The sequence below is a fragment of the Mobula hypostoma genome, chromosome 13 (genome assembly GCF_963921235.1).
Source record: "Mobula hypostoma chromosome 13, sMobHyp1.1, whole genome shotgun sequence".
In the NCBI taxonomy this organism is placed as follows: Eukaryota; Metazoa; Chordata; class Chondrichthyes; order Myliobatiformes; family Myliobatidae; genus Mobula; species Mobula hypostoma.
Genome location: NC_086109.1, coordinates 19,954,319 through 20,242,676, shown reverse-complemented (window position 1 = coordinate 20,242,676; position 288,358 = coordinate 19,954,319). Strand labels below are relative to the sequence as shown.

Here is a 288,358-nt window from a genome sequence, read left to right as displayed (position 1 = left end):
TTGATTTGGGGCGGAGATCTTAATACCTGTTTATCTCCAGCTTTGGACCGTTCGGCTCCTTTACGGACTTTACCTAATAAATCTGCAAATTTGATTAATTTTTTCCTTTCTGATTCTGGGTCGACGGATATTTGGCGTTTTCTGCATCCTCAGGAAAAAGATTTTTCCTTTTTTTCACATGTTCATCATTCCTATTCAAGAATTGATTATTTTTTTATTGATTCTCGTCTCATTCCTTCAGTGATTAAATGTGATTATGATTCTATAACCATTTCGGATCATGCTCCACTTAAGCTTTCTATTAAAATTATGGCCAATATACCAAACAATAGACAATGGCGTTTTAATTCGCTGTTGCTTCAGGACTCGGACTTTGTTAATTTTATGAATGAACAGATTGAGCTTTTTTTTATAATTAACCATACAGAAGATATTTCGGTTAACACTCTTTGGGACACTTTTAAAGCCTACATTCGGGGTCAGATTATTTCGTATTCCGTTGCTTTGAGGAAGAAACAGAAGCAGGAGGAGATGGCAATTGTGGACAAGATTAAAGAAATTGATAAGAAATATGTTATGGCTCCTTCTGAGGAGCTATACAAACAAAGAACTGAACTTCAAATGGAACACAGTTTACTACTCTCGTCCTCGATTGTAAACCAATTAAAGAAAACAAGAAGTGATTTTTATGTTCACAGTGATAAAATTGGCAAGCTGTTGGCTAATCAATTGAAATCTAATTATGTTAAATCTCAAATCAATCAGATTTATAACCAAAATGATCGATTGATATTGGATCATGTGGGGATTAATCAAACCTTTTGTGATTTTTATTCTTCTTTATATCAATCAGAGTCTCCTCGAGATTCTAAATATATGAATGATTTTTTAGATAAGTTAGACTTTCCTCAGATTTCACAGGATATGTCTTCTTTATTAGATACTTCCATTACAATGGATGAGATTAAGAATGTTATTTTTTCTATGAATCTGGGGAAAGCTCCTGGCCCTGATGGGTTTACCGTTGAATTTTATAAATGTTTTGCTTCTTTATTGATTCCTTGGCTCTATAAGGTTTTTGAGGCTTCTTTGAAACTTGGTAAACTTCCGGAATCTTTTAATAGAGCATCAATTTCTTTAATACTAAAGAAGGATAAAGACCCTGCTCAATGTGCATCTTATAGACCAATATCTTTATTAAATGTTGATTCTAAAGTTTTTTCTAAGTTATTAGCAAATAGACTAGAAAAAGTACTTCCTTCTATTATTTCGGAAGACCAAACGGGTTTTATTAAAGGTCGTTACTCTTTTTATAATATTCGTACATTGTTAAATATCGTTCATACTCCCTCACAAAATGTTCCTGAGTGTGTTATTTCTTTAGATGCCGAGAAAGCTTTTGATAGAGTAGAATGGCCTTATTTATTTAAGGTGCTTGAAATGTTTAATTTTAGCCTGAAATTTATATCCTGGATTAAACTGTTATATCACTCCCCTGTAGCCTCGGTTCGTACTAACTCTTTAAACTCACCTTTTTTTCCTCTAATTGTGTTTTTTTCATCTATTGTTTTATGTAATTTATGTTTGAGTTATGTTTTTTCTCGTGATTATTGTGCTTCTGATTCTATGTGGCTTTGATGCTGCTGCAAGTAAGCTTTTCATTGCATACATAGAAAATATAGAAAACGTAGAAAACACCTACAGCACAATACAGGCCCTTCAGCCCAAAAAGTTGTGCCGAACATGTCCCTACCTCAGAAATTACAAGGCTTACCCATAGCCCTCTATTTTCGTAAGCTCCATGTACCTATCCAAAAGTCTCTTAAAAGACCCTGTCGTATCCGTCTCCACCATCGTTGCCGGCAGCCCATTCCACGCACTCACCACTCCCTGATATCTCCTCTGTACCTACTCCCCAGCACCTTAAACCTGCTTCCTCCTGTGGCAACCATTTTCAGCCCTGGGAAAAAGCCTCTGACTATCCACACGATCAATGCCTCTCATCATCTTATACACCTCTATCAGGTCACTTCTCATCATCCGTTGCTCCAAGGAGAAAAGGCTGAGTTCACTCAATCTATTCTCATAAGACATGCTCCCCAATCCAGGCAACATCGTTGTAAATCTCCTCTGCACCCTTTCTATGGTTTCCACATCCTTCCTGTAGTGAGGCGACCAGAACTGAGTACAATACTCCAAGTGGGGCCTGACCAGGTCCTATATAGCTGCAACATTACCTCTCGGCTCCTAAATCCAATTCCACGATTGATGAAGGCCAATACACCGTATGCCTCCTTAACCACAGAGTCAACCTGCGCAGCTGCTTTGAGTGTCCTATGGACTCGGACCCCAAGATCCCTCTGATCCTCCACACTGCCAAGAGTCTTACCATTAATACTATATTCTGCCATCACATTTGACCTACCAAAATGAACCACCTCACACCTATTGTTAAAGCTCCAGTCGGACTTGAACTCACGAACTTGTGGTTTACAAGACCAGCGCTCTATTTCTTGAGCTATGGCGCCTCGCCTCATACATATGTGTCTTGTGTGCATGACAATAAAATCGATTTTGACTTATTGGTTCGCCTGAAGGGCTGAGTGATTCATGATAACATTTCACTTGAACCATCAGAACACAACCAACATCCTAAGAATAAACAAGCCAAAGATCTGAGTTCTGAACGTGTACGAGAGTGAAAGATATAGGTTTTCCTGAACAGTTCCTGCAAAAGGTCCTTGGAATTTTCTGAGAACCTCATAGCACATGATGCATCAGGGAAGAAATAGGAGTCTTATTTTAGATTATGAAGACACGCAGTCCTCTTTTATTGTCATTTAGTAATGCATGCATTAAGAAATGATACAATATTTCCTCCGGTGTGATATCACAAAACACAGGACAGACCAAGACTGAAAAAACTAACAAAACCACATAATTATAACATATAGTTACAACAGTGCAACAATACCATAACTTGATGAAGAAGTCCATGAACACAGTAAAAAGTTCAAAGTCTCTCAAATGTCCCACATCTCACGCAGACGGGAGAAGGAAGAAAAACTCTTCCTGCCATGCCCGACCACAGTCGGACTGAGTCATCCGAAAACTTCTAGCCTCCGATCAGCTCTCCGACACCAAGTACTGAGTGCTATCTCTATCCAAGTGATTTGACCTCAATCTCGGTCACCAACAACAGACAAAGCCAGGGATTTTGAGGCCTTCCCTCCGAAAGATTCCCGATCGCACATTAACAACAGCAGCGAACTGGCGTTTCAGAAATTTCTCCAGATGTTCCTCTGTGCTTTCATGTCTGTCTCCATCAAGTCAGAATTGTCCACGGCCCCTATTTAATGGATACAATATCATTTTTCACCCGAGAGCTACGCACTGTTCAAGGGGACAGAGATGGCTTAAGAGACATACATCAATTATCACCCTCTGTGCTACCTACAGCAGGTTCTCCCTGGTTCCACCAAACTGGAAGCTTAAAAGATGTCACTCCTACATAGGCATGGTGAGGAAGAGATGAAGAAGGTGGTGAAATCCTTTAGTCTGGCAATGGACTCTTCAATGGAGTTGCCCCTTCGAAGCCTAATGAATCGATCTCAGCAACTGTCAGACATTACCAGAAACCTTTGGAGATTTAGATTGGAGTGGAAAATCCTCAAGCAGAGTTGTAGCAACAGGAAAAGGAAGTTCTTGACCTGAAACATTGACCCCCACTATTAAGTAATTAACTTCCTTTGTCACGTCAAAATGGAACTGAGTAGTTAGCTGGGGTGGAGCAGGGACAGGATGGCAACAGGATGAATCCGATAAATCTCTCGAAATCCTATTTATAGATAGCTGTTCCCAGGAGCAAAGGTTCTCTCTGGGCGGGGTGCCCAATCCAAACCACAAGTATCACTCCTGTGAAGCTTCCTGTTTTCCATTGAACGCTGGACACTGCAGCTCTCCGGGGGAAAACCCACAGGGCCGTGTCTGCATTGTTCCACACCAGACCAAACCAACAGGGGAAGAATTGTTCTATTTACTTACCTCAGCCGTGCATCTATTTTTGTTTTCCTGTGTCTTCTGTGAAACTAATGACTCATTATTTTCTCAATTGCACCAAGTCTGTGGGAGAAATTAGCAAGATACCTCACTGTTTGAATAAATGCAAATTCTTTCAATTCGCCCTCTGGATGCAGTTGTCACTGAAACATTAAGGAAAGGTTGAGTCCCCTTAACTCTTGTTGCTTTTCAATTATGGTAATGAGGATTTTTATCTTGATTGCAGCTGCTGCATGTACCTGGGAACGTAGAATGTAGCACACTTCAGGCCCTTCAGTCCATGATGTCGTGCTGACCTTTTAACCTGCTGTAAGATAAACCTACCCCTTCTTTCCCACAAAACCCTCAATTTTTCTATCATCCATGTACCTGTTTAAGACTTTTTTTAAATATCCCTAATGAGGTGCCTCAGCCACCACCTCTGGCAGGGTGTTCCATCACACTCTGTGTAAAAAAAAACTTACCTCTGACATCCCCTCTATATTAACCTCCTGTCACCTTAAGTCTACATTTCATTGCATTAGCAATTTTTGCCCTAGGAAAAAGTCTCTGGCTATCCATTCGATCTATGCCTCTTATCATCTTGTACAGTGCTCTTCCTCCTTCACTCCAAAGAGAGAAGCCCTAGCTTGCTCAACATATCCTCAAAAAATATGCTCTAATATTTCCACACACCTTTCCTATAATAAGGCAACCAGAACTGAACACAATGATCGAACTAGAGTTTTACAGAGCTGGAACATTATTCTCATGCACCCAAGAACTTCCGATGCAACAGGATGGTCTGAGGGAAGGGATAGGATTGTTTGAGGAAGAGGGTGGTGCTCTGGCCAGATCCAGGACTTTGGTTAATGGATGGAAGGTCTTGAACCTATGTTTGGGAACTGAAATCCAGCTTCTGGTTAGAGGCTGGATCTGGTTGGAGTTGAGACTTGTATCAGTGGACCAGGGTCAGTAGATCAAATGATCAGCAGATCATGAGGGTAGTTGAAGCCTCAGAGATGTGATAATCAGGAGACTGGAAGAGCAGGGATGGGCAGAATAAAGGGGGTGGGGGTATTGGAGCATGAAAGTTCTATTCAAAATGTTCAAAGGAACATCTAAACAAGCCTGATGCATTTTGGAAACAAGTCCTGTGGACTGATGAAGTTAAAATAAAACTTTTTGGCTGCAATGAGCAAAGGTATGTTTGGAGAAAAAAGGATGCAGAATTTCATGAAAAGTACGCCTCCCCAACTGTTAAGCACAGGGGTGGATCAATCATGCTTTGGGCTTGTTTTGCAGCCAGTGGCATGGGGAACATTTACTGGTAGAGGGAAGAATGAATTCAATTAAATACTGGTAAATTCTGGAAGCAAACATCACATGGCTTCTACAACAGGATAATGATCCTAAACACACCTCAAAATCCACAATGGACTACCTCAAGAGGCACAAGCTGAAGGTTTTGCCATGGCCCTCATAGTCCCCTGACCTAAACATCATTGAGAATCTGTGGATAGACCTCAAAAGAGCAGTGCACGCAAGACAGCCCAAGAATCTCACAGAACTAGAAGCCTTTTGCAAGGAAGAATGGGCGAAAATCCCCCAAACAAGAATTGAAAGACTCTTAGCTAGCTACAAAAAGCGCTTACAAGCTGTGATACTTGCCAAAGGGGGTGTTACTAAGTACTGACCATGCAGGTTGCCCAAACTTTTGCTTCGGGCCCTTTTACTTTATTGTTATTTTAAAAGATGGAAATAAAAAATAATTGTATATTAAAAAAACAAGGTAGTGTTCACGGGTTCAATGTCCATTTAGGAATCAGATGGCAGAGGGGAAGAAGCTGTTCTTGAATCACTGAGTGTGTGCCTTCAGGCTTCTGTACCTCCCACCTGATGGTGACAATGAGAAAAGGGCATGCCCTGGGTGTTGGAAGTCCTTAATAATGGACACTACCTTTCTGAGACACTGCTCCTTGAAGATGTCCTGGGTACTTTGTAGGTTAGTACCCAAGATGGAGCCAACTAAATTTACAACCCTCTGCAGCTTCTTTTGGTCCTGTGCAGTAGCCCCTCCCCCCACCATACCAGACAGTGATGCAGCCTATCAGAATGCTCTCCACAGTACATCTATAGAAGTTCTTGAGTGTATTTGTTGACATACCAAATCTCTTCAAACTCCTAATGAAGTATAGACACTGTCTTGCCTTCTTTACTGTACAACTGCGTCGATATGCTGGGACCAGGTTAGATCCTCAGAGATCTTGACACCCAGGAACTTGAAGCTGCTCACTCTCTCCACTTCTGATCCCTCTATGCGGATTGGTATGTGTTCCTTCGTCTTACCCTTCCTGAAGTCCACAATCAGCTCTTTTGTCTTACTGACGTTGAGTGCCAGGTTGTTGTTGCGACACCACTCCACTAGTTGGCATATCTCGCTCCTGTACGCCCTCCTTCACCACCTGAGATTCTACCAACAGTGGTTGTATCATCAGCAAATTTATAGATGATATTTGAGCTATGCCTAGCCTCACAGTCATGGGTATATAGAGAGTAGAGCGGTGGGCTAAGTATACACCCCTGAGGTGCGCCAGTGTTGATTGTCAGCCAAGTCCTACTCAAAAGGCACCTGAGTTTAGCACTACATCATGTCTCACACCAGAGGGTATGTACTTCAGGTGAGAAGGGGTAAGCAGAGCACAGTGAGTGGTGGGGTCTAGAACGCATTGACAAGTGTGGTTATCGAAGCAGAGAGAGAGCATGGGATCATTTAGGAGATTCTTAGATATGCAGAGGGGGAGAGGAATATGATCAATATGTGGGAAAGAGGGATTAGATTAATTAGGAGCCGTTGGTTTAATTAGTTTGACACAATATCGTGAGCCTGTCCTGTCCTGTACTGTTCCATTTCCTTCTACCAATGGTTCTCCAGGAATAATCATCATTGTTAATCAACAATAATCAAAGGATAACTTACACTGCTCCCCATGAGTTTTCTGAAAGTAACGTTTTGCAAGGACTGACATCATATTGTGAGTGACTGATATGACGCAATGGTCACTCATGACAGGAAGTGCAATGTCAAGTTACCACAGTGAGGCAGATACATCGCTATCTAATGCACGTAGTCAAGGACCAGCTTAATTGACTTTCTGTGTTACAAAATAGGGTGGCAGGATGGAGATACATCTCTACCAAAAGAAGAGTAAGGTGCTCCTTCCCTCCACTCACCTGCAGGTCACACCTAGGCAAGGTGTAGCATCTGTTTAGCAACCCTTCCCCCACCCCGATCAGGGTCATGTGAAGCCATGGGGGCAGGTGGCAGATGGTCGTAGGAGCAGCCGGTGCATATCACAAGTCCTGGTTATGCAACCACTGACGCCAGGCAGACAATCTCTGAAGAGTATTGATAAGATCTGAGGTCACCCATCTTATAAAGACATTATCCAGAAGTAGGCAATTAGTAAACTACTTCTGTAGAAAAGTTTGCCAGATACAATCATGGTCATGACCATGATCGCCAACAGAGCCAATAAAAGTAGTCACACCCCGCCCCAGAAACTTTCATGTTTTATTGCTTTACAATATTGAATTTTTTTCCATTGCAATTTTTCCCCATTCTTCTTTACAAACTGCTCAAGCTCTGTCAGATTGCATGGGGGATCGTGAGTGAACAGCCCTTTTCAAGTCCAGCTACAAATTCTCAATTGGACTGAGGTCTGTACTCTGACTTGGCCACTCCAGGAAATTAACTTTGTTGTTTTTAAGTCATTCTGGTGCAGCTTTAGCTTTATGCTTAGCATCATTGTCTTGCTGGTCAATCTCCTCCCAAGTCGCAGTTCTCTTGCAGACTGCATCAGGTTTTCCTCCAGGATCTCCTTGTGTTTTGCTGCTTTATGGGAGAGTAGCAAAGAGAAAGACACTGTTGAAATCTCAACTAGAGTTTGTCAGAAGGCATGTGGGAGACTCTGAAGTCAGCTGGAAGAAGATTCTATGGTCTGATGAAACCAAAATTGAGCTTTTTGGCCATCAGAACAAACACTGTGCATCATCAAAATTACACATCACTTTGAAGAGGTCAGTTTTCACTTTGATACGAAAGTCGTTTTCTGTTAATCAGTGTCAAAAAAGGCCAAATTAAGTCCACTGTGATTCAATGTTGTAAAACAATAAAATATGAAAACTTTCAAGGGGGATGAGTACTTTTTATAGGCACTGTATGTCATACAACACAGCACATATTGATGGTGATGTGTAACAAAAGTAACTCCAATTTAAAAGATCTCCATTGGGATGTACTGAATTTGTGAAAACCAATCTAAGTTTAAACGTGAGCAAAGAGATGCTGGAACTCCAGGGCAACACAAACAAAATGCTGAAGGAACTCAGCAGATCAGGCAGCATCTATGGACGTGAAAAAACAGTCTAACATTACAGGCCAAGGCCCTTTATCAGGACTAGAACGGAAGGGATAAAAGCCATAATAAGATCGGGGGAGGAGAAGGAGGACAAACTGGCAGGTGATAGGTGAAGCTGGCTGAGGGGTAAGGTGAGTGGGAGGGGGAAGGGTGTGAAATGAGAAGCTGGGAGGTGATAGGTGGAAAAAGTAAAGGGATGAAGAAAAAAGAAAAAAAAGAGAGGAGAGAGGACGATGGGAGAAAGAGAAGGAGAAGGGGCACCAGCGGGAGGTAATGGGCAGGTGAGGCAAAGAGAAGGGGTGAGAGGGGAACCAGAATGGACAATTGAAAAAGAGAGAAGGTGGAAGATGGAGAAATTATGGAAGTTTGGGAGATCTGTGTTCATGCTATCATGTTGGAAGCTTCCGGATGGAATATGAGGTGTTGCTCCTCTAACTTGCTAGTTATCATGACCTTAGAGGAGGGTATGGTCCAACACGTCGGAATGGGAATGGGAAGCCAGATTGATATGGGGAGGAGTGGTGCTGCTGGGAAATCCCAGCTTTTGTGGCTGATGGAGCAAAGGTGCTTGACAAAGTAGTCACCAACTTATGTGAAAGCATTTCGTTTCTCTTCATGGGTGGCCAAGACAATATAGAGTCATAGAGCACAACAGCTCAGAAGCAGGCCCTTCAGCCCATCTAGTCTGTGCCAAACTATTAATTTGACTTCTCCCCGCGACCTGCACCCTGACTATAGTCTTCCATACCCCTCCCATCCATGTACCCATCCAAATTTTTCATAAATATTGAAATAAACCCCCCATCCACCACTTCCTTCCACACTTTCACCACCTTCCGAGATCCCCCTTCATGTTCCCTTTAAGCATTTCCCCTTTTACTCTTAGTCTATGACCTCTACTCCTAGTCTCACCGAACCTCACTGGAAAAAGCCTAATTGCTAGGCCCAATTAGTAACCTAGCAAAGGTCTATCCTTCATGCTTTGATGGTTTGTGCATTTAAAACATCTGCAGTTGATGAGACAACAGAAGAAAGATGAACCTCAGGTGTCCTGAGACATTTAGAGAGGAGACAGTGGGAAGTGGGTTGGAGCATTCTGATCTGCATGCTATGGGACAAAGAGAGAGTGAGAAAGTGAAGTCATAACTCATAGTGGAGAATTGGAAAGACTGCCAGACGTGGTATTAGTCATAAAACAGAAAGACAGGCAAGTACTCAATGAGCCCCTTTTAAGGGAAGAAAAACAGACAAACGAGGTGCTTTGACCTAAGTGTTTATCTTTAATAATTAGAAGCAGATTTCTCATACTGAATGAACTAATCCAGATGGAAAAGCTGCTTTCTGAGCAGAATGTGGTTTAATGCTCCTTGAAGGCTGTACTATATTAAGGAATCTTGCATTTGTTCAGTTGTTAACATACAGATTTATTCCAATTCTATGACCTGATCCAGCAGACCTTGTAAGAGAGAATCGTTGGATTTATTTGTAATTTACCTGTGCATATCTTTAGGAAGGAATAGCAAATGTCATTTTGATTGTCATGACGAGGAAGCTTGATTCTTGTGTGAATTAACATCAGTAAAATCCATCAGTCCCATATGTAAAAACACAACACATCATTACTAGTGTCCAGCGATAGGCACGGATGATCCCAGTCTGAGCCAACTGATGTATCATCTTATTGGATGGTGGAACAAGTTTCAGGCCATCTCCTCTTACAATGCTCACAGCCTCAAGATGTTGTAGGATGCTTTTACTGTGTGCTTGTTTTTACAGAAGTGTAGCTCCAGGACGAAATCCCAAGCACCATCAATCTTCAGGTCATACCAGTCAGAGACCTGTGCTAATATTATTTTGTGATTGTATCGTAACTATACTGTATATGCTGTGTGTGACTATATGTGTTGTGTTTTGTACCTTGACTCTGGACGAATAATCTTTCATTAAGCTGTATACATGTGTATGGCTGAAGGACAATAAAGTTGAACTTGAACTTGAGCAAGATATTGAAGTCTTGTCACAGTTGTAACTTAAGAATTGCAATAGCATGATTTACAAACAGCAATGTTATAATGATGAGATTATGTGTTTTGGTTATGATAAAAAAAATCCCTTCTAAATAATGCAGTGAGATATTTTACATCCACTTCTTCCTAAAAGAGACACATCTGACCCTGCAGCAGGCCCACAGTATCTTTGGAATCTCGATAATATGCCCAAATCTTTGGGATTTTTTGATGGAGAGGAGAAAGCGTTACCCACACACCACAGCAAAGTTGGCAACCCGGTAAAAAAAAACTTCTGGCACTTCAATAAAATTCCATAAATTCATTCTTATGATTAAGCTATCCATTGACAGTGATGGAGTGGCCGTAGCAAAACCTATTTCAGTCTTTAAATCTCATAAGGGTCGTTGGCCATGGCCGACAAGTCCCCAAAAATCGCCCCCGAAGTTTAAGTCTCAAGTTAAAAATTCATAACATGATAGCGTCAGTGAATTCTGTTCATTGTTACGGGGTGAATATGTTGCCAGCAGTGAACCAGACCATCAAACTGTTGAATGCAACATTACAGTGATTGACATCTAGTTCCAGAAAGTGCAGATTAAATCCTTGGTATGTTATAAATCACTGTATAAAATTATTGATGGCTTGTTGTAGTCAAATGGTGGCACCGTTATTCAAGGGCTTCAGGGAATTTAATAAGTATAAAGGAACAGTTTCATGACCTCCTGAGTTTTTAAAGGGCTTCACTGAGCAAAGTAATTATAAAAGCTAGTTGTTGTGCAATGTGGAAAAACATAGTTATTTACCCACGGAAAAGCAGCTTGTGGTGGTAACAACCAGATGTTGGTGAAGAGAGAAATATTGACCAGAGTGCCACATGGTGATTCATGAGTCTGATGGCTGTAGCACAATAGCTGTTCCTCATTGGTCCTGCCTGATGGTAGTAGTGAGACGGGAACACAGCCTGGATGACGGGAGGACTTGATGATTTATTTGACTTCTTGTGGCACCGCTCCTAGTCAGTGTGGTCAGTGGTGGAGAGGGCTATGTTTATGATGGACTGGACGGTATCCACCACTTTCTGTAGACTTTTCCATTCCTGGGGATTGGTGTTTCCATACCAAGCAGTGATGCAACCAGTACATCTATAGAAGTTTGTCAAAGTTTGAGATGACATCCAAAATCAACGCAAGCTTCTATGAAAGTAGAGGTGCTGCCAAGCCAGCTTTGTGCTGGTTGTTACTATATGTGCAGGTCCCAGGACAGACCTTTCCCATACCTAACGTCATCTCCTTCTGTTCCTTTTTTCCCATTTGACTGGCTTCATGCACCCATGCTGTTCACCCAGCTTCTCGAACAGTGGGTGAAGAAGTATTTCCTGAATTCTGTCCTGGAATTATTAACAGCTATCTTGCAGTAATGGAGGTTGGAGAAGCATAAGCCAGTTCCTTCAGGAGAAGTTAGCTGAAAAAAACAATGGTTGCTACATTTCCTCCTTGACATTTTGGGTGGTGAACAGACTACAGGACTAACATGTTCCTGATATTTCTCTAAGTCAGACCATCCTTTCAAGTGGATATTCCCACTGCTCCATCCGGCTTTGGGAAAGAGCCTCAGCATTGCAGCAAAGAGAAGCCCATTATTCGCTCAAGGCAGATTTTTGGCTTGCAGCCAGCCACAATGACGTATGCACTTCTCAGCAAGTCCGTTTGAAATTAGGAACTATCTCCCTTGAATCGGAACAATCAGAGAACATTCCTCTTCCAAATGTTTCAGTAAACCCAGCTGATCAGGGCACGTGTTTTCATTTTGGAATCAATTTAATAATGCAATCAGCACCAAGGGCCCAATCCTATCCCCTCCGATGGTGTGATAAGACATCTGTCTCACAGCTGAGAAGGAAAAATATAGATCACACACGCCTCCTCGATTCTCTGACCTTTTGATCATTTGCCTTCACGCAATTCCAAAATGTTCAGATTATTTATTTTATCTATGAATCTATTTTCTTCAGAAACCTGACTATTGTTTTTAGTACAATTAGTGAGAAAAGTAGAACATAGAGCGGAGAGCAGAGAACAGTTCAGTACAGGAACAAACCCTTCAGCCCATCATGCTTGTGCCAGGCAAGATGCAAAATTTTGCAAAATCTCTTCTGCCTGCTCATGGTTCATATCCCTCCATGTGTCTATCCAAAAGCCTTTTGAATGCCACCATCATACATGCTTACATCACTACCCTGACAGCTTGTTAAAGACACCCACCACTCTCTGTGTAAAAAACTTGAATTGAATTGAATTGACTTCATTACTTACATCCTTCACATACATGAGGAGTAAAAATGTTTACATTACACCTCTGTTTAAATGTGCAATGTGCAATCATAGTAATTTATGATAAATAGAACAGTCGATGTAACATAGAAATACACTCAAATCAGCGTGAGTTAATCAGTCTGATGGCCTGGTGGAAGAAGCTGTCCCGGAGCCTGTTGGTCCTGGCTTTTATGCTGCGGTACCATTTCCCGGATGCTAGCAGATGGAATAGGTTGTGGTTGGGTGACTCGGGTCCCCAATGATCCTTTGGGCCCTTTTTACACACCTGTCTTTGTAAATGTCCTGAATCGTGGGAAGTTCACAACTACAGATGCGCTGGGCTGTCCGCACCACTTTCTGCAGAGTCCTGCGATTAAGGAAGGTACATTTCCCATACCAGGCAGTGATGCAGCCAGTCAGGATGCTCTCAATTGTGCCCCTGTAGAAAGTTCTTACGATTTGGGGGCCCATACCAAACTTCCTCAACCGTCTGAGATGAAAGAGGCTTACCTTGCACATCTGCTTTAAACTTTCCCCTTAAAGCTTAAAACTTAAAGCTCCGCCCTTCACTATTCGATATTTCTAGCAGGGGAGAAAGATTCTTGCTATCTAACCTATCTAGGACTCTCATAATTTTATACATTTCTAACAATTATAAACTTTTAAAAGTATTACTTCTGTTAGAAAGTGCTGCACTCTTGGAGGAGTTAAATTTGGTATAAAATACAAAATCCATTGGCCTCTTAAGGTGAGAAAAGATATCACTGTGTGTCACGGTAGACTAGCAGTTACTTCAGTCACTTTACACCAGTGACCGGGGTTCAATTCTTGCCTCTGTCTGCAAGGAGTTTGCACGTTCTACCCACGACCACGAGGGTTTCCTCTGGGTGCTCCAGTTTCCTCTCTCATTCCAAAGACATAGGGGTAGGGTTAGTATGTTGTGGGCATGCTCTGCTGGCAGCAGCAGCACAGCGAGACCTGCGGGCTGTCTAGCACAAACCTCGATGATTTCATTTGAAGCAAAGCAGCGCATTCCACTGTATGTTTCAGCATACGTGAGACAAATAAAGCTAATCTCTTTATACACTTTCATGGAATTATTTTGAAAAAGATCAGAAGTCTATATCCTGACTAATATTTAATCCTCGTGCCAAATCTATATTTTATGACTACGTAGTGGTGGGCCCGGTAGAACGTCTGCATCTGACGCCCAGCACTGTGAATGCATGGGTTTCCACTGGGTCTTCCAGTTGCCTTCCATATCTCAAAGTCATGCCAATTGTCAGGAATTTTGGTAGATCCAGTCAGCTTAAAAATATTGCTAAGGAACAGGATTTAAATTCACTTGGAAGGGGAGGAGTCAACTTGGTTTTGTGCAAGGGAAGTCCTGTCTCATAAATCTAACAGAGGTAACTTAGAAGAAGATGAAAAGAAGGGGTGGATGTTGTGGTGATATCACATGCAATGATGTGCCAGTACCTGACTGGACAGAGCACTGAGCATGTGTGGGATTGCCAGAATGTTCCAGCACGTGGCTAGGTTAAGATGTGTTTCTTTATTACTGTAAATCAAAGTTCCAAGGAAGGCAACAGGCCCAGATGGCGTCCCGGGATGGGTTCTCTGGGCCTGTGCAAGCAAGCTAGCTGGAGTGTTTGCTGACACCTTCAACTGCTCCTTGCTTCAGTCTTAGATCCCCTCATGTTTTAAGAAGGCAACGATAATCCCGGTGCCGAAGAAGAGCAAGGTGACATGCCTGGATGACTATCGACCTGTGGCTCTGACATCAATTGCTATGAAGTGCTTCGAGCGATTGGTTATGGCACACATCAACCACAGCCTACCGGTCAACCTCGGCGCTTTGCAATTCGCCTACCAGAGCAACAGGTCAATGGCAGATGCCATCTGTCTGGTCCTACATTCCTCCTTAGAACACCTGGAGAATAAAGACGCATATCTAAGGCTCCTTTTCATTGACTACAGCTCTGCCTTTAATACCATCATTCCAAATAAACTGATTCCTAAGCTCCGGAACCTGGGCCTTAGCACTCAGATCTGCAGCTGGATCTTCAACTTCCTCACAGACAGGACCCAGGCTGTAAAAATAGGGGACAAGCTCTCCTCTACAATCACTCTGAGCACTGGTGCCCCGCAAGGCTGTGTACTCAGTCCTCTGCTGTACTCACTGTACACCCATGATTGTGTAGCCAAGTTTCCATCGAACTCAATATATAGGTTTGCTGATGAGACCACAATTGTGGGCTGTATCTTGGGTAATGATGAGTTTGAGTACAGAGAGGAAATTAAGAACCTGGTGGCATGGTGTGAAGACAATAACCTATCCCTCAACGTCAGCAAGACGAAGGAATTGGTTGTTGACTTCAGGAGTAGCAGACCGCACGACCCAATTTACATCAGTGGTACACAAATGGAACAGGTCAAAAGCTTTAAGTTCCTCGGGGTCAATATCACAAATGACCTGACTTGGTCCAACCAAGCAGAGTTCACTGCCAAGAAAGCCCACCAGCGCCTTTACTTCCTGAGAAAACTAAAGAAATTTGGCCTGTCCCCTAAAACCCTCACTAATTTTTATAGATGCACCGCAGAAAGCATTCTTCTAGGGTGCATCACAACCTGGTATGGAAGTTGCCCTGTCCAAGACCGAAAGAAGCTGCAGAAGATCGTGAACACGGTGCAGCACATCACACAAACCAATCTTCCATCCTTGGACCACACGCTGTTGGAGCAGTGCTGCCAGGATAATCAAGGACACGACCCACCCAGCCAACACACTTTTCGTCCCTCTTCCCTCCGGGAGAAGGCTCAGGAGCTTGAAGACTTGTACGGCCAGATTTGGGAACAGCTTCTTTCCAACTGTGATAAGACTGCTGGATCTGAGCTGACCCGGGTCTGGGCCGTACCCTCCAAATATCCGGACCTGCCTCTCGATTTTTTGCACTACCTTACTTTCCCTTTTCTGTTTTCTATTTATGATTTATAATTTAAATTTTTACTATTTACTATTGATTTGTACTCCAGGGAGCGCGAAGCGCAGAATCAGATATCACTGTGATGATTGTACGCTCTAGTATCAATTGTTTGGCGATAATAAAGTTCTCTAATTCTTCCAGAATATGATTCTTTACTGTTGACCCACAGTACGTTTAAACAGAAGTAACATAACATGGTGTCAGAAGTGGTTCAGGAGGATTAATACGGGAGAATCGAGAATCGAAGATAATCGGAAAAAAAAGAGAAAAGTTCGAACTGAAATGGTAAAATAGAAGATTTACGACCCCCACAAAAATTGCAGCTGACTGGCAACGTAGCTGAGAATTGGAGGATATTCGAGCAACAGTTTGAACTGTACTTATCAGTGATCAATTATGAAGAAAAATCGGAAAAAAACCAAAGCTGTGCTTTTGCTCCATGTAATCGGGAATGATGCAGTAGAGATATATTATAATTTTGTCTTTGAAGATGGAGATAATTTCAATTTAAAGTTGATAATGGACAAATTTGAAGTCTTTTGCATACCTAAGCGTAAATTAACTTATGAGCGATATAAATTCTTCACATGTGCGCAGAGAGCTACTGAAACAATTGATCAGTATGTTACGGAGTTAAGAAAGCATAGTAGAATGTGCGAGTTTGGATTGCTCATGGACTCTCTTATTAAAGATAGTTTGTGGCATTTGAGATAATGCTCTGAGAGAAAGGCTGTTGAGAGAGCAAGATTTAAATTTTGAAAAAGCTTTCGCGCTCCGCAAAGCTTCTGAGACCGTAATGTCGCAGGCTGAAGAGCCTTTTGTTGAAAACTGGAATGCAAACGCTGTGAAAAGAAGTGTGAATACATCAAGAAATATAATGATAAGTCGACGAAACTGACAGAGAGCAAGACAGCATTGGAAAGAAAAAAGTCATGTGATCACTGTGCGCGGAAACATCGTCCAAATCAGTGTTTCGCATATGGCAAAATTTGCTACAGCTGCGGTAAGATTAATCATTTCTCATGCTGTCGTAGAAGTAGAAAGAAGGAAAATGAAATGAAACAAGTAAATGCAGTGATTGAAGATGACCGTGAGGAATTTTATATAGATGCACTTTATGAAAATGCTGACATGGGGAATATAAAAGCAGTAGCTGCAGTTTCTGAGACGACCAAACAGGAAGCAATTGATGATATAAAAAAACAATGGGTGGAGGAGGTTGCTTCAATGCAAGCAATAATGAAAGCGACACTGAGGGAATATGAGATTCAGTCTAATCACCGGCTAGAGCAAGAACGCTCACAGTGGGCACAGTATAAGGAAGAAGTGAAAGCACAAGTGAAATAATTGAAATGTTGTATTGAAATGATGAAGTCTCAGCATAAAAAAGAGATTACACAGTTAATGAATGAATTAGATGAAGAAAAGAAGATTCATATTTCATTACAAATGGAAGTGGAAGGAATTAGGAAAGATACAGTTCAAACAGAAGCAGGGAAGCTGATTGCTGAGGAAGATAGCGTGAACTGCTTACCTGAAATTCCAGATTCTAACCAGGAGGCATGTGAGAGTATACCAAGAAGTTTAGTTGAGATACATAAAGAAAAGCTTAAAGCAGAAAAGAAGAAAAAGAAGAAGCACAAGAAGCATTATGGCCCAGATAACGAAGAGCCAACTTCAGAGTTTCTGTTAGCTGATTTGTTTATTAGTTACTGTTGTTATTTGTTTTTCTTTTTAAGGAAAGGAAGTTGTGATATCGTGTGCAATGATGTGCCAGTACATGATTGGACAGAGCACTAAGCATGCGCGGGATTGCCAGAATGTTCCAGCACGTGGCAGGGTTGCGACGTGTTTTTTTATTACTGTAGATAAAAGTTCTCTAGTTCTTCCAGAATATGATTCTTCACTGTTAACCCACGGTACGTTTAACCAGAAGTAACATAACAGATGTAGTTGAATGAACTGCAGCATAGGTTTAAGTTGAAGCAGAAGAACTTTAAAGGAGATCTGAGGGGGGAGGGTTTTCACATAATGGTTGTGATTATCTAGGAAAAGGTGCCAGAAGAGGTGGTCGAAGCAGATGTGATTATGATATTTAAAAGTTACTTGGATAGGAAGGAGAAGAGGAATGCAGACTTAGGATTAGAGTAGATAGATTTCATGCTTGGCATGGAACATTCGTGTGGAAGGGCATGCTTCTCTGATGTTCAACTCTATGACTCGATGACACTGTATATGTAAGTGGTAGAATCTAGACGAAGTTGGTGGTCATATTGGAAGAAAACTTACTTACTTACTGCCCGTAATGTTACTGGAGTTTGGGGCAGCAATGAAGGTCCTCCATCAGATGTAGAAGAATTTTCATTGCTGTTTCCATAACAGATTTGCTTTACGAGTCAGGGTTGTTATCCAGGAGCTGAACCCACTAACCTTAGTCTGGCTCTGCCCTTTGACCTGTTCGGCCTGGGTGACCCTACCAAGAGCCGAACCATAAAGCCCAGACTCCAACCAACATAGCTCTCTGGGTCATAGAGGAAGACAATTCTCCAAACCACAACAAGGTTGTCTTCCTCTTGGAGGATAGGAAGAAAATTTTACAAAGAACATTGGCAGGGGAATGGGACTGCTCTGTTAGCTGGCATAAACCTCCTTCTATGTTAAAAAATATATATGGAAATTCTGGGAACTTGATGTGCATAAATTGACTGAAGGTTTTCTGTATTATAGTAGTAACAATGCTTCATAAGTACTCCACTGGGTGCAAAACTCTTTAAGATGCAATGGGATCATAAAATGGATGACTGAAATTTAATTTAATTGAACCCTCCTGTTGTTACACTTTTTTTTTATCCTCAACGCCTCATAATTTATTACAATAATTATGTAATCACCTCACAATTCTCTTAGATTTTGCTCAAAGCGCTTTTTTTTATACTTTATTTTCAACATTTTCAAAAAACAGTGAAATTGACAAGAACATATAAGCTCAGATGTGTAAAAATAAAATTAAAAAAAGGGACATAACATTAGAGGGATGCCTATTGTACAAAGTGCTCAAAATTGCTAAATATTAAGTCTCAAATGAGAGCCGTGAAAAATCAGCTTGGGGGGAAATTATTCATCCGCCCCTGGCCTCGTCTAGGTAGGCAAGAAATAGATCCCAGATAGCCAAAAATTTTATATCTGAATTGGTTCTCAAGAACCTAAGTTTCTCCATCTGTTTGACTGAGATCACATCAGCCATCCATCTCCGAAAAGAAGGGGGAGAGGGTGATTTCCATTCCCTCAAGATAAGTCTTTTGGTGACAGTCATCCCCAGCATCAGAGACTGTTGTATGGCTGTAGGGAAGCATAGAGTGGATTGCGAACAGCCAAAAATGGCGAGACCAGCTTCCAAGGGGAAGGATCTTTTATAGGCCTTTGAGTACCAGTCAAATACTTTGGACCAAAATCCAGTCAGTGATGGGCAAAACCAAAAGGTGTGTGACAAAGTGGCCTCCATCTCTTGACATCTATCACACATTGGTGAGACAGAAGGGTAAATCCTGTGCAACCTGAGTTTAGAATAGTGACGGTGGACAACTTTAAACTGGATCAGTTGATGTCTGCTGTTAACAGAGCAGGCCTGTATCATAGACAAACTCTTGTCCCAGGCAGCTTCAGATAGTTCAATGCCCAATTCCTCTCTCCATGCCTCCCTGATCTTCACAGTAGAGGCTATGGTACAACCATCAAACAAACATACAAACTTAGAAACGAGATGCTTGGAGTCAGGAGGGTTCTTTTAACACTTTCTACATTGTTTTCGCTTTATGTAGTATTACCTTGGGTGTATACAAGACAACCTTTTCACTGTACATGTGACAACTTCGTTGAGAGGTAAAGAGGGAATACGAGGAAAAGCTTTTCTATGTTGTCTGGAATCCAATTGTTTGAAGTGGTGGTGAAAGCAAAGTCAGTCAGAAGGGGTAGAATAGGGTTTTGAGAGAGAATGACTTGCAGAGGACAGAGAAGGGGATTGGGACCACCTTCAATAGGGATCAGTCATCTCAAGAAAGTTGTGGATGTCCAACATTTGAGGCACGTTGGTTGAACTTGTCAAGGAAATCCAGCCTGTGTCTATAAACCTTGTAGTGGTGTGTTCCGGGCACAGCACTTCTCTGTGCTCCACACTTTAACGGGCATCTGCTAGTCTCGAAAGAACAGACTGGGGGCTGGTGTATTTGCTGATCCTTATTCAGCTTCCCATCTAAGCTTGTGATCTAGGAATGAGGCTGGATGGTGGAGCAGCGGTTAGTATAGTGTTACTGCAGCCGCAGCAAACTAGTTTCAACTCCGCCACTGTCTGTAAGAAGTTTGTACGTTCTCTAGGTGACCACATGGGTTTCCTCTGGGTGCTCTAGTTTCCTCCCACATTCCAAAGACCCTCAGGTTAGTAAGTTAATTGGTCACGTGGACGTAATTAGGTGGCATGGGCTTGTTGGGCTGGAAGGGCCTTTTATTGTGCACAAAAATAAAAAAATAAAGTGACTTAGAAAGTGAAGAAGGCTTGTGAACAAGCCTTTCCCTTGAGAAGGTAAGAAAGCAGCTGAATACTTGTGGTATTAACTCTCATGAGTCAAAGATAAAACCATATGAAGCATTGATGGGCTGAATGATCATGTTTTGTGTTTTCTTTAGCCAGGAGGTGGTGAAACTATGGAATTAATTTCCAAAGACAACTCTGGAGGCCGGATCATTGGCATGTGTTGTACAGATGACAGGAAATTTTCCTGCACTGAAGCCAAGCTCCGGTTACACTAAGGGTAACGTTGGCCATTGCACTCACTTGATGTCTGCTATTCAGGTGAGGGGTTTGTTCCCATTAGCTCCCACTCACCATGGAACAGCCCCAGTACACACAATTAAACTTATACTCATTCCCAGCACCTCTGTGGCCAGGAAGTGAATCTAAGTCAACTCTAGCTTACTTTCCAAATGAATATTCTCTGAGTTTACTGAGCGAGATAGAATTCACTGAGTAGAATGTATATGAGTCAGAGGCAGCAACGGATGAAGTAAATGGAAACTAGCCACAAGTTATATCAAGTAGCAAGGCATTACCACAGAGCATCTTTCATGAATTACTGCGACCATTCATGCCCTAGAATTTCGTTATTTCTCTCACACCTTCCTCAGCTCTTACTTTGACTATGCTGGCCTTTGGAGTCCTCTACCATTCCTTATTTCTTAATTCAAGAATAAATGCAGGTTATTTGATGGCTGAATATGATTCAACACACGTTCCTTTAACAATGATATGAAAGGGAAGTCACAAGTGATATGAGAGTGGAGGTAGATGAAGACCCAGACCAAGCAGTTTCTAAAGGTTGTTAGGGCTGGTCTGCTGGAATGTTATGGGTCCTTTCTAAGGGACATTCCTCAAGCTCACCTAAACTTCTAAAGATGCACAGTGGAGAGTATCTTTACTGGCTGCATCGTGACCTGGTATGGAAACACCAGTGGCCAGGGATGGATAAGTCTACAGAAAATAGTGGGTACAGACCAAGCCATCGCAGACAAAGCCGTCCCTGTCCAAGGAGATTCAGGCTGCTGAATCAGCGTGGATAACTTCACTCACCGCAACTCTGAACTGATCCTATAACCTATGGACTCACATTCAGGGACTCTCAACTCATGTTCTCAGTATTATTTATTTGCACATTTTATCTGCTTTTGCACACTGGATGTTTGTCAGGTCTTTGATTGTGTATAGTATTCCATAAATTCTATTGTATTCCTTTATATGCTAGTGGATGGACTGCTATTCAAGCGGAGTGCGGTGTTACAGATCACATTGAGGAGAAAGTAATCTGGGAGTTTATTGTGGCAACAGAGTAGCACAGCTGGAAGAGCCACTGCCTCACAACGCCAGGGATCCAAGTTCAATCCTGACCTCGGGTGCTGTCTGTGTGATGTTTGCACGTTCTTCCTGTGACTATGTGGTTGGTAGGTTAATTAACCTACAACCTTAGTAGGATATTAGGGACTGTAAATTGCCTCTGGAGTGTAGGTGGGTAGAGGACTCTGTGGTGTTGATGAGAATGTAGGAAGAATAAAAAGTGAGATTTAGTACAAATGGGCAATGGTTGGATTCAGTAGGCCAAAGGTCTGTTTCCAGGCTATAAGTTGCTATAGTTCTATACATTTACAACTAAAATTAGTTTAGGTCTATGTCCTTTTTAACATTTAATCTTGTGAGAGTGCTATTGACTAGAGTGAAAACTGACACAGAAGGAAATGGAACAAGTTGTTTACTGGCCCATGCTGGAGAATTTTTACTTTACGAATAAAACAGAAAATTTTTTTTATTTTATTTACCTTCTTACCAAACAGCAGGGAAGTTCAAGACAGGAAGCCAGGAGAACACACACTAGTCCTCATTGAGGGGTCAAAAGTGGAAGGGGTGAGCAGCTTAAAGTTCCTGGATGTCAGCATCGCAGAGGATCTGTTCTGAGCCTAGCACACTGATACAATCACAAACAGGGCGCATCGGTGACTCTACTTCATTAGGAGTTTGAGGAGATTTGGTATGTCACCAAAGATTCTGGCAAATTTCTATAAGTGCATGGTGGAGAGCATTTTGACTGGTTGCATTCACTGGTATGGAGGATCTAATGCACAGGATCGGAAGAGGTTGCAGACGGTTGTAGATACAGTCAGCTCCATCACAGGAACAACCCTCACAACTGGTAAGGACATCTTCAAGAGCTGATGCCTCAAGAAGGCAGCGTTTATCATTAATGATCCTTACCAACCAGGACATGCCTTCTACTCAGTACTACCAACAAGGAGGAGGTACATAAGCCTGAAGAAACACACTCAACAATTCAGAGACTGCTTCTTCCCCTCCACCATGAAATTTCTGAATAAACCCAGCTGCACTACCTCATTATTCCTTTTGTTTTACAATTTTTTTGTGATTTATAGTAATTTTAATGGCTTTGCACTATACTGCTGCCACAAAACATGAATTTCACTTGATAAGGGAGTGATAATAAACCATTTTTTGAGATTTTGAATCTGAATGGACCTGTCTTCTTCTTGTGATCAGGGGACCTCCGTAGCTTTTGTTCTAGAGTCATAGAGCCATAGGGACTGTTGGTGTTAACACATCAGATGATATGGCCTGGAATCATCACGTAAGTGTCATTACAAAGAAGGTATGACAGTTATTCTACTTTCTTAGAAGTTTGTATAGATTCAGTATGTCACTCAAATCTTTGACAAACTTTTATAGATACACAGCAGAGATAATCCTAACTGGTTGCATCATGGCCTGGTATGGAAACACCAGTACCCAGGAATGGAAAAGGCGACGGAAAGTGCTGGATGTAACCCTCTCCACTGTTGAATAGATTTCCATGGAGCACTGCCTTAAGAAAGCTGTGTTCATCATCAAAGACACCAATCATCCATCCTTTCTCGCTCCTCACTACTACAATCAGGTAGGAGCTATTGAGGTCTTAGGTCCCACACCACCAGGTTCTGGAACAAATATTACCCTTTGAACATCAGGCTCTTGAGCAGCGTGGATAACTTCAGTCACCACAACTCCAAACTGATTATACAGCCTACAGACCCACTTTCAAGGACTTTACAACGCATGTTCTTAGTATTATTTTTATTTGAATATTGATTGTCAGTCTTTGTCTGTTTATGTGTAACACGCTGTAAGGTTTCACTGCAAATGTAATGGCTTCTCTGTAATACTCCACTGCTAAGGTAATGGTTTCTGTGTAGCACGTATGTTTGGGTTATGACTAGAGATAACAGGCCATGTTAGCCAATGAGCGGGATGCTGTTCTTCCTTGTGTGTCTGGGAGCCGGGAATTCGCGGTCTTTTGCAGGGGAGGGATGAGGAGGGAAGATGTGAATGGAGAGAGTTGGTAGACCGCCAGATGGAGTGGACTTGGAGTGAGGGTCCGAAGGTCAGCGACGATCGGTGGAGGTCGATGGTGAACAATCGGCTTATCAGTGAGCTCCAACATTGCACATTAGACTGTTTCATGGGAATGGGCACTTTTCTTTTTTTGTTTTCTTTACTAACCATATAGTCAAATTACGAATTATAAAGATCAATCGTTTAATCGCATATTGTGTACTGTTTGTTGTTTCGGGGTACTGATTTGTAACAGGGGACACATCGCACAACATCCACCCAAATGAGATGTCTTAAGTTTGGCTGTGCCGGGGGGCTATCACCCCCTATATTAAGCTGCTGGCCGAAGCGAGAGTTACATATATATATAGTTTTTCATAAATTTCTCTTTTACTTCTTCTTTCTCCTAAATGCCTGCAAGAAAATGAATCTCAAGGTAGTATCTGGTGACATATACATTCTTTGATAATAAATTTACTTTGAACTTTGAATGTTGAACACAGAAACAGACCCCTTGGCACACTGTGTCCATACCCCCATTCTCACCAACGTACAGTATTCCATATTAACCCCATTTTAACTTCCCCACATTCCCATTAACTTCAGTAAGACTACTTTTCATCTATATACTATAGTCAGTTCTTGGAGGTCATTTAACCTACAGACCTACATGCCTTTAACCAAGGTGCCCATATTAACTCACAGGGAGAGACGTGCGAACTCTACACAGATGGCTGCTGAGTTTAGAATTGAACGAAGGGGGCGGAACTGCAGGGAAATAGGATGGTGCCATTGTTATATTTTATCAACAGCAAAGGAGTTTTAATAACCTCTGCATTGGTCAATGGTCAACAACCCATGGTATCATAGTAACCCATCAGGGCACTAGCCCCTATAGTATCCAAGACAAATTCCAGGAGTGGTGCCTCAAAAAGGCAGTGTCCATCATTAAAGACCCCTGCCACCCACAACTTGCTCTTTTCTCATTGTTACCATCAGGAAGGAGGTACAGAAGCCTTCAATAATTCAGGAACAGCTTCTTCCCCTGTGCCATCTGATTTCTGAACAGACATTGATCCCATGAACACTACCTCACTACCTTTTTTAAATTTCTGTTTTTGCACTACTTACTTAACTATTATATACTTAACGTAACCCAGTTTTTTTTCAATATTATTATGTACTGTATTGTACTGCTGCCACAAAGTTAACAAATTTCATGACATATGCCCGTGATATTAAACCTGATTCTGATTCTGATTATGTGCGACGAATACTCTGAGGAACTATCAATACTATCATAATTAGAAAGTTCTTTCAAAGATTATGCACGTTACTGGCAAATGCCGTTAAGTGCCATTAGGACAAGTGTTATGAATAATAAGAACTATTTAAGCAAGCATTTGCATTTATCATTTCTGACAGTGCAGCTGTCACTGCAAAGTGACATAGAACAACCATAAAAAGCAAATCCTTGCATGTTTGAAACATCTTGCCTCTTTTCGCAACCTTTGCTTTTATCTTAGTGTTCGGTGTGGACAATGTCTGTTGTCCTGGTTCTCATGGTTACATTGTTGTAACCAACTCCCTGACACTTATTTCCTCATAATGAAATCACTATATCACACAGTACAATGGAATTCCAGTTAACTGGGACACATCGGGACCAGTGCATTCTGGCCCAATTAAGCGGCTGCCCCAGTCCTCTACATCGGTGAAACCTGACGCAGATTGGGGGACTGCTTCGTCAAGCACCCCCACTCCGTCTGCCACAACAGACAGGATCTCCCGGTAGCCACCCTCTTCAACTCTGCTTCCCATTCCCATTAGGATATGTTCATACATGGCCTCCTCTACTGCCATGATGAGGCTAAACTCAAGTTGGAGGAGCAACACCTCATATACCATCTAGGTAGTCTCCAGCCCCTTGGTACGAACATAGAATTCTCCAACTTCCGGTAATTCCCTCCCCCTCCCTTCCTCTATCCCTATGTCACTCTGCCCCCTCCCCCAGCTGCCTATCACCTCCCTCATGGTTTCGCTTCCTTCTACTACCCATTATGTTTTCCCCTATTCCTTCTTCACCTTACCTGCCTATCACCTCCCTGCCTCCCCTCCCCCACCCCTTGATCTTTCCCCTTACTGGTTTTTCACCTGGAACCTACCAGCCTTCTCCTTCCCACCCTCCCACCACCTTCTTTATAGGGCCTCTGCCCTTTCCCTCTTCAGTCCTGACGAAGGTTTCCGGCCCGAAACGTTGACTGATCGTTTCCACGGATGCTGCCCAACCTGCTGAGTTCCTCCAGCGTGTTGTGAGTGTTGCTTTGACCCCAGCATCTGCAGAGTATTTTGTGTTTCCAGTTAGCCAAAGTTTCATGGAAATAGTTAAAAAGGAATAAATAAAAGACAAACCACTGTTTAACTGAGCAAGAAATTATACTTTTAAATGAAATACAGTTCAAATTAGAACACTACCAATGCTACTAGAGTACTATAAAACTGTATATTAGTTCCTGATAGTTATTGATGGAGGAATTCATCCAATGTATGCTGCCGTGTATGGGATGTCCAGGATGGAGTAGCACCTCTGGTGAAGGGGCTTGTCATGTCCTTTCTGGGGCAGCTCACTCAACTCTGGGCCCCACCGGACACTCAGCTCTCACCTGTGGCTCCAAGTAGCTGTTTGCAAATGACAGTAGCCACATCCTGGTACACCACCTTGACAGGTGGGCTAAACCAGGTAAGGTTAGCCCGCGGCCGCATATCCTGGTAAAATAGGGACATGCCTGTCCCAGCATGTGAAGTCAACCCCGTTGGTATCATCAGGATGCAATGGACAACTGACACGCTGCTCTGTTCTCTTGACTGACTGTAAATGAACAAAATTAGTGCAGCCATCTAGTGCAGATAATGGACTGCCTTCATACAATTCTTTTGACGATTGCGTCCTCCAAATCTTCATTTTCATTGTAACATTCAAGATGATTATCAATACCTTCAAATTCTTTGTGGTTCCTAGCTTGTTGAAGTTGTGAAGTCATCCTGGCGGTTTCAGGCAACTACAAGCCTGAAGACTTGAAATTGCTGTGAATAAAACAATTCTAAATAGGCTTTCTGCTTATTTCTCAGTAACTCTCAGTGACAAAGATCACTGCTGAAGGCAAACACATGCAACTGATGCTGTTTAAAAACTGTTCACTCTAAGCACGGTGTCGTGTCTAACTGCCACGCAAGTTCACGTAACTGACGCTAGAATAAACAGAGGTAATCCCAGCTATTTTGTTCGTTGATGAAGGATCTTGGCCCGAAACGTCGACTGTTTACTCTTTTCCATAGATGCTACCTGGCCTGCTGAGTTCCTCCAGCATTTTGTGTGTGTTGCTTGGATTTCCAGCATCTACAGATTTTCTCATGTTTGTTCTTCAGGAGTTGTCCCAAATAAGCAGCTGCCCCAGTTAACCGATGGCCAATTAACTGGAATCCACTTTACCTTTTTGAACTGTGTGAAACTCTTTTCACCAAACAATTCAACCTTGTGCATTACAAAGCAGACGCATTGCTGCAAAGAGGCAATTTCAATCATCTTCACAGACATAACAGTGAAATCATAGATGCAGGTTGAGATATAATTTTGACTTCCATTGAACAAGTAGTAGAATTGCAGGTAATTATGAATCTCTGCCATAGCTCAGTGGTGAATCTTGTTTGAGTCAGAAAGTTGATGGATTAGGATCTACTCACAAAATTTGTATACATATTTAATACAAAAGAGTCTTGGCTGATGGTGCAGGGTCTGAGGTCCTGTATTTCTGATAAAATGTCTCACTAAGATACTATACTCTTAAGGATGCATGAGAGATCTCAAGCAACTATTTTAAGAAAAGCCGTGTACTTCTCTTTACTGTCTTGGGCTAATATCAAGAGTGGGAATAAGGGGGCCGTCTCTGTTTGGCTGCCTGTGGCTGGAGGTCTGCCGCAGGGGCTGGTGTTGGGGCTGATCCTTTTCACGTTGTATGTCAATGATTTAGATGACAGAATTGTTGGGTTTGTGGCCAGGTTTGCAGACGATATGAAGACAGGAGGAGGGGCAGGTGGTGTTCAGGAAACAGGGAGCCTGCAGGAGGACTTGGACAGGTTGGGAGAATGGAAAAAGAAGTGGCAGTTGGAATATAGTGTAGGCAAGTGTGTGGCCATGCACTTTGGAAGAAGGAATAAAGGCATGGACTATGTTCTAAACGGGGAGAAAATTCAGAAATCAGTGCTGCAAAGGGACTTGGGAGTCCATGTGCAGGATTCCCTAAAGGTTGCAGTGGTAAGAAAGGCAAATTAAATTTTAGCACTCATTTCAAGATGACTGAAATATGAAGGCAAGGTTGTAATGCTGAGGCTTTTTAAGGCATTTGTCAGAACACACTTTGAGTATTGTGAACAGTTTTGGGCCCCTTATCTAAAGAAGGATGTACTGTCATTGGAGAGAGTCTGGAGAAATTTTACAAGAATCATCCCTGAAATGAACGGGTGAATGTATGGGGAGCATTTTTAATGGCTCAGGGCCTTTACTCACCTGAGTTTAGCAGAATGAGGCAGAGAGGGGTGGAGGGCAGCTCATTGAAACCGATCGAATATTGATAGGCCTCGATAGAGTGGATGTGGAGTGGATGTTTCCTATAGTGGAGGACCAGAGGGCACAGCCTCAGAATAGAAGGATGTCCCTTTAGGACAGAGATGAGGAGGAATTTTTTTAGTTGGAGGGCAGTGGATCCATGGAATTCATTGCCATAGACGACAGTGGAGGCCAACTATTATGAATATTTAAAGCAGAGGTTGACAGTGAAGGTGTCAAAGGTTACAGGGAGAGGGATAATGAATCATCCATGATGGATTGGCAGAGCAGACTTGATGTGCCAAAAGGCCTGATTCTGTTCCTTTATCTTATTTTCTTATGATTTTCTTAGAATGGTTGACCCAAACCAGTTTAAAATCAAATGTACACATTTTAATACATCCAAATTGACACCAAGATATTTGATATCATCCCTTTTTCCCATTTCCTGGTTATCCGCCTTCACCCCATCTTCCCACTGCTTTAACATAGATAGAGTTTCTCTTGTCCTCATCTACCACCACCCCATGAGCCTCTGCATTCAGCACATCATTCGCTGCAACTTCTACCATCTTCAATGGGATCCTACCACCAAACACATCTTTATCTCCCTCACTCACCACTTTCTGCAGGGATCCATGATTCCGTTGTCCGTTTGTCCCTCCCACTAATCTCCCTCCTGGCACTTACCCCTACACCTCCTGTTCACCTCCTCCCTCACATCCATTTAGGGCCCCAAACAGTCCTTCCAGGTGAGGCAACGCTTCACCTGCAAATCTGTTGGGGTTGTCTACTGTATGTGGTGCTCCAGGTGTGGTGTCCTCAACGTTGGTGAGACGTTACTTAGATTGGGGGACGGCTTCATTGAGCACCTTCACTCCATCTGTAACAAGCAAGATTCCCTGGTGTCCAACCATTTTAACTCCAATCCCCATTCCCACTCCAACATGTTGGTGCATGACCTCCATGACCTCCTCTACTGCCACAGTGACGCCATTCTCAGGCTGGAGGAGCAACACCTCATACTCCATCTGGGTAGTCTCCAACCTGATGGCATCAACATCAATTTAACACTCAGTAAAACTTCCCCCTCCCCTTCCATCATCCATTCCCTACTCTAGCTCCCTTCTTCCCTCTTTTGCCTATTAGCTCTCCCTGGTGCCCCTCCTCCTTCCTATTCTCCCATGGTCCACACTCCTCTCCTATTAGCTTCCTTCTTCTTCAGCCCTTTAGCCTTTCCTCCTATCACTTCCCAGCTTCTTACTTCATCCCACCCCACCCCACCCCACCCCACCCAACCCAACCCACCTGGCTTCGACTATTACCATTTAGCATGTACTGCTTCCCTCTTCTTATTCGGGCTTCATCCCCCTTACTTCCCAGTCCTGATGAAGGGTCTTAGCTCAAAATGTTGACTGTTATTCATTTCCACAGATGCTGCCTGACCTGTTGAGTTCCTCCAGCATTTGGTTAGTGTGTTTCCTTACTTTGGAAGATGCATTTGCCTTTTTCAGAATAACCTGCAATTTGTTCCCCAGAGCGGATAAACTGCATTTGCAATTTATTCCCTAGAGCCCTGGGATGCTGGGCTTTGAAAAAGACGCACAGCCTTCCAGAGACATGGCTAAGAAGCTCAGTCCCAATATAACACTGCGGCAGCCTCTCAGACTCGGACTTCAAACAAGCATTGCTTCATCTGTACTGACCCTGAGGGTGTGACAGTATCACAAAGTAGATTAAGAAACAGCACCACCATCGCCCAGAAAGGTTCTTGAGGATGATCCCGAGAATGAAAGGCAGAAAGAGTGAAGAGCTGGCCTTTCTTTGCTTCATTATCTCAAATTAATGTTCACCATCCTTTCTACACACACACACACACACACACACAACCCTGTAACTAATAACGAGGCCACTGAGTGTGTGTTCTTGGTCTTCTGCCACTGCAGCCCATCCACTTAAAATTTCAGTGTGTTGTACGTTCAGAGATGCTCTTCTGTGCACCACTGTTGTGGTTATTTGAGTTCCTGTCACCTTCCAGTCAACCTGAACTAGTCTGGCCCTTCTCCTCTAACCTCTCTCATTAACAAGGTGTTTTCGTCCACAGACGGTGGTCACTGGATAATTTTTGCTTTTTGCCCCATTCTCTGGACACTCTAATGACGGCTGTGCGTGAAAATCCCAGGAGATCGGTGGTCTCTGAGATACTCAAGCCATCTTGTTTGGGGCAAACAATTATTTCACAGTCAGTCACTTTACTTCCTTCTACGGATGAGTCTGAACAGCAGCTGAACTTCTTGATCATGTCTGCATGATCTTATGCATTGAGTTGTTGTCACCTGATTGGCTGATTAGGTATTTGCATTAACGAGCAGATGTGCAGGTGTTACCTTGGTGACCACTGACAGTAGATCTGATGAAGGATCACAGACCTGGAGGCTTAACTGTTCCTCTTTCCACTGGTGCAGCCTGACCTGCCGAGCTTCTCTAGAATTTTCCATTTTTATTTCAGATTTCCAGCATCTGTGTGTCTTTTTTATTATTTTCATTTACTGAAGATGAAGTTAGTGAGCCTAACCTAAATGTCACGTCTGAGGAGACGCTCCTATTCCTAATAAAGCTCTCCATTCTTATTATATCTGCTCATCCTAAAGGGAATTTGAATTTAAAAGTCTAAGAAAATTCATGAACAGCTTCAGGGGAAATAGACAATTATTGTAGTGTTCAAACTCGAAATGCATTATCAGAGCATACTCTTGAAATATAAAAAGCTTTCATAGTGCACATAACCTCTCTGAAACCTTAACCTCTTCCCCTTTGTGTTATTCCCTTTAGCCCTGAAACATCTTTACATTGTTAGATTTAACAGATTTTGTGTTTCTGGTAATTGGATTTTGTAATATAGAAACAGGCCATTCAGCCCAACTGATCACTGATAGTGCTTATACTACTCATGGGCCATTAACAATTTTGACTTACAGAATCATAGAGAACTACAGCACAGAAGCAGGCCTTTCTGTCCATCTAGTCCATGCTGAACTGTTGCTCTACGTAGTCCTATTGACTTGCACCTGGACATACCCCATCCACACTCCTCTTATCCATGTACTTATCCAAATCTCTCTGAAATGTTGCAATCAAGCCCATGTGCACCACTTCCACTGGTCGTCCTCTCCACGCTTGCACCACCCTCTGAGTGAAGAAGCTCCCCCCGCCCACCCCCCGGTCCCCCTTAGAATTCACCTTTCAACTATTATCATACAGTTACAGAGCACGCAAACAAGTTCCTCACTTTCAGAGTCTATGCTAACCATCAAACTCCCATTTAGACCAACCTGACACCTGTTCACTCTCAACAACTTTCCCCAGACTCTACTACTCACCTACACGCCAGGGGCAACTTACAGAGACAAATTAAAACGGCCACCGACCATTGGGATTTGAGAGGAAACCAGTGGCCCCGGAGGAGGCCCGCATGGTCACGGCAGAATCAGCTAAGTCCCACAGAGCTAGCGTTTTTAGGCCAGGATTGAACTCAGGTCATTGGAGTTGTGAGGCAGAGGCTCTACTAACTGTGTTACTGTCAATATGTCCTTCTGTTCTTTTCATCTGTGAAACCATGTATTATTTGCCTCAGCATTAACTTGTACATACATCTCAGTCTTACTGTAAGCCTGCCAGAACTACTCTGCTCCAGAAGCCATCACAGATTCGGTCTAATGCTCAGCCAAAAAGGAGGATGATGTGGGAGCCTTGACATTATCCTGGCAAAACCTATAATTTGACAAAAGAGTGGCTCGCAAATTAGCCTTGACATTCAATGGCATTATGATTACCAAGCACTCCACCATCAACAACGCTGGGATTGCCATTGACCATAAATTTAGTTGGATCAGCCACTGAAATACAATTGCAATAAAAGCAAGTCAGAGGTTAGGTATCCGGCACTGAGTGATTCTCTTGAAACCTAAAGGGTTTACACCATCTGCAAGGCACACATCGAGAGAATGGTCCACTGTCTGAGCCTTGCCCATTTCTCATTGCTGCCATCAGGCAGGAGGTACAGGAGCCTGAAGACCCACACCTCAAGGTTCAACCACAGCTTCTCCTGCAACGTCGTCAGGATCTCGAACTGACCTGAAAAACGTGACTTCTATTTTAGGCTGTATTTCCATCAACTTCTAGTACTGAAGGGTCTTGGCCCGAAACGCCAACCATACTCTTTTCCATAAATGCTGCCTGGCTTGCTGAGTTCCTCCAGCATTTTCTGTGTGTTGCTTTGGATTCCCATCATCTGCAGATTTTTTCTTGCTTGTGATATGTAATTCTTGTTTACTTTATCATGTGAGATATATATAATTTATGGTGGTTTGGGCTTATGTAACTGAATGTTTGTCATTTTTGTTACATACCCTGCTGCTGCTGCTGCAGAAAGCTAACTTTCATTGTGTTTATACCCTGGTTATGTACTGTCTGTCCATGACAATAAACCTGAAATTAAGCTTGATGAAATACCCACCTCTTTCCTGGATGAGTTCAGTTCCAACAACACTCAAGAGATTCTACACCACCGAGTACAAATCAGCTACTTGGTCTTCACCCAGACCATTCATTCGACTGGTTGTGCACCTTAGCTTCAGTGCGTATCATCTAAAAAAATTCACCAAGAATGCTATGGAAGCACTTCCCAAACTCGTGACCTCCAGCACCAGCTTAAAGGGATCACCACCTCCTGTCGATTCTCCTCAAGTTGTAGGTGATACTGACTGTAAAATACATCAACTAGTCCTTCTCCGTTGCCAGGTCTAAATCCTGGCGCACCCAAACCAACATTACTGACGGAGCATCTACACCAGAAGCACTGAGATAGTTGAAAGTCACAGCTCACTAGCACCTTCTTAAATGTAAGCAGGTTATACAATAAGTGCTGCCCTTGCCAATGACAACCATACGCACTTAATAGTGAATAAATAACAAGAGCAAAATTTAACACCAGGCTGATTAAGTCAATACCAGGGAGAGCAAAGATAACTTAATGAAAGAGGTAGATTTTAAGGTGGATTTCTTTAGCCAGAGGGTAGTGAATCTTGCCACAGACAGCTGTGGAAGCTAAGTCATTGGGTATATTTAAAGCAGAAGTTGATAGTTTCTTGATTAGTGAGTGTGCCAAAGGTTATGGGAAGAAGGCAGGAGAATGGGTTTGAAAGGGGTAATGAATCAGCCTTAACGGAATGCGGGGTTGGCAGACTCAATGGGCCAAATGGCCCAATTCTACTCCTATGTTTGTTTTATGGTCTTCTGGTCGAAGAAAATACCACTGCCAAGAGTGAAACAAAAGAATATCAAGAATGTTTTTGAGTTCTAAATTAGAGATGGAAATCTCAGGGTTCATGGGTTAGAGATTATCCTCTGAGATGGGAAGAGACGAGATGAAGGAAGTTACTGATGAGAAACCTGGGTGCTCTAAAACTCTGGCATTGCTGAATTCCGAATCAAAGATAGGTCAGGGTCTAGAGCGCTGAGAGGTGAAAAGGGGCTAGTTAGGCCACTGGAACAGGAGTGGTGGTGAGATCCAAATGTTAACCATCTGAAAGATAAAGCAGTGTTGCTGTGTATTGATTTTCAAAACATGGGATCATGGGAACTGTGTCCCTTCTCAGTTAGGCCTTGATTTTCAGGAAGGAAACTTTGGGTAAATTTAATCCCAGCTCAGTGCTTTAGGTAGCAGAAGTAGGTATCCAGGAATAGTGTTAATCCCTATGAATCCTTTTCTGTTAACCCCTATGCTTGAAACAGCAAATGGCAAATATATAAATCAGTGTGATTTCACTGAATGAGCATACCATGGCTCATGATGGCAATCACAATGTTGTGAGTTCCAGTCCCATTCGAGAGCTTTCAACACCAAGTCCAGACTGATAATCCAGGACATGACTGAGGGAGTGTGGGACTACTGAAAGTCCCATCAATTGTTAAAATCTGGGCCCAGTCTTCCTTTTAGCTAGAGGTTAGAGATACCATAATATAACTTCAAAGAAGAGGAGTGAAGCCCTCCCAACCTTCTAACTGATCTCACAATGAACATCAAAAACAAGCATCTCAATATTCTCTCTTTACTCTCAGCCACATCCCTGACACTTACTCTGTACCCATCACCGGCCCACAGTCTAGACTATGTCCCATACTCTGCACCCTTTGTTCACACCCTGGACTGACCTTGTGAAGGCAGGTAGCCATTCTCTTCTTCTGATGTGTCTAGAACTAAAGGTGGCAAAGTAGTGTAGAAAGGAGCCATGGTCATGAAAAGGCTAGCAAAATACTTTACAGTGTCAGGGTTCAATTCCCGCCACTGTCCGTAAGGTGTTTGCACAGATCCAGGTGTTTGTACCCTGTTACCACGTGAGTTTCCTCCGGGTGCTCTGGTTTCCTCCCACAGTCCAAAGAAACACGGGTTAGGGTTCGGGTTAGTAAGTTGCGGGAATGCTATATTGATACCGGAAGCTTGCCGACACTTGCAGGCTGCTCCCAGCACATCCTCGGACTGTTTGTTAATGCAGACAATGCAATATTTCAATGTGCGTATATTTCAGTGACGAGAAAATCTGCAAGTGCTGGAAATCTAAGCAACAATCACAAAATGCGGGAGGAACTCAGCAGGCCAGGCAGCATCTATGGAAAAGAGTACAGTTGACGTTTCAGGCCGAGACCCTTCATCAGAACTGGGAAAAAAGGATGAGATGTTAGAGTAAGAAAATGGGGGGAGGGGAGGAAGAAGTACAGGGTGGTAGGTGATAGGTGAAACCGGGAGAGGGGGAAGAGGGCTGCGAAGCTGATGGGTGAAAGAGATAAAGGGCTGGAGAACAGGAAATCTGATAGGAGAGGATAGAAGTCCATAGAAGAAAAGGAAGGGATAGGAGAACCAGAGGGAGATAATGGGCAGGTAAGAGATAAGGTGAGAGAGGGAGAGAGGGAAACGGGAATGGGAAAGGTGAAGTGGGGGGGGAGGTATTTACCAGAAGTTCGAAAAATCAGTGTTCATGCCATCAGCCCAGGTGCTGCCCGGCCTGCTGAGTTCCTCTAGCATTTTGTGTGTGTTTTATATATTTCAGTATTTCAACGTACATGTGAAAAATAAAGCTAATCTTTTTATCTTTAATCTATATATATTAAGTAGAAGTCTTACAACAGTGAATACATTCTGAAATACTTTTTTAGCTGTCAAGCTTTTGAGGACATCTTGAGCTCATAGATAATGTTTTTTTCCTTTCAGAGTACAGTATATGTTGCCAACACAATCAGCCTATGAGTTGTAGGTGGGGCTCAATGAATTGCCCATTATACAGCAAGATTAAATTGCTCAGTAAACAGTCTACTTATAGAGCAAAGGAAACAAACTACAGCAACTCCAATATTAGTTATGTAATCACAGCAACAGCACGAAACTTGAGGTTCCCAGGTGTACTGGAGAATCGTTAATGCCCTTTTCAGGGCATGTTCCAATCATTTTTAAAGTATGAAGTAAATTTATTATCAAAGTATTTAAGCTCTATGTTACCATATACTACTTTGAGATTCATTTTCTTGCAGGCATTTACATGGTAAAGAATGAAATCCAATAGAATTTACAAAAAAACTACACATGAACTAAGGCTGACAAAGAACCAATGTGTTAAAGAAAACAAGCTGTGCAGATACACAAATAACATTGAGAACATGAGTTGTAAAAGGCTGTGAACCCCCAAACCTGAAGGATTTGTGGACCACTCTTAGTCTGGCCTTTAACCTTTGACCTGTTTGGCATGGGTGACCCTACCAAGAGCCAAAGCATAAAGCCCTGACTCCGATCAACATAGCTCTCTGGATCATTGGGGCATACAAACCTCCAAACAATGACAAGGTTGTGTTCCTCTTGGAAAGAAAGCAAGAATAATTTTCACCAAAGTGGTTGAACGAATTATTCCATAAGACTATTGAAGTTCTTTAAGAAGCGATAAGATTTATCTTTGGTGATAAAAGATATTGAGTGATGTGGAAAAAGTTAAGTAGGTAGACCTGACATTTATCTAGATCGGACTGATAACTTCTGTTTATTCCCAGAGACATAAATGATGTAATTAGGAGCAGAAGGCAAACTGCTAAAGGAACTCAAAGTGTCAGGCAGCATCTGTGAAGACAAAGGGACCTTGATGTTCTGGGTGTCGTCCTGATGAAATATCTCCACCCTGAAACATCAACCATTCCTTTGTCTCCACAGATGTTGCTTGACCCATTGAATTCCACCAGCAGTTTGTTTTCTTGCTTCCTAAATGCCTTCATGTAATTATGATTCACAGTTATAAAAATAGCAATGATCAAGTTCAGCATCACTTCCCTGAAATTCTTAATGAGAATTAAGTTTCAATACTTTCACTGAAAGTAAATGAACTATGTGGAGCTGGGTGGTCCTGCACTGGATCAAATATCCAGCACCCCTGAACCCAGAGTGACGGGACAAAGAGTTCCACCCTGATAGAGATTTACTAGTACGCTTATCAACTTTCATCCCTAAGGATTGTTTATTGGGGTAAAAAGAGACCCGATTGCAGCATGCTGGGTGGAGCAGTTTATTGCAAATCGCCTTTTTCATCTCTGGTCCAAACACAACTCATACAGATGAGTGAAACTCCCACTTCTGTCATGGGGAGTTGGATAGTTGTGTGACTTGGAATCGTGCCTTCTCATATCTGACACATAGGGTCAAACAACAGAACTATGTGGTAGAGCTCATGCACACAAGTTCGAGAGCAATGAGTCTGCCGGGATGACATTAGTGGGCTGTAATGTGACCAGGAATGATTTGAGATTGCCATTACAAATGAGTAAAACTGGGTTTCCTCACTGTAGAACAGAGAAGATTGAATAATTAAAGTTCAAAGTAAATTTTATTATCAAGGTACATATACTGTATGTCACCATAGACAACCCTGAAATTCAATTTCTTGTGGGCATACTCAACAAACCTAATGAATTATAACGGAATCTATGAAAGACCACCCAACTAGGGTGCTCAACCAGAGAGCAGAAGACGAGATGCACACATGCAAAATGGAGAAACTATAATATAAAAAATAAGCAATAAATATCGAGAACAAGAGAAGAGAGGAATTTAAATGCTGGGCCAGCTGGACTGAAAAGGCAAGGTATTGGGACTGGAGGCGAGGGTGGAGCTGGTTCTGCTCTGTGCTGTTTTACTCCACTGTCCTCGGTGCTGACGCTGTGTCGTGCCCTGGCCACTGTCGGCTTAGTGTCTGTGAGCTACGCCGCGATCTGCCTCTGTGTGATGGACTGAGGCTTAGACTATGGGCCCACTGACTGCTCCCGGTTTAGGGTTTATGGACTCAATTTCATTCTGAGTGCTAATGCTTGCTTCATTGTTTGCATGATTTGATTTCATTTGTTTTTTATTCTCTCTAAACATTGGGTGTTAGTCTTTTTTAAAACTGGGTTCTTTCGGGTTTCTTGTTTTGTGGCTGCCCGTTAGGCAGATGAATCTCAAGGTTGTATAATTTATATATAATTTGATAATAAATGTAGTCTGAACTTGAACATTTGGAACTTTGAAGAGTCCTTGAAAGTGAGCCCATTAGTTGTGGGGACATTTCATTGATGGGCAAGTGAAGCTCCCACAGCCAATGGACTCACTTTCAAAGACTCTTCATCTCTTGTTCTCAATATTTAATTCTTATTTATTTATAATTTTGTTTCTTCTATTGGCATTTGCGCAATTTGTTGTCTTCTGCACTCTGGTTGAATGGGCGGCCTTTCCTGGATTCTGTTACAGTACGTGTTCACTGACATGAAGGATTCTTGTAGAGCATGAGGGATAAATAGTTTCCATAAACATCCATTGGTAACAAGGAGGTAGAGACTTGATAGCTGGCAGGAAAACTAGTGGATGGGAGATGAAGGGAAGGATTTTTACACAGTGAATTGTTAGCATCTGGAGTGCACCATCTGGAAGGAGACATAGTAACTCTACACACTATATGTTGCAAGAATTAATTTGGTTACAGTCCATGTAGTATTGATCTTTAAAGCAGCAGTCATACACCATGGAGATAAAATGCTATGCTTAGCACACCTAAAGTGGCAAATTGGACAGCTCATTCAAAGGACAGTATATTCATAATGGGCCAAATGTCTTCCTTCTCCAATGAAAGATTAAACCTTTTACTGGTGGCATGACTGCTCTCTGATTTTTGACTTGACAAAGAGAACACAGAACAAATAGATCCAAACACTGAGCAGCAGATACAACGGTGAGGGGAGGCACTGCACAGTTATGAGCTAGCCTGAGAGATCACTGACTGTTATATATACAATCATCAATGTAGAGTAACAGACATACGTAGTTTGCCTTATCTGAAAACAGGAAACAGATGCTTGCAGAGGAAAGGATGCAGATGTTGCAAGACTTATTTTCTGTTACAGTCCACGTGGTATTAATCTTCGAAGCAGCAGTTATACATTGAACCTCAGGATATTTGTGGAAGTCATCCTATCCCCAGCACCTCCGTTGCTGGGCCTCAGTGACCTCAACAACCCTAAGCACTGCAGGGAAGCTCTACACTGCATGAGTCACAATTGGAGAATGAAGAGCACTCAAATTAATTCAGAGTATTAATGTCCAATTTGACACCACGCTGAAGTTGTGAGGTCGGCAGGGAATGGAAATTAATTCTTTTAGTTCAAGTTTGTTTGTTGAGTGGCACTGTTTTCAGCCAGCTGAATATTTGGTCTTTCGATCATCTGCAGTTACCCATTATGGTTTCAGATCTCCTTTTGAGAAGGAAGTATTTGCATTCATTTACATGGCGCCTTTTCACAACCATGCGTCAGCCCAAAGAGCTCTGCGGCTCACGAAACATCTTTCAAATGTGGTAGAATAGTCTACGTATCTGACCAGCCAGGTGCAAAGCAAGCTCCCACAAACAGTAAGGTAGCAATGACCAAATAGTCCGGTTTTCGTGAGGTTTATTGATCAGGACATGACAGGGAGTATCTTTCTTCATGGGTATTGCTTACATCCACCTAATTGGGCGATTATAAATTACAGCACTGTGTCTGAGTTAGTTGTGCTGAGCGTGAGTGTGGGTTTGTGGGGTGAATTCTGAAAGGTGAAATAAAGCTTACAACTATTCAAACTCCCTCAGTACTTTACTGTAGGTGTTGACTCTCCCACTACATTAAGGAGCAAGGGGCACAACATCAACTGTCTTGCCTTGTGCATTACATCTCCCACCTCCCTCACACCCCCTTCAGGCGACAGACCTGAACAGGCCGCAGTTACTTTGTTAAGGAAAATTTCTTAAAGGAAAAGTTCTAAATTTTTTTTTGAATGGCAATAAAGGTATCCAAGGTCCTTTCTCTAGACTGCTAATTGTTGCTCCCAATGCTGATGCCTAAGGAGGTGAAATGTCTCCTAACTCTCTGTCCCTACCTCTGGCACCATGGATCGATTGGCAATCAGTTGTTGTCCTGCTTATGCTTTCTGTTTTGGTTAGGACTGCACTAACGGGCATACAAGAAGCCCAGTAGCAACTTTCAGTGTAGATTTTACTTCCAAAGTAATACTTAATAAAATGTCATTATCTGTATTCACTCTACCCAGCAAGTCAACGCATTCACTTACCACATGCCTAAAGGTCATAAAGTCATACGGCTTTGTAACAGGCCCTTTGACTCAACCGGTCCATGCCAACCAAGTCACCCATCCAAGCTAGTGCCATTTGCCTGCATTTAGCCCAAGTCCCTCTAATCCATTCCTATCCATGTTCCTGTCCCAGTACAGTACATTTTAAACGATGGTAAGATGAGTTTCCTCTGGCAGCTCATTCCACCACCTTATGGGTGAAAAAGTTTCATCTTAGGCTCCTACTAAATCTCTCCCCTCTTATCTTAAACCATGTCCTCTAGTTCTTGATCCTTTAGCCCTGGGGGAAAAAAAAACGTGCACATCCTCTCTGTCTATGTCTCACGTTATTGTATACACTTCTACAAGATCAGCTCACATTCTTCTATTCCTCATTGCAAAACATCCCAACTTTATCTACCTCTCTCCATAACTAAGTCCCTCAAATCCTGGCAACGTCCTCACAAATCTCCTCTGTGTTCTTAATGACATCTTAGATAGAGTTCTTAAAGATAGCGGAGTCAAGGGATATGGGGAGAAGGCAGGAACGGGGTACTGATTGTGGATGATCAGCCATGATCACAGTGAATGGCGGTGCTGGCTCGAAGGGCTGAATGGCCTACTCCTGCACCTATTGTCTATTGTCTTTTGTCTATTTCCAACAGATGGGTGACCAAAATTGAACACAGTATTAAAATACTAAGGTTTAATTCCCAAATCTTATTAAAAAGTTTGAGAGGCTCATAAATAGGGCCCAGCCTCCCTTATGCATGAGTAGTTTTTTTTTTTATTTCACAAATATACTTTATTCATAATCACACATACAGGAAATACAGTTGGCACATGCCCTTCAAGTTAACGCATCCTCCTGCAATGTGTCATTATCACCCACGCTTCCTCCTTAAACAATACAACCATGAAGAGGCTGTTACATAGGAGTCTCAGTGTCCATTGGTGGCAGAGTCCTAAATTGTGATCTGTCCTCATGAAGCCTCAGTGATGGCTGCAAGTAATTGGAGCCAGAAATGGAAAAGGCTATAGAAGATAGTGGATACAGCCCAGTCCATCACAGGCAATAATTCTCCCTAGCAATGAATGTATTTACTTGGAGTGCTGCCACAAGAAAGCAGAATCCATTATCAAAGACCCTCACCATCTAGGCCATGCCCTCTTCTTGCTGCTACCTTTGGGTAGAAGGTACAGAAGCCTTAGGTCCCACACCAGCAGGTTCAGGAACAGTTATTACCCTACAACCATCAGGTTCCTGAAGTGACATGGGCCACTCACCACAACTCTATGACTTACAAACTCACTTTCAAGAACTCTTCATAACTCAGACAAAGCTGTTACAGAAACTGCAATGAAGGGTCCTTCTACTTATGTGTGGTACAGTATTCTGGAGTCTCCACCCGGAAATTGTTTGACAGACAGTAAACCGAGTGGAAGCTACTGACATGATGAAGGAAGCCATAGACACCGCTAAAGATGTAGGACCTTCATTGCTGCCCTAAATGCCAGTGGCATAATAAGCAAAGAAGAAGAAGAAAGACCTCTTGCCTTCCCTCTTTGAATTCCTAATGGCATCATAAAAATAAAAAGGTAATCATTATAACGGATTTGGCTTGAACCACTTCAAGAATATAAACGATTAAGGTTTTCCAATATGCTGCGCTCTCTGGTAAAGCAATAAATTCTCTTTGGCAGATTTGTGCCTTTAGTTTCAGTGGAGTATGTACAGAGCTGCCTGCAGAGGTATCATTCCACTGGGGTATTTGTCCTCCACCATATAGTCAAGTTCTGTTATTCCCTTGAAGGGTGTTGGACCTGAAACTCTAACTCTGTTTCTCTTTCCAATAATGCTACCTGACAAGCACTTTTGTTTTTTTTTGAGAGTACCAGCATCAGCAGGTTTTAAATTTCTGTGTGTTACGTCCTTGATAATCCTCATGAGTATTTATTTGATTTGCAGTTAATGTTGTTGCTTCACAACTTTAGAGCCCTATTTTGCGTTCTCCTGATCATTCCCATGATGTTTTCCCCAATCTCACTTTCTCCTTCCTCAGACTTTGCTTCCATTAATGTTTATTCTGTAATGTCCTTCTCCCGCCATCAATCCTATTTCCTCCTCCTGACATCCATCTTCCTTCTGTTACCCCTTTGGTCCTGTGACAGCCAATACAGGACCGGGCAGCGCAGTAGGGTAGCAATTAGTGCAACACTTCACAGTTCTAGTGATCACCAACTGCATTCAATCTGGCCGCTGTCTGTACAGAGTTTGTACTTTCTTCCCATGACCATGTAGATTTCATCCAAGTACTCCAGTTTCCTCCCACATTACAAAGGGCCCCCCTCGAAATGAATGCTATCATTGTATCTGCCTTCCTTACTAATACCACAATCTGCAAGTTAACCTTCAGGAGACCCTGCACGAGAACTCTTGGTAGCTCCAGTTTCTGAATTCGCACCTGGTCTGTGCCTTTATTTCTTCTACCAAACTGCATGACCATACATCTCCCTAAACTGTATTCCATCAGAGCAACACACAAAATGCTGGAGGAACTCAGCAGGCCAGGCAGCATCTATGGAAAAGAGTACAGTCGACGTTTCAGGCCGAGACCCTTCGGCAGGACTGGAGGGAAAAAAAAGCTGAGTAGATTTAAAATTTGTGTGTGTTGCTCGGATTTCCAGCGTCTGCAGATTTTCTCTTGTTTGTGATTGTATTCCATCTGCCACTTCTTTGCTCATTCTCCTAATCTCCTTCTGCGGACTCCCTGTTTCCTCAGTGTTACCTGTTGTAACAGTGAGGTAGTTTTCACGGGTTCATGGTCCATACGGAAATCTGATGGCGGAGGGGAAGCCCCTGTTCGGGCTCCTGTTCCTCCTCTCTGATGGTTGTAATGAGAAGGGGGCATGTCCCAGGTGGTACAGATCCTTAATGATGGATGCTGCCCTCCTGTGAGACCACCTGTTGAAGCTGTAGCCTTTGGGATGTGAGAAGAAACCATGCAGTCACAGGGAGAACATGTGAACCCCACACAGATACCACCTGAGGTCAGGATTGAACTAGAGTCGCTGAAACCGTGAGGCGGCAGCTTTACCAACTGTGCCACCCTGCTGCCCCACCGCTGTCCACCCCTCCCCCCCATGATAGATTCACACTCAGCTTTTATGGAAACATGCAACATTTTAACCATATAACCATATAACAATTACAGCACAGAAACAGGCCATCTCGGCCCTTTTAGTCCATGCCGAACTCTTACTCTCACCTAGTCCCACCGACCTGCACTCAGCCCATAACCCTCCATTCCTTTCCTGTCCATATAGCTATCCAATTTAACTTTAAATGACAACATCGAACCTGCCTCAACCACTTCTGCTGGAAGCTCGTTCCACACAGCTACCACTCTCTGAGTAAAGAAGTTCCCCCTCATGTTACCCCTAAACTTTTGCCCTTTAACTCTCAACTCATGTCTTCTTGTTTGAATCTCCCCCACTCTCAATGGAAAAAGCCTATCCATGTCAACTCTATCTATCCCCCTCATAATTTTAAACACCTCTATCAAGTCCCCCCCTCAACCTTCTATGCTCCAAAGAATTTTCATTAACAACCAAAATGATCTCAGGACGTGCCGGGGGGGGGGGGGCAGCCTGCAAATGTCACCATACATTCCAGAGCATGCCCACAATGTAGCATGCCCACAATGCTCGGCAGAACAACACAGAACACTACAAGCAACAAAAGAACAACAGCAAAATAAGCCCCTAGCCTCCCCTTCCTCCCTCCACCCCCCCCCCACACACACACACACACATTCTTCTTTAACTGCAGAACAGGCGCCTGGGTCTCCAGTCTCCTGTCTCCAGGTTTCAGTCATCACGCTTCGATTTCTATACTTCTGACCGACCTTTGGGCTTACTCTTTGGTGCCAGCCTCCAGAGTAGACGATGACAGGATCCCAAACTCCACGCTTGAGCTCTGGGCATGCCAGCTGACCAGCCCTTGTGCCTCCCGCTCACATGAACATCCCATCCCTAAGAACCGCCAACCTGGGGCAGCCGTTCGACAGCCATTCGCGTCGCTGGCCTCCAAGTGTATTATGGAGTCCTGGGCTCTAGGCGTCCTTCATCGCTCATCCATTTTGCTGGACTCTGAACAAAGAGCACAAAATTGAAGCCCAGACTCTGAACGTCTTTCAGCACCTGTCCATATCGCTGGATTTTGAACTAGACCCCCCCCCACATCCATGACACTAATCCCTAATCTGGCCCAAACTCCCTCTCTGTCCCCAAAACCATCCCTACAAACTTATAAATAACTAAGTTTGAGCCACAGTCTTGATGGAGATCACTGCTTGGAACTCCAAGCTCGGTCCTTCCCACCTTTCCCTCTCCATGACCCACTCCTCTCTTCCCCCATCAACCCCTTCCACCACCTGCGGTATACTAACACAGCACTGCTGCCTCTATTGAAGAAATGCTTTCGTTCTTGTTTTTTGCAGATTGTGCAGAAGATCAGCACAACCAACACCAGCACAAAACTGGTACAAGTCTCGCTGCCTTTTCTTATGTTTGCTTTCTAGGCAGACCTTAAGTATAAACAAACACAAGCGCCAATTTAGCTCTCACGGTCAAAGTCATGGTCACCCTCGCTCTCAGAACCTTGCCCCAGAATGCTTACAGGCTGCTAAAATGCCTCATCTAATGCAGCATTGCTCAGTTCTGCATGGTAATCGGCAAAGTGGGAGTCTTTTAATTTTTGATAAGTGTGTCCTTTTTGATCACAGCTGGACGAATTGCTGGATGCCAACTCTGCAAACGTTTAGAGAAGTCCTTCTGATGCACTTACAGAAACTTTGCTGGCAGCTACCTCTTTGGTCAGTCTCCATGTTCTAACTCAGACTGGTCCAGTGAATATGGAACCACTCGTCTTTCTGCAGGATTCTTTTTTTCCACTATTACCACCCACTTAGATTTGAAGAGGAACTTGTTGAATCCACTTAGGGTGTGGCAATGGGTTTCTGGTTTGAGTCCGTTTACTTGAGGTTTGTTTGGCAAAGAGTGGGGCAGCACTGTGCCAATGACTGCAAGAGAGACCTGACCCTTTAAATAATGCTCACCTTGAGTCTAATTAAAGCTGGTTTTTCTCAGAGTTAACAGTGCCATATTTGCTTCAAATTAATGTGGCTGGAAATATTGCTAGAAATGAATTTTGTGCATGGATCTACCACATGATACAATTTGTGTTCGCTGGACGCTCATAAAACTGTGCACTAAAACCGTACACCAGAATGCCATACCTATGATGCTCTTGCAATCCAAAGGATTCAAGGTACATTTATTATTTAAGTATGTATGTAGTATACAACCCTGAGATTTGTCTTCCCACAGACAGCCACAAAACAAAGAAAACAACGAAACCAGTTCAAGAAAAAACATTTCCGTCCCCTCACATGCTAAAAACAAATTGTGCCAATGGCAGAAAACACAGAAAATAAAACACAAATCGAAAGACTCCATATTCAGATCAGCTCAGTGTTCATTCTCTGCAGGCTGCCCCGATTCGAAGTTGCCCAAAGTAGCATCAGAAAAGGGCATGAGCAGAAACTACAGTCCAATCCAGAAGCCGCAGACCCAGAACTTTGGTACCACACTCCAACAGCATCAAGGGAGAGAGAGAGACCATCTGAATACAGGGGCCTTCCATCAGGAGCAGCGAGTGAGAGGGAGAGAGGGGCTGTCATACGCAGACATCTTCCTCCGGCAACAGCGATCGCAAGGCTAGTCAACGGCACTGAACACTCACTCCCCTCGATGTTTTTAATCTTCCTCAATGGTTTAATCGGTGAGGTTGGCAAGAAATGGAGTCGCTCAGGGTCTCACGCCCCACCTCTAAGCTTCTTAGCCTCAAGGCTGCTCGCCTCCCAGAACTTTCTCGGAGATTGCAAAGCGCCAGATCGCTCAATCGGCCCGAAAACACACCATCAAACTGTAGATCCCAGGCTCCAACAGTACCAGGACCACATTTAAAAGAAAAAGAAGATGTAAAATAAGTGAAAGAGACAGGTTCTTCCAAAGTCAAGAATGAGGCATACAACTTGTTGCTTACAGCGATTTTATTAAATGTTACAAAAGCAGAAAACAAATGAGAAAGGAGAGCTGATAGAGCAAAAAGAAAAAAGCAGTCACCGTTCTTATATTTAAAATTACAGATAACACAAATTCCAGTAATAACCATTAGCCTATGAAATAGCCAGATTTAAATAGTGCAACACCTGCTACTGAAAACTAAGACGTTTCTAGAGAAGTACAGAAGCAACTGTACCATAATTACTGGAAATTTGACTAAATAATCACCTGAATATAGGTGATTATATAAAAATACAAGCAAGGATAGGAAAGCTGAACTACAAAAAAAATAACAATTCTACACACCAATCCAACACCTCTAATGAATAATATTAACTCACTGATTGGTTAACATGATAATAGATTCCGTTTTCATCAGTGCATTCTGGGTATCTTGGACATTGTGCTGATAGATTGTTATGGACATCCCCATATATAACAAGATTCAGTCTCTCAACTCTCTTTCCTCCTTTAAAACTCACTTGGATGAACCTCCACCATCCAGGAAATTCCCTCTTTTCATTGCTGACATCAGGCAGGAGGTACAGGAGCCTGAAGGCCCACATGCCAAGGTTCAACAATGGCTTTTTCCCCACTGCCAGCAGATTCTGGAACCCACCTGATGAACCCTAATTCGTCCTCAGACTACATTTTCGTCAGCTTGCATTAATGTCATTACGCTTTATGTTTGTTTATTTTATCATGTAAGTTATGTATAATTCATTTTAATTTACACTATGTTAACTTATGTTTGTAATATACTGTGTTGCTGCCACAGAAAGCTAACTTTCCTGGCATTTATACTCTGAGTACGTAAGCCCATGACAACCAAGTTAAACTTGTTCTTGAACTTGAATTCACCTCCTTGGTTTTTGGTTCTAGTATTTCAAAACATATTGTTCACTCGTTTCCACTTTTCACTTCTATGAAGGCACGATGTAATGCAGGTCATTACTGCAGTATATCCTAGCTGTGCTGTTCTTAATAACATGAGCAGGGTGCTATGCAACAAATCCTTTATTATAAACGTTACATTACAAATGTAGTGGTGCTGATGCCAAATCGCAGAAGCTGTTGCCAGTACTATATTGAAGATGTGGTGTAAAAACTGAGCTATGGATAATGAAGAACAGATGTTGCATTATAAACACTCTGTCAGAGAGTTTGTGAGAGAGTCGTGGAACTACCGGTGCTGATTTACCAGTCCTGCGTTTCAGATCCACACGATAGGTGCTGTGTTACAGATGTTCTTCACTAATGCTTTGCAGATATTAGAGCCGTTTCCTTACAGATGATTTCTTACGGATGCTGCTCTGGGGGGGGGGGGGGGCAGCATGATAGCATAGTGGTTAGTGCAACACTTTACAGGGTTCAATTCTCACTGCTGGTTCCAAGGGTGGCAGGGTGGAGATACGTCTCTACCAAAAGAGGTCTAAGGTGCTCCTTCCCTCCACTAGCCTGCAGGTCACCCTCGGGCAAGGCGTAGCACCTGCTTAGCCCACCCACCTGCCCAGATCAGGGTCACGTGAAGCCATAGGAGCAGGAAGTGGATGGTCACGTGAACAGCTGGTACATATCACAAGTCCTGGTTATCCAACCACTGATGTCAGGCAGGCAGTCTCTGAAGGGTATTGCTAATGGCTGGGGTCACCCGTCTTGTGAAGACACTGCCCAGAAGAAGGCAACGGCAAACCACTTCTGTAGAATTTGCCAAGAACAGTCATGGCCCTAGACCGTGATCTCCTACGTCATAGGACATGGCGCATGATATTGATGATAATGATGTCTCCAAGGAGCTTATACTTTCTCCCCGTGACTGCATGGGGTTCCTTCAGGTGCTCAAGACACCTCCCACATTCCAAAGAAGTACAAGTGTAGGTTAGTAAGTTGTGGGCATGTTACGTCAATGCTAGAAACATAGTGGACCCTTGCGGGCTGCCCTCAGCACATCCTTGGACTGTGTTGATCGCCCATACAAAAACATACATATCATTGTATCTTTCACTGTTTTGATGTACGTGTGACAAGTAAAGCTAATTTTCAAATCTTTATCTTTTTATCTGTGGGCTCAATACGAATGCTGACAGACCTGCCAGTGGCTTCCATTACCCTGGGTATTTTATTGGAAGTATTTAGTTACCACAGACGAAGGTGGTGGGAGGGGAAGTTGTAGGAGTCTGGATTTGATTTCCATTGTGGTTCTAGATAGAATTCCCCAGACAGCCAGCCAGAATCAGAGTCAGGTTTAATATCACTGACATATGTCATGAAATTTGTCGTTTTGCAGCAGCTGTACATTGCAATACATTTAAGGCATCCGTTAGTCTTGCGAGACCGCGGATCTGCGCCTGGAAAGTCTTCACTCTCCAGGGCGCAGGCCTGGGCAAGGTTGTATGGAAGACTGGCAGTTGCCCATGCTGCAAGTCTCACCTCTCCACGATACTGATGTTGTCCAAGGGCCGATACAGCTTGGCACCAGTGTGGTCGCAGAGCAATGTGTGATTAAGTGCCTTGCTCAAGGACACAACACGCTGCCTCGGCTGGGGCTCGAACTCACAACCTTCAGATCACTAGTCCAATGCCTTAACCACTTGGCCACGTGCCCTCAATACGTAATAACATCACTATAAATCACAATAAGATCTCTCTATATAAAATTAATTACGCAATGCAAAAATAGAGGGGAAAGTATTGTGAGGTGGCGTTCATGGGTTCATTGTCCATTCAGAAATCTGATGGCAGAGGGGAGGAAACTGCTGCTAAAATGCCAGGTGTGTCTTCATACTTCTATACCTCCTCCTTGTTGGTAGAAATGAGACGAGGGAATATCCTGTATAATGGGAGTCCTTAATGATGGATGCTGCCTTTTTTCATGCATCGTCTTTTGAAGATATCCTCAGTGCTGGGGAGGCTAGTGCCCATGATGGAGCTGGATGAGTTTGCAACTGTCTGCAATTTTTTCCAATCCTCTGCAGTGGCCCCTCCGTACCAGATGTAATGCAACCAGTTAGAATGTTCTCTCCGGTGCATTGGTAGAGAAGTGCTAGTCTTTGATGGCAAACCAAATCTCATCAAATTTCTAATGAAATATAGCCATCGTCATGCCTTCTTTGTAATTGCGTCAATATGTTGGGCCCAGGATAGATCTTCAGAGATGTTGACACCTGGGAACTTGAAGCTGCTCACCCTTGTTCCTGCTGATCCCTCGATAAGAACTGATGTATGTTCCCTCGACTTACCCTTCCTGTAGTCCACAATCAATTCCTTGGACTTATTGAAGTTGAGTGTAAGGCTGTTGTTGCAATGCCACTCAACCAGCTGATCTATCTCGCTCCTGTATGCCTCCATGTCACCATCTGAAATTCCGCCAACAATAGTGTGTCATCGTCAAATTTATAGATGGCGCTGAGGTGTGCCTAGACACACAGTCATGGGTGTGGGGAGAGGTGGAGCAGTGAGATAAGCAAGCATCCTTCAAGTATGCTGGTGTTGATTGTCAGCAAGGAAGAGGTGGTATTTCTGATCCACACTGATTGTGGCCTCCCAATGAGGAAGTCCAGGATCTAGTTCCAGAGGAGGTACAGAGGCCCAAGCTTTGGAGCTTGTTGATTAGCACTGAAGGTATGACGGTGTTGAATGTTGGGTTGTAATCAATAAACAGAAGTCTGACATCGATATTGCTACTGTCTAGGTCGTGCAAGGCTAAGCTGAGAGCCAGCAAGGTTGCATCTGCTGTGGACCTATTGTGGCAACAGGCAAAATGCAGCAGGTCTAGGTCCTTGCTGAGGCAGTAGTTGATTCTTGTTATGACCTACCTCTAAAAGCACTTCATTACAGCAGATGTGAGTGGTAACTGGGTGATAGTCAACTGAGGCAGCTCCACCTCCTACTGTAGCAGTAAGAGATTGAAGATGGCCTTAACCAATTTCCCCCGGGATCAATAAAGTATGACTATGACTATGACTGACCAACACTCCTGCCAGTTGGTTGGCACAAGTTTTCATTGCCCTACCAGATACCAGGGCTGATGTCCTGTTTCTCATTGTTATCCAGCCTCTCCAGCCATCCTGTCCGGACAGGATTAAGCTGATCTCCTAGAGTTGGCCACAGCTCCCATCAATACCACCGATGTTCTCGTTTTGACCTTCCCACACTAATCAAATAGCCTCCAGACATTGAAATGCTAGATTCTAATGAACAAATCAAAACTGGTATTTGGATCCCAGTAAGAACCTGGGCCTCTAGGAGAGGTGCAATAACATCAAATGAGAAAAAGAAGATATTAATTCTCTAGCAATTTATCCTATTTGATTTACAGATGGGATATTTTATTTTGGTTCAGCCAGAGGTGAACACAGTGGAAGGTAGCAATGTAGGTCATTGTTATCTGTAGCACACTGTATGGGGATCTAAATACAATGGTCACCGCCATTCAAAGAGTTAACTTTGCTCAGTTGGAGCTGTTGCATTATTGGTAAAAAATTAGCTTTATTTGTTACATTCAAAACATAGTATGAAATGCATCACTTGTACCAACAACCAGTACAGTCCGAGGATATGCTGGGGCAGCCCGCAAGTGTCACCATGCTTCCGGCTCCAATATAACGCGCTCATAGCTTACTCGCCCTGTCCCGAACCCATACCCTTTTGGAATGTGGGGGGAAACTGGAGCTCCCAGAGGAGGCCTTGTCACATGCAAACTACTTACAGTCTGTGGTGGGAATCGAACCCCCGTCATTGGTCTCTGGCACTGTAAAGCGTTGTGTGAACCGCTACGCTTCCGCGCTGCCCCCAAGAGAGGTTGTGAGTGTATTGGAACAGAGAGGACAGCTTATCACTACCAATACATGTTTCAGGAGGTGCGTTCTCCAACTTTCTTTGGTCCATTTAATGCTGGTTATTCTGAATCCGGAATTAAATAGGCACTAATCTCCCACCAACTGCTTACCAGAAAACATCACATCAAAGTATCAGCTCACCTGACTGATCCCCTGCGCCAGCAGAGCATCTCATCTTTTCATGGTTCGACACTAACCAGATTGAGGATTAACCCACTCAACACTAGAAGATAATTCATATTTTAGATTCAGATTATGAGGACACACAGTCCTCTTTTATTGTCATTTAGTTATGCATGCATTAAGAAATTATACAATGTTCTCTGGTGTGATATCACAGAAACACAGGACAGAACAAAACTGAAAAACTGACAAAAACCACATAATTATAACGTATAGTTACAACAGTGCAAGCAATACCGTAACTTGATGAAGAACAGGCCATGAGCACGGTAAAAAAAGTTCAAAGTCTCTCGAAAGTCCCACATCTCACGTAGACGGGAGAAGGAAGAAAACTCTCCTTGCCATACCCGACCACGGTCCGACTCTGAGTCGTCCGAGAACTTCGAGCTCCGACCAACCCTCCAACACTGAGCACCGAGCACCGAGCACCACCTCTGCCGAACGCTTCGACCCCAGCCCCAGCTGCCAGCTGCAGACAAAGCCAAGGATTTTGGGGCCTTCGCTCTGGAGATTCTCGATCGCACAGTAGCAGTGGCAGCGAACCGGGCATTTAAGAAGTTACTCCAGATGTTCCTCCGTGCTCTCACGGCTGTCTCCATCAATATACCCATTAATCTGCTATTAGATATATTTTGGATATCGGTGATAGAACTGCCAGAAGACAATTCTGGATCATGCTTGGCTTACATCGTGACTCTCCCTGTACATCTTGGATCCGTTTGCACATAATTTCCACACTCAGATCACACATTGAAGTTGCTCAACCCTGGTCAGGCGCACCAGCAATCATTTCCTGGTAGAAGCATGCTCATTGGCAGATAGATCCAGACACAATTTTAGCTTTCAACTGAGAGTGGGGAAGTTGCAGGGAGATTTTACACAGAGTGGCTAGTGCCCCAAACATGCTGCCAGGGGGAAGTTCATTTGATTTATTATCAAATTATGTCACCATATACTACCTTGAGATACATTTTCTTGCAGGCATCCATGGTAGATACAAAGAAGTACAACAGAATCAATGAAAAAAACACACACAAATACAGGCAATGTGCAAAAGAAGACAAACTGTGCATATCATTAATTAACTAATTAATCTGATAACATGAGTTGTAGAGTCATTGAAAGTGAGTCTATAGCTTGTGTTCAGTGATTAGTTTGGTGTAGAAGTAGGTGAAGTTATCTACCCTAGTTCAGGACCCTGATGACCTCTCTCCAGTATTGCCACTTCCACATTTCTTTTTGCACTTTCGCAAATTGCGCTGCAGGAGACAACTTGACCCATCCAGTCTATCCCTCTAAAATCCTGCAGGGAGATTTAGAATGGCTTACCATGTTCTGGATCCCTAACCTCCTCTCTCCAATTCTGGTCAACTGCAGACCTTGTTTGCATCTTTCGGTTAACTGAAACAGATACTATCCTGCAGAATAAAGGGGGGTAAAGTGGAAAGAGAGGCAGAAATTATGCTTTAGTGACACACAGAATTTATGTTACGCTCTTTGTTGTATGTATTACTGCATTCATTATTATCATGTTTACAAGATAATAAGAGGAATAGATAGAGTGGATAGCCAGCGCCTCTTCCCCAGGGCACCACTGCTCAATACAAGGGGACATGGCTTTAAGGTAAGGGGTGGTAATTTCAAGGGGGATATTAGAGGAAGGTTTTTTACTCAGAGAGTGGCTGGTGCGTGGAATGCACTGCCTGAGTCAGTGGTGGAGGCAGATACACTAGTGAAGTTTAAGAGACTACTAGACAGGTATATGGAGGAATTTAAGGTGGGGGCTTATATGGGAGGCAGGGTTTGAGGGTTGGCACAACATTGTGGGCCGAAGGGCCTGTACTGTGCTGTACTATTCTATGTTCTATGTTCTATGTTTAGTGATTTCTCTGTGGCAAGGTATTTCATTGCACCCTAGAGTATATGATCACAAACTAATCTGAATCTGAAACTCAATTTCTCAGCATTTGCTCTGCACTTGTCATTGCTGTCACCAGATACAACCTATTGATCTCAGCTTTAATATCCAGGTAGATCCCCAGCCTCAATCGCTCTTTGGGAGTAGGAATTCCGGATTTCCGCTACCCTTTGCATAAAGGAATTCTTCGTTAATGGAACTAGACAAACATTGTGTATGATACCAGCATCATTTCTACCTCTCCAATATTCAAAGTAAATTTATCACCAAAGTGCATACATGTCACCATAAACAACCCCAAGATTCATTTTTGTCCCTGTGAGTAAGTTGGAGGAGAAGTTTGTCATAACATTGGCAGCAGTAGCATCAGTATAGCTGATATAGCCAAAAGATCCAACAGAAATGTAAAATATATTAAAAACAATGAAGGCTGATGAGAAGATAGTACCCATTCTTTTCACAGACATTTCATCCAAACCGTCAAATGTCAGCAACGTTTGAGATTGACAGGCAAGTGACATGCCATGGATGGGATCACATCAAAATATTCCATATAACTGACTCTCCTCAGCCATTCACCACTTGTGGGCAATCACAGTCAAAGCAAGAAACACAACAGAATCAATTAAAGACGACACAGGACGGACAAACAACCAATATGCAAAAAGCAAATACAAAAAAAGAAAGAAAAAGCAATAATAATAATAATGAATAAATAAGCAATAAATATCAAGAACATGAGATAGAGTCTTTGAAAATGAGTCCCTAGGTTGTGGGAACAGTTCAGTGATGGGGCAAGTGAAATTGAGTGAAGTTATCCCCTCTTGTTCAATAGCCTGATAGTTCAGGGATAATAACTGTTCTTGGACCTGGTATTCGTGGGTCTTGAGGATCCTGTATCTCTTGTATCTGCAGCAGTGAGAAGAGAGCATGGCCTGGATGATGGACGCTGCTTTTCAGCGACTATGCTCCATCTAGATGTGCTCAGTGGTGGATTGGGCATATCCACTACATTTTGTAGGTTTCCCATACTAGACTGCCATGAAACCTATCAATATACCCTCCACCACACATCTATATCTATAGAAAGTAAACACATCCAGAGAAGCTTACCTCTTTATCTAATTCAACCCTCTTTATTCTGTGGGTTGGTTTCTGTTCAGCTTAACAGAGATACAAACAAGGTCTGTGACAGACCGTGGTGAGAGGAGATTAGGAAAGGTGAGATCTAGAACATGGTGAGCCTTTCTAATTTTTTCTGTGGGAATTTACATGGATAGACACCATGGGTCAAGTGTTAGTGGGTTTCTGTGAGCTCTGATTGGCTGGGAGGGTAACATACCAATAACAAAATACTGCCTGACTAAGCTTACCCTTCTCATACCCCACTCAACCTCAACCAGAGGCCCTGGTTATGCTGCCTGTCTGAGCACGATGCAAAAGATGGAAATTATAAATCAGAAGCACTCCTACCTGTTGAGTCATGGCACAGTTGAATATATTTACAAAGTTATGGTAATATATTCTCAAAGCAGACTACAAGCAAACTCTGAGTTAAACCAGGCAACGCCCAATACCATACCAGCCACCAAAGACTATCATCGGACTGCTGCCTGAGGGCCATTTATGACTGGGCTGGGACAAGTCTGCCTTCTGTAGTGAAAGAAAACCTTTTCAGTCAGATTAGCTAAATAGTCAGGGAAATGAAAATTCAGGCAGAAGAACAGGGAAACAGCCATTATATGAAGAAACACCGTAAAATCATAAAACATGGCAACATGATTAGGCCATTCTGCCATTCCATTGTCTCTTTTCTCTCCCAATTCATCTCGTTTATTACACCTCCCTCAGACAAGTCAGCAGTATTTTACAATTCTTCACCACCCTGCCTTATCGCCCTTGTTGTCTTTCAGCCTCCTTTACTTTACACTCTTTAGCATTCTTTTTCGCTGACTACTTCTCTCCTTTCTCTGAAACTTAAAACATGTTAGATTTCCAACTTTACAACAACCTTGTTTTCCTTCCCTGAAAATGGTGCCTGATCAACTGAATACAGCCAACATTTGTTTCACATTTCAAGTAGCCCCAAAATTTCTTTTTCAATTGTGATTCATAGTGTTGTAGCTGGTAGAGCTGTTACTGCACAGTTTCAGCAAGCCCATTTCATTCTTGCCCTCTGAAGTAGAAACACAGAAACATGGGAAACCTACAGCACAATACAGGCCCTTCAGCCCACAATGCTGTGCCGAACATGTACTTACTTTAGAAATTACCTAGGGTTACCCAGAGCCCTCTGTTTTTCTAAGCTCCATGTACCTATCCAGGAGCCTCTTAAAAGACTCTATTATATCCGCCTCCATTACCTTTGCCGGCAGCCCATTCCATGCACTCATCACTTTCTGCGTAAAAAACTTACCCCTGACATCTCTTCTGTAACTACTTCCAAGCACCTTAAAACTGTGTCCTCTCGTGTTAACCATTTCAGCCCTGGGAAAAAGCCTCTGACTCCACATGATCAATGCCATCATCTTACACACCTCTATCACATCTATTGTAATATGACCCATCCACAACCACTTTTTGCCTTCTGTGGGCAAACCAATTCTGACTCCACAAAGCAATGTCCCCTTGGATCCCATTCCTCCTTACTTTCTCAATGGGCTGTATTCCCTGGAGTTCAGGAGAATGAGGGGGGACCTCACAGAAACATTCCAAATGTAAAAAGGCTTGAACAGATTAGATATGGCAAAGTTATTTCCCATGGTAGGGGATTCTAGGACAAGAGGGCATGACTTCAGGATTGAAGGACATCCTTTTAGAACTGAGATGCCGAGAAATTACTTTAGTCAGAGGGTGGTAAATCAGTGGAATTCGTTGCCACGAGTGGCTATAGAGGCCAAGTTATTGGGTGTATTTAAGGAAGAGATAGATAGGTTCTCGATTAGCCGGGGAATCAAAGGATATGGGATGAAAGCAGGGGAGTGGGGATAACTGGAAGAATTGGATCAGCCCATGATTGAATGGTGGAGCAGACTTGATGGGCCAAATGGCCTACTTCTGCTCCTATATCTTACGGTCTTATGGTCTTATGCTCACCTCTCATCCTCCATTGCTCCAAGGAGAAAAGGCCAAGTACACTCAACCGATTCTCATAAGGCATGCTCACCAATCCAGCAACATCCTTGTAAATCTCCTCTGCAACCTTTCTATACTGTAGTTTCCAAAGCCTTCCTGTAGTGAGGGGACCAGAACTGAGCACAGTACTCCAAGTGGGGTCTGACCAGGGTCCTATATAGCTGTAACATTACCTCTCGTCTCCTGAACTCAATCCCACATTTGATGAAGGCCTATGCACCATATGCCTTTTTAACCACACAGCCAAGCTGCACAGCAGCTTTGAGTGTCATATGGACTCGGACCTCAAGATCCCTCTGATCCTCCACACTGCCAAGAGTCTTATCATTAATACTATATTTTGCCATCATATTTGACCTACCAAAATGAACCATCTCACACTTATCTGGGTTGAACTCCATCTGCCACTTCTCAGCCCAGCTTTGCATCCGTTCGATGTCCCACTGTAACCTCCTACGGCCTTCCACACTATCCACAACACCATACTGAGTATGTAGTCACTATTGTAACCTTCATGAACGAACTCAGATCCCGATGACCCCATGACCTCAGTGCCTAAGGCCAACATAAGAGCATCCTTCTGCAGACGTTTCTGTTCCTGAGCATTGGTATTTCCATACCAGGTATGATGCAGCCTGGTACGATACTCTCCACAGTGCATTTATAGAAATTTGTCAAAGCTTTTAGTAACATCCCTAATCTGCACAAACTCCTAAAACTCCTAAGAAAGTAAAAGTAAACTTCTCACAGTGTTTAGGTGTGTGGTAGAACCAGAGGGAAATTGGTAATTTGCTTTAATTGATTTATTGATGTAACACGTACAATGATACATTAATTTTTTTTGCATGCCATCCATACATATCAAACCAAACAAATGTACATCGGGGGCAGTGTTAAGGAAGTGTTGGGAGAATAACATGGACTAGTTCAAGATTAGTGTGAATTGGTGATTGATGGTCAGTGTGGAGTCCCTGGGCCAAAGGAACTGTTTCCAAGCTGTGTGTCTCTATCACATTAAAGGGAGGCTGGGCATGCCTCTGGGAGAGAGCGCAATAGAGTGTGACACTGCTAGATGGGTAAGGAAATTTGGGAGAAAGTTCAAGTGGAACGTAAGCACCAACAAGGACTCACAATGGCCTGTCTCCTACCTTATATCCTGTTCACTCCCATGTAATTATGTGCAAGATTTCTTTCTTTCCATTGCGACGATAGCATGGGAAATTTCTTCCTATTGTGTTACTGAACATAGATCTTAGAATATAGAACATTACAGCACAGTATAGGTCCTTCAACCTATGATGTTGTGACGATTTTATAACCCACTCTAAGACAAACCTAACCCTTCCTTTCTACTTAACCCTCCATTTTTCTATCTTCCAGGTGTTTACTTAAGAGTTTCTTAAATGCACCGAATGTATCTGCCTCTATCAGCACCCCTGACAGTGCACTCATCAGTCTGTGTAAAGAACTTACCTCTGCCATCCCCCCACAAACAAAGAGAAAATCTGCAGATGCTGGAAATCCAAGTAACACACACAAAATGCTGGAGGAACTCAGCAGGCCAGGCAGCGTCTATGGAGAAGAGTAAACAGTCAACATTTTGCACTGAGACCATTCAGCAGGACTCTCCCTTTCACTTCGTTCCAATCACCCTGAAATTATGCCCCTTGTATTAGCCATTTCTGCCCTGGGATGTCTCCGGCTACCTTCCTGATCTATGCCTCTTATTATCTTATACACCTGTATCAAGTCACCTTTCATCCTCCTTAGCTCCAAATAGTAAAGCCCTAGCTTGCCATTTAGTCAAGGCAGTATCCTGGTAACTCTCCTCTGCGCCCTCCCTAAAGCTTCCACACCCTCCCTATAACAAGGTGACCAGAACTGAACAAAGTACTCCAAGTATGGTCTGATGGGGGTTTTTATAGAACTGCAACATTACCTCGCATCGCCTGAACTCAGGCCCCTGACTATTGAAGGCCAACACACCATACACTTTCTTAACAACTGAAGGTGAGGCTTGTTAGGCATGAGTGTGTAAGGGACACATAATGAGCAATAATTAGTGCGGAATGTGAGGCTTTGGCACTAACTCCCTAATAGAATATGGGTACTGATCCATTAGCTTGCAGCCTTGCCTCTGAGTCAGAATGTTGAGGGTATATGTGTTATTAGAGAGGCGAAAGCTAAAACTCACCGTGCTTTCATGTGAAGTGTTATACAGTGGGAGTATATAGGAACTTGCAGCATATTTTTCTCCCCAACCGACTGCAATGGAATGGCTGTCTGGCCATTTTCTCCTGATTATTTATGCAGGACTATTGTACGTTCCAGTTATTCCAGTGTAACGTTCAAGATTCAAAGTAAATTTATTTACAAAGGTACATAAAAGTACATATATGAGATTTGTTTCCTTGTGGGCATACACAGTATATCCAAGGAACACAATAGGATCAATAAAGGACCACATCCAACAGGACAGACAAACAACCAATGTGCAAAGGACAACAATTGTGCAAATACAAAAGAGAAAAATATAATAAATAAATAAATAAATAAATAAGCAATAAATATCGAGAACAGCAGGTGAAGATTCCTTGAAGGTGAGTCCATAGGTTGTGGGAGTATTTCAGTGATGGAGCAAGTGAGTCTGAGTGAAATTATCCCTCCGGTTCAAGAGCCTGATGGTTGAGGGCTAATAACTGCTTCTGAACCTGGTCGTGTGGATTTTGTACATTCCTCCTGATGGCCACAGCGAGAAGAGAGCATGGCCAAGGTGGTGGGAGTCCTTGATGATAGATGTTGCTTTCTGTAGTAACTTCTACTTTGAAAAGGGCACACTCGACAACTTCATGCCCAAGAACCAACTTTATCTCGAACGTCAAAACTGTTATGTATATATGGAGGCTTTCACAACCCGTACGACATAGCGGGCACACTATACACAAAGCACATCAGAAGTAAAAAGAAACGGAAGTAAGACCCCCCATCTCCTAATTAGTATTAACTTACTTTTAATAATACTCGCATTACAACACTTTCCTGTGTCAGCACTCCCCGTAGATGTGCTCAATAGTGGGGAGGTCTTCACCCATAATGGACTGGGCTGTATCCACTACTTTTTGTAGTATTTTACATTCAAGAGCATTGGTGTTTCTATACCAGTTTGTGATGCAATCGGTCAATATACTCTCCACTACATATCTGTAGAAGTTGGTTAAGGTTTTAGATGACATGCTGAATCTTCGTAAATTTCTAAGGAAGTAGAGGTACTGCTGTGCTTTCTTCATAATTGCACTTTGGTCCAGGACAGATCCTCCGAAATGATAACACCGAGGAATTTAAAATTTCTGACCCTCTCCGCTTCCGATCTCCCAACCAGGACTGGTTCATGGGCTTCCGATTTCATCCTCCTGAAGTCAATAATCAGCTCATTGGTCTTGCTGACGTTGAATGAAAGGTTGTTATTATTGGCATCTCTCAGTCAGATTTTCAATGTCCCTCTTATATGCTGATTTATCGCCAGCTTTGATTTGCCCAATGACAGCGGTGTCATCAGCAAACTTAAATATGGCATTGGAGCAATGCTTAGCCTGACAGTCATAAGTATAAAGTGAGTAGAGCAGGGGGCCAAGCACACAGCCTTGTGGTGCACCTGTGCTGATGGAGATTGTGGAGGAGATGCTATTGCCAACCCGAACTGACTAGGGTCTGCATGTGAGAAAGTCGAGAGGTTTAGGGTATCAGTGAACACTCCAGCCAGTTGATCGGAACAGGTTTTTAGTACTCAATCATGTACCCCATCTGGACTGGATGCACTTCCATGGGTTCACCGTCCTGGAGGATGCTCTCATGTTGGCCTCAGGTACTGAGGTCATGGGGTCATCGGGGTCTGAGTTAGTTCATGAAGGTTACAGTAGTGACTACATGCTCAGTATGGTGAGACCATCACAAGCCGGGAAACTGCTTCGTCGAGCCCCTTCAACTCCAGCCACCAAAAGCGGATCTTCTTAGTCCTGACGAAGGGTCTTGGCCTGAAACGTCGACTGTACCTCTTCCTAGAGATGCTGCCTGGCCTGCTGCGTTCACCAGCAACTTTGATGTGTGTTGCTTCTCAGTGGCCACACTATTTAATTCCGATTCCCATTGTGCCAAGATGAGGCCACCCACAGGGTAGAGAAACAGCACCTTATATTCCGTTTGGGTCGCCTCCAACCTGATGGCATGAATATTGATTCCTGTTAAAAAGTTGTTTTGGTCCCCTTTCCCCTCTTCTTCTATTGTCCGCTCTGACTTTTTACCTTTCCTCACCTACCTGTCACTTCACCTTGGGTTCCGTCCTCCTTCACTTTCTCCTATGGACCACTCTCCTCTCTTATCAGATTCCTTTTTCTCCAGCTTTTCACCTTTCCCACTCACTTGGCTTCTCCTATCAGCTTCTAACTTGCCTCCTTCCCCTCCCCCCACTTTTTATATTCTGGCACCTTGCCCCCCTCCTTTCCATTCCCGAAAAAGGGTCTCGGCCCAAAACGTTGACTGTTGATTCATTTCCATAAATGCTGCCTGATCTGCTAAATTCCTCCAGCATTTTGTGCGTGTTACATAGTCAGTGTGTGGAATTCAATGTAAAGCTCCTTGGGGATTTCTGACATTCTGACGTAAGCAACATTAATATGAAGCTGTGCTCCCATCGGGTGCTGACTCAGACAGGGAGTGCCAAAATGGAACACTAACGTTTCTCCTTTCAACATGAGAACTTTCAATACTACAACATGCCCAATAACAGAAAGTAAGGATGAAGGATCATTTCTCTTCTGTTGTTTTTGTACAAAATTGAAGTTGTCTTTGCCAGGAACATTCACATGCAGAAACAGAAAAATGTGTTGCAGGCAGTATCCATGGGGAGTGAAACAGAGATGACCTTCTGGATCAAGGATCTTCCATGAGAACTGGAAATATGAGAAAATAAAAATATTTTAAGTTGCAGAAATAGTGAGGGGTGGAGCGAGTAGGGGGAATGTCAAATTTTAAAGTAAGTTTATTATCAATGTACGTATATGTCTCCATATACTGCCCTGAGATTCAATTCCATTCACAGCAGAACGGAGAAATACAATAGAATCAATGAAAAATTAAACACAAGTGCCATCACAATGAATGCATGACAATACCTGCCTTAGAAGTTTGTGCAGATTTGGCAAGTCATTTAAAACGCTGACAGATTTTATCGATGCGCCGCGGAGATTATCTTGACTGGCTGTGTCACAGCCTGGTATGGGAACACCAATACCCATGAATGGAAAAGCCTGGCAAGAAATGTGGACACAGCCTAGTCCAATGCAGGTAAGCCCTCCCCACATTGAGCATAGCTACACGGTCACTGACAGTATGCGGATCAAATTTGTCAAGGTAACAATTACTATAAAAACTGAGAATTAGAGACAAAAGTGATAAAGAGGTGAGAGAGAGAGAGAGAGAGAGAGAATAAGAAGTTCAACTGACAGATAACTAGAAACACAGAGGCATTCTTGTGGCCTGAGCAGAGATATTCTGAAAAATGGCATCTCAACATGCATTGATAATCTTGAATTACTTCCAGCTATTTTAACAAGTAGGACAAATTTGAACGGTTTCCACATGCCCCAATATGTTATTATTTGGAATGAATTACATGGCAGTAGTTTCATTAGCAGTATACAGTGTATACCTTTGAATGGAAAATCATACAAAAGATTCAGCCCAGTACATTACAGGTAATGCCCTCCCAACCACTGAGCACATCTACATGAAATGCTGTTGTAGGAAAGCAGCGTCTGTCATCAGATATCCCCACCACCCAGGCCACGTTGCTTTCTCGCTGCTGCCATCAGGTAGAAGGTACAGAGCCTCAGGACACGCACCACCAGGTTCAACACAGTTACTACCCCTCAACTATCAGGCTCTTGAAGAAAATAGGATAACTACACCCACTTGCCCTTCCGTTGAGATTTCCCTCCATCAATGATCTCACTTTAAGGACTCTTTATCTTGTTATTTCATGTTCTCATTATTTATTGCTATTTGTTTATATTTGCATTTGCACAGTTTGTTGTCTTCTGCACTCCACTTGATCTTTCATTGATCCTGTTACAGTTACTATTCTACAGATCTGATGAATGTGCCCACAGGAAAATTAATCTCAGGGTTGTATGTAGTGACATATATGTCCTCTGATAATCACATTTACTTTGAACTTTTTGAACTTTGATCTATGTATGACTGAATGCATGAAAAGGAAGTATAGGGGAGTGGCAGTCAGCTGGAAAATTTCCCAAAGATCTGTAAAAGGTAAAAATATACTGTAACATTGTATGAATATGAAAGCACTCTGACGAACATTTATCTCTCATTTCCAAATTTACACCAGCTAAAATGTGTACAAGTGTTTTTGTCAAATCAGCTGTGAACAAATGTAGACAAGTGGAGAATAACTGCTCTTTTTGAAATGAAATGAAGAGAAAATCCTTCATTTTTTAATTCTTTTATTACTTAGTGCTAAATTTGGCCTTCCAGGTCAGCAAGTTCCTCGTGATTAAAAAAATCTGGTACCTAATTGTGATTTCATCATAACTGCTGTAAATTTCTAGAATAGACATCGCACTGAGGCAGGACCAAAGAATTTCCCCTTCAGCCCTCACTAGGAGTGATGACACCAGCAAAATCCGCAGCTCTGAGTCGTTGCAGAGTTGATGATGTCTGTAAAGTCTTTATTTTCTTCTTCATAGCTCATGGATGTGAGTACATTCAATTCAACTCAAAAAAAATGTGTTGCGTTCTTCACAGAACAAACAGCAAAGTGCTTATCCTCTTCATAGTCATTCCCTTTCAACTCCACTACAGTTCCTACCTCCCCCATGAACAGCTTCACTCACCTCAACACTGAACTGTTTCCACAACCTACGGACTCATTGTCAAGAACTCTAAAACTCGTGTTCTCAATGTTATTTATTTATTTATTACTTACTTATTATTTTTTTTTTTTGCACTTGTGTAGTTTGTCTGCTTTTGCGTGGTGGTTGTTTGTCTGACTTTATGTGCAGTTTTTCATTAATTTTATTGCATCTACTGTGAATGCCCACATAGAAAATGAAACTCAGGGTAGTACATATGTACACTTTGATCATAAATTTACTTTGAACTTTGAACCAATCCAGTTCTCCTTTAAAAGGTATGATAAAATGGTGCAGCAGGCACAATGCTGCTTCATAGCTTCAATGACCTAATTTCGGTATTGACCTTCGGCACTATCTGTGTGGAGGGAGAGAGACAGAGTGCTGTGCTTTCCTGCTTCCTTTCTGTGAACCTGTGGATTTCCCCTCGCGCCCCACCCCCCCCCCATCACCACCACCACCCTCTGCTCCGTTTCTTCCCATACCCTAACAACTAGTAGACTGGTCAGCCTAACTGGCCACTGTAAAGTGTGCTGGTGACTTGCAGAATCTGAACAGCTGGTGAGAATGTGAGGAGAGTAAAATGGGATTGTTCTAAGATGGAGACTTGATGGTTAACACACTCTGCGGTGCCTGAAGGGCCTGTTTCAACATACTTGACTCTATGACAATCCTGTAACCACTTCCTTCATCCTAAGTGACACACGCCTAATTGAATTCAGTACAGAGTGATGTCATACTTATTTACATATACCTCAGAAGTGCTGTGAATCTTTGGAATGTTCTACCTCAGAAAGCTGTTCATACTCAATCTTTGGTTAAATTGTGAGAAGGCATTACCATTGCTGGCTACCTCATTGCCAATATTCGGAGGTCTAAGGGGCTTAGTCACCAAAATAACATGACGACAAGAGCAAATTAGATCTCAAAAGAAATGTTTCAAAAGTTCACCAAGCTGCCCTGAACAGACTATTTCCAAAGGCTTCATTGATCTCTGGATCTCCTCTGTTTCAGCATGTTTAAGAGTTTAAATTATTAATTGAATTATCAATCAGACAGGATGCCTTCTGAAAAAAAGAGGGAAGTTAACCACAGGTCAATCTTCCAATTTTCAAAAATTATTAAGGAGATAAGGAATGAAAGAACTTGCATTTAGATAACTACTTTAACAGCCTCAAAGTGTCCTAAAATGCTTCACAACAATTCTTTTGATGTTCGACCATTATTACTGAGTTTGGGTGCCAGGGTGGAGATACGTCTCTACCAAAGGAGGTGTAAGGTACTCCGTCCCTCTGCTAGCCTACAGGTCACCCTTAAGTAAGGTGTAGCATCTGTTTAGCCTACTGGTCATAGTCACGTGAAGCATAGGGAGCAGGTGGTGGATGGTCGTACGAGCAGCTGATGCATATCACAAGACCACTGATGCTAGGCAGACAATCTCTGATGAATATTGATAACGTCTGGGTGACCCATCTACTAATGACACTACCCAGAAGTAAGCAATGGCAAGCCAAAAATTTGCCAAGAACACTCATGATCATGAAACCATGATCGCCCATGTCATATGACATGGCATATGATGATGATAACGATGATGATGATGATGATTTCTGAGTACAAAGTGAGGCAGTTTAGTTGTACAAGGAAGCTCCTGCCACAGCAATTTGATTGTGAACAGATAATCTCTTTCAGTAATACAGTACTGAGATATAGATATTGACCAGGAGACAGGGGAAAACTCTTTTCTCTACAAAACTGTCACACATGAGAACCCCATACGAAGGATAAGGTCACAGCAGCTGTATTCTCCTCTCAGTCTTCTGTGCTCCACAGCTTTTCCTAGGGAAGAAATTTCTCCCATTCTTAGTCCTAAACAGCTGAGTTTATATCCTGGCATTAAAACTCTCTAGCCAGGAGAATGAGCCTTGAGATGACTAAACTCTCAATAACTCTAAGAGCTGGAGAACACATGGTCACTGACAGCATTATAAAATGTTCTTCCTGTATGTATCTGTGGGTTTAGACAATAAGGCATTTGATTTTCTTGTCTGAGGTTTGCTAAATCAACAAAAACTCAGATAATGAAGGAGCCAATCTCTGACCACATTGCATTTGATGAACAACACTGAGTTGTGATTGCAACAAAAGTCAAATAATGACCATCTCCAGCAAGAGAAAGTCTAACCATTTCCCACTATCAACAAATAAAAAAAATCATATGCTCCCCAACTCGCCACTCATTGACCACAAACAAAATCATAGAATCACAGAATAATAGAACACAGAGGAATTCAGTCCAATAAATTTGCAATGAATTATTGAAAAAGCAAAATACCATGTTCCATTGTTCCATTCTTTTCTTTCTGTACCAACAAGTTTCTACTCCACATTTTATCAGATTCCCATTTGAACATTGGTACTAAATCTGTTTCCAACATACTTTCAAAGATGCATTCAAACCATCCACTGCATAAAATAATGTTTCCTCGTGTTGTCTGTGATTCTTGTGCTGACTGCCTTCATTCTGTGCTCCAGGACAACTTTCTCTAGCTATTAAGAGTGGTTTCTCTTTAAATTATGTAAACACTCCATTATGTTGTCAAATTTCCAATTCGCTGCAGTTAGAACAACCCCATCTTTGCTGCTCCATGCAGGCAGCTGTAATCCATCACCCGCAGTCTATTCTAATGCACTTCTTCACCATCCTCTCAAAATACTTCCTCTTGTTCCTAAAATGTGCTGCCTGTATTTTGACTTAATTCTTCTGCTAAAGCCAAAGTAACTATATGTATATATATATTTAGTTCTTTCATAACATCTTGGGATTTTTATTTTATGCTCCTTAAATAAATCTAGTTCATATGTCTTCTTCTTAACCTATTGGGTAGCTTTTGTTAGATTGGGGTGTAGAATCGTCATTTTTCCTGTAGTTTAACTTTCCTATGCTTGCCTGTATTTTTATATAAATCACCTATATACATTTAGTTGGTTGTGTACATACATCTATTGATGCTTCTGGACACATCTTCAGTGATGATCCTGGAATCATCGGGTGTTTCGGGTCTTTCAACATCATACAACCTCCTCCAGGTGACCCAGCCGGGGCTGATCAGAACCCCAGCTTGTGTCCAGATGGCTAGCTACTTATGACTCTATGGCTCCCCTCTTTTGAGCCACAGCCATCTTGAGGCCCCCTCTGCCACATCAGTCGTACTGCGGATGGCTCTCCTCTTCCTCTCTCCCTCGATGCCCAAAATGCTGAAGGCTCTAACTAAAGAACGGGCTATGAATCCCCTACAACCAACCTCCACTGGGAGACACCTCGCTCTCCATCCAGCCTGCTGACAGTTGCTGACCAGTCCTGTGTGCTTGGAGAGCTTCCTTTCAAAGGCCTCCTCCAAGCTATCTTCCCATGGGACTGTCAGCTCCAGCAGCACCACTTGCTTAGTAGACTCAGACACTAGGACAATGTCTGGTCGCAGGGTGGTGGCTGCGATATGGTTGGGGAACTTCAGCTGCCAGTCACTTGTAGAGGTCAGAATGCCTGCAGATGTTCTTTTGGCAGGTATTGGCTGCTCCCCAGCTCTGACAAAGGCAATGGTCTGCTTGGAGGGTCGGGACCGCTTCGCCCACTCAACTCCTGCACTGACGGCTTCAGCGATGGTCTTCAGGACCTGATGCCTCCACCTGTACCGTCCCTCACCAAGTGCCCTTGCACAGCCGCTGAGGTTGTGCTCCAGGGTTCCTCGCTTGGAGCACAGTGGGCACACAGATGACTCTGCCTTGCCCCATGTGTGCAGGTTTGATGGGCTTGGAAGCACATCGTACACTGCCTGGATGAGAAATTGGATACGGTGTGGTTCAGCTTTCCAAAGATCAGCCCAGGTCACTTTCCTCTCAACCGCATTCTCCCATCTTGTCCAAGCTCCCTGTTGCTTCATTCCCACCATCTTGCAGGCTCTCACCTCCTCCACTACTGCCCTCACCTCCTCCTGAACTAGACGATGCCTTTCCTTCCCTCTGATGTCCATTTGGGGAGTTGGAAAGGATCCTAGCCCAGCTCAGCCTTGTGTGACCTCTCCCACCAGCCTCCTGTGATGCAGCCTCGCATCTGCCTCCTGAACAGCTTCCTCTGCCCTCCACTTCCTGCCAGTACTTACTTAGATCCCTGCTCTAGCCACCTTCGGCTCACTTGAGTCCCTATACTGTAGCACTTCTCTGGCTCTTGTTACCTTGAATTCTTCCTCCAAGGATTGGAAGGGCAGTTGCAGTTTGTTGTGGTGTCCATAGAGTGCGATGCTGCTCAGGCTCTTTGGCAGCCCCAGCCATGTCTTGAGGTGGTTGCTAACCCTCCTCTCTAAGGATTCGACTCCCGAGATCGGAACTGCATAGACGAGGAGGGGCCACAGGATTCTGGGAAGAATGCCATGCTGATACACCCAGGCTTTAAACTTCCCAGGTAGGCCAGACTTGTCCACAGATTTCAGCCAGCCATCCAATTTGGTGCAGGTTGCCTGAATGGATGTTGTGTCCCTTAAAGAGCTGTCAAAAACTTTGCCTAAGCTCTTGACTGGCTTTTCTGTGATGGTTGGGATGGCTGTGCCTGCGATGCTGAACCGGAACTTGTTCTCCACCTTCCCTTTCCTCAGCACCATCGATCTTGATTTGGCAGGTTTGAAACGCATCCGGGCCCACTCCACCAGCTTTTCGAGCCCTTGCAGAATCCCCCGGCAGCCTGGGACTGATTCTGTGGTGACTGTGAGGTCATCCATGAATGCCCTGATAGGTGGTTGCCATTGAGCGGAATTCATTCTGGGCCCTCTACACTCTGGTTCAGCAGACTTAGTGAGCATGTTCATGGCTAGGGAAAACAGTGTCACTGAGGTAGTGCACCCTGTGATGATGCTGACCTCCACCTTGTGCCAGGTTGATGTCATTGCTCCTGAAGAGACCCTCATCCTGAAGTTGCTGTAATAATCAGCGATAAGGTCTCTGATTCTGCTGGGGACGTGATATTTGGTCAGTGTGAGCTGCACCAGCTTGTGCGGAATGGGGCCATATGCATTTGCCAGGTCGAGCCACAACACTGACAGGTTGCCCTTGTTCTCTCTGGCCTCCCTGATGAGCTGTCTCACCACACCGATGTGCTCCAGACAGCCCGGTGTCCCTGAAATGCCACCCTTCTGGACTGATGTATCAATATAGGTGTTCTTTGCTAGGTATGTGCATAGCCGGTTAGAAACTGCACTGAAGAAGATCTTTGCCTCGACACACTGCAGGGAGATGATGCGAAACTGATCTATCTGGGTGGTCAGAGAATTTTCCAGTAATTATGAGGTAGTTGCTTCTGTATATTTCTAGAAACTACTTAGCTTTCAGTAGCAGGTGTCACGCTTGAGTCTGACAATTCTATAGATTAATTGTTATCATTGGAATTTTTGTTAACTCTGGTCTGGGATGCTACGAGCATGGTTGCTTTTTCCCCCGGTCTTTTCTCTGTTCTTTTGGCCCCTCTTTGTTGCTTGTTTTCTGCCCTTGGAATACTTAATAAAATGGCCGTGAATTTCTTGCTCACTCTTCACTTCCAAAGAACCTTTAGATCACAAAAGCATCAGGATCCAACACTTCTAACGTTCTGTGCTCCAGTACTCTCAAGTTGCTCCTTCCCTGGAGAGATTAGCATTATTTGAGACATGCATATCGAAACATAGAATGAAGTTACTCTTTTGCATCAAGAAATTGCAGAGGGCAGCCCACAAGGGTCATGGTGCTTGCCCACAGCTCAGTAGCCCTAACCTGTACATTTTCGGAATGTGGAAGAAAACCAAAGCAGTTAGAGAAAACCAATGCAGTCACAGGAAGAGCATGACTTACAGACAGTAGTAGGAATTGAACCCTGATCTTATAGGCGGCACTGTGAAGTGTTACAGTGCTGTGAATATCATCAGCCACAACCCATCACATTTTATTAGACTGTCTTTCCTCTCCGTCAATCTATTGCTATCTTCTCACACTTTCAATTTTTGAGTCACTTGCAAATTTCTGAATTGGGCTCTGAACTCACAATGTAGGTCACTAAACTACATCCAAGCCAGTTGCAGTCCTCTGACTGAAAATTGTGGACCTTCATTGCATTTTTCCTTCCAATATGAGCAAAACCATTATCACAAATGCAGATAATTTTTGAGGGAATGTTGCTATTGCACACTTTAACTCTCTGGGTTTAAATGTTCTCATTAAACCTGATGTGTGATATTAATCAAGAGTACTTTGGACATCTCTTATATATGTAATTTCAATTACACTGCTTTCTTTCAACCAGTTTATCAAATAGGCAAAAGTCTAGGATTAATTATGGTAGATCAGATTCTCTGTATTCTGTAAAGAGTACCTCACATGAATCCACAAAACTTTTCTACCACCTACAATGGATGTCAGGTGCATGATGCAGTGCCCTCTATGAATTTACCTAAACACAGCTCCAACTCCAAAGAAGCTTTATTTGCTGCCTTAAGCACCAAATCCCTCAGGCCCTCACATGCAATACCTGCGTTGTATCATCATTATCATTATGTGCCTCGTCGTATGGCATGGGCAATCATGGTCTTCTGACTGAGATTTTTCTGTAAATTTTTCTGCGGAAGTGGTTTGCCATTACCTTCTTCTGGGCAGTGTCTTTACAAGACAGGTGGCTCCAGCCATTATCAACACTCTTCAGAGATTATCTGCCTGGCGTCAGTGGCCGCATAACCAAGAATTGTGATATGCACTGGCCACTCTTAGGACTGTACACCTCCTGCTCCCATGGCTTCACATGATCCTGATTCCGGGGGGGGGGGGTGGTGGGGAGGGTACAGGGGGAGGCTAAGCAGGTGCTACTCCTTGCCCAATGGTGACCTGCAGGCTAAAGGATGGAAGGAATGCCTTGCATCTCCTTTGGTAGAGACATATCTCCACCCCACCACCCACCTGCACTGTGTATTATCTGCAAATTATAAAAGTAATTAAGCACTTTTTTATAGCTCCTTTCCAATTGGTCTTAGAAGGCATATCATAATGATGTGGAAGCAGATGATCTTCGGAAAGATTTGGAGCATGCAAGTTTGATGGAAGCAGCAAACTGTGTAGAACTGGCCTGGAGAACTGCCAGACCTGGCACTCTTCCTTTGATACCTATAAATGATCATGGATACGGGACAAATATGCATCTTGAGAGGGAACTTACATATGGGGCAATTGTGACTATGTAGACCAAATATTCTTCTCCTCTGCTGCCTGTTCCATCAGTGTCATTGTTCTAGTTCAATGGGACTGAATATTGGAGGTGTGGGCAGCAACTCCTCATGGTTCATCATGACCTAATCTAGCAGCAACTGTTAGGGACTCTCTGGAACCAGTTTATTCCACCTGCTTATTTGGGATCTGAATAATGTTGGATGTGATGTGTAGTTAATCTATCTGCTAGACTCTCACACATTTGATTTAAAATAATGTCTCAGAGACAGAAGAATTTCTCCAACAATAATATTGACTTAGCTGCTTGAATCCAATAAACTAATTTAAATCTAGTTCATTATTGGGACCTACATACTGAATGTATTTTAGAGAGAAAGGTGTTACGTTTCCTTTTTAAATATGTGGGGGAATTACCATGATGTAAATTACAGAAACATTCATCAGTGATATTAGTCATCACTATAAAGTGATTAATTATCTCTGTTTTATCACTCGTCCCATCCATCTCAATGAAGGAGATGTGTATCTCTCCACATTGTGACTTGTGACTTACACTCTGTGAGCGAGGAGTGAGGGAGAGAGGTGATATTGGTTGGAGTGCACAGCCAGCGACTATTCCCAGGGCAGAAATTGCTACACAAGAAGGCATAATTTTAAGGTGATTGGAGGAAGATATAGGCGGGATGTCAGAGGAAGGTTTTTTTTACTCAGAGAGTGGTGTGTGCTTGGAATGCACAGCCAGGATTGGTGTGGAGGTCACTATATTAGGGATATTTCAGGTAGGCACATGGACAAGAGAAAAATTGGGGACTATGTGGGAGGGAAGAGTTAAATTGAACTTAGAGTAGATAAAAAGATTGGCAAAGCATTGTGGGCTGAAGTGCACTGTACCGTTGTACCATATGTTCAATGTTCACAAAGACATACAGTATGGGAACAGGCCCCTAAGCCCAGCAAGTCCATGCTGACAATTAACCACCCTTTTATCCTAAATCTCATATTCGTTCTATGTTCTCATAAACTAACCCCTACCCCCAGATTCTATCACTCACCCGCACACCAGGAACAATTTACAACTGCCAGTTAACCTACCAAAACCCTCACGTTGTCAGGATATGGGAGGAAACTGAAGCTCTCAGAGGAAACCTGTGCCGTCACAGGCAGAGCATGCAAACTCCACGCAGTCTGCACCCGAAATCAGGAATGAACCCAAGGCAGTGCCTCTGCAGGCCGCTAGGCTGCCCTGAAAACAAAAACACGTCCATAGGTACAGCACGGGTGATCACCTCTGCATGGCGTTTATGTACCGGCGGGGGGCGGGGGGGGAAGGTTGATGTTCTTGTTGCCTTTTGTACAATTTGTTTTCTTTTGCACATGGGGGGGAGGCTGATGTTTTTCTTTGGACAGGTACCATGGTTTTCTTTGGTTCATGGCTGTCTGTGCGAAGATGAATCTCACAGTTGTATACTGCACAAGTGTTTTGATAATAAGTGTACTTTGAATCCTTTGAGACCATGATGCATTCATGTTTTAGTTCAGTGGTGGAACTCCTATCTCACTGGAAAGGTTTTGTGATCCATACAGCTATTTGAGTAAGTTATTTACTCCAGTTCCCTACTGGAACTTAACTCACTTACAATTTGCATGCTATAAATAGCTAGGGCTTTTTTTTTCATATATAGGATGTGGACCTTGCTGACATGAAGGTATATTTTCTTCAACTCTAATTGTCCCTGGGAGCTCAGGGGTGAACTGCAGATCACATCACACCTTTGTTTTTAATGTAATTCTGAACTTGTCCTGTCGCCTTCCAAGATCACTGTAGAAGTATTCCGAGTCTCATTGTCACATTCAGAATGTATTTTGTCTGTGTTATTTATATTTATTTATTATCACTGTCTTATATGACTGGAAATATGTTTTTTTTTGGCAACAGCACAGTGCCAAGACATAGAATTACTATAAATTACAAAATAAATACATAGCGCAAAAAAAAAAGAAATAGCAAGCTTGTGTTCATGGGTTTATGGACCATTCAGAAACCTGATGGTGGAGGGGAAGAAGGTGCTTCTGAATCACTGAGTGTGGCTCTTCAGGCTCCTGTGCCTCCTCCCGACGGGTAGCAATGAGAAGAGGGCATGTCCCAGATGGTAAAGGTTCTTGATGATAGATGCCACCTTCACAAGGCACCGCCTCTCGAAGATGTCCTTGATGGAGGGGAGTTCTGTGCCTGTGATAGAACTGTCCTCTTGTGATCCTTTCATTGGAGCCTCTGTACTAGGCTGGGACGCAGCCAGACAGAATGTTATCCACCGTACATCTGTAGAAATTTGGAAGGCTTTGGTGATGTACCAAATCTCCTGAAACTCTGAACGAAACCTTCTTCATGAAAGCATCAATGTGCTGGACCGAGGATAGACCCTTTTAGATGTTGACGCCCATGAACTTAAAGCTATTCAGTCTCTCCACAACTGACCCCTCAATGAGGACGGGTATGTGCTCTCCCAACTTCCCCTTCCTAAAGTCCACAATCAATTTGTTGTTCCTGCTGATCGCAAAGGTGAGGATATTGCTGTGGCTCTTCGCAGACAGCCAACATACACGCCTCCTCAACACAACCTGAGATTTTACTTGCAACACTGAAATCATCTGTGAATTTAAAGTTGGTGTTTGAGCTGTGCTTTTCCACAGTCATGGGTGTAGCAAGATTAGACTGACGGGCTTAGCACACTTCCTTAAGGTGCCCAGGCATTTGTTGTCACTGAGGAGATGTTATTTCCGATCTACGCTGGCTGTGTACTCTGGTGAGTAAGTCAAGAATCCATGAGAGGTACAGAGCCCCAGGTTTAACAGCTTCATGAGACCACACTTGGAGTACTGTGTACAGTTTTGGGCTCCTTATTTTAGAAAGGATATACTGACATTGGAGAGGGTTCAGAGAAGATTCACGAGAATGATTCCAGAAACGAAAGGGTTACCATATGAGGAACATCTGGTAGTTCTTGGGCTGTTTTCCCGGAGTTCAGGAGAATGAGGGTGGATCTCATAGAAATATTCAGAATGTTAAAAGGCCTGAGCAGATTAGATATGGCAAAGTTATTTCCCATGGTAGGGGAGTCTAGGACAAGAGGGCACGACTTCAGGATTGAAGGGCGTCCATTTAGAACAGAGATGCGGAGAAATTACTTTAGTCAGAGGGTGGTAACTCTGTGGAATTTGTTGCCATGAGCGGCTGTGGAGGCCAGGTCACTGGGTGTATTTAAGGAGGAGATAGATAGGTTCTTGATTAGCCAGAGCATCAATGGGTATGGGGTGAAAGCAGGGGAGTGGGGATGATTGGAAGAATTGGATCTGATTGAATGGCGGAGCAGACTCGATGGGCCAAATGGCCTACTTCTGCTCCTATATTTTATGGTCTTATGTTTCCTATGGTGGGGAAGCCTAAGACCAGAGGATAGGGAATAGAGGGCCATTCTTTTAGAATGGAGATGAGAAGTATTCTCTTTAGCCAGAGAATGGTAATTGTGCAGAATTCTTTGCCACAGGCAGCAGCAGAGGCCATGTCACTGGGTATATTTAAGGCAGAGGTTGATAGATTCTTGACTAGTGAGTGCATGAAAGGATACGGGGAGAAGGCAGGATATTGGGGCTGAGCGGAAAATTATAAAATGGTGGAGCAGACTCAGTCCTAATTTTGGCCTAATTTTGTGGTCTTATGATTAATATTGAGGGGTTGATGGTATTGAATGCCAAACTGTAATCAATAAACAATAGCCTAATATATGTTTTGCTAGATACTCTAAAGCAGAGCAGAGAGCTTGTGCAAAAACACCTGCTGTAAGCCTATGCAGTATAGGCGAATTACAGTGGCTCCAGACAGGAGTGAATTCCAGCCATAGCCAACATCTCAACGCACGTCATGCAGCACAGAATTGGTCATCTATAAACTTAACTAAAAAACTATCATTGAAACTAAGCAGGCTTCTATAGTGAAACCAAGATTTGAACTTTGCCCTTCCCTAGTACTGCTTTCCATCAACTTGGCAGAGGTTCTCATTCTTACTCATCGTCCAGTATCACCTGCCTGGATTTATGTAAATCCTTTATCCTTCCAACTTTCACCTCTATCAGTTGAGTCTGAATGAAAGACAAGTTGGTGAAGGAACTCAGTAGGTCAGGCAACATCTGTGGATGGAAATAGATGGTCACATTTTGGGTTGAGATCCTTCATCTGGGTTCCATGTAGACTCCATGTGTAGAGCTCCATATAGTACACATTGTCCCAGCTATCTAACTTTGAAAGCCACAATATCTAATATAATATCTAAAAATACCTTTACTGCCATAATGCCCTTCCTCTTTACACTCCCCTGCCCATCACCCACATATTTCTCCTTCTGGTTCTTCCCGTTATTCCATGGTCCAATATCCTTTCCTATCAGATTCCACCTTTTTCAGCCTTCCTATTTCCACCTTTCAAAACCAAGTTGATTCCCCGTGCCTGGATTCAATTATGACCTGCCACTCTCACTCCACCCTTCCCCCCCCCCCCACCCTTTTATTCAGACTATTTCCCCTCATTCCTTCCAGTCCTAAAGAGGAGTCCCACTGTCAATTTCCTTCCGTAGACGCTGCCTCACCTTCTGCGTTCCTCCAGCATTTTGTGTGTCACTCCATCTGTATACTACTAAAACTTTCATGCTCTGTCTCTCTGTTTGTCTGCTCGTGACCTCCAATTAGCACAAACAGTGCATTACTGTGGCAACACACATCAAAGTTGCTGGTGAACGCAGCAGGCCAAGCAGCATCTGTAGGAAGAGGTGCAGTCGACGTTTCCGGTCTCGGCCTGAAACGTCGGCTGCACCTCTTCCTAGAGATGCTGCTTGGCCTGCTGCGTTCACCAGCAACTTTGATGTGTGTTGCTTGAATTTCCAGCATCTGCAGAATTCCTGTTGTTTGCATTACTGCGGCACCTCTTTTGGCTAAATCGGATTAAAATACGCTAACTTACAGAACGCAGGCAAAGTTCAGGGTTATATATTTGTATAACATTGCTCATTCGCCAAAAATCAACAGGCTCCCTTTTAACCCGAGAGCCGATCCGCCATCATGGAAATCGGGACGAGACAGCCCAACGCATGCGCACAGCCAGCCTCAGCAGCGACACCTACCAGAGCAAAAGGGCAGGGCAGCTCTATTTCGAGGAGTCACATTCTGCTCATCACCATCAGCATGTGCAGGATTGGGACAGATCTAACTGCCACCCATCAATAAGAGATAATTAAATCTTATTGTAATGATGTACTTCGAGACACCCATAAAACCCTTTGCTGCAGTCAAAGGACAGCGGTGACTATATCACGTCCATTTAGGAGAGCGTCTGCCACATCATCAAGAGTAATCAGCATCCTTTGGTGTTACTGCTTCGTATCTTCTATCCAGCATTAGGGTAAAAAAAATGGTCAGCCTAATTATGCCGCATGGAAAGGGAAGGGGGACATTATGGTCAAGGGATGATGTCAAACGTCGTCGGGAAGCGACAAGGAGAGGGAGACAACAAGAACCAGATGAGGCCAGGGCCGCACGACTCCAGGAGCATAGAGTCAGGACAAAAAAAGATGAGAGAAGAAGAGACAGAGGAGGAGAGGCATGCACGTCTCCAGGATCAGAGACAAACAGCAGAAGAGACGGAGAGACGGAGAATGAAAGGACTGCATGACTCCAGAATGACAACGAGAGGCACAAGTGTGGCAGATTAACCAGCAATTATACCATCAAAAGTGTCCTGTGTTAAATGAGGAGCAGCTATATTTGCTTTGCTACACGTTGTTCTTCTTTAATAAGCTGAGGTTTTCTACTTCAGTTTCCAAAGCAAAGAGATACCAATAGCATTCAGGAAAATCTAAGGTTCATTCTGGTCACATCAGACTGCACTACCCTTCTCTCAAACGGTGCCCAACCGGGTCACCCCGTTGTCTAGTAATATCTAAACCCTGGTTGCTCTGCTCACTATTGGTAATGCACAAAGGTTATTGGCACCTAGGACTCTAGCAAGTGTTTTCCTTCAGCCCATGAAACCTAACAGTTATAGAAACCTCAGAAATGCCTCTCAACATTAGTCAGCACAGAACAGGACACAAGTGAGGGACTTTTTGGTTCTCCAGTCTCAGCCATACAGCGGCCCACAAAGTCGATTCAGCAGAAAAAAGGGCTAAAAGATATAAAGGATGCAATTTTGAGATTGCAACAGAAATTGAATTGTTTTCCTGTAATTCTATTGGTCATGAAGTCTCTGTTACAACTCACTGACTCACTATCAGTAATATGTGCAACAAGAGTTTCCTGCTGATAAGAAGTTTTACAGAATCTCTTCTTTTGTGACCTCAGGAGTGTTACAGCAAAATAAAAGCATTTAATGCCACAGAGTAGGAAACAAAGCAGCCTGTTTGCATTTGGCAACTTTGCGCAATAATGTGATAATAAGCTGATAGTCTGCTCTTGAGGGGTCAATGTTGGTCAGGATACCGAGCAAGGACTCTCTTCTTCAGCTGACGTGCTGGGATCGTTAACATCTAACTAAAGTGCAGATATGGCCTTAGGGATTAGTAATTACTATAAAAGCAATAGCTTTGTTATTGCTTGTATGGTTGCGGGGGGCAGTGCTTCTGCTGGTGCAAGAGGGGGAGGGAGAGGGGTTGGGTTGATGCCTCTACTGCTGCTCGTTTGTGGAGGAGGGGGCTTTGGGGTTCTGGTGTTTCCATCATTCATCCAATGGGGTCTCTTGCTTCGTGGAATTCTGTGAAGAGTAAGAATTTCAGGTTGGAGACTGAAGGATTACAAATACCTGGGGATACGAATTGACAATTAACTGGACTGGTCAAAGAACACTGAGGCTGTCTACAAGAAGGGTCAGAGCTGTCTCTATTTCCTGAGGAGACTGAGGTCCTTTAACATCTGCCGGACGATGCTGAGGATGTTCTACGAGTCTGTGGTGGCCAGTGCGATCATGTTTGCTGTTGTGTGCTGGGGCAGCAGGCTGAGGGTAGCAGACACCAACAGAATCAACAAACTCATTTGTAAGGCCAGTGATGTTGTGGGGATGGAACTGGACTCTCTGACAGTGGTGTCTGAAAAGAGGATGTTGTCCAAGTTGCATGCCATCTTGGTCAATGTCTCCCATCCACTACATAATGGACTGGGTGGGCACAGGAGTACATTCAGCCAGAGACTCATTCCACCGAGATGCAACACAGAGCATCATATGAAGTCATTCCTGCCTGTGGCCATCAAACTTTACAACTTCTCCGTTGGAGGGTCAGACACCCTGAGCCAATAGGCTGGTCCTGGACTTATTTCCTGGCATAATTTACATATTACTATTTAATTATTTATTGTGCAACTGTAACGAAAACCGATTTCCCTCGGGATCAATAAAGTATGACTATGACTATGACTATACATTCTGTGATAATTAATTGAACCATTGAACTTTAAAACTACAGGATTGGTGTATTATTTCCTTAGTCGTGACTTTAGAATATAGCATTTCCAAAGCTGCTGATGGCACAAAGGTGGGTAAAAGAGCGTAGAGGAGAATGTGAAGGTCACACAAGAACAAAAGCAGATTAAGTGAAAGGGTGAGAAGTTGGGGTATTGTGAGATAATGTGAGGTTAGGCATTTTCATAGTAAATATAGGAAAAACACACCTGCCCAGAATTTTTAGAAGCTTGTTGGCTATATGGTGCATGATGGCCCAATATTTTGACTGTGAACTCATCATTTCTACTACTGAAAAAGCTTTGTATATTCACTACCTTTCCATAGCGGTTTTTACAAGAGGTTAAAAGTACAACTGTAGCCCTTGCTAGACATTGGTGAGACAGCAGTTTGAGGTTGATGTGCTGTGATGTTTGTCAGATTCAAGAATAGGTAAATGGCTACTGAGAATACTGTGCATGAAACTTCCAGGATATTAGCAATTTCTGAGATACTTGGACCACCCCATCCAGCACTAACAATTATTCCACAGTCAAAGTCATGTTTGATCTGAACAACAAATGAGCCTTTTGACCACGTCTGCATGCTTTTATGAATTGAGTTATTGCCGCATGTTTGGTTGATTAGATATTTGCAATAACAAGCAGGTATACAGGTGTAGCTATAGATGTGGCCACTGAGAGTACATGCCTTGAAACTAATGGAGAGTTGATAGATTACATTGATTCTTAGGTTGAGGAGATTGTCCTCTGTGGACAATTGGCCTATTCTCACTAGAATGATAGATCTGACAAGGTAGTTGCCAAAAAAGTTGTTTGTTTCAGCTGGAGAATCTAGAACCAGTCTTCGGATGAGAGAGCAAGCATTATAAAGTAAGTTCAAAAGATTGCATCTACTGGTACTGGTTACCATGATTGTTAAGTACATTCAAAGCTGAGGTAAGAAACAATACATTTGGTTACTGAAGTGGAATTAACGCACAAGTTTAGCCATGGTTTAGTACATGGTAAATAGGTTCTAGGTGCCTTATGGCCATATATTCTAGATTTTTTGGTTCCAGAATAGATTCTGTGTACAAACCTCTGGAATAATATTGCTTTTGTTTTACCAAGCAATTTCTCTGTGGAATCTCGTATCTTCCTCAGCATCATCCAACCTCACGGATCTGTATAATGCTGTCAGTACATGTGGCAGACGTGATGTTCACTGGCTCAGAATTCTCAGCCACCCACTGTGGGGAAAAATTCATTCCTTTAGTTCTCTCAGTCAAGGCTTGTTTTATTTAGGATGGTGGTGAATATTGGGAGCTCGGGTTGAAGCGTTTGACGTTGCAGTGTTTGCTCGACTTGGCAATTAAGCTTGCAGGCATTTCATCACCAGTCGAGGTGACCTCCTTAGTGTGCAGTTGTTGATGTTTCTCTCTGGGAATGCTCGTGCTTATATAGCCCCCCGCCACCATTAACTTGCCACGTCCTGTTAGGCTACCCATTCAGTTGTTATATGTACATCAAAACATGAAAACATAAATTAATTTTGTTAATTTGCATCAACACCCAACAGTCTGAGAATGAGCTGGGGGCAGCCCAGAAATGTTGCCATGTTTCCAGTGCCAATATAGTATGCCCAAAACTTACTAACACATGCTAATCTGTTCTGTCCTCTCCTGTCAGATCCCTCCTTTTCCAGCCCTATATCTCTTCCACCAATCAACTTCCCAGCTCTTTACTTCACCCCTCCACTACCTCCCAGTTTCACCTATCACCTTTTTTTTCTTTTTGCTTCCCTCCCCCTACCTTCTTACTCTGGCGCCACATCTTTTTCCCTCCAGTCTTGATGAAGGGGCTCTGCCCAAAATGTTGACTATACAATTTTCTCGGCCTGCTGAGTTCCTCCAGCATTGTGTGGGCATTGCTAACCTGTGCATCTTTGGAATGTAGGAGGAAACCAGAGCACTCAAAGGAAACCCACACAGTCACGTTGAGAACGTACTAATTCTTTGCATACAGTGACAGGAATTGAACCCTGATCACAGGCACCATAAAACCTTACTGTGCCACTCCAAGCAGAGATTATTGTTCATCTCTGCACAATAATTTGTGTTGCACACCTTCCGTCATCAAGTGCACAATAAAGAAGTTATCTTTAATAAAGCAGAAATTGTTGGAAATACTCAGAAGGTTAGGTAGCAGGTTTGGGGAGAGAAACACACTGATTCCTGTCAGTGAATCCCTCTAGAACTGGAAAATGTTAGATTGCAAAAAAAGAGAAGGCTATATGGGGGAGGGCAAAAGAGATAAAATTAGAGGAAGGACAGAGAAACTTGATGAAGGAGTTTAGTAATGGGATTAGGAAACAGCACTAGACAGCTTTGGAGGAGGTGTAAAATGAAGGCCAATAAAAATTTGAATTTACCTACAGAAAAGAGGAGATTTTAAGAAAGAAACTGTGTAAGCTGGAAGCACAAGGTTTAAAGGAAGGAATTGCTGATCAGTCAGAAATTATTTCAGGAAATTATCTTTCCTATTCAGAATATCAAAATAGAATATTTAAAAATACTCCATTATGTTTCATTTGGTAGGAGTCACAGTAATGGAAATGCCATTTAATGCCAAGGCTTGGCAGCATCTATAGAAAGGAATTCAGTTGACATTTCGGGCCAGGACCCTTCAGCAGGACTGCGGGACTGAAAAAGATGAGGAGTCAGTATTAGAGGGTGGGGGGGGGGAACACAAGCTGACAGGTGAGACCGGGAGGGGTGGGAGAAGGGTGAAGGAAAGAGTTGGGAAGTTGATTGGTGATAGAGTTACAAGGCTGGTGAAGGGGGAATGTAATAGGAGAGGTCAGAAGGCCATGGAAGAAAGGAAAAGTGGGGAGGCGCACCACAGGGAAGCGATGGGCAGGTAAGGAATTAAGGTGAGAAAGGGAAAAGGAATAGACAAGGGGGGGCATTACCGGAAGTTTGAGAAATCAGTGTCAATGCCATCAGGTTAGAGGCTACACAGGCCTGAGTGTGGCTTCATCACAACAGTAGAGGAGGCCATGGATGGGCATGGTGGAATGGGAATGGGAAGTGGAATTAAAATGGGTGATCACTGAGAGATCCCGCTTTTTTTGACGGATGGAACTTGGCGAAGTGGTCTCCCAATCTACGTCAATTCTCACCGATATACAGGAGGCCACACTGGGACAACCAGATACGATAGACGACCCCAACAGATTCACAGGTGAAGTATCACCTCAACTGGAAGTACTGTTTGGGGCCCTGAAGGGTGGTGAGGGAGGAGGCGTAGGGGCAGGTGTAGCATATGTTCCACTTGCAAGGGTAAGTGCCAGGAGGGAGATCAGTGGGGAGGGATGAATGGACAAGAGAGTCGCATAGGGAGTGATGCCTATAGAAAGTAGAAAGTGAAAGGGAGGGAAAGATGTGTTTGGTGGTGGGATTTCGTTGGAGATGGCGGAAGTTATGGAGAATTATGTGCTGGACCACGGAGGGTGGTGGGATGGTAGGTGAGGACAAGAGGAACCGTATCCCTGGTGGGGCGCTGGGAGGATGGCATGAGGGCAGACGTGTGCGAAATGGAGGAGATGCAGTTGAGGGCAGTGTTGATGATGGAGGAAGCCCCTCCAGCATTTTCTGAGTGTTGCTTGGATTTCCAGCATCTGCAGATCTCCTCTTGTTTGTGATATGAAGGCTTGGTAGTTTTGTGTTGCTGGAGAATAAAAGGGACCTTTTTAACTACAAATTTCATAGAAATTCATTTCATGCAATTTCTCAGTATTAAAGAAGTAACAAATGTGTCATTCAATGCCCAAAAGCCCCTGAGCTAAATTGTACATTGTTTTCTTCATAGTCAGGCTTAAGCTGAAATCTGATCATTTGTACTTTCATTATCAGCCTTGGCCTTGTTCTGCTTCAGCCCAAAGGAGCTTGAGCATGTGACTCTTTCATAATTTTGTAAGACACGAAATTTTGCTCTATGACCTCTAACTCCTCCGCTCTGTGTGGGGTTGGCCTAGAGAGCTGTCAGTTAACTGTGCCTCTGCCATGGAGGCAAAGCTCGTTCAAATTAATTCATGCAAAGTTCAGCAGCAGAAACATCCAGTGAATGTTTGCCAGCTTGTTTCCTTTTACCCATTCAACACAAAATACTTCAGCAGACCTCTCAGAGCGTAGTTGTGTCCTGTAGATAAAAATGTTACAAAAGGAAACTTAGCTTAACATCACATTGGAATATAAATTTCGCCATCCTTAGTAAAATAGTCAAATACTGCATATTAAAATGTAGCTCTCTGTCACTGAGTTAGCCTTTAGCTAAAATATTTCCGGAACAAAAGACTCCCTTAACACATTTTACTTTCCGACTAAATAAGGATACATTCAGTGGCCACGTTACTGGGTAACTCCTGTACCTAATGATATGGCTACTGAGAGTATGTTCGTGGTCTTCTGCTGCTGTGCTCATCTACTTCAAGGCTGACATAGTCATAAAGTCATGTGGCAGTACAGCACAGAAACAGGCCCTTTGGCCCATCTAGTCTGTGCCATACCATTAGTCTGCCTAGAACCATTGAACTGAACACGGACCTTAACCCTCCATACCCCTTTCATCCATGTACCTATCCAAATTTGACTTAAATTTTGAAATCGACCCAGCAATCACCACTTGCTCTGGCAGCACGTTCCACACTCTTACCAGCCTCTGACTGAAGGAATTCTCCCTCATGTTCCCTTAAACTTTTCACCTTTCACACTTAGCACATGACATCTAGCTGTAGTCTCACCCTGCCTCAGTGGAAACCACCTGCTTGAATTTACCTTATCAACAGCCCTGATAATTTTGCATACCTCTGTCAAATCTCCCCTCATCTTCTCCGTTCTAGGGAATAAAGTTCAATCTTTCCCTGTAACTCAGGCCCTTACGTCCTAGCAACATCCTTGTAAATTTTCTCTATACTCTTTCAAGCTTATTTACCTCTTTCCCAGAGGTAGGTGATCAAAACTGCACACAGTACCCCAAGTTAGGCCTCACCAGAGTCTTGTACAATTTAATAGGTTCAGTAGGTGAATTTCATGTCAGAGAAATGTATGCGATATACATCCTGAAATTCTTTTTCTTTGCAAACATCCATGAAAGCAGAGGAGTGTCCCAAGGAATGAATGACAGTTAAACGTTGGAACCCCAAAGCCCCCCCCCCAGCTCTCCCTCCCACACATAAGCAGGAGCAAGGCAACAACTCATCTCCCCTACCATGCCTCAAAAACTGTAGTACAGATTTAATTAATTATTGTAGGGTTACCAGGTCATCATTAGGATTTGTGTTACCCTGAGCCCAATAATAATGAGTTTGGAAAAGTCTACTACCAAGAATTTGTAGTTGACCAAATTCTTTTAGTTTGCTAAATGTATGCTGAGTAAGGCCCGGCCTTACTGCATAAGAAGGTCGTGCAGAGAGGTGGTACCTCCTAGCTGGAGTGACCCAGCTTTCTGCTAATCACCCTCCAGCACAGCCGGGGTAAAGTTTCCTCCTTCTCCCTGTGAACGCATAGAATCCCTCCGGGTGCGGTGTCCTCCTGCATCTCGGCGACATGTGGATCAGGAGATTAACTGGCCACTCTAAGTTGCCCCGAGTGAGTGATTAGGAGAATACTGCTTGAGTTTAAATTGCTCTTTCTCTCCTTGGCTTGTGGCGCATCGGGTGGCAACCTTATCATTTCTTTAGCGTTTTCTCCATTTTATTTTTACGAGGCCAAGTTGCTCAATGCTTAACTCAGCACAGATGGAAGGCGTGCAAAGAGCCGGCTGGATTTGAACCCAGGAGGGACAACTCACCTCAGTGTCCATTGCTGATGCCACTACACCACCGGTCGGGACTGGAGCAGGTGAGCAGTAGGAACTGGGGGAGCAGACGGAACTTGCGGGACATCCATAGGTTGCGTTGGTTGTTAACATAAACCATGTAATTCCCTGGATATTTTGATGCACATATGAAAAATGAATAAGTAGATAGACAGATGGTTAGAAAGAAAGATAGATAAATAAATAAGCAAACAGATAAGTAAATAGACATTACAGGTAAACAGATAAATAGATGGATAGGTAGATAACTGTGAGGAGAACAGAATGGAATTAGTACAGGATTGTAGTTTATCGGGGCTTAGTGGTCAACGTGATCTCTTACAGTATAGAAACAGATCTGTTTCTATACTGTAAAATAGAATGGAAAACATTTCTAGTATATTAACTTCAGTACCTATCAGGGTTCAGATTCACTACTTTGAAGCAACACTACATTCTATACAACCAACATACATCAAAGTTGCTGGTGAACGCAGCAGGCCAGGCAGCATCTATAGGAAGAAGCGCAGTCGACGTTTCAGGCCGAGACCCTTCGTCAGGACTAACTGAAGAAAGAGTGAGTAAGGGATTTGAAAGCTGGAGGGGGAGGGGGAGATGCAAAATGATAGGAGAAGACAGGAGGGGGAGGGATGGAGCCGAGAGCTGGACAGGTGATAGGCAGAAGGGGATACGAGAGGATCATGGGACAGGAGGTCAGGGAAGAAAGATGGGGGGGGGTGACCCAGAGGATGGGCAAGAGGTATATTCAGAGGGACAGAGGGAGAAAAAGGAGAGTGAGAGAAAGAATGTGTGCATTAAAAAGAGTAACAGATGTGGTACGAGGGGGAGGTGGGGCCTAGCGGAAGTTAGAGAAGTCAATGTTCTGCTGCGTTCACCAGCAACTTTGATGTATGTTGCTTGAATTTCCAGCATCTGCAGAATTCCTGTTGACTACATTCTATAGTCATGGTCAATTTGATAGTGAAAGTGTTTCACATTAACAGAGCTACACTTAACAGCCTAACATTACTAGGAAACTGATGAATTTAATGAAGATCAACCAAATATGATCTGAAATGGTACTTTCTGTGAAAACATCAGAACATGCCAATGGAAATAACACAGCCCCTTCATGATAGTCAGATTCAGAAAATATCCAAAGAAATATATTGATACATTCTATGATTAGAAACAGAACTCATTTGTTTTCTGGTTTCACGCACAAAAAAAGCACTTAAAATCAGTTTTGCCCAAGGTAGATTTTCCTTATAATATTTTCAGGTGAAATAGCTCCAGGCAGTCCCATGCACCTTCCACCTAAGTACAGTTAAAGCAATGCTATAGAATTCCTCACACAGGATTTTGCATTAAAAGGGACCTACCTGTTCTTAGCAGATGTTGCATGAAGAGTTTGCAACTGCTGTGTCATTGCCATGGTGATCATTGGGAAGGTTTTTTGAAAGCACTCTGAGGCAGCCACAGCAGGGCAGCAGAAGGTCCTCCACTGGGGTGAAGGCAGATCTGAAGATGAAACATGTCAGTCATCCATATGCATGGGTTCTATACAGGAGATGATCAATCCCTTGTCCTGTGAATGCACTGGGTCACTTCAAGAGTGTAGGCTGATCACATGGCCAGTGATCCAAACATATCACAAGGACGTTATTTGAAAGAAGGTCTGTGACCAGTGATATAAATTCCAGAATACTAAGCGTTGAAAACGAAGGCTGAGAGATGCTGTGTGCAAGATATTAATGCCTCGGTGCACATACTTTCATGTACATCTCGTTGCCCATTCCTACATGGTCTGGTTAGTTTTTACTGATGTAAATGGGAATGATTTGGAGGGATATGGGCCAAATACACGCAGATGGGAGCAGCTCAGTTAGACAACTTGGTTAGCATGCGTGAGTTGGGCCAAAGGGCTTGTTTTATGTCCTGTAAGGCTCTGTGATTCTACTCAAGGTGGTTAAAAGGTTGCATTTCGGATTTCTGTCAGCAATGGGGGAAACAGCTGTTGTGTTACATCTATTGTCACCAAGTGCAAGAATGAAACTGAGAGAAGGTCATTCGTGCTGAGATGAATTAAACAGTGAAGTGTTGCTGCATTTTATCAATGAGCATGATTGCTAGCACGAACTACCTGGGAACAAATGCTATTTTTTCTGCATGGAAGACCTAAGAAAGTGAATTAAATTCCTGGTCTTAGATTGCACTATGATATTCCCTTGGGTATTTATTGAAAATTAGTTTTACAAAAACGTATCTGTTGATATATTCTGATGTCTTCATGGAATTTTAGATCACAGTTGGGTGATCCTTGAATTTAATGGACTTCAGCAGTTTCCCAGAAGTGTTATGCTGTTATTCACAGCTTACATAAATGTGAAACAGTTTCAGTTTGTCCCTACAAATTATATTCTAATGTTGGTGCAGTGTGATGAGGCTAAACTCCGATAAGTACAAATTTTCACATATTTATTTATTTAGAGATAGGGCATGGAACAGGTCCTTCTGCGCTGCTGAGCAATGCACCTGTCTAACGCTAGCCTAATCACCAGACAATTCACAAAGACCAATTAACCTACTGACTGGTACGTGGGATGAGGGGTGTGGGTTGATGTTTTTCTTTGAACAGGTTTTATGGTTTTCTTTGTTTTGTGGATGTTTGTGGGGAGGACAAATCTCATGGTTGTATACTGCATACATACTTTGATAAGAGATGTATTTTAACCCTTTGACCCAGTAAGCCTTTTGACAGTGGGAGGAAACCAGAACACCTACGTTCTCACAAGAAGGAGGTACAAATGTCTCACAGAGGACAGCAAAATTAACCTCCAGTCTCTGACACGCCGATTTGTGTTAGCATCGCACTAACTGCTACGTTACCATGGCACCCCGAAATCCATTTACGTAAAGTCTTCTGCTCTTTCCCGCTTTTGCGAAGACATGGATTCCCACATTGTCTGTGTCTGAAGTTGCTTTTCTAAATGTGGAAGCTTTGAAAATTACTGCTGTGTCCTGCCCTTCTACTGACATCTGTCAGTCATAATAATCAGGAGGGACAATCCAACTAATTTTACCTCCTCAACAATGCAGAACTAGTCCAGAATAAAACCTTGAGCATTTTAGGTTTGGGCAATTTAGGAATCCCTCTGTATGTCAGTGAAGCATTTATTAACGTCTTTCCCAATTTGGAGACATTATTAGTTTTCCATTTCCCAATACCTCTTGAGACAAATGTATTAGACATCCTTCTTGATCCCCTACAGTTCATTTGGTAAACATAAACATAATCATTTAACACTCTTTAGTAGGAAGTTCTAGTACTTTGACCCAACCATGATGAAGGAATGTCTGATGTACAATCAGTAGCCGCTTTGTGAGGGACACCAGTCCACCTGCTCGTTAATACAATTATCTAATCAGCCAATCAATTGACAGCAACTCAATGCATAAAACCAAGCAGACGTGGTCAAGAGATTCAGTTGTTGTTCAGACTAAACATCGGAATGGGGAAGGACTGCGATCGAAGTGACTTTGACCATGGAGTGACTGTTGGTGCCAGAAGGGTGATTTGGGTATATCAGAAACTGCCGATCTCTTGAAGTTTTCCCGCACGACAGTCTCTAGAGCTTACAGAGAATGAAGTGAACAGCAAAAAAAAAAAAAATCCAGTGAGCAGCAGCTCTGTGGGTTGAAAATGCCTTTTAATGAGAGGGGTCAGTGGAGACTAGTTCAAGTTGACAGGAAAGTGACAGTAGCTCAAATAACCACGTGTTACAACATGGGTGTTCAGAAGAGCATCTCTGAATGCACAACTTCTCAAACCTCGAAGTGGTTTAGGCTACGGCAGCAGAAGACCATGAACATATACTCAGTGGCCACTTTATTAGCTAAGTGGCCACTAAGTATATGTCCACCTTGGGCTGCCGTTTGATAGAGAACTCATTAGCAGTAAAATGTGCTGTCCTTGTCCTTCTGCATGGTAGAGGGTGTGAATTTGGGAGATTATGTCAAAAGGCCTTGTTGAGTTCCAGCTATGCATCCCATGGCTTAGCTGGTTACATAGGCAGAGCAGCAGTTATGAACTGCTATTGTCTTCAGCGAATGAGGCAAGAGAAAGGGAATATAATCAGCCTCAGATGGTCCTGGAAAATACATTGCAGTAATTACTGTTAGAAAGTGGATGCATGATTAAATTTCATTTGAAGTCAACTTTCATTTGGGTGTCCAATGACAAGTTCCCCAATGATTCTCAGTGACTTTGTTTGGATACGCTTATTGACAAAATAATGGAAAGCTGGCCGGAAGCCAAAGAAGTAATCCCATATGACATGCAAAGTGAGGATATGGACAAAATTCGAAAATAAAAGAGTCCAGGATGTGGAACACTTCCTCAAAAAGGGTCCTGACATGAGCTTCTGCAGATGGGTTGCTTCTCTGCAAAACACTTCCCATTTAGTCCAGCTGTGAAAAAGGCCTGAACTCAGCACACTGGCTTCCTTTCTCAGGTGTACTTACTCTGCAGTCTGTAAAACGGGGAATATCAGTTCTGAGAAATAGAGTATTTTTTGTTGCTGTCTAAGCTTATTGCCATCAAGACTCTTTGTTAACATCAAAGATGGATGAGAAACACAACTATGCACACTGTGGTTCTTTGAGTACCAGGCAAGAAGAGTTCCTCCCAGGGAAAGAAAAAGGGCAGATTGTTCTTTGATAATGCCTCTCGAGATGTTTTTGTTCCTCATTAAAGTCACATTATCATTTGAGTACCTCCACTCTTGTCTCATCAAGCAATTCCAGCACAATATAACACAGGATAAATACATATTGTCGCATTAAACAATCCCAACAGATGGTACAAAGACACAATCCACAAAACACCTGTAACACAGTGTAATATGTTAAGACACTTTACATTAGTGAGAGTGATCTCTGATAGATAAGAGAAAATATTAAATTAGGTAGATTGGAAGATTAGTCAAAATGTAAATAGGAGTAGCAAGATAGGAAGTTCAATTCCCAGTAGAGCTACTAGGACATGATGTTACAATCCCTATGGTAAGTTGGCACTCTTGATGTTGGCAGTGGGCTTGGAGTGGTGGCAAGGAGGGAGGGTAGGTATGTCATCAGAGTCATCAGGTGGGCACCCTCCTTCTTTGACATTTCGTTGATAAGCCCATGACGTCTCCAGAGGGCTCAATGGTGCTACCTGGTGTCCCAGATACACCCCCCTCAGTTCCATACCCTCCTGTCTTCATCTTGCAGCCCAGTTGTTGTCTTTCCTTTTAATCCAAATCCAATTGCTGTTTTCTTCTGCTGCATTTGACAAGGACTTGATTGCTTGTTGGAGGGAGTGACCCTCACCCCCATCTTCTTCGATAGACTGGTCGTAAATGTAGCAACGAATCCCCTGCATCCCACTTCTACAGGGAAAATCTTGGTCTTCCAGCCATTCTGGGCAGCTTCAGTTGCCAGTTCAGAGTACTTGGTCTTTTTCCTCTCATAAGCTTCTTCGACACCATCTTCCCATGGTACTGTCAATTCCACAACATATGCCAGGTTGGCTGTTGTGGACCACAGGACCATGTCTGTACTAAATGCCTACAAGGTTCAACTTGAGTATGGTGGCTAAAAGAAATGGAAGGTGCTCAAAATTAGTCAAAGATATGTTAAGATGTTGTTGAACAAACTTCTGTTGGTCCACTGGTGTGGCTTTCCAAAGCATTCTGAGTGTCTAAGAGCAAGGCATTGTGATTTGAGAATATCTATTCTATCCCATCACACCTAGACTGATCTACATGTTGAGCTTGGGAGAGCTGGGAGTTTCAAGTTCTGATTCATCTGAAACCTACATACAGCGCAATGTATCGCTCGCGTTAATAACCAACACAACCCAAGGATGTGCTGGGTGTAGCCAACCAGTTCCTAGGTGTGAACATCACAGTATAAATGAGGTCCTGGCCCAACCTCATTTATGTCATTATGGCATGGCCAAGAAAGCTCGCTCATACCTCTACTTCTTCAGGAGGCTAAATTTGGCATGCCCCCATCAACTCTAACCATTTTTTAAAAATCAATGTACCATAGAAATGATTAGAAATACCATAAAAATACCGTAGAAATATTATAGAAATACCATACCCAGCCAACACACTTTTCATCCCTCTTCGCTCTGGGAAAAGGCTCAGGAGCTTGAAGACTCATACGGCCAGATTTGGGAACAGCTTCTTTCCAACTGTGATAAGACTGCTGAACGGATCCTGACCCGGATCTGGCCCGTACCCTCCAAATATCCAGACCTGCCTCTTGGTTTTTTTGCACTACCTTACTTACCCTTTTCTATTTTCTATTTATAATTTATAATTTAAATCTTTACTATTTACTATCGATTTGTACTCCAGGGAGCGCGAAGCACAGAATCAAATATTGCTGTGATGATTGTACACTCTAATATCAGTTGTTTGGCGACAGATATCAGCATTTTGTCTGGATGCATTATGGCTTAGTATGGCAACGGCTCTGCATGTGACCGCACGAAACTGCAGGGTGGTGGCTGTAGGTCAACACATCATAGGAACCAGCTTCTCTTCTATGGACTCTGTCTATGTTTTTTGCAGCTTCATTAAGTCAGCCAGCATAATCAAAGACACCACTCACCCTGGACATTCTGTCTTTTCCCCTCTCCCCATCAGAATCAGAATCAGAATCAGGTTTAATATCACCGGCATATGTTGTGAAATCTGTTAACTTTTCAGCAGCAGTACAATGAATTACATGATAAATAAATATAGCGTCACCATCTGAAATTCCGCCAACAATACTTGTATCATCAGCAAATTTATAGATGGCATTTGAGCTGTACCTAGCCACATAGTCATGGGTGTAGAGAGAGTAGAGCAGTGGGCTAAACACACGTCCCTGTGGTGCGCCAATGGTGATTGTCAGTGAAGTGATGATGTAATTTCCAATCTGCACAGACTGTGGTCTTCCGATTAGGTAGTCGAGGATCCATTTGCAGAGGGAGGTACAGAAGCCTAGGTTCTGTAGCTTTTCAATTAGGACTGTAAGAATGATGGTGTTAAATGCTGAGCTATAGCCAATAAACAGCATCCTGACATAGGTATTTGCACCGTCCAAGTGATCCAAGCCGTTGAGATTGCATCTGCAGTAGACCTTTTGTGATGATAGGCAAATTGCAGTGGGTCCAGGCCCTTCCTTGGACAGGTGTTAATTCTAGCCATGACCAAGCTCTCAAAGCATTTCATCACCTTAGATATGATTACTACTGGATGAAAGTTATTAAGGCAGCTCACAATGCTCTTCTTGGGCACTGGTATGCAAAATGAAAGCACTTATCACCGCACTCAAGGACAACTTCGAGCCCACTTTTCTTGGATTCCTGAATGGATCTTCTGCTGATGAGATGGGTTCTTAGCCTAATGACCTACAGGATTGGTATTATCCTGTACTTTATCATTGACCTGCATTGCACTTTTTTGGTAGCTTTTATACCTTATTCTGCATCATTATTGGTTTACTTCATTCTACTTCAATGCATTGTGCTGATCTATATAACAGTATGCAAGACAAGATTTTCACTGTATCTTGATACATGTGACAGTAATAAACCAACAGCAATATCAAAACCAATAATGCCCTGACCTTGCACTCTACACAAACCCCCACCCCCACCCAACACTTTTATCTCAACCTTCTCGCAAGACTCTTTTAGAAACAATCGGAACTTTTCAGGTCGAAGTGCTGTGTGGCTTATTAAGATGGAGAATTATGTACTTAGCAGATCTGGATAGGCATGACGGGCAGTTGTGGGGATAAGTGGAACCGGCGGTTAAACACATAGTAGATCAGAGATCAAGTTCAGAAACAGGAGGGTAAGTTATTCTTTTTGTAACGGAGATTCTCCCTGTCCCCTCCACAGCCTACGTTAGCTTTACAAAGAAATTCTATGTTTGATCTTTTCCTCTGAAGATAAAAATATTACATCTTACACATTCCTCCTCCTCACATCCTCATCTTGCTGATGTATCACACACTTCCTCTTTAACTTATTTTTCCTACAGTCCCAAAACTGGTAGACCAGCTCTTGTCTGCTGACTTCTTTGACCTACCAGCCTTTAAAACCAGAAAATTGCATCATCTAGCTGCCACTTTCTAGTTCAGAGCATCCAGTTATCCAACTTCTCTGATATTCTTTCCATCTAGACCAAAGTCACTTCACTAAGATACCTCAGATTCACAGAAGGTGTGGATAGCAAATTGGCTTAAATTCTCATATTATAGCCTTACCAAGGTGTGGTAAACGAACTGAAATTAAGGGCTACACAATATGAATAATCTGAGACTCACTGTCTTCCCAGTGGAGCATATTTGCAGGGACAGATTATATAGGATGCAAATTTCTCAAAGCTGGAGGTTTGCTGGCCTTATTCTGGGTCAGTTATGGAGAGACAGATTGCAGTAAGTACTCATCAATTTCATTACTGTTATGCCTCATGCCTACCAGGATGACAGAAGATGAACTACATAGGCTTTTGTCTATTTTTCACCCTATAATTCCTAGTCCACAAAGTTCATTCTTCATCCTTCGGTACATTATTGATCTTTGCTTTGCCAACCACAGGGCTCTGAAGTTAGACACATGGTTTGGGCTAGGGGATAAACATTAACCCATATCTCAACTTCTCACTTGTGCTTGGAAGTGAAAGTTGATGGGCATCTAATTAGAACAGAAATGGCAATTTCATTGGTCCCAGAATGTAGGGAATGATGGCTAGCTGTGTACTGTTGCCCATCCTTAGTTGTCTGAACGTAACTGTGGTTGTCTTCATGCCCACAAAAAAATGAATCTCAGGTAGAATATGGTGACATGCATACACATACTTTGATAATAAATAGTGTTTTAACTGAGGATATTTCACATAATGTATAAAATGGAATAATACATAGTGTGAATTCAGATGTGAAAGAGTAAGTATTTAACATCACTTTAACTAACGATCATTGGGTTGCTAATCTGATACCATTATAACTAGGAGAAATATTGTGTGGGGTGGGTGTTTGACAAACTTGAGGTTAAGCATCGGGAACACATGGAGGCGCCATGTAAATAGTAGAGGGAACAGATTTCTTCACAAAATACTTACTCATCCACTACGCTAACCACCACCTAATCCATGTGCAAAAGGATCTGCAGTTCCAACACTGCCCTTATCCGACACCTCTGGATTCACAAAACCAGAATGAAAGTACGAGGGGTGATTGATAAATTTGTGGCCTATGGTAGAAGGAGTCAATTTTTGACAACCTAGCACATTTATTTTTCAACATAGTCCCCTCCTACATTTACACACTTAGTCCAGCGGTCGTGGAGCATACAGATCTTGGACCTCCAGAAAGTATCCACAGCAGGGGTAATTGATAAGTTCTTGGCCAAGGAGATGAGTTATCAGCTTCAAACTTTCTGCATCATCACTCAAAGAGCTGAACTGCATGTGCATGTAACGAGAGCTGTATAACTTATCGCCTTCTACCTTAGGCCACGAACTTATCAATCACCCCTGCTGTGGACACTTTCTGGAGGTCCACGGCCCGTATGATCCACAACCGCTGGACTAAGCGTGTAAATGTAGGAGGGGACTATGCTGAAAAATAAATGTGCTCGGTTTTCTAAAATTGACTCCTTCTACCTTAGGCCACGAACTTATCAATCACCCCTCGTAAGTCATCCTCAGCTACAGGGGTTACAAGAGGAAAGAAAGAGAATAAGGAGGAGAAGGCAGAGAAGGAGGAAGAGAAGAAGGAGGAGGAGAATGAGGAGAAGAAGAAGTAGGAAAAGAAAGAGAAGGAGAAGAAGAAGAGGAAGGAGGAGAAGAAGAAGAAGAAGAAAAAGAAGAAGATGATGATGATGCTGATGAATGATATTTTATCCATTGATGTTTCCCAACAGGGAATACAGTGTATGCTCATAATGTAAAGATGGAGCTGTAGGGCTGGTACCTGGTGATGCTGTGGATTTATTTTTCTGCACCTGTGCCTTTAGCATAATGAAGCAAGGAAAAATCAGGGGAAAGTAAAAGGTTTAACCCACTAAAATGTCTGTTAAAGAGTTAACGAATCCCACATCTTATCATCATGAACTGAGTCAAACAGGGAAGTTAATAACCTGACTGAACAAATATTTCTTCACTTGGTTACAGAGAGACTGCATCGTTGCTTAGCAATGGGAGGTGAGAGGTCATGTCCCCCTAATCGCTGATCCTTCCAAAGCGCCGTACTTGTTATTTTATAGAATGAAATTCAAATAGATTGACAAACTCTTCATCAACTTGGAACCCTGGGCAGTGGGAATAACTGTTTCTATAGAAAACATCCAAAGACACAGCTTGTATTTAAGTTTAATTGATTCGCCAGATATAGGGCCACGTAGGACAAGGTTCTTGAAGCACTGCTAACTCTGCAGGAGCACTTCAGATCATATTAGCTTCTAATTTATATCAGCAGCCTCTCTGCCTAATGGACTGCTACACTAATGAAGATAATAGCAGAATCTTTTTTGTACACTTTTCTCTCAGTAAGCACGAATTGTTTTTATGCAGGGCCCTCAATGCAGTAAAATATTATTTGATAAATTTGACACTCAGCCACATAAAGAGAAATTAGAACCAATTATCATGTTCAGAAAGTAAGCTTTTAAGGAGAGTTTTAAAGAAAGAAAGAGACAAAGGTGTTTAGAAGAAGAACACAAGAGTTCAGAACCTGTTTTCTCCATGTGTGAGATTAGAGGAATCATAATTCAGAACAAGGAGACATAACATTGTAAATGAATACTATGGTATTTCTTCCATTGATTAATTGAAATAAGATTCAGAAGATTCAGAAGGAGGAGGACAGGCATTTCTAGAGTTTGTAGGATTGGAGAAAGATATATTGGGCTGAGTCTATAGAAGAACTTATAAAGTGCAATTTGTTAGTGCCAATGGAAATTAGCGGGCATAAGGGTGGCACGTGAATGGGATTTGTCATAAGTTAGTATGCAGACCACATAATTTTTGAATATATTATTCTGGGTATTCGAATACACATGGGTCTCACCCAACATCCATTCACTTTTCCACCAGAGCTGGCCAGTGTGTAATCAGTGGTGGACACCTATGTTTCCTTGGCCTTTACCTCTGCACTAAAGGTACAGAGGACAATGAAAACACACTTACAACCGGCATTGCGGACTTCAGATAATGAAGAGGATTCGTCCATTTGTAAGAATGTGTTTAATTTCAATTAGTTGTCTTTATTCCCATGACCGTGCACACTTGGCGAGAACCCTCTCCTTACCAGAATTTCATAAGTTTTTTTTTATTATTTAAAGATACAGCACAGTAACAACAACCCCTCAACCATCAGGGTCTTGAACAAAAGGAGATCGCTATAATCATTCTACTTCTGGTGATTCCACAGTGGGTGGTCTCACTTGAATGACTCTTTTATCTTGTTATTTCATGCTTGTTATTTATTGCTATTTATGTATATCTGCATATGCATAGTTTGTTGCCTATTGATCCTGTTTGCAGTTACTGTTCTATAGATTTGCTAAGTATACCCCCAAAATAGAATCACTGGGTTATATCTGGTGATGTGTGTACTCTGATAATAAATTTTACTATGAACTTTGAAATTTGAAATCATGGCTAATCTATATTTCAGCTGATACGCATACTTCTACACCATAACCATTAACATCAGAGGTCAAATCATCAAAGTAGTAACATTTTGTACTGATATCCTACACTGATCAGGTCTTTTGGGGCCAGGGTTTGGGATTTCCAAAATTTTGTCTGATGTTTCTTTATCTTGCCATGAAACAGAATACCTCGAATTGTGAGGTTGTACTTCCTTTTCCTGAATTACATGGCAGATTCACTTGATATGTCATGCAGAATGTTAAGCAACAACAGCAACGCTGTTTACTTAATTACTACCTTTTCCAAAACAAGACATCCCAATGCATGACACAGTAGCAGTTTCAGGCACAGCGTGACACTTCAGTATAAAAAGAGTTTAGGACAGGTGAATTAAAGCTTTGCTCTGTCCACAATAAACAGGATTCCTGGTGGCCAACCATTTAAATTCCAATCCCTATTCCTGTTCTGACATGTTGGTCCATGGCCTCCCCTACTGCCACGATGAGGCCTCTCTCAGGTTGAAGGAGTAACACCTCATATTCTGTCTAGGTAGTGGGATGAATATTGATTTCTCTAATTTCCAGAGTAATTTCTCCCCTCACCTTTCTCTCTTCTTCCATTCCCCATTCCCACTCCCCTTTACCCCTTCTCCTCTCCTCATGTCTATTATGTTCTCCTGGTGCTCCTCTTCCTTCCCTTTCTCCCATAGTCTACTATCCTCTTCTATCAGATTACTTCCTCAGCCACTTACCTTTTTCACGTATCATCTCCCAGTTTCTCATTTCAACTGCCACCCAGCCTCGCCAATCCACCTATGCTTCCCCTCACCTGGCTTCACCTATCACCTTCCAGCTTGTACTCCTTCCTCTTCCCCTACCAATGTTCCCTCTAAGGCACACATTTTTTGCTGCTTTGTGTGTTTGTCCATCGTCAACGTTGATGAGGACCTCGGCACCATTATGATGGTGTCGAGACTAGCGCGTGGTTTGGATTTAAGTGAGGGAGAGTTGCGCAGCGTCAGCCTCACTCTCTCCTCCCAATTCCCATCTGGATCCAGTGGCAAGACAGAGTCGAGACGGCTGGAGATGGGACTAGACACAGTGGATGACCAGGACGCCTTCTGTGTCTTGTCCTGCTGCTAGCGCACAAGTGAATTTAAACTGCACACAAAAGGTTAGCACATTAAGTATATTTCACAATTGTGCACGGTTATATTTCATTTCCTGGTTTCTGATGTGGGTGGTGTTGACAACGTGGAGTTTTCAATATGTCTACAAGTTTTAGGACTGGCTTATTTCTACTGTGATGGGATCCTGAATTATCCCTATGAACTATGCTTTTAAAAAGAGAGAGAGAGAGAGAGAGAGTGAGAGAGAGAGAGAGAGAGAGAGAGAGAGAGAGAGAGAGAGAGAGAGGCAAAGATTGCTTTGAGATGGTGTTATGGTTTCTTTGCAGCATGTTTACACTTTTGCAAGGACACTGCCAGCTTCTGTGTTCTTGCAGAGAGAGAAGGGAGGAGCTACTTGATGGACAGCTGGTGTTCAGCATGGTGAGATAAATAAAAGGTTAGCTGATAGACTGACAAACACATGGTTTTGGACTCTGAATGAGCTTTGTTGTGCCCACAGAAGGGTGGGTTTTCCGAGGATCGATCAGGAGAATCGATCAGTGGCTCTCGCAGTGTGGAAAAGGTGTGACCGATGGGGAGTTATTAGTGTGTCCAACCCTCGCCTGGGTTGATAACTCCAGCACAGAAGACGGTCTCCCTTTTGTGGTCACATTCAGTGACTTTAAAGGAAGAGAAGAGGGGAGAAAAAGGTTTGAAACAGAAGAAACCTAGTGACAAAGAGGTCACTGTTTGGACTCTCTCCTCTGTAGTCTGTGAGGGTGAGTTTGATTCCATTCGAATACGAAGGTGTGACTGTCACGTAGTTAATCCACAAGAGTGGGTTCTCTAGTGAGGGGAGTACCTTTGTGAATACCACTTGTGTGTTACCCTTGTTTGGGTGTGGTAGTTCACTGAAGAAGGCACCCCTGTGGCAAATCACTGTTGGAGTTATTTCGTATGTCATGGAACTGGATAAGTGGCTATGACATTGTGTGTTTGGGGTTGGTTCCCTTGAAGAGGGTCCCCTTAATGATAAGCTACTCTTGGTGATAGTCCATATGTGGATTCTGTTGGAGTATCCTGTGGCCACCACTTTGAGATGTCGCGTAGCTGAATTTGCGGGTGGTACCACTTGTGTTGAAAGGATATTCGTTGATGATCACTGTCGGTGATACTTCGTATGTGGAGTGAAACAACTTCAGAGATAAAACCTACTACTATTGTTATTTTGTATTGCAGTCGTGGAATCTGTGGAATATTGACGTAATTGCCTTCTCTCGACATTTACCCTGGATTACAAAATATCTCTCTCCATCACTACTCAACTGAATACCACAAACTGAACTGAACTTTACTCTTCACCATAAGACTGTATCCATCTACGCTAGGCTTAAAGAAGCTTGGTTTCTATATTTCCACACATACATACATATAATCTTTGTTAACTTGTTTGATATATCTGAATTTATATTACTGTATTGCGTAGTTACTAATAAATAGTATTAGTCAATAGCAATACCAGGCTCCGAAGTGTTTTTCTATTTCTGCTGGTTCTTTAACCCATCATGGGGTATGTGACACTACTGTTTTTATTGAAGAAATTATTCAGTGCGCACACATATCTGGGCAAAAAATTGCACATCACAAGATTATTGCGCACACTGGTTGTTACACATTAGAGGGGAAATGTGCCCCACCTTCTTATTCTGGTTTCTTCCCCCTTCCTTTCCAGTTCTGATGAAGGGTCTCGGCCTGAAATGCCAGCTCCTTATTCTTCTCCATACTGTAGAAGCTGTCTGAATGGCTGAGCTCCCGCAGCATTTGGTGTGTGTTACTTTGGATTAAGGCTTTAGTAGAGAAGGGAAACTGAAAGCTGGAGGTTTAGGGATAGAATTGCAGAATGATGTCCTTGATGGCTGCCAGTGAGGCAGTAATAACATTTGTGGATGAAACTCTATCCCGTACTCAATTACACTTTATTGAGAGGTATTATGCTCAATTTCAGATACCAATATTTATCATGCGTTGTACTAAACCTTTCAAAATCACACATATTAAATTCACATTCTGTCTGCTGGGATAATTACACCAACCTTGGCTCATTGGCAAATTTCTCTGTCATGCACAATTTAAACAGATGGCTCATTGCAGTACTAAGTGTTGAGACATTAAATTCACGTCCCCTTTCCACCCAATCTGATGGATGGAAAAACTTCGGTGAATGGAGGGTCCCTCCTCTCCAACACCTAACCCTCAGCTACAAATTATTTGGTCATTGCATCATGTAAGGTATTCTTGTTTTCTGTGTGACAACACTGCATGCATTTCATTAGCTGTGGATTGCTTTAGGATATCCTGGTAGAACAACACTGCCATAGAAATGTAAATTCTAATAAACCTTTAATTTAATTAGGACTGGGTTTGAAGTATAAACATTGCACACCTGTTTATTAAACCCACAACACCCCAAGAATACACCTTGTGAAGTATGATAATGATTCACAGAACCTATTGATTCTGCATCATATCCAATTAAGCGCATTGTGAATAATCTATAGAGAAAATCCATGCTTTCTTCTTCAAAAGACAGCAGCCTTTTTAATTTTAATAACAAAATCAAGTGGAAAGCCTGCATGAAAGTGCCTGAACCTATATTGTACCTTTCTTGGCAGTGCAAATCACTTCATAACTGATTCATCTAAGAGTGTAATCAATGTCAGTGGCGGAAAATACAGACAGTTTGGCTGAGGATGGGGATGGCGATGAGGATGTAACCTTGAGAGAATTCTCCTACACTTGTCTGAATAGAGCTGTGGGATTTTTATGCCCATCCGAAGGTCTTTAGTTTAATTAATTATCCAAATGGCAGGGCGTTAGAAATTGTACTGACCCTGAAGATCATCAATAGAATTGTGGATTAAGGGACAAAACTCTCAGGCACTTAGATTATGAAGACACATAGTCCCCTTTTATTGTCATTTAGTAATACATGCATTAAGAAATGATACATTATTTCCTCCGGTGTGATATCACAAAACATAGGACAAACCAAGACTGAAAAAAACTAACAAAACCACATAATTATAAATATAGTTCCAACAGTGCAACAATACCATAACTTGATGAAGAAGTCCATGAGCACAGTAAAAGTTCAAAGTCTCTCAAATGTCCCACATCTCACGCAGACGGGAGAAGGAAGAAAAACTCTCCCTGCCATGCCAACCACAGTCCGACTCTGAGTCATCCGAAAACTTTGAGCTCTGATCAGCTCTCCGACACCGAGTACTGAGCGGCATCTCTGCCGAACAATTCGACCTCCTTCTCGGTTGCCAATAGCAGGCAAGGCCGGGGATTTTGAGGCCTACCTTCCGAAAGATTCCCTCACAACACAGAAATGACAGCAGCGAACGAGCATTTCAGACATTTCTCCAGATGTCCCTCTGTGCTTTCATGTCCATTCTCCATCAAATCAGAATTGTCCACGGCCCCTATTTAACAGATATGATATCATTTTTCACCAGAGAGCTGTGCACTTAAATCCACTGAAATACATTTTGTCTGCAACATCTCACCACTTGGGAGCTCATTAAAGATACCAAACCTCCAGGAGGTCTTAGGGTTTGGAGGCTTGTGTGCCTCAATAACCCACAGAGCTACATTGGCTGGAGTCAGTGCCTTGTGCTTTGGCTCTTGGTTGGGTCTCCCATGCTAAACAGGTCAACAGGGACCAAACTAAGAGTGCTCCTCCAGTCCTCCACCTTCGGGGGTTCTGTTCAGGGCTAACCATAGAAACCATAGAAAACCTACAGCACAGTACAGGCCCTTCGGCCCATGATGCTATGCCGAACAGAAATTACTTAGGGTTACCGCTAGCCCTCTGTTTTACTAAGCTCCATGTACCTATCGAGGAGTCTCTTAAAAGACCCTATCATATCTACCTCCACCACCGTCGCCGGCAGCCCATTCCACACCCTCACCACTCTCTGCGTAAAAAACTTGCCCGTGACGTCTCCTCTGTACTTACTCCCAAACACATTGTCAGGGCACCTGGGAGACCAGATAAGGGGAGGGAAAAACAATGAGGGGGCCAGACTGGTTTTGGCCATGAGTTAGGACCAGCAATACCTACCATCCACCCAACTCACAGAATATGGGGGAGGGTGGGATTCTGATTGAAAATACAGTTCTCATCAGGCACTGCAGTTCGCGAAGGGTGCCAGCCCTTCTAGAATAGACACAGGACACATATAGACATAAGTTGAATGTCCAAAATGGTGTAACTCCCTTAGGCTGCACTACTTGCATAGAACACACAGCACTGACCCAGACCATTCGACTCCACACTGATCGCTGCCAGTTGCCTCCTTCTACATTCAAACTGTACTTTAGACCACTTGTTTCACTTGCACCAAAAAAAAAGGGATGGAAAGAGATAGACCCAGGCAACAACTTTGAGAGTGGCAAAGCCCTTCTAAAAAAAACCCACTCGATAAAAGTCTTGCTGATAAACGTTTGTCTACACCGGGAGAGCTTTCCCATAGAATGATCAACAAGAGCTTGCAGAGTCACAATCAGAACCACACCCTATGCGAGACTCCTGCATCACTGAGAACAGGCTGTACCACCAGACAGGATAGACTCACAGAGATTGCGGAAGAGAGGACCAGAGGCAGGACAGCAGTCTTAAGAGTGCATGACATTGACTCTCGAACACATAAAGTCTCATAGCATCAAGTCAAACATGGGAAAGAAACCAAATGATTACTACCATTGCCCCTAACAACTCTGACTGGTAAAAAAACATTGCTACAAAATGGAGAATCCTTCTATGTGGTCAAGGACAAACAGAGATAGACCTTCATTGCTGCCCTAAGTACCAATGGCATAAGAGACAATGAATTAATTAAATTTAATCAAGCAAGGACGTTTTACAACAACAGCTTTTGCAACCTTTGGATTTTTTATATTTTGAGCAATGCTTTTAGAAATGTGCTCACAATTATAACATTTAATACTCTGGGGTCAGTCTGTACTCAGGAAATTCTTGGACCACAGAGGTAAAGATCAGATAATCTGCTTTTTTTAAATGATGTTGGTTAAGGAACTGACATTGGCCAAGACACGGAGGAATAAATGCCTGTTTTTCTTCAAACTGCCATCAATGTATCTTTAAAAATTTCTTCTCAGGTTCGGAGGTTGTGCTCAGGTCTATCAATCCTGATTGGTCAAAAAAAAATCTTACAGAAACAGCTGTAAAGAACCCTCCTGTATCTGTGTGTGACACTACGAAAGTAGCCAAGGACAGACAGAGACGGAGGAGCTTCATTGCTACCCTAAACACCAGCAGTGTAGTGGGCAGTGAGTAAATAAGTGAAGATGTCAAAGGGCAGCAAGTTGGAGGAAAGGCAGAGAGGAATATTAGAAAGACAGATGTGTGGAGAAAATTAGGACCAGGTAGTGAGTAAACTATCAGGGGAATGGCAGTATTGGGGATTCAGGTGTGCTAAGGATCTGGGAATGGAGGTGATGGTGGCTACGAGTGGAGAGTGTTGGGATTGACTAGGGAGGGCTTATAATCAGACCAGTTGAGGGTTGTTTTGCTTTGTAAGGGTTTGAAGGACGATTTATCAGATGGGTCTATGAACAGTTTAGTTGTGTGTCATGGTAGGTTTGGTTGGAGTCGAGAGGGGAATAAAGGTGAATGAGTTTTGGAGATGAAGGAAGAGTTGAGTTGATTGGTCAGGTGAAGGTACAAGGATGATCATGGTCAATGTGGCTGGAGCATCTGAAGTCACAGACAGCAAATATAGGAGTGGGTGGGAAGTTTTCACTAAGAAGAATGCATAAAGCCAAACCAACCCGGGGAAAGGCAGACATTTGGGACTCCATTCAGCTCAGAAAGGCTAATTTTCCTTTCTAGTTAATGCCAAAGCAGTCGTCAACCCTGTAATAGCATATGTAAAGCATACTGAAAATTTTGAATGTAACATTTTCTGCCATTTTACAAAACAATAGTCCAGAAGGGCATTGCCTCTACAGAACTCTCAGTATTAAATTGTTAGGCTAAGTTTCATCTTGAAGACTCACAAGACAATGTTGAACTTTCAGTCATTAAAAGAGAAGATTACAATTAACAAAGACACAATAATAACAATAAACAGACTAAAAAAGTTAATTTGGGAATATTAACTTAAATTAACTGTGCTGCTTCTAAGTCATAGAGGTTTTAGGCATATTTTCTGTGCTGATCATCTGCAACGAACTTGAGGTATGTGAGTTTGAAAATACAGGACAAGGGTTTTCTGGTCCTTGTTCATCTTAATGATTGATTGATTGATTGATATACAGTGTGGAAGAGGCCCTTCTGGCCCTTTGAGACATGCCACCCAGCAAACCCCAATTTAATCCTACTACCCTACTAACCGGCACATCTTTGGACCATGGGAGGAAACTGGAGTACCCAGAGGAAACCAACGTGCTCACGGGGAGAATGTAAAAACTCCTTACAGGCAGCGGCGTGAATTGAACCTGGGCCGCTGGTACAGTAAATCTAGCCATTGCACTACTGTGCTGCTGCATGTTGATGTCATTAAGTTTATAAGGTGTCCTAATTACATCATAGAAGCACGGCAAGCAAAACCAGTAAAACATGATGAACATTCATTTCAGCTATTTTAGCTGACATCTGTACCCAGCAGGTAGAAAGTATCTCCATGAATCTGTCAGTCAAGGCCAAAAATTCAAACTCGATTGGAAACCAAACTGAATGCCCTTGCGTTGTTATTTGCATTTTGATAGGACAAGTTAAAATACTAACAATATTTTCCACCTGTGTCATTACCATTGGAATACAAATGGGAATCAAAGAAGATTCTGTCTCATATACAATACTTGTGTGAAAAAGATATACCATCTACAAAAATACCGTTTCTCTACTTCGGTTCTGTAACAAGCATGTAGATGATTAGCAGTGGCCCACCTGACAAAATTATGCTTCCCCCACATGGCCCTCGAATCTACACTGAAAATGAGTACTCTCTTCTTCAACGTTATGCGATAAATTCCACTTCGCCGCCACCAGCCATTCTGTGGGTTGCAGAACTATTGCTAATTTGCGCTGAATTGATTGTGGTCAAATGCTTGGAGGTGGGGGAGGTGCTCATGGACTTACTGCTTGACTTGGGTTGCAAATGATTTTAATAAAAGGGGACCTTGGCTGCAAGAAAAAACATCCCTTGTTATTAAATTAGACAGTGTCTCAGGCTGTCTCAGAGATGAATGGTAGTTTCTGACATATCGCATCACCAGCTCTGTTCATGCCACGTCCTAGACTTGGGTCTTGAATTCGCTTCTGAACTGGTTCCCCTGCATTTCTAAACATGCAGTATCTGACAGGATGTGTTTTGTGGTTCTTGTGCCCTCAGAGTGAATGCCGTTGATGACGATGATCAACTTCCTTGTTTTCCCTTCATTTTAGAAGTATGCTAACGTTACCAATTTAAAGGAGATGTTTGCCATTAGGCACCTGAGTTGTATATTACCAGAGTTCACAGCCTTATTGCCAACCACGTCCACATCCGCGTCTGATTAGTATCACCCAATTTTTCTCCTTTTTTAAAGTGGAATTTGGTTCTACTTTCACAACCCCTCCCCCTCCACCCCTTCCGCCTTGCCTCTCTGTCACTGTGCGAACCTCTGCTGTAAATCTTGGTCATACTCGTACTGCTGAGTATTGCAAATAAAATTGGCTTTCCACCCATTAGTAGCAGCAGAGCAACAGCAGTCTATCAAGGCTCTCGTACTTTTTAATCAACATACAGACCTATGAAAATAATGAGCAAAAGGAGACCCATTTATCCATTCAGCACAACACACACAAAATGTTGGAGGAGTTCAGTGGGCCAGACCGCACCTATGGAAATCAATAAACAGTCAATGTTTCGGGCTGAGACCCTTCGTCAGGACTGGGGAAAAAAAGATGAGAAGTCAGGTAGTAGAAGATGGTGGCGAAGACATGTTCCCATGAAGGATACATGCCTGAGGTAGCGGGTCTGTGTGAGCGCATAGGGCAGCAGAGATCATAGAAGGGGAGCAGTAAGAGAGGGCTTCACTGAACACCCGTTGAAGAGAAGGTTTAAACTTCTTCAGGTTAGGCATTCTTCGAAGAGGCCTCACAATGTATTAGTTGGATCACAAGTACGAGAAAATCTGCAGATGCTGGAAGTCCAAGGCAACACACACAAAATGCTGGAGGAACTCAGCAGGTCAGGCAGCATCTTAGGAAATGAATAGACGGCCATGTTTTGGACCAAGACTCTTCTTCAGGACTGAGAAGGAAGGGGGAAAGATGCCAGAATGAAAAAGTGGGTGGGGGGAGGAATGAGGCTAGCTAGAAGGTGATAGGTGAAGCCAGAAGGGTAGGAAAGGGCAAGGCCTCAAGAAGACGGAATCTGATAGGAGAGGAGAGTGGACCACAAGAGAAAGGGAAGAAGGAGAGGAGGAGGGGAGCCAGGGGGAAGTAATAAGCGGGTGAGAAGAGAAGAGGTAAAAACTCAGAGTAGAGAATAGAAGAAGAGTGGGGGGCAGAAATTTGCTTCTGAAACGACTGAGACAGGGCCACCAGCTATCTCTGCATGGCAGAAAGGGCGGTGCATAGAATGCAGAGGGCGAAGCAACGGGAGAAACTGTCAATTGAACCCATGTATCTGGGTTCCTTGGTAGGCCCAACCAAGAGACCTGAAAATGGATCTGGAAGCCATGTGGCACAAGATGGCGATGAAGACAAGCTGCCAGGAAGGGTACATTCCTGTGGTAGCAGGCGTGGGTGAGTACAAGGTTGAAGAGTCAGAGGACAGCAGAGATCACAGAGGGGGAGCAGTGAGAGAGGATCTCACTGAACTCACATCAAAGGGAAGATTAAACCCTGATGCAGGTTTGTTTTAGCTACAAATTCAGATTAGTCTTCAGATTTATTATTATTATTTCCTATAATTATAACTACAAAAATGGTTTACTCCTGAGAAGCAATTTGAGATTCTGAATTCTTGAAACACGGAATTTGAATTTTCAGATACAATTACAATGTGTAAAAGATATTTATACAGGAACCTAGAACGGGAAGGATTAGAGCGATACAGGCTCAATGAGGGTAGGTGGGATTAGTATGGACCGGCATCACATTCAGCATGGGTGAGGTGGGCCAAAGGGCCTGTTTTTGTACCATATAACTCTGACTATAAATGCAAGCTTGTTTTTCAAATACAGTTCCCATATAGCAAACAGCTTACTGTCTTTCTGTACTAGCTTCACAATATGCACGTTCAACAAGTCACTAGGTATATTTAATGTGAGGATTCATAGGTCCTTGGGCGCCCAATGTTATGGGGAGAAAGCAGGGGAATGGGGTTAAGAGGGAAAATAAATCAACCATGATCAAATGGTGGAGAGGATGTGATGGGTCAACTGGCCTAAGTCTGCTCCTACATCTTCATAGTTTAACTTACTGCGGCCCAAATGTACAACGGGTCAAATTTGCAAGTTAAACATTTTTATTACTGTTTTTCATTTACACCATGGCTGAGTTCTCTCTCAACAAATCTGATTAATGGGCTATTTCAGCAAACCTGAAAATGAGAGGAAAACCAGATAGTGCAATTCAGGCTATGGAGAGGAATTTCGGACAAACATGCCTAAGGAGGGTGCAGGACTAGAACTGTTCCCATTGTGGCATGAAGAGGCATTGTTAGCCGCTTGGAAATTCTAATCACCAATATGGGAGAATGGTGAATTTGAAAAATTGCATAATAAAGGGAAAAAAGCAGCCTAGTTTGAGATTAAAAATTCCAAGTATTTTTGTGGCTCTTAGATTGTAAGGGAAACATTGGAAACAGACTGAAAAAAATCCACGATGGAAATCATATTTCACACTGCATCGAGTTATAGGCAGGAACAAGAATGGAAAAAGAGTTTGGGGCATTGGATTCAACTAAGGGGAAAGACTATGATGATTGTCAGCTCAGTATAATTCCCAAAGTCTCTTGATCTACAAAACCCGAAAACCAAATTAGACATTAACATGTGGGGAAAAAAAAGCACATTTCTAAATTCTTAAAATAAATGGTCTGGTCTGGATCTGATACCACCTATTTTCCAATCCCCATAGTCAAGTGATCTCTCCTGCTTTGTAGAAAGATCACATGACTATGGGGAAGAGAATGTAGGTGGAGTAGAAAGCTTTTCAAACAGGAAGAAGAAGCAACAGATTCACTTCTTTGATAGCAATGGATAGTACTGTTATTAAGCCATCAGGCTTTGTCAAATAAAATCATAACATTATTGGCTTTACAAATACATGGTCAACTTGTCCAGTAAAATTTATCCTGCAGATTTGGAGGTGAATAATGATCATTTACCCAAGCTGGAGGTTATGAGGAAAGCATCAATAACCTGACTAAAATGGGTAACAGATACTGAACTACGTGCCAAAAAAAATTTTTTTTTTAAATTGAAGAGTAATTTTACCCATTAATTTGGAAACCTGCTATAATGTGTTCTATAGAATAGAAACTACCAAACTGTTGTGTCACTTCATCGCTGTCCAAAATCCCACCCCTTTCTTCATGCTGCATGCTGATTTCCAAGCAAGTGTAAAATAACTGGCATTGTCATAATATCTCACTCTCTAAGGCTGCAAAATCCTGGATATGAAGCTGAACTCATCAATATTTAATAGTTCTGATGATTATTATCATCTTGGAAAGTTAATAGCTATTAACTTTCATGGGTGATAAACAGCAAGAACTCCTGATGGCATTTGTCCACAACTGAAATTCTCAGAAGCCTGTTGTTCATGCCATCGAACAATTAAAAAAAACACAAGACATAACTTACCAAGATAAGGCTATCTTGCCAGTGTGGTTGTTTCCTGTGTTCTCCCAGAAAGCATTAATAACACCATAGTAGTACAGTACATCTTGGGATGTTTCAACCTATTATTCCTTAAGGCAACAACTCATCAAAAAGAAACATTCTGGAAATTTTTTTTCACTAATTTGTAAATGTATTGTGGTCAAGTAAATTGCATTCATATGGGACAGAGGAACTGTGTGTTATGTGAATGAAATAAAAGAAATCTGTTCTACCCTGGAGACTGTTTTGCCATTCAATTAGATGAGTAATTTACATCTCAATTGTGTTTCATCATGTTTACCCTCCATCTTTTGGTGCTACCATCACACAAAATTGCTGACATTTCTTATAAGTTCCAAGAACCCCAATATCCACTGCCTTTCCCAATTTTTTGCTACCGTTTTTTGAAAAAAATACATTATCATAAATGCCTCAGCTCTAACTTTCAAGTATTCCTTCCTGATGAAGGAACTCAGGCTGAAACATTATTTATTTATTTATTTCCCTCCATAGATGCTGCCTGATCTGCTGAGTTCCTCCAGCATTTTGTGTGTGTTACTGGAACTTTCAGGTAATACCCCTTTTGTTCTGAACTTGTAGAACAAGCAACATATTTGACATGATTATTCATTCTAAAACATTAAAGGTGGAGTTTAGATTCCCCTTTATATCAATCCAAAGGACTTGAAATCAGCTGATTTAATTTTCTCTTCTTTCTACAGCTTTCTCAGCTAACAGAAGAAAGGCTTCCCCAATGTCATTGAAGTAACAATCCTACTGTAAGTTTAATCAACATTACCAGGTCCATTACTTGACCTCAGAAAAAAGCTTAAGCAGCATTCCGTTAGTAATGTCATTCAGAAAGGCCAGAAGAATTGAAGGCAAGGGGAATAAGAATATCAGATGGTTTAATGGAAAATAAACCTGAGGCTGTGGTAAACACTTGGGATATGACAGACATTTCAGCAAAGAAATAGATCTTTCAGCTCAACAGGCCCATAACGGTATAGTCTTTCAACAAAATAAAGCTAACATTATCTTCATAATCTTCTGTCTTTCCCCGTTTCTTCCAGTCCTGAAGAAGGGTGTCAGCCCGAAACGTCGGTTATTTCTTCATTTTCATATATGCTTCCTGATCTAATACGTTCCTCAAGCATTTTGTGTGTGTTGCTCCGGATTTCCAGCATCTGCAGAATCTTCTGTGACTCTCATCAATCCTTTTAGTCCTGTCTTCCTCGTTATTTATTTAGTTTCTGCTTTAAAATTAATTTATACTTTTTGTTTCAACTACCCTATGTGGTAATGAGTTCCACATTCTCACTACCATCTGGGATTCCCCTGAATTCCTAATTTGATTATGAATCTTAATTTTGTTTCTCATTCATCTGAAGTCACTTTCCTTTTGCACAGCACCAAGCTTATGGTCGATTGAGCAACAGGGGCTCCTTTCCCTCTTGAATGTTCTGATTTCCCTCAATAATGTTAAAGATGTCTTTTTAGGATACCCGCAGTTGTTGCTTTCCTTGTGAAAAGAACCCTTGTCTGCGTGGTAATAGTTAAAGTCTGATATCACTCTTGTAGGCTGTAAATAAAGGGAGCCTTACACTCCATTGTACTTGTCCAGAAGTCGTCACATTTGGCACTAGTGCCACTGCACAGTAGAATTCCATTGATGATGCAGTAGTCTGCAATAAAGTCCTTACTTAAAACAGGGAAATATTCCTGAAACAAATGAAAAGCTCATTACAAGATTCTCGAGTCTGGATTCTTGGCTTTAATGCTAGCTTTGGGACCTTCTATAGAATAATGTACCCACCCTAACCGCAAAACGTGAATCATCAAAAGATTTGGGTATTGGGCTCTCCCGCTTTTGTTGAGAAAAAACAAAATCTATTAAGCAGGTAAACAATTTAACCCACAAGCAATTTTATTTCTTCCTCTTACAATTAAGGGTGATAAATTACATTGTTTAAAAAACATTTAGACAGGTGCATGGACAGGAAACCTTCAGAAGGATATGAGCCAAATATGGGGAAAAAGGATGAGTTCAAACAGCATCTTGGGTGGAAATGAGAAAGTTGGGCTGAAGGACCTGTTTCTGTGCTGTTTAGTTTAATAAAGACTTGTTTCTCTACCAGTTCTCTCGGTTATGAGAAGGAAATTCAAGTCAAGTTGTGCAGTCTGTGCCACAGGAGTGGCAGAAGGTGCTTAATGGGATGGGAGGCAATGTGCTCCTTCTGCCAATTTTATTTGACTTTCTACTGTTTCTGATGAAGAAACTAAAAGTCTAAGTATCCCAGAAGCTCCTTCTCCTTTTTCAACCAGTCATGGGCTAACATTTCCATGATGTTACATTTTCTCAGAAACAAAAATTGAGGATGTCTTTGAAGAATTCTATCTGTCCACCTGGTAACACCTTGGTGTGTCAGAGGTCAGACCAGAATGTCTGCTTTAGGAGGCAATGAAGAGACAACTGAGTGTAATTTGAGCCTTGATTCTGGGGATATTAACCTAGCAGAGACACCAATGTTACTTTGCTTATTCTAACAACGGAGAATATGGTGGAAACAGAGTTGAACGGTATTTTCCTGACACTTTTAAGGTGTCTGCTGTGGGTAGTCCATGTTTCTGAAATACACAGGAAGGAGGTGATCAGCAATGTCTAATGGACCATAATGTGCCAGGTCTGATCTTTGGATAAGTTTTTTTCTTTCATACCCAAAGGTATATAGGAAGTAGTGGCGATTTTCAACATCGACTTCTACCTTCTCTGGGTTGTGACTCTGACTTATGGAAAGTTGGTCAAGTTTTCCAGGATATTGTCATAAGCCTTTGTGGATGGCTTGTGGCATTGATGGAGGACCATTGCTTTGTCACTATTTAACCTGCAGCTCATTTTCTTTGACTAGTGAAAGAATCAGCTATTAGTTGGATTTCAGTATCCAAAAATGTCTACAGTGTCGCCTATGAGCTGCAGCTCATTGACTGAAGTTGGCATTTCATTGGTTTCAGAGATGAGGTGACAAGTTGTACAGCTGAAAGCTTGTCGGAAATGAGCTGTCAGAAAGACTAGGAAATTTCTGGAATAATGACACTGACTCGTTTGATCCTAAGATAGGATTCTAACCTCATGGTTAGAGTCTTTGCATTTCATCATAGAACATATTTCTTTCCCACCATATAAAACGCCAGTTGTCATAAATCCTTTCTGCTTTGTCTGTGCGCAAAGGAAAATGGCATAAGACCCACACAAACAAAATACTTTTCCCTTCACAAAAATACAATTAAACAAATGCCTCAAGAAATAATTCCATGGGTTTGAATAAGATCGTAGCTTTCATTGAAATATTTTGGCTATGTAGGTATTTCCATGGTTTTATTCCTTTCTTTACCTCTGAACTGTCAATATTTACCTCATCAATATTTACCAAATTTGAACAATGGTAAGTGAACTAATTTTAGAGTGCCCGTTTTCAGCAATCAGCCGTGTTAAGCCAAGTATATTGGTAGGAGGAAGCCATTCAGACTTTTCAGCCTATATTTCCACTATTGAATGATATTGTGGCTGATTACAAGACAGAGCAGTTGGACACAAATTAAAGCATTTTAACTCTGCAACCGATATGTATCAGAGTATCAGGAAATGACTCTTGCAAGCATAAGTTTACAATGTGGACTCTCGAGATTCCAGGTCTTCCACTTGGGAATCCCACCTACTTCACTGAGCCTTCAAAGTAATCAGTGTACCATCAGTGATGGATCTGTAAAGGCCTTCTTCTCAATCCAATCTGCCCCACGAAATTCTGCTAGCTTACATAATAATTACACTTCACACTCCACTTTCACTCATACAATCTTTATGATTTGTCTATTCGTTGTATATTGCTCAAAATCTTTTGTCCAAAATGGTAAGCCCATAGAACCATAGAGAGACACAGCATGGAAACTGGATCTTTAGTCATTGTGCCTGCACAAACCGTAGTGTACCTATTAATGATATCCTAAACCTTTTTGTCCTCCCCACATTCACATTCATTTCTTCCCTCTCTGAGATTCTATCATTCAGCTACACAAAACGTGAAAGACTGGGAAACTGAGAGTGGTGGGGAAAATGCTGCTGAAGAAAAGTTGAGGCCAGCATAGGTTGGCCATAATCACATTGAATAATGAGCGGTGAGTGGCCTGCTCAAAGCTTCTGCTTCTTTGTATTCATGTGCTCTAGTATCCTTTGGCTCTCCGGATGAGCCTGCTAACTTGATTTCAATTCAATGAAATTTTAGCTGGGAATTGACTACTTGGATTGTGTGACTCAAACTTTCATCTTTTTACCAGACCCAATCCAATTCAATGAGTTTTAATCTGGGTCCTTGAAAAGGAAGAAAGAATTATTTATTTGTATCTTTCAAGACCTTAAGATAGTCCGAAGTGCAATGTGGAGCTTTTGAATTGTTTTATTTGTTATTTAGAGATACAACAAAATAACAGGCCCTGCAGACTCAACAAGCCTGTGCTGCACAATTACCCCCATGTGAACAATTAAGGCTGATTTATACTACAGCATTATCTCGACGCGGTAACCTACACAAGTGACCTATGCGCGTTGTGAGCATTTAGACTTGTGCGTTGCTGTGTCTGCATTGCTCTGAAATTCGGGCACGTCGCGCATGTGCACACACCTGCCCACGCAAGGCTTCATAGTCATGGTAGTCTTTCTTGGGGTAAACAAGTTTAAAGCGAGCATATTTTTTCATAAAAGCGAAATATGTCCTCCATAATTTCGGAGGTCTGTAAAGCTTTATGGAAAGCATTGCAGCCAGAGTTCCTTCCCTGCCCTTCTGTCGCCCAATGGGAAGCTGTTGCAGCGTAGGAGGAAATGCAATGCTACCAAGCGGACCAATCACAGTTGTTGCGGTCTGCATTGCTGCGACGCGCAGTTACATTTTGGGAGAGGTGCGCGTCAGGCTACGGTGTAGGGATCTGCGTCGGCTCTGCATAGGTTTCGCGGCGACGCCGTAATAAACGGCGTGGAGTTGACACAGAAGTATAAATCAGCCTTTAACCTACTAATCTGTACGCCATTAGAACGTGAGATGAAACTGGAGCACGGGAGGAAGCCCACACAGTCACGGGGAGAACACTGACATTGGTGTGAATCCAACCCGGGTTGCTGCCACTGTAACAGTGTTATGCTAACTGTTATACTACTACGCCGGCCAAATTGAATTCAGTGCTTCATCTTAGATAGATAAAATCAGCAACTCGCTCATACCAATATTACTCAATAACAATTGAAAAAATTGACTGGATTTGTAATTTATTTAACACGAGGGTATCGCCTTTGTTCATCTATAAATACAGTGTGATATTTTATGTCCATCTCAGAGAGCAGGCATGAGCCTGGCAAACTAAACAGGAAAAGCTCGTGTGTTTATTGAGTTCAACCACCACTCATCCCATTTTCTGTGAGAAGCCAATCCTCATACAGGAATCGGAAGTGGAGAGAATGAGCAATTTCAAGTTCCTGGGTGTCAATATGTCTGAGGATCTAACCTGGACCCAACACGTCGATGCAGCTATAAGGAAGGCAAAACAGTGGTTGTACTTCATTAGGAGTTTGAGAGATTTGGTTTGACACGTAAAACACTTGAAAACCTCTACAGATGTAGCAGGGGGAGCATTCTGATAGGCTGCATCACTGTTTGGTATTGAGGGGGGGGTGCTGTCTACTGCACAAGGTCGTAAGAAGCTACAGAAAGTTGTAGAATAGTCAGCTCTTTCGTGGGTATCCAAGACATTTTCTGAAAGGTGGTGTCCATTATTAAGGACCCTCATCACCTCTTCTCATTGTTACTATCAAGAAGGAGGTTCAGCAGCCTGAGGCACACACTCGGTGATTCAGGAACAGCTTTGTCCCCTCTGTCATCTGATTTCTGAATGGACATTGAACCCTTGAACACTACCTCACTTTTATTTTACGTAACACCTACAAGTTGCAGGAGGAAATCAGCAGGCTAGTCAGCATCTATGGAAAAAGTACGGACTGTACTCTCTTCCATAGATAATGCCTGGTCTGCTAAGTTCCTCCAGCATTTCGTGTGTGTTACTCAGATTTCCAGCATCTGCAGATTTTCCTTTGTTTGTGACCTCATTTTTTTCCCCCTGTTTTTGCACTATTTTTAATTTAACTATTTAATATACATATCTACTTATTGTGATTTATTTATTCACGTACTGCACTGTACTGTTGCTGCTAAGTTAACAACTTTAGTGACATACTGTATGCCAGTAATATTAAACCTGATTGTGACTCTATCCCATGGATCCTGCTTGTTAAGTTAGGAGTTTCAATGATTTGTGTAGGTCATGAGTACGTTGTGGGCCTGTAATTCTGTAATTGGACAGAGTATTAACAAAGACGTGTTTGATGCCTGATGTCATCCTGCAGGTGCACCGAATATCCAACAGTTTATGTTTACTGGTAGCCATGTTTTAGCTCTCTGATAACTTGCAGCAGACTGCAAGGTGTGTTAGATATTTTGTTAAATCGGTAGGCTTATCTTCACAATATTATTCAGTTAGGTGGAGGTTGTATTAGAGGTCAGTACCACCGCTGCACTGTGGAAGTGCTTAAACCTCCTGATTTTATATTTAAATATGTTTGCACAATGAGTTCTTCTGGCTCTGTTTGTGCCTGTGTGTATGTGACGCATGTAGATTTACCTGAGAAACACAATTGAACCAGCAACAACAACTTGCATTTCTATAGCAACTTTCAGCAAGTCCCTCCAAGAGGACCACAACTTTGTTGTGGTGTGGAGGTTTGTGTGCCTCACTGACCCAGAGAGTGATGTTGGCTGGAGTCGGGGCCTTGTTCTTTGGTTCTTGGTGGGGCTACCCATGTCGAGCAGATCAAGGGGCAGAGGCCAGAACTCCACGTTCAGGAGGTCAGCTCAGCGCTAACAACCCTGACTGGTGAAAAAAATTGTTAAAAAATGGTAATGAAGATTCCTATGTGGCAAAGGATGGACAGAAATGGAGAACCTTCATTGCTGACCTAATCACCAGCTACTTAATTAAATTTAATCTAATAAGGACATTTACAAAATCTTTTATAGTCAGAGTAATGTTTTTAGAAATGTGCTCACAATTATAATATTTAATGCTCTGGGGTCAGTCTGTACTCAGGAAAATCTTGGACCACAGAGGTAAAGAACAGATAATCTGCTTTTTTAAATGATATTGGTTAAGGAACTAGCATTGGCCAAGACATGGAGGAACATGCCTGTTTTTCTTCAAATTGGTATCAAATTGGTATTTCTTTTGAGGCTGCAGATGGTATCCTGTTTAAACATCTCATTTAGAAATTCAGAACTTCTGCAGTATACTACCTAGTTTGCACATGGATTTGATGGTTTATTGCTTTATTCTATGTGAGTTTATGAACTTGGACGAGTCTGTGAGTATGAATTAATTTGTTTGTGCGAGCTTAGATGTAAGTTTGAATGAGATGAGCCTGTTTGTTTAAGTACTTGGGTAGGTTGATAAAGGCCTGGGTGTGTGAATAATTAAGTTTGAGCCTACCTTGGGGTGTGTGTGTGTGTACTGATGCAAAATTGGGCATATCTTATTCTTCATTTGTGTACACATGCATATATTGGGCAGATTGTAGTCTCCAGCAGCGTGTGTGTGATCATTAGGTCTATAGGTAATTGTGTGTTTTTGGCACATGCGCATTGGAGTGAATGAGTGCATTTAAGCATGTGACGGTGTAGACCAGAGTTTGTGTATCGTTTGGTTGATGTGTACTATTTTATATACAGTACTATGCAAAAGTCTTAGGCACATATATCCAGTTACGATGGCTAGGAATTTTGCATAGTACAGCATATTGTTTAAAATAGGAAGGTGGTCAGGAAACTGAAATAAGACTACTTAGCTTTGTATTAGTTCAGTACTATTAAGTGTTATTTGGTAATTGGAAAGGCATAATACAGCTCTATATATGTGCTTAAGACTTTTGCACAGTACTCTATTTGCCTGTGTGAAATTGGGTGTATGTAGGTTTAGATGTGTAGACTTGATGGGTTTAATTATGTTTAAAGTTTTGAAAGAGAGTGTGAGTGAGTTCACATGTTCATATGAAGAGTTTGGATGGAAATTTTGTTGTGTATAAATGTGTGTGAGTCACAGTGTTTGGAGTGGATGACAGAATTTGGGTAAGGACATGGAGTTGTGTGTGAATTGGAAAGTGTGGGTGCGAGTTTGAAGATAAGAATGTACAGAGAAATGAATGAGCTTGGAAACATAGGAATCCTGGCAATGTGTGAAAATGTAGAGGTGCGTGCGTGTTTGGTGGGGCACTTGTGAGAATTTGAGTATTTTTAATATTTATTTTATTGAGCAGCACAGAATGGGCCCTTCTGGCCCTTCGAGCCTTGCCGCCACACAACCTCCGTTTTAACCCTTGTCTAATCACGGGACAATTTACAATGTCCAATTAACCTACCAACTGGTACGTCTTTGGACTGTGGGAGGAAACCCAAGCATCTGGAGGAAACCTACACGGTCACGGGGAGAACGTACAAACTTACAGGCAGTGGCCAGGTGATGATCATATAAGAATAAGATTGAGAGTTTATGTGTGACATAAAGGTGTAAGGGTGACTTCGAGTGTTTTATATGTGCAAGTGTGAACTAGGTTATACATATATGATTCTGAGAGTAAATGGGTGCTTTTAAGTCATGAAAGGGTGTTTTGACTGTAAGCGAGAGAGATTGAAAGTGTGGCGAGGTCAAAGTGTGAGAGATTAAAGTTATATGTGTGAGTACGCTTGTCTATTGAGCACAACTGTGTGTGTGTGTGTGAGAGAGAGAGAAAGAGAGAGAGGCAGAGATAGATACGGATTAGGGGTCTGGACCCGTGAGCGTGAATTTGGGTGTGTGCCTTTGCTTGTGGGGCCACTGCCGCTTTAAGAGCTATTTCCCTTTTAAGGCACACCAGAGCGAGGCTGGCGGTGACGTTGGGGAGGGAGCTCGAGCGGGTGCAGCCGGAGCCGGAGTGACAGGAGCGGAGCGGACCGAGTGAGCCCGAGGTACCGGCTGTGGGGTGGGCTGGACGGGGAGGGGCGGCGGTGTAGAGCGCGGCCGCTGCCCGCCACACCGCGGAGGCAGGACGGGTCCGTTTGCGGCGGAGTAGGGCGGGCGAGAGGGAGAAGATGAGGTAGCGTCCGGCCAGGCGGCGCTGCGGTTGGAGCCACCGCCTTCCTCACATCGAGCAGTTGCCACCGCTCCCCAACAGGCCCCGGAGCCCGAGCGAGGGGGGCACCCGAGTCCGAGAGCATGTGAGGCGGGGAGGGTGATCACGGCGATTGGGTGTAGTTTAGGGAGGGGACGTAGACAGGGTGGGGGGCTAATGACCCTGGTCCCGGGGGGGGGGCGTTACTCGGGAGGTGAGGCCGCCAGGCCTGCTTCTCCTTCTCCTCCTCCTCCCCGTAACAAGCCAGAGCCCGGGAGCTGAGGGAGTTGCGCCCTTTAGCAGGAGAGCACCCTTGGGCCCTGCCCGGTCCTGGGTTGGGGGTGGGGGGCGATTCCTGTTGCTGCTTCCCGTGTGGCTGGGTTGTGTCCAGGCACAAATACTTTTTATATATAAAAAAAATGTTAGACAGGAAACCCCTGTAAAGTTTATTACTACCGACTATACTACCAAAAGCAAACATGCTGTTTGGGGAAGGGGAATGGGGGAAGACAGGGCAGTGTAATGAGCCTGTGAAACTTTATTTCTGGAAATACTTAACTAATCGGGCAGCATTCGGAGTAGTCACAGAAACAGGGTTAACGTTTCAGGTCAGTGACTTCGGTCACCGATCTGAAACGTTAACGTGCTTTCTCTTGCTCTCTCATTCTTGTCTTTTCAGTTAGACTTTGTTTCTGAGTTTCTTTTAACTAACGAAAGCTGTGCAGTTTAGAATTGGATGTCAGGGTAAAGTTATGTGCACAGATAGGTAGGTATATTGCAATTACGTTAAGCTACCTTGCTTGGGTAAAGTCCAGTATTTCTATCAATCCACCTCCCATAAGTGTTTAACAAGACTTGTTACTTTTTGGCTTTTGGGCATGCTGGCCCATTTTCGTATGTGGTTTTGTGTATTGTGGCATGGTGTGTAAGTATATTTTGCTATTTTTTGAGTTAATTAAATATACTGAGCACTTGGATAATGGAAAATGAATTGGGTCACTTAAGAGGAAAATGTGATGTGTAGGGAGGTCCCAATTAATAGCACTCACTTAAGTATAGGTTCACCACTTGTATGGTCCAATTCTGGAATATTTTTCAAAAGGTACTTAAGGAAGCACTTTGAGAGAGCATGCCTATTGATTTGGTGCATTTAAAGGATTTTTTCCCCCTGGATTATCCAGAGAATTGAGTAAGTTTTATTTAATCTGATTTGTAAAATCTGATGTATATCCTTCAGAGTAAGAGTAGCAATTATTACAGAATGAATAAGTATGTTGTATAAAATGCTTTATGTAGCTGGAACATTCTATCCTCTAAATCAGGTCATCCCAATGTGTTGTCCATATCTTAACTAGCACTGTCCTGTTTACCCACTATCCCTCTGATTACTGACCTACATTTGCTCCCAGTTAAGCACTGCTGTGAATTAAAACAATCTTCAATGGCATTGTCCCTCATTTCTGTAATCCTTTCCAGCTATATAACCTTATGAAATATTCTGATTCTCCAGCTTGGAGGTCTGCTTGATTATAAAATTTAAATTTGACCATGGTCAAAGCAAGCCAGATTGCTTGTAATTTTTTCCATACCTGACCTGGAGGCATTTGCAGGGAAGAAAAAACTTCCTACACAGTACTGTTGATCAAGAATGAAGAACACGTGTGGTAATAGAAAGGAAATGGTATTGTCCTGAATGAGGTACTGTGCTGGGCTGGCACAGCCTTGCCTGAACCCAGCTGAGATTGTTTGGTCTTGTCAGGCTCTGGTTGGGGCTGTATTCCAGTTACAACCTCATGAACATCTCTACTTTTGATCACTTCACTATTGACTGCTAATATCATCTCTCAAATTATCATGTACTGCCTCCCTTACATATTAAACTTTTTAAAAAAAAAACTTTTGTCATCTGACATAATATTTACCCACCTTGGGTTAGAGTCATATTTTGCTTGATACAACTTTGAAGTGTTTTGGAGTGTGTAATATCACTGCAAACTGTCTTGCTGTTTACATTAACTGTTTTTACTAACCAACCTTAGTTGTATGAAAAGACTGATCCTTGAATATATGGATGAGTTTTAAGTTCTCAAACATCGTATGAGAACTTAAAAATTGATGTGGATGAGAATGGAGGTATTCATTAGTGAAGTTGTAGAATCTGAAATGGGCTATGAACAGACAATAAAATAAATTGTAATTAAAGTTGTTTTCTGTACACCTTGATTGTTGGTATTCACATTTCTGTATTTGAATGCTGAAAACTTTCCCATTTATCAAAATTTAAAACTAATTTGTCTTATTTTCTCTGCATTTTATTAATGTAAATAGCATGGAATACTTTGGAGTTGTGCAGATAAAACTCCAAGTATAATGCGGTGTATTATAAGACTTTTGCTCTAACCTGTGACTGTTCTGTGTGTTGATTGGCTGCTGGCTTCTTCCTTGTTCTGTAATGTATATGCAAAGATCCTATTATATTACAGCTTCTGATTAGTGCTTTGTAAGTTATTGCTGTTGTCCTGAGGTGAAAATGGTGGCATTTGGGAAATGTAGCTTCACTTCTAATACCATAGTTTGAAATCCTGCATAAGTTCAGTAAGTAAAATGGGTGAGTGTGAAAATCACTGTCCACCTTAATGTGCCAAAGTTGCAGTGTGTTTTTGTGTAATTTGGGGAGCATTGGAATTCCATTTGGGGCTTGAGCATTACTGTCCAATGTGAAGTTTTATGGTTGAAGTGTTATTTTGAAGAATTGACATTTCTTGTGCTACGGTGTAACAGCATGGAAATTGCCACAACTTTTTAAGTGTCAATTTTAAATTTTTTCCAATGATGAAAGCACTTTTTAAAAAAAGAAAGTAACTGGAGTTATTGAGTTTGTGGTGTATTTAAAATGCATGTCCATTTCAGCTTAATGAGTTTTTTTATATAGCGGTCTATAGCACTTCATTGAAATTGGAATGTTCAGTGTCTGATGCCTATCAAATAAGATCCAGTTTGGATTTTTTGCTTTTGTACTAAGTTTTCAGTTAGGGGTACTGCCTTCTATGATTACATTAAATGCCTTCTGCAACTATGATATCAGAAATAATTTCTGTATTTAAACCACAATTGAATTTCACTGTAGCTGGAAATGATTGCTTTTTGATAATACTCTTACTGTACCAGAAGAATGTTACAAAAGCTTATGTCATTTGAAAAGCTAGCTGGTGGTGCAGTGGCATCTGCACAGGACTCTGAGGCAAGTTGGCAGGGTCCTTACACACTTTCCATCCAGGCCAGGATGAGTGTTGAGCTAGCAACTTGGCATCGTTTTTTTAAAAAAACAAGCAGACAAATGCTAAATAAACAGTAATGTTGCTGCCTAGGGTGGAGAGAGGAATAAACACATTTGAAAGAAGTTTTAAATTTTAAAAAAACAGGCAAAGGCTCTCAATTTGGTAGGATTGTACAGAGTTGGGCAGTATTTTGTGAGGGCATTTTAAAATGGAATAACTTGTATGTTTTGGTTAATGCTTTCCTCTTAGAATGAGATTTGTACAAGATGAAAATCGAATACTTTTGATAAGTTAAATGGTAAAGTCCATGCTTTTTTTCCCCCTGCAATTGTCACAAAATTTCACACTGGTTACTGTCATTACTAAGCTGTCAGATTCTTGAATATGTCCGAGCCTAAGAAGCTTAAAGCAGCATGTTTTGACTTGAAGCTAGTAGTGCAAACTTCCGCATTTGTATTAACTGTGGAAAGTTTTTACTTTAAATTTGAAAGAAGGAATGTTCTGCTTTGTCTTGTGGAAAAGATTTCTGGATAATTTTGTATAATATGGAAATAAAGTAATTTTTAAAATAGTATTGTGACAAATGAAATTTGTGTAGTAATTGGGGTAAAAGGATTGGCTTACAAATCTTGTTTTTTTTTTACTTTGTTTTCCATTTGGTTGCGGAGTTTCACCCTTGCCTGTAGTCTTAACTTCTCATTGAATAAATCTGTATTAATTAACTTTACATGATACATGTCGCAAGACCTTGCACCAGGTCCTACTTTCCTGTATGTTCTCACTGATGCCTTAATCCCCTGGGAATTGTAATAACAATTTAAATTTTAATCTACATAACTGTTCCTTTAAATATCCGTGTAACTTTTTTAATTCAGCTTGTGAATTCTGACAATTCTGTGCTCCCAAGTATTTACCTTCCCACTATTGATGGAACATTGGCTGTCAGTTCTGTATTCAGTTTGCATGTAAATTGCCTGCAATGTTTCTTCATCTCTTCTGTAAGCTGTTCTTCTTGCTCCTCTCTTGCATTTCCTTGTGATACAATCATGTGCTTGGATGTTTTGCACAATGAAACTACCTTGAACTTAAACTTCTGTGGTGACTTTGGAAAACAATCTTGGGCTATAGCTTCTACAGGCCTGGAACCACACACTCTGACTACATCATGACCTTCTAGGCCCGGTTTGTTTGCAGGGGTGGGGAAAGAAGGAGAGAAGAAGCATTTAGTTTGCAGGTGTCCCTGTTGTAACATGCTTGTCCTGTCCTGTTCTCTTTTGGTACAATTCCTACATTTGAAATATTTGTTTTCTAAACTCAGCAAAATTTGATTTTGTCAGTTTTTTATCTAAAAGATTTTGTTTAGCGATACGGCAAGGAATAGGCGGTCTGGCCCTTCAAACCAGACTACGTAGCAATTCCACAACCCCGATTAACCCTAACTTAATCACTGGACAATTTACAATGACTGATCATATATGAAGTATGGGAGAAAATTGGAACATCTGTGGAAACCCCACGTAGTCCACGAAGAGGATGTGAAGAGGATGTAAAGAGGTGCCCAAATTGAACTTTGAACTCTGGAACACCCTGAGCTATAAAAGCTTTGTGCTGTCCATTCTGCTACCATAGTGCCCCACAAGATGTAGAATAACTGTTAGAAATGTTGATAAAAATCAACCTTTCACTTCATAAAGCTGTATGTGTTCATCTGCAACTTATAAAACTAATACTCATAGCAACGTGTTGGCGATGAGTATTGGTGCTATAGATTGGAGTTGGTGAACAATTGATTAGTGGAAAGAGGCCAGAATTTGTTTCATTTTGAAAGAATTTTGCCCGCCTTTACCTCACTAATGTTTATTTTTTAGTAAGCAAAGCTGGTGGTTCAAAGTGGGATATGAATACTATTTTTGCTAGCCTTATACTAAAGTGGCAGTACAGTACTAAAATACCTACTGAAGTAGGTTCTGTGTATAGAATTGGTCAATAGCTACTTGGGTAAGAATTCTGACTTCCCAGTACCTATGGCATTAAATCTCTTTACTAAAAAATATCAAGAGGGGGGGAAAAATAAAGTCAAGATGGTTTTGAAAGGATACAGACATCAAATTATGACATCATTAAGTGCATCCTTTAAGCATTATTTGTTGGTTTTTTTTCCCCTACGCCTGAGTTCTATTTAGTAGAAATCATCTGCTGATTCCTTTTTACTTAGTAATTAAAAACTGGAAAATATTTTGCATCCATGATGCTTATTTTGAGGTGCCTTGCATGTTCAATGCAAAACCACATTATCTATGTTAGAATCATCTCTGTATTTAGTGATGTCTTCTAATTTGATGTTTTTCAAATTTAGACATGTAATTCAGAATAAGGTTTAATATCACTGGCATATGTTTTGAGATTTGTTATATGGCAGCAGTGTGTTGCAATACTGTATATAATTAAATGGCAGAAGTATATTTATTAACAAGATAAATAAGTAGTGCAAAATGAGGGGGAAAAGTAGTGAGGTAGGTTCAATGTCCATTCAGAAATCTGATGGCAGAGGGGAAGAAACTGTTCCTGAATTGCAGAGGCTTCTGTACACCTTCAGGCTTCTGTATACCCTTCCTGACAGTAACAATGAGAAGAGGACATGTCATGGATGGTGAGGTTTCTTGATGATGGAATCTGCTTTTCTGACGCATTGCTTCTTGAATATGTCTAGATGTCTTGGATATTATGAAAGCTAGTACTCATGATGGAGCTGACTAATTTTACAACTTTCTGCAGCTTGCTACAATCCTGTGTGCAGTAGCACCCCCCCCCCACACCCATACCAGGTGGTGATACAGTCAGTCCGAATGCTCTCCGTGGTACATCTGTAAGAAGTTTTGAGTGTTTTAGGTGACAAACCAAACCTCTTCCAACTCCTAATGAAATATAGCTACTGCCTTGCTGCCTTTTATAGCTGCATTGTTATGTTTGGACCAGGCTCGATCCTCAGATATTGACACCCAAGAACTTGAAATTGCTCACCTTCTCCACTTCTGATCCCTCTGAGGATTGGTTTGGGTTCCCTCGTCTTACCCTTTTTGAAGTCCACAATTGACTCTTTGATTTTACTGACATTGAGTGCAAGGTTGTTATTGTGATACCACTCAACTAGTTGGTATGCCCTGTTGTCACCATCTGAGGTTCTCCCAACAGTGGTTATATCATCAGCAAATTTATGGATGGCATTTGAGCTGTGCCTAGCCACACAGTCACGGGTGAAGAAAGAGTAGAGCAGTGTGCTAAGCCAGGGGTCCCCAACCTTTTTTGCACCTCGGACTGGTTTAATATTGACAATATTCTTGCTGACCGGGGGATGGGGGGGGGGAAAATGGTGTTCAAGTAGGGTTAAACTCACCTCAACATGTCTTTTACAGTTAGGGTTGCCAACTTTCTCACTCCCAAATAAAGGACAAAAGTAGCAGTCAAATCCTGACGAAGGGTCCCGGCCCGAAACATTGACTGTACCTCTTCCTATAGATGCTGCCTGGCCTGCTGCATTCAGCAGCATTGTTTGTGTGTGTTGATGGGACACTTGTGTTTACCCCGAGAAAGAGTACCATGACCATGAAGCCTTGCGCGGACACCTGTGTGCATGCGCGTACGTGCCGATTTTTATTTTCTTCCACAAATCGGTTTTGGCTTAATCTTTACGCCTACACTGTACATACATTACTTCTACTTTATATAAGCTGTGTATTTATCATATCATTCCTGCTTTTACTATATGTTAGTTATTTTAGGTTTTATGTGTTATTTGGTAGGTTACTTTTTGGGTCTGGGAACGCTCAAAAATTTTTCCTATATAAATTAATGGTAATTGCTTTTTCGCTTTACGCCATTTCGGCACGAAAGGTTTCATAGAAACGCTCTACCTTAGCGGGGGAAATACGGGACAAAGGCGGTCCTGTATGGGACAAACCAATTTAGCCCAATATATGGGATTTCCCGGCAAATACGGGACAGTTGGCAACCCTATGTTCAAGTTCAATAGTGTGTGACAGGGAATGAGGAAAGGTGCAGCTGACTCGTATCGTTTCCTCGTGGCCCGGTGGTTGGGGACTGTTGGGCTAAGCACACATCCCTGAGGTGTGCTGGTGTTGATTGTCAGAAAGGTGGAGATATTATTACTAATCTGCACATTGTGGGCTTCTGGTTAGGAATTGGAAGATCCAGTTGCAGAGGGAGGCACAGAGGGCCAGGAATGTAGGAATGATGTTGTTAAATGCTGAACTATAGTCAATGAGCAGCATCCTGACATGGGTATTTATATGATGCTGAGATCATGTTCACAAATCTCAAAAGTCAATTCCTGTAGCACCTCCCTGATAAGTGAGAAGGTAATCAATGTCTTAGATGATGACGGTCCTTCATGATAGGTCCTGCCTTTTTGAAGCATCACTGCTTGATGTCCAAGGTACTTGTGAGGTTAGTGCCTATGATGGAGCTGACTGAGTTTACAACTTTGTGCAGCTTATTTCAATCCTGTGCAGTTGCCAGCACCCCCACCCCCATACCAGGTGGTGATGCAGCCAGTTAGAATGCTCTCCAGAGTACATCTGTAGAAACTTGCGAGTGGCTTTGGTAACATGCCAAATCTCCTCAAACTCCAAATGAAGTATAGCTGCTGTTGTGCTTTCTTGTAATTATGTCAATATGCTGGGCCCAGGGTAGATCCTCAGTTGTTGACCGCTGGAAAATGATGCTGGAGAGCTAGCAATGGAAGACAATGAAATGGCAGATGAATCAAATATTTTGCATCTGTCTTCTCTATAGAAGACACCAGCAGTATGGTGGCAGCTCCAGCTGTCGGGGCATGAAGTGTGTGAATTTACCATTACTAGAGAGAAGGTTCTTGGGGAACTGAAAGGTCTGAGGGTAGATTAAGTCACTTGGACCAGATGGTGTACATCCCAGGTTCTGAAAGAGGTGGCTAAAGAAATTGTGGAGGCATTGGTAACGATCTTTCAAGAATCTCCAGATACCAGAATGGTTTCAGAAGACTGAAATTGCAAATATCACTCCAGTCTTCAAAAACGAGGCAGAAGTAAGGGAACGATAGGCCGGTCAGTCTGACATCAGTGGTTGGGAAGGTGTTGGAGTAAATTATTAAGGTGTCTGGGTACTTGGAGGCACATGATGAAATAGGCTATAGTCAGCATGGTTTCCTTAAGAGAAAATCTTGCCAGACAAATCTGTTGGAATTCTTTGAAGAAATAACAAACAGGATAGACAAAGGAGAATTGGTGGATATTGTGTTCTTGGATTTTCAGAAGGCTGTTGACAAGACACCACACATGAGGTTGCTTAACAAGCTATGAGTCCATGGTATTACAAGAAAGATTGTAGCATGGATAAAGCAGTGGCTGATGGCAGGAGGAAAAGAGTGAGAATAAAGGGAGCCTTATCTGACTGGCTGCCAGTGACTAATGATGTTCCACAGGGGTCTGTGTTTGGACTGATGCTTTTTATGTTATGTCAGTGATTTGGATGATAGAATTGATGGTTTTGTTGTAAATTTTGCAGACAATATGAACATAGGTGGTGGGACAGGTAGCTTTGAGGAAGTAGAGAGGCTGCAGGAGGGCTTAGACGGATTAGGAGAATGGCAAAGAAATGGCATGGCAGTATTGCTAAGTGTATGGTCATACACTTTGGTAGAGAAATGAAAGGGTTGACCGTTTTCTAAGTGGAGAGAAAATATAAAAAGAGGCGCAGAGGGACTTGGGAATCCTTGTGCAGGGTATCCTACAAGTTAATTTGCAGGTTGAGACTGGTGAAGAAGGCAAATGCAATGTTAGCACTCATTTCAAGAGGACTAGCGTATCTAAGCAACAATGTATGCAATGTATCTTGAGGTTTTATAGAGCACTGGTGAGGCAGTTTTGGGCTTCTTATCTTTGAAAGGGTGTGCTGAAACTTGAGCGGGTTTAAAGGAGATTCATGAAAATGATTCCAGGATTGAATGGCTTGTCATATGAAGAATGAGAGTGACCTCATTGAAACCTATTGTGTGGTGAAAAGCCTTGATAGAGTGGATGTGGAGAGGATGTTTCCTATGGTGGAAGAATCTAAGACCAGAGGGCACAGCCTCAGATTAGTGGGTGTTTTTGGGATGGAGATGAGGAATTCCTTTAGTCAGAGAGTAGTGAATTTGTGGAATTCTTTGCCACAGGCAGCTGTGGAGGCCAAGTCTTTATGTGTATTTAAAGTAGAGGTCGATAAATTCTTGATTGGTCAGGGCATGAAGGGATACAGGGAGAAGGCAAGAGATTGGAGTTGAGAGAAAAATTGGATCAACCATGATGAAATGACAGAACACTCAGTGGTCCAACTGGCCTGTATCTTGTAGTCTTGTTTTGATACCCAGGAACCTGAAATTTCATTCTTTCCCCTTCTGATCCCTCTGAGGCTTGGTGTGTGTTCTTTCATCTTGTCCTCTTTGAAGTCCACAATCAATTCTTTGATCTTACTGACATTGAGTGCAAGGTTGTTGACGCCACTCAACCAGTTGATCTATCTTACTCCTGTACACCACTTCGTACCATCTGAAATTATTTTATATTATAGTTTTTAAACACTTTGGAAACATTGGAGATGCCGGAAACCTCAAGTAACACACAAGATGCTCAGAATTCAGCAGGTCAGGCAGCATCAATGGAGAGAAAATGTTTTGATTTGAGACCACTCAAGGTCATGAATTTCCTGATAGTCTTGACCTGAAACGTTGACTGTCCATTTCCTCCATAGATACTGCCTGACTGGTGAGTTCCTTTAGCATTTAATGTACCTCTAAAATGTGTTGCTTTGAACATTCCATCACAAGGATTACACAAGGAAGTTTTCCCATTCATAAGCTGAGATATTACAAATGGTAATTGATGCTTATTTTTTGGAATTTGCTGACTCAAAGAAGCTATTATGAATGTATGGTATGTGTTCAGACTCTGGCATTGAAAATTCTAGATCTACTCTGGTTGTGCTTAATTTAAATTGCTCCAAAATAGTGATTTTTTTTCCCATTTAAAAAATAATTACTCTAGTTATATGAAAAACTCTTGCTTATCTTGAATGGTAACCTTTAACTTGGATGACAACTTTTTTCAAAATTAAATTTACATAAGTTAGAACTTCCAGTCCACTAAAAAATTATTAAAGATGGTGGTCAACATATGTGGCAAAAATATTCTTGGCTCCTAATTTCTTTAACTGCTACTAAACAGGTCAGCGTGGTGAGAGAGCTTGTAATGTAGCCTCTGAGAAGCAGGATCCAGGAATGGAGTATAGCCCTTTTGTTAGCATTGGTTAATCTGGTCAGCCAAATCTTTATTAAGATTTAATAATTTAATGGTCGTGTTTGAAGATTACTCTCCTAATATCCTTAACTTTGTCACTATCAAAAGTAGACTAGTCATGAATCTTTTTAATGGGACTTGCTGCTTACGAAGAAAGTTTCAACACATTGTAGGTAATGTCAATGACTTTGACATGATGTAACATTTTTAAGTTGTTCAAGATTTCTTAATCTTTCCAATGTAACAGTCTGTTGCAACTGGAAACTAAAGTTCTAATTCTGCCATTTATCCTTGAAGTATTGTAATTTTGTCATGTATCAGAGTTGTGGCATACCTGCTTTGTGTGATTGCATTTAATTTCCTCCTGAATATATAGTAAATAAAGGAGCCATATATGAGAACTGAACCCATTGTTTTCATCTGGCATGAATTATGTTCCTTGGTTACTAACTCAGTTCCTTGCTTAAGGCTAAACAGGATGCTAGTCTTTAAACCCAAATTTCTGACTACTTAATTTTGAATCCTCATTGATTTGTAGCATAGATTTATTTTATGCCTAGGCTGTGTTGCCCTATGGGTTCTGAGAAGCATGATGGACATTCAGCATCTATCCAGTCAGTTCCTTCTAGCTGAGAAATGTGACCTTGGAATTAGGGGCATGACCCTTTGGGTCTGGGAGGCACATTCTATATGATTGTTGATCTTAAGAATGCTTCCACTAACAGGTTATGGGTTTTGGGCACTTGAGGAATGGGAGCTGGATGGAGCAGCTATAACTTTATTGAATAGAAGAAGATTAAGGCACATTGTCTGCTATGTATTGTGAAAAGGGAAGTTGAGCAATAACAACATTAGTACTAGTTTTCAGCAGAATGGAGCATTATTTTAACAATCTGTGTACTGTTTGGTTGCATGTTAATGTTGCATTAGAATTTAAGATTTGCATATTTGGAATCATGACCCATTTTTACACCTCTTCTGAAGCCGTGTCTCCCTGTTAAGAACTGACTATATTTCTGAAGCTGTCTTGTAACAACCAAATTATAGAATTATTATCACATTAAGTTCTCATTTGGTGCATGTTTAAAAATTGACTCCTTGGGGCATGATCCATTGTCTAATCCATTTGTTTGTTCATTCCCTGCAGCTATGTAAATTATTTTCACTTGGGTACTTGGTTAACTGGGATTTCAAATTATGCATGTTTCATTTTGAATCTGCATTATGATTCTTGAGATCCACTTTGGTTTTGTACATTGCATCAATTAGTTTTGTATGCATGGCCAATTTTTGTTTCAAGTTGAACTGTAATGTGGGATAATGTATACCTTTAATTATACTTTAAAATCTACATGTGACAAGTTTGATTAAAATGAAGAAATGCAGTACTTGATTTAAGCGGTATGGATTATTTAATATTTCTTTAAGATAGTATTGGAATATTTAGGGGTAAAATTAAGGCTGGAATATTGGGCTCTCTGGAGGTTGCTTACATATTCAACTATCCATTTCTTTTCGTCAGTTGGCTACATTTTCTGCTGGAATGGTGCAGAACTGAGTTACTCGGGTCAGCAGTTCAAGGGCCGATAGAAATTTCAAAGGTATCTGCATATTCTTTCACTTAGGAAATTCGTAGTTCTCATGAGATATCTATTTCATGGAAATTCAATGCGATCATCTCCTGTTTGATGCAAGGAGCTCCAGGATTTTGGGTCAGAACAAGTTCTGTGTGGTATCTTGTCTCAGTTTGAGAAACGCGAGTGTGTAGTATTTTACTCATTTCCAAGACACAGGCAGCCAAGTGAATGAATCCAAGTAATGGTCTTTCCTGTTTTTGGAGAAGGGGAAATTCTGTTTTCTGCAGTTTTGTGGCATTGGCTCTGATATTTAAACTGGTGCCTGCCATGCTTTTTATGCAGATCTATTTTAATGTTTTAAGTAAATTGAGTCTGCTGAAAACTATATATTGAGTTTTGAGTCTCGTTGACAGTTTTGTACTGGCAGTATTCCATTAAATGGGTAGAAGGCTTTCTTAGGGATGATGAAAGTGATACAGTGACATTGGGCTGTCTTTATTTGTTTTTCTGTACCCCACCCATATGGGATAGTTATAAATGGGTCCAAAAACATGCAAAGTGTTTGTGACCCTTGAGTAATGAAGGGAGTCTTTGCACTAGCACTGAAAATTCTATAGTTTAATTTGGTATTCCCCTAGAATTTTACTTTTGAAGAAGCTGCAATTCTACCCCAAATGAAAGTAACTTACATAAAGGTGGGACAAACAAAAAATGCTGGAACTACTCTGCAGTTCAGGCCTTATCTATGGGGGTAGAAAGAGTTAATGTGTCAGGGTGGAGACAGTGTCAGAAAGGTGTCAAATGAAGCTGATAATGCTGCAGACAGTGGTGAGGGGACATCTTTGGGTAAAACAACGATGAGTATGGGAGTAAGCAGTGAATAATATCTAGCTGGTGTGTGAATGGGAGCAGTTAGATAGTGACAGCATTGGAAGAAAGAACCTAGATAGAGGAATGTGGCAGTTGTGAAATGCAGATTTGAGTACAAGCCCAGTAAATCAGAAGGGGTGGGAGGAGAAGCTATTATTACAGATGGATCACAAGACAAAGGAGCAGAAGTAGGCCATTCGGCCCATCGAGTCTGCTCCGCAGCTCCCCCATGAGCTAAACTATTCACCCATCTAGTTCCAATTTCTGGCTTTTTCCCCATATCCCTTGATACCCTGGCTAATTAGATACCTGTCAATCTCCTCCTTAAACACCCTCAATTATCGGGCCTCCACAGCTGTATGTGGCAACAAATTCCACAAATCCATGACCCTCTGGCTAAAAAAATTTCTCCTCATCTCTGTTTTAACTGGGTACCCTCTAATTCTAAGACTATGGCCTCTTGTCCTGGACTCACCCACCAAGAGAAACAACCTTTCCACATCTACTCTGTCCAACCCTTTCAACATTCGAAATGTTTCTATGAGATCCCCTCTCATTCTTCTATACTCTAATGAATACAATCCAAGAGCCGACAAACGCTGCTCATATGTTAACCCCTGCATTCCAGGAATCATCCTCATAAATCTTCCCTGAACTCTCTCCAACATCAGTACATCCTTTCTAAGATAGGGGGCCCAAAACTGCACACAGTATTCCAAATGAGGTCTCACTAATGCCCCATAGAGCCCCATCAACACCTCCTTACTCTTATACACTATTCCTCTTGAAATGAATGCCAACATAGCATTCGCTTTCCTTACCACCAATCCAACTTGGTGGTTAACCTTTAGGGTATCCTGCACGAGGACCCCCAAGTCCCTTTGCACTTCCGATTTTTGAATTTTCTCCCCATCTAAATAATAATCTGCCTGATTATTTCTTCTTCTGAAATGTACAACCGTACATTTGTCAACGTTGTATCTCATCTACCATTTCTTTGCCCACTCTCCTAAACTGACTAAGTCTCTCTGCAACCTTTCTGTTTCTTCAACATTTCCTGCTCCTCCACCTATCTTGGTGTCATCCGCAAACTTAGCCACAAAACCATTTAATCCATAATCCAAATCATCGATATACATCGTAAAAAGAAGCGGCCCCAACACTGACCCCTGCGGAACACCACTAGTAACCGGCAACCAATCAGAACAGGATCCCTTTATTCCCACCCTTTGCTTTCTGCCTATCAGCCAATGCTCCACCCACTTCAATATCTTTCCTATAATTCCATGGGCTCTCATCTTATTAAGCAGCCTCATATGTGGCACCTTATCGAAGGCCTTTTGAAAATCCAAATACACAACATCCACAGCCTCTCCCTTGTCAATCTTATTCGAGATTACCTCAAAAAATTCCATGACTGGTACATTTTCAGAATGGCAGGCAGTGACTAGTGGGGTACTGCAAGGCTCAGTGCTGGGACCCCAGTTGTTTACAATATATATTAGTGACTTGGATGAGGGAATTAAATGCAGCATCTCCAAGTTTGCGGATGACACGAAGCTGGGTGGCAGTGTTAGCTGTGAGGAGGATGCTAAGAGGATGCAGAGTGACTTGGATAGGTTGGGTGAGTGGGCAAATTCATGGCAGATGCAATTTAATGTGGATAAATGTGAAGTTATCCACTTTGGTGGCAAAAATAGGAAAACAGATTATTATCTGAATGGTGGCCGATTAGGAAAAGGGGAGGTGCAACGAGACCTGGGTGTCATTATACACCAGTCATTGAAAGTGGGCATGCAGGTACAGCAGGCGGTGAAAAAGGCGAATGGTATGCTGGCATTTATAGCGAGAGGATTCGAGTACAGGAGCAGGGAGGTACTACTGCAGTTGTACAAGGCCTTGGTGAGACCACACCTGGAGTATTGTGTGCAGTTTTGGTCCCCTAATCTGAGGAAAGACATCCTTGCCATAGAGGGAGTACAAAGAAGGTTCACCAGATTGATTCCTGGGATGGCAGGACTTTCATATGAAGAAAGACTGGATGAACTGGGCTTGTACTCGTTGGAATTTAGAAGATTGAGGGGGGATCTGATTGAAACGTATAAAATTCTAAAGGGATTGGACAGGCTGGATGCAGGAAGATTGTTCCCGATGTTGGGGAAGTCCAGAACGAGGGGTCACAGTTTGAGGATAAAGGGGAAGCCTTTTAGGACCGAGATTAGGAAAAACTTCTTCACACAGAGAGTGGTGAATCTGTGGAATTCTCTGCCACAGGAAACAGTTGAGGCCAGTTCATTGGCTATATTTAAGAGGGAGTTAGATGTGGCCCTTGTGGCTACGGGGATCAGGGGGTATGGAGGGAAGGCTGGTGCAGGGTTCTGAGTTGGATGATCAGCCATGATCATAATAAATGGCGGTGCAGGCTCGAAGGGCCGAATGGCCTACTCCTGCACCTATTTTCTATGTTTCTATACCAAGGAAGAGTCCTGTGAAGCTGTAGATTTCAACAATGAGTCCACAAGTTTCAAGGAAGATAGTTTTGTTTTTGTCAGATAGAGTAGGCAATACCTTGCTGCATAAAATGATTTGGGTAGATTAAAATTTTGAATCTGAAGGCATTCACAACTAAGGGTAAAGTTGACGGTTTAGTTTAGCATCTTCATTCTGACCAAAGAATAGATGTCAACCAAATCCTAGTCCAATGTAGATATATGACTGCAGGTGTTGAAATTTGGAATAATCGGTGAACATCAATGGGTCAAGCAGCATCGGGGTGTGGGGAGGAGAGAAATCACCTGGCTTCCCATCATTCTTCACCACCAAAGAGTGGTGACCCCCCCCGAATCTAATGGCACCTGTCCCATCACTCCCCTTTGCTACATGAGCTGTCTTGTCTTCTCCACTCAATCCTGATGCAAGGTCTTGATTCAGATTCATTGCATCCTCCTAGCCTCTGCATAAACCTTTTATCACTGTGAGCTGCAATTTGATCCCACTACTAGCTGCATCTTCTCACCCACATCTGCAGGACCCATAGAATTCCTGGTCTGCTCATATCTGACCCCTGAGGAGGGTACAGTATTTGTCCTTGGATCCCTTCCTTTGCCACATTCCAGGGATCTAATTGGCCATTAGAGATGATGCAAAGGTGCTTCTGATGTTCTGTTGTACATTGGCAAGTAAAGCACAGACTAATCAACCAGTTTCTAGAGAGCCCACACTTTGCAGCATGTTACTGAAATTTTCCTTCCATTCTTGCACTGAGACTTACCCATCCTTGGATACCTTTGCTGCTAGGGTTAGATCTTGTGCAAACCAGAGGAAAAATGCTCCATTCTGCCCGTGTAGTTGACAACAGTGAATATTACAATTTGATATAACCTTTTGTTTTGTTTTTTCTTTAACCTGCACATTTTCCTTCCAATCCACCTTCAGTCCTTCCGCTCCTGACTCTATACACTTAACCACTGAATCTTACCTCTTCATACCCTTGCTCCCTGGCTTCGTCTGCTTTTTTTTCCTGCTTCCACCTTCCATTTACCTGCCTCTGTCTCCATCCCTGCCCCTCCCTATCTATGTTTAACTTCAACCCTTCTCATTCTACCTAACTTATTGGCCAATATCTGCCATTTCCTCCTTCCTTTTTATTCTGGTTATTATCTCTCCAGGGAGCTCTAGCACCTTGGGTCAATACAAATTCTGATTTGCCTAATTCCAGAAACTTGATTGTGTAATAATTTGTCCATTTCCAGGATGCTGGCAACCAGGTGAATGAACTCAAGTAGATTTTTTTTTTTTGGAGTGGGGTTCCTTTTTGTGCACTTGTGTGGCATTAGTTCTTGTATTTTAGCTGGTTAAATCTGCAAACTGATACATGTCTTTAATACAAATCTTTTGAGTTTTTACTGAGCTTTACAGTTGCAATATATTGGTTTTTGGAGCCATCTATTTGGAAGATCTGGACTTTCTTCCCAAGGCTTTGACCCAGATGTTGACAATTCCTCCTTCTCCATATCTGTTCCCTCCCTAAAACTTTACCCATGTAGTGATATACATCATATCAAATGCCTCCTTAAAGGGCTTTTGCTCATGAGTTCTAGAATCCTATGCCATCTTGATTCTTTGCACTCTATTTGCATCTCCATTGTTATTTTTTTTCCAAAGTTGTCCCCCTACCTAGCTAATCCCCAGAGCAGGCTGAATGGCCTAATTCTGCTCCTATGCCTTGTGGTCACTGACTGCTTAGCATGCAATGTTCAGCCAACCTTCTATCAACTAAGTATTACCGTGCAGTAATTATGAAGTCGGAGTACAACCATTTCATAAAATTGTATTAAAACTGAAACAGGTGATCGGAACTGTTCAAAAACTGACTACTACAGGCTAAGTACAGTTAGACAATGAATTGGCTCACAATGACTGATATATTATTGTTTTTCCCTTATTGCCCTTGTTTATTTTTCTTGAGGGTTCTAAATATAAAATAGGGAAGAAAATGTGCATTTCATTCTGAACACGGAACTATGGTTTATGAGCCATAAAAGAACTTCCATTTACTTTGTGCTAAGACTGATGCCCAACATGTGAAGCATTGAGATTTGAAAGTCAGTTTGCAAGCACCAACATCCTTCCAACAGTAAGAACATTTAAATTGTGTTTGTTGATGTAGATTATGATTCTTAAGACTGAAGGCCAAATGAGATCTTTTTGAACTACTTGGCTCAGGCAACGTTTATGAAGAATGGTATTTTCAGTTTAGTCACAACCTAATAAATTAACACCTTCTCTCAGTGAATGTTAGAGGACTCTCTAATGGCATTTTATACCAGATTTTGTTTCCGGTGCTTATTTTTCTCTTTATTTGTTTATTTTGGATAGTGTGAAGGTGAGTGTAGGAATAATTGAAAATATGAAAATGCATGTAATCTGGACATACCATCTGTGAACAGGAATAGAAGTAATATGTTAGGTCACTGACTCTTCATTAAAACTTGGCAAAACAAGAAACAACTTTTTTTTAAACTGCAATGAGGGTGGAGGGAACTAATGGAATATCTTTGAAAGGGTGAAAGCCCAAGTTGGGGTTCTGTTCCTGTTTAGTTAATATAAATGAAGGCAATGGCAGATGAGAGTTGGGTCGGATGACACCAGATTAATTTCTATAACTGGGAGATGCAGTAGTTGCTAAAAATCAAGCTGTATGCATGCTAAGAATGCCCAACATATTGGGCAGTAGCGATTGAATTCAGCAACTTAAGTCAGAGATGTTCAGTTCTGATGCAAAGTCCTCCATGTAGTGAGATGCTGCCTAATGTGGATTTTTCCAGTGCTTTTCTTCAGGGCTTTGGAACAAGCTTCCTTAATCTAGGCTTAGGTTCCAGATCCCCTCTGTACTGTTTGGTTTACAAGTATATCTGTTGTAGATTTATGGTACAGCAAAGTATCTCCCACCTTATTTTTGCCAAACCTTTCAGTTTGTGCAGTTACAGGTGGATTGCTGGAACAAGTAACCTAGATAAGTGATATCGTTACAGGTTGAATTTACAAATTAGTGGCCTCCTCCATTTGATACAATGAGGAAGTTATTGATATTTATACACCATAAAGGTTTATTGATGGGTTAGTTAAAATGGTGGCTTACTGCATGCTAAGTGAACATGGAGCAAATTTTTGTGACCTGCATTCATATCAACATTCAACCGCAACTTAGTGGCCACTCTAAGTACAGAAGTGGAATTGGAGAGGTCTAATGCTGTTGGAGCCCATCCACTCCAATGTTTAATATGTTGAATGTTCAGATATGCTGTTTCACTGTTGAAATGAATGATTTTTAAAGTTAATGTCACCTTGCTGCCAGCTTGAACCAATCTGGCCAGTCTCCTCTAACCTTTCATTATGAAGGCACTGTCGCCCACAAAACTGCCACTGACTGGATGTTTTTTGTTTTTCTCTGTAAGCTCTAGAAACTGTTGTGTATGAAAATCTCAGGAGATCAACAGTTTCTGAGATACTTAAACCACCCCATCTGGCACCAGCAATCATTTTGTGGTCAAAGTCACTTGGATCACATTTCTGCTCATTCTGATGTTTGGTCTGAAAAATTAGTGAACTACTTGACCATGTCAGCATGCTTTTGCATATTGAGTTGCTGCTACATGATTGACTGGTTGGCTATTTGCATTAATGAGCAGGTGTACCCAATAAAGTGGCCACCCTGTATTTTAGCAAGCATTTTAATTTATTTTTGGAACTGTGCCCATTTGTCTTTGCTTGCAGCAGTAAGCATGCCAGGTTCTGAAGTTATATTTTCCCCTCCCTGGTGTAACGTATTCAAGGATACCATTAAAATCAGTTGTATTTGTATCATGGCCTTTTCTTTTTAGTGGGCCATGTTGCAACCGCCAAACCTTTTAAATGAAAATGAGTTTCTGATGACTTGTTTTGCTTTTCATGTTCATGTTTTCCAGCACATTAAATAGCCATATTTGAGAAAACTGTTCAAATTTGTAAATTAATTGAATTTATCCTTCAATCCTCTAACGTTTTTTTTAAGAGTCCCACTAAAACAGTGCTTTTAAAAGGGAACTGTATATCAGGGTTGAGTAGGAATGACAGTGAAGCTTTATCTGCTGATTTAGTTGGATACTGTGTAATTTTCTTTCCTGTAGTTATTTTGAAATGCTGAACTGTGGGGAAGTTGGTTTCTGTTCTGTGAACTCTATCAAGTTGACAGGAATCACATTGGAAAATGTTTGTGTCTGCAGTATTGAAGTTATCTGCAAGCTTACTGTGGCAGTAACATTTATCAAAGCTTGTAAATCTTTATACTTGGACTGAAACTGAACCTAAATAGAATCTTAAAACAAGTGGAATGTTGCCAAGAATGAATTGCTTTCCCTGAAGTAGAAAAATGAGAATCCTATGAAACTGATACAATTTTAATTATCTTGACTATAAAGTTCTCAGTTTCTTAGAATCTGAAACTGAGAAACATCATAATTTTTCTAATGCTGACATTAGTGTTATTACTTTGGAAAGTGTAACTATTGTAAAGTTGGCTTCACTTTTAAGTATAATGTTTGAATTGCATGATGTTCTATTTTTTAAGAAATCCTTGGTTTGGATAGATAACCCTTTGCAGTACTGTTGAAATCGGTTCAATTTAAACTATGGCAACACACATCAAAGTTGCTGGTGATCGCAGCAGGCCAGGCAGCATCTCTAGGAAAAGGTGCAGTTGACGTTTCAGGCTGAGACCCTTCGTCAGGACTAACTGAAGGAAGAGTGAGTAAGGGATTTGAAAGTTGGAGGGGGAGGGGGAGGGGGAGATCCAAAATGATAGGAGAAGACAGGAGGGAGAGGGATGGAGCCAAGAGCTGGACAGGTGATAGGCAAAAGGGATACAAGAGGATCATGGGACAGGAGGTCCGGGAAGAAAGACGGGGAGGGGGGGGGGACCCAGAGGATGGGCAAGGGGTATATTCAGAGGGACAGAGGGAGAAAAAGGAGAGTGAGAGAAAGAATGTGTGTATAAAAATAAGTAACAGATGGGGTACGAGGGGGAGGTGGGGCATTAGCGGAAGTTAGAGAAGTTGATGTTCATGCCATCAGGTTGGAGGCTACCCAGACGGAATATAAGGTGTTGTTCCTCCAACCTGAGTGTGGCTTCATCTTTACAGTAGAGGAGGCCGTGGATAGACATGTCAGAATGGGAATGGGATGTGGAATTAAAATGTGTGGCCACTGGGAGATCCTGCTTTCTCTGGCGGACAGAGCGTAGATGTTCAGCAAAGCGGTCTCCCAGTCTGCGTCGGGTCTCGCCAATATATAAAAGGCCACATCGGGAGCACCGGACGCAGTATATCACCCCAGCCGGCTCACAGGTGAAGTATTGCCTCACCTGGAAGGACTGTTTGGGGCCCTGAATGATGGTAAGGGAGGAAGTGTAAGGGCATGTGTAGCACTTGTTCCACTTACACGGATAAGTGCCAGGAGGGAGATCAGTGAGGAGGGATATTAAAACTATGTTCAGTTTTCTCTACTGACTGTCTTCTCTTGCAGTTTTTGTTTTGAGAGTATAGGTGAAGGCTTCATGAATAACTTCAAATTTCAGTGCTCTAATGGTAGAATAAATGATGCATCAATTTTTCAAATCAGTAGATTTGCTTGAATAATCCAAACCCATTTTGAATAGTTGCAGTTTAAATTTTAGAGAGGCAAACTCGCTACTAATTACTTGGTAATTTTTTTTGGAAGCTTGCCTGTTGATCTTGTGTGCTATTTTGTGCTCTTTCAGTCGAAACTTTGCCAAAATGTAATAGTTGATTGGCTGGACAGTTGGAAATTGTGTATAATTGTGCAACTATTCTCTTTAGTGTGAAGCCAGACTGGTACTTGTCACATATTTAAAAATTTCTCCACTGATTAACTATATTTTCTTGATCTGAGAAACATTCATTGACTTTTGGATGGTAAATGGTAGCATTTGAACTAAGTTTCACAAGTTTGAGGTAGAAATAGCTGTTTTTTTTATGAGAAGTGCTAGTTTTTATATTTGGAGGAAATTATTAGCAACTAAATCGGTAGAGAACTGAATGTGACCTTAAACATGGAGGAGTGGGATAGGCCAGGCTTGTCTTTGCTGGAGCAAAGGAGGCTGAGGGGTGATTTGATAAGTGTGGAAAATTTTAAGAGAAATGGTAGACAGTAAGAATCTCTCTTTCTCCTCTCTCTCTCTCTCCTCCCCCCCCCCCCCATAGCAAGCGTATCAAAAATAAGGAGCTTGGGGTTAAGGTGAAAGGATGTTTAAGAGGATTGAGGGGAAAGCTTTTCTATGCAATGTTGATATCCAAAATTTGTTAGAATATAGTGGTGGAGTCAGTTAGAATTTCTTTAAGAAATATTTAGATAGGCAAGGCATAAAAGGATACAGACCTAATGCAGGTACATAATTGTAACATTGAGCAAAAAAGTGATAGGAGTGAGCCAAAGGGCCTGTTTCTGTGCTCTGAGTAGTCTGTTTGGCAAGCAAAGTAATAATTGTGTGTGTGTGTGTGTGTAAGAGTATATGGGAGAGGTTGGGTGTTCACCATTCAAATTCTCAGTTCAAACCTTGAATCAAATTCACATTTATTTCTTAAAAATTATCCCTTTAAAAATTGTGCTATCTGGTTGGCATCATCTGTCTTTGATCAATTAACAGTTCGTAATGAATTTGACAGATTTGAAATGTAAATGGCATTTTAAAAACTTCAACCAAGCTGTTTGTAAATTTTAGGTGCAGTTGTGCCATGCAGTGTGAAAATGACTTGAAGCTCATTTCCTCAAATTATTACTTCTATTTTCCTGGATTGCTCTGTATTATTATTCTCATTGTTGCTATCTTGCTTGTAGTAAATAGACTGTTTCTCCTTGGCTTTGCAGCGTTATTTTGCTCTGCCTGCACTGTGGAAGCAAAACTTTACCACTTGTTACCTTTTTGAGCCCATTATAGCACAAATACTAACAAAGCCATCCTTCTCTTTACCATGGTATTTTATTCCTTGCAAGATAACTGACTTGGAGTACAAGCTCCAAATGTGTTGCTGAAGATCCTGTGTAGGTTTCCAGTTGTGAGATAGCCAGTACCATGTCCAAATATAACACAACAAACTGCAGCCTGCCCTGAGGCATATTGAAGCTTTTATATAAGCAAAGTAATACATCACGGCAAGTAAGATTTCAAGTGTCTATGAATATGGCATTTCAGTTGTACAAACTTCTTCATACCAATATAGTGGTAGTTAAAACTAAGGAGCTGTGTATGTATTGTACTTAATACCATTGATCCATTTACTCCGTAGCTTTTTTGTAATTTAAGGATGCAGTAAAAGTCATTATAAACCAAGTTTATTGTGAAGTCATGATTATTTTTGGGCATCTGTTAAGTGTTCAGGAGTCCTTGGTTATGGGACCAACAAAATGTATGTGCAGCTTAAGATGTGGCCAGTACTTTTTTTATTCATTGACTGCATCTGGGAATAGCAGAGCACCAACTTTTTGAGGGAACAAATTTTGAGATTTCTTCACTGCGGTTAACCTGACAGAATTTCGGTGCACTATGAATGTATAGTGATGTGATAGTCTGTATATGCAAGTTAACACCATTATTAATTTGCCAAGATGCATGTTGTAGCAATGCTTTCATTGGGCCCAGGAGTGCAGTGAGAATAACTCCAGAAAGAAATGGCCTTTGCTGTAGATCTAGCAAGTTGTTAATCATTCTGTAGGATGTTCAGCAGTACCCAGAGATTCAAGAACTGTTTGAAAGCAACAAATAAGGCTCATGGATTTTTGGACTTTGTAATTTTAAATTGGATGGGTAATTGGATGTGGGTGGGAAGTAGAAGGATATGAGAAAGTGATTGGGATTTTTGAAGGAGTGTTCCAGTCTTTGTGGACTAAGGCACTCTGGATAATTGTTATCATAAATTGTTTTCTGACTAAACTATCTTTAGTATTTGAATAATTTTGCACTTTGAAGTATATGCCATCAGTTTAGGATTTGTGCTTGATGTTCTTGGTCCACAGTTGTATAGATACCATGTTGAATACTGTTCCTTCATTTTGTTGACTTCAGAATCAGGTTTAATATTACCGGCATATGTTGTGAAATTTGTAAATTTGCAGCAGCAGTAGAATGCAATACATGATTCAGGAAAAACTGAATTACAGTAAATGCATGTCAAATAGTTATATTAGTGCAAAAAACAATTAAAAAAAAAAGTGAGGTAGTATTCATGGGTTTCAGTGTCTGTTCAGAAATTGGATGACAGAGGTAAAGAAGCTGTTCCTGAGAAGCAAAGAATGTGCCTTCAGGCTTCTGTACCTCCATCCTGATGGTAACAGTGAGAAGAGTGCATGCCCTGGGTGATGGCGGTCCTTAATGATGGACACCACCTCTTTGAGGTGCTGCTCCTTGAAGATATCCTGGATACTATGGAGGCTAGTCCCCTTGATGGAGCTGACTAACTTTACCACTCTCTGCTGCTTACTTTGATCTGCTGCCAAGATGATGTTGCTCTTGGGTTGGAAGAACAGCATCTTGTATTCTATGTAGCTTCTATGATGGCATGATATGGAAGCATTGGAAAGGGTACAGAGGAGAATTACCAGGATGCTGCCTGGTTTAGAGAGTATGCATTATGATCAGAGATTAAGGAATCTAGGGCTTTACTCTTTGGAGAGAAGGAGAATGAGATGAGACATGATGGAGGTATACAAGATATTAAGAGGAATAGATAGAGTGGACAGCCAGCGCCTCTTCCCCAGGGCACCACTGCTCAATACAAGAGAACATGGCTTTAAGGTAAGGGATGGGAAGTTCAAGGGGGATATTAGAGGAAGGTTTTTTACTCAGAGTGGTTGGTGCGTGGAATGCACACCTGAGTCAGTGGTGGAGGCAGATACACTAGTGAAATTTAAGAGACTACTAAACTATTATATGTGGAGGAATTTGAGGTGGGGGGTTATATGGGAGGCAGGGTTTGAGGGTTGGCACAACATTGTGGGCCGAAGGGCCTGTACTGTGCTGTACTACTCTGTTCAATGAGCATCAATTTCTCTAACTTCTGATAATTTCTCACCTGCCCCCCCCCCCCGGCCCCATTCCATTCCCTATTCTGGCTCCCCTCTTGCCTCTTTATCTGCCTATCGCCTCCCTCTGGTGCCTTTCCTCCAGCCACCTATCTCCCCATCACCTGGCTTCTCCCTCTCCCCACCTTATTTTGGCTGCTTCCCCCTTTCTTTCCAATCCTAATGAAGGATCTCAACCTGAAATGTTGACTCTATTCCTCTCATGGTTGCTGCCTGACCTGAGTTCCTCCAGCATTTTGTTTGTTACAATGAGTCTCTTGAAAGCCTATTCATGTATGACAATCTGTTATATAACTCCTGCTGTAGCCAGCTGGTTTGAACTTTGAACTTGAGCAATGCCCCTCCCCCCCAATACTACTTTGGACAAAATTCATAATGAGAACTTAATGCATTTGACAGCTTACCATAGTGTGTTAAAAGCAAAATCTTGTACCTTCAGTTTCAGTTGAAATTTCTCCATTGTGTAGGACAAAATGGTTTTGAAAGGGTTGTCTTGAGTGGTATGAGCAAACATTGACTCCGTAGTTGATGAATTTGGGTTTCGAATGAGTCTCTAGCATGGGTCTGTACAGAAGAGATCTAGTTGCACCAGTACTGACTTCTACAAGGGAAAACACAATTTTTAAAACATTTACTCTGCAAGATATGCTTACATTTAATTTTGGCCAATTTCCTTTTGGATCTTGTGGCTAATCTGAAGAAAAATTGACTATTACTAGAAAGAATGAGTGATTTTGTTTTTTACTGAAATTTCACATAGAGTGAAAGTTAATGGAGTCTCTTTTTGCGGGGGGGGGGGGTTCTCCTGGTGAAGCTTGCATAATTTCCCTGTCAGGAGATCAGTAGTCTATAGTTAAGGCCCATTTATGGAATAAGGAAGGAATTGGCCTTTTAGTTTTTACATCGTGGGAGATCCTGGCAGCTGCCAGATCTTGTTAGATTTTCAAATCCTGTGAGTTCGCTACTTTAGCCCTGTTCTAGAAGTGTCTCAGGGCATTTCTTGAATTGTAGAAATAGCTGCAGAGTCTATCCAATGCACAGAATGAACTATTTGATTTTTGTTACAAGTGTTCCTGCCCCTCCTTGAATAATGCATCAGTGATGCAACTAATCCCTTTGCAGTCCCCTGAATTCAGACTATAAACTGGGTATAGTTTATAGAAAATGGATCATACCCATGAGTTGTACACTGTACAGTAATTGCTTTTGGCGTGGACTGGAGGATTTTTCAACTTCTAATATTTTTTATGATGAAAGGGAGAAGATAATTTGGGCTTCAAACTTGTATAACAAATGAAAGTTAGTTAAAGGCAGGTTGCAATTCTCTTTGGGTTGGTGGCCTTTCTCCCATTATGTAATTGCAAATCTATAGAATTCAAATTGCAAAGATCAATGCATTTGCAGTAGCATCAGTTTGTAACTGGGACATCTTGAGAAGGGACAAGTTACAGCTAAAATAAATCATGTCTATTTAAATGGTATGTACTGCTAATGCTGTCAGTAAATTTGAGGTTGTTTTGTGTATGGGACTTAACTTTGTCATTTAAGTTACCCAGTGAACAGTCTTTAAAAAGAGTAATACGGAATCCTGGAGGAAATCAGCAGGTTAGGGAGCATCTATGGAGAGGAATAAATGGTCAGCATTTCAGGGTGAGACCCTTCATCAGAAAAAGAGTAGCAGGAACAAATTGCAGCAACTTCCCCCAGGGTTATTTTTCTGGCAAAAGGAAGCAAGTGTAAAGTAGTTGCATGTAGCTTGGTCCTGAAAACAGTCTGACACTAGCAGGGAGTTGTGCTTGTGCAGAGCATGACTGCTGGCAATTGCTTAGTCACTTGCATTCTTGTTGATGATAGAATTCTCACCCTTTGCATCCTTGTCTTAAAATCTTTGTGAAAGATTTCCACCTAGATAACCAATGATTGAGTACCTATATAAATTCCTGTCCCAGCAAGAATAACTAGCGGATTCTCAATGGTTGCACAGGTTTCAGGTCTTGCATTTCCTTAGCAAACTATAGTCTGATGAATTTGGGGTTTTGTGGGGTTGCATGATACACTCTCAAAGAACGAAGAGCTGCTATTTTTTCATCAATTTGAATTTAATTTCTGTGATAAATGTAATTTGCCATTTCCTGCTAGAGACCAAATATAAGTTTGCAGCCACAGGTGGTAGTTGCATGGTTTCCGCTTGTGCTACTTGTTGTACATAACAAGACCAAATGGTTTCACAACAGTATAACTTGAGCAATTAAATAATGGTGAGATTTGTGTTTAGTAGGTGTTGTGAAATGGCGCTTTTTAACTTGTGATAGGACTGATCAATGGCCTTGGATTCAGTTATTTTAAAAATACTAGCCAGTAATATTTCTACTGCAGATGCTGATAAGTTCTGCTATTGTCCTATGTAAATTTACATCGTGTCATTCTTGTTCAAGAATGTTTCCACCCATGACATTATCATTTTTTACCCCCTGAATATCTTGTGAATCTGGGCCAGTTTTGGCACTTGATTTGAAACTTTGACCTTTGTTTCCTATAAAGTTGACTAAAGCTTCTAGTTAGTACCCATCTTCTAGAACATTGCAGTCATCTAGTTTGTGACTTCTGATTCACAGTGGCATCCTTAATTTTTAAGGATTCTTAATTCTTTGCCCCCTTCTATAGTGCTACAACTTGTCACAATGTAATTCTGAATTATTGTGCTATTCTTGATTCTTGGTGTTTTGTTTTGAATGTCCCTCGCTTAAAACCACAACTTTAATTTTATTTTGGCTGCTTTGCCAAGCACATGCTTAATTGAACTCTGGAGCATGAGACAATATAGTTGATTTGAATTTTGGTAACTTCCATAAATTACTATGGCTAAGGGACCTGCATTCTTGAGCTATGGTGAGAATGCTGTCTCTCCACATCTCAGCAGCATTTGACTGAATTTGGCAATAAAGAGCAATGGGGAAAGCTGAATTAGAATTGGGGAAGCTAGGCAGGCCTAAAGAAAAGATGTTTGAGCTTGATGCTCAATTCTACAGGACACATCCACAGGAATTCTACTGGATGGTGCCCAGCTTCAGCTGTTTCACATTCTTTTCTTCCCAAGGTCAGAATTGGCCTATTCACTTGATTGCGAAACGAATTGAACATTGTACCACCACTTAGGATAGCTCATAACTATGAGTCATGAAAAAAAAATTGGCTAATAACTGGCATGTAATGCTCCTAATATTTGCTAGGCAATGAATATTTCTAATGGCAGTGTCCAACTTCCTTCCAATGGTTGCAAGAAAGGTCTTGTGTTAGGTTTGGTTAGGACCTCTTCGAGCACCTTTGCTCAGTTGTTGCCAAAAGCAGGATTTCCCAGTAGCTATCCCTTTCAATTTGACCTCCCATTTCCATGCTGCGTCTACTGCCATAATAAGGCAAACTCAGGATGGAAGAACAACACATTTCATCTGGGCACCCTCCAACCTGATGGCATGAAATAAGAATTACTCCCCTGGGCAGCTGGTGGCACAACGGCATTGGCGCTGGACCCGGGAACGGAGGTTCCCGGGTTTGAAACTAGTTGGGTCCACCCCCGGGTACACTTTCCATCCGTGCAGGGTTGAGTGTCGAGATCGCAACCCGACCTCGTAAAACAACGGGAAAATACTGCGGAAATGTCTGTGTGAGGAGTGGTGTGCCACACAGTCTCTCTCTCGCTCAGCGCTCTGTATATATAAAAAAAAGCGCCATGAAAAAGACGTAATCACGGACACACAGACGCGCACGCACAGACTCGCAGGCACATGCCAAAAAAAAAGAATTACTCCCCCTCTCCCTTTTCCATTCTCCATTCTTGCTCTCCCCTGCCTATCACCTTCGTTTGGTTTTCCCCTCCTTCCCTTTTATTTCATGGTTCACTTAGGTTCCTCCTTCAATCCTTTACTTTATCACCCACCCATCTTGCCCCTCACCTGGTCTCACTTACTACCTTCCAGTTGGTACTCCTTCCTCCCCCACTTTAAACTGTTGTTTAACCCCTGATGATGAATCTCTGCCTGAAATAACTTTATTCCCCTCCATAGACGATGCCTAACTTGTTGATTTCCGCCAGCATTTTGTGTACTGCTCAAGTTTTTATGACTTAATGCAGTTTTAAAAATACAATGCTGCTAGTGATATTGATGACATTTGATAGGTTGTATGATGTATAATTAATGGGGGTTGAGAAGGGAAATCTGAAAGCATGAAGCTCAAACAGCTGATAATGAGTTTTTCTAGATTGAATTCTGTCATGATGCTAGTTCCAGACGATATCTGAAAGTTCTGTGGGAATATCAAACAAATTTTAGTTCAATTTGATAGAATTTCACTAACTAATTAGGGAAACAAAGATTTTGTGGCCTTTGCTTCATTTGAAGTATCCATTTTAATAACTGCATTTTAAAAGATTCTTGTCCAAGTACAGTTTGTATTGTCCCAGGAAGTGCTGATAATTGCAGTTATCATTGATGTAAATTATTCTAAGTATCTGTTAGTATCAAGTCCTTTCACAAAATGGGAGAAAGGTCACCAACCCAAAGATCAGAGTTAAAGACAGGATGCAATTCTATCTGTTGCACAGGTTTGAAACTCAATTTGCATTCTCTCTCTTATTATACAAAATATTAAAAATTCAGTGTTGCGATGTGGCTGAGATTGAGGTACGTTGCAAATCTAAAAAATTAGTACATTTGGCTGTAGGGTTAATCTTAAATGCTGTTTCCTTTAGAACTTAGAACATAGAAATTTACAGCACATTGTGGGCCAAAGGGCCTGTAATGTTGTGCTGACCATGTTACCTACTCTAGATACTGCCTAGAATTTCCCTAGCGCAGAGCCCTCTATTTTCTGGAGCTCCATGTACCTATCTAAGAGGCTCTTAAAAGACCCTATTGTATCTGCTTCCATGCATCTACCACTTTGTGTGAAAAATTTACCCCTTACATCCCCTGGGGACCTATTTCCAAGCACCTTAAAACTATGCCCCCTCATGTTAGCCATTTCAGCCCTGGGGGAAAAGCCTCTGGCTATCCACTGATCCATGTCCTTCATCCTGTATACCTGTATCAGGTCACTTCTCATCTTCTGTCTCTCCAGGGAGAAATGGTTGAGTACACTCAACCAAACTGTTAATCATTTTAATTTGTGTTAATATTTAATCTGTTAATCATGAACTATATAAACATTGATATCATCCTGGGAAATTCATTGTCTTTGCAGTGTTGGTATTGATTTTTGGATAGCTCAATCTAATTTGTTTAAAGTTGACTCTTCTCCCTGATCCTTATGGTACCCCACCTCATACAAACTCAAAGGGGACATAGGAAGATGTTTGTGGATTCTTCAGAGACACTTCAAAAATTGGTCGTCCTGTCTGAATTTTGTCTGTTCAGTGCAGTATGTGTAGAATATTTAAAGCACATGTGAATTGCTACTTTGCCTGCAAAAAGTATTTGCACACAGCAAGTCTGGAGGCAAAAGCTGCAAGTACAAATGTTACATCTTGCTTTAGCAACAAGACAATGGATGTTGAGGGGGAGACAAGCGATCATGAGACATAGGAACACAAGTAGGCCATTTGGTTCATTGAATCTGTTCCACCATTCCATGGATGACTTACTATCCCCATAACCTTTTGTTCTGACTAATCAAGAACCTATCAACCTCTGCTTTAAATAATATCCAACGGCTTGGCTGCCATAGCTGTCTGTGGCAATGAATTCCACAGATTCGCCACTCTGGCTAAAAAAAATTCCTCCTCATCTGTTTTAAATGGGTGCCTGGCCCTCCAAAAAAAAGCCCTTGGAAACATCCTCTCTACATCCACTTTATGTAGGCCTTCCAACATTCAGTAGGTTTCAATGAGAATCTCCCCTCAGTTTTCTAAACTCCGGTGAGTACAGGACTAGAGCCATCAAATGCTCTTCATCATTAACTCTTTCATTCCCACAATCATTCTTTTGACCCTCCTCTAGACCCTCTCCAATGCCAGCATATCTTTTAAATAAGGGGCTCACAGCTGCTCACAATACTCCAAGGCTGACCAATACCTTTTAAAGCCTCAACCTTACATCCTTTCTCTTGTATTCTAGTCCTCTCAAAACAAATACTAAAATTGCATTTGACTTCCTTGCCATAGATCAACCTGCGAGGTAACTATTAGAGAATCCTGCACGAGGACTCCCAAGTTCTTTTACACATGATCCTTGAATCTTCTCCCTATTTAGAAAATATTCTGTGCCTTTATACCTTCTACCTAAGTGCTTGACCATACACCTCCCTGCATTATAATTCATCCACCTTTTTTGGGATTTGAATGGTTGATAGCTTTATAATTACTGACACTTACTTTGGCTTGCCTGTATGATTTGGGCTGTTTGTCTGCTTGTTGCTGGTTTGAACCTGAGTTTCAGCGCCATGCTGGTTAGCAAGCTGAGCCTTGCTGGATATGGAGAAAACATCTGAGCGATGGGGCAATGAGTTCAGCTTGGTAAACTGGACATTTAATGTGATGCATGTCTCCCTTTTTAAAAATTATGTACTAGGGTTTGCTTTTCTCAATCTCAGTACTTGGAATGTATGTTGCACTCTGCATCCTGCTAACAGCATTGGTAACTGGATGCACCAGTAAACTTCAGTAATGTGCAATACTCCTTCATTCTGGTGTGCAATCAATCTAGCAAAGGAAGAACTACCAACACCACACAAATGTGCCATTACACGTGCGGAACTGGAACGCACTTCAGTGGAAAAAGTCCTTTCGGAATTTTGGAATGTAGATTTAAAACTTGTAACTGTCTCATTCAGTCAATTTTAAGGGATGGTGCTACCAACTTGTGTTTTAGCATCTGATTGAATGGAATAATATGTCTAAATGTTAAGGCTATTGGATGTAGCTAGCATTCTAATATTGCACTGGGCAAGATTATCTGCTAAGATCTTTTAATGGTCTCCAAAAATATTTGATTGGAATGATGTGAACTAAATACAACTTTCCTGCAAGGAAGACATTTGATTTTTAAATGGTCAAGAAACGGGATCTGGTAGAAGCAAATTTGTTCATGAGCCAAGGTACAAATACGTTGCAGATGTTGGAAATTGAAATTAACCAATGAAGAAAATTTATTTTTGAGATACAGCGAGGAACAAGCTCTTCTGTCTCAATGAGCCGTGCTGCCCAGCAACCTACTGATTTAATCCTAGCCCAATCATGGACAATTTACAATGACCAATTAACCTACTAACTGGTACATCTTTGGACTGTGGGAGGAAACTGGAACACCCTGAGGAAATGGGCGGCAATGGAATTGAAATCCGGCACCCCAAAATGTATTAGCATTGCATTAACCACTGTTAGAATCTTAATGATTACAAAGAATATTTTGCTGACTTTTCACATCAGAATGCTGGTGTGTTTCTTGTTACAACCTGGAAATGTGTTATGCAATTACTTTGCTGTTTTAAAAAAAAATCGGATGTCCTTGAGTCATAAATAGTGATAAAGAAATTCCAGATGGTTGAATAAAATGAGCTTTGTGATTTGAGCGCTGGAATACTATTCCCATTCCACTCAGTAGTGTGGAGCTGATGGTGCTATCCATTCAAGTTAATGTGACAGTACAGAAAGCAGTGCAAGTAAGGTGTGTTGTCACATTGAAGAAGTTGTGTGAAGCTGAACCCAAATTGCCATAGTAGGGAACCATTCAATAGTCTTGTAATAACTAATTTCAAACTGATTAACAAATTGTGTATTTAAATGAAATACAGAAATTAGAATACCAATACACTACAGTAATATAAAACTCTATGAATTCCTATACAGTAGTTATTGACGGAGGAATTATACACTGCTGTATACAACCCCAAGATTGTGGGAATTTTCAATAAATCCCTAGAATAATAATAGCAGAATCATAGCAAATACAAAAAGAAATGAATATCGAACATAAGATGAAAAGTCTTTGGAAGTGAGTCCATAGGTTGTAGGAACATTTCAGTGATGGAGCAAGTGAAGTTGAGTGAAGTTATCCTCCTTTGGTTCAAGAGCTTGATGGTTGAGGGGTAGTAACTTTCTGAACCTGGTGGTTTGAGTCCTGAAGCTCTGGTACCACCATCTTGATGGCAGCAGCAAGAAGTGAGCATGTCCTGAGGGGTGGAGGGGATCCCTGAGGATGGATGCTGCTTTCCTGTGATGGTGTTTTGTATAGGTATATTCAGTGATGGGGAGGGCTTTACCTGTAATGGACTGGGCCATATCCACTACTTTTCTAGGATTTTCTGTTCTAGAGCTTTGTTATTTCCATACCAGGTTGTGATGCAGCCAGTCAGTATATTCTCCAATTTCTTTATATTGCTGCTTCAGTTGATCCACAATTCTTTTCAGTTTTGAGTCTTGGAACTGAAATGTTAACTGTTTCTCTTCCTACACAGATGCTGTCTGACCCAAGTCAGAACTTTTTTGTGCATCAGTTTTTATTTGTATTTTTTTGTGCTTTTATTATAAGTTTTGTTGTAATAAACTTTTAAATTGAAGATTCTTTGAAGGATGTAGCTTCAAACATTGTGTCTCTAATAAATTAACCCTATATGTATTATGAGAAGAGGATGTTGTAGTTTGAGAATTTAGCTTGTACTTCATGCAAATTGAAGTTGGAAGAATATTTCATTGATGGCATCTTGACTCATTGACCAATTCAGACATGCTGCTTCATGTGGAACAATTTTAAATTTTGTGTTCAGCGTGTTGTGATGTGGTTGTAAGTGATTAATATACAAATAATTTAAATCATATGGGTTTGGAGTTGGCACTTTCCTCTTTACTGAAACATTAATAAATTTTGGGTTGCAAATGCACCCCTACAGAATTCACAAATCACTAGCAAAAATTTGAGATGCAGAACAAAAACTTGCTCTTGACAGAACTTGAGATAAAATGGATACTAGACACATGAATGAAATTTTGTCAATAATTGTTAAAGGTTTGTGTTATAGAAAATCATAATATGGATAGTTTTCTAAGAAAGCAACCCCACTGTAATGTAGGGTGTACTGGAGCAATTAAAGTGGAAAAGCATCCAACTGTGCTGCGGGCATGGATGAATTGAAACAGATGAGAAACTGGGAAGGTGAACAATTGAAGTGATGAATTGACCAGCACACAAGCATGACATGTACAAATATTGAAATTAATGTGCAGTTTTTATCCTTGGTTCTATTGGCATTTCTTTTTGCAGGTAGGCTTGAAGGTCTGTGGGCACTTACTAATTGTTCTTCAGTCTATACGTTGACATGCTATAAATGAGCATTGGCATTTTTGTGTGCTGCTTGCCTGCATTTGCTTATATGTCAAGGGACTGCCAAGTAAGGATTGGTGAGCTTGTAGAGCAAGGATAATAAGATGTGAATCAAAACCACTACAGCTGATTGACAGATTTGAAACCAGTTTATTCAATGCCATCACAGCTGCAAACATTCCTTTCTGCCTTAGCTTAATCACTTACCAATTATTTCATCACTTCATGCAGCTATCACTACCTTGTGTTGAAATATTTTATCGTGTTTTTCTGTCTTCAGAATTTTGGACAACTTGAGCATGATATCTGCCTTGTGTACCTTGGCTGTTTTTGTTTGATCTCTACCACCATTTCTACATCCTCCCTCCCCATTTATATTAGAGATGTCCTAATTAACTTTTTATTGAAATTGAGGTAACCCAAAATACCAGGGGATTAGATGAATTAATCTAGTAGTTCATGATTTGAGCAAAGGCTATTTATGTCTTCAGTCTTGTGGGGTGGGGTAAGGAGATGGAAAAGCCATATTTAGAGGACAGTGAATCGTGACCCATTAGTGTCCTCCATGCTTTGGCCTCTGCTCTCTCAACAGCTTCATATCCCTGTCTTGAAGTGCTTTTAACTTTTGCATTTATCCTCCTGTTGCAGGAAGTCCATAATCTTGCACTAAAATGTTATGGCAATATTCAATTTAAAATCTGAGTACCATCTTGAGAAATTTCCTCCATGTTAAGTTTATTTTGTATTCAACCTTTGTCTTGGGCATAATACCTGAATTTCTATTTACTCTATTCTTGCTGTATGTTATCCCGAACTCAATGATACTTGTATAATCTAGAATCAAAGCTATGTACATAAGATTACTGAAAATCATTTCCTTCTAATTTCCTGTAAGTGCTATTGAAATGTCACTTTGCTAGTCAATACTTGGAGTATCTGCAAATCTTCAAAAACCTCTGACTTGGCTAACATTTGTCTGGAATAATTGTTGCTCATGATTTGACATTTGCATACCATTTGTAATAGACTTGTTTTAACGACAAATATTCGTATCTTCAGAATCTGAGTGGATACTGTTGCCAACTAGGCAAGAGGCTCAGCATTTTGTTGTAAGTAAAAATATTGCACTGTACCTGTAAAGCAAAAGATAGATGCTGCCAATCTAAACCAAAATGCTGGAAATACTTCATCTGATTGTATTTCTGTAGAGAGAGAGAGTGAGTTGATTTTGGTGGCTGACATTTTTGCTGGGGTGAGACTAGAGAAGAAAAATGTAATTTATGATCCTGTCTGCATTAACAAAAGGTGTTACATTTGTATTCATTTCAGTGCCAATAAAGATAGCAAGGAATAACCATCAGACTTCACAAATCCCATTAAATTAAGCTTTCTTCCTCCCAATGTGGAGGTCGTCTTGGAATGTGTTTGCATACAGTGGAAGTGGTAGCTGTGAGTTCAGTTGTAACAGTTAAGAGAAAATTGGATGTGTATATGGATGAGAGAGATGATGGTCTCTGATCCAAGTGCAAGTAGATGGGTCTATACCAGGGGTTTCCCAGCCTCCTTTTGTGCCATGGGCCAATATAATTAAGCAAGGGGTCCATGTTCCCCAAGTTGGGAACCCCTGGTCTAGACAGAAAACCTGGCTAGCTCGTACTAGCTCAAGGGGCCTGCTACTGTGCTGTAGTACTCTATGACATGGTCACAAATGTAGATAACACTAGTTTAGAATATTTCCATTGGCCTTTAAATGAACTCTTTTCATTACTATTAGGGTGGAGGTGCAGGAGCCTGAAGACAGAGCTTTTCCCCCTCTGCCATCAGATTTTTGAACTGTCCATGAACACTACCTCACTGAGTTGCTGATTTACACTATTCATATTGTAACTCAATTTTTTTTGTAATTCTGGTGCTACAAAACAAATTTCACAAATGTTAGTGATAATAAACCTGATTCTAAATGACCATCACTTGCTCTATTCCTTCTAATTGTCTTCAGTGGTAGCATTTTCCTTTATTCCATTTTTGTTTTATTCTTTTGGGGATTGATGTATTGTAAAAATATTAGGTTGGTCTGTTTAATACCTGGCATGTTAACTGGTGCTTCCGTTGGTATGGTTTTTAGTATAAGTAGAAAGATAACAAAGTTAAAGTAAGGTGGTTAGGAAGGTATATGGGATCCTTCCTGCCTTTGGGCACAGATTGTAAGAGCAGTGAGGTTATGGCGCATTTGTATAAAACACTGGTGAGGTCACAGCTGGAGTACTGTCTCCCATTTCTGGTTGCCATCTTCTCGAAGGGTTGTGATTGCACTGGAGAAGGTGCAGAGGAAATTCACTAGCATGAAACTGGGAAGAATGGGTTTGTCCTCCTGAGTGCAGGAGTCTGAGCGGGGATCTGATTTGTATATTAAAATGAGGGACAGGGAACAGAATCTCTGTATAATGCAGGGGTTCCCAATTTTTTATATGCCATGGACCCCAGATTGGGAACACCTGGGTGTTGAAAACAAGAGGACAGAGCTCTTAGGGATGTGAGGTTTAGAAGGAACTTTTTTTTTCCCTATCCAGAGCTGGCCTGAATCTAGAACACACTTGCTAATTTGAGTATCTAGCCCCAAATCAGGAGTCTGGAGAGTAGAATTGGAATGGATGGCTACTTGATGTTCAGCTGGAACTGATGATGGGCCATAGGGATCATTTCTGTGCTCTGCGACTCAGAGTTCCCTAAGCACAAAAAACAGCTAAAATGTCATTTTGAATCTTCTGTCATGCTTCAAGATTGCAGTTGATCTTTTATCTGTGTGAGAAAATGAAATAACTATATCTTTCAGTTTCCTGAGACCAAACTGGAAGATTTGAAGACTGGGTGGTGTTGACTTCCTTTCAAATCAAATTGTGTAGAAGAGACAGATTGAAAAGTTCTGTAAAAGCTACTGTTTCTATATGCATGGTTTACTCAGGTAATGTGGCGATTGTATATTTTTTCAATTTCGTAAGTATTGGGCAAGGGGAAAATGGAGAAATGCGTGAAGTCCTTTAAAATCTGTGATTGTTGGTTATGATTTATTGTCCTCTGAGTTTGTCTTAATCTCCCTCTACTGCCTCCATCCCTTAAGGTTGAAGACAGATAAGTAGTCCTTGCTCAGATATGAGCCATTGCCCTAGTTCGTCTATTATCTTCTGTGAATTTGGTAATTAATCTAGGTAGGCACCATGGCAATCTTAATGATAGGAACAGGATGCCCAACAGCAATTGGCAATTATATAGACTATAAATGCCTACTGAAATTGCATGCTGTTTCCACATCCTAAACTCTGCAATGTGTGGTTGACTTCATGGTTTAAGCACTTTGTATGTAGTCCATTGCCACCCTAAATTTAAAATATATGAATCATTAATGGATTTAGCCAACAGAAAGTTTGCTTTCCATAGATCTGCACATGTACATAAAATCATCAAGTTCCATCCCATAACTGTTATTACTCTTTGGCTTGTACTTGCATCTTCCTGATCATGACATAAATAACCACAATACCCCTTATTTCTTGCGGTACTACTGTGGTATATAGCAGTCTTCAACACTGCTCAAAGAATGACATTTGTCCACTGCCCACTTGCCTTTGATCAAGTTTACTCTTGTGGCATCTTTGATTTCCGTTATCTGTAGTAGAGGGGTGGCTATTTGTCCTCTGCCAGGACTTGTCTAATAATCAACAAAACAATATTATTGACTCAAACTCTCAGTCTTGAAGTTAATATCAACCATTCCAAGTTTTGGAAATCTTATCTCAGCTGTTCTATGGCTAGGCGATACATGGTTCAAAGGGACAGATTCATTGAATTTTGGAAGGGATCTTAATCCACATTAATGTCCTTAATTTATGCTACCTTAAAATGTAAAGCTTAACAAAATTTTGTATAAATGCTGGAAATACTAATTATTTCATAGTCGAATGTGGGCTTGGGGCTAAGGAAGAGGAACGAAGGGTGGAGGTAGTATTACAGTTATGCTGATTCCTGAGTTTAGGGTCTTGGGAGTTGAATGCTTGGTTGCTAGTGGTGATATGATTAAAATGTGTCAAAGGGTAGAATTAATACAGTGCAGAGGTCCCTATGGCTAGAAGAGTTGATCCTTGGAGGAATGTTTTCAAAACAGGTTTTTAAAAATTTTGAAGTTAGCATAGAAGTGAACAGTGTGGGTTGGGATACAGATAAAATTTTATAGGTTAAATGAAGATATGACCTCAAGTTCTGAGTCTAGTTCATCCCTGGAGTCTATCGCTGGGTAATATCAACTTGGGGAAGTTGAGTTGCAATCTACTAATCTTTCAAAATCCACTTTGAACAAATGTAAGACTTCTGCAAAAAATACAAAATTGTGGAATACAGGTGATAATTCTGTCTTTCAAGTGCTTTGTTTCTGCCTACAAAAATTAAAGGTGGCATAGTGCTTCAGGTGGATTAAATAAAAAGTTTGTATATTACTTACCTGACCCTCAACCAGCCAGTTTCATTTTCCTCTATAAACCTGTATATCTTTGAGATATAGGTGAATTTGCCACTAAATTGCCCCTGGTGTGTAGAAAAGTGGTGGAATCTGGTGGGGTGAAGTTGATGAGAACATATTAAAGGCAAAATTGAAGAATTCAGTTGCATTGCGACTCAGCATAAGCTGTGGCCAGAATGACAACAGTGTCATAGATGCAAGTATGGTACATGCCATTGTTTTGGATAACTTTTAAAATTGTAGTCTATCACTGCACACTTTGCAATCATCAAGATTGGTGTGAACGTCAAATAACTATTTGGTGAATTAACATTTGGGGATACGAGACAACAGGTGTTGTGATTTAAATGTGAAAAGAGAAGGTAGCTCAGCTTCATTTGTTTATTATTTTGATGCAGGGTCTCAGTCCAAAACGTTGATAATTCCTTCCCCTCTGCAGACGTTGCTTGATACACTGAATTCCTCCAGCAGTTTCTTTTTGGGTTAATATTTGGTTGGGTGAGAAACATGAGTATTTGCTTTAACATTCCTAAACAAATGAATGGAACAGAAAATGGAGATGATATTTTCAATCAATGTATCTCCATTGAGCTGCACATTTGGAACTCTGGTTCCAAGTTGACTTCTGGCCTGCAATGTAATTTAAACAACATAATTGACATCAAATGCATTTTGGATGAGTATATTACTTTGTTCCAATTGTACATGCTGTTTAAATTAATATCAAACTACAGTAATTCAAGTTACTTCAAAGATCAGTGTAATAGGTATAACTTGCTGAAATGAAAATGCAATTTAGTTCAACAGGAAGATTATTGGAAATGGCATGCAATGCTATACAATATTGGGATGGAAGGGGCAGGGAAGCAGGGGAATTGCTGAATGCTATTTTCAACATGTTAAGAATTGTTGAGAAAATATTTTGGAGCAGTTGCTGCTGGGGGATTAGTTTATCTAATCACTTGTGTATGTAATTGGGCAACCAACTGGTGTCATTTACTTCCGGAATCTGTCAACAGTGGAAACTTATTTGATCTTGTTAAAATGAATGACCTGGTTGTGGATGGTGATGAAAACATTGAATATTAATTTCAGAGTGGGGGGAAGTTTTTCTAATCTTGTAAACAGCAGAACAATATTTATTTAACTTAGACCAAATTTGGAAATGAGGTGGGCTCTAATCTGCTTTATAAAGCTGAAATGGCTGTCATGTTATGATCGTTTGAGGAACGTTCTAATTTTTGCTTAAATTAAAGGTAACATTAAAATTCAAAACCTAACCTTGCATTATCTGTCATGTTTTTTTAAAAAAAAACTCTGTTGCAAGGACCAAATGATTAGAATCATTTGTAATTTCTGTCGATTTTTAATATCACATTCTGGATGGAAAGGAAAAGATGCCTTATTTGGAAAATAGAACTTGTTATTAATGTGGTTACTCAAACTTAAATATTTCCTGTTGTCAGCAGTAATTCTTGGTTGAGCTTTAACTTGCACCTCTGCTCCAACTTATGCCTCAAACCCAAATGCTGGAGCAGCACTTCTGGTTTGAACTTGATTATTATGCTACAAATATGCGAGTGAGTACACAAATAGGGTAAATGTGGTTTATTTTCTTTAAACATGTAGGAGTTCTCTGGATTCCTTGGGGCATTGGGACTGTTTTACTTACATAATGGATGTGGGATGTATCCCATTGGGACTGGAATTGATCTTCTCAGGAGCTTTGCCTGTATCTATTGGGAAGTGTTTAAGGTAGCTTAGGAGTCATGAAAATTGATTCAGAAAAGAGAATTAAAATTTGGTTTTAAAGAAGTAACCATTCAGTGTATGCCTGGAAGGCAGAGGAAATAATGGTACCATCAGTTAAAGGTAGTAATTTGAGTTGTGCGGACTTTGACAGCATTCGGGCTGATGTAGAAAGCAAAATTGTCTTGTTTTTTGGAGATTGACATTTGTGTGCCACAAATTTAATCACCACCAGTATCGCGGGGGTTAACTGGGCCAGCTACATGAGTAGCATGGTTGCAAAGTGAATCAGAGACTGAGTATCCTTTAACTTGTGCCCCAAAGGCTTTCCACCATCTGCAAGCACCAGTAAGGATTGTGACAGAAAATCTTTGCATTTGTGTGGATGAAGGTAGGGCCAACAAAACAAAATCAACACTGCTCAGGTCAAAACCTGCACTGCTTGCATCAACCTGAATATTTATTGTCTAAACCAGGTGCACAGTGGCTGCATTGTGTATAGCTTACAAAATTGTTCTGCATTTTGTGCCCAAGCTACTCTGCCAAAACCACCCAAACCTGTGACCTCATCCAACTGGATGGACAAAGATGAGAACACCACCTACAGATTTCCACTTCAAGTTGCACTTTATTTTGATTTGTAAATGGCTTGTTTGTTGCTTTGTCTAAATCCTGGACCTTAGTCAACAACATTGAGTGTACCTTTGCGAGAAGTATTGTAATGGTTCAAGAAGATGTTCTATTCCTTCAAGTATCCATCCTGGTGTGACATAGAATATTTTGGCTTTTTGTGTTGTGTCAAGATCTGTATCCCTTTTGCCTGTCCTTCTGAACCTATGGTAATCTGCATTTGGGTATATCTGTTCTTCCTACATTTGGTATCTTATCATTTATTATTCTCTTGCCTTGGCCTTTTTTGCACTACCTTAAATTTCTAGTAATTTGTGGAATAGTAACTACAAATGATTATCTTTAGGATGCAATCTATCAAAGTGAGAAGGTTGGAGATAATTGAAATGCACGAAGAGAAAGGGAGCCAACATTCATCGTCACAGACAGTTTGTCAGAAATGCAAAGAAAGGGTATCTCTAAGGTAAAATCATGGTGACCATTGGGATTATCTGTAATAAAGGTTATCTAGTCAAATGTGGCAGTTGTGAAATCTTCAACTTTGACTGCAGCTTAAAACGTCTCTGTCCTTGTTCTGACAAAGGATCTTTTGACCATGAATGTTAGCTCAGATGCAGTCACACCTGAGTATTTCTAGCATTTTCTGTTTTGATTTTGAATTTTTGATATCTGTAGGATTTCAAAACAATAAAGTGGTCTGATGTGGTTGCTAAGGGAAATGGCTTGTGTTGTCAGTCTGAGAATTAAGAAAATTAATATATTGAAAAGGAGATGGACAGTGCTTAATGTTCACTAAAAACATTGAAGAATCTGGAAATTAAAGGGTGTCTGCTCTGCAAGTACCCAGGACTGGTCAGCAACTGTCAGCAGGCTGGATGGAGAGCAAGGTGTCTCCCAGTGGAGGTCGGTTGTAGGGGATTCGTAGCCCATTCCTCAGGTAGAGCCTTCAGCATTTTGGGCATCGAGGGAGAGAGGAAGAGGAGAGCCATCCGCAGTACGACCGATGCGGCAGAGGGGGCCTCAAGATGGCTGTGGCTCAAAAGAGGGGAGCCATAGAGTCATAAGTAGCTAGCCATCTGGACACAAGCTGGGGTCTGATCAGCCCCGGCTGGGTCACCTGGAGGAGGTTGTATGATGTTGAAAGACCCGAAACACCCGATGATTCCAGGAACATCACTGAAGATGTGTCCAGAAGCATCAGTAGATGTATGTACACAGATTGAAAGCTCTTTGCCAAAGCAGTCTTTGTGAACTATATAACCATTGCAGGCTGAATCTGTACACGTTTTGATCAGGCTTATATGGAGAGATTTCTTAAAATCTAGTCTTACCCTGGATTCTTAAGTTAATGGTCAATTGAAGCTGTGACTATATCAAATTTGGATTCTGTTGTATCAAAGAAACTAAAATGCTAATCTTTCATGTGCTGAGTGATGGATAAGAACTTTTGTAATCTATTTGTGTTCTGATGAACTTGCGTCATTGCATTGCAATTTTTGGCAATTATTGTTGGGGAATGTTAAATTTTGTGGATGGGGCAATATTAATTTAGATCTACTGAACTGTACTGTGCACTTGTCGATACAATGGATTCTAGTTAATTGGGACATCAGTTAATCAGGGCAACTGCTTAGTTACGACAAATCTTGAACAAAAGCTAATCAAAAAAACTCAGTGGGATTCCTTTCATTTGGGTACACTGTCGCTTAATTGGGACATGAGACTGCTGTTGAATAGTTTTCAACTAACATCAGTTGTGTGCGTTTATGTCGCTGTTAGACACTTAGAGTGAATATTTTTAAAATGTTGCTGTGTGTTCAAAATGTGATTTATTTTTCCCCACTGATACTGCCTATTTTGCCAACTAAGACAATTCAGGACTGCTTTGCCTACTGTGGTTTGAAGCTTTCAGGTTGGGAGATACTAGAAATGGCAGAAAATGAAACTATTTGATTACTTCAGGTTAGGAACTACGAAGAATTTGAAGAAAATGAAAATGAAGATTTGGAGGATGCAGTTGTTGAAAGCACTGTATGAAGGCAGTCTATTATCTGCACAAATGGTCTGTATCTATACTGATTTTGTTCATTAGTCAATCAGAAGAATACATAAGTGTCCACTGGATGAATTCTTACAATAACTACTGTATTAGGAACCAAAACAGTTTTATAATACTGTACCAGTATTAGTAGTGCTCTAATTTGTTTTGCATTTCATTTAAATACATAATTTGTTTTGCATTTCATTTAAATACATAATTTATTACTCAGTTAAACAGTAATTTATTTTTTTATATACATTAGCAGCTATTTCCGGCTAATTGGGACAGCCACTTAATTGTGCCAAAATATACTGGTCCAGATGTGCCCCTATTAATGAGAATCTGCATGTTTCTGTGCTATTGTTACTTTTTTTTTAAAAAAAGTTTCTTTATCCAGTGTATGTACTACTGATCTGTCAGGAGCCACTTATTGATCACTTAAATGAGGAGAGAAAATAGATGAAGGCTTGTCTGCTTTGTCCAGTCTCCTAATCAAAAATAGAAACTCAAAGGCAACTCTAACATTAGACATTGCTTGACTAAATACAGCTTCATAGCCTCTGCCCATTGAGAACAGGATCTATACTTTCATTCTAAAACTTTGATAGTATTCCCACTATCTGTTCTGAGCATTACGCGTATCTGACTGTACAACTTGGCAATTTTGTGAACAGTCTTTTTGTAGGCTGTTCTTGAGCATCTGCATTTTACTTTATTTCAGATTTTTGCATAAAAACAGAAAAAAAAAACTGACCTGATTTGGGTAAATCAAAACTTTCCATCAGCTCTTATTTCTAAGGTAGTGGTATTGTGTATAATAGAAATATTTGATTCTCTTGCGTTAGAGGATTTAATTCAAAATTCTAATTTGCCTCATCACTAGATATTTTATGGATGGATTCAGATTATTGTATGAAAAATTTGAAAGCCTTTTGAGTCAGTCTTGGCCTTTTGCAAGGAATTATTGTGCATTGCCCATTCAACTGTTTTATATGGGAGAAAACGTGGTTATGGCAGTAACTCTAAACTGTAGTGAGGATTTTGAATTCTATTCCAAATTGCTGGACAAACTATTTGGTTTTAATGAAGTAGTTAGTTTGTAGGTGTACTTGCTTGACAGAATACTCCAAGGTCATTCGTGTTAAGATGCTGGCATGTCTTTACTGCTGTGACAAAATAACAAACTTTTGCCTCTGAGTCACATGTCAACAACTTTGGCTGCATCTATGGGGAAAAAAGTTTATCTTTTAGGTCATTGGTTGTTGACCTATAATGTTAAATTTACTTTTCTTTGCTGCTTAACCTGAGTTTTTCCAGCATTTCCTTGTAGGCTTGTATGGATTCTGATCGTTAAAATATCCCTGAACTTAGGAAGGGTCAGAAATAGACAGTGAAAGTTGGATGTAACCTGACGGATAAGGTTGTCTTCTATCACAAGGATAAAGATATATATACAAGCACTTTCCTGTTGAAGTCTCAAACATAATTGAATTTATATCAAGTGATGCCATGAGTTTAATCTACCACTTTTTAAAACCTCTAATTAGGCTGGAAGCAATATTTCCTCTTGTTTGATCACCTCTAATGTCTGGAATAAAATGTTATAACCTTGGACAAATTTGTGTACATAATTACGCCATGCCAAAATTACTTCAGTCTTCATGCTTGTCAATCGAATTCTGCCCAAAGGGATCTAACTCATGCTAGTCATGCATGCTGACTTCCTTTTAAATTGGTCCAAAGCAATAGAAATTCTAAAATTACACTTAACGTTACTTGCTGACATGATCATACATAATTTGCACCATTGCATTATCAAAAGTTGTTCCAGTCCACAATTTGACTGTATCCTTCATGGCATTCAAACCTAAAGTTGCAAACTCCCAACAGCACTTGATTTATAATATGCCAGTCTTTCTCCATTTCATTTTTTGACCCTCTTTCCCCCATATTACTTTCAGCAGACAAATTGTACTCTTCAGCAGCTTCTCCATCTCCATACTTTAAAAAAAAATTAAATTTGCAATTTTGGAAACCTGCATTGGTCCAAGCTGCTGCTTTTCCTTGAAGTATGAAATAGTCTCCATGTTCCCAAGCTGTTATATTGTGTGTGTTCATGCTGCCTCCTGCACTTGAACAAAACTTAAATTACATTACTTTCTGAAGGCTTTTGCCATAAACCATCTCTAATTCTTTACCTAATGTTATTTTTGCCTTAGGGGCAATGGGAATAGGCTAACAACCAATCCATTACAAAGTTGCAAACTCCACACCTATCTTGTCCCCTATTCTGCTTCATGTGAGGATTTAATTCATTCACTTGGTGTATGGTTTACCTGTTGTTGAGGCCTTTTTTTACACACCAGTGCCTCTCTTCATGAAGATTTCCTTACTACTATAATTGCCACTATTCCCAGCGACATCTTCTCACTCTTCCGTTCTGTCCCTTTTTGCCATCTTGGGCAAGGACACAGTTCCACTTGAATTCAAGGTAATTATGGAAAAGAAAGGTCTGGTCTTCGGGTTGAGATTCTACATTGGAGAAAGGCCAATTCTGATTGTATCAGAAAGGATCAATTAAGTGTGGATTGGGACAGCTTGTTTTTCTAGCAAAGGTGTAATTAAGTGGGTGGCCTTCTGAAGTGAAATGAAATTTTTACAAGGATGGAGTTTGTATGTTCCTTTCTGAATAAAACGCAAGGAAAACTGGTTTAAGGAACCTTGATTGTTGAGGGATATTATGGTCATGATTATATAAAAAAAATGGTGCATCATAGGTATAGACAGGAAGGAGAAAAAGAGGTATTTGAGTATAAGAAATGCAAGAGACGCTTAAGGAAATCAAGGGGGCCAAAAGAAAATGAGGTTGCTCCAGCAACTTTGATGTGTGTTGCTTGAATTTCCAGCATCTGCAGAATTCCTCATGTTTGCTCCAGCAGACAAGAATTATCCCAATGGCTTCTATAAGTATGTTGAGAACAAAAGGATGGCAAAGAGCAAAATTGGTCACTTGGAAGATAAGTGGTCACCTACAGTATGCATGGAACTGAGGGAGCTGTGGGAGATCGTAAATAGATTTTTTTTGCCTCTATATTTACTTGGGATTTTGATATGGTCTAGAGAAGTGAGGCAAAACAGCATTGAGTTCATAGACCCTATACAGATGAAAGGAGGGGGCATTTGCTGCCTTGTGGCAAAATAGATTGGATGATCCCCAGGGCATGACAACGTGTTCCCTCGGATCCTGTGGAAAGCTAGTGCAGAAATTGCAGGGGCCTGAGCAGAGATTTTCAAAGCACCTTTAGCCAGGGGTGAGGTGCCACAGGATTGCAGGCTAGCTAATCTTAGAGTCAGATAGGAAATTACAGGCCGGTGATCCTGGCATCAGTAGTGGGAAAGTTATTGGAAGGTATTCCAAGGGACCAGATATAGGGTAAACACAAGCAGACTTTTCCACTGAATTTGTATGAGACTAGAACGAGAAGTTGTGCGTTAAGTGTGAAAGGAATGTTTAAGGGGAACATGAATGAAAACCCCTTCCCTCAGAGCTGGTGAGTATGGAACGAGCTGGTAGCGCAAGTGGTGGATGCGGGGTCAATTTCAACATTTAAGAGAAATTTTGGATAGATACTTGGATGGGAGGCGTAGGGAGGGCTGTGGTCTGGGTGCGGGTTGATGGGACTAGGCAGATTAATGGCTTGGCACAGACTAGATAGACTGAAGGGCCTGTTTCTGTGTAGTGTTCTATAACTCTTTAACAAAAAAAAACTGAGTCATCAATTTTTTAATTTATAATGCTGGAAGTGCTTTACAGGCAGCATCTGTGGAAAGATGCTTTCCATATTGCTTTCTCTCATTAGTTTTTTTTAAAGACATCCTCTTTCAATGAGTCCATATGTGCAATCCCACATTTTTAATATGCCATATTGATGGTGCGGATAGGCAGAGGCTTTTTCTCAGGGCTGAAATGGCTAACATAAGAGGTTACAGTTTTAAGGTACTTGGAAGTAGGTACAGAGGGGATGTCAGGGGTAGGTTTTTTTTAACGTGGTGAGTGCGTGGAGGCGGATACAATAGGGTCTTTTAAGAGGTTCCTGGATAGGTACATGGAGCTTAGAAAAATAGGGGGCTATGGGTAACCCTAGGTAATTTCTAAAGTAAGTACATGTTCGGTACAGCATTGTGGGCTAAAGAGCCTGTATTGTGCTATAGGTTTTCTATGTTTCTATATTAACAATACACTCAAGTTTGGTATCCTAATGTGAAAAAAGACCCATTGTAGATTTGAAGAATGAATTGTATAACTTGAAGTTAAAGTTGCATGTCACTTTTTGTCCTGAACATCAAATGAGCATGAGAACAGCAATTAATTGTGAGTCAGCCGAGTAGGTTTGGTATACTGTGCCATTTAATTCCTGACTGGAGAGCAAAATCTCTGGTTGGTGGTGGAACATTTTGGTTGTGATGGCAACAATCATCAATTATGCTGTTCCTGCTTCAGAAGATGTTTCTATTGCTGCCAATTTCATGTATGCAAATTTTTGTAAACTGACATGTTGCATAAACTGCATGATTTACTTCATGCATCTCTTTAAGCATACCAGATTGAGAAATGTGCTTCATGTAAGGAAGAATTCCAGCAATGACTGAACTTCCATCAGCTGTATTTTAGTCTTGAGAGTCAGATACTCAAAAAGAGGAAGATCCTTGTGACCTGGCCAACATATGTCAATTAACCAAGGTTACTAAAGCTGACTGTTTACTTTCATTTATTACGGCTTTTCAGACCTCGATATATTGGCTGTTTTCCATGTATACTTTTGGGTTAGGAAAGTAATATTTGCACATTGGCTTTGGAAAGGCTGAGAATTGGAATTGATTTTCATCAAATACTGAGAATATGCAGTATTAGAATTTTAAGTGCTGATGACCTTGAGTTTCAAAGTGACTTAATTTTATCACAAAATATTGTTGTAAATATAAACAGTTCAATTTTTTAATGTCCAGCAAAAGTGAAAGGAGTTAAAATTTTCTGGTTGAAATTAATGGATTAGATCATTTGTATCACTGTTATAGGCTAGCATTAATTCTATAAGCCATCAGTAGATCAGAATTAATAACTGGGTATCATTGCAGAAATTCCTTTGGATACCTTGAGGGTATAAAATGAATCTCTGGTCTGATTTACTAGATTTATCAAACTTAAATGCATACCTGCAACTTCTGGACTTAGTCTGATTAGTCTGATCTCTAGTTGTGAAGTTTATGTATACTGTATATTGGCATTGCCTAACTGCCACTTGATAATCCAGTCTTTATTCAAGTATTTCAATGCTTCCAAATGTAGAAATGTCTGAAGCGGATAGAGTAGATAAATAGCTAATGCTTCCCCTGGCTCAGAAGCAGAGGTGTATCTCAAGGGCTTGGTCATTTGGAGCTAGTAAGAAAGTTCTTCAGCCGGAGGGTAGTGACTTGTTGGAGTGCATTTTCTAAGTGGGCTGGAGAGCATAATTATTTAGTGCTGGGCTGCATGGTGGCACAGCAGTTCGTGCTGCAGCTTTCTAGCTCCAGACACTTGGATTTGGTCCTGACCTTGGAGGTTTGTAGAGTTTGCATTCTCCATCACATGGGGTTTCCTTTGGTGCTGCAGTTTCTGCTGTTATGCTGTTAGAATAATTGGTTACTTTTAATTGGTTGCTGTAAATTCTCCCAGTTGGTGTGGTAAAACAGAATTGAATGTGTGAAAGAGACTAGGTTACTGGAAACTCAGTACACTGAGGCCATTCAGCTACTTAAAGTTTATCTGAAATTTAATATTTCATTTTACCTTGTATAGTAGAATCCTGAATATATTATTTCAAATGAAACCCATGACCACTGCCAAAAATTCTACACCAGAAGTTATTTATCATCCTAGTATACTATTTGATCACCTACAATTGTCCAGACTGTTTTAATCAATTACCTTCAAGTCATTTAATGTAGTTAATAAATCATCATCTTGCCTCTTCCTTGCATACCACTTCCTAACTGTGCAGTTTTAGTTTTCATCCATGACCATGTGGCTGCTGTCCTATCTGATTTATTTGTCATTAATTCTGTTTCTGTATCATACATTTCTTCTTCTGATCCTTATTAGTCTGAACTCTCTTTATACCTCTGTGCTTTTATGAGTACTTAACATTTCAGTTTACCAGATTTCTCAATCTTTCAAATGTCAAACTGTTGTCACCTCTTGTTTCATTGACTTATTCTTTCAAAATATAGAAGACCAAGGTTTGCTGTCAGTAGTAAGCTACCCATGTGAGCTATTAAGTCTAAACTTGCCTTGTTCAGATTATTCATGGGCTGCTTCCTGGGTAAATGTGATTATCAATGTTAAGTTCTGTGTCAACATACACCATTTACAGCATAAACCTAACAAGTGGGTGGAAGCGAAACAAGCATTACCCACAATATTGAAATGCAGTTTGCCAGTCAGTGCTGCTGGTTTAAAGTAATAACTAGCGATTAGGGAGTCCTTTGGCTCTATTAATCCTAATGCAATTTAAGATGGTGATGGAAAAGGACAGGATGAGTTCACAAGTTGGGGTGCTAAACTAGAGCAGGGCTAATTTGGGGTAATTAGGCAGGATCTAGTAGAGGTTTATTGGATGAGTCTGTCGGAAGGAAAGGACTGAAAAGTAATTGGAGGGCTTTGATATCAAGTGTCAGGAGCAGCATCTTGATCTTAAGATGAAGGGTAAACCTGGCAAGTTTAGGGAACATTGATTGATGAGATGATATTGAGGCTCGGGTCAAGAAAAGGAAACTTTGGGTTTGGGAGGTTGGGGATGAGTGAATCACTTTATTATAAAACAATGAGGACTACTGTTAAGAGGGAAATCAGGAGAGCAAAGGGTAGTGCAATGGATCTGGCAGGTAAAGAAGTTCTATAGCTATGTAAAAGGGTTGCCAGGGACAGTAGATCCCCCATTGAACAAGGTTGCCCATGACTGAAGCTGCAGGAAATGGGTGGGATTTTTAATAAATATGATGTGTACTGAGGAGAAATGATAGTTGCTGAAGAAATGGGGGTAAGGATAAGTGATGCTTTGGAGAATATTTGTATTACTGGAGGTATTAGCTTTGCAGCATATTAGTGACTAAATCCCCAGGGTCTCACCAAGTGTATCCTTGGACTTTGTGGCAGGCTTAATGTGAAATTGCAGTGGCACTTGTGGAGATATTACTTCATTGGTCACTAGTGAAGTTCTTGAAGACTGGAAGGTGGCCAATGTTCCATCCTTCAGGAAGGGTAGCAAGGTCAAGCTAGGGAACTACGGGCAGTCAGCCTGACAACAATAGTGGGGGAAATTACTGGAGGTAAAAAGACAAGGTCTCTCAGTATTTGGATCGACAATTTGATTAAGAGGAGGCATCATGTGTTAGTGCATGGAAAGTTGTGGTTGATAATCCTTCAAAGAACTTACCAAGGTTTAACCAGAGGTAAATGAGGGTACTACAGCGGATGTTATCTTAAGGTCCTGCATGGTAGGTTTGTCTGGAAGGCTAGATCCCATGAAATCCAGGGAGAGTAAGTTGGGCCGATTCAAAATTGGCTTGGGAAGCAGAGTATGGTGGTTGAAGGGGTTTTCCTAAAATGGAGGCCAGTGACTAATGTATCAGGGATCAGTGTTGAGACTCAATTGTTGATAAAAACAATTAGATGTGAATGCATAAAACTTGATCAGCAAATTTGTTGATGACACTGTTTGTGAAGGAGGTCATTGTAGAATACAAGAAGATCTTGGTCAGTTAATGAATTGGGTTGAGTGGTATATGGATTTCAAATATAGTTGAATGTGAAGTCATGCATTTTGGAAAGTCAAGTGTGCTGGGATTGTACTATGGGAGGGCACTAAGGAGTGTAATGGAACAGTGACTGAATACAAATGCATAGTTTGAAGCGGTGTCGCAGGTAGACAAGGTGAAAAGTCAGGTTCTTGAGTATAGGAGATGGGACATACTGCAGTTGGATAGGTTGTGGTGAATCTGTACTTGCTGTACTACATACAGTTTTGGTTATTTTGTTATAGGAAAGATGTAATTAAACTGGAGGGAGTGCAGAAAAGATTGAGGATGCTGCCAGGAGTAGAGGGCCTGAGCTTCAAGGGGAGAGAATAGCTGGCTTGGCATTTATTTCTTGGGATGTAAGAGAATGAAGGGTGACCTTAAAAATATTTAAAATCAGAGGCATAGATAAGGTGGATGATGTCAAAGTCTTTTTCCCCAAGGAAGTCCAAATCTAGAGGGCTTGAGTTTAGTGTGAGTTGGGGGGGGCGGGGTTGGAGAAGAGGGAAAACATTTAGGTACTGAAGGCTTGGGATATGGGCCAAATGCAGGAAACTGGGGCTAGTTGGATGGGTACCATGTTCGGTTTGGACAGGTGGGGCAGAAGGGCCTGTATCTGTCCTGTTTTGCTTTCTGACACTATACTCAGAAATACTCAAACTTAATTTTCGAACTCATTTTTATTTATTTGGAGATGGTGTGGAACAGGTCCTTCTAGTCCTTCTAGCCCAGTAAGCTTCACTGCCCAGCAATCCATCTATTTGACTTCAGAATAATCATAGGACAATTTGCAATGACCAATTAACCTAATAAATGGTACGTCTTTGGACTGTGGAAGAAAACCAGAGCACCTGGAGGAAACCCATGGGTTCATGGGGAGGACATACAATTTCCTTTCAGAGAATTGAACTCTGCCTTGAGCTGTAATAGTGTTGTGCTAACCTCTACGCTACTGTGGCTCCCACTGTATTATTAAGTCCTGCCTTAATCTCTGAAGTATTAATTTTTTTAAAAAATGCAGGTTCTCTATTAGTTGCAACCTGGTGCATGTTGCTCAGGTGAATTAGCTATCATAAGTGCTAGAATTTTTTTTATCTTTGTTTGCTTTTCCACAGGATTCCAGTGGTGTGTAGACTTGAGGCCTGGCCAACAGCTGTCAAGACATTTTGGTTTCTCACCATATTGTACACACTTGCACAGAAATCCTGAATGGGTTGAGGGAATGCCAGCAGTTTTCTGTAGAACTAGTGGCACACTAGTGAGTGAATTCTGCAATGTTCTTTGACTGGTTTCTGATTCATTTATTTATCATCTTCTCAATAACAGCATGCTGTTGGTATGCTGTTATTATGTAACATGTCCAGGATGAATGGCCTGCATCCGATTTTTAAGAGGTGACTGTGGAGATGTAAAAATTTGTCAATTTTTTTCAAAAGTGGGTAATTTTTGGGATAGGAGCCAATGTAACTCCCTTCTAAAAGGAAGACTAAGCAAGGAATAACAAGTCAATTAATTAACATTATGGGCAAGATGCCAGCATCAGATAGTAGGAAATAAGGTAGGAACATTGAATATTAGTGTGTTTATGAACAGTACATATTTGACATATTTGATCATTCTTTGAGAATGTGATCGGAGAATTGATAGAAGGAAACCTGTAGATGTGGTATACACCAGCTTCCAAGAAGCATTTAACAACATAGCTTATGAGGCTGTTACATAAATTAGTCTAAGCTATTGCAGGAAGTGATTTAGTTGAAATGGATTAGGAACTGATTATCACACGGGAAACTGAAAGAATTGGTCATAGTGGAAGTACTTGTGGACTGGTTCTTAAGCCTCAATAGTTTGTATAGTTTATAGAATAGTTTTCTTAGGAGTGAATAAAATGCAATGTTTCCAGGCTGGCTGAAAATGGGTATAAGGGTAGGCTGTGTTACCTCGGTAGGATGTAACTAAAGTGGAAGAAAACTTGATAAGTACAGATTACTGTGGGGAAAATACAAAGTTGTACAGTTTAAGTGGAATTAAAAGCATTATCTCATGGAGAAAGTCTGCAGATGAGTGAAATTCTGAGAAACATTTGCAAGAAAAAGTTTGAATCCTTTGCAGTTACCTAGTTTTCTGCATTAATTACTCAATGTGGTCTGATCTTCATCTAAGTGACAATAATAGACAAACACAATGTGCCTAAACTAATAACACACAAACAGTTGTACTTTTCATATTTTTATTAAACACGTTGTTTAATCATAGCCCAGGCTGGAGTAAGTATGCAAACTCTTGTATTTAATAATTCCTTCAGCAATGACCTCCACCAAACGTTTCCTGTAGTTGTTGATCAGACTTGCACATCAGTGAAGAGGAATTTTAGAACGTACCTCCACACATCTGTTTTAGTTCATCAATTTTCCTGTGATGCCTTGCGTGAATAGCCATCTTGGGCCATGCCACAGCATCTTAATTGGGTTAAGGTCTAGACTCCGACTTGGCCATTCCAAAACGATTTTTTTTTACTATTCTGTTGATTTACTCTTGTGTTTCGGATCACTGTTGTGTTGCATCATCCAACTTTTAAGCTTCAAGTGATGGACTGCTACCCTGACATTCTCCTTGTCTTGATACAATTTTTGAATTCATTGTCCCTCAATAATTGCAAGCTGTCCAGGTCATGGGACAGCAAAACAGCCCCAAACCATGATGCTCCTTCCACTTATGCTTCACAGTTAGGATGAAGTTTTGGTGTTGGTGTGCAGTGCCTTTTTTCTTCCAAATATGCCAAAAAGTTCAACTTTTTTCTCATAGAAACATAGAAAAACTACAGCACAATACAGGCCCTTCGGCCCACAAAGCTGTGCCGAACATGGCCTTACCTTAGAAATTCCCTAGGGTTACCCATTGCCCTCAGTTTTTCTGACATGTCCTCTGTACCTACTTTCAAGCACCTTAAAACTGTGCCCTCTCGTGCTAGCCATTTCAGCCATGGGAAAAAGCCTCTGACTATCCACATGATCACTGCCTCTCATCATCTTGTACACCTCTATCAGGTCACCTCTCATCCTTCGTCACTCCAAGGAGAAAAGTCCGAGTTCTCTGAACCTATTATCGTAAGGCTTGATCCACAAGCCAGGCAACATCCTTGTAAATCTCCTCTGCACTCTTTCTGTGGTTTCCATATCCTTCCTGTAGTGAGGCAACCAGAACTGAGCACAGTACTCCAAGTGGGGTCTGACCAGGGTCCTATATAGCTGCAACATTGCCTCTTGGTTCTTAAAACTCAGTCGCACAATTGATGAAGGCCAATGCACCATATGCCGCCTTAACCACAGAGTCATCCTGTGCAGCAGCTTTGAGTTTCCTGTGGACTTGGACCCCCAAGATCCCTCTGATCCTCCACACTGCCAAGAGTCTTGCCATTAATGCCATATCCTGCCATCATATTTGACCTACCAAAATGAACCACCTCACACTTATCTGGGTTGAACTCCATCTACCACTTCTCAGCCCAGTTTTGTATCCTATCAATGTCCTGTCTTTACAGTAGAGAAAGCAGGATCTCCCAGTGGCCACACATTTTAATTCCATGTCCCATTCCCATTCTGATGTGTCTATCCACGGCCTTCTCTACTGTAAAGATGAAGCCACACTCAGGTTGGAGGAACAACACCTTATATTCTGTCTGGGTAGCCTCCAACCTGATGGCATGAACATTGACTTCTCAAAATTCCACTGATGCCCCACCTCCCCCTCGTACCCCATCCGTTATTTATTTATTTATATACACACATTCTTTCTTTCTCTCTCTCCTTTTTCTCCCTGTGTCCCTCTCACTATGCCCATCCTCTGGGTCCCCCCCCCTTTTCTTTCTCCCTGGGCCTCCTGTCCCATGATCCTCTCGTATCCCTTTTCCCAATCAACTGTCCAGCTCTTGTCTCCATCCCTCCCCCTCCTGTCTTCTCCTATCATTTTGGATCTCCCCTCCCCCTCCCATTTTCAAATCTCTTACTAGCTCTTCTTTCACTTAGTCCTGACGAAGGGTCTCGGCCCGAAACGTTGACTGTACCTCTTGCTAGAGATGCTGCCTGGCCTGCTGCGTTCACCAGCAACTTTGCTGTGTGTGACTTATCCAGCTTGATGCTTTCCAAAGGTTCCAGCACATCCTCTTTCTTAATATCTACATGCTCAAGCTTTTCAGGCCACTGTAAGTCATCCCTACAATTGCCAAAACCATTTTCGATAGTGAATACTGAAACAAAGTACTCTAAGTACTTAAGCAACACACACAAAAGTTGCTGGTGAACGCACCAGGCCAGGCAGCATCCCCAGGAAGAGGTGCAGTCGACGTTTCAGGCCGAGACCCTTTGTCAGGACTAACTGAAGGAAAAGTGAGTAAGGGATTTGAAAGTTGGAGGGGGAGGGGGAGATCCAAAATGATAGGAGAAGACAGGAGGGGTGGGATGGAGCCAAGAGCTGGACAGGTGATAGGCAAAAGAGATAAGAGAGGATCATGGGACAGGAGGTCGGGGAAGAAAGACAAGGGGGGGGCACCCAGAGGATGGGCAAGGGGTATATTCAGAGGGACAGAGGGAGAAAAAGGAGAGTGAGAGAAAGAATGTGTGTATAAAGAATAAGTAACAGATGGGACACGAAGAGGAGGTGGGGCATTAGCGGAAGTTAGAGAAGTCGATCTCCATGCCATCAGGTTGGAGGCTACCCAGACGGAATATAAGGTGTTGTTCCTCCAACCTGAGTGTGGCTTCATCTTTACAGTAGAGGAGGCCATGGATAGACATGTCAGAATGGGAATGGGATGTGGAATTAAAATGTGTGGCCACTGGGAGATCCTGCTTTCTCTGGCGGACAGAGCATAGATGTTCAGCAAAGCGGTCTGCCAGTCTGCGTCGGGTCTCGCCAATATATAAAAGGCCACATCGGGAGCACCAGACGCAGTATATCACCCCAGCCGACTCACAGGTGAAGTATTGCCTCACCTGGAAGGACTGTTTGGGGCCCTGAATGGTGGTAAGGGAGGAAGTGTAAGGGCATGTGTAGCACTTGTTCCGCTTACATGGATAAGTGCCAGGAGGGAGATCAGTGGGGAGGGATGGGGGGGGACGAATGGACAAGGGAGTTGCGTAGGGAGCGATCCCTGCGGAATGCAAAGAGGGGTGGGGGGGGAAGATGTGCTTAGTGGTGGGATCCCGTTGGAGGTGGCGGAAGTTACAGAGAATAATATGTTGGACCTGGAGGCTGGTGGGGTGGTAGGTGAGGACCAGGGGAACCCTATTCCTAGTGGGGTGGCGGGAGGATGGAGTGAGAGCGGATGTATGTGAAATGGGGGAGATGCGTTTAAGAGCAGAGTTGATAGTGGAGGAAGGGAAGCCCCTTTTTTTAAAAAAGGAAGACATCTCCCTCGTCCTAGAATGAAAGGCCTCATCCTGAGAGCAGATGCGGCGGAGATGGAGGAATTGCGAGAAGGGGATGGCATTTTTGCAAGAGACGGGGTGAGAAGAGGAATAGTCCAGATAGCTGTGAGAGTCAGTAGGCTTATAGTAGACATCAGTGGATAAGCTGTCTCCAGAGACAGAGACAGGAAGATCTAAAGAGGGGAGGGAGGTGTCGGAAATGGACCAGGTAAACTTGAGGGCAGGGTGAAAGTTGGAGGCAAAGTTAATAAAGTCAACGAGTTCTGCATACGTGCAGGAAGCAGCGCCAATGCAGTCGTCGATGTAGCGAAGGAAAAGTGGGGGACAGATACCAGAATAGGCACGGAACATAGATTGTTCCACAAAGCCAACAAAAAGGCAGGCATAGCTAGGACCCATACAGGTGCCCATAGCTACACCTTTAGTTTGGAGGAAGTGGGAGGAGCCAAAGGAGAAATTATTAAGAGTAAGGACTAATTCCGCCAGACGGAGCAGAGTGGTGGTAGAGGGGAACTGATTAGGTCTGGAATCCAAAAAGAAGCATAGAGCTTTGAGACCTTCCTGATGGGGGATGGAAGTATATAGGGACTGGACATCCATGGTGAAAATAAAGCGGTGGGGGCCAGGGAACTTAAAATCATCGAAAAGTTTAAGAGCGTGAGAAGTGCACCTCTTCCTGGGGATGCTGCCTGGCCTGCTGCGTTCACCAGCAACTTTTGTTGTGTGCACCTCTTCCTGGGGATGCTGCCTGGCCTGTTGCATTCACCAGCAACTTTTGTGTGGACTGCACCTCTTCCTGGGGATGCTGCCTGGCCTGCTGCGTTCACCAGCAACTTTTGTGTGAGACCGCTTTGCTGAACATCTATGCTCTGTCCGCCAGAGAAAGCAGGATCTCCCAGTGGCCACACATTTTAATTCCACATCCCATTCCCTTTCTGACATGTCAATCCACGGCCTCCTCTACTGTAAAGATGAAGCCACACTCAGGTTGGAGGAACAACACCTTATATTCCGTCTGGGTAGCCTCCAACCTGATGGCATGAACATCGACTTCTCTAACTTCCGCTAATGCCCCACCTCCCCCTCGTACCCCATCTGTTACTTATTTTTATACACACATTCTTTCTCTCACTCTCCTTTTTCTCCCTCTGTCCCTCTGAATATACCCCTTGCCCATCCTCTGGGTCCCCCCCCCCTTGTCTTTCTTCCCGGACCTCCTGTCCCATGATCCTCTCTTACCCCTTTTGCCTATCACCTGTCCAGCTCTTGGCTCCATCCCTCCCCCTCCTATCTTCTCCTATCATTTTGGATCTCCCCCTCCCCCTCCCCCTCCAACTTTCAAATCCCTTACTCACTTTTCCTTCAGTTAGTCCTGACGAAGGGTCTCGGCCTGAAACGTCAACTGCACCTCTTCCTGGGGATGCTGCCTGGCCTGCTGTGTTTACCAGCAACTTTTGTGTGTGTTGCTTGAGTTTCCAGCATCTGCAGAATTCCTGTTGTTTGACTCTAAGTACTTATGCTGTCTCCTCTGGTTCCAAACACACTTTTCCACTGTCACACTTGATTGGTCCTATTCTGTCATGTGTTTTCCTCTTGCTCTTCACAAACTTGTAGAATGCCTTGGGTTTTTCCTTAAACCTGTCTGCTAAGGCCTTCTCATGGTCCCTTCTGGCTCTCCTAATTTCTTTCTTAAGCTCCTTCCTGCTGGCCTGGTAATCTTCTAGATCTCTTGTCATTACCTAGTTTTTTTTTCTTTTTTGAACCTTTCGTAAGCTCTTCTTCAGACTAGATTTACAACAGCCTTTGCACACCACATTTCCTGTACCCTACCATCCTTTCCCTGTTTCATTGAAACATACCTATGCAGAACCCCACGGAAATATCCCCTAAACATTTACCACATTTCTTCTGTACATTTCCCTGAGAACATCTGTTCCCAATTTATGCTTCCAAGTTCTTGCCTGATAGCCTCATATTTCCCCTTACTCCAGTTAAATGCTTTCCTAACTTGCCTGTTCCTATCCCTCTCCAATGCTATGGTAAAGGAGATAGAATTGTGATCACTATCTCCAAAATGCTCTCCCACTGAGAGACCTGGTACATGACCAGTTTCATTATCCAATACTAGATCACGTACAGCCTCTCCTCTTGTAGGCTTATCTACATATTGTATCAAGAAACCTTCCTGAACCCAACAAACTCCAACCCATCTAAACCCCTCACTTTAGGGAGATGCCAGTCGAAATTTGGGAAATTAAAATCTCCCACCACAACAACCCTGTTATTATTACACCTTTTCAGAATCTGTCTCCCTATCTGCTCCTTGATGTCCCTGTAACTATTGGGTGGTCTATATATATAAAAAAAAAACACCCAGTGGATATATTGACCCCCTTCCAGTTCCTAACTTCCACCCACAGTGACTCTGTAGACAATCCCTCCATAACTTGCTCCTTTTCTGCAGCTATGACATTATCTCTGATCAACAGTGCCACGACCCCCTCTTTTGCCTCCCTCCCTGTCCTTTCTGAAACATCTGAAGCCTGGCACTCGAAGTAACCATTCCTGCCCCTGAACCAGCCAAGTCTCTTTAATGCCCACTGTTACGTAACCAGCAACAACGAATATTAAATGAGACAGGTTTTATAAAAACAACCAAACATTTATTAAATACGTATAAATGATAAGGGGAAAAAATACAAAGGAAAACTTTAACTGGAGGTTAACAGGTACGCAGCCGTTCATCAACTCCACTCGGCTCTGGTTCTTAAAGCGTTAAATGCGAAAACAGTTCTTAAGTCAGATATAGTCCTTAAAGCGATAACTTCGAAAGTCCAACAGTTTTACACATTCAATTGGGAGAGACTTCTCTGGAGAAGGATTTCTTCACAGATGCACCTTTACTATTGGTTCTGTCCACAGGATTCCCGATGCCGAAAATAAACAGTTTAAATGGACTGAACTTAAATTACTTTAGAGAGAGAGCACCTTTTTGCATGAACTCATTGTCCTTTTGCAAGAGTTATCTCGATGCAGGTTCTCTCCAACGAAGGCTCAGTAAGGTTGATTCTTTATTAAACTGCCAAACGATGCCAACTTCTCTCAATCCTTCGATGAATTCTTCACTCTCCCTTCAAGTGTCAGAATTGAGTAAATCGGCACTTCCAACCACAAATTTCCAATCCAATAATACAATATCTTGTAAGAGAACGCACTTTCTGTTTTAAAAAATGAAACTGTGTCACAAAAACAAACATGCAACAGAAACGGAGGCACAACATGTTCTACCTGGAAATCTACAAACTCAAAAACTAACTGCGTCACCTGAGTCGACCCTTATATAGTCACGGGGCACGTCATCACATGACCTCACATCGGCAGGAAAATCACATCAGGTGACCTCCAAAAGACCATTACATCATTCTCGCAAAAAAAGCAGATCTCCTTGAGCATGTAACACCACAACATCATAGCTCCAAGAACTGATCCAAGGTCTAAGTTCATCTGCTTTGTTCATAATATTCCATGCATTAAAATACACATCTCAAACCATCGGTCTGAGCTTATCTGTCCAGAAGCGTTGCAGAACACTCAGGTAGTCTTCTGCAAACTTGAGGCATGCAGCAATTTAATTTCCTTTTGATTTTTGGAGAGCAGTGGTTTCCTCTGTGGTATCCTTCCATGAACAACATTCTTATTTAATATTTGTCTTAGTGGCTCATGAACAGAGACTGTAGCAAGTTGTAGAGATTTCTGCAGGTCTTTTGCTGTTACCCTTGGGTTCTTTTTCACCACCTTCAGCATTGCATGTTATGACCTTGGTGTGATCTTTGTAGGATGCCCACTTCTTGGGAGAGTAGCAACAGTACTGAATTTCCTCCATTAGTAGATAATCTCTTACTGTAGACTGATGAACATTCAGGTCTTTAGAAATGCTTTTGTAGCCTTTTGCAACTTCATGCATCTCTACAATTCATCTAAGGTCCTCAAAATTGTTTTGACCAATGTGTGGTGAACATAAACAACTTTCTTGAGTAGAGCAGACTCTGTCTTCGCGTGTCTTTTTTATAGGGCGAGGCACTTCTAAAACCCACACCTCCAATCTCGTCTCATTGATTGGACCACCTGACTCCAAATGGCTTTTTTAGAAGGTATTACCCTGGAGGTTAGAATATTAAGCAAGGAGATAATGCTGAGGCTTTATAATAATACTTTATTGATCCTGAGTGGGAAATTCTTTCATTACAGCAGCAATGTTTAAAAACACACTTAGCAGTGTACAGACTTAACTAATAATAAAGTACAGAATATACACAGTTTACCAATGTGCAATAATTTTCAATAATGTGCAATAATCATGAACAAAATAATAAGCAGAATATTGTACTATGATGTGTGTTCTCCTGATAGGCCGCACTTGGAGTATTGTCAACAGTTTTGGGCGCCATATCTCAGAAAGGATGTGTTGTCATTGGTGAAAATCCGAAGGAAGTTCACAAGGATGATTGTGGGAATGATGAGCATTTGGCAGCTTTGGGCCTGTATTCACTGGAATTTAGAAGAATGGGTGGATTTCATTGAAACCTACCAAATATATTGAAAGGACTAGATAGGGTGGATGTGAAGAGGATGTTTCCTATAGTGTGGAATCCAGAACTAGGGCAGACAGCCTCAAAATTGAGGCATAACCTTTTAGAGCAGAGCTAAGGAGGAATTTATTTAGCCAGAGAGTATCAATCTGTGGAATGTCTTGCCACAGGCTGCAGTGGAGGCCAAGTCCATGGGTATATTTAAGGCGGAAGTTGATAGTTTCCTGATCGGTCAGGACACCAAAGGATATGGTGAGAAGGCAGGTGTATGGGGTTGAGTGGGGTCCAGGATCAGCCATGATGGAATGGTGGAGCAGTCTCATGGGCTGAATGGCCTAAGTCTGTTCCTATGTCTTGTGGTGTTGAAGGTTTACATACTTTTTTGAACCTAGATTGTGATTGTTTAAATGGTATACTCAGTACTGATGAGAAGTACAACTGTGTTATTAGTTTAAGCAGATTGTGTCTATTATTGTGACGTGGTTGAAGATCAAACCACATTTTATGATAATGCAGAAGACCAGGTAATTGTGAAGGGTTCACAAACTTTTTCTTGCAACTGTATGTAGAAGTTCTAGTGCCCAAATCATTAGCTGATAGATCCAGAAAGTAGGGCAAACTGCGTTTTGGCCTTTTTATTGCAAACGGATTGTGATTTAAGAATTGGGGAGTTTTAGTTGTACAAGATGTTGGTGAGGCTACACCTTGAATATTGTTCATGGTTTTGATCTCAACCATTTTGTTGGAAAGGATATAATGGGATTGGAGGTTGAGTAGATAAGGCTATTTCAAAGATGAGTGAGTTACCTTATTAAGCTTGTATTCTTTGGAGTTTAGAAAACCAAGGATGACCTTATTGAAACACAAGATCCGAATGGGGCAGATGCTATATTGTTAGAAGTATGGCAATTGTGAAAAAAAGGATATAGTTAAAAATAAGAGTTTGGTCATTTAAAACTGACTTAGAGAAGTTTCTTCCCTTGGGGCAGAGCATTCTATATTCACTACTTAAGTACGTTGGAGGCCAGAACATTAAACATACCTAAGGTGGAATTAAATAACCCCCAATTCCATAAGACCATAAGACAATAAGACAAAGGAGCAGAAGTTGGCCATTCGGCCCATCGAGTCTTCTCCGCCATTTTATCATGAGCTGATCCATTTTATCCTATTTAGTCCCACTGCCCTGCCTTCTCACCATAACCTTTGATGCCCTGGCTACTCAGATACCTATCAATCTCTGCCTTAAATACACCCAGTGACTTGGCCTCCACAGCTGCCCGTGGCAACAAATTCCATAGATTCACCACCCTCTGACTAAAAAAATTTTTTCGCATTTCTGTTCTGAAAGGGTGCCCTTCAATCCTGAAGTCATGCCCTCTCGTACTAGACTCCCCCATCATGGGAAACAACTTTGCCACATCCATTCTGTCCATGCCTTTTAACATTCGAAATGTTTCTATGAGGTCTCCCCTCATTCTTCTAAACTCCAAGGAATACAGTCCAAGAGCGGACAAACGTTCCTCATATGTTAACCCTCTCATTCCTGGAATCATTCTAGTGAATCTTCTCCGTACCCTCTCCAACGTCAGCACATCCTTTCTTAAATAAGGAGACCAAAACTGCCCACAGTACTCCAAGTGAGGTCTTACCAGCGCCTTATAGAGCCTCGACATCACATCCCTGCTCCTATACTCTATTCCTCTAGAAATGAATGCCAACATTGCATTCGCCTTCTTCACTACCGACTCAACCTGGAGGGAATCCTGTACGAGGACTCCCAAATCCCGTTGCATCTCAGAACTTTGAATTCCTTCCCCATTTAAATAATAGTCTGCCCGTTTATTTTTTCTGCCAAAGTGCATAACCATACACTTGCCAACATTGTACTTCATTTGCCACTTCTCTGCCCATTCTTCCAATCTATCCAAGTCTCTCTGCAGACTCTCCGTTTCCTCAGCACTACCGGCCCCTCCACCTATCTTTGTATCGTCAGCAAACTTAGCCACAAAGCCATCTATTCCATAATCCAAATCGTTGATGTACAATGTAAAAAGAAGCGGCCCCAACACTGATCCCTGTGGAACACCACTGGTAACCGGCAGCCAACCAGAATAGGATCCCTTTATTCCCACTCTCTGTTTCCTGCCAATCAGCCAACGCTCTATCCATGTATGTAACTTTCCTGTAATTCCATGGGCTCTTATCTTGTTAAGCAGCCTCATGTGTGGCACCTTGTTAAAGGCCTTCTGAAAATCCAAATATACAACATCCACTGCATCTCCCTTGTCTAGCCTACTGGTAATTTCCTCAAAAAATTGTAATAGGTTTGTCAGGCAGGATTTTCCTTTAAGGAATCCATGCTGAGTTCTGCCTATCTTGTCATATGCCTCCAGGTACTCTGAAACCTCATCCTTGACAATCGACTCCAACAACTTCCCAACCACCGACGTCAAGCTAACAGGTCTATAATTTCCTTTTTGCTTCCTTGCCCCCTTAAATAGCGGAGTGACATTTGCAATCTTCCAGTCTTCCGGAACCATGCCAGAATCTATCGACTTTTGAAAGATCATCGCTAATGCCTCTGCAATCTCCACAGCAACTTCCTTCAGAACACGAGGGTGCATTCCATCTGGTCCAGGAGATTTATCGACCTTTAGCCTATTCAGCTTCCTGAGTACTTTCTCTGTCGTAATTGTGACTGCGCACACTTCTCTTCCCTGCCACCCTTGAGTGTCCGGTATCCTGCTGTCTTCCTCAGTGAAGACTGATGCAAAATACTTGTTCAGTTCCTCTGCCATCTCCTCACCTCCCATTACAATTTCTCCAGTATCATTTTCTATCGGTCCTATATCTACTCTCCCCTGTCTTTTACTCTTTATATACTTGAATAAGCTTTTAGTATCCTCTTTGATATTATTTGCTAGTTTCCTTTCATAGTTAATCTTTTCTCTCTTAATGACCTTCTTGGTTTCCTTTTGTAAGGTTTTAAAGACTTCCCAATCCTCTGTCTACCCACTAATTTTTGCTTCCTTGTATGCCCTCTCCTTAGCTTTAACTTTGGCTTTGACTTCTCTTGTCAACCACGGTTGCATTCTTTTTCCACTCGAAAATTTCTTCTTTTTTGGAATATACTTGTCTTGCACATTCCTCATTTCTCGCATAAACTCCAGCCACTGCTGCTCTGCCGTCTTTCCCGCCAGTGTCTCTTTCCGGTCAACTTTGCCAGTTCCTCTCTCATGCCACTGTAGTTTCCTTTACTCCACTGAAACACTGACACATCAGATTTCGGCTTCTCTTTTTCTAATTTCACAGTGAACTCAATCATGTTATGATCACTGTCTCCTAAGGGTTCCTTCACCCCAATCTCTCCAATCACCTCCGGTTCATTACACAATACCCAATCCAGTACAGCCGATCCCCTAGTGGGCTCAACAACAAGCTGTTCTAAAAAGCCATCTCGCAGACATTCTACAAATTCTCTCTCTTGAGATCCAGTGCTGACCTGATTTTTCCAATCTACTCGCATGTTAAAATCCCCCACAATTATCATAACACTGCCCTTCTGACAAGCCTTTTCTATTTCCAGTTGTAATTTGTAGTCCACATCCCTGCAGCTGTTTGGAGGCCTATAAATAACTGCCATCAGGGTCCTTTTACCCCTGCTATTCCTTAGCTCAACCCATAAAGATTCTGCACTTTCCGATCCTATATCACCTCTTTCTAATGATTTAATATCATTTGTTACCAATAAAGCCACGCCTCCCCCTCTGCCTACCTTCCTATCCTTCCGATACATCGTGTATCCTTGGACGTTCAGCTCCCAGAGACATGCATCCTTTAGCCAGGTCTCAGTGATGGCCACAATATCATACCTGCTAATCTGTAGCTGTACAAGATCATCCACCTTATTTCTTATGCTGCGTGCATTTAAGTACAACACCTTAAGACCAGTATTTGATACTTCTTGCTTTGATTTCACTGCAACTCATCCCAATGGCTACACATTTGCCCCATCACCTGCCTGTCTTTCCTGACATCTGTACTGCTCACTATCTTAGATTTATTTCTGTTTTCCCCTTCCTCTGCTCTATCATTCCGGTTCCCATCCCCCTGCCAAATTAGTTTAAACCCTCCCTAACAGCTCTATTAAACTCTCCCGCCAGGATATTGGTCCCCTTCGGGTTCAGGTGTAACCTGTCCTTTTTGAACAAGTCATACTTCCCCCAGAAGAGATCCCAATTATCCAAGAATCTGAAGCCCTGCCCCCTACACCAGTCTCTCAGCCAGGCATTCATCTGCCTGATCCGACTACTCTTGCCCTCACTAGCATGTGGCACAGGTAGCAATCCTGAGATTAGTACCCTGGAGGTCCTGCTTCTCAGCTTCCTTCCTTCCTAACTCCTGGAAATCTCTCTTCCTTAATCTTTTAAATGGTATGGGGAATTGGGACAGAAGAGGTGAAGCCAGTTTAGATCAGCTGTGAGCAGTGGACCAGACTTGTACTTGGTACTCTACTCCCATTTTTTTTTTAGTTCTTTAGTTCATGAATTCCCATGCTCCTTATGCAAATATTGTACCTTAATTTGTTAAGCTTCTGTGCCAGAATTGGTTGCTGAATACAATTTACAGCAAGTTGTATCTGTATTTGAGATTAAAATATTCTATTTGGGGAGGGGGAGGCTACTGCTGTAATTTATTTGAATACTTAATCCAAGAAGATCTGGGCATCTAACTTCAGTCTATGGCAGAAGCTGTAACTCTTAAATCTCTGCTTTTGTGAACTTTCATATTACCCTGTGGTAACTTCCTTTGGAGCCATTTCAGTGGCACAGGTTCATTTTAATAGGATTCCAGTTGGAAAAAGTAAATATTGTTTTCCTTGCCTTCATTTCTCCTGCCACCCCCCACCCCTGGACTGTCCCTTTTTCGTGGTGCTTTTATTATAGTTTGGCAACCTCGCGACTAGATTTTGTTTGAACTGGACATTTCTTAAGCAAAAGTAGCAATGTAATTTAAAGGTTCGTACATCCTAGACCTTTATGTTTAAAAATAATTTTGGTAATGACTGAGTTTTAATACCAGCAGCTTCAAAAATAGTAAAATGGATTATATGTAGGAACAAAATGGTGAGAGTACTTTCCTTCCCTGACTCTCCTACTTGTGTAGTTTTTGTGTTTTATGACCTTACATGGAAATAACTTTTTGTCAAGCGGTTACTGTACAATCTAAGATCATTGGTGAGTGATGTCATTGTTTTTATTGAAAAAGCTGATCTGTTCATTGGGTTAGCCAAGACTTGGCTTGTAGAATGTAAACAGCAATTCATTGTTTATTCCATGCTGCATCACAACATGTTTTTTCTTCTCTCAGTGAATTTTGAGCAGATTATCTTGTCCCTGCTCACTGCAAAGCATTCTTAGCTACTTGAAATTGTCAGGAGGGGATGCATTTCCATAAAGGTTTTTTAAACAATTGTTCGCATTGTGGGGGTAGAAAGTTGAGCAGAACAACTAACTGTTCTGCAATGCAGAAAAAGGCTGGAATCCATAGGTTATAGTGGAGGACTTGAACTAGTTTTAAATGTTTTAAGATTTTCAAAAATGTGATTTGAACATATTGAAATTATGAATTTTAATTTTCACTTTATTTGTCCATTGTGTAATATACAGAAAACCAGGAACCTTGTGTACACAGCTGTGGCATGCAAATATGTTAACTTGATTAATTTCATTCATTTTAAGGATTTATTGCTTAGCGGGTTAACTTCTAAAATGTCAACCATAATGTGCTGCAAGTTTCCACCTTGTGAAACAAGGAAAATGATTGGTCTGAAGAGTGTGAATTGAGGTTAAGGACAGACCTACACACTGGGACCATGAGGAATCATTTGAGTTGAAGTCTTGAGCCTATAATGCAGGGGTCCCCAACCTTTTTTGCGCCGCGGACCAGTTTAATATTGACAATATTCTTGCGGACCGGCTGACCCGGGGTGGGGGGTGGGGGGGCAGTGTTAATCACGACCGGTATATAGGTGGAACTGTAAGTCACTTATAAGTGGCTAATAATACACTCAATTTTGTTTCTAAAAGGGCTTATCTAATGAATTTAATATTAAACATGCAGTGCATATCTTCCTCCCATGAATATAGTGATAAGTCACTTATAATTAAATAGCATCATAACATTTTAAGTAACGTTTGGATATTAAACACACAGCACATATTTTCCTCATATGAACACATAAAATCATTGCAACACACCAATATTGCTGAATCAGTGGGAGCCCTGGGCTTGTTTCCCTGCAACAAGACGGTCCCATTTAGGGGTGATGGGAGGCAGCGATACTGGAAGGGGGTTCCTTGTGTCCAGTCTATTCTGCAATTTAGTTTTCGTTGCATTCATTGCAGAAAATCCTGCTTCGCAGAGATGTGATGTTGGAAATGGAAGCAACGTTTTCAGTGCTTTAGTGGCTATCTCAGGATATTCAGCCTTGACTTTGATCCAGAATGCTGGCAGAGATGCTATGTCAAACATACTTTTCAGCCCACCATCATTTGCAAGCTTGAGGAGTTGATCATCTTCCCGCACTGACATGGATGATTCACTGGGAACATTCACAAATGAGTCACGGACCCATTCCTTTGCATGTCTTGGGTCATTTGCAGTTGAGAAGTAACGCTCAAATTCTGTTGACAGCGAAGTTAGGTGATCGTGCACCAGCTGTGAGAAAGACGGTGCAGCCTCAGTCTCTCCCAAAATCCCAGCTAATGTTGGGAACATGTCAAATATGCCCCTGTCCACTCGCCATCCCCACATTTCCAGTTTGGCTTTGAAAGCAGACACTTTATCCGCCAACCTGAAGACAGTTGTCATTCTACCCTGAAGTGATAAATTGAGTTTATTGAGCAGGTTGAAGATGTCACACAGATAAGCGAGTTTTGCTATCCACTCCTTGTCACTGAAATGTGCTGCCAGTGGTGACTTTTTTCCTGAAAGAAATCTCTGTAGTTGCTCTCTTAACTCAAAAACCCTGGCCAGGGCTCTTCCCCCTTGATAGCCACCTGACTTCAGTGTGAAAGAGAAGGTGTTTGTGCTCTGCATCCATTTCCTCACAAAGCTGCTCAAACAGACGTGAGTTAAGGGTGCATACACGAGGAAATCTGTAGACCCCAGAGCCTGCTGGCCCCGATGCTAGCAGGCATGAACTTCAGATTGCGGCCTTTGCTATTGATCTCGCCGGCTCCAACACCTCAGGGCATATTCAAAACCCGGACTCCAGCAACGATCATGGACACCTTCAAAGCGATTGCGCAACCACCAACTGCGACTCCGTCCTTGAACTCCAGGCTGGGTCTTCATGTGCTGCTATTGTGACTCTCGTCTCCCCTACCCCCACCACCAGTCTGCTACCCCGTCTCCCTCAGATCCCACTATCAGCTCCTGGACCCTCAGAGGCTCCATCTTCCTCTTCACCCCAACTCTCCCCTCTCCACTGACACCACCAGCCTCCCACTCCCTCCCCCCCTCTGATCCCAGCTCTCATCCGTGCCGTATCTTTACCATCCCCTCTGACCTTCAACACTCTGAGGCAGAGCGCTCTGTCCTCAGCAAGGGCCTTACCTTTGCCCCCTTCGCCCACACCTCAGCGAGGTCCGTGTTTGCCATGATGCTGAACTCCTCTTCTGCCAGCTCTGTCTTGGAGCCTACTTCTTCAGCAAGGACTCTCCCATCCCCACCGATGACCCCTTCTCCCATCTTCAACCCTCCTCCTCTTCATGGACACCCTGCTCTGGTTTTCTGCCAGCTCTGGACCTCTTTATTGTGAACTGCTGACAGGACATCAACCGTCTCGACTTCACCACACCTTGTTCCCATTCGAACCTCCCTCCTTCCAAACGCTCTGCTGTCCACTCCCTCCGCACTAATCTTAACCTTACTATAAAGCCCACCGATAAGGGGGGTGCTGTTGTAGTCTGGTGTACTGACCTCTACCGAGGCACAGCGACAACTCGCGGATACCTCCTCTTATTTACCCCTCGATCATGACCCCACTAAGGAGCACCAGGCCATTGTCTCCCACACTATCATCAGCTTTATCCACTCGGGATCTCCCATCCACTGCTACCAGCCTTATAGTTTCCACACCCTGCACTTCCCGTTTCTCCCTCCTACCCAAGATCCACAAACCTGCCTGTCCAGGTAGACCTATTGTCTTAGCTTGCTCCTGCCCCACCGAATTAATTTCTGCATACCTCGACACTGTTTTATCCCCCCCCCTTTGTTCAGTCCCTTCCTACCTATGTTCGTGACACTTCTCATGCTTTGAAATTTTTCGATTATTTTAATTTTCCTGGCCCCCACCGCTTTATTTTCACCATGGATGTCCAGTCCCTATATACTTCCATCCCCCACCAGGAAGCTCTCTGCTTCTTTTTGGATTCTAGACCTAACCAGTTCCCCTCTACCACCACTCTCCCCCGTCTAGCGGAATTAGTCCTTACTCTTAATAATTTCTCCTTTGGCTCCTCCCACTTCCTCCAAACTAAAGGTGTAGCCATGGGCACCCGTAATGGCCCCAGCTGTGCCTGCCTTTTTGTTGGCTTTGTGGAACAATCCATGTTCCAAACCTATACTGGTATCTGTCCCCCTCTTTTCCTTTGCTACATCGAGGACTGCATTGGCGCTGCTTCCTGCACGCATGCTGAGCTCGTTGACTTCATTAACTTTGCCTCCAACTTTCACCCTGCCCTCAAGTTTACCTGGTCCATTTCTGACACCTCCCTCCCCTTCCTAGATCTTTCTGTCTCTATCTTTGGAGACAGCTTATCTACTGATGTCTACTATAAGCCTATGGACTCTCACAGCTATCTGGACTATTCCTCTTCTCACCCTGTCTCTTGCAAAAATGCCATCCCCTTCTCGCAATTCCTCTGTCTCTGCTGCATCTGCTCTCTGGATGAGGCTATTCATTCCAGGACGAAGGAGATGTCCTCCTTTTTTAAAGAAAGGGACTTCCCTTCCTCCACCATCAACTCTGCTCTCAAACGCATCTCTCCCATTTCATGCACATCTGCTCTCACCCCATCCTCCTGCCACCCCACTAGGAATAGGGTTCCCCTTGTCCTCACGTACCACTCCACCAGCCTCCGGGTCCAACATATAATCCTCCGTAACTTCCGCCACCTCCAATGGGATCCCACCACTAAGCACATCTTTCCCTGCCCCCCCCCCCCGCTTTCCACAGGAACTGTTCCCTACGTGACTCCCTTGTCCATTCGTCCTCCCCACTGATCTCCCTCCTGGCACTTATCCTTGTAAGCTGAACAAGTGCTACACATGCCCTTACACTTCCTCCCTCTCTACCATTCAGGGCCCCAGACAGTCCTTCCAGATGAGGCGACACTTCACCTGTGAGTCGGCTGGGGTGATATACTGCGTCCGGTGCTCCCAATGCAGCCTTCTATATATTGGCGAGACCCGACGCAGACTGGGAGACCGTTTCGCTGAACATCTACGCTTTGTCCGCCAGAGAAAGCAGGATCTCCTGGTGGCACACATTTTAATTCCACGTCCCATTCCCATTCTGATATGTCTATCCACGCCCTCCTCTACTGTAAAGATGAAGCCACACTTAGGTTGAAGGAACAACACCTTGTATTCCACCTGGGTAGCCTCCAACCTGATGGCATGAACATTGACTTCTCTAACTTCCATTAATGCCCCACCTCCCCCTCGTACCCCATCCGTTATTGCCCATCCTCTGGGCTCCCCCCGCCCCTTTCTTTCTCCCTAGGCTTCCCGTGCCATGATCCTCTCATATCCCTTTTGCCAATCAACTGTCCAGCTCTTGGCTCCATCCCTCCCCCTCCTGTCTTCTTCTATCATTTTGTTTCTCCCCCTCCCCCTCCCCCTCCCACTTTCAAATCTCTTACTAGCTCTTCTTTCAGTTAGTCCTGACGAAGGGTCTCGGCCCGAAACGTCGACTGTACCTCTTCCTATAGATGCTGCCTGGCCTGCTGCGTTCACCAGCAATTTTTATGTGTGTTGCTTGAGCTAAGGGCTTTTGCTTTGATGTGATTGATAACATCAGCAACGTCACTCAATGTGCTGTTATGTTTAGCTGACATTTTTCGGCTAGCCAGCATTTTCCTGTGTATGACACAGTGTGTAGACTAACGTTCAGGAGCAACCTCTTTGACTCGGGTAGTGAAACCAGACAGCCGTCCAGTCATAGCTGCAGCCCCGTCTGCATATTCCAGCACAGAATGACCAGTCCAGTTTGCCTGACATGTAGTCATTCAAAGACTTGAATAGTTCTGCCCCAGTTGTGTTAGTTGGCAGTGGCAGTGCACACAAAATATCCTCCTGCACATCGTCTTGAAATATATAACGCACAGAAACCAGCAGCATTTCCTTGTTGTCAACATCGGTAGACTCATCGAACTGGATAGCATACCGTGGTGACTTGTTAAGCCTTTCCAACAGCTGTGCTTCGATGTCTTCCGTTATGTCATCGATTCTCCTTGAAACTGTGGTAGCTGAAAGAGAAACCTGTGTCATCTTGTTAGCTGCAGTTTCTCCCAACAGTTCACGGCACATGTCCTTGGCAGCAGGCAGAATCAATTCTTCACCAACAGTAAAAGTCTTAGCCTTAGCAATAAGGCTAGCCACTAAGTACGACGCTGTCAGAGCAGCAGCATTTGTGGAGGTGATCGCTCTCAGCACTTGCTTCTGTTCCACTTGCTCACGTTTTTTCCACTCAAAAAAACTCAATGGGTTTGTCTTTAAGTGCAGGGTGCTTGGACTCAAGGTGCTGAAGCAGTTTTGAGAGCTTCATTGCCTCATTAGACAGCTTGTCTCCACATATCACACACAGGGGGCTTGGAGCGTGTGAGTCACTGGTTGCAAAACCATATTTCATGTAGGACTCGTATTCTCTGTTGAAGGAAGGTTATTTTTTGCAGCCTCTGCCTCAGCTGTCTCTGCGTTATCACTATTGTTAGGCCTTTTATGTCCTCTTCCAAAGAAACTCTCAAGCGACTTTTTTTTTTACTCATACCGGCTAATGACCTCCGTGCGTAATGACCTCGCGTGCGTTCAAGCTCAACAGTGGGCGTGACTGGGAATGAGGAAAGGTGCAGCTGACCCATATCACTTCATTTGCCAAATCATATCATTTCCTCGTGGCCTGGTAGCACATGCTTTGTGGCCCAGTACCGGTCCACAGCCCGGTGGTTGGGGACCACTGCTATAAGGAAGTAGTCAAACTTGAACCACCTTGAACCCAAGAGCCATGCAGCATTATCATTAAACTATATGACTTCTAATTTTGTCACCTTATCAAGTATGTTATGTCTTTTGAAGACTGAGAGGTAAACGAGCTGTGTTTTTCATCTTTGCAGATTGTTAGCTACATGTATTTTTGCTGTAAAAGAGGATTAGCCTTGATTTGTGGGATAAGTTTGAATAAATGCATTTTCATGTGACATTCAAGCAGGGTCATAGAAAAGAATTGTCAATTAGCTTTGCCACCTCTTTGCAAAAGCTATTGTACTGGATTTCCCATCCTCAGAATTGTGAAATTATTTCCTCATTTTACCTTAAATTACATTTCTAAGGTCTCTTTTTGCAACTGTTATCTCCATTCCATCTGGCAGTGTTTGGTATGTTAACAGAGCAAAACTCTTCAATATATTGACCTAAATCTATTTTATTGATTATTCAGTCAGCTGCATCACTGGGAAATGTACTATGCCAGGTCAAGCACATTTTATAGCTCTCAAATGATGAATTGTGTTTTCAGAAAAGCCTGTGTGCGCAGCACTTTCAGTAGGTTATGCTGATAGCTTCCTGGATATGAAGTGGACTGCTCCAGAACGCAATGAGAAGCATGCATTTTTTTTTGTTGTTTACCAAATCCAGAGTGGTTAGCTGTCACAATATTTTATGCAAAATGTACATAGATGTATGTTGCTTGAGGAAGAATTAATCCTGAGCAACACTCTTCCCATTGTACAAAGTTCAAAGTAAATTTGTTATCAAAGTACATACATGTTACCATATACTACCTGAGATTAATTTTTGACCATTGTACAGATCTTTTGGATTTTGCATGTTAATGCACAAGACTAATATGTTTATAATGCTACATTTGTGTGGTGTATCTATGAGATGCTGATTTGAGGGTGCTGCATGTAATTGTAATTGTCTGGTCTCTGGAGTAATTAAATAATATGTTGGTTGCTAGCTTTTAATCTCTGAAAAGATGGCATTTAGTTAATTTTTGGCTTTATCTTCATTGCCATGTTCAACCACCTCCATGCTTTATCCAGTGAAACGTTATCCGGATTTGCAATTTTCCTCCAAACAAGAATCTGCTAACAATATAGCTAATCATTTTATACCAGTGTGGTGTTTTTTTTTTTGAAAAGCAGTGTAAGATTTACAGTCTGGCAAGTCTGACACAATTGATCTGCTTGCAGTTCTTGGGCAGCTTGTCTTCCGATTTCCATTTTTCTGTTTAGTCCTCCGGTACTTGTCATCAAATAGCTTGCATTTTATCTAGCATGTGCCTTTTGCTTGACATTGCAGCATTGTTAGTATCAAGAGATTGTAGCCGTCTCATAATGATAAAATAACTGAGCAGCTACTGTTGGCTTGCCTTGAGCTTAAGTTCCAGGCTCTGTTAAAGGCATATTCTCAAGTACATATAATTTAAAAGTAGTAATTGGATTGTCAAACATGAGTTTACGGATTAAAATATTAAGGCTTACATTAATTTCATCCACCACATAGATGAAGATGCATTTTTAATCACCTTTTGGTTTTGTGCAACAGTTTAATTTCTTTGATAAATTATTTTGTTAAGGGATAAGAAACTACTATTTGAGTACTACCTTTCAAAGGCTTTACTGCCAATAAGATTAAGTTTACTCATTATTGTATGATTGGAACTTCAAAGCGGGGAGGTTTGAGGAGAAGAATCCATATTTTAAAATATATATACACATGCGCAGAGAAGACAGGAAGTAAAACCCTGCAACCCCGGCAACAAACCTCTGTTTACAAACAGCTTTCTGTAGCGGCAGTGTTGCTATATTACCATTATCCTAATTCCTATTAACTTATCTTTATAATGCTGAGATTACAACACTTCTCCCCCTTTAAATTCCATCATTCCTCAAATGTGAAAGAACTGGGGAAACAAAAAAACAGTGGTGTTGTTAGCTTGTGTACCCCTGAAACTTATACTAGTGTCTCAGTAACAGTTTACCAATACAAAACACCTGGAAAAACATGGCAGATTCAACATTCAGTCTGTCAGGAGGTTTGCGCGGGTGCTGTGCTACAATAGTTTGTTGACTTGCTGCCTGAGATAAAGAAACAAGGAGCACCAGGAACTGTTAAATGATGCGTGGCTACTGAATTTGGGGTTTCTGACAGACCTAAAAGCTAAATTAAACGCACTTAACAATGAGTTCATGGGAAAAGACTGAAACCTGCCCCACATGATATGCGCAGTAAATGCGTTTAAGGCCAAGCTCAGTGTTTGGATTTCAAATTTAAAGAACGGGAGGCTGACACGCTTTCCCAACTTGGCGAAACTGTTATAGGTCATCAAGGAAAACAAAATGCTTTTCGCCCTGATCAGTACTCTGCTTACCAAGACAAACTGGCAATAGAGTTTGATCGGTCTTTTGGGGAGTTAAACGTCATGAAAGATATTGCTGCATTTATTTCAAACCCATTTCTGCCGATCGATATAGAACAGATACAAGAGAAATTCCAGCAAGTATTTGGTGTGCCAAGTGATATTGAAATGGAAATAATTGATTTGCAAAGTGACATCGAGCTTAAAGCAAGATCAAGGGATGGTGACCTTTGGGGGCTTGTCAGCAGGGAGAAGTTTCCTCATCTCACCACATGTGCAGTAAAAGTCAGTGCCTACTTCGGGTCAACTTATCTGTGTGAAATTGCATTTTCACAGATGAAAATTATTAAATCCAAGTACAGGAGCTGTCTTACTGGCAGACACCTCACAGATTGTCTCAGACTGGCTGTCTGTAGTTATGAACCAAATTTCAGGGAACTAGCAGAAAGTATTCAGCCCCAGTCATCACACTGAGTGCAACAGTCAATTTTCATTTATTTTTCGTGTTGAAATAAAGTTAAATTATAAAACTTGGAATTAAAGGTGTTGCAATGTGAGCATTATAAAGATAAGCTAATACCAATTAGGATAATGGTAATATAGCAATACTCCCACTACGGAACAGAGGTTGTTTCCAGGGTTGCAGGGTTTTACTTCCGGTCTTTTCTCCGCATGTGTGTATAAACCCCTCTGCCAGATTGGTTTTGCCATCCCAGATAAAGTTGTTCCTTTGGACGTGAAGTTGCCGAGTGGTCCTTTTTTAAAGTAGAAGTTACTACATATGCGCTCTAGGGGTAAAATTTGCTTTTGCATCAAAAGGTTTATCAGGTATAATGTATTTGTGTATTTTTCATTTTTTTCGGGATCTATTGGGAAAGTCTCAAAAATCAACAGGTGGATCGCGATCAACCAGTTAGCGACCACTATTTTAAAACTTTTCATGTGCTATAATACAATGTGGATAGCATACTTTTCTAAGCAGACTTTTTCTTTTTCAGAGTGACGCTGTTTAGCAACGTCACAGGATGCGTGAATACAAACTGGTTGTCCTTGGCTCAGGCGGTGTGGGAAAGTCTGCATTGGTGAGTATGAATAACAGAGCTAAAATAGTGCAGAATTATCCTATACTTATTCCAATGCACAAGGGGAGTATTTGGAAAATTGTGATGTTACTTTCGCTAATGGTTGTTCTTTTTCCATGTGGCTGAGCTTCTGACTCCAGGTTTGCTTGTATTTTATTCCCTTCCCCTGTAATATTCCCCTCTAGTCCCCTGTCCAAGTCTATCAGCTATAACTCGTACAAGCCCTTGTTCCTATCAGTATTGCATATTCTAAAATGGCAAGGCAAAGGAAATTATTCTGTTTGAGTTAGCTGTTTAGTAGACAAGTTCTACTCTACTTTTCCCAATTATACCTGTAGATTTTTATCTTTGAGTAGCAAGTGAATTAATGTCCACTGCCATTTCAGGAAGTGCATTTTAGATAATAGCCTTTTCAAATTTTCATGCCATGTCTAACTCTTATTTGATGTCTGGTTACCAACCTTTTGTACTTGAAAACATTTCACCTTACTTATTCTATATGAATCTATATAAACACCAATCAAGCCTTCCTGTTTTGAAGCAGGCCTCCCGGCAGACATAAGTGCTTTTCCCTGGTCCCATTCAACTGAATCTCTTCTGAACTCCAAGAGTTTGACAGAATTGAATGCTTTATCCCAGCTGGGATGTAAAACGGTGCTTTGCCAGAGTTTTGCATAAATTGCCTTTTGTATTCCATTGGTTTGTTACAGACTTTATCTTCGACTTTTCCCGCAGCATTAAAAGATACGATACAGTTTGGATCTTAGTTTTAAAATTGTATATTATGCCACTATCTACTTTAATACACTATTATTGCATTAAGATTCATCTGCTCTGTTTGCCAATTTTTTCCAGTTTGTTCTCTGAGATGACATTTGCATTTTTAATAAAAATGCCCTGTGCCTACATTAAAAGAGCAGTTGATTAATCAAACAGAATACTACTGAAACTATTTCTGACACTCACTGCACTTCCGTTGCACAATTCTCTTCAAAGAACTCTACTTACTAAAATCAGTTCTTATTTGACTAAATTCATGATGACATCCATTTTAGCTCATACTTACTAAAGTGGCTGAGGAAGTTCTCCCATCATCCTGGTTGCATTGAATATTCCACCATTGCTAAATGTCAAGTTGGCACTGGAGGAACTGAGTACTATGATCCGTCACAAGACAGTATGTGCGCTGATGGATTCCTGATCACTGCAGAGGACTTCAACCAGGCCAGCCTGAAGAAGGCTGCGGCAAGCTACCACCATGTCATCTGTCGAATCACAGGAGCTAACACGCTTAATCACTGTTATACCACCATCAAGAACAGTTGCAGTGCCAACCTGTGCCTGCACTTGGCAAGTCTAATCACCTCGCTGTACTTCTACTCCCAGCAATTAGGCAGATGATTATCTACATGACTGCTTTGAATTAGTGGATTGAACCATATTCAAGGATTCGTCTTTGGATCTGAATATGCCAGTCATTGCAGACCTCTAGATTTGTATGGATGAATTTGTGCTTTCGCGAACATGCCCAAACCAGAAGCCTGGATGAACCAAGAGATTCAGTCTGCTGAGGGCCACGTATGTGGTGTTTAATACTGGCGATCCAGGACCATACAAGAAGTCCAGGTACGATTTATGGTAGGTTATCATGAGGGTGAAAAAGCAATTCCATGGGAAGTTTAAAACAGTTGGCTTCACTGCAGCTGTGGCAGAGTTTGCATACCGTTACTTTCCTAAAAGGTGAAACCTAACATAAATGGCAGTGATGCATTCAGTCCCCAATGAGCTCAATGTCTTTATTGCACAATTTGGAAAGGAGAATAAATGTGTGTGAATCCCCACAGTATCTGGTGGTCCTGTGATCTGTCTGAAGTATTCTAACAGCTTAACATTTCTCAAGAGTGTAGAGTACTGTGGTGACCAGCTGGCTGAGGTGTTCAAGGACATCTTCAGTCTTTCATTGCTGTAGTCAGAGGTTTCCACCTGCTTCGAATGAACTTCAATCATATTTCCCAAGAAGAGCAAGATGAGATGTTTCAACAAATATCACTTGGTAGCACTGTGTAATGCAGTGCTCTGAAAGGTTGGTCATGGCTAGAATTAACTCCAGCCTGAGTAAGGATCTGGACCCATTGCATTTTGCCTGGCGCATAGCAGGTCTACAGCAGACACATGTACTGTCTGAACACTTGGTTTTGGAGCACTTGGACAAGAGCAATACATATCAGTCTGCTGTTTGTCGATTACTGCTCAGTGTTCAACATCATCCGTTCAGTACTAATCAATAAGCCTCAAAACCTTGACCTGCATCTCCCTCTGCAACTGGATCCTTGACTTCCTAACTGGGCAACCACAATCAGCGTGGATCTGTAATAACATTATGTTGACAATCATTGCAAACATGCCTCGAGGATGTATGCTTAGTCTAGTTTACCCTCTCTATGCCTGACTCTGGCTAGGCACAACTCATGCCGTTATAAATTTGTTGATGACATTACTGTTGGCAGAATCTCAGATGGCAGTGAGGTGTATAGGAGTGAAATGGGCTGGTTGTGATGTTGCAACAACAACCTTGCACTCAGCATCAGCAAGACCAGGGAATTTGATTGTGGACTTGAGTAAGTAATGAGAACACACCACTCTTTATTGTGGGGTCAACAGTGGAAAGAGCAAGCATCTTAGAGTACCTAGGCCTCAAATGTCAGGCAATAGCCTGGGCCCAAGACATTGATGCAATCATGTCTAAGGCATGCCAGTGCTATACTTAAGATTTTGAGGAGGTTTTTGTATGTCACCAAACAGTAGCAAATTGCTACCACTGTACGGTGGAGAGTTTCTGACTAGTTGCATCACTGCCTGGTATGGATGCTCCAATGTGCAGGATTGAAAGAAGCTGCAGAGGGTTGTAGACACTAATCTCAACCCTGAACACAACCCTCCCCACTATTGAGGGCATCTTTGAGAGGCGGTGCCTCAATCATTAAGGACCCTCACCATGCAGGACATGCCCTCTTATTACGACCACCAGGGAGGAGGTACAGGAGCCTCAAGATCCACATTCAGTGTTTTAGGAACAGCATCTTCCTCCACCTTCAGACGTAATGGTCCACAAACAACTCCACACTGATATTGTAACTTGTAGTAATTTTTATGTATTGCACTGCAGTATTGCTGCAAAATACATTTCACGACATACGTCGGTGATTAAAAATCTGATTCTGAATTCTCTGGTCTTTTGGGAGCAAACAAACTGGAGCTGCTTCTGTCTTCACTTTCCTCTGTAACGGTATATCCACATGAGCGCTGGTGAATTTCCCACCTTAAGGACTTCCAAACCTTCACTACTGTCACTTCCTTTCCATTTACATTGTCTGCAGCTGAGGAAAGCTGATGGAGGTGCTTGTGCTGGCATCCCCACTGTATCCACTATGTGAATCTCCTTTTTGGGTTCTAATTAACTCTGCCCTTGACCACTAGAGATTATTTTGACCACCAATCTAAATTGCTTTATAATTTTTCTTGCTTTCCTGCCCTTTGTGTCAACCGTGTTTGCCCTGAATGGGCAAGTGCTAAATTTGAAAGGATTAGAAAAACCGATATTAACTCTCACTTAAATAACCATGGTTGAAAAGCATAGGTAAGCACTGCTCATGAGCAAATCCTTTATTTGCTATCTTCTAAGGGAATGAAACATCAAACTGAGCATTTCTTCATTCCGCATCCAGCCATGTACTGCTATTCTAACTAGGGTAACTGGGTAGTGTTCAGACATAGGTGGTTTGACATTTATCCTTTCTCTTCCATTTGCTCCCTGAACTGGCCTAAATTATTCCAATTCCTATTAAGCCTGTGTATCATGATTAGAGACACAGATTAATGCAGCTCTTTTGCTAACCTTTTTTGATTCAAGTATTGTAGGTTGTGTTATCAACTGAATCAGTTTTATAATGGCTGTTAGAATTCTCCAATAGGAATGAATTTGAGAGCTGCTATCTCTGCATTTTTAATGATTTGGTACTGTTCCAGCAGCTAATTTGAAGTTTTATTAACACCATATCAAGATGTGCAGTTTTGTCTACAGCCCTCATAATGTTTATAAACTACTTGCTAGATGAGTGTTATTGAAAGAAAGGGGTATCTTAATGTTATCTTAAATAACAGTACTAAGAGCACTTTCAAGCAACACACAAAATGCTGAAGGAACTCAGCAGGCCAGGCAGTATCTATGGGGGGGAAAAAGTACAGTGGACTTGCCGAGACCATCAGGACTGGAGGAAAAAGGATGTCCAAGAAGGTGGGGAGGGGGGAGGAGAGGAAGAAACAAGGTGATGGGTGAAATAGAGAGGGGGAACTAAAGGACTGAGAATTGAATTGACTTTATTTCTTACATCCTTCACATAAATGAGTACAATCTTTATTATATGTGTCTAAATGTGCAATCATAGTAATTTATGATAAATAGAACAGTCAATGTAACATAGAAATACACTCAAATCAGTGTGAATTAATCCGTCTGACGGCCTGGTGGAAGAAGCTGTCCCGGAGCCTGTTAGTCCTGGCTTTTTTTTTTGCTGCGGTACTGATTCCCGGATGGCAGCAGCTGGAATAGACCATGCTTGGGGTGACTGGGGTCCCTAATGATCCTTCAGGCTCTCTTTTTTTCACACCTGTCTTTGTAAATGTCCTCAATCATGGGAAGTTCACAACTACAGATGCACTGGGCTGTCCGCACCACTCTCTGCAGAATCCTGCAATTAAGGGAGGTACAGTTCCCATACTAGGCACTGATGCAGCCAGTCAGGCTGCTCTCAATTGTACCCTTGTAGAAAGGTCTTAGGATTTGGAGTCCCATACCAAACTTCCTCAACCGTCTGAGGTGAAAGAGACGCTGTTATGCCTTTTCTCACCACACAGATGATGTGTACAGATCACGTGAAGCCCTCGGTGATGTGGATGTCAAGGAATTTAAAGCTGTTTACCCTCTCAACCCCAGATCCATTCATGTCAATAGGCGTTAGCCCATCTCCATTCCTCCTGTAATCCACATCCAGCTCCTTTGTTTTTGAGACATTGAGGGAGAGGTTTTCTTGACACCACTGTGTCAGAGAGATGACTTCTTCCCTGTAGGCCACCTCATTATTGTTTGAGATTAGGCTGATCAGTGTAGTCATTGGCAAATTTAGTTAGTAGATTAGAGCTGTGGGTGGTGACACAGTCATGGGTATACAAGGAGGAAAGGACATAACTTGGTACACAGCCCTCAAGGGTTGTAGGGTGAGGGGAGGAAAAGGGGATGAGGAATAGAGGTTGGGGGGGGGGCCTGTTACTGGAAGTTCAAGAAATCTTATGTTCATGCCACCAGGTTGGAGGCTAACCAGACGGAATAAGGTATTGCTCCTCAGACCTGAGTCCATGGAGTCCATGGACCGACATTTCAGAATATGAATGAGAAGTGGAATTAAAATGGGTGACCAAGTCAAGTCAAATCACTCTTTATTGTCATTTCAACCATAACTACTGGTTCAGAACATAGTAAAAATGAGGCAACGTTTTCCAGGACCATGGTGCTACATGAAACAATACAAAAACTACACTGAACTACGTAAGAAAAAAACCACAAAAACTACACTAGGCTACAGACCTATCCAGGACTGCATAAAACAGTGCAGGCACTACAATAAATAAACAAGACAGTGGGCACAGTAGAGGGTATAGTAGGTTGGTGTTGAGCCAGGCTGTGGGTATTGAGGAGTCTGATGGCTTGGGGGAAGAAACTGTTATATAGCCTGGTTGTGAGAGCCTGAATCCTTCGGTGCCTTTTTCCAGATTGCAGGAGGGAGAAGAGTTTATATGAGGGGTGCGTGGGGTCCTTCATAAAGCTGTTTGCTTTGCGGATGCAGCTTGTGGTGTAAATGTCTGTGACGGTGGGAAGAGAGACCCCGATGATCATCTCAGCTGACCTCACTATCCGCTGCAGGGTCTTGCAATCTGAGATGGCACAATTTTGGAACCAGGCCATGATGCAGCTGCTCAAGATGCTCTCAATACAACCTCTGTAGAATGTGGTGAGGATGGGGGGTGGGAGATGGACTTTCTCAGCCTTCGCAGAAAGTAGAGATGCTGCTGGGCTTTCTTTGCTATGGAGCTGGTGTTGAGGAACCAGGTGAGATTCACTCTCACCTCGCCAGGTGAGGAGGGACCACTGGAAGATCCTAATTATTCTGGCAGATGGAGCATAGGTGCTCAGCGAAGCAGTCTCCTAATCTGTATCAGATCTCACTGATATACAGGAGGCTACACTGAGAGTACTGGATACAGCAGATAACCCCAACAGACTCTCAGCTAAAGTGTCGTCTCACCTGGAAGGACTTTTAGGGGTTCTGAATGGTAGTGAGGAAGGTGGCGTAGGGGCAGGTGTAACATTTGTTCTGCTTGCAAGGTTAAGTGCCAGGAGGGAGATCAGTGGCGAGGGATGAATGGACAAGATAATCTCTTGGGGAGTCTCCAGTGTTATCTGTTGTATTGAATTCCACAGATTCAGTACCCTTGAGTTAAAGAAATTCCTCTGTCGCTGATCTAAATGGATGTCCCTCTATTCTGAGGCTTTTGGTTTCATCAGACCATAGAACCTTCTTCCAGCTGACTTCAGTGTCTTCCACTTACCTTCTGGCAAACTCTAGTCGAGATTTCATGTCAGGTTTTTTCATCAGTGGCCTTCACTTTGCCACTCTTTCATAACGCTGCGACGGGTGAAGCAGCCAGGCAGCAGTTGTACATGAAGTCTCTCCCATCTCAGCTACTGAAGCTTATAACTCTCCCAGATTTGTCATAGATATCTTGGTGGCTTCCCTCACTCATCCCCTTCTTGCACACTCAGTTTTTGAGGACTGCCTGCTCTAGGCAGATTTACAGCTGTGCCATATTCTTTTAATTTATTTATGATTGACTTAACTGTACTCCAAGGGATATTCAGTGACATAGAAATTTTCTTGTCTCCATCTCCTGACTTGTGCTTTTCAATGACCATTTTTGCGGAGTTGCTTGGAGTGTCCTTTTGTCTTCATAGTGTAGTTTTTGCCAGGATACTGATTCACCAGCAGTTGGACCTTCCAGATACAGGTGTATTTTGACTATAATCAATTGAAACACCTTGACAACACGTGATCTCTATTTAATTATGTAGCTTCTAAAACTAATTGGCTGCACCAGTGATGATTTGCTGTGTCATATTAAAGAAACTTATGCAATGTTTTATATTGTAATTAATTTAGATCACTTTAGTTTTTTTTTACTTTGACGCAAGTCTTTTTCTGTCAATCAGTATCAGAAAACCCAAATTAAATCCACTGTGATTCAATGTTTTAAAAAAAAAATTAAACATGAAAACTTCCAAGGGGTGGGGGTAGAATACATTTTATAGGCACTGCATGTCAGTGATATTAAGCCTGATTCTTGATGGTTGGATGTCAGTTTCCACACATGAAGATATCAGTGCTTCCTGCTTGAGTGTGCATTGTTTAATATGCTGCGATTTTGAACACCAATTGCTTAAATTTTGGTAATATTCTGGAATTTAAGTATTCATCAGCTCTTCAGATGAAGTGAGTTAAAATTCTGTTCTGTACAATTTGAGTTGAATTCCATTGCACTGATATTCAGGCTAGATGTCAGTGTTGACTTTTGACCTACTTTGACTTGTATGCCTGATTCTGCAAGATGGCATTCCTGTTCCTGTCTATGTATCTAACAAAATGTAATGTAATTTTTGCACAAAAATGAAATCTTTGAGATGGGCAATATTATCTGAGCCAACATGCCCTTCTTTCAAGCAGGTTTTCTACTTGTAAGCCAAATAAGCTGTGACCTGGAAAAAGCAGCCTCTACAGATCTTAGAAAAAGTGTTGTTTAGCAGCAGGTTATATTGGTCATAGTTCAGTAAAATTGAGCTGTGTTTACAGAGCATTTTGCTTTATTTATAACTTAATCTGGATAAGGAAATGGAGGGATGGGTTAGTAAATTTGCTGATGACACAAAGGTTGGGTGTGCTGTGGTTAGTGTGGAGGACTGTCAGAGGGACATTGATGGGTTGCAAAACTGGGCTGAGAAGTGGCAGGTGGAGTTCAATCCAGATAAGTGTGAGATGGTTCATTTTGGTAGGTCAAATATGGCAGAATATAGCATTAATTTAGATTAGATTAGATTCACCTTTATTGTCATTGTGCCGAGTACAGCCAATGAAATGCAATTAGCATCTGACCAGAAATGCAAAGAATAGTATTACTTATAAAATAACTGCAAATAAAGGTAAGTGCTACAGCTTACAAATATAAAAGTACTGAGACAGTCCAATATCGGTGCGATACTGCTTAGCGCTGTGATGTGAAGTTCAGCAGAGTCACAGCCTCAGGGAAGAAGCTCTTCCTGAGCCTGCTGGTGCGGGAGCAGGGGCTCCTGTAGCGCCTACTGGTTGGGAGGAAAGTAGGAAGTCCATGGTTAGGGTGAGATGCATCTTTGATAATGCTTTTCGCCCTGCCCAGGCAGCGTTTATGGTAGATGTTCTCAGTGGTGGGCAATTGGGTGCCAATAATCCGCTGGGCAGTTTTTAACCACCTGCTGAACTGCTTTGCGGTCTGATACGGGACAATTGCCATACCACACTGAGATGCAGTTGGTGATTATGCTCTCAATGGTACAGCGGTAAAAGTCTGTCAGTATCCTGGGACAGATGTGAGCTTTTTTGATGCTCCACAGGAAATGAAGGCGCTGTTAATAGTAAGACTTTTGGCAGTGTGGAGGAACAGAGGGATCTTGGGGTCCGAGTCCATAGGACACTCAAAGTTGCTGCACAGGTTGACTCTGTGGTTAAAGCATACAGTGAGTTGGCCTTCATCAGTCGTGGGATTGAGTTTAAGAGCCAAGAGGTAATGTTGCAGCTATATAGTACCCTGGTCAGACCCCACTTGGAGTACTGTGCTCAGTTCTGTTCGCCTCACTACAGGAAGGATATGGAAACAATAGAAAGGGTGCAGAGGACATTTACAAAAATATTGCCTGGATTGGCGAGCATGCCTTATGAGAATAGGTTGAGTGAACTTGGCCATTTTTCCTTGGAGCGACAAAGGATGAGAGGTGACCTGATAGAGGTGTATAAGATGATGAGAGGCATTGATGGTGTGGATAGTCAAGGCTTTTTTCCAGGGTTGAAATGGCTAACACGAGAGGGTGCTGTTTTAAGCTGCTTGGAAGTAGGTACAGAGGAGATGGCAGGGTCAAGTTTTTTTTATATGCAGAGAGTGGTGAGTGCCTGGAATGGGCTGATGGTGATGGAGGTGGATACGACAGGGTCTTTTAAGAGACTACTGGACAGTTACATGGAGCTCAGAAAACTAGAGGGCTATGGGTATCCCTGGGTAATTTCTGAAGTAAGGACATGTTCGGCACAGCTTTGTGGGCTGAAGGGCCTGTATTGTGCTGTAGGTTTTCTATGTTTCTGTGTAATAATTTTGCTCAGATCTGTCAACTTCATCGATGCGTCATGTTTGATCCAATGTGCTTCAAATAACGTTGCTAGATTTTAACTTCAAGTCTATTATAAACCAGGAATCACTTTGAAAAGTAAAGTTTCATGAATAATTTATGATGTTAGTATTTGCCATTAGCAAATTGTAGGTTAGATTTTCTGGATTGGGAAAAGTCCAGGACAATGCTGATGATTAACCTATGCAAGATGTATTCGATCTTTTAGATTTGATTTTGAAAATTTTACATTGGAGCTTGCTTATAGCCATCATGTCCCTTTTAGGCTTTTAAACCATTACTTATATTCTGCTTTATAATCTCTGGAGCCTGATAGTAGGCCAATGAACATGACGGAGCACTTATGTGTTGAATGAATTTTTGATCCTTTTCTGTGGATTTGCTTACCTGTACTTTGGTTTTGTAACTGGAGCAATGATTAGCCAACAGAACACAAACTTAAGTCTAAATAGGTAAGGTGTTACTTGTGTTATTTTTCCCTCCAGGCTTTTCTTTCCCTTCCTAGGAATATACTCTGCTCCAACTGAGATTAGACTATTGTTTTATTTGCAATAATATAAGCGCTCATTAAAATTGTTTTTGTTTCTTTCAGACTGTACAGTTTGTTCAGGGAATATTTGTTGAAAAGTATGACCCAACAATAGAAGACTCCTACAGAAAGGTGAGATTTGGTAGTATGTATTTGGTTGGGTGGGGGGGGGGGGGGAGAGAGATTGAGAAGTGTGTACATGTGATCTTCCTCTCTGAATGGCGGCAATGACAAGTTTTGTATTTTATTGTACTTGACACAGCAAAACATTCAGTGAGGTTATTATTTGTACTGAGCTGGTGGGAAAACTTTGCCATCCGTACAAATCATTGGAAAACATATGTACCTCATGGTAGTACAAATGGAAATACAACAATACAGAATAATAGCTATGAAAAGGGCAGTGCTCGTAGACAAAAGATGCAAGGACCTTGGCAAGGTAGACTGAGAAATTGAAACAACCTCCTGTTTGATAAAGAGGAACTCAGTCTTATAACAGGATAAAATTGATACGTGTTAAAATGTAGACTTGATTTGTTGAGGAATGTGTCAAATTAAACAATTAGAATTTCCTGAATAGTTTATGAATTAAGAAAATCCCAGAACAGTGCCGATGAGTCAGCGGGATGTTACCAGTGGTGGAATATTTCAGCAGTTAGGAGAGACTGGATAAGCTAGGTTTGCTTTCATTGGCAGTATTCCTTGCAGTTATAGATAGTGTCTCTGATATACTGAGTTTTATTCAAATGAATTGCTGAGACAATTTAGGAGCTCTTGGACTTTGCCAGTATGCTACCCTTTAAGGAAAGGTGATTGGTGTCAGGAGACTTGTACTTTCCCAACACAAGTTTATTTCACCAACACTCCCAATTTCACTGTGTAGCCTAAGAGTACTCATCACACCAACAACTCCAATCTTTGCTTAATCTTTGAACAAAAAGCAAATCTCTACCATCACCCTCGTCTCCCTAATGCCAAGCTGAATTTTTAAACCAATTTGACGCAATGGTGACTTGCCCAAAAGGTTGAGACCCATATGGGATGTTGTCTAAAGCCTTACTGAAATCCGTATAAACTGTATCCATTCTACTGACTATTGTTACCAACTCAAAAAAAAAAGATCTGCTCTTACTCTACCCAGAACTATCCAAAACCCGACTGCGCCGTTATAACTTATCTGTATTTTCATTCCGTCTCTTTTCCCCAGTGCTTGCTGCCTTAAATTTTGCACTTATTGCCTTAAATTGGTCCTACTCTTGCTGCCTTGACTCTCCCTCTAATCTCTGATGCTGCGCACCACCTTGATCCTTTGGCCTTTTTTTTGTTCGTTCCCTGTTTGTCAGCACGAAGATTTTAGCTTTCATTCCTTTCTGATGTTAAGAATGTGGAGAGACAAAACATGTTCAATAAGGCCACTGCTTTGACCAAGTATTTCATCAACTACCCATTCTTGTGGCTGTTTCATTTTGTGCTTGCCTAAAATGCTTTGAAAGGTTTTGCATTTAAACCACCCAGTATGTGCAACTGTTGCAAAGTACAACATTAAAAACAAGCCTTTTGTCCCAACTTATCCATGTTGACTAACAAGTCCATCTATGCTAATCTGATTTTTCTGCATTGGTCCATATCCTCCTCAGATCAGGTTCTTTAAATCTCTTGCTTGTTTAAATTGGTCCAGTGAAAACCATCGAGCCCATCCAGTCTTCCTTATAAATGGAAACCTTCAGGTAATTGTGCTGTTGGATCTCTGCACTCACTTGCACTATCACATCCTTTCTATGGTGTTGTGACCAGGACTGCACACAGTATTCCAAGTACAGTCTAACCAATGTCTTGTACAGTTGCAACATGTCTCATCTCTTGTACTCTACCTCTGCATATGAAGGCAAGTAGACTAAATGTATTCAGTATCCTATCCACCTGTATTGTCATTTTCAGGAAGCAATGAACATACATCTTACGATGCCTGCTGTTTACTCGTATCTGGCAAATGCATTAGTTCGCCACTGCTCTACTTAACTATTTTTGGGCCAACATACTATCTACAAATCCAATCTTGTCATCAGCGTACTTACTAATCAAACCATCTACATTCTCATCCCAGTTACAATATTATAAGCGGGAAGATCTTAACACCAATCCCTGTGGACACTTCTGGTTAGACTTCCAGTCAGAGAAACAACCATCTCCTGCCTCCTATTGCCAAACCAAATTTGGATCCAGTTTGCCACAATACCAAAAACTCTATGGTCTGACTTTCTGAGCCAGTCTATCTACAGGACCTTGTCAAAAACCTTATGTCCATGTATGCCACACTAACTGACTGGCCTTCAATTTCCTTGATAAGCTCCTTGTTGTATTACTTAATAGTGTAACAGATAAAACTAGTTGTAACAAGATTCATAAAAATTTCTTTATGAATAAAGGCTTTTGATACAATGTCTACACACCAGATTACTGTCAAGGAAAACATTTATGAAAGCAATAGAAGGCATTCAGATTACAAAGGCTTGGGTTTATTGTTCTTTTAGCTAGTCTGGATCTTGTCTCCCTCCAGATCCCTGTTTTAGTTCTATAATCCCCAAATTTTTTTTGGCAATCTTACCAAATGTAAAATGTTAATATTGAATGAAGTGTAAGAAACACTTAGGACAAATAGCATACAATCAATAGTCATGTTACTAGGTACATGAGTGGAACCTAGTGTGGTCTTCTACTGCAGTCGCCTGTCTACTTCAAGGTTTTGTGTTGAGCATTCAGAGACTCTCTTCTACCCTGTAACATGTGGTTATTTGGGTTACTGTCAGGTTCCTGTAAACTTGAGCCAGCCTGACCATTCTACTCTGAACTCTCATTTACAAGGTGTTTTCACCCACAAATCTGCAGCTTACTGGATGTTAGTTTTTTACAGCAGTCTCTGTAAACTGTAGAGATGCTTGTGTGTGAAATTCCCGGGAGGCCAGCAATTTGAGATGCTCAAACCAGTTGGTAATCATTTCACGGTCCAAGTTGCTTGATCACATTTCTTCCCCATTCTGATATTTGGTTTGAACTGTTATTGAACCTCTTGACCGTGTCTGCATGCTTTTATGCATTGAATTGCTGCCACATGATTGGCCGATTAGATATTTTGCTGTACTAGCAGATGTACTTAAAGTGGCCACTGAGTCTATGTAGAGATGAGACATGTTGATGATAGATGAATTTTGATCACAAATCTTGCCTTTTTCACTTTTGGAAGTGACACTTCCTTTAAATTTAAAAATCTGGTAAGATAGCTGGGAGTTACGCCCTTAACTACTGAGGCTTGTCTAAAATTTAGCATTTTAGAATAATATAGAGGAGGGGATGGTGATTGTTGATATAGCACAGACCACTTAGTCATCTAGTCCATCCTCATTCCCAGTAGTTCCAGTGCATTCAGCTTTGTGCACTCTGCTTCATTTGTCAATAAGTAATCAAGTTGATCCTATTCACCACTGCAACCTTATAGTGTCACCGTAAATTTTTCAAATTTTATTTTGTTCTCCAAGTAATAAAGGAAAGCTGGAGGTTCTTCCTTCTTAAGGACATCAGGGGTTATAGCAATAAGGAAGAAGTCGTCAGTCGGTAGGAGGGGGTGGGGGGAAATTAGCCATGATGGAATGGTGGAACAGCTTTGGGCCAATGGGTTGGCAGTGTATTTTACTCAATTAGTCTACAGTCAAAGATGTAGATTTTTAATATGCAGTTCAAGGTATGAAGAAATTAATCTTTTTAAAAACAAGACAATTTATAGTCTCAAACAACAGGAATTTTGCAGATGCTGGAAATTCAAGCAACACACATCAAAGTTGCTGGTGAACGCAGCAGGCCAAGCAGCATCTGTAGGAAGAGGTGTAGTCGACGTTTCAGGCCGAGACCCTTCGTCAGGACTAACTGAAGGAAGAGTGAGTAAGGGATTTGAAAGTGGGAGGGGGAGATCCAAAATGATAGGAGAAGACAGGAGGGGGAGGGATAGAGCCAAGAGCTGGACAGGTGATAGGCAAAAGGGGATACGAGAGGATCATGGGACAGGAGGTCTGGGAAGAAAGACAAGTGGGGGGGGGGACCCAGAGGATGGGCAAGAGGTATATTCAGAGGGACAGAGGGAGAAAAAGGAGAGTGAGAGAAAGAATGTGTGCATAAAAATAAGTAACAGATGGGGTACGAGGGGGAGGTGGGGCCTTAGCGGAAGTTAGAGAAGTCAATGTTCATGCCATCAGGTTGGAGGCTACCCAGACGGAGTATAAGGTGTTGTTCCTCCAACCTGAGTGTGGCTTCATCTTTACAGTAGAGGAGGCCGTGGATAGACGTGTCAGAATGGGAATGGAATGTGGAATTAAAATGTGTGGCCACTGGGAGATCCTGCTTTCTCTGGCGGACAGAGCGTAGATGTTCAGCAAAGCGGTCTCCCAGTCTGCGTTGGGTCTCGCCAATATATAGAAGGCCACATCGGGAGCACCGGTGGCAGTATATCACCCCAGTCGACTCACGGATGAAGTGTTGCCTCACCTGGAAGGACTCTTTGGGGCCCTGAATGATGGTAAGGGAGGAAGTGTAAGGGCATGTGTAGCACTTGTTCCGCTTACACGGATAAGTGCCAGGAGGGAGATCAGTGGGGAGGGATGGGGGGGACGAATGGACAAGGGAGTTGTGTAGGGAGCGATCCCTGCGGAATGCAGAGGCGGGGGGAGGGAAAGATGTGCTTAGTGGTTGGAGGTGGCGGAAGTTACGGAGAATAATATGTTGGACCCGGAGGCTGGTGGGGTGGTAGGTGAGGACCAGGGGAACCCTATTCCTCGTGGGGTGGCGGGAGGATGGAGTGAGAGCAGATGTACGTGAAATGGGGGAGATGCGTTTAAGAGCAGAGTTGATAGTGGAGGAAGGGAAGCCCCTTTCTTTAAAAAAGGAAGACATTTCCAGCTTCCTTTTTTAAAGAAAGGGGCTTCCCTTCCTCCACTATCAACTCTGCTCTTAAACGCATCTCCCCCATTTCACGTACATCTGCTCTCACTCCATCCTCCCGTCACCCCACGAGGAATAGGGTTCCCCTGGTCCTCACCTACCACCCCACCAGCCTCCGGGTCCAACATATTATTCTCCGTTACTTCCGCCACCTCCAACCACTAAGCACATCTTTCCCTCCCCCCCCCTCTGCATTCCGCAGGGATCGCTCCCTACACAACTCCCTTGTCCATTCGTCCCCCCCCATCCCTCCCCACTGATCTCCCTCCTGGCACTTATCCGTGTAAGCGGAACAAGTGCTACACATGCCCTTACACTTCCTCCCTTACCATCATTCAGGGCCCCAAAGAGTCCTTCCAGGTGAGGCAACACTTCATCCGTGAGTCGACTGGGGTGATATACTGCGTCCGGTGCTCCCAATGTGGCCTTTTATATATTGGCGAGACCCGACGCAGACTGGGAGACCGCTTTGCTGAACATCTACGCTCTGTCCGCCAGAGAAAGCAGGATCTCAAAGTGGCCACACATTTTAATTCTACATTCCATTCCCATTCTGACATGTCTATCCACGGCCTCCTCTACTGTAAAGATGAAGCCACACTCAGGTTGGAGGAACAACACCTTATATTCCGTCAGGGTAGCCTCCAACCTGATGGCATGAACATCGACTTCTCTAACTTCCGCTAAGGCCCCACCTCCTCCTCGTACCCCATCTGTTACTTTATGCACACATTCTTTCTCTCACTCTTCTTTTGTCCCTCTGAATATACCTTTTGCCCATCCTCTGGGTCCCCCCCCCCCACTTATCTTTCTTCCCGGACCTCCTGTCCCATGATCCTCTCGTATCCCCTTTTGCCTATCACCTGTCCAGCTCTTGGCTCCATCCCTCCCCCTCCTGTCTTCTCCTATCATTTTGGATCTCCCCCGCCCCCCCCCCCGCAACTTTCAAATCCCTTACTCACTCTTCCTTCAGTTAGTCCTGACGAAGGGTCTCGGCCTGAAATGTCGACTGCACCTCTTCCTACAATTTATAGTCTCATCAGGAATGAGCAAGTGAGAATGCAGCAAATTGCATTTGAGATTTGCTTGAAGAACTTGCTGAGATTTTCAATCTTGCTGTCCTTTATTACATAGAAATTTCTAACCATTGCAGATGGAACATTTGTTCTAGCCTGTTTGTGCATGTTTTCTTTCCATGTTCCCAACTTTCCACCTATCCCAATTGTCATCATCTCTTCTGTCTTGTTTATGATTTCCTGAAATTTCCAGAAAACTAAGCATTCTTCTTGCAAATTTGATTTGTTACAGGATTGAGAAAACAATGCATGGTGTGGGTCTATTGTATTCTGCTGTTACAGAACTTGTATAGATCTTGATCCTTTAATCCTCCTAACTGGAGTGTGTATGCTGTCATTCTTTGATCACATTCTGATTAACACAAAAAATAGTTATTTTTTAATACTATATCTATCAGCAGCCATCTGTTTTGTTTGAGGGCTGCCTCTAATCTTCATTATTAACTAGTGGTCTCTGGAAACGTGAGACTGCTGTTTTCTCAGTAGCCCGAGAGCCTAAGAAGAGACTTCACAAAGCAACCCAAAATTACCAGTGTCCTTCATTGATCACGTCCATTGAAAGCAACTGAAGTTATTTCCGTACCTGCTGAATTTATTTTATGAGAAAGTGGCAGTAATGGCTTCTCTACATATGCCAGTTGTATGTCAATCTTTTTTTTAAAAGCACATTGCTTTGAAGTGTTCAGAAATATTATACTTTTCTAAATGGGAATTTTTCTTCATTTGAAACTGTCAAATTAAATTTTAAACCTTTAATGCTTTCCATTTTGAGCTGTTATTAATGGACATAATGGGCACTGAGCTAAAATTAGATTCATTTTAGCAGGAGTCAATTTTAAACTTTTGATAATTTGGTTCAAAAGCAAAATACTGTAAATGGCAGGGTATGAAGTCAAAATACTTCAGTCAGCAAATATTGGAGTGACTTTGACCTCATTCAAAATGGAGTTAAATCAGTGCTGACATTGAGTGATATTTGAAAATTATCATTAAAGTTTACTGCAGAACAAAAGTTATTGCTATGAGACCTGCAGTATTAAAATTTTCCACAGTTCTGTAAATATTTAAATCTGCATTTCAGCAGTAAATTGAGGAATTTAATCAGTTCACAGCATAAAACTGCAATTAGGCTTCAATTTGGCAATCTTAGTCTCCTGGGTGGCTAATATGAAACATTGTAACTAGATGTCACATTGTGAAACAGAAATTGCTCAGTTCTTCATTTAACTATACATTAACCTGACCTAAATCTTTGCACATTGCTGAATGGTCAGCAAGAGAATTGGTTCAAACTGGGAAATAAAATCCTGCATTAGTCTCCCAAGAAATTGCTGTAAAGTGCAATTTTATCTGTGTTCATAACAAAACAGGAATTGCTGAATTATTAAAAATAAAGATCCAAAAGTTCTGGATGCCAATGCAGTGGATTCCAGTTAATTGACACATTGGGACCAGTAGTACATTTTTGCTCAATTAAGCGGATGCCCCAATTAGCTAAAGTTTGTTTATTTAGTGATACGGAATGGGGTAGGCATTCCAGGCCTTCGAATCATGATGCCCCAGCAACCCCACAACTGTGATTAACCTAACCTAATCACGGGATAATTTACAATGACCATTTAACCTACCTGGTACATTTTTGGACTGAGTGGAAACTTGACATCTAGGGGGAAAACCCACATATTCCACAAGATGTGGAATGAGACTCCCTACAGAATGGTGCCAGAATTGAATTCCAAGATCTGGAACACCTGAGCTATAATAGTGTTGTGCTACTTCGCCATCATGTTTCAAGGAAATAATTAAAAAGGTGTATGAACAGGACACTGTTGTTTAACAGAGTAACAAATTATGTATTTAAATAAAATGCAGAACAAATTGGAAGACTACCAATGACGGTGGTTGCCCGTCCTATCCAATGACAGGAAACTTCCGCAGATACTTGCTCCAAATTCCAGCATCAACAGTCTCTTGTCTAAGTTCTGAAGAAGTTGTTTGCCTAATGGCTTCCATTCCACACACAGGCTCACTCAGACCAAAATGAGAAACCCAATCGAGGATAAAATCTCAATTAGAAAATTAAGCATTAAAATCAAGGAGACATTTTGCCACATCAGTTAGTGGAAGCTGGCAGCACTCTAAATATTTGAATCAGTAACTTTTGGAGCTGAAGTCTGAAATGTTGAGCATGAATATTGAAATAAATGATATTGTGCAATTTAGCCATGGGCTAACTGATTGGAGCAGATTTGAGGCACTAGTTGACCCATTTGTATCCACCTGTCTATTATAAATGCCTACAACTTTAAAAAAATCTTATTTTAAAAGGATATTAGTTTTAAGTAGCTAATTGTGCAAGATTTAAATTAAGATGTATTTTCTCTTTTTCAGCAAGTTGAAGTAGACTGCCAACAATGTATGCTTGAAATCCTCGACACAGCAGGAACAGTAAGAAATTTTTGAACAAATTTGAATAGTTTCTAGCTTTAATATACTGTTGTAGCATTACATTGGTTCCTTGTTGATTGGTCATTTTGTTATTAATTGCTCTTCTGAAAGTAGTCTTTAGTTCTGCTCTACTAACCAGATTTGTTCTTTCCAGAAGAAACCACATTAGACATGTAATTTGCTAGACAACTGGTATATATAAGGTTGATCTGATAATGCTGCCTTCAGCTTTGAAATTTGTTGCTTGTGCAATATTGAAAAGCAATTGTTAATTCATCAGTAATTAAGAATCCAGGTGGATTTGCAGAATTGGGGAACATGGCAACTTCCATGTTAAAAGAATCTGGTTTTGCTACAAGTCTTGTTTCACCCTGCAAATGATTTGCCCCATCCGTTACAAAACAGTGTTTGTTGTATCAATCTGTCCTGGCTGTATTGCATGGTTTGACCTTACATACATGTACAATGTATCCACAGCACTCCGGTATGTCCATCTATGGAATATTAATTGTCATTTTCATAAACATGAGTGCCTCCCTCAAAGTTGGTTTTGCAAATGGCTGACACCAGGACCTTCAGATGGATTGTGAAATATTGTAAAATGGATCTTGAAGCATTTGAATGGGACTGTAGGGTTGTGATTATATAACATGAGTAATGTTTGCAACTTTGTCTTAAATGTATTAATTTTCTGCAATTATTTTCCATGAATGTATGTATTGCATGTGATACTCAGATGCACTGTAATAAATGTCAGGTAATTGGTGTGCTTTACTTGTAAACAAGTTGATCTTCCTATATTGGCCCCCTTCCCTAATCAATATATGTTGTGCCCATTCAGCTGCTGCTTGTGACTGGAGAATCCTAAATGGTCCACTTCTTGAATTTTCAGTTTATCTGTATGGAGATACAGCACCGTAACAGGCCCTTCCTGCCCAGTGAGACCACACCACCCAGTTATTTCAGTGTGTCCTATGAACAAACAGTATTTTCACTTGTTAGTTGTTATTTGGTATTCAATTTCACTTGCATTGAATCCAAAAATGTGTAATGTTACTCCATCTTGGGAATGATGCATTTCATTGAAATTCTTCATCTGGTACTTAACCAAATAAAATTAAATATTGCTGTTGAAAGAGTTGCAGGTCTCCATACTAGATTCTTCATTCATATAATGATATAACTGAATAATTAAGAGATGTGGTCATGTTACAACTGAGTTGTATTACAATATTGAAATCCAGCAAAAAAATAGCCGCCAGAAGTAATGAACTAACAAATTCTGTTAAGTTGTTTGAGCCTTGTCTATAAAAGACTATATGGAATTATAGCACAGAAACGGGCCAGTTGTTGAACTGATCAGTCCACAATAAGATTTTATGCTCAATTTGAGCTTTCCCTCATTGTTCTTTCACAAAAAAATACAAACACAATCCTCTGCTTTCTCCCTGATGTATGCATCCAGTCTCTTGTTTAAAATACGTATGTGCCACCAACTTAGGGCATTCCATGGCAGAAATACTACATTTAAGTCCCCTCCCCCTTGGATAAAGGAGTTTCTTCTAAATTCCCTTCAGAACTGTAATCTTTAAGCATGAAGGTTTGTTGTGGGACCCTAACCTGGAGTATCAGCCTACCAGGTGAATGATGCAGCGTGCCCAACTTCCCAATTGTGGATAATTTAAACTCTATTTCTTGGGGTGGGACAGAAAGCAGTCATTGTAAATGTTGTTCTGAGTCCTTAAGTTAGTAGAATTCTGTAGGCTGGCTGAAACTTCGAAAATATGACAAAGTGACACTTCAAAAATATGGCCAAGCTTTGTTTCTCTCCTTTGAGCTCTGGAGCTCCCTCTAGTGTTTAATCAGGCTACAGTGTTCGACATTGACATTTAACTTTCAAAACTAAAAGCTCAAGTAAAAGACTTTGTAAATCAGGTGAATGTGGGTTAATCTTCATGGATTGATGGAAGGAATGTGCACAGATGGCATTGTTGGGACTATACTACATGGAAAAACTAAAAGTGCAAATGTGATACGATGGTTGAGGATGTGAACTTGTAACTCTGCTTTAAGTTCTAACCATAGTTTGTGACCAATGTACAGGATTGGCAAATGATGTAGTTTTATTTCATTTGTGACCTGAATTCTATTCAGTTGTCAAAAGATTCCACTTATTTTGCTCTCCAAAGTAGTTCTATCTCTCAGTTGATAGAAGATTCAAGACCACTGACCTGAGAGATGGAGAATGGAGTTCTGATCCCAAATATGGAGGTTGACATCCACCCATCTAATAGATGAGAATGATCCCTCTGTTTCCCTCAAATTTTATAATGTGTGTTTTGTGAGAGCACATGAAATCCTCCTGCAGGACCAGTAGCTGGTAAAGATGGTTGTATCCAGTGATGCACAGCAACTGAATGGGAAATTAAAGCATTTCCTATTTCCTTTAACTTGTATTAACACTTGGGTGCTGCTGATGAATTATATAGGGTACTACAGAAATCTTGTGCAGATCATCAAACTGATCAAATGTTTTATTTTCATTCCAGGAGCAGTTCACAGCAATGAGAGATCTGTATATGAAGAATGGCCAGGGATTTGCACTAGTATATTCAATAACTGCACAGTCAACGTTTAATGACTTACAGGACCTGAGAGAACAGATCTTGCGAGTCAAGGACACTGAAGATGTAAGTATTAATTTTGTCTCCTGAAATTAAGTATTCCAACTCGAGCTTCTGGTAGCTTTAATATGTAAAATAAAACGTTAATGAAAGATCATGTGAATGATCTCTGGAGTTCTCTTGTGACCACTTGGAATATCTGAAGGGGTGCCAATAAGTGTGTGTGTAAATTTTCAGAAAAAATACAGCATGTGAAATTGGGGTTAATAAACTGTAAAGGATTGAGAATAGGTTACCAGACAGAAGCTAAGTGAGGATTAGTTGATTCTGTATAACAAGCTTTGTCTAATGAGGTATTGTGAGGGATTGATGCTAGGGGGGTTAGCTATTAGAAAATTGGTATCACTGGCTGAGGGGAATCAAATGTGATATCTCCATCTCTGCTAGCATTGCAAGACTAATAGGGATTGTGAGTAAATGCCTGGTGGGAAGTGGCAATTCAGATTGGATCAACTTTCCATAATCATCTTTGAGCTAATTCTACATTTTGGCTTCAAATCCCTATAATTCCAATTACCTTGCCTATACAATTTAATTCCAATCTAAATAGTGTTCTGATCTTGCCAATACATCTGCCACTTCCTTTGTACCTATGGAAATATTAAGACTTTGCTGTTAAACTTATCATGTACTGAAAAGTTAATTCAAGCTTTTGCTATTTTAATGCTGATTCAGATTGACAAAGTATATCTATATTATTTGTGTTGTGCTTCTGTGTACATTATTTCCTCACTCAACTTCATTTTCTGGGCGTGTTTTCAAATTGTCAGCTTTTGACCTTTCTGACAAGCTTCAAAATTTGCACATTCTTAATGGGTTTTAGACAATTGCTTAGTCTCTTAGCTGTTTAAGTTTAGTAATTGGATGTCTTTAATAACATATTCTAATATAATGAAGTTGAAAGCATTTAATATAGAAGATTTAAAGTGAGTATAACATCCACTGCTATCCTAACAGAAAATAATATAAGCAGATGTCATGGATCTTTGCACCATCGCTGAGTATTCAAATTTGGCAGGAACCTTTCTAAAATAAAAACACACTGCAAATGTATTCCCTTCATGATGTTTCCTTTCATCCTCAATATCTAAGCTTTACTTGAAATGATACATTATTGAAATTACTATTCTGCAAAGTTCTGCCAAAAGTGTATGACTATAATAAGCTGAAGGCATGGTAATGCGAACAAGTATAGGCTGTCCTGTGTAACGGATGATTTCCAGTTTTATAGCTGTCCATAAGCCAAATTAGTCCAAGTTGGCAAATGGGTAAAAATCATGCATAGAAACATATCTCTACAGTATCGTAATGAATGGCATCAAAAGCAGAGAAGACTAATGAAGGAAAGGGAAACTAATGAGAACAGGATATGTACAAAGCTTATATAAAATTATTCATCACACTCCCCCCTCTTCCCCCCCCCCCAGAAATTTTCATATTTAATTGTTTTACAACACTGAACCACAGTGGATTTAATTTGGCTTTTTTTATGACACTGATCAACAAAAAGACTCATTTGTGTCAAAGTTAACGGATCCTTGCAAAGTGATCTAAATTAATTATAAATATAAAACACAAAATAATTGCAGAAGTATTCACTCCCTGCCCCCCCCCACCCTTTAATATGGCACACAAAATCATCACTGGTGTAGCCAATTGGTTTTAGAAGTCACATAACTAGTTAAATGGAGATCACATGTGCAGTCAAGGTGTTTCAATTGATTATAGTAAAAATGCACTTGTATCTGGAAGGTCCACTGCTGGTGAGTCAGTATCTTGGCTAAGACTACACTATGAAGACAAAAAACACTCCAAGAAACTCTGCAAAAAAAGTTGCTGAAAAGCACAAGTCAGGAGATGGATACAAGAAAATTTCCCTAAGTCATTGAATATCCTTTGAAGTGTAGTTAAGTCAGTCATCAAGAAATGGAAAGAATATGGCACAGCTGTGAATCTGCCTAGAGCAGACAGTCCTCAAAAACTGAGCGACCATGCCAGAAGGGGACTAGTGAGGGGAAACAACTAAGAGGAGTTAAAGCTTCAGTGGCTGAGATAAGAGAGACTGCGCATACAACTGTTGCAGCTTTATGGCAGAGTGGCAAAGAGAAAGCCACTGTTGGTGGGGTGGGGGGTGGGAGGAAACTCACATGAAATCTTGGCTTGTTTGCCAGAAGGTATGTGGGAGACTCAAGTCAGCTAGAAGAAGGTTCTATGGTCTGATGAAACTAAAATTGAGCTTTTTGGCTATCATGCTAAACGCCATGTTTGGCGTAAGCCAAAAACCGCACACCATCCCTATCGTGAAGTATGCATCATGCTGTGGGGATGCTTCACTGCAGCAGGCCCAGGAAAGCTTGGGAATGTAGAGGGTAAAATGAATGCAGCGGAATACAGGAAAACCTTAATGCAATCTGCAAGAGAACTGCGACTTGGGAGAAGATTTCTTTTCCAGCAAGACAATGACCCCCAAGCATAAAGCCAAAGCTACACAGGAATGGTTTAAAAACAATACAGTTATTGTTTGGAGTAGTCAAGTTAGAGTCCAGACTTCAATCTAATTGAGAATTTATGGCTGGACTTGAAAAGGGCTGGTCACCCACGATTCCCATGCAATTTTACAGAGCTTGAACAGTTTTCTAAAGAAGAATGGGGGGTGGGGGGGAAATTGCAGTGCCCAGATGTGCAAAGCTGACAGAGTCCAATCCACACAGACTCGTGGCTGTAATTGCTGCCAAAGGTATATCTACTAAATACTGACTTGAAGGGGGGTGAATACTTGTGCAATCAATTATTTTGTTTTGTATTTAAAATTAATTTACATCACTTTGTAGAGATCTGTTTTCACTTTGTCATGAAAGTCTTTTTCTGTTTGGTGTAAAAAAAACAAATTAAATCTACTGTGATTCCAATGTTGTTAAACAATAAAACATGAATACTTCCAAGGGGGTGACTACTTTTTATAGGCACTGTATGTGTGTTTAAGCTTCTGAATTTAATCATGTTATGGGAGTTCATTTGTATGTAGGGGTGTCAGTAATTTGGGTGTTAATAACCTGGCCTGTTTAAAACTTGGATTTGGCTCTGTGGGAAGGGGGAGAAAGAGCAGAATAGAATATCCAGCTGGAAAAGATATGCATATTGTAATGCAACTAGATTATTTGGCCATAAACCAAATTCTGCTCTATCTGTATACAACCTCTGCTAAATAAAAATCCATTTCAAACTTCTCAATGTCATCTTTTGGACCAGAATTGTATAGCAGTTCTAAAATACCAAATAGTCATATCACTTTGCATAATTCTTGCTCTTCTATTTGATGCTGCAAGCTTTCCATGTATGGATCCCAGAAATATTTCAATGCTGAGCTTGTTTTGCATCACTGTCTACGTACAAAGTTGCAAGATTTCAGCAGAGCAGAAACCAAAAGATTTCCTGTTGTGTTTGTGGTGCCTCAATCATAACAGGCACATCCACCCTGACAAAAGGGCATCCTTTCATCGTATTCACGTGTCTGCTGCTTCCTGCCTCCACCCTTTAATCTTGTAGAGTGATTAAAGATTTCCATGAAACTGAACTGGACACAGCCACATCATAACATAGATTCTGCAGATGCTGAAAATATGAAGCAATACACACAATGCTGGAAGAACTCAGTAGGTCAGGCAGCATTTGTCAAATGAATGAACAATCGAGGTTTTAAGCCATGAGCCTTCAAGACCGGAAAGGAAACAGAAGTATGCCAGAATATAAAGGTGGGGAGAGGGGAAGGGGGATAGCTAGAAAGTAATGGATGAAGCCAGGTGGGTAGGAAAGGTAAAGGACTGCAGAGGAATCAGCATCTGATAGTGGACCATGGGAGAACGGGAAGGAGACAATTCAATGGGAGGTGATAAGAGATGCACCAGAGTGGGGAATAGAAAGGGAGAGGGGGGAATTTTTTTATTACTGGAAAGATGTTCATGCCGTCAGGTTGGAGGCTTTCCAGATGGAATATAAGGTGTTGCTCCTCCACCTTGGTGGCCTCATCATGGCACAAGAGGAAGCCATGGGCCGACAGGTCGGAATGGAAATCAGAGCTAAAATGTTTGGCCATTGGGAAATTTCGCTTTTTGGATAATGTGGAGTTGCTTGAGAAAGCATTCTACAATTTCCAACTCCTCTCACTAATGTAGAGGCGACCAGATTGAAAGCACCGGACACAATTAACAACCCCGGCAGATTTGCAGGTGAAGTGTTACCTCACCTGGAAGGACTGTTTGGGACCCTGAACGGAGGTGAATGGACAGGTGTAGCAATTTGGCTGCTTGCAGGGATAAGTGCTGGGAGGGAGATTAGTGGGGAAGGGACAGGTGTGCAAGAGATTAATGGGGGGAGTGATCCCTGCAAAAAGAGGGGTGTTGGAGTTGAGATGTATTTAGTGGTAGGATCTCTTTGGAGGTGGTGGAAATTGCGGAGAATGTGTTGGATACGGAGGCTCCTGGGGTGGTAGGTAAGGACAAAAGGAACTCTTGTTAATGCGGCAGAAAGCTGGAGTGAATGCAGATGCTCGGGAAATAGAGGAAATGTGGATGAAGGCAGCATCAGTGGTGAAGAAAGAAAAACCCCATTCTTTGAAGAAAGAGGACATCCCTGATGCTCTAGCAAAAAGCCGCATCCTGTGAACTGATGCGGTGGAGATGGTGAGAAAAGGGAATAGCGTTTTGATTTTTCAGGATACGATGGGAAAAGATGGTCAAGATACCAGTAGGAATTGGTAAATTTATAAAAGATGGCATTTAACAGTTCGTCTCCAGAGATCAAGGAACGGGCAGAGGCATCAGAAATGGACCAAGTAAATTTTAACAGCAGGGTGGAAGTTGGAGGCAATGTTGAAATTTACGAGTTCAGCATGGGTGCGTGAAACAGGACCAATGCAGACATGAGTGTAGCTGAGGAAGAGTTGGGTAGCATTATCGAGGAAGGCTTTTGGAACATGGAATGTTCTGCATGGCCAATGAAAAGGCTGAGGCCAATGCAGGTACCCATGGGAAAAAATTGTGCTTGAAGACAATACAATGGGTTTAATGCTGGTAGCGAGTGTTCGCTGTGAGCATAAGCGTTCACTGTGAATTTTTAGTTGGACAAGTGTTATTTGATATAGATTTGATAAGAAAGCTGGAATCCCATGAGCCAAAGAAGCTCAAGTATTTATCAGGTCAAGTATTTATATTAAAAACATTAATTATCTCATATCTTAAGATTGAAGTGGAGGCAGAAATTTATATGTTCATAAATACAAAAGAAAAGGCAGTGTGAGCTAATACTTGGGTTTACCTAGACACGAATTTGAGCAGTGAACAGGATGTCCAGGTTATTTCATCTTAAAATAATGCCAACAGGATTTGCAGCTTTACAAATAGAGTACAAAAGCAAGGAAGTTTTGTTAAGCCTTGAAGCTCAGCTGAAGTATTGTGCAATTCTGGGTGAGATCCTTTTTAGAAGGATGCTGAGGCCATGGGAGAGGATAAGGGGATTTCCTATAATGGTACCAGCTGTAGGCTTCAATTATCAAGGACTCAAAGTTGAATTGTTCTACTTGGAAATAGGGGTGTTTGGAGGGGGAGTATGGAAGTAAGTTTAAAATTGAAGGTTTAGAGTAAATAAGTTAAGCAAGCTTACACTAGGAACTGTGCAACACGAACATACTAAATGTCTGATTCCTTGGTGATATTAGTTATGATAATAGCAGTTCACCAGAGTCCTCAGTCCAAGACCAGTCTTTGCAGTTGTCCCCAGGTATAGCCATCTTGGTGGATCCTTCCTGTCCCAGGGATGAGGTCTTTGAAGTTTCTGCTGGCATTTCTGTAGCCCTAGGTTTTTGACGGGATGGGGTTGTGAGCTCTATGCCCAACCCTCCTTTTGCAGCCAAGTCTTGGGCCTGTCCTTGTGCCCCAGTAGGGGCGATGGACATAATTAACTCATGTCACCAAGTCTTCAGACATCCTTGACTAAGTTGGTAATTTTTCTATTGGATAATTTAATAAATTTAAAACTGCTTAAGGCAAGAAAAAAAGTGGAAGGTATTGAGATAGCCAGGAGTTGCCATGAAATGTCCTTGGCAAATAGGCTTTAAGAGAATCCTGAGGCATTCAATAGATCAAGAGGATAATGAGGGCGCCATGGTAGCGCAGTGGTTAGCACGATGCTATTACAGCTTGGGGCAGTTCAGAGTTCAATTCCAGTGCTATCTGTAAGGAGTTTGTATGTTCTCCCCATGTACCCATGGGTTTCCTCCCTTGGTCTAAAGATGTACCTCTTAGGTTAATCGGTCATCGTAAATTATTCAGTGATTAGGCTAGTTTTAAATAAGTGGGTTGCTGGGCCAGTTCCATGCTGTATCTCTAAATGCATAAATGCACACAAAATAAGGAGCAAATAGAATCAGTCAAGGATAAAGGAGGGAGTATGCTTGGAGGCAGAGGATGTGGATGAGGTCCGAAGTGAGTACCTTGTATCAGTTAATACCAAGAACATGATGGATAGGTAGGTCAGTGTGGGGTGTACTAATTTACTTGAACATTGAGATAATAGTAGTCTGGGCTCCCTTACCGAACATGAAGATAATTAAGTCCCAAAGACATAATGAGATGTACTGCAGGTGAGAGGGGCAAGGGATGAGCTAATGTTCTCCCTTTAAGAAAGGGAAGTGAGGATAACCTTGGAAACTAGATCTGGGTCTCTCACAAGTGGCAGGGAAGTTACTGGAGAGGATTCTTGGGAATAAAATTTCGTCGTCTGAACCCTTAGTGCCTAGGTGGCACATGGGGCCTCGGATAAAATTTGAGCATTAGAAAATCGTGGCCTAATTGGGGACAATCAGTATGGCTTTGTGGGGCAAGTCATGCCTTACAAACTTGAGTTTTTTGAGAGGTGAAAAATGTTGAGCTGTTGTCTACGTGGATTTTAATAAGGTATTCGACAAGGTCTCATGAGAGTCTTATCCAGAAGATCAGATGCATTTGATCCACAGTGAATTGGTCATTTGAAATCAGAATTTATTTGCCCATAGGTGATGGGAGTTGTTGATGGGACTTGGTCTGTGATTAGTGATGTTCTGCATGGATCCATACTGGGACCTCTGGTGTTTGTTATAAAAATAATCAGGATGAAAATGTAAATGGGTGGGTTAGTAAATTTGCAGACATTGTGAAGATTGGTGTTTTGGATAGTAGCTCGAGTGTCTGTTGCAAAGTTCTTGAGTCATGAACACCAATATCTGCAGTTCGGAAAGGATGTCAATGCCTTGGAGTGGATGCATAGGACATTCTTCAGGGTAGTACTGTGGGGAAAGGAAATTGAATCATATGGAGAAACCAGAAACACTGTTATTCGTTAGAAAGCATTGAGATATTTAATGAGTTCCAAATTGCGAACTTCATCCAGGTGTGGAAAAGCTGTTAATTGAAGGCTAAGACCCAGATAAACATTGGGGAGTTGGCATGTGGATGTTGAATTACTTCACTGAACAAATAATCTGGAATGGTCTGACAGGGTGAATTGTTAGTAATTTTCAAGAAAGTGTTGACATGTACTTTAAGGGAAACCTTGCGATGTAAAGGGGAAGAAGTTGGAACTTATTGGAGAATATAATATGGCAGTTTTGGAAGTTCTGTAATTTAAAGGTTGTATTTTGTATCGACATGAAATACGTTAAGGAGTTGGTTGAATATATAGTTCACACATGGGATAGTAAATTTTAATTTTACCATGTCACCAGTAAAGTGCTGATGTGGGTTTTGAGGCTGCTATTTATATTGTAAGCCATATTTTGTAGCAGAGTTCCCATGCATTCCATATACAGTAAGATGCTGCACTATAGCACCAAATGTGGGCATACAGTAAGATTCTGTAGTTCTAAGTATGTAGCCTTTTAAGCAACTGATATGTGTTGGAATAATTTGTTTTCTGCAATCAAGCGGGGGGGGGGGGCAGTGGTGCTGCAGCTTCCATTGCATCCAGTGGGATATGACTGAAATGAATCCTGAGGGAAGAGTGGATTGAAAACGACAGGATCTGTATTGAAAACAAATGGAAAATACTGTAAGATCGCAGGCGTTATTTATTTGTGGAATGAGGAGTTGCGTTGTGGGTCAGGGCGCCTTCCTCAAACTGTTCCCTTAAGTTGGGTTCTTGCCTTGACACAGCAGTGCAGAAGGCTGAGGTTTGTGCCAGATTTCCAGTACTGCAGTGCTGTCAGTAATGCTGCTCTCTACTTGTAGTGATTTTGAAGACCTTTTAATGCCAGTTCCATTTTTACTCCTGTTCTTAAAAATACATTCGGAACACTAAGATATTTGGTAGTGAGTATCATAGGACGCATGTTGTTTGTCCTTGGAATTCTTCCTCACCTTCTCTACTGGAGCAACCTCATGCCACCTTTTAGCCCTCCTGATTTCCTTGTTAAGTGTTCTTTTGCATTTCTTATACCCAAGTGCCTCAGTTGCACCTTACTGCCAATACCTGTTATGCACTTTTTTTAAACAGAAACCCAAGGTTTCCTAAACCTGTTATCCTTTTATTCTTACAGGAACATACTAACTTTATACTCAAATTTCACTTTTGAAAGCCTCTCACTTACCAAGTTCACCTTTGCCTGAAAACAAACTGTCCCAATCCACAGTTGCCAGATGCTATCTTTGATGCCATCAATATGGGCTTTTCTCCAATTTAGAATCTCAACCTGAGGACCAGACCTATCCTTCTCCATAATTATCTTGAATCTAATGACATTATGTTCCCCAACACAAACTTCAGTCACCTGCCCTGCCTCATTGCGTAATAGTAGATGAAGTATGGCACTCTAGTTGGGATCTCAGTACTGATTAAAGAAGCTTTCCTGTATGCATTTGACAAACTATCCCATTCGGCCTTTGTTTACAGTGTGGCAGTCCCAGTCAGTAGTCATGCCTCTACCATCTCTGTACCAATCTAAACTTCCCTTAAATGTTGAAGTTCAGCTTGCATGCACCACTTGTGCTGGCAGCTTGTTCCACTCTGTCATGGCCCTCAGCACTCTTTCAGTGCTAGAATTCTGGCTTATCTAAGTTGAGAAGTTTTCCCTTGTATTCCCCTTAAACCATTCACCTTTCACACTTAAACAACAGGAATTCTGCAGATGCTGGAAATTCAAGCAACATACATCAAAGTTGCTGGTGAACGCAGCAGGCCAAGCAGCATCTATAGGAAGAGGCGCAGTCGACGTTTCAGGCCGAGACGGGTCTGGGCCTGAAACGTCGACTGCGCCTCTTCCTATAGATGCTGCTTGGCCTGCTGCGTTCACCAGCAACTTTGATGTATGTTGCTTCACCTTTCACACTTGACTCAATGTCAGTGAAAAAAGCTTGCTTACGTTTACCCTTTTTAAAGCACTTATAATTTTGTATACCCCTATCAAATCTCTTAATCTTCTAAATTCCAAGGAATAAAATTCTAACCTATTCAGTCTTTTGACTCTGGTCCTCCAAACCCGGCAACATCCTTGTAAATTTTCTCGGCACTTTTGCAACCTTATTTGTATCTTTCCTGTAAGTAGGTGACCAAAACTGCATACAGTACTCCAAATTAGGCCTCACCAATGTCTTCTACAACTTCACCATAATATTCCATCTCCTGTACTCTCAATACTTTGATTTATGAAGGCCAATATGCCAAAAATATTATGACCTGTGACACCACTTTCAATGAATTATGACCTGTATTCCCAGATCCCTTTGTTCTACTTCACTCCTCAGTGCCCTACCATTCACTGCGTAAGACCTACCCTGGTTGGTCCTACTGAAATGCAACACCTCACACTTGTCTGCATTAAATTCCATCTGCCATTTTTTCCAACTGGCCCAGATTCTGCTGCAAGCCATGATGGTCTGCGCTGTCCACTACACTCCAGTTTTCATGTCATCGACAAATTTAACCACATTATCATCCAGATCATTGATGTAGATAACAAGCAACAAAGAACCCAGCACAGATCCTTGAAAAAAAGCATTGCCAGCTGAGAAGAAATGTACTATAAAAACTTGTGCTAAAATGGTAAGAAGCAGTTTTCCTTCAGGATGTGAGTACAGTAAAATTTTTTTAAAGGGCTGTATTTATATTGAAACAAAGTCATAAACTGGCTTCATTGTTTTAAAAAAAAGACTTTTGCAATGCAAGAACAGATTGTTGGCGGTTTGAAAGGGCTAAGTAGACCCACACCCAGTTATATTCCCTGAGTAATCATTGAGTACAACTGAACTTGAGATCTACCAGTGAGCCAAAAATTTTAAAGGATTTTAAGATGCCTTGTCCAAGAGCCACAGACTTTTGTTTTAAGTGGAGTATCTAAAAATATTGAGCAGATATCATTTAAATCTTTAGCATTGAAGAACCTCAAAATTGTAAAGGAAAGTCTTAAGATATTGCTAATATACGTTCTTGAAAGCAAGTGTGCTTTGGCTTGCCTTGAGTTTCTTTCCTTGCCACAGCTAGTATGGATGTCCACTGTAATAGATTTTTTTCAGCATTACAGCACTCAATATTCCTGCAAACTTTTAAAGTGAAAACACTGATTTTACTGTGCTACTTGCCATCATGCTATTTAATTGTTTATCTGTGTTAAATCTATGTAATATTTGAAATCTATGTAGGCTTTGTCACATACAGATCAAAAGTATAGTGAAATGTCATTTTGCCTTAATGACCAACAGTCTGAAGATGTGTTGCTACTGTCCAGAATCAAGAGAACTGCGAGGAAATTCACAGAGAATTTCCAAACCGCTTGTAGATGGCAGCAGAAATTGAAATCTGATCACTTGCTCTGCAAAGTGTTATCTTTATATTTATATAATTTGTAGTGCTAATCTGAGGAGTACAACTATTTCCTGCAGTTTGCTTCCTGTCTAATGCCAAGGTGCAAGCTCTGCACATCAGGATATGTATATATGTCTTCAATAGCTGGATTCTGAAGTGAAAGGATTTGGATAATTAAGTGGCTTGTAAACTTACTGGAAATTCACATTTGGTTGTAAAGTGAAACACTGCAGGTGGACTTCATTGCTTTTTGGAATACTTTGTTTAACTATGGTAGCTGGTTGGTGCCCTGATTGTGGGCTGACCAACGTTGATAGAGCACCAAAATCTCTTGAGTAGATGTTAAACTTGATCATTTTTAATTCAATCGGGGCATGTGTTGCCCAGCCCAAAGTTTTAATGAATCTTCAGTTGCTGGAGATTATGTACTGTTGTGATTAGGATGTAATTCTTGCAATGAAAAAATGTTAAGCCAGGGTTCTGGTTAACTTTAGTGTTCCCAGTTCTTCACTGTCCTCACTTGATTTGGGAGAAGCTGTTGAAGCCTTAGCATAGCATTTTTTTTTGCTTCAACGGCTACTTCTGTAATGTATTTCAGAATCAAGTACTTGAAAATGTTAATGCCATTGAATATAAAGAAATGTCTTGGACTTGGTTATTCATATCTGTCCAAGTTGTCACAACTTTCACCAATAGCTACTGCTGATGGATCAGCCTACATCTTGAGGATGATGCTAAAGTAGCTTTCTTCCCTTTATTGTTTCTTGACATCTGTGCAGTCTGAAAACCTTATCCTTAAGAGAGTTACTAGATAGATATTGTGCTTTTGTTAAGTGGTAGTAAAATAAACGTGTTTTCTTGCCCTCATTGATCTGATGCTTAAACTTGTATCTGGGTTCCGTCTTGTAGACTTTCAGAATTACTCCATTCCAACTTGAAGCTCTACTCTTCCTTCTGGTGATGCTGCATGTGATATTAAGCTACATCTTTCTGGGGTGGAGCCAGTTATGGCACAAGCCCCTGGTTTCTTTCGTATAGGACTTCTGGCTGGCTCTGCCTTGGTTGCATCAATGTCTAGTACCAAGGATGCTACTAGATGGTCTGGCTTCCTTTTATAATTTGTAACCTGGTGGTTTGCTCTAGGTCTGATATCTTGCACAAGTAGAAGGGCTAATAGCTGAATATTTCTTCCACTTAGACATTACAGTACTAACTGGCCTTAAAACAATTATTTCATAGTCAGAAACCTTTTTCAGATCACTCCAATAAATCTAAATTTGTGATTTGATAGCGTAGCAGCTATGTTGTTTTAACTATGGCTTTCAACTGAAATGTTTAAATTTTTCAGAATAAGGCTTTTTTTAATGTTCCACTTTCAGCTCTCCGTCTCTTTTAAGGTGATAGAAGCTTTTAAAGTTGAAAATAGTGCTATTTGAGAATTACAAACATGTAATGTTTTATGGCAGTTATATCTGAAGTTGGGTCATTTCTCACCATGACACAGTGAAACTGAAATCAATCTGTTTTATGGACTAGAACTGGAAGAATGATCATAATGTTTTCTTAAACTGGTGTCAGACAAAAGCTACCTGTCATTCCAATTCCATTGAACCAAGATGCATTTCTATCTTGTAATATGCAATTGAAAATTTAAGTGGAGGGACTTGGCTTATCAAGCTTCCACTTGTAAATCAATCATCTAGAAAGGGTGCTTTGTGAAAAAGTTGAATGGCTGTTGTAGAATCACTAGCTCATGAGACAAGACTACCTCCCAACAATGAGCTAGGTTCAATAAATGTATTTTTGGTGGTGGTTGTTTAAAATTATCTATATAATTTGATATTGGGTCGTAAGGGGGCATTGTGCCAACTTTTTAATTGAGTTGTAGTGAAACTTTGTTCACTGTAAGTAGGCTTTCCAAACCTTTCATGTTCATGTTTAATAAATTAACACCAGGTCCATGGCAGTCAAATTAAATTCTTTATAAAATCAAAAAAATTGGGTTATCAGAGACTTGTACTTTAAATCAGATCCAACCATTACTCCTTTGTTCTACGTGGATGCCAAACAGTCATGTCAATTTATTGAAGCTTGTTAACTAGCTGGTGCTGTTACTTAGTCATATGTATTACCTTTTACAAACCAGTGTGGTAATTAAGATAATTATTACTGACCCAAGTGCTTTGATATCCAAAAGTTGGTCTGGCGTCTTGGAGCATGAACCAAATAAACATTGGAGAAACTAGGTGAAAATTTGATGACAGTGACTGAAGGAATGGAGCTGTTTCATGGAAGTTTGTTGAAATGCAGTATTTCACCAGGCACCTTGTTAATATTTCTGATGTTGAGATGTAATGAAGTTAAAGCATTGAAGTTTACATTTTTTCTTGTAACTTCACATTCTATGCGGGTGGGAATAGGAGGAAAAAAATTGGTCCTGAAGTTGAGACATTAAGCCATAACCCCTCATAACAACCTCTGAGGTGAATCTGATCACTTTGGGCTCCAGTACAGCTTTAGGTCTCTGACACTTAATATTTCTATCAGTAAAAGTGTTGATGGGTGGGATTATTTTAATCCATAAGGGAAACATTTGTCGTCTTAATCAACAAGAGAAAGAATTTGTCGTCCTTTGTACTGTACGAATAGGTAATGAAATAATTTCAAATAAAATAGGAATACAAGGAATTCTAGTTGACTGGGCCATATCGGGACCGGTACATTTTGGGCTGCTCCAATTAGCTGAAGTTTCATGGAAATACAAACGTGTAGTTAAGGTATAAAAAAAGACAAACTGAGTAACAAAATTATGCATTTAAATGAATTACAGAACGATTTAGAACACTACCAATAGTACTATAAAAATATTAGTTCCTAATATTGATGGAGAAATTCATCCAGTGCACCCAATGAAATTCATCAAGTGCACCCAATGAACAAAATCAGTGTAGATACCTAGAGCAGATATGGACTTCCTTCATACAATGGTTGCATCCTTAAAGTATAATTTTCATTGTAACATTCAAGGTTGTTGATACTTTCAAATTCTTAGTTCCTAACTTGAAGTAGTGAAATGGTTTCATTTTCACTCCTGGTTGTTCCTAGCATCTCCAAGCTTAAATGCTTGAAACAGCAGTGAGCAAAACAGTTCTGAATTGGTCTACTGCTCATTTCTCACCAACTATCAGTGACAAAAATCACTTTTTGAACACAAACGCATGCAATTGAGGCTATTTTAAAACTTTGCTCGAAGCACAGTGTACAGTCGGCCCTCCTTATCCGCGAGGGATTGGTTCCGGGACCCCTCATGAATACCAAAAAACGCAGATGCTCAAGTCCCTTATTCCCTGTCTAAATGCAGTGGACCTTAGGACCCAGCGGAACCCTGGACCTTATTTAACCTGTCTTAGTGCGGTGGGCATTAGGACCCGGCGGCGGAGCTCTGAATCTGCAGTGTTTCTGTTCACGAAAATAATCGCAATCATGATGTAAAATAAAGTGATCAGAAAGAGGTGAAATGCCATCGGTCATTGGAAAAGTGTTAGGCTACAGTCAGTCAACGATCGGAACAATTTTAAAGGATAAAATGAGAAAGGCCCTGCCCGATTAAAGCTACAATTATTACTAAGCAGCACAGTGGTTTAATTATTGGGTTTTGGGGTTTTGGGTTTTTGATCCTCCACATCAACCTGACAGGGATGGAGAGCACGCTCGGGAGTGGTCTGTCACTGGATCAAGCTCAGGAACGATCTGTCACTGGATCGAACTCGGGAACTTCCGTTCCCAAACCCAGCACTGAAACATATGTTTCTTAAGTATTTTATATGCATAGAAAGGTAAAATATATATTACATCCTAAGACAAACGTTTGACTAACTGACGCTAATTAATACCGTATGTGCCTGTTCCGACTTACTTAGTAAGAGAACTTCCGGTTTTCTTTCGATTCCGATCTACGATAACCTACGCACATCCTCCCGTATACTTTAAATCATCTCTAGATTGCTTATAATACCTAATACAGTATAAATGCTATGTAAAATAGTTGTTATACTGCATTGTTTAGGGAATAATGACAAGAAAAAAAAGTCTGTACATGCTCGAACAGCAAGTGCTGGAAGAGCACTTCCGGGTTTTCTCGATTCGCGGTTGGTTGAATTTGCACGTGCAGAACTCACGGATAAGGAAGGCCAACTGTAGAGTCTAACAGCCACACAAGCGTGCACAACTGCCGCTAGTTAGAACCTGTTTGACAAGTCTCCTCCCCCACTTAAGCAGCATAGTGTCCCAAATAAACAAAAAGAATCCCAGCAATTTTCTTGATTAGTTGTTGCTCTTTAAGAGTTCTCCCAAATAAGCGGCTGCCCAGATTAACCAATGGCCCAATTAACCAGAATCCATGATATTAAAGTTTGACAGGGAATTTTTAAACTAAAACTCTAACATTGTTATTTGTCTTCACTCAGGTTCCCATGATTCTGGTTGGCAATAAGTGCGACTTGGAAGATGAGCGAGTAGTGGGCAAAGAACAGGGCCAGAACCTAGCAAGACAATGGAACAACTGTGCCTTTTTAGAGTCCTCTGCAAAGTCGAAGATCAATGTTAATGAGGTTTGTGCAAATGTCCGTTCTCTAAGACCCACATTCTCTATTTTAGAGTAACTTGTGGATTATATTATTGACTAGTACAGAAACAGGTCCTCTGGCCCACAATGTTGAGCTGACCTAATTAAATTGGCAATAAAATGCCCAACTAAACTAATTCCTCCTGCCTACAGTATCTATTCCTTCTAGTCACATGACAATCTGAGAACTTCCTGAATGCTTCTATCGTATTTCCCTCCACTGCCGCCCAAAGTAGTGCATTCTAGGCACATATATTTTGTATAATTATTTTTGCCCATGCACATATGTACTTGAGATCTACCTGTCCAGCTGTTCTCCTCCTGGCAAGGGAACGTATAATATAAAATGGATGTTATTGAGAAGGGCTTCTGATGCTTTTTGGCATGCAGTTTCCATTCTTGGACAAGATTGACTTGAGTATTTGCCTCCTTGTTTGTTTCTTGATGCTATGTTCCACCGTTTATTCATTAAGATAATTTGGTGTATAGAGGCTCTTTGAGCCACAGCAAGAACACTGTTCATTTATCCAGTTATGACTTAAAATTTGTTTTAACTAGCCTCTCCCATTCCTCTTGGTATTATGATTATGCTTCAATCTCTGTTTCTCACCCCCCCCACCCCCCATGGATTTCAGGGATTTTTTTCCTTGCAGTATAACAGCAGTGACTGCTTTTAATGCCTGTCAGTTTCTCATTTGTATGAACACTGTTCTCTAGATTCACCCTCATTAGAGCAAGGTGCAACTTATGAAGGATTCTGACTTGCCTTAACTTTGACAATCTTTGTAACTTTTAACATAAGGTATTATTTCACTAAATTACTATAAATTAATTTGATTCATTTTGTCTGTATAACGATGAAGGATGCAACACTCTCAAATCACTTCTCAAATTACCCACCATTGTGTATTGCCATAGAGGTACAGTAGGGAAGCTGGCCCTTCAGCCCACTGAGTCCATGCCAACCATCAAGCTCCAATTTACATTAATCGATTTTCTCCCCCTCCCCCCCACATTCTCGCCATTCTCTAAATTCTGCCACCCACTACACCAGCGGTCCCCAACCACCGGGCTGCAAAGCATATGCTACCGGGCCACAAGTAAACAATACGAGTGAGCTGCACCTTTCCTCATTCCCTGTCACGCACTGTTGAACTTGAACATAGGGTTGCCAACTGTCCCGTATATTGGGCTAAATTGGTTTGTCCCATATGGGACTGCCCTTGTCCCGTATTTCCCCCACTAAGGTAGAGCGTTCCTGTGAAACCTTTCGTGCCGAAATGGCATAAAGCGCATAAGCAATTACCATTAATTTATTTGGGAAAAATTTTTGAGCGTTCCCAGACCCAAAAAATAACCTACCAAATCATACCAAATAACACAAAAACCTAAAGTAACACTAACATTAGTAAAAGCAGGAATGATATGATAAATACACAACCTATAAAAAGTAGAAATAATGTATGTACATTGTAGTTGGGAAGATTAAGTCAAAACCGATTTGTGGGGAAAAAAATTGGCACATATGCGTACGTCACGCATGCATGCACAGGTGCCTGTGCAAGGCTTCATGGTCATGGTAGTCTTTCTCGGGGTAAACACTGTCCTGTATTTGACTGCTATTTTTATCTCTTATTTGGGAGTGAGAAAGTGGGCAACCCTAACTGTAAAAGACATGTCGAGGTGAATTTAACTGTAATGGAACAACCCCCCCCCCCCCCGGTTGGCTGGTCCGCAAGAATATTGTCAATATTAAACAGGTCTGGGTGCGAAAAAGGTTGGGGACCCCTGCAGTACACAATGGATGCAATTTATTTACAGTGGCCAGTCCCTACCGACACATACTTCAGTGGGATTAAGGAGGAGACTGAAGCCCCTTTGCAAAACCCACATGGTTACAGAAGGAAACTGTAAACTTTGTATAGATAGCACCTAAAGTTGAGCTTAAGCTCTGGAGTGCTATGTGAGTGCCTCTACTAGCTGTCCCACTTTAATGAATGTGTGTGTGTGTGTCGTGCACTCTCTCTAACTAAAACATTCTGTTTCTGTAGATCTTTTATGACCTGGTCAGACAGATCAATAGGAAAGCGCCAGTGGAAAAGTCAAAAAAGAAGAAATCCCAATGTCTGCTGCTTTAAACTTCTGCTATGCAGCAGGTCTGAGCCAGGTATGATCTGTAATTCATTATTACACAAGCTTACCATTGTTTCATTTAGCATTAGCTTTCATTAGTTAACAATATTGATATACTAGCCAATTGTACCTTTAAGATTAGCAGTATAAATTTTATTTAGTGTATTTCCATTGTTTTTGAATTTATATTTTCACTTAATGCTGTACAATTTAGCAGTTTTAATTCTCAGTTGTTTGCTGATTATGATGTTTGACTTAATGGTATCTGATGAGACAGGACTGTTTTAGTAACTTGATGTCCCAATTTTGTGAAAATTTTGTGTTAATTTGCTGTAAAACGTGTGTTTATCTGGTTAGTATCCTGAAACTGATTTTCCATAGCTTTAAATTTACTATCCTGCTCAAAGGCAATGTATTCATTGGATGAATAACTAAGCTTTACTGATCAGTCTTTGGATGGGAATGTACATAAGAAGCCATTGCAATCCACCTGCTCAATCTCCAAATTCAAAAGCTCTGCATAAATATCACTTGTATCCCTCAATTATTTTGTCAAACCCATTTTTCTTGAATTCATAATTATTGTTGTAAGTATTCTGTTGCTATCATAGACTGAAATTTAATGCTGCTTTTATTGGGCAGTGCATGCAAGTTTAATATTTTTGGAAAATTCTAATGTACTAGATGCCAAAGACCTGTTTTAAAGTAGCTTGTTTTCACACCTGTTTCAGGATGGTAAATTCCAGACGAATTTATTGCTTTTAGTATTTACAAATCGTATAACATTATCCTTTTATACAATTGTACATTTGCAACAATTATGAGAGTTTTTGTATGATTTGATTTCATGACTTGTTGTATTCTATATATTTTCAGGTATGAAGAACTGTTGCCTAATTGGAAAGTGCCAGCATTTCCAATTTCAAAAGAAATTAACATATCTGAAGAGGCTTCACCCGTTTTTATATCTTCAATTTAAAAAGATCTCCAGAAGACCGTTTGCACATACTGTTCCTGAAATTTGCCATGTGCATTGCTTGAACAGACAGTATTTTCACCTTTTTGCATAGTGGTTATAACCAATGTGGATTTAATGATGAGTTAGTTGTATGATTATACAAAAAGCATGGACACATTTCCAATGTTGTAGATGTTGCAAGTGAAATTAAGAGTTGATTACATATTGGCCTTTATCATTGCACCTCTTCTCCCTATCAAGCACTAATAGTTCATTGATGGTTTTTGACATTATTAGTCCATATTGTTCCTTGATGGACTTATCCCAGCAGTTAACATCTACTTTTGGTCATTGTGACTCCATTTTATATTGGGATGTTGCAGGATCACCTTACTTTCACGATACAATTGTATTCTAATTAAAATGTTTTGTGCATAATGCTTTGGAAAATGGGGTCTTTTATAGGAAAACTGTGGAAAGCTGATTTCTATGTCTCTTTAAAGCTGAAATATATTATACTAAACCAACTCTAAATTGGCTTCCTGGGTCTCATTTGTTTGCTTTTGAATCTAAGTTTAAAAAAGTATTTCAACCAGTGCGTTGTGTTGCAGATTTGGCAGGATGTTTCATTCTGGGAAATTCTGGCATTAGTCTGCTGCATACACTGTTATACGTTCCTCCCTTCCCTTGTGCAACACGCAATACCAGGCCTCTTTTCAGCTGCAAGCTTTGAACTTAGCATGAGTTCAAAAAACATCCTTGAGTGGATGAAATGCTAAATGGATCAGAAGTTTTACATGTTGCTGATGCATGGTATTTCTTGAACTAGTGATGCTATTAAAACTTCAGTGGTCTGTGAAATTCCTGCTGTTAAGATTTCTGGGACAAGTAAGCTCCTGTAGTTTTTCTTTTAGCTTAAGTTGTCTTGCTGAGTAGGAGTACTGATACTTTGCTAACACAGAAGTAATTTGAGAGCTACTTTCACAATGTAGTGCCTTATATTTATTTTTAAGTGTATTTTTGCAAGCCTCTCGTACTGCCTAATCTTCCATTGAGTAACTGGCTCACATTACTACCCATCTCAATTTTAAAATCTAACATTATTTTCAAGCAAGGCCTTTCCACCATGGCTGCAATAACCTGGCCTGTTCTAGTCTGATCCTTTAGGATCTCTACTCTTCTCGGATACTGCCTCGTGTTTTTGTGGTATTGATAACTGTTTTCAAGTACCGAAGTCTACAAGTTTTGGAATTCATCCCTAAATCTCTAGCCCCTAGCTTTATATTGGAATGCTGCTTAAAATCTAACCTGAATTTTCTGGCTTGCATCAAATTTATCATTTTGGTCTGATACCCTGGTTGAATGTAATAACTCATTTTCATTTATATAGTGTCTCTAATGAATTCATTTTAATAAGTGAGTTCACAAATTATTTCCAGTCAGGCTAAAAAGTTCAGAGGTAGCTTTTGGGTTTTTTTTATATAGTCAAGGGAGGTTCAGAGGTACGCTAGTGACATTAATAAAGTTGATGTTTCAAAATTTGTTTTTTTTTTCTCCCATTCTCTTATAAATGTTTATGTATTTCACCAATATTTTTATAACGTCTTGCAAGTTTGCAATCTTGTAGATTAAGTAAATGAAAGTTGGAGAATTTGGGTTATTAACAATTAGCTCAAACCTGAACAAGTTGAGCCTTCCAGAAAAATTTTGGGAAGATAGCTTTATAGTGAATTTTATAAAGAAATTTGATTAGAAATGGTTTCCATTGCGGATCAGCCAAAGTTAGGGGTCTAATTTTAATGTACTCAATCCAATAAAGACGTGTTTTAACCATGATTGCTCAGGATGTGAAACTACCTTCTACCTCATGGAATATTTGAAGTAAACAGAAAATGCTTAAGGAAAAAAATTGTAATTGGGTGGGGTCTGTGTGAGAGGAAATACTACTTCTAGGTTTCTCATCTAAGCAGGAAACCCTTATCAGTTTTTTTTTATAACCTTGAATGTTCTAAATTGTATAGGTCTTCATTCCCAAGCTGCCGCAAAGTGCCATATTGCTATCATTTCAAAACCTTGATAATAAAGTCTATTGAATGTGGAGGTGTAAGTTCTTGTATGTACCCTTTGAATTGTGGTTCTGTTTGAAATTGGAGGGTTTTGACTGGGCATGGGTGGTGCACGCCAGCCAGCAGTCCTTATTCGAGCTTTTTATTAGGGTTCTAATTTCAGGTGATAATTTCCAAATGCAAAAGTCTTTATTCTAACCTTTGATCTTACTTTCAAACGAATTTGAATACTATGTATTTTGTTTAGTATTCTTTTTCCAATTTCAAATGTTTTAAACGGTTCAATCTTCCCCACAAGATGGCACCACTGAAATGAAATTTAATCTTGTGCTTCTTCATTTGAATGGAGAGAAGAATGTATTGTTGTGTTCCAAGGATTTGAAGTTATTTAAAATATCCTCACTTCAGCAACATTTGTAGTGGTTCTAAAGTGCTTTAAGATAAGCTAAAGCTTGTGTGGTAGAGGAACTGCAACAAAGATACCAAATTGATTCTGGGGTGGATTCAACAACTTGAGAAAATGAATAAAGTAAAAGGAGTAGAGTTACTGGAGTCTCCAGAATAAAGAATGTCAAAGTTTAGAAAGGGATAACAATTTAACCTCCGGCATCATGGAGACAAAACTGAAAAGTCTGGTGAATACAGGGTTAAGAGCATTATTTGAATGCATACATTGTACAAATTAAGGTAGTCAAACTTGATGATGTGGGCCACAGTTGAAAGAAGATCTAGAGCTGAGTGCTTAACATTGAAGGATGTGTATCAAAAGGACAGGCAGGTGGGCAGAAGGGGTGAGATGGCTCTGTTGGTAAAAATCAAATTCTTAGAATGAAATGACAAAGGATTAGAATGAAATGACATAGGATCAGAAGATGTAGAATTATTGTGGGTTGAGCTAAGAAACAGCAAGGGTCAAAAGACCCTGAATGGAGTTACACAGGTCTGCAAACAGTAGCCAGGATGTGGGGTACAAATTACAATGAGATATAGAGAAGTTATGTGAAAAGGGCAATGACACAATAGACGTGGGGATTTCAATATGCAGGTAGGGAAAGTCAAGTTAGTGCTCAATTCCAAAAGGAAATTTATAGATTGTCGATGAAATAGCTTTTTAAAGCAGCTTGTGGTTGAGCCCATTAGGTGAGAGGCAATTCTGAACTGTTGTGTAGTAAATCAGATTTGATTCGGAAGCTTAAGGTAAAGAATCCTTGGGAGGCAGTAAACATAATGATAGAATTCACCCTGTAGTTTGAGTGGGAGAAGCTAATATCAGATGTATTGGCATTACACCTGGACTAAAGGCAATTACAGAGGTATGGGAGAGGAGCTGGCTGACATTGATTAGAAAGGGACACTAGCAGGAATGACAATAGAGTTGTAATGGTTAAGTTTCTGATGGTAATTTGGATGACACAAGATCAGTGTATCCCAGAGAAGGAACATTCTAAAGAAAAGATGCAAGGGAAGTCAGAGCATTAAAGCAAAACAGGGCATAAAATTGGTGGGGAAGCTAAAGAATTGGGAAGCTTTTATAAACCAACAGAAGGCAACAAAAAAAGTCATAAGGAGAGAAAAGATGAAATATGAAGGTAAACTAACCAGTAATATCAGTGTACCAAAAGTGTTTTGTTTTCCAGATTGTATATATGGTTTCCTTAAGGGGATATCTTGCCTGATGAATCTGTTGGAGTTCTTTGAGGAAATAAGTCAAGATAGACAAAGAAGAGTCAGATGTTTTAAGCTGGGTTTTCAGAAGGCCTTTGGCAAGGTGTCACACAGGCTACTAAACAAGATTGGTTGACTGGCAGAAGGCAAAGAATGGGAATAAAGGGAGCCTTTTCTGATCGGCTGACAGTGACCAGTGGTGTTCCGTATGGGTCGGTTTTGGATCTGCTACCGTTCACGTTCTATGTTAATGATTCAGATGACGGAATTGATGGTTTTGTGGCCAGGTTTATGGATGACACAGAGATGGGTAGTGCAGATAGCATTGATAAATCAGCGAGTTTGTGGAAAGACTTGGACAGATTAGGAGAATCAGCAAATAAGTGCCAGATGGAAGACAGTGCAGGGAAGATAATGACCATGCATTTTTGTAGATTGTTTTCTAAATGGGGAGGGAATTCAGAAATTAGGGACTTTATTTGGAGGGACAGTGTGGAACAGGCTGTTCTGGCTCAGCAATCTGCAACTCCCAGCAATTCATCTAATTAACACTAGCCTGATCACAGAGCAATTTACAGTGACTAATTAGTCTGCTAACCAGTAAGTATTTGGACTGGGGGAAAGACATACAAACTTCTTGCAGATGGCATGGGAATCGAACTCTGAAATCCACCCTGAGCTATAATAGCATCACACAAACTACTATGCTACCTAGGCGCCCTGTGACTTGGAAGTCCTGGTGAAGGATTCCCTTAAAATTGCAGGTTGAGTTGGTAGTAAGGTAGACATGCAATGTTAGCATTCATTTTGAGAGAACTAGAATATAAAAGCAAGGATCTAATACTGAGGCTTTGTAAGGCATTGGTCAGATCGCACTTGGAGTATTGTGAGCAGTTTTGGTCTCCGTATCTGAGAAAGGATATGCTGGCATTGGAGAGTCCAGAGGAGTTTTACAAGAATGAAAAAGTTAATGTATAAGGTACATTTGATGGCTCAGGCCTGTACTTGCTGGAGTTCAGAAAAATGGGGGTTGGGGGAATATCTCATTGAAACCTATCAGCTCCCCTTTCTCCAACCTCGGAGTCCTCACAACAACCTCTTGGTCCTTGGACCCTCCAACTTCCCACCACCCCACCTTCCCCCCCTCCCTTCCCCAAGATCCTATCTCTCATCCTTGCTGTCTTCACCATTCCCTTTGACCTTCCCCTCTGTCCTCAACAAGGGCCTCAAATTTGTCTTCCTCTGCCCACACCTCAGTGAGATCTGCGTCCACAACGATGAGCTCTCCTGTCACCTCCATCTCCGAGTCCTCTTTTTTGTCAAGAATTCCACACCCCTTCTGAACGCACTGCCCACCACTCCACACCGATCACAACCTTGCCACCATTCCCGTAGACAAATGGGTTGCTGATGTCACGAGGCACACTGACCTCTAACTTGCTGAGGCCAGGCAGCAACTCTGAGACACCTCATACATACTCCTTGAAGAGGACCCCACTCCAGACCATCTGAAAACTCTCCCAATGCCATCACTGACCTCATCAACTCTGAAGAACTTCCATCCACTGCTACCAAATTCATAGTTCCCTTGTACTGCACTGCTTGCTTCTGCCTCCTACCCAAGATCCACAAACCAGACTGACTGGGTAGGCCTATTGTCTACCTGCTTTTGCCCCACTGAACTCGTGTTCTTGTGCCTTGATTCCAATCTATCCCCCTTGGTCAGTCCCTTCCCACCTTCATGTGATGCACTTCTCATGCCCTTGATCTCAAACCTTCAATTCCCTGGTCCTGACCACCTCACTTTCCTTATACGCTTCCACTGCCGCCCCTCTCCCCCCCATCAAAAAGGCCTCAAAACACTCTGCTGCTTTCTTGACCAAAGAGCCAACCAATTCCCCCCCCTCCACCACCACCCTCCCCTGTCTGGCGGAACTGGTCCTTGCCCTCAATTTTTCCTTTGGCTTCTCCTACTTTCTCTAAACTCAAGGGATAGCCATGGGTACTCGCATGAGCCCAGCTATGCCTGCCTCTTTGGCTATGTAAAACAGTCCATGTCTGAAGCCTTCCCCAGTTATTCTCCCCAAATCTTCATCTGCTATACTGACAACTGCATTGGTGCTGCTTTATGCACCCATGCTGAGCAAGAAAACTTCATTAACTTTGCCTACAACTTCTACACTGCCCTTAAATTCACTTGGTCCAATTCTGACACCTCCCTCCCCTTTCTCAATCTGTCTCCATCTCTGGAGACGAACTGTCAACCGACATCTATTATAAGCCTACTGTTTCCCACAGTTATCTTGACTATACCTCTTCCCACCCCATCTCCTGTAAAAATGCTATTCCCTTTTCTCATTCCTCTGTGTCTGCCACATTTGTTCCTAGGACATGGCTTTCTGTTCCTTCAAAGAATGGAGTTTCCCTCCCTCCCCCACATCTCTTCCATTTCCCAAACATCTGTGTTCACCCCATCTTCCTGCTGTCTTAACAGTGATGAGAATTCCTTTTGTCCTTATCTATCACCCCATCAACCTCTGCATCCAACACATTGTCCTCTGCAGTTTCTGCTATCTCCAAAGGGATCCTACCACTAACCACATCTTTACTTGCCACCCTCTGCAGGGATTGCTCCCTCCACGTTTTCCTTGTCCATTCTTCCTCCCCACTAATCACCCTCCCAGCACTTATCCCTGCAAGTGGCCTAAGTGCTACACCTGCCTATTCACATCCTTCCTCACCTTAATTCAGGGCCCCAAACAGTTCTTACATGTGAGGCAACACTTCACCTGCAAATCTGCTGGGGTTGTCTATTGTGTCTGGTGCTCCTGATGTGGCCGCCTCTACATTGGTGAGACCCGTAGTAAATTGGAGGAACGCTTCACCGAGCACTCCGGTTCATCTGCCAAAAGCAGAACTTCCTAATGGCCAAATGTTTTAATTTTAATTCCACTTCCTGTTCTAAAATGCCGGTCCATGGCCTCTTCTGCCATGATGAGGCCATCTTCAGTGTGGAGGAGCAGCACCTTGCATTCTGTCTGGGTGGCCTCCAAACCTGATTGCATAAATATTGATATCTTACAATAAAAATAATCCCTCTCCCTCCCCTTTTCTTCTATTCCCTGCTCTGGCCTTTACCTCTTCTTGCTTGCCCATTACTCCTGCTAGGCCCCCCTTGCTTCCCTTTCTCTCGTGGTCCACTCTCCTCTCTATCAAATTTTCTTCTCCAGCACTTTACCTTTCCCACCCTTCTGGCTTCCCCATCACCTTCCAGCTTGACTCCTTTTCTCTTTACCCTCCCCTCCCCCCCCCCAACTTTTTATTCTGGCATCTTCCCACTTCCTTTTCATTCCTGATTAAGGTCTTGGCCTGAAACTTCAACTGTTTGTTCATTTCCACAGATGCTGCCTGACCTGCTTAGATCCTCCAGCATTTTGATTGTGTTAGTTTGTATTTCCAGCATCTGCAGTGTTTAAAATATTGAAAGGCCTAATAGTGTTCCTAATAGTGGGAAAAGTATTGGACCAGAGGGCAAAGGCTTAGAATAATTGGATGTCTCTTTGGAACAGATGAGGAATTTCTTTAGCCAGAGCTTAGTGAATCTGGAATTCATTACTACAGATGGCTGTGGAGGCCAAGGAGTATACAACGTGGAGATTGATAGGTTCTTGATAAGTAAGCGTGTCAAGGGTTATATGGAGAAGGATTGAGAGAAGATAAATCAGCCAAGATTGAATGATGGAGCAGAGTTGATGGGCTGAATGACCTAATTTTGTTTGTGTGTCCTGTTTATTGATTATATCTCAGCATTGAACACCATCATTCCTACAGTACTGATCGAAAAGCTACAGAACATAGGCCTCTAACACCCTCTGCAACTGAATCCTCAACTTCCTAACTGGAAGACCACAATCTGCAGATTGGAAATAACATCTCCACTTTGCTGGTAGTTAACACTGGCGCTCCCCAGGGATGTGTGCTTAGCCCACTGCTCTACTCTCTCCACACCCATGACTGTGTGGCTAAGCACATCTCAAATGCCAACTATAAATTTGTTGATGGTGGCAGAATTTCAGATGGTGACGAAAGGGCGTACAGGAGTGAAATGTACCAGCTGTTGAATGGCGTTGCAGCAACAACCTCACGCTCAGCGTCAGCAAGACTAAAGAGCTGATTGTGGACTCCCGGAAAAGTAAGACGAGGGAACACAAACTAATCCTTATTGAGGAATCAGAAGTGGAGAGCATGAGCAATTTACGTTCCTGGGTGTCAGTATTTCTGAGAAGCTAACCTGGAAGTAACACATTGATGCAGCTATAAAGAAGACAAGGCAGTGGCTATATTTCATTTGGAGTTTGAGGAAATTTGGTTTGTCAACTAAAACACTCAGCTTCTACAAATGTACAGTGGAGAGCCTTCTGACTGGCTGCATCACCATCTGTTATTGGGGGGTGGTGGGGTGGGGAGAGGGCTACTGCACAAGATCAAAATAAGTTGCAGAAACTTGTAAAGTTAGTCAGCTCTATCATGGGTACCAGCCTCCAGACTTTAAGGACAGGTGCCTTAGGAAGATGGTGTCCATCGTTAAGGACCTTCACCGCCCAGGACATGCTCTGTTCACACTATTACCCACGGAAAGGAGGAACAGAAGCGTGAAGGGGCACACTCAGTGATTCAGGAACAGTTTTCCCCTCTGCCATCTGACTTCTAATTGGACATTGAACCCCCGAACATGACCTCCCTAATTTTTTTTTGTTATTTTGCATTACTTATTTTAACTTAACTACTTTTTTTTTGATGTAGCTCAGTTTTTTCTCTAGCATGTATTTCATGCCGTTAAGTTAACAAATTTCATGACGTATGGTGGTGATATTAAATATGAATCTGTGGATTTATGGTGGAGGGTGATGATTTGCCAAGCGTGTAAGACAGGTGAAGCTGTACTGTCCAGAATTTTGAAGAATGAGATTTCATTATGAACAATTTTGTATGTTCCAGGTACAAAAGCTGCCTCTCAAGCCCAGAGACCCATGCTGAACTTGGGTGTTGGGTGGTATTTGTGTGTTCTCCCTGTGACTGCCTGGGTGCTCAGGTTCGCACCATGTGAAGGTTGGTAGTGCAGGTGCTTGGCTGTAGGGAGAATGGAATGCTAATGTAGGAATTGAGTAAAATGAAGAGTTAATGGTCATTCTGAATTTTATGGGCTAAAGGGCCTGTTTCTATGCTATATTTTTGGGGTCCACCTTCAGTTTGATGGACTGGGTGCAGAGATCCCAGAGATCTTGGTGTCAAGCACCCAATCATTTGGTATCTGAGAATGTTTTTCAACATTGTGTAGTGGATCTGTTGAACTCCATCTGAGAGAGATCTGGGACAAGGTCTAAAGATTTTTATATGTTCTGGGATATTGGACAAGATGCCTTCCTCTAAATCTTAAGGTTCTGGCCAGTACTTAATCTGTAGAATTTAACCTGTGCTGTGATAATAGCTTTGTGGGATCTTGCTATTCTGAAAAGTCTACAGCTTCAAATATGTTGTGTAATCATGGTTATAAATGATGCTGAAACAACATACACAAGACCGATTAGTTAAGAATGTCATTTGACTTTGTCAAAATGTAAAATTTTGCTGCTTTATCACTGGGGGGCACTGTTTCACACATGATGGGCAGTGTTACTGAGGCAGGTATTTTGAAAACAAATTGAAGGACCAGGAAAGCAAGATGCAACAAAAACCCTAATGAGCAGATTGATGTGAAACAATTGTTTATCCTGGGGAATACTCTACCAAACGATGGTAATGGTGAGTGGCTGCATTTTTGCTACTTCCTCCATTCCTCACTCGATGCATTCCAGGAGAAAGTAATTGTGTGAAGCGTGTGTGCTCAAATGCCTATTTACCACTGTTCTGTTATTTACACCTCCATGGCTCATTTAAAAAAAAGGGTTATCTGGTTATTTTTCAGAATTAGGTTTATTATCACTTGTGAAATTTGTTTTGCAGCTGCAGTACAGTACAATACCTGAAAATATTTTAAAATAGTGAGGCAGTGTTGATGGGTTCATGGGCTATTCAGAATTCTGGTGGCAAAGGACAAAGAATCTGTTCCTAAAAGGTTGAATGTGTCTTCAGGCTCCTGAACCATCACCACAACGGTAGTAATGAGAAGAGGGCGTGTCCTGGATGGTGAAGGCCCTTAATGATGGATGCCACCTTGAGTCACCGCCTTTTGAAGATGCACTCAGTGGGAAGGCTAGTGCCACAGTGAAGCTCGTTGAAAAGCTGGCTCTTCAACTTTTTCCAGTACTGTACATTGGAGCCTCTGTACCAGGTGGTGATGCAGCCAGCCAGTGATCCACATTACATCTTGTAACAATTTGCCGGTCTTTCATAACATATCAAATCTTAGTCCTAACTCAAGTATAGCCGCTGCAATACTTTTCTGATTGCATCAATATGCTGGGCCATGATAAATCCTCTGTGATGTTGACACCCAGGAATCTGAAACTGCTCACCCCTTCCAGTGCTGACCCCTCAGAGAACTGGTGGTTTGTGTACAGCTTAATAGAAACATAATTATGATGAGCTCTCCTGTTTCTTCAAATTAAAAGGGAGTTAAGTTGGTAGGGAAGAAACTTTGGCAGAATGTTGCATCCTTTCATCTATTACAGAGCAAGGACACAGACCAATTAGAATGATATTTCAAAGGAGCAGTCTTCTTCGTGTGCCTTGCACGTTACACGCTTGGGCGATCATGGCTCTCCACATCGAGCGATCCCTCGCAGCATCAATGATATCTCGCACATTCAGATCTGTTATTTCTTTCACAGTGTCCAGTATGATGGGATTTTTGGGCAAGATTTTAAGTGTGTGTGTGTGTGTATATATCACTTTTTAAAGTGATTTAATAATTTAAAACATCTGAAGCAGGATAGTTAGAGGTATGATGCAAGTGTTCCAATTTAGGAAGTTTTGAGCAGAGATACTTGAAAGCCTTCCGTTCAATCTGCACCTTCTGAGAGTCCAATTTTCCAATTCTGACTTTGAACAATTGCTCAACTTCTCAATAAGATGGAAGCAACCAAAGTAGACCTCTTTCTCTGAAACTACCTATGATGGAAACCTTTGGAAATGTTTCCTGCAGCCTCTGGTTTGAATAAAATTATTTTACTTTGCACATAAACAATTGTGTTTCTATCACTGTCCTCATTTCTGATCTTTTAAACAAGGTCTTGACTAATTCTTCCTACTTTTCAGTAATATTGAGGTGAAAATTGAGTTTTTTCTGTGATTTTTTTTCCCCCTCAATATTGCCTCTGCTTGTTCGTCACAAAATTTACTGCAGGTGGGATAACCCTTAAGAGCCATTATGTCCTCTTGCAAATGGTCCCAAGGCTTTTGCAGGTCAGTTTCAAGGGCAAGTAGGTAAAACAGGTTTATCAGTTACAGTATTAGTCTGTTGCTGTCATAGTCATACTTTATTGATACTGGGGGAAATTGGTTTTCGTCACAGTTGCACCATAAATAATTAAATAGTATTAAAACCATAAATAGTTAAATAGTAATACGTAAATTATGCCAGGAAATAAGTCCAGGGCCAGCCTATTGGCTCAGGGTGTTTGACCCTCCAAGGGAGGAGTTGTAAAGTTTGATGGCCACAGGCAGGAATGACTTCCTATGACGCTCTGTGTTGCATCTCGGTGGAATGAGTCTCTGGCTGAATGTACTCCTGTGCCCAACCAGTACATTATGTAGTGGATGGGGGACATTGTCCAAGATGGCATGCAACTTAGACAGCATCCTCTTTTCAGACACAAACTCGAGGTGTCTATTCAGTCTCCTGACTTTGTAACATAGTAATAGAATAAGGCTGCCTAAAATCTGAAATGTGTTTATTATCATTGTCTTGCATGAAATGACATTTGTTTTTCCTCATGGCAGTACAGTGCAAAGAATAAAGCTGCTATACATTACAAAATAGTGTATAAAATGGACCATTTAGAAATCTGATGATGGGAGAATCTGTTTCTAAATTGTTGACTGTGGATCTTGTGATTTTGACATCCTGGAGCTTAAAAAGGTAATGGTTCATCTGCCCTAACAAAGCTCTTGATCATTTTGTATATTAGGTGTAAATTCATCAAGGGGATACAATCATAGTATGGAATCATTATTTGCTTGAGAAAAAAAAAACAAGAGGTCCATGAGCCAGTCCTCAGAGTATCAGAGGTGGAGAGGGTTACCAACTTTAAATTCCTCGGTGTTATTATGTTGGAGAACCTGTCCAGTGCCTATCACGCAAGTGCAATTACAAAGTGCAGTAGCACTTCTACTTAGGTGTCTGTGGAGATTCAGCATGACATCTAAAACTGACAAACTTCTATAGATGTTTTTAGGAGAGTAGATTGACTGGCGGCATCACAGCCTGGTATGGAAACACTACTGCCCTTGAATGGAAAATTGCACAAAAAATAATGGAATGGAATAATAAAAGACCAAGAATTAGTAAATGTCATTTACAAAAATTGAAAAAGGATGGAGGTCTTGCTTTGCCTAATTTTAGAATGCATTATTGGGCTGTTAATCTGCGATATATGTCTTTTTGGTTATACTGGGTTGATAAGAGTGATCGGCCAATTTGGGTAGACCTGGAACTGAAAGTTGTAAAACAGCTTTATTTAACCTCGTTATTGGGAGCTCCTTTACCTATGCAATTAGGTAAAGTTGTTAGTTTAAACCTATATCCTGTGATTAAGTATTCTTTACAAATTTGGCTCCAGTTCCGCAATTTTTTTAATCTTAAAAAATTTTAACTTTGTAGTTTAATTTACTGAAATTACTTTTTTCAGCCTTCTTTAAGTGATCCAATTTTTTTACTTTGGAAAAATAAAGGTATTAATTCTTTTTTGCATTTATTTAAAGAAGATAGATTGATGTCCTTTGAACAATTAATTGATAAATATTCTCTTTCATACTCACACTTTCTGCAATACCTTCAAGTTAGATATTTTTTACAAAAATATTTAAGTAATTTCCCTTACATATTGGAGGCTGACCTGTTAGATACTATTATGAGTATGAATTTTTGATTAAGGGTTCTATTGGAAGAATTTATAATTTATTATTACAATAGGATAAGCGTCCTTTATCTAAGATTAAACAGGATTGGGAAAAGGAACTTAATTTGACTTTTATGACGGAGGATTGGATGAGGATATTGAAGTTGGTTAACTCTTCAATTTGTGCTAGCCATTCATTGATTCAATTTAAAATTGTACATCGTTATCATTTGACAAAGGAGAGACTTTCTAAAATCTTTCCTAATGTTGATAGTCATTGTGATAGATGTAAAACTGAGATAGCTACACTGACACATATGTTTTGGTCTTGTTCTATATTGGAACAGTTCTGGAAGTCGGTTTTCTCAACCATTTCTAAAGCACTTAAAATTAATTTACAACCTAATAAACTAACTGTGCTTTTTGGAATAGTTCCTCAAAATATTCATGGTATTTCTGTGTCTGACCAACATGTTATTGCATTTGTTACATTAATAGCTAGGAGGGCCATTTTGTTGAAATGGAAGGATACATCAGCTCCCACTTTGTCACAATGGTTCTCTCAAGAGATGCTATGTCTTAGTTTGGAGAAAATTAGAAGTCGAACCTTTGAACCTTTATTTGACTTTGAGAAAAGATGGGGCTCATTTGCTCGTTATTATCATTTGAGTTAATTGATATAATTTTTCCACGATCTAATTGTAAATTTTTTTAGTATATTTTCTTTTTTTGCTGGCAGTTTGATGTTTATTTTTAGAAGCTTTTTGTATGACGCATGACTCTGGGGTTGTACACCTAATGGGTTCTTTTTTTTTTCTCTCACTTTTCTGCTCAGTAGGTTTTTTTTGTTATCACAAAATTTTGTTTTCAGTCTTTAAGTTTTTTTTGAGGCATTTTAAGTGTTGTTACTTCGATGTACTCATGTTATTTTTCCTATATATACAATAAAAAGATTTGAAAAGAAAGAAAAAATAATGGATATGGCTCAGTCCATCACAGGTAAAGCCCTCCCCACCATTGAGCACGTCTACATGAAACGCTGTCACAGGAAAGTAGCATCCATTATTAGGGACTCCACCAATAGCACGTTATGCTCTCTTCTCGCTGCTGCCGTCCGAAAGAAGGTACAGGAGCCTCGGGACTCTCACTATCAGTAACAGCTGCAACCCCTCAACCATCAGGCTCTTGAACTGAAGGGGATAACTTCACTCAACTTCGGCCCCATTATTGAAATGTTCCCATAACCAATAGGCTTGTTATCTCATGTTCTCAATATTTATTATTTATTACTATTATTTCTTTTGTATTTGTATAGTTTGTCTTTTGCATACTGGTTGAACGCCCAAGTTTGGTGGTCTTTCATTGATTCTGTTATGGTTATTATCTTGTAGATTTATTGAGTATGTCCACAAGAAAATGAATCTTGGGGGTTGGATATTGTAATGTATACTGTATGTACTTTAATAATAAATTTACTTGAAAACTTGGACACCCTAAAGGCACGGTAGCTATGCAGTTAGGACAACACTTTACAGTACAGGCAACCCGGGTTCAATTCCCGCATCTGTCTGTAAGAATTTTGTATGTTCTCCCTTTGACTGCGTGGGTTTCCTCCAGGTGTTCCTGTTTCCTCCCGGAGTCCAAAGACGAACCAGTTGGTAGGTTAATTGGTCATTGTAAATTGCTCCGTAATTAGGCTAGGATTAAAATCGGGGGCTTGCTGGGTGGTGTGGCTTGCAGGGTTGAAAGGGTCTATTCCACTCTGTATCTCAATAAATCATGCAAAAATATTTTGCAGCTATGTCAGATAATGCATTAACTGTAATGTCAGAAGCAGAGGAGACATTTTCCAGGACGCTCACTTAACACCCTTGTCCCCCACCCCCCCCCCTTCACACACAACTTTTCCAACTTAAATTGATTGGATTCATTGGTGAGAACAAGTAGTGGAATGGGTTTAACATTTAAAACAAGACAGTGGATCTAACACAGTCGAATTTCTTCAATGTAGTAATGGAATGTTCTCTAGATTTTGTGATCAAGATTTTGTGTAATGATATCCTGGGTTCTAATGAATCAGTTGTACATTGCCTTCAAAGGTAAGAAAGGCATTTGTTAGAAATTTGAAATAGAAACAATCCTGAAAATGTACAGCAGATCGGGCAGCATCTGTGGAAAGAGGAACAGGATTGATGCTTCACATGAGACCCTTCACCACTTTTTTTTTTGTTTTGCTTATTCTCATGCCTCCATTGCTGATGCATTGATCAAGAATTGAGAACCCGGAACTGAATGCAGCAGTTTACCTGAGGGCAGACCATTGAGAAGTCTTGTTCTTGCTTTCCTCTCCTGACTCTGCAAGAAGTTTCACAACCCTGGCATCAGCATGTTGGGTGGTTGTTTGTGGAAGTATTAGTGACCAACCCACTGCTCGTTCCATCTAGCTTTAACTTTAATTTCAATCTTGTTCAATGTATGAATGTGCATTGTAATGGGAAATGCTTATCCTAAACCAATTCTTCTGACTTATTAGTTAGTGTCTTTGCAGTACCCTGATGTTTCCATGAAGGCAGGTATTTACACTAAGGTCATGGGTCACTGGGTGAATAGCCACCAAGTGAGGAGGGGCTGGAGCTGGTTACAGAACTGGGTAGAATTGACACCATCAAAAGTTTTAATTAGTTGAGAATTTTAAAACTTAAATTATCACGCTAGCAAAAGGTAAGCCAAAGGCATTTAGCTATCATGCCTTTCGGATGTCCTTCAGGTGCACAATTTTTAAAAAAAACTTACAGCTACATCACAAATTTTACTTAGCACACAGTGAGAACAAAAAGTCATTGAAGTGAAGGTGATCAAAGTGCTCAAACTGTAGGCTCGTGCTGCTTGGTTCAAATATCAAATGGTTGAAGAGAAACTGCAGTTTTTGAATCGGGTGTCCTGGCACTTGAAGCTTCTGTACCTCCTGCCTGATGGTAGCTATGAGAGGATGACGTGGCCTGGATAGTGGGAGTCTTTCATGGATGTTGCTGCAATGAAGAATGCCTCTTATAAGTGTTGCTGATGGCGGGGAGGTGTGTGCCTGTGGTTTATTGTGTGAGGAAGTATGTGCTTGTGATGTATTGGGCTGAGTCCAGTACTCTCCACAACTTGTTTCTCCCCCCTGCATTTGAATTGCCATACCAGAATATAATGTAACCAGTCAGGATGCTTTCATCAGTACATTTGTAGAAGAACCCCTTCTTTTCCAGTCTTGATGAAGGGTCTTAGCCCAACACATCAATGTTTATACCCTTCCATAGACACTGGTTGACTTGCTGAGTTCCTTGGCATTTTGTGTGCTTGTGTTGCTCTGGATTTCCAGCATCTGCAGAATGTCTTGTTTTACGATTTTGTAGAAGTTTATTAGTGTTCAGAAACGAGCTGAACCTCGTTAACTTCCTAAAGAAAGTAAGGACACTGTCTTCCTTTTGATTGCAGTGATGGATTGACCCCAGGCAAGGTCATCAGTATGTTAATGCCCAGGGATTTAAAGCTGCTGCTCCAGTGTAGGCCGGGCACAGGTTTGCCCTCTTTCCCAGTGATAGCAACTGTGGGTGTATAGCACTTCAGACAAGCTAGGATGTGGCAACAGTTCAAGTTTACAAGTTGTAGATCTACAGGAGGCAGCCGGAAGAGGACTACGATAGTTGGGGCTGAAGCCTGTCAACTTCAGTCCAGATAGCTTGAGTGTAAATTGGACTCAGGCCAAGCACCATTCATCTGGCACCTGGCTTGTGAGGTTTGCCTGAACACTAACAACGCTGACAATTAACACTTCTGCTCACTGTAACCTGGCTGATAAGGTAGCTCCTTTCTGGGTGTCTCATTTAGTATGTATGCTTGAGCAATGAAGTGCAAGGCATAAATAGCCTTTGGGCCCAAAATTAATTTTTTCCAAAGTGAAATTTCTCAGCAATGAAATGATTAATGGATGTTGTCAATTTATTACAGGCCGTCGTCCTAATCTGTTTCGCATTGCATCCTGAGCAGATGCTTTTCGTGCTCATTGTGACACTGACTGAGGTGACAAATGGAGGCTACAGTCCCTGCCAGAGACTGCATTCAAAGGGCAATTCGATTCAATCAGTCACATCAGTATCCGGCTCAAACAGCCTTCCTGGATACTTGCCCTTTTCTTCCTGCCTGTGCTTGCTGCTACTTAAACCATGTCAGACACAGTGCAAACAGTATCAGAAAATGTAAAATCCATCCTATATGCATACAAAATTCTGCCTGTGTACTTAACTGCTCTCTCGCTCCACCTAGACATGTATGCTTAAGACCACCTGTAATATCATAGAATCCTGTCCTAACTCTCTTCACCCTTTACAAACTTGGTCTCAAAATGCAGTCATTATTGTAGTGCAGCTATGAATGAGCAGTGACTTGTAGGTTTCAATAGGTGCATTCAATGTCAGAGAAAATGTATACAATAATCATCCTGAAATTCTTTTTCTTTGCAAACGTCCACAAAAGCAGAGGAGTGCCCCAAAGAATGAAAGGCAGTTAAATGTTAGAACACCAAAGCACCCCCCAGCCCTCCCTCCCATGTACAGGCAGCAGCAAAGCAACGATCCCCCCTCCCCACCAGCAAAATAAAAGCATCGGCACCCTCCACCAAGCACTCAAGCGTGTAGCAAAGCAGCAATAAAGACACAGACTTACAGTACTCCTTGTTCACCCGGTATTTGACATCCACAGGTGCTCTCTCTCCCTAATAAAAGAAAAAGAGGTGTCTCAGTTTCACAGCCAGAGGGGAGCCATAACAAAACAACTCACTGATTTACGTTAAGTCTGTTGCGTCGCTTTTTCTGAGCTCTGCCTCTGGGCACACACACAGCCAGCAGCAAGCCCACTGCTTCAGATCTATCTTGCTCTTCTGCCACGCATCAGTCAGCGGCACCAGCCTCAAATCAGTCCGCCTCCAGAGCCACGAAAATCCACACCCTGAAGGCGCGCTAGTCTTCTAGGACGTGTCCTTGGGAAATCGAAAAGCAGCCGGTCGTGAGGCCCGGAGAGCAGGTCCCATTCCTGCAAAGAACTGAAGTCAGAGTGTAACCCCATGTCAGGGTCTTCAAAAGAACCTTGAAAAGGGGGGAGAAAAGAGAGTTAGCAAAGATATAAATAAAGCTGTTTCCGAAGATGCAAACAAAGGAGTCGCCGTTTAGCGCCATTGTCAGTAAACTCCACCTTCTTAGATAGTGGGATATGACAAACATGCTTAAGTTGCAGAGGAGCAGATCAATCTGATGCCAAGGTGCTACAGTAGTATAGCAATTAGCACGATGCTATTACAGCTCAGGGCATCGGAGTGCAATTCTGATGTTGACCGTAAGAAGTTTATACATTCTCCCATGACTGTGTGAGCTTCCTCCAAGTGCTCCAGTTTCCTCCCACAGTCCAAAGATCTAAGTAGGTTTATTAGTTATTGTAAGTTGTCCTGTGATTAGGCAAGGGGTGGCATGGTAGCATAGTCATCAGTACAACACTTTACAGGGGTCCCAGGCTCAACTCCTGCCCCCGCCTCCAAGGAGTATGTACGTTCTCCCCGTGACCGTGCGGGTTTCCTCTGGGTGTTCTGGTTTCCTCTCTCAGTCCAAAGATGGTTGGTAGGTTAATTGGACATTGTAAGCTGTCCTGTGATTAGGCTAGGATTAAATTGGGGGATTGCTGGGTGATGCGGATAAAAGGGCCGACTCCATAATGTATCTCAATAACTAGGTGGCTTGCTGGGTGGCTCAGCTGGTTGGGTCGAAGGGCCTGTTCTGTGCTGTATCTCTGAATAAGTAAATGAAATATTGGTTAAGAGGGAAACATTGACTGAAACCAATGAGATGACACTGTTGTGCAGCTAGCAGAGCTGTTGCGGCACAGCTCCAAGAACCCAGATTCAACCCCGACTTGCCGCCGCGTTAGCGGAATTTGTGCTTTACCTTGCGACCACGAGGTTTCCTTGGGTGCTCTGCTTTTCTCTCACACCCCAAAGATATGCTGCTCGAAAGGTTAATTTGCCTCCAAGTCACCCCGAGGGTCTGTTTCCGTATGTGTGACCACAAAGACAATTCCATATGCTGCATGAAATGATGCTGTGCATTCTTGTACTCTTCAGAGACAGCGCATACAAAATGCTGGAGGAACTCAGCAGGCCAGGCAGCATCTACGGGAAAGAGTAACCAGATGATTTTTTGGGCTGAGACCCTTCATTGGGACTGGAAAGGAAGGGGATAGGAGTCAGAATAAGAAGGTGAGGTGGGAGTGGAGGAAGAAGTTACAAGGTGGCAGGTGATGGGTGAAACCGGGAGAGGAGGAAGGGAGTGAAGTCAAGATCTGGGAAGTTCATTGTTGAAAGCGATAAAGGTCTGGAGAAGGGGGAATCTGATAGGAGAGGACAGAAGCCCATGGAAGAAAGGGGAGGGGAAGGAGAATCAGAGGAAGGTGATGGGCAGGTAAGAAATGTAGGTGTGAGAATGAAACAAGAATGGGGAATGAATGGTGAATGAATCAGAGAATGAAACAAGAATGGGGAATGGTGAAGGAGTGGGGCGGGGGGGGCAATTACTGGAAGTTTGAGAAATCAATGTTCATGCCATCAGGTTGGAGGCTACCCAAACAAAATTTAAGGTGTTGCTTCTCCAACCTGAGTGTAGCCTCATCGTGACAGCAGTGGATGTCGTGGGCTGACATGTCAGAATGGGAAATAGAATAAATGGGTGGCCACTGGGAAATCCCACTTTTTGTGGCTACATTGTTGACTGCATTGGTGCTCCTTCCTGCATTCATGCTGAGCTCGTCAATTTCATCAACATTCCCTCCAACTTTCACCCTGCTCTCACATTTTACTCGGTCTATTTCTGACACCTCTCCCCTTTCTCAAACTGTCTCCATCTCTGGAGACCGTCTATCTACTGATATCTTTTATATACCCACTGACTCTCATGGTTGTCTGGACTATAACTCTTCCCACCATGTCACTTGGAAAAATGCCATCCCTTCTCTCAGTTCCTCTGTCTCCACTGTATCTGCTCTCAGGATGAGACTTTTCATTCCAGACCAACCATGATGCCCTCCCCCACCATCAGTGCTGCCCTCACCCGCATCTCTGGCATTTCACGAACATCTGCCCTCTCCCCATCCTCCCACCTCCATACCTGGGATAGGGTCCCTCTTTCCTCACCTAACACCCCACAAACTTCCACATCCGGCACATAATTCTCCATGATCTCTGCCATCTCCAACAAGATCCCACCACCAAGCGTGTTTTTCCTTTCTCCCCCATGCCTCCCCTGCACTTTGCTTTCTGTAGGGATCACTCCCTGTGTGACTCCCTTGTCCACTCATCCCTCCACACCGATCTCCCTCCTAGCACTTACCATTGCAAGCAGAACAAGTGCCACACCCTCCCCTACACCACCTCCTTCACTTCCATACAGGGCCCCATACAGTCCATCCAGGTGTGCTGATACTTCACCCGGTAGTCTACTGGGTTATTGACTGTGTCCGGTGTTCCTGGTGTGGCCTCCTGTATATCAGTAAGACTTGTCAGAGATTGGGAGACCACTTCATCGAGCACCTTTGCTCCATTTACCACAAAAAGCAGGATTTCCCGGTGGCCACCCATTTTAATTCTATTTCCCATAACGAAAACCAATTACCCCCGGGATCAATAAAGTAGGACTATGACAATCCAACATTCAGTCTATGGCCTCCTCTACAGCCACGATGAGGTCACACTCAGTCTGGAGGAACATCGCCTTGTATTCCATCTGGGTAGCCTCTAACCTAATGGCATGAACAGTGATTTCTTGATCCTGGTAAATGTTCCCCCTCCTCTCCTTCACCATTCCACATTCGCATTTGCCTCTCACCTTATCTCCTTACTTGCCCATCATCTCCCTCAGGTGCTCCTCTCCTTCCCTTTCTTTCAGTCTTCTATCATCTCCTAGCATTTTCTCCCTTATCCAGCCCTTTATCTCTTCCACCTATCAGCTTCCAAGCACTTTACCTCACCCCTCCTCTTCTCCCAGTTTCACATATCACCTGCCATCTTGTACTTCTTTCTCCCATCCCCCCCCCCCCCCCGCCACCTTATTCTGACTCCTTCCCTCCCCCCGCCCTTCCTTTCCAGTCCTGATAATGAGTCTCGGACTGAAACGTCAATCGTTTACTCTTTTCCAGAGATGTATTTTGTGCTTTGGATTTCTGGTATCTGCAGATATTCTTGTGTTTAAAAATCAGATGCAGGTTTATTACCACATCTGTCATGAAACTTGTGATAACAGTACAACATTTCAATAGTTCAAATAACAACTTGGCATTCATGGATCATTTAGAAATCTATTGGAGGGAGCAGAAGCTGTTCATGAAACACTGAACGTGGATCTTCAGGATCCTGTAACACCACCTCTGTGAAGAAGGCATATTCCTTTTCTTTTTCAATCTTTTTATTAGTTTCAATATCATGTACATTACAAAAAAATAAGTACAGAGTGATTGGGATTGTACTAATTAATAATAATTATACTATAAAAGTATACAGTGTTTACTAACACATAGTTAGTAAACCTCCCAAAATCTCACAAATTAACAATAAATTATATAAAGAGTATACACAAAATACAAAAATATCATTAAAAAAACAGAAAAAGAAAACAAATATATCTCCTTTTAAAAAAAACTAATCTACCCAAACTAAAAGAAAACTAAGGAAAAGAAAAAGAAAGGGCTATTATGATACCTCAGATAGAACCAATAGTGTCGCCACTTCCGTTCCTCTCCTCATATATTAAAATCACAGAATAGATTTGGCAAGGGTCAAATTACATCATGTGGAAGCATTGAATAAATGGTCTCCAAGTGTCATCAAATTTAATAGATAGGTCATAAATGACACTTCTAATTTTTTCTAGATTTAAACAGGATATAGTTTGAGAAACCAATGAAATGTCGTTGGAGGACTAATCTCTTTCCAATTCGATAGTATAGATCTTCTAGCCATTAGACTAACAAAGCAATCACCGAACAAGCTGAAGAGGTCAAATGATGTTTTTCTACCATTGGTAAACCAAAGATGGCAGTAATAGGATGAGGTTGTAAATCAATATTCAAGACAGTTGAAATAATTTCAAAAATATCGTCCCAATATTTCTTCAATAAAGGACAAGACCAAAACATATGAGTTAATGAGGCTATCTCAGAATGACATCCGTCACATATAGGGTTTATATGAGAGTAATAACGAGCTAATTTATCCTTAGACATATAAGCCCTATGTACAACTTTAAACTGTACCAATGCATGTTTAGCACAAATAGAGGAAGAGTTAACTAGTTGGAAAATTTTTTGCCATTTTTCAGTAGGTAAGGTAAGTTTAAGTTCCCTTTCCCAGTCATTCTTAATTGTATTGGAAACATCTGGATTTATTTTCCTTATCATATTATAAATAATTGCTATTGAACCTTTCTGAAAAAGGTTTAAATCCAAATTTTTTCCATTATATCAGTAGAATATGAAATCAGAAAGGTGGTAAGAACAGTATTTAAAAAGTTTCTAATCTGTAAATATCTAAAAAAAACGTGATCTAGCTAAGTTATATTTATTAGATAATTGTTCAAAAGACATAAAACAATTATCTAAAAATAAATCAGAAAAATGTATTATACCTTTTGTTTTCCAGACCAGATATGCTTGATCCGAAAAAGGGGGTTGAAAAAGAAAGTTGGATATAAGAGGGCTTGTTAAAATAAATTGATTCAGTCCAAAAAATCTTCGAAACTGAAACCATATTCAAAGAGTATATTTAACTATTGGGTTATCCATTTGTTTGTCCAATTTAGAAAAGTCAAAAGGAAGTGGGGTCCCTAAAATAGAACCCAATGAAAATGCTGAAACAGAATTACATTCAAGATTAACCCATTGTGGACTTGAAACTGTGTCCCATTTCCATGTCCAAAATTTTAAATAACGAATATTAATCGCCCAATAGTAGAATCTAAAGTTTGGCAATGCTAAGCCACCCTCATTTTTGGGCTTCTGTAAATGTCTTTTACTTTAGAATTTTTATTCTGCCATATGTGTGAGGAAATTTTTGAATCAACATTATCAAAAAAAGATTTTGAAATAAAAATTGGCAGTGCTTGAAATAAATATAGAAACTTAGGTAAAATAATCATCTTAACAGTGTTGATCCGACCAATTCATGACAAGAACATTGGTGACCGTTTAGTAATCAAACCTTTAATCCGATCAAGTAAGGGTAAAAAATTAACCTTTAATAAATCCTTCATAGTAATTTTAACTCCTAAATAAGTAAATTGATCAGTAACTAATCTAAATCGTAAACATTTATAGTTTGGAACCATCATATTTAACAGAAAAAGTTCACTCTTATTAAGATTCAATTTGTAACCAGAAAATTTACTAAACTTATTCAACAAGGATAAAGTTGCAGGAATGGATTTTTCTGGGTCAGAGATATATAATAGTAAATCATCTGCATATAATGATAACTTATGTATCTCTTTCCCACGAGTAATACCAAAAATATTTGGAGAATCTCGAATTGCAATTGCTAAAGGTTCTAAAGCAATATCAAATAATAAAGGACTTAAAGGACAATCCTGCTTAGTGCCATGAAATAATCGAAAAAAGGGAGATCTTTGATTATTAGCCAAAACCGAAGCTAAAGGAGTATGATATATCAGTCTAATCCAGGATATAAATATCGGGCTAAAATTAAACTTCTCAAGCATAGTAAATAAATATGGCCATTCAACTTTGTCAAAAGCTTTCTCAGCATGTAATGAAATAACACATTCTGGAGTTCTCAGTGAAGGAGTATAAATAATATTTATTAATCTCCTAATATTAAAAGATGAATAACAATTTTTAATAAATCCAGTTTGATCCGCAGAAATAATTTGAGGTAATACCTTTTCTAACCTAGATGCTAATATTTTAGAAAAAATTTTTGAATCAACATTCAATAAGCATATCGGTCTATATGATGTACATTCAGTAGGATTCTTATTTTTTTTAAAATTAAGGAAATAGAGGCTCCATAAAATGATTGTCATAGTTTACCTATAATAATTGCATCTCTAAAAACTCTGCACAAATGAGGAGAAAGGATAGAAGAAAAAAAACTTTAAAAATTCTGCTGTATAGCCATCTGGGCCGGGTGATTTGTCGGAATTCATTAAGGAAATAGCACCCGTTATTTCTTCATCCGTAATAGGTGTTTCTAATTTTAAACGTTCCTCAGGTGTTAATTTCAGAACGTTCAATTTCCTTAAGAAGTCATGCATCTCCCTAGGATCATCAGGAAATTCTGACTGATATAAAGATGTATAAAATTCTTGAAAAGATTTACTAATCTCATCATGATCAACTGTTAAAGTATCATTAGGTTTACGAATCTTAGTAATTTGACGTTTAACCAAAGCTGTTTTTAATTGATTGGCTAATAATTTACCAGATTTATCACTATGTATATAAAACTCACTTCTTGTTTTCATTAGTTGATTTTCTATTGACGATGTTAAGAGTAAATTATGCTCCATTTGAAGTTCAACTCTCTGTTTGTAAAGCTCCTCATTAGGAGCAGTGGCATACTGTTTATGAATGTCTTTAATCTTATCAATCAATACAAGTATTTCATTCTAAGTACGTTTTTTTCAATCCAGCCGAGCAGGAAATGATCTGACCACAGATATAAGCTTTAAAAGTGTCCCATATAACCCCACTGGGAATTTCATCTGTAGTATTGGTTAAAAAAAAAGTCAATCTGATCCTTAATAAATTTTAAAAGATCTGAGTCTTGAAGTAAGTTGGAACTGAAACGCCATTGTCTAGTATTAGAAAGTATATGCCATAACTTGATAGAGAGATTCAATGGTGCATGATCAGATATGGCAATGATATCATAGTTACACTCAATTACAGATGGAATTAAATGAGAGTCTATATATAAAAAAAGTCATTCTAAAATAAGTATGATGTAAATGTGAAAAGAAAGAAAATTCTTTATCCTTGGGATGTAGAAATCTCCAAATTTCGGAGATTCCAGAATCAATCAAAAACGAACTGATAAGAGTGGCCGAATTATTCGGTAGTGCCTGAGTTGGTACAGGTTTATCCATCGAAGGATTTAAACAAGAATTAAAGTCACCGCCCATTATCAACATGTAATCACTTAAATTAGGAAAGGAGGTAAATAATTGTTTAAAATATTCAGGGTAGTCCACATTCGGGGCATAAACATTAACCATAACAACTTTCTTATTAAAAAGTAGATTGGTAATTGACAAGAATCTACCATTCGGGTCAGAGAAGGTATTCTGATGTACAAATGCAATTGAAGAATCTATAAAAATTGAAACTCCTTTCACTTTAGCTTTGGAGTTTGAGTGATGCTGTTATTTCTTCCAAAACTTAAAAGAACGCTGATTATCCTCTTTCCTCACATGAGTTTCTTGGGCAAAAATAATATGGGCATTCATTCTATGGAATACTTTAAAAATCTTCTTCCTTTTAATCGGACGGTTTAATCCATTTGTATTCCAAGAAACAAAATTAATTCTCTGAGCCATGTTAACCTTGAATCAGTCTTTTGGTATATAAAGAGTTAACCAGAGTATAAACTCATGTAAACGGAAGAGGAACCAGCGTTTGGAAAGGAGACAGAAGTTGCGACACTGCAGACATTGTTGTAGTTCAAATTTAGCCCATTGAAAAAAAGTATAAGCCCCCCCACCCACCACCCAAGAAACCCGAAAACTAAGCCAGAAAAGGCCAGAAAGCTAGCTAAGACTAAATCTACCCCCATTTCTCCAGAAGGTGGCTCCCAAATATATGTTGGTAAAAAGACCACCTAAAAAAAAACTACACTATAACAGCGAAAAAGACAATAAACTTAACAGATACAGTAAAATAAAATACCTTAGTTTTATAATTAGTAAGATGAAAATTAAAGAGGAAAAAAAAGAGATACCAATACATATTATTCAATATAAAATATTTGTAAGGGAGAACAATTGAATGAAAAAAGGCGTATCTGGAAAGAGAAGTATTATTGGAAGAAGAACCCAAAAAGATGGCGTAGTGAAAAAGAAGGCATATTCCTGATTATGAGGGTCTTTAATGATGAGTACCACCTTCTTGAAGATATCCTTGATGGCAAAGAGGGTTGTGCCTGTGATGGAACTTAGCCGGGGCACACACCTTCCCCTCAGCACTCTTGGTGGACCTTGATTCTGTTCAGTTTGAGATTTAAAGAGTAAGGTCTTTGACTCAGTGCAACCACTGAACCATGCACCAAATGACTGACTAAATCAAGGTCGTGGAAGGTCTTCTGCAAAGTAAGACTATAAGACAGAGAGGTGCCCACAGAATAGGAGCTACAGGCCTAAAGCTATTCTTTGGATGTAATACTTTGGGACTAAGATGTCTATGAATGCAAGTCTTGTCTCTAGAATCTGCAAATGAATGAATAATATAGTGAAATCAACAATTTTACCCGGTAATGAGCAGACACTGTTTAAAACCCTCTTGCACATGATAGTTTTCAAACAAACTCCAAATTGCTAAACTGTGCCTGTACCTATTTTGTCAACTTTGGAAATCCAAGTGTACAATTAATTTACAGTAATTCCCACTTTTGAGTATTAAGGTGAGCATTTGTTTAGATACATAACCTTTCTACCCTGAAACGGTGCTTGCTGCCCTAACCCCTTTTTACACTTTGTTCTAATCGTTGTAAGATAGGAAGTTGGTGTTTGTTTGCCTTGGAGTTATTACAAAATGTTATCAGAAAATGCATTGCTGCCACATTGAATTCTGAGAGCTTAGAATTTTTAAAGCGAGTATGGACTAATGATTCTTATTGAAGGAGCAGTCACTGAAATAAGTCAGGTGTTTGGTTTTGGTTTACCGTTGTTACATGTACTGAGATGCAGTGAAAAGCTTGTCTTGCATACTGTGCATACAGATCAAATCATTACACAGTGCATTAAAGTAGAACAGGTAAAGAAATAATACAGAATAAAGTGTAAAGCTGCAGGTAAACAAAGTGCAAGATCATGTGTTGGTAAATTTTCTACTCTTGTGGTAACTGCACAGGAACTACTGGTACCGGTGATGTCTGGGGCAGTGCTGCTGCCATCTGGTAGCAGGTGTGCAGACTGGCACTGGCATTGTATGGCCACAGGTATGCTGGCTGTGGGAATTGGCACCATCTGGGAACAGCTCAATCAACTCATCCGAATCAGGTTTAATATCAACTTCATAAGCCGTGAAATTTGCCTTTGCGGCAGCAGTACAATGTAATACATAGAGGGAAAAAACTGAATTAATGTATGTGTGTGTGTGTGTAATAATTAAATCAAATATATAACTTAAAAAGTGCAAAAATAGAAATCAAATATAGTAAAGAGGTAGAGTTTATGGGTTCAATATCCGTTCAGAAATCAGATGGCAGAGGAGAAGCCAAACTCTGGGACCAATACAGTTTATTGATACTGGAGTGGTCTGGGTGCACTTTCTGTGGGTATTAATGAACACACTGGTGCTGAAACTCTGGGGCCAGCTACACTGACTGGTACTGGCACACTTTAGGGTTGTGCACACTGGCATGCATTCAGTCTGGGTGCACTGACTGTCAGTATTAGCGCACTCTGGGAACAGGCACATTGCTGTCAGTCCTGGCAAACTTGCCTGACCTGTCGATACTTGGTCTGGGTACATCGGCTGCTGCTACCTGCGCCCTCACCGTCTGGGTCCACAGGCTGTCTGTACCGGCACGGTCTGGTATCCAATCCAGCCCTGTTGTTCTGGAGCAGAGGCTGCTCCGAGCTGGGAGCTGACAGATGAATGTCCCCCCCAACCCCCCCCCCCCGCCTTTCTCTCATCAATAACACACTCTTCCTCCAGCTGCTCCTGTCAGTGAGTTATGGGGAAATGAAGTGTGGATAACAACACCATTTAGCTAACTGTCTCAGTGTATCAAACCCCTCTCATGTGATTGATTCGTTCATTTTCATGCTGCGTGCTCTCAGCACAATCAGGAAGGGGATTTGAGGTGAGGTGATCAGGGATGTGGAGATGAGTGAAAGCAAAGCTTTCACTACTAAAGTTACTTTCAAGTTGCTCTCTTATCCGTCGCCTTGTTATTCCCTGGACATATCTGCTGCCTCTAGAAAGGTTACATGCATTATTTCAAATGTTGCCTGTTAGCTAGTCCACCAATCCCATTGTCATTGACAGTCACATACACAGACAACTCAACAATATCAGAGTCAAAGTAAATTTATAATCAAAGTACATATGTTACCATATACAGCCCTGAGATTCATTTTCTTGTCGGCATTCACAGGAAAAAAAAAACAAAAACACAACAGAATCAATGAAAACTCCCACACGACAATGCGGACAAACAAGCAATGTGTAAAAGGCAACAAACTCTGCTGTCGTGCATGTGGCCCGGTTACACAACAATGCTATTAATAAAAATGCTGGAGACAGGAACTAAGTTTCACGGTTCTTTACTGGCACGTCGTTGCATGCGTGATTAGACACATATTGATCTGTACGTGTGTGCTGAGTTCGGTTTCTGCCAGTAAAGAACCATGAAACTTAGCTCCTGTCTCCAGTGTTTTTATTAATAGCATTATTGTGTAACCAGGCCACATGCATAATGTGCAAATGCAAAAAAAAATAATAATTAAAAACTAAGCAAAAAATTACTGAAAACGAGAGGGAATCCTTGAAAGTGTGGAAGCAGTTCAGTGTTGGGGTGAGTGAAGTTATCCCCTTTGGTACAAGAGCCTGATGGTTGATGGGAAATAACTGTTGCTGAACCTGGTGGGGTGGATTCTGAGGCTGCTGTACCATTTCCCGATGGCAGCAGTGAGAAGAGAGTATGGCGTAGATGTTGGAGGTCCTTGATAATGGATGCTGCTTTCCTCCAACAGCTTTCCTTGTAGATGTGCTCAATGGTGGGGAGAGCTTTGCCCATGATGGACTAGACTGCATCCACTACTTCTAGTAGGCTTTTCCATTCAAGAGCATTGGTGTTTCCATACCAGGCCATATTATGTATCCTATGATATAATAACATTATCCCCTCATCTATCATTCACTTCCCATTATCTATATTCTGTTACCCCCGTTGCTTCATCAGATCCCAGTTCCCAGTGCTCTGAGACCCTGCACCCTGACACATCTGCCACATCTCAGCCCACCCTCTAGACAGTGTTTTTCCGTATTTCTGCACTTCATCAGTCATTTCCCTTGGAACTGAAAAGGTCAAGAGCAGTTATGACAGATCTGTTGAAAATAATGAGCGGTCTGGCAAAGTAGGAGGAGAGGTTTTTGGAGGAAGGATTCTGAATTAGAATGGTTGGAAGTGATTTGTAGTGGGAACAAGGATTACTGGAGGATGACATACATTGTGTGTAGTTGGCATTCAGGAGTGCATTGCTTTAACCATTAGCTTTATTTGTCACATGCACATAGAAACATTCAGTGAAATGTGTCATTTGCATCAACGACCAGCACAGTCTAAAGATTATGCTGGGGGAGGGCATCCCGCAAATATTGCCTTGCTTCCAGCTCCAGTATAGCATGCCCATAACTTAATGACCCTAGCCTGTATGACTGGAATATGTGCAGAATCCAGAACACCTGGAGGAAACACACATGGTCACGGGGGTTATTGTACAAACTCCTTACCGACAGCAGCGTAAGTTAGTATTACGCTAACCGTTACGCTACTGTAGCGCCTGCTTTATCAAGGGTGAAGGCACATTGTCAGTAGTAGTCCTTCAGCCAATGAAAATATTTTCTTTTTATCTATTCCATCTAGATCTTCACTGTTTTTCATATCTCTATCAACCCTCCTCTTGACCATCTCTGCTGTAAGGAGAACAGTCTGCTTTACCAATATGCTAATAACTGAACAAAATAAAATTTCACTAACTCTAACCCGTACGTCTTAGGAATGTTGGAAGAAACTGGAGCACCCCAGGGAAACCCACAGAGTCATGAGGAGAACGTACAAACTCCTTCTGGCCTGTGGTGGGAGTTGAACCTCTGGCGCTGTGAAGCGTCACGCTGGCCGCTACGCTGCCATGCCACCCTGGTCGAGTGTCTGCCTGATTGAATCTGTTGAGTGTGGCTCAAACCCAGTGGTATGAGCACTGCTCATTGAGTTTAACACAACAAGAAACGCTATTATTGAACCATTAACACTAATTCTGTGTGCTTTCAAGCTATTGTGTGGTTGCTCCACACACTAGTTCTTCAATAATTGGAGCCTTTTGTCCTCGACTTGAATGGAGTTGGAATATTTATGACTGAGTGGGCTCTTACAGAACCGTCAGCACAAGAGTCGGTTGTGGCTCCTGAATAACATGATTGTACAGTTTTCAATAATTAGGCAAATTAATTTGCTCCTGAGCACCCCCTCTGCATTGATGCATTGACTGTACATCCTGAAATGGAAGTTTGTCTCCTGGCTGTCCCTTTCAAACTTGTCCTTTTGGTGGAAATAAAAACAGGAAAGAATTGAAGTAAGAAGAAAGAGCAGCCACTGCAGCAGTCAGATCTACTGACTGCCATTTGGTTCTGACTCTTGTTTGTTATTTCATTATTGGAAGATGACTTCATCTGGCAAGATACCAATCTCTGGACTTTCCTTCTAGCCCCTCTTTCAAACCCACTCTCTCATCATTTGTAATACATCCTTCTGTTCAATGTAACTTTATTATCAAAATGTGCTTAGGTCACTATATGCTACCCTGAGATCCATTTTCTTGTAGGCATTCATGGTAGAACAAAGAATTACAATAGAATCAATGAAAATCTACACACTAAGACTGACAAACGACCAATGTGCTGTAAAAGAAGACTATTTGTGCAATTATAAAAATAATTAATAAATAGTACTGAGAGTGTGAGTTGCAGTGAAAGTGAGCCCATGGATTGTAGAATCAGTTCAAAGTTGGGGTAACAATGGTTCGGGTCCCTGATGCTTGAAGGGTAATAACTGTTCCTGAATCTGGACCAGTGTCAGAATCTGAATCAGAATCAAGTTTGGGTTTAATATGTCATGAAATGTGTTTTGTGGCAGCAGTATGTTGAAATGCATAAAACTGTAAATTACAGTAAGAGGTCTACACATACAAAAAGTTAAGTAAGTAATGCAACTAGAGGGGAGAAAAATAGTAGTGAGGTAGTTTCATGGGTTCAATATCCATTCGGAAGTCTGATGGCAGAGGGGAAGAAGCTATTCATGAAGCATTGAGTTTGTGTTCAGGCTCCTATACTTCCTTCCTGACGGTAACAACGAGAGGAGGGCATGCCCTGGGTGATGGGGATCCTTATGATCGCTCGCTGAAGGTGTCCTGGATGCAAGGGAGGTCAGTGCCCATGATGGAGCTGACTGAGTTTACAACTTTCTGCTGCTTATTCCAATCCTGTGCAGGGCCCCCACCCCCCCATACCAGACGGTGATGCAGCCAGATAGAAGGCTCTTCACAGTACATCTGTTGTAGTTTGCCAGCGTCTTTGGTGACATACTGAATTTCCTCAAACTCCTAATGAAATGTAGCCACTGTCATGCAGCCTTTGAATCTGCATCGATATGCTGGGCACAGGACAGATCCTCAGGAAATTGCTCACCTTTTCCAGTACTGATCCCTTTTTAATCTTTCTATTAATTTTCAAATTCATAAACATAGCAACAATACTAATACAAAGAGATTGGGATTACATTATTGGTAATTGACATATGCAAGTAAAAACTACAGATAATACAAGTACATTAGGCCTCCCAATCTCTTAATATAATTAAACATGATAAGAAGAAAAATGAAAAAATATCAAGGAAAAAAAACCCAAAATAAAAAATACTAAACTCAACTGAACCAAAAACTAAACTAAACAAAGCTGGGCTGTTATATTACATCGAATACAATCATTAATGTCATTTACTCCACTCCTCTGTCCATATATTTTAGGTTAATAAAAAGGATTCGGAAAAGGTCAAGCTACATCATATGAAAGTGTTGAATAAATGGCCTCCAAGTCTCTTCAAATTTAACTGAAGGATCAAAAGTGACATCTGATTTTTTTTCTAAATTTAAACATGATATAGTTTGGGAAAACCATTGAAATATAGTAGGAGGATTGATCTCTTTCCAATTCAATAAAATGGATCTTCTAGCCATTAATGTATCAAATGCAATCAGCCAACAAGCTGAAGAGGATAAATAACTAAGTTCCATCATTGGTAAACCAAAAATTGCGGTAATAGGATGCGGTTGTAAATCAATGCGCAAAACTGTTGAAATAATATCAAAGATGTCTTTCCAAAATTTTTCCAAAAGAGGGCAAGACCAGAACATATGAGTCAAAGAAGCTGCCTCAGAGTGACATCTGTCACAAACAGGACTTGTCTGAGAGTGAAAACGTACTGATCCCTCGATGAGGACTGGTGCGTGTTCCCTTGTCCTTTCTGAAATCCACAATCAGTTCTTTGGTCTTACTGATTCTTGCTGCAACACCATTCAACTAGTTTATCTATTGCACTCCTGTATGTCGAGGACACCATCTGAAATTCTGACAATAATAGTTGTGCCAGCAGCAAATTTATAAATGGCATTTGAGCTGTGCCTAGCCACACAGTTATGGGTGTGGAGGGATTAGAGCACTGGGCTAAGCACGTATTCTTGAGGTGCACCAGTGTTGATTATCAGCGAGATACAGATGTTATATCCAGTCCGCTGAGACTGTGGTCTTCTGGTGAAGAAGTCGAGGATCCAGTTGCAGAGGGAGGTACAGAGGTCCAGGTTTTGGAGCTTTTTGATCCAACTGTAGGAAAGATTGTGTTAAGGCTGATCTGGAATCAATAAACAGCAACCTGACATAAGTATTAGTATTGTCCAGGTGATCTAAGGCCATATGAAAAGTCAATTTGATCAGATTTGCTGCCGACATATTGTGGTGACAAGGAAATTGCAGTGGGTCCAGGTCCATGCTTAGGCAGGAATTGATTCTAGCCATAACCAATCTCTCAAAGCGCCTCATCACCATAAATGTGAGTGCTACTGGACAATGGTTGTTAAGGCATAATTGTTGCCCTTTTGATGCAGGTGGGAATTTCCAACTGTAACAATGAGAGATTGAAAATGTCTTTGAACACGCCCATCAGTTAGCACAGGTTTTCAGAGCCTTACCAGGTACACCTTCAAGTCCTGTTGTCTTGTGAGGTTTCACCCACTTGACAGACGTTCTGATGCCAGCCTCCGAGACAGAGATCACAGGGCCACCATACGCTGCAGGGATCCTCATAGATGTAGATTTTCTTCTCCCTTTCTAAATGTATGTAAAAGGCATTGAGCTTATCTGCCATTCCTGATGTCAGGTTTCGCTTTGTAGGACCCCTAAAGCTCCTGTACCTCAATGCACGGCCTGGATGGTGGGGTGGTCCTTGTTGTTGGATGCTGCTTTCTTGTAGCAGCTCTCCTTGTAGATGTACCCAATGGTGGGAAGGGCTTTTCCTGTGATGGACGGGGCTGTATCCACCACTTTGTGTAGGCTTTTCTATTCCTGGCCACTGGTGTTTTCATATCAACTATGATGCAACCGGTCAGGATACTGTGCATCTATGGAAGATTGTTATCAACATTTGGATTAATAATCATCTTGTGAATCATCTTCGGATAGATTACTACAGAAAAAGTGCTAGAGAAGTGCAAGGTGTTGTCAGCCGGCCCAACCTAACCATGTTAATTTCTCACTTCATCTTTCAATGAAATAAATTCCATCTCGGTTCCAGCTGGTGGAATAGTGGCATCAGCGCCGGACTTCAGAGCGATGGCTCCCGAGTTCGAATCCAGCCGGTTCCCTTGTACGTTTTCCATTCATGCTGGGTTGAGCGTCGAGCTAGCAACTTGGCCTCGTAAAACTAAGAAAGCCTGCTAAAAAAACGCCATCATGATAGCATCCCGATGACTCCACTCGGAGTTAAGGGCTTTCTTCTTTTTTCAGTTCCTTTGCTTCCAACTTATAGTTTGTATTTTATTGGATCAGAATCCATGACTGGGCGGATGTGATGGGCTGAATGGCCTGATTCTGCTCTTATGTCTTTTGGTCTCAGTATGGAAACAAACTTGCATGAATTGATGTAACCCAGTTTTATTTTGTAAACTTCAATCAAGTTTCTTTTCTCCCAAAGTCTTTGCTCAAATGTAAACTCCCACCCAGTAAATCATCTTTCATTATCCATGTAAGGAATTGTATTTCTGCAGGACTTCAAGTTTCCTGGGCGAATTCCAAACTTTTCCATATGGAACAAATTAATGTTCTGTTTATTGGTATGTAAGTTATCATTTTGATCATTGTATTACATTCAATGTTGAGGGATTCACTGTTCCCTGTGATTCCTGTTCTAGTACATATGGATAACTTCACATGCCCTTCATTATGTAGTGTGTTGGATCTTTGATATCAACCAGAATAGTTGGCTTGGACTTGATGTAGTATCATAGCAATATGAGCACTTCTAACACTACAGTGTTTTCTTAGTGCTACACTTAATTACTATCCAACATCAGGTATCTCTTTGTCCTTTTAAGGCCACAAAAGATCTAAAAACCCAAGATACCTAATTTGGCCTTGTTCCTTGACATATCTGGTTTATATCTGTGATTCAGAAGGCTTAGAATGGAAACAAAGATATTATTTTCTAATATTGCACAGCTCTCATCGTCTCAAGGCATTTTGTCATCTTTTGAGTGCCTTTTGAGTGGTAAATTGGATCAGCAAATTTGCTGATGATACAAAGATTGGAGGTGTAGTAGACAGTGAGGAAGGTTTTCAGAGCCTACAGAGGGACTTGGACCAGCTGGAAAAATGGGCTGAAAAATGGCAGATGGAGTTTAATACAGACAAGTGTGAGGTATTGCACGTTAGAAAGACAAACCAAGGTAGAACATACAGGGTTAATGGTAAGGCACTGAAGAGTGCAGTAGAACAGAGGGATCTGGGAATACAGATACAAAATTCCCTAAAAGTGGCGTCACAAGTAGATAGGGTCGTAAAGAGAGCTTTTGGTACATTGGCCTCTATTAATCAAAGTACTGAGTATAAGAGCTGGAATGTTATGATGAGGTTGTATAAGCATTGGTGAGGCTGAATCTGGAGTATTGTGTTCAGTTTTGGTCACCAAATTACAGGAAGGATATAAATAAGGTTGAAAGAGTGCAGAGAAGGTTTACAAGGATGTTGCCAGGACTTGAGAAACTCAGTTACAGAGAAAGGTTGAATAGGTTAGGACTTTATTCCCTGGAGCGTAGAAGAATGAGGGGAGATTTGATAGAGGTATATAAAATTATGATGGGTATAGATAGAGTGAATGCAAGCAGATTTTTTCCGCTGAGGCAAGGGGAGAAAAAAACCAGAGGACATGGGTTAAGGGTGAGGGGGGAAAAGTTTAAAGGGAACATTAGGGGGGCTTCTTCACACAGAGAGTGGTGGGAGTATGGAATGAACTGCCAGATGAGGTGGTAAATGTGGGTTCTTTTTTAACATTTAAGAATAAATTGGACAGATACATGGATGGGAGGTGTATGGAGGGATATGGTCCGTGTGCAGGTCAGTGGAACTAGGCAGAAAATGGTTCGGCACAGCCAAAAGGCCTGTTTCTGTGCTGTAGTTTCTATGGTTTCTATGGTTTTGGAACATGATCGTTGGGAAGTGCAGGGAATGTGGCTGCCAATTTGCGTACACCTTGTTAAACTGAAGAACAATGAGATAACGACCAAATAACCCAGTCTACTGATTGGAGAAAAACTGAGATCAACCTTCAAAATAATGCTGTGGGATCACCTAAGTCATAAAAACATCTTTTAGTGATGTCTCTGACATAGTTCTGTGCTGTGACAGTGGGTTAATGCTCAAATGTTTGTAACATTGTTATTTAAAATACGTAGCCAATAAGGACAGTATGGTAGCTCAGCGGTTAGCATAGATCTTTGCAGTGCCATTGATCTGGGTTCAATTCCGCCGCCGAATGCAAGGAGATTTTACGTTCTCCCGTGACCACTTGGGTTTCCTCTGGGTGCTTCAGTTTCCTCCCACAGTCCAAAGACGTATGGGTTGAGGTTAGTAAGTTAGGGGCATGTTCTGCTGGTGTCAGAAGCATAGCGACACTTGTGGGCTGCTCCTGGCACATCCTTGGACTCTCTTGGTCACTGATGCAAATGATGCATGTTTGATGTTTCCATATACAGCACGTGTGACAAATAAAATTAATCTTTAAATCTTTTAAATCACATTAGATTGTGAGTGTTATAACTGAGACAAGAGATAGTTTAGCCTATTTTACTTGGGTGGATGAATCCCAGTTTGGTAGCTGTTGGTATTATTATATTAATTAGTATATATAGTATCACAACTTGGTATGGAAGTTGTCCTGTCCAAGACCGGAAGAAGCTGCAGAAGATCGTGAACACGGCGCAGCACATCACACAAACCAATCTTCCGTCTTCACTTTACACGGCACACTATCGGAGCAGTGCTGCCAGGATAATCAAGGACACGACCCACCCAGCCAACATGCTTTTCGTCCCTCTTCCCTCCGGGAGAAGGCTCAGGAGCTTGAAGACTCATACGGCCAGATTTGGGAACAGCTTCTTTCCAACTGTGTTAAGACTGCTGAATGGATCCTGACCCAGATCTGGGCCGTACCCTCCAAATATCCGGACCTGCCTCTCGGTCTTTTTGAACTACCTTACTTTCCCTTTGCTATTTTCTATTTATGATTTATAATTTAAAATGTTATCATATTTACTATCGATTTGTACTCCATGGAGCGCGAAGCGCAGAATCAAATATCGCTGTGATGATTGTACGCTCTAGTATCAATTGTTTGGCGACAATAAAGTAATATAAAAAAGTAATATATTTTATTATACTGTATTAGAGACCCAGTTTGTTAAACATCTTTAGTATTGTTAACACAACCCAGACTTATTTTTATATCTGTCCATTTTGTTGGGCGTCAATCACAAAGCTAGCATTTATTGCCCTTGAGAAGCCCTTTAACTGCTGCAGTCCTTCTGGTGAAGGTACTTAGTGGCATTAGGTAGGGAGTTCCAAGATTTAGACCTGGGGATCATGAAGGAACGACAACATTTTTTCAGAAAAGGTCCTGAAGGAGCTAGATGTCCGACCTAAAAGGCAACTTGGTAGTGTTCCCCTGGAACCTCTGCCCTTGTGCTGCTTGCTGGTAGAAGTCATGAATTTGATTGAATGACGTTTGTTGATGTGATGCCAATATAAATTAATAAATGAATATGTGAGTTTAACTATGGATCCATATGAGTTTATAATAATCCCAAACTTGATATTGTTCTGGAATTGGACCTCACACATTGCAAATTCTCATTGTCTACAGCAACATCTAGACAGGAAGTAAGATCCAATCACAAGTCCATGGTACAGTATTACATGCAATAGTTTGCAGAAACCTTTTATTCAAGTACCTTAAACCAGGGCAGCAGTACAGATTTTGAGGGACATTTTCAGTCCATTTATTTTGATTAGTATAGGGTCAGCTAAATCCAAGATTGCCTGGAGAATGCTGACTCTCATCACCACCAGTACAAATGTCAAAGAGCAAAGCAGACCAAAACTGACATGCTAGAAGAGTTAATGGAAGGCCTTTCCTCTGCAGGGACAGTGTAGACTTGTATGAGGCACTGAACTGTCAAATCTCATCCTGATCAATATGTTCATGCTTTATTGCATTTCCCTGCAAAGAAATGACTCTACTGCAAGCCTTCTCTTGGTTGACAGATCTCAACTTCAGTCCCAGGTCTGTGCAAGGGTTCACTTTAGGAAGGGTTCTACAACTCCCTTAAAATGTGAAGCTCTCAGACCACTGGTCTTGCCCTTGATACGCTACCTTGCTTGATAAAATATGTGTGTGTGGCTTGAATCACTGAGTGTGCTTCTGTATACAATATATCTTGACTCATTATAAATGTCTGTGCATTCATTTAAGCCTTGACTTATAAGTGTGTGTACCTTGGTTAATAACACCGGACAACAAAAATTTGGCTTTCTGAACACTTTTGGGTGTATTTTATGGATTTTAGGCTGCTGATCAAGAAAATCACCATAAAATTACCCTAACATGCACCATTTTTCAAAATTGACAATACTTGTTATTTTAATTCATGATTAATAAAAGTCAATTAAAATGTCCGCAATGTCAGCTGAAAGGTTTTCTATCTTGTCTGGTTGTTTCTGGGCATGTTTAGGCAGAGCAGACGGTGCATTGCAGGACAGGCTATAAATTTCCATGAACAATTTTGATACTTAAGATAGATGTTTCCCAGAGTAATAGATGCCAAGATTAAGAAATGTATTTTTGTTGGTCCCCAAATCAAAAGGACATCAATGACAGGCAATTTGAAGAACTTCTACTGGGACCAGCAAAAATCGCATGGAAGGCATTCACAGATGTTGCTGAAACATATTTTGGCAGCTATAGAGCCCCAAACTATGTGCAGCTGGCTGACAACATGCTTCAAGCATAGAGAGCTATGGAGTGCAACATGTCACTGAAGATTCATTTTCTGCATTCCAATTTGGATGGACTTCCCTGCAAATCTTGGTGCTATCAGCGACGTGCACAGTGAAAGGTTTCACCAGGACATTGCAGTCATGGAGAAACTGTTTCAGGGCAACTGGAATCCATCAATGCTGGCTGATTATTGTTGGACACTTAAACAAAAAGCCTCAGTCACTGAGTATGAATGAAATCATCAACAAAACGTTTTTTAGATTAGTTGAATTATTGCAAAGCGTCAGCACCATTATGCAATTAAACACATTATATTCAATAAAGGTTAATTTTTTGTTTCTCAAAATTCCTAAATGATACTAGTAGTCTGAAATTATACTTGTGTCAGCTTCAACCTGAAAATATCTGTCATAAGCAAAAAAAAATTCTGAGGAAGCAACACTTTTGTTATCCTTTGCAATTAATTAATGTATGCCTTTACTCATAATACTCATTCAAGATGATCTGTGATTCAAGATCAGAGTGGGAGTCTGATTACCTCCGGTACCTTGAAATCATTTACCCTTATATCTGGATATGGAAGGAAATCGAAGGATGGATGGCAGATAGAAACACCTTCTCCAGCATTTTGTATCAATCAATATGCAGAGGGAAACTTGATAGAACAAATGTCCTTTTCCCATGGCCAGGCATACCAGAGACAGTTGAAGCCAGATGTATGCATCAGGGAAAGCTATGTCCGTCGGTGCATGGGAGAAGGTGGGTGAATGTTCCCTGTTCCTTACTAGCAACATGAACAACTTCCTGATGGGAGTGTCGTTGGCAGCTCATTGCTCAAGCCTTTGCCAGCCAATAATACAAGCAATATCTGATATAGCTCTGACCTGATGGTGCATTCTGACCCTGGCGAGCTTCCTAACACTCTGCGTTTACATGGTTCATCCCTTTCACCTCAGTGCAGTGGCTACCTCTTGGTTTCTCATCCATGCTTTTTTTTTATTACTGAGCCCTGATCAACCCCATCTGTTCATTTAGGTGGGTGTGAAGTACCTAATACCACATTTCAAAGAAGTTCTGGGATTGGCTGTGGTGTCTCTGACTGGTATATATTTCTCAGTAAACGTCACTCAAACCAACTGGTTATTAATGTAAGTTCTGTATATAAGAGCCCATGAAATATGAGTGGAGAAGATCATGGGATCCTTTGCTTTATAAAAAGATGGCAGCTGCACACAAAATGGCTTCCCATGGTACTATGGTGATTAGAACTCACCGGTTGTGAGGCACTTTTGGGAGCCTGGTATTGTGAAGTGTTAAATCAAGCCATGCCTATGTTCCTGTATGCAGACAATTCACGTAGTAAGGGAACCGAGAGAGGATGCTTGATGTAGATTATAAATAATACCTTTCATGCCCTCAAAGATCCAAATGGTGCTCTGCCTTTACTTGTTAATAATGTGTAGTCATCACTCTTATGCTCCCAAACACACAGCCTGTGCACAGCAAGATCCCGCAGGTAGCAAAGAGGCAGGTGGCCAGGTACCATAAGACATAGGAGCAGAATTAGGCCATATGGCCCATTGAGGCTGGTCTGCGATTCAATCATGGCTGATCATTTTTTCCTCTTACTCAGCCCCAATGCCCAGCCTTCTCCCTGTAACCTTTGATGTCATACCCAATTAAGAAACAATCAAGCTCTGCCTTAAATACACACAATGACCTGCCCTCCACAGCTGCCTGTGGTAAGAAATTCCACAAATTCACCATCCTCTGGCGAAAGAAATTTCTCTGAATCTCTGTTTTAAACGGACACCCCTCTATCCTGAGGCTGTGCCCTATTGTCCTAGACTCCGGTCTCCACGGCATTCTCCTGGGAGGTCATCCCCCACAACAGAATCCAAAGCGGTATACTTACTATTGAGGGGAGCAGGCACAGGGTTTTTCTGTGCTAACTGCCTATTCACATTTCCATTTCTCCTGACAGTCACCCAGCTACTTGCCTCCTGCAACTTAAGGGTGACTACTTCCTTGTAACTCCGATCAATGATCTCTTCACTCTCCTGTACAAACTGCTCCAGATCCTTAACATGGTCTTCAGGGAGCTGCAGCTGGATGCACTGCATGTAGATGTAGTTCCGAGTCTCCCAGGACTTCAACATCTGGCATGAAGAACACACAATGGCCATTTAAACTGCACTAGGTACCCCTGACATACTAAGAAAAATGGGAATCTTAACAGAAACTTACCCAGAGCCAACACCTGTTCTGAGCTAAAGCCTCCTTTGAGCCAAAGCCTGACACTCCCACTCTCACCAGTGGCCCACTCCCAACAAAGGTACTCTTTTTTTTCCTGACATTGCTTAAGGAATAAATCTTGACTGGAATAAATACTCTGTTTCTTGGAGTCAGCTGCACCGTGGTCTTTTTCTTCAGCCTAGGAGGATGGACAGGACCTCAGTTTAAACAGATCTGAAAGGCAGTGCCTCACCTTTGCTCCATGTTACAAATGTTATGGAAGCCAGTGGAGCTGAACTTCAGTGCAGAGGACAAGACAGAGCTGCTATTAAATTCCATGTGTAATGATTGTGGCTAAGCTTGAAATTCTCTGCCATTGCAGTATTCTTGTGAGCAGGGCTCCTCTGCCTTCCTGTCTTGGCCCAACAGCCCCCGTACACTTCCTATACCTTTTCCTCCTCTTTCTTCTTGTGCTGTTGAGATGTAGGAGCATAAAGCTGCCCTTCATCCCATTCATAGCCAGGCAAATAAGCAACATCATTTATTCATTCCTTCTCATCTCAAACAATATTTAACATGAAAAGACCTGCAAGGATAGTAGGAACAATGACCAGAATCATGGTGGATAATTATAATATTGTGCGTTCTACAAAAAGATGAATCATGACGAAGGCTATACTTCATTATGAGGTTGAGGAGATTTGGTAGGTCACAAGAGACAGCAGCAAATTTCCACAGATGTACCATGGCGAGCATTCTAACTGGCAGCATCACTATCTGGTATGGAGGCATCAATACACAGGATCATAAGAGGCTTCAATGGTTGTAGACGCAGTCAGATTCATCACAAGCATGAGCCTCCCAACCATTGAGGACATGAAAAAGGCAGCACGATCATTAACAACCCTCATCAGCCAGGACACCCTCCCTGCTCATTACTACCATCGAGGAGGAGGTACAGGAGCCTGAAGACTCACGCTTAGTGTTTTAGAAACCGCTTCTTCCCCTCTACCATCAGATTTCTTTATTTTCATTTTTAAATCTTTTTATTAATTATTATTGAAAATCAACAAAAATACATTAAAGTAGTCAAATCAACATATCAATATGTACAATAAGAGTTAAGCTATCAAATAACTGGTTAACCAAGCTAAATAGTATACAGTACTAATAATAATAAGAAAAAACAAAATTTGGAAAAAAGAACCCCTACTAACTAAAACAAAAAAAACCCTACTAACCGAAAAAAAATGAAAAAAAAAACCATTGGGAGCACAACCCCGGAGCTATACGCCATACAAGCTTCCATTACCATCAGATTCCTGTACAGTCCATGAACACTACCTCACTGTTCCTGTTTCTTTTTTTAGTTTATTTATTTATTTTTATTAAACTTTTAGTAATTTGTTATGTCTGCTATATACTGCCACCACAAATCAGAAAAAACATCACAATTTATAAACCTAAATTTGATTCTACCAGGTTCTAAAGTGATGGATTGTTTAGTTTAAGCCAACAGGGACAACTTGAACTTGAGAAGAAAGCAGCAGAGAAACAAAAAGGTTCAGAGAGGGATTACCAAGGCTTGGAGTCCAGACAGACAATGACGAGAGTACTGTGAGTGGAACGATCAAGGCAAAGAAAATAAATTACTTCACAAAACCTGTTACCTTCTGGATCATACTATAACAATAAGTAATGTAAAATCTGATGATAATCTGAAAAGGGAAACATCTATTTCTCATGACACAGAAGGAGGCCATTTGGCCCTTCAAATCAATGCCTGCTCTGAGATCTCCCACCTACTCACTTATTTTCTTGTAATCTCTTTTCTGTCACGTGCTCATCATCTCCACCCTGGTTCTCCAACTACCCTCTAAAACTGAAGGTATGTTATAGTGGCAAATTAACCTAACCTCCGGCACATGTTTGGACCATGAGGGAACCCCATTTGGTCACAGGGTTAGAATGTACAAGCCCCATTTAGGTTGCACCAGTGGCCAGGACCGAACCTGGGATTGTGGGATCTGCAGGGCAGCAGCACTACCCGCTGCGGTGTTCAGCCTTTGACGTGCTGAGGGGATAGTGGATCCCATTGGAGAGCCCTTTCAAAGACTTAACACAGGCACAATGCTGAATACCTTCCCTTCACACTGTCGCGTTTAGTGGTTCAAATGCAAGCCAAATTGTTTCCTGCTTGCCTGCTATGAGTTCACAAAGGTTCCAAAGATAACCACAAAAGCACTTATCAGGTATAATTTTTCCATTCAGAGATGACATACACAAGGCAGTCAGATATAAATTAAAACACATTATCTGTTTTGATGTGGCTTTATAAAGCTCGGTTGTGACAAACTGAATCAATTTATTTGACTCATGTGCTTGGTTCAATAAATCAAGGGGAGCTATAAATAGTTTTTGTGCAATGACGAATGATTAACATGGCCTTCCACATTCGTCAACAGAGAGCGAGTAAGTTCTCCCAGCCTTGCTTTGAGTGAGCTAATGTCCTGGCCATAGAAGAGCATTGGGCTGGAAATGCTTGAAATTTAGGATGTCTCTTGCAGTGCTGAGCGGAGTGAGTGCCACTCATTCTGAGGTGCTGCCTTTTAGATAAGACCTCTAGGGGGATGTAAAAGATATCATGGCATCGAGAGGGACGGTAGGCATAGAAAGAGAGGGCCGGCAGATGGTGACAGCGGCTCTCCTCCACCCTAGAGATCCCCCACCACCATATCATCAGCAGGCTCCAGCTGAACTCCTTCAAGACAGAGGAGCTCAGCTCCTCGAATGATGTCAGTCAAATTTAGTCCTTGTGGTTGAAAAGAGTATGTGAATTCATTTAGAATCGACAGGCTCAGTATCCACTGCAACCAAGAAAGCACAGGTTAAAATTTTACCACCCTTCATTGCATTCCCTCTCACACTGAACAGATTATACGACCATAAGACATAGGAGCAGAAGTAGGCCATTCAGCCCATTGAGTCTGTTCTGCATTCTATCATGGTATATTCAACCCTATTCTCCTGCCTTCGCCCCCTATTCTCTGATGCTCTTGCGAATCAAGAACCTTTCAACCTCTGATTTAAAATATCCAATGACTTGGACTCCACATCCACCTGTGGTAGTGAATTCCACAGATTCACCACCCTCTGGCTAAAGAAATTCCTCTTCGCCTCTGTTCTAAGGGGTCATCCTTCCACTCAGAGGTTGTGACCTCTGGTACTAGACTCCCTAGCTGTAGGAAACATTGTCTCCATGTCCACTTCATCTAGGCTTTTCAATATTTAATAGGTTTTAATGAAAGTCCACTTATTCTTCTAGGTACCCCCATTCTTCTGAGCCACTGTCACTCCTGTGCAAATGTAGTCCTCTTGCATGCAGAGCCTACTATATCTCAAAAAGAGCACTGAGCTTGTGCAATAAAATGGCAATGAGCTGACTAGCGAATAACCTCTTTGTTGTTCTCCAGCCCAGTGACCTGAGGGTCAGCAGGTGGAATGTCTCCTCCAAAATGAGGTGGAAACATTTACACACTGGGACGTGAGACCAAATGCTGGAAATCTGACGATATATGAGGAGTATAGCAGAAATGCTCCACAGGTCAGTCAGTATCTGTGGAGAGGGAAACAGGGGTAACGTTTCAGGCTGACAACCCTGATCAGAATGGAGAAAGGTTTTAAGATGCAGAGAAGTGGAGAAAGGGAGGGAAAGAGAAAAAAAAATAGTCCGTGATAGGGTTGGGGTAGTTCTACCACACAGTTACAACTTTGAGATCTTACGTTGCAAGAACATCAAGCTAAAAACACAAGTTTGCTATTTTTTTTATTCTTGGAAATAAAGAAATATTTCCATGTCAAAGATCATGTTAGATCTGCAGATGTAACTGCATTTTAAGTGAAGGGTTAACAGTTTTATTGATTTAAAATGGCACTAGGACAAGAACATAAAAACAAGGATATACCGCTGGGTCTTTAAAAGGCATTGATCAGACTGCATTTTGGGCCTCCATCTGAGGACAGATGTGCTGGCTCTGGCAAGGGTCCAGAGGAGGTTCATAAGGAAAGGTCATGGGGGGAACACACAGGAGATTGGAAATTTAAAATAATCAGCTATGATTGAATGTAGAGCAGACCCGATGGGCCAAATGATCTCATTCTAATCCTATCTCTTATGGTGTAAAGGGAAGAGGGAAATATTGATTTTTCTACTAGGGAGCTTATTACTGTTTTCCAAATGGCCATTAAGAGAGGAGTGAGCGTTTAAGGGAAGCTTTTTTATGTAGTTTTCTTGCCACAGGGAGTGATTAGAGCAGTCAGAGATAGACATAAATTTAAGGGAGAGGAAGATAGGATTAGTTTTAATTGGTCTTGTCAACCCACCATGAGACAAATGGCCCTCCCCTGTTGGCATCTCTGTTGGATTATTGTATGGTTAGCTCATGCTCTGATTCTGAAAGCTCCAACTACACACAACAGACCAGCCCCGGTCAGTGGAGTTAAGGCATAGATCAGCCGGTTAGAAGGAGTGGACTTCTCTCCATGTTCTGCAGAGTTCTATCCACCAAGCCAAGTTAATGCATTGAAAGCTTGCAAGAGCATTAAATTAAAAACACATGCTCTTTATTGTGCATTTTTGGAAATAAAGAAATACCATGTCAAAACTCACATTAAATCCGGAGATATGATTACATTTTCTGGTCTTCATCAGATATTTGAGCTATGGGAAAGCGATCTTAGAAATCAAATATACATTTCACAACCTGGTCTTCAGTTAACAGAGACTCTCTTTTCCTCCTGAATTCTAGAGCAGTTAATGCACTTGTCACACAGGTCTTTAGAAGAGCTTCCGAAGGTCTCATTTCAATTTGAACGCCGCTCCCGAAGACTTCGGTGGAAAGAGACATTTGGTGGAGAAATTTGCCCAATTTACTTAGTTGGAAGAAAGCCACCGTAACAGAAATGCCTATGACTTCCTTCACCTCTTGTGAGCCATCATCAATCCAAAGCCAGTGGAATGTATTTATGGACAGTCCTATTAATATCTTTGGGATCAAATGCAGCTTCCGTTCAAATCTATATGCTGAATCTGACACAGTTTTGCCACCAGGCTAAGCTAAATAGGAGAAGGAGAATCTCTCCTAGAAAAAGCTGCAAAGGGGAATTCGATTTTTTTTAAACATAATGGATCCAGGAATAATAGGAGTGTACATTTTCTTTCATTTCTAATATCCTTCTGGTCAAGATGGTGCTGAACTCTTGTCTCTGTCGAGGTCGTGGCACAGGTTTAGTTGTTTTAAGGTTCGTGGGGATGGTTTTGGGGACAGAGAAGGGAGTTAGGGGTCAGGGTGGAGTTTAGAGACAGGCATGCAGGATTTAGAAGTCAGAGCGGAGTCTAGGCCTCTGCTCCCTGCTCGATGTTCTGCTTTCAATGGCCAGTAATGTGGATATGTGTCAAAGGACATCTGTGCACGAGGTTTGGGTTGGCAATGCTGTGGACGAAGACCAGTGAGGGCAAGGTTTGCTGGCCCCCCAAGGTCGATGGGTCCTGGGATTGGAAGTTTTTGAGGGCAGGAGGCATGAGAGTCTGTGATTCCCTAAATTGGTGAAACGGTCGGTCTGGATTTCAAGGCCTGGAGTTAGGGTCAGCACCAAAAATCAATGCCTGAAGGTCAAGGATTGAAGTAATCATGCCAATACCCTGGGTCTGGGAGTCAAAGAGTCCACTGGAAGCTGAAGGCCCAGAGGTGGCCTGTCCTGGGACTGGAGTACTGTCCGTGTGTGTGAAGGAGGAAAAGGGGCTTGTTTTGCTGCTGTTGTTGTTTTGTTGTTGTTGTTCTGTTGTTGCCGCTTGTTCTGCTGAATGTTGTGGGCATGCCATGTTGGTGCCAGAATATGTGGCCACACTTGCAAACTGGCCCCAGCACATCCTTGGGTCATGTTGGTTGTTAACACAAACGATGTATTTCACGGTATGTTTCAAATGTACAGATAAGTGAAGCTGGATCTGAACTCCCAGGTGGATCCCTTCCAACATTCCCCACCAACTCTCTACGTAGGTTTACCAGCGTATGCATATTTGAATGTGTCAGTATACGAGTGTGAAACTTTGCCAGTGAATATTCGGTAAAACTCTGATAACTGGAGTTATGGATACCATGGAAGGTAGACAAAGGATGGAGCAGGTTATAGGTAAGTTGGAAATTTCGATGGAGAAATGGCAGGTTGAATTTAACTTGAATAAGTTTAAAGTGATGAACTTTGAGAAGTCAAATTGTAAGCAGAAAATAGATAGTAAAGGACCCTTAGGAGCGTTGATTTAAGAAGGATCTTTGATTGTAAGTCTATAGGCCACAGAAAGTAGCAACACAGGTAGATAAATAATAAGGAAAGATGGCTCTCTTGCCTTTGTTGGTTGGAGCACTATATGCATTGGTGTTTTCATGCTGCTGCTCCAGAAAACTTCGGTTTGGCTACATGATGCATTTCTGATCACCGCATTACAGGAAAGATGTGGAATTATTGAAGAGGGTGCAGAAGAGGCTCACCAAAAGTTGCCTGGATCAGAAGGTATTAGCTATAAGGAGAGGTTAGACAAACTTGGATATTTTGAGGTAGATTGCTGGAGACTGATAGAAGTATATAGTGTAAAATCTTGCAGTGAATAGATAGGGTAGATAGTCAGAGTCATTTTCCCAGGCTGATGATGTTGAATACTGGAGGAGATAGGGTCAATGTCGGAGGGGAAAGTGTAAATGGAGATTTACGAGCAATTTTTCTTTTTACAAAGAGAATGATAAGTGCCTGGAGCACACCTCCTTACTCTGTCTTCTGCACCTTCCATCCAGTCCTGAAGACGGGTCTCGGCCCAAAGTGGCCAACTGTTTATTCCCCTCCAACGCTGCCTGACCTGCTGAGCTCCTCCAACAACCTGTGTGTGACCCCAGAACGCATTGCCAGGGCAAGTGGTTGGAGCCGGTACAATAGCCATATTTAAAAGGCATTTTGGTGGCCACACGAACAGGCAGGGAATGAAATGAGATAGGCCAAGTGCGAACGGAAGGGATTGGTTTCATTTGGGATGAATGGCTGAAAGCAAGTAGCTGTTTCTGAACCTGCCTGATGGTAGATGCGAGGAGATGGGGAGGCTCCGGTGGTGGGGATCTTTGAACCTGCCTGATGGTAGATGTGAGGGAGATGGAGAGGCTCGGGTGGTGGGGATCTTTGAACCTGCCTGATGGTAGATGTGAGGAGATGGGGAGGCTCCGGTGGTGGGGATTTTTGAACCTGCCTGATGGTAGATGCGAGGAGATGGGGAGGCTCCGGTGGTGGGGATTTTTGAACCTGCCTGATGGTAGATGTGAGGAGATGGGGAGGCTCCGGTGGTGGGGATCTTTGAACCTGCCTGATGGTAGATGCGAGGAGATGGGGAGGCTCCGGTGGTGGGGATCTTTGAACCTGCCTGATGGTAGATGCGAGGAGATGGGGAGGCTCCGGTGGTGGGGATCTTTGAACCTGCCTGATGGTAGATGCGAGGAGATGGGGAGGCTCCGGTGGTGGGGATCTTTGAACCTGCCTGATGGTAGATGCGAGGAGATGGGGAGGCTCCGGTGGTGGGGATCTTTGAACCTGCCTGATGGTAGATGCGAGGAGATGGGGAGGCTCCGGTGGTGGGGATCTTTGAACCTGCCTGATGGTAGATGCGAGGAGATGGGGAGGCTCCAGTGGTGGGGATCTTTGAACCTGCCTGATGGTAGATGCGAGGAGATGGGGAGGCTCCAGTGGTGGGGATCTTTGAACCTGCCTGATGGTAGATGCGAGGAGATGGGGAGGCTCCGTTGGTGGGGATCTTTCGGGATAGATGTTGCTTTCTTGAGGCACCACCTCATCTGAATCAGAATCCGAGTCAGGTTTAATATCACTGGCATATGTTGTGAAATTTCTGTTATGCAGGAATATTGCAATATATTGAATTAACTAAATAGTGCAAATGGATACTATGAATAATAGGAGGGATATGCCCATGGTGTATTGGGCTGAGGCCACTCCCCTCTGTGGTTTCTTGCTTTGCTCTGTGTGGGCACGTGGCCAAGTGGTTAAGGCATTGGACTAGCGACTTGAAGGTCGTGAGTTCGAGCCCCAGCTGAGGGAACGTGTTGTGTCCTTGAGCAAGGCACTTAATCACACATTGCTCTGCGACGACACTGGTGCCAAGCGGTATGGGTCCGAATGCCCTTCCCTTGGACAACATCAGTGTCATGGAGAGGGGAGACTTGCAGCATGGGCAACTGCCAGCCTTCCATACAACCTTGCCCAGGCCTGCGGCCTGGAGAGTAAAGACTTTCCAGGCGCAGATCCATGGTCTAGCAAGACTAACAGATGCCTTAATCTTAATCTGCATTTGAAGTTGCTCACATGCTTTGAGGCGTTTGTATGCTTTCATGAGTGAATGCATGTAAGTGTTTACGAGAGTGTGTGTATGTCTGTGACTGATGGAGATGGTCAAGGTCGGCGAGAGTCTGTCTGCTTAGTGTTTGGGCTCCAGAGAGAAGAATGAGTAAGTGCTGGCTGATTGTGTAATTGTCAGATGGTTCGTCTCTCTTGGGAGGCAGGCAAATCAGGAAAACAAGGCAAATGAGCTGATAGATTAACATCAGCAAAGGTCGAATAAGTCCAAAATAATACAGTTGTGCTTGGGAAAATTCCTCCGAAAAATAAAGAAAAATAATGACAACCTACTCTAGCAAATTGGAGCAATGAGACAAATGGCAAAATCAGACCCTAATCTGCTGGAAAATACCAGCCATCTGGTGGTGGATGGTGACAGACAGCAGACAGCTCCCAGAGGCTGCCGTGCCCTCACTACAAGGGCTGCTTCAGATTCCGTCTGCCAAACTTAGCATCTGCTTCTCAGGGGCTTGTGCTCTTTAATTAAGCTTCATTAGAAAGACGCTGCACAATGTTACAAAATATCACCCAGAAATTCAGCTGAAACAGACAGGTGTGAAGTTGCATATCCACTCATGAAACTGTCCTCTCCCTTCTCCACCACTTCCTCAAGTGCTCGCCAATTTTAGGTCCATTTTTGCTCTGGAGCAGAGTTACCAACTTAGAGTTGCAAAGATATACAGCCCAGAAATTCGGCCCGTCGATACTGCTCTAACCACAAACTCAGAATATAAATATCATCATCAGCATCATTATGTGCCGTGTTGTATGACATGGGCTATCAGAATCAGATTTATTATCGCCAGTATGTGTCGTGACATTTGTTAACGCAGCAGCACTTCAATGCAAAACATAATATAGAAGAAGAAAAATAAATAAGTAAAATAATAATAATAAGTAGATAAGTAAATCAAATTACAGTATGCGTATATTGAATAGATTAAAAATTGTGCAAAAACAGGAAAAATTATATATTAAAAAAGTGAGGTAGTGTTCACGGGTTCAATCTAGGAATTTAGGAATCAGATGGCAGAGGGGAAGAAGCTGTTCCTGAATCGCTGAGTGTGTGCCTTCAGGCTTCTGTACCTCCTGCTTGATGGTAACAGTGAGACAAGGGCATGCCCTGGGTGCTGGAGGTCCTGAATAATGGATGCTGCCTTTCTGAGACACAGCTCCTTGAAGATGTCCTGGCTACTTTGTAGGCTAGTACCCAAGATAGAGCGGATTAAATTTACAACCCTCTGCAGCTTCTTTCGGTCCTTTGCAGTAGCCCCTCCTCCCATACCAGACAGTGATGCAGCCTGTCAGAATGCTCTCCACGGTACATCTATAGAAGTCTTTGATCATGATTGTTCTTGGCAACTTTTTCTACAGAAGTGGTTTGCCACTGCCTTCTTCTAGCCGGTGTCCTTACAAGATGGACGACTCAAGCCATTATTAATACCCTTCGGAAATTGTCTGCCTAGCGTCAGTGGTCACATAACCAGGACTTGTGATATGCACCAGCTTCTCATACGATCATCCACCACCAGCAAGCATGCTTCACATGACCCTAATTGGGGGGGGGGCACTAAGCAGGTGCTTCACCTTGCCCAAGGGTGACCTGCAAGCTGGCGGAGGGAAGAACTACCTTCCAGCTCCTTTGGCAGAGACATAACTCCCCCCCACCACCTAAGGCATAAATATACTAATCCTAAATTTATATTCTCGTTAGATCCTTCCTGATTTCTATCAATCACCTGAACACCAGGGGCAATTTACAGTGACCGATCAACCTACCTACCTACACATCCTTGCAATTTGGGAGGAAACCAGGGCAGCTGAGGGAAACCCATGTGATCACATGGAGAACATGTGGACGCAGCACATTGAGCACCAGAGATCAGGATTGTACTGGGGCCTCCGGCACTCTGAGGCAGCAGCTCTACTAGTTATACCACTGTGCTGCTGGCACTGCTGCGGTCTCCAGGAGCTGAAGATTATTGTTCTAGGCAGTAAACTGAACAACTCTCCAAGAGTCACTTTCAGATAATCAATGGCATAAAATTTCTCATTTAGTTAACAATTCATCTATCTGTGCCCGTCACTCCTTGATTCAGTTCAAGGTAGTGCACAGGGCGCATATGTCAAAAGATAAACTAGCGCATATTTTTTCTAATATAAATCCTACCTGAGATAGATGCAACACTGAGGTGGCTACCTTAACTCATATGTTTTACTCCTGCATAAGGTAAAGTTAAATAATTTTTGGAGAGATGTTCTTAGAACGTTATCAAAAGTCATAGGTTTGTCCTACAATCTAATTCATATGTGGCAATCTTTGGGATTATTCCAACGGAAGCAGGAATGTTCCTGCTTCCACTCAACACATGATAGCTTTCTCAACTTTATTGGCTAGGAGAGCTATTCTATTGTACTGGAAGGATCCCAATCCACCTACTGTTTTTTTTTGGCTCTCCTCCATTATGTCGTGTTTAGGTTTGGAGAAAGTTAGGAGTCGGACGTTTGATACATCTTTTAAATTTGAGCAAACTTGGCGACCTTTCATTCAATATTTTCATATGATCTAATTCTTTTTACTTTTCCAGTTAATTTTTCTTCCTCCGCGAAGTTTTAGATTTGGCCAGAAGGATTTTTCCTTTTTTTTTAAAACTGTATCCTCAAAATGGACTGCCCGGTCCCCCTTTTTTTGTTTTAGGTTAGTTTAGTGGGTTTTTTTTTTCTCAATAACAGAAATTTTGAGTCTTTTTTTCTATGAACTGTTAAGAGGTGAAGTGGTTCTTTTTTTTATACAGTATTAGCTTAATACTATATATGATTTTGACAGCGTGTATTCCTTTCTTTGTTTGTACTACAACGTTTGTATTATTGAAATATATATTTGAGATAACCTCTCCTTTGGTTTGTATTTATCCTTATTCATTTAAATCAATAAAAAAAAGATTGAAAGTGAAAATAAACTGAACAACTACAGGACAAAACATTGCAGTTACTATTCCATAGATTTGCTGAGAATGCCCGCAGGAAAATAAATCGCAAGGTTGTATATGTTGATATATGTGTACAAAGACCCCCGTTTGTACTTTGATTAGAAAATTTACTTCAAACTTTGAAAGGCATTCCATTATACTTACTTTCAGTGAAGTTGTTTATTTATAAATGCAAGAGTATCATGAAAAAGGCATCTAAGCTGGAATGTGGGGCTAAGACGATAGGGTGAGATAGGTTATGGTAGATCCCAATTACATGCACAAGCCAAGTTAGTAACCCACGGCAGCACCAACCACTGTGGGATTGGGGTGCAGAACTGTTATTTTTCTTGTAGCTGAACTAGCCTATGTTTGCTTGTATTTTTGTGTAATCGTTTATATACATGAAATTATTCAGTGATTTTTCCAATAATAAAGGCACAGTTGTTTTCTCGTTGTTGTCGAAGCTTCTTAGTTTTCAGAAGCAGGTGTCACGCTACTTGAATCTGTTAATCCTATAAGTTAATTGTTATCACTGGATTTTTTGTTTTCTTTAGCCTGAGTATGAGACAACCACGTGCGCGCTTTCCTTCTTCGTTCTCTCAGCTCTCTCTTGTTGATTTTCCACTCTTGTAACACTTAATAAAACAATTATCAGCAATAAGTTTTAGGCCTCAATCTTGACTTCGAAAGAACAGGATCCAACCAAATTTAAAGAGCTGGGAAAGGCTGATGAAAATCCAGGCCTGCAAATTAATCATAAAATGATGGGATGATACAGCATAGAACAAAGGCATTCAACCCATTATGTGTCTGCTAGCTCTTTACAGAACTCTCTGATGAGTCACGTAACCATTGAAACTCTTTCATGGAGAGCATTCTCATTCACAGCAGCTTTAGTGGTTGTCTTCCCCCTGTCACCTCCGCTTCCTTTGCTACTGGATCCAAATCTTCTTTCATTGGTGGATGACCCTTTCGCAGGTGGAAAGAAACTATTGATGATTGGTGAGTTACCTTGGAGAGGTTCCTGAGGTTTACTGGAAAACAGCCAGAATGAGAACCATTGGCACATTGGCTTTCATAAATTATTGAGTACAGAGGTTGGGTTGTTATGTTGAACTTGATGAGGCCTAACAATACGCATCAAAGTTGCTGGTGAACGCAGCAGGCCAGGCTGCATCTCTAGGAAGAGATACAGTCGACGTTTCAGGCCGAGACCCTTCGTCAGGACTAACTGAAGGAAGAGTTAGTAAGAGATTACTAACTCTTCCTTCAGTTAGTCCTGACGAAGGGTCTCGGCCTGAAACGCCGACTGTACCTCTTCCTAGAGATGCTGCCTGGCCTGCTGCGTTCACCAGCAACTTTGATGTGTGTTGCTTGAATTTCCAGCATCTGCAGAATTCCTGTTGTTGATGAGGCCTAATTTGGACCATTGTTTGCAATTCTGGTCTACAGGAAAGATGTCAAGTTTGAAAGAGGGCAGAGAAAAATTACAAGGATGTTTCTGGGACTTGAGGATCTGAGTTATAGACAAAGGTTGAATAGGACTCTATTTTCTAGAGTGTAGGAGAATGACGGGAGATTTGATATAGGTATACAAAATTATGAGGTGTATAGACAGGGTAAATGCAAGCAGGCTTTTTCCAGAAGTTGGATGAGACTAGCACTGGAGTCATGGGTTAAGGGTGAAAGGTAAAATGTTTAAGGGGAACACAAGGGGAACTTCTTTGCCCTGAAAGTTGTGGGAGTGTGGAAATGAATTGCCAGTGGATGTGGTAGATGCAGGTTCGATTTCAACATTTAAGAGAAACTTGGATAGGTACGTGGATGGGAGGGGTATGGAGACCTATGGTCCATGTGCAGGTCGATGGGACAAGACAGATTAATAGTTTGGCATGGACGAGATGGGACAAGAAGTCTGTTTCTACGCTGTAGTGTTCTACGACTCTATGACTCTATGAGGGCCTTCACTTATGTCGCCAATGATTCTTCGGGCCCTTTTTACGTACCTGTCTCTGTAAATGTCCTGAATAGTGGGAAGTTCACATCTACAGATGCGCTGGGCTGTCCGCAGCACTCTCTGCAGAGTCCTGCGATTGAGGGAAGTACAGTTCCCATATCAGACAGTGATGCAGTCAGTCAGGATGCTCCCAATTGTGCCCCTGTAGAAAGTTCTTAGGATTTGGAGATTCATGCCAAACATCTTCAATCGTCTGGGGTGAAAGAGGTGCTGTTGTGCTTTTTTCACCACACAGCTGGAATGTACTGACCATGTGAGGTCCTTGGTGATGTGTATACCAAGGAACTTAAAGCTGTTCGACCTCTCAACCCCAGGTCCATTGATGGCAATAGGGGTTAGCCTGTGTTCATTCCTCCTGTAGCCCACAACCAGATCCTTTGTTTTGTGACATTGAGGGAGAAGTTATTTTCTTGACACCACTATGTCAGGGTGATGACTTCTTCTTTGTAGGCTGCCTCGTTAAGATTTGAGTTAAGGCCAATGAATGTAGTATCATCTGTAAACTTGATTAGCAGATTGGAGTTGTGGCTGGTGGCACAGATAACCAGATGACTCTGGAAAGGTTGAGTTCAGATGTGGGTGTGAGAAGCTGAAGCACCTTCAATAACTCCAAAAGACTGAGGTTGGGTAAAATACTGAAAGGGTTTTATTCGCTGTACAATACGACCTCCATGCTGAGTGTCTGCCCCTGGACTGAGGGAGAGGGGCAAGGCGAAATCACCTTTATTCAGGGGTCTGTGGGAGAAGCCACAGGGGCAGTCAGCAGAGGGACGTGTCCAGACAGTTAACCCAGTTACAACATATATATGGCTTACCACATTAGCCTTGATTTCAACACAGTGGGGATTGCAGAGAGCCCATCCAAAGGTGCTCTTGTCTAATCCAATCCCACTCACCTGTAATGCGGGGCACTGCTGACCAGGTAAGTGCTTTCCCCAAGAGGTCTTCTTCATGTTTAGAATTCTTCATTGCCTCCACCTTCCTCACCTTCAAAACCCTTCCTGTCTTATGAATCATCTTTAGCCCTCAAGATGGGCTAAAATTGAAATGGGGATATGGGAAATTGGGACAGACCGTGGTTTGCTGGTTACCAATATCAAATGCATTTAGAAATCTGAAAACTTGTGCACCCAAGGAAGGGTGCGGGAAGTTGGTTGAGGTGAGAGAATAGGAAATGGATCAAAAGCAAGAAAATGAGTTTGAGCGAGAGCTGATCAAATGCTGGGGCAGAGATGGGAACGCTCAGAGGTCTCCTGTTCCTAGCGCCTCAGCAGCAGTGTTATAGCATACTACAGAACCCGGAGCGAGACGACCCAACAGGAATGTGCATCGTGGCTTTAACAGAGCTATACACTTTGCTGGAGCATTATCAAAATCTGAGTAAGGGAGATTAGGGCCAAAAGAGTGGTCAGAGAGGTAAGTTCTACAATGCAACTTAAAGGAAGAGAGTGCAAGGTGGAAAGGTTTAGGGAGGGAATTCCAGGGGTTATTGCTGAGCCTGCTGAAGGTACAGCTGCTTTAGCGGAACAAAGAAAACCAGGCGTCTGCAAAAGGCCAAAACTAGAGGAATGCAGAGAATTTAGAGAGTGGTAGGACTGGAGCAGATAACAGAAAGATCATAAATAGACAGATGAAAGGGAAAGTTTATGGAATGAGGCCATGAACAAAGGATATGTTGGTCCTATAATTTCATGGGGGATTTCATCTTCACAAAGGAGGATAAAGCTGCTTCCCGTAATGTCACTGTCACTTAAAGTTGAAGCCAGATACAATTACACAGATCTGCATAATTCATGGAGCTCGAACCAGAAATCAGACAATTGACTATTACTTGGAATAAATGTTGGATTCTGCTGAGGCTGGGCAGCACAGAGTCATGGTCAGCAGAGCTGCTGGCTCACAGTTCTGAGTGCACTCCTGACCTCCACGTATGGTCTGTCTGGACTTTCACCCTGCGACTGTAATGGCTTTCACTGGGTGCACGTTCTCTTCCACATCTGAAAGAATTAATTTGCCACTGTAAATTAACTCCCACGTGACTACTACAATCTGAGAGGTGGTGTGGAGCAAATAAAGTATGCTTCATGTTGGATTTGTGTCGAACAATGCTCGATGGTTAGTACAGACTTAGTGGGCCGAACGGCTCTGTGTGTGTGCTGTAAGAAGCTATGACTTTAACATTTGGACATGTGCTGCGACAATAGTGTTTTATAGGGCACCCCTCCACAAAATGCTGGAGGAACTCAGCAGATCAGGCAGCAGGTATGGAGAGGAGTTAACAGTCAAAGTTTCAGGCCGAGACCCTTCATTAGGAGTGGAATGGAAGGGGG

General features: G+C 41.6%; 1 protein-coding gene across 2 annotated transcripts; it reads left to right on the top strand.

Annotated features, from left to right (window-relative positions):
- The first annotated feature begins 116,343 nt into the window (after positions 1-116,343).
- On the top strand, positions 116,344-233,982 carry rap1aa (RAP1A, member of RAS oncogene family a). Of its 2 annotated transcripts, none has more exons than XM_063065402.1 (8): positions 116,344-116,472; positions 192,050-192,133; positions 202,264-202,332; positions 210,654-210,710; positions 213,260-213,400; positions 228,688-228,831; positions 230,897-231,012; positions 231,855-233,980. In XM_063065402.1, exons 2-7 carry the CDS (start codon positions 192,077-192,079, stop codon positions 230,981-230,983), a joined length of 555 nt encoding a protein of 184 aa, XP_062921472.1. In that variant the 5' UTR covers positions 116,344-116,472; positions 192,050-192,076; the 3' UTR covers positions 230,984-231,012; positions 231,855-233,980. The 2 variants fall into 2 exon arrangements, with proteins under 2 accessions (XP_062921472.1, XP_062921473.1); XM_063065403.1 differs by lacking the exon at positions 116,344-116,472 and adding an exon at positions 116,576-116,721 and having other exon boundaries at positions 231,855-233,982.
- Positions 233,983-288,358: the final 54,376 nt, after the last annotated feature.

Bases quoted from the DNA above. Each gene is read 5' to 3' on its own strand.
- rap1aa (XM_063065403.1), top strand. From the start codon at position 192,077: ATGCGTGAATACAAACTGGTTGTCCTTGGCTCAGGCGGTGTGGGAAAG. The intron at 213,401-228,687 runs GTAAGTATTAAT...GTCTTCACTCAG, and splicing joins GAGTCAAGGACACTGAAGAT to GTTCCCATGATTCTGGTTGG. The intron at 228,832-230,896 runs GTTTGTGCAAAT...CTGTTTCTGTAG, and splicing joins CGAAGATCAATGTTAATGAG to ATCTTTTATGACCTGGTCAG.